This window comes from Mastigoproctus giganteus, chromosome 5 (assembly GCF_048544385.1).
Source record: "Mastigoproctus giganteus isolate SK-2022 chromosome 5, ASM4854438v1, whole genome shotgun sequence".
Classification (NCBI taxonomy): Eukaryota; Metazoa; Arthropoda; class Arachnida; order Uropygi; family Thelyphonidae; genus Mastigoproctus; species Mastigoproctus giganteus.
The window spans coordinates 214,126,247-214,402,292 of NC_143579.1; the positions used below are offsets into that span (position 1 = coordinate 214,126,247).

A 276,046-nucleotide genomic window follows, 5' to 3' on the forward strand; every position below is an offset into this window, starting at 1 on the left:
ATTCGCTTGCGTATGTGCAGGTAGAGTGGGTGGGGAGACTGAAGTCTGGGGGGGAAAAGACAGAAGTATGGAGTCGAGAGAGGAGGCAACTCCAAGTCACAGTGGGGCATGCCCATGCCCCACCAGAAGGGAAAGTGGGAATGGTGAGAGGGGGATGAGACAGTAAGACCGTCTCCCCCCCACCGGGGATATGGGTATTAAAGATGAAGGAGGCTAGGGTGCCCTCTTCAATTCGCCAAATGGCGTTTGGCAGCTGTGCTGCGTTAAGTCTCTTTTCTTCAATATTGAGCCGGTTTCAGTCCAGTCGCTCATGGGGTAAGCTCCGTCCTTGTGTTTTTCACTCACTTGTCTCAAGGTTTTTCTCTGTAGTAACTCTGTTGGATAGTATTTTATGGTCTTGTACAGTTTAACTTGTGGTGATATTTCTTCAGACACGATTTATGGTAATTAGCAGTTTTCTCCTCTCGAAGAGGTCCTGCGCATATTGAGAAAGTGCTCTGTATTCCTCTTCTGTGTCAATGAAGTGGGATTCCAGTCCTTTCGGAAGGTAGTGTATCTTTGTGATCAGGATGCCTCTGAGATCTTCGTATTCTGGGCAGTCGTAGACCAAGTGGTTCCAGTTCTCGATCTCCCCACATGTGCAGTTGGGGTCCTCAACAAGGCAGAACCCGAGCAGCTTCTCCTTAAAGGGACCATGACCAGTAAGGAGCGAAGTCAAATGCTTCCCCGGAAAGTAGCAGGCTGGTTGCTTGGGATATATTTTGCTGAGGTTGGGAAGGAATTTTCTTGTGATTTCTCCTTTTGTTGTATCGGTCCATCTTTGTTGCCACTCCCGAAGTAGGTAAGCCTGTAATCGGACTTTTTCTGTTTTTGTACTACTCGCTGGGTCAATTATGAAATCCTGGAAGGTGGCAGCAACCCCCCCTGGCATGCAGGAAGAGCAAGCCAGCTTTTACAGTCTCCAAATCGAGGGGGAGCGCTCCAGCAAGCACCTGCAACGCTGGTGTGCTTACTGTTCTGCATGCTCGTGTGGTTGTTAGTAAAATGGTCCTTTGTATCGTATCCAGAGTTCTCCTATTGACTGCAAGCGTCGTTTTGCTGTACCACACTGCAGCAGCATAAGTTATCGCAGGGATGAAGGTTGCCTTATAATACAACATTAGTGCTGTTTTTTTTAATCCCCAGTCTTTTCTCGTAACCCTCGCCACCAGTGCCGAGTAACGTCTTATCTTCGTCCTTATATATTGTAGGTGAGGTTGAAAGGATAAGTTTTTGTCTAGGATAACTCCTAGATATTTCATTTGGTTGGCAAGTTTAATGGTCACACCTTCTATTTTAATTTGGGGTGGGCGCCGTATTTGCAGGGTTCCTTTTATTTTAGTAGAATAGATGTGGTTTTCGTCGGTGAAATTTTTAACTGGTTTCTTGTAGCCCAATTTTGTATTTTCTGCAGAGCTTGGTTTGCGGTAGTTTCCAGTTGGGCTCTTGAGTCAGCCTCAATGGTAAGAATAAGGTCGTCTGCAAAGGCCTGGGCTCCGATCAGCCCCAGGTCCAGGTTCAGGAGCTCGTCGAGAACCATATTCCAAAGGAGTGGCCCCAAGACAGACCCCTGCGGGCAGCCCCTGTATACAGATCTTGTGACTTTTTGGTAGTTGGCATTTATTTCTACTTTCCTGCAAGATAGGTAGTCCTCCATTACCTTGTATAGGTTGATAGGGACTGCAGCCACCCTTAGTCTGGCTAGGACGCTCGGCCACCAAAGTGAGTCGAACGCCCCAGCAAAATCAATTGAAATGACTAGCAGGTATTTTTTTCTGCATTCCTGTGCCTTCCGAAGCAGGTTTCCAAGTGCATCCACTGTGGAGGAACCCGGCTTAAATCCGAACTGATTCCTAGCCGCCAGGTTTGTCCTCTCATAGTGGTTTTTGATTCGCTTGTGCAGCAAGCTAGACTCATCTGACCAGCACACTCATTTTCAATTCTCCAATGTCCAATTGTTTTTGATACCACCACAGCATTCGCCGTCAACGATGAGGTCTCTTAGGACGTCTGCTGTGGAAACCCACACGCCTGAGTGTGGTGCATCGTCATTTGGGCTATTGTTCTTGCATTCCCCATATTGTATTGAGATGTCAGCTGTAACACAGTGACCTGCCACTGACCCATAAAACGAACTGCCCCTTCGCTCACCACGAACCATCCATCTTGCATAGACCTTTACAGTTCTATCGGCGAGAGGCAGTTTGACCCATTCGACACCATTCTTTGTACACCACAATCATGCCTTTTTGAAAGTCCATGATATTCTTACTACGTCCCATAACTGCTCCCTTATCGCTTTGACTTGCACAACCAGATGCAAATTACCACTGCTCTGGCGTAAGAAGCATTTAGCCCATTACGGATGGTGTGGTCATAATTCAGTGATCACTGAATGTGTAATCAAAAGGAGTAAAAACGAAGACAACGATTCACTACACCAGAAAAGTCTCCGGACACCCCTGTTTTTATAGCTCAGTGGATATTCCTAGATCAACAAGCAACCCAGACCGATACATAAGGAGAGCGTAGGAACCACACGCCACCCAAAGTGGCGTGTGGTTCCTACCACAGTCCAGAAACGGACAGAAAGACAACGGGAGGTCATTACACGCGACCAAACGTACTCGGAATCTCGTTAAACATCCTGAAAAACATCAAGGAATTTAAGGCATCAACAGGGGTTGAGGTCTGTAAGAACTATGTACGGACCTTAAAGCAATGGAAATCGGGTCTATCGAATAAGATTCTCGCTACAATCAATGGGTGGTTTAGGTGTAGAGGATGACTGGAAGACGCCATCTCCTGGAGCGTATTGGGCCAACAATGAAGTTCAGCCAAGTTGGGATTATGATGTGAGGCTGTTTTCGTATAGTATGGCCTAGAACTTTTGGAGATTGTGCGGGAAACCATCAACGCCAATGCCTACCATAACATTTTAGATAACTTTTTGAATAATTGGTACATGGACGTGAATGTGCAAAAATCAGGATGACCAGCGCAGACTGCGCATATGAACCCTATAGAAGGAACTGGAATTTGGATGAGAGTCAAATGAACATGTCTCGCATTGGTAGATCAACTGGTCACAGTTCTAGAGGGAAAATGGAGGGCTATCCCCCACTGCAGTCTATAGTCCCTTTGAGGAAGGCCTCACCAGGAAAGTGGAGTGTTAACGGCCAAAGGAGGTATCGGCAAGCTACTGAAGTGAATAGCAGTGACGTCATCGAAGTATGTCCCTCATATATTTTGGGGGTAATGTATCTTCTGTAAATATTTGTGTTTTCTGTAAGAAAAAGCACGTAACTCTAGATCGGCCAGGATATGAAAGAAAGCCCACAAAAAATTCTCTTCTGATGGGATTCGGACCAAGGAAATTTTCACTTGGTATTGAAAAAAATATCTGATTAATTAGGATTGGTAATATTTTATCCGTGGTTGCATTATGAATGTTGATTATTTATTTGCAGTTTCATGAAGAGTGGAGTTGCAGATAAATGATGATCTAATTCCGAGTTGAGATCGTTGGACAACTCGTAATTCACAGAAATAACCACGCGTCCAAAACCCCAAGTAAGACAAGCAACTCATACAAACGAATGGCGATCATTGCCAAGAATAAATTATACAATAAGGAAGGGGCTTCAGAGATGGTGATGATGATGAGGGAAAACAAGAAATCCCAACAAGAGCACGAGGATATTTTCGCAAACATTTCAAGGGAGAAGAACACTTAAACAGGAACTTACTAAAGGCTAACTTGCATGTAAGGAAATCCTTTATGAGATAAACTAACAAATGATAATGTTCTTTCAAAACTCATCTGTGGTACGGAGGAGATGAAGATAAAAAGGGAATAAATAATTCATAGTCTGGTAATGGTCACATGGAGTATCTCCATTGAGCAGAATATAACAAGAACGGACAACTCGCTAGACACCTCATAATAGGACTACCAAATGTACAGTGCGCGAATATTCCAGAAGAAAAAGAAAAGAGAAAAAATGGAGCATCGAGGGAAAAAGAGCAGCATCTAGTCTAATCCTACCAAAGGTAAAAGTGCCATCCTAATTTAAACTAATGCTTAAGGAGAGTTTTTTCTCAGACAGCTACTTCCCGATTACATTCACTGATTAGCTTTTTTGCTATCCCCCCTTCCCTTCTTATAGTTGAGGAAAAAAATCTTATTATCTCAGTGGCGTGTGGAGAATTGCAAAAAGTCAAAACCATGCAGCCAAGGCGGTAGGGAAGTGAGCTTCTAATCTAGCTGCAGAGCACCGGGAGTCTTAAAGGTGTTATAGACTTAATTATTATTTAAACTTCGAGCCTAAACTTCTATTTGGATTTTTCTATTTAATTGACCATAAAACAGGACTCTTTGTGCCTTGGACACCGGCAATACAAACACAGCTGCAACTAATGGCTTTGTTTACATCTTACATTCATTCCCTTGATTTGCTCAATTTCTTAAGACTTGAAGAGGAGAGAAAGAAAAAAACTGAAGCATTTAAAATTTTTTTTAGATGTAAAAACGAGACCGGCCACCATTCATAGATGACGATTTTTCCCCTCATTTCCTCATAATTCGATTTTCGTTCAGTTCTTAAAGCACTTATTTTTACTAAGCAAAAGTTTACAATTGCATTTCCATGGAAACGGCGCTATCCATATAGATAGCTTCATTTTTTATCTCTAAATTCTCTCTCTGCATTCTTCTGTTTCCTGGCGTCAATATCATTCAGTTTTTTCATAACTTAATCATATTTTCCTTTCAGTCTATTGGAAACACGGATTTTACAAATTTACTTTTTTTTTCGTGAAATATAAGCTTAAGTTTGTTCCTAAAAGACTTAGTGTCATCGATAAAAGAACTCTATTTTAAAATTCAGTATCTGATGAAATAGAAGGTACACGGTGATGAAATGATTTAAAGTGTTGAAAGCTTAACTTTGATGAATAATTCTCTATACATTTCAAAACTGGCATTTGAAGGTTTCGTTTTTTGCCTCAGAAACTGCCTCACTGATGGCGTGATGTGAGCCGGCGCATTATCCGGCCACAATCTGCGCTTTTTCCATATTTTCCCTCAAAATTGGCAGTTTGTCCTTCCATAACGAATTCTGATTGAACAATACCCATTTTATTAATGTTTCTTCACTTTTTGTTGCCGGATTCAGGAGTTTACCTCAATTGAGAAGCCTAAATTCAATGTCTTAATGGCGAGAGATAAAAGACCAAAGCTTCTTTTTTTATTTTAGTCTCATCTAGATGAATAAACTAGGTTGGGGAGGAGTAGTTTTTCTCCTCTAAAACTCGAATTAGAGTACTGATGAATAACATCATTAGGCGCTTATTCTGAGAAATAAGCGCCTAATAATTCATAAACGATACAGGAATTTGTGTTAGAAGAGACAGTTGAAGATTTCACGTTTTATCTGACTGCGCTTTGGACAGATGGACTTTGGAGATTGCCTACTAATGGATGTACCCCATTCTCTGTGTGATATTCTAAATCATATCTGTAATATTTTAAATATATGGCGTGGTTGCCAGAATTTGGCAGGTTGCCTGGTACAATAAATGCTCAGACCTGGAATGTAGGATATTAAGTCTTTATCGAATTATAAATAAACAATAATTAGTGCTCCTACAGTAACTTTTAAAATAGGTGACGACTTTGCAATCACCTGCACGTATATCGAAAGACAGAAGAGCGAGTCAGAAGCAATCTCCTTGCTCCTACAAAGAGAATCGTTCCTGCAGGAAAGAAAGGACATTGTGTAATCGGGAATTTCTTTCATTCCACAAGCAAGCTTTTTACACACGTATTTTCCCCGGCGATAGTGAAACAACCCTAATTGCTGAGTGCTATTGTAAACTCAAAGTTCCACGCTCTCCAGATAAGCAAATTGAACAGCCTTAGAGTGAAAGGCACGCAACAGTTAGAACGATAATAGGCGAATTACCGGGGAAACTATATCCCCTGAGAAAGTTCGTTTAACCCACACTCTCCTAACTTACTTATCAAGACAATTTCAGCAAGAGGTAGCAAATTAGCGCCTGTTCTTATAGGTAAGTGTCGAGCTGAGTTCTGTTAGTTGCAGTAATGGATGTTGTGGCCAGAAAGTTCGCTTTAATGGGGTCGTGAGGACCTAGGGGACAGGGTTAATTAGATGGTCAAGAAAAAAGGTGTGTTTTAAAAGTTTCTCATCACCAGAGTGCCAAGTGCAGTGCACCAATACGCTGTCACAACGTAATAAAGACTCTAGTGGCTAAGAAACCTCTTTCTCCACGTAGAGCAAACGGGGTGGTCGTTAAATGGGGACTAATTAGTGTGGATGTTTACCACCACCCCTACAATGTTGGAAGCTGTTTGTAGCACGTGGAGACGCGGTGTTTCTAATTATCGGAAAGTGCTTCCACGAAGGCAGCTGACTTTTATAGTCAGTCTTGATGTTGTTACAACTGGATACTATTAAATCACCAAGAAATAGACTTTGGAGATAATGAGCTCATCATTTAGAGATGAGATCATGGTATCTGCTTTAAAGCAGGGTATGTAAGAATCTAAAGAGAAACCCCATCGTAATAGACCTCACTAAGATGGACTAAGCATTTTACTTTGACTCTGAGAATTTTTATCTTTCTGAAGTACATCGCTAACTGCTCAAACAATTAGCGAAGGAAATCGAAGTTCACTTATTGGATGTGTCACAAGATGTGTTTATTGCAGCTAGAGCTTCCCTATCTACTAACGCTAAGTATGTTTATATTATATTCACCCGATAGCCAAAAATCGAATCATGCAAGCGCGTTATTGAAATCTTATTTTCGAGGAGAAACGGTAGCTGATAAACACTGTTCCCGGATAGAGTATATCTCTGCTCCAATTATCACTTTATAATATAAGGCTTTAATGAAGTTGAGGGAATGTTATAGTTAATTCATACTACTCTCAAGAAAATTATATTACCTCGAAGTATGATCCTCTCGGGAATTGAAATCATTCACGAATTGGAGTCAACTTAAGTATCCATCGTGGAGTTTCGTTTAAAATCCAATTACACGAAGCTTATTTTCTTTAAGAAATAAACTATTAGCGAAAGAAAAATAAACGTCACATTTTATTGAGAAAATAATCTCAATTTTAGATAATGAATTTAAAGATCCAAATGTAGAATATACATAAGTAATCGAAATTGAATTCAGAGGAGACAGAATATGTAAAATGATTATGCAAAACTTCTAACCCATCTCATAAAAATACATATTCCTTTGGCTGTATTTCGCAACCCACTGTGAAATTTGACAGCAATTCTTAATCAATTATATTAGTATATAAGAATTATACGAATATACACTCGGGAGCACAAAGTAAAGGAGCATCTTTAGCCAATAGACCAAATTAAAAACTTAGTTTTTAATTAACAGAGATATCCCCTGCGAATGTTGCTTCACTGATACACGAGAGCATTGCAGGGAAGTGGCATTTCAGGCAGCCACAACTTCAAACAAGGGATATTATTGAAGTATTTGAACAACCAGGAAAAAAGTTTTGTATCTAAAAATAAATTCATAGTAATGGCTTTTTTTTCCTTCTTGGTATATTTTTTTACCTACAGCATTAATCTCGATACTTTTATCAAACAATAAATACAGACATCGCTGTCCATGGCAAAGTTTATCTGAAGGTTTTTCCCCCATCCAAAATCTGATTATCGCGATGATATTTTCCATTAAACTGTCTCAAAATGACAGATCTAAACACGATTTATCAGTCACTGTTACATTAAACAACATCCATGGTCTGATTTCCTGCCAGTTAAAAAAGAAAGAAAAGAAAAACCCTCCTGCTGCATTCTGTTTTCGGAAACCGCCCCAACGACCTGATGTTGGTCACTTCCGACAGTACATGCTCCAAGGAAATAGTGATTTCCGTCCCTCACGTTTTTCTCGTTATCAGAGAGATGTTCGACCCTCCCTAAAGTTACTGTCGGTAATCGAGACGAGTCGCGAGACGACCTTTCCAATTTAGACGGAGTTCATTCATCAAGTGCCTGCAGTCTATCCTGTAAATAGCCAGTGCTGGCATTTAAGGAAACCGCTTGTCGAAGGCTGAAAATTAAATGGATTAGATTTGCAGCTAGTGATGCATTGCTAGGAAATCAGGGTCGGCAGCCTGCGTGCGTGCACTTGTGTACGCATGCGTGTAGCGTTTTTTCCCCCTTTGTATGTAATAGTCAATTCTATTTAGTATTAGAGTAAAAATACTTCGGGAATATTCGCCGCATCGATTCGTGTCTGAGTAAACAGCCCAGTAATGAGTTGAAGCTTCTGTAGAAAGACGAAGAGAAAATGCCAATAACCCATGAACTAATGCGAATGAAAGATTTAGAAATAGCTAAGTAATTAAACATGTCGCAGGGACAGTTAAAAGCACGGGATGGTGAATCTGAATAATGACACGGATAGCGTGGTATTAAGGCAAAGAACATCATTTTCAGTTGAATCTCGGGAGATTAATATTCATCTGTTCAAGCAAGATGAGTTTTCTCGAGTTCCTTTCAAACAACATTGCCAAAAGAACTTAGTTTAATGTCTTAAATTGCCCGAAACATTTTCTCATTCATTTAGCATGTAAATACTAAACATAAGGCATTTTAATGAGCTTTTACATTGTATTAATGAACCTTTACTTGCTACACAATTTTATTAACACGCCTTATTATATTAATGCCAATTAAGTAGACACCCCACCGCTTTTCTATTCCCTTATTTCTTAATGAGTTACAAAAGTAAACTGCGCCCCCAACATTGAAATCCAAATGTAAATGATAATCTCTTATTATAATTATTTCTGCTCATGTTACAAGCAGAATTATTTAATGCTAAGTACGTAGAACGTTTAAAAAAATCATTTAAATTCATCTTCAGGAAATGTACAGTTCTAATTAAGCATTCGTTTCTTAGCAACCAGGTTTTAAAAAAATCATTTAAATTTGCAGAATGCACAATACTCTGTTTCTTAGCAACAAAGATTAAATAATAAACAGTTTTAAAATTATCTACCGGAAATGAGCAATGATGCTAATGACGTAACCGTTTCTTAGCAACAAAGATGGGTGGTAGAAGAGTTAATGGTGAAAATCCCTTCTGTTATGGTCTGTAATATTGCAACAGCTGTGTAATAACCAGGATAATGTCAGATCATTTCAGCTACAGCAACCTATTATTCACAATGAAAAATAATTTAAGTCTTAATGTTGCAAGTTCGTGATGCATCATCAACCAGAGAAACTCGTTATAAAAGTTAGTTTTAAATCAACTATTTATCACAATTATGGAAGTTATTTAGAGTTTCTGGTAAATAATGCGCAATCAAAGTAAACTCAATAGGTGGCTTGAGGTTTTACTTACCTTCTCAGTGGTATCGAGGCACCCCGCCGAATAATTTATCCTTAAAAGAACAGATTCATTTAAAGAGATTTTCTTAGAGAAAAATTGAAGGACTTGTAGTTCGTGTGACTGCTAATCCATTAACAGAATTTATTAGAATACAGCTTCGGTTTGAACCATCAACTATCTCTCAAGACTATTGTTCTGCTTAAAGAGCCATTATCCAGTTAAACAAATTGGCGATGACAACGTCACAATCAACCACAACAATCAACCACAATTAATAATCAGTTAAAGTAGATTCCATCTGAATTCAAAGTTCTTGACAGCTTACAACTGATGATTTATCCAAAATTTCAGTTACACAGTATGGAATCGGCATGACAAATTAGACATGCCTAATTTGCACGTCAAGGATTAACCAATTCAGTGCAATCAGCTTTCAGAAAACAAAAAATGCCAACCATTTCAAACAGAACGAAACCATTTCTCAAATTTAAGGTATTTCGATCATCAGTAAGACTGTTGAACTGATATTTAAATACAAAGCCAAGTCTAGTCCGAGATAAACAAATCTTGATGGTGCCTCTCCTGACGATTAACTACCTTCCAGTAGCATACAAATCAGGCAATAATGGAGATGACTTTATTCATGGAACCTCAGGACTTTCATTTTCCTGGAGATGACTACTTGCGCAATCTCTGACAACTCTTAGCTTAGTATAGCTTCTGTAAAATCCTTGCAATCCAAATAAATGCCAAAAAATCTGATAATACAATGAACAGGACTTGGAAAGTCTTCAATGTCTGTCGATACTGTGAAGCTCTAGAAAAGACGTTTATTTGTTCTTTCCTGTCGACAGCCTGTCCCAGATCTGGCAGATGGGACAAAATTATAAATTAAGTTAAAAAGAAACCATCGATAATTCATTATAGCAACTAATTTTAACTCTAAACATACTATTCATCGACGGGATTCGAACTCAGGTTTTTTTCCACCAGGTGTGGGGAGGACGGTGATTATACCAACTGTACTACACCCACCAGAGAACCTGACGTACATGGATTTAAGTGATTAGCATGTCAAGCTGATTCTTTATGGAGGCACCTTATCCGCTTGAGGTGTTTGTCACCAACTCTGGAGTAAGAATTTAAAGGTGCTATATAAAATGTGTAAGCTTTAGCAAGCAAAAAAAATGGAACCACTTCAAACAGAACGATTTCTCAAGTCTAAGGAACTTCGTCCATCGGTAAAACATCCAGAGGACCTACTGAAATGACATATATACCCAAAAATCTACTGCAGCCACATCAGTGAACTGTTCTATCGCTAACAGAGCCAAGTCGGAGTAATATCTATTCCATGTCTTTAGCCCAGGACAGAGGTAGTCAAGCCTGCATCGGAAACGCCATACCAAGCCAGTATATATGGAATCATGGTATGGAAAGCCATCAGTTACAGCAGCCTATACCTTGGCTCATTATTCATGGCACGTTGACCGAAAGACGTTGAAACCATTCTAGACCAGTGTTTCTGCCCTTTCTACGCTCCATCCCAAATACTTTTTTTTTTTTCAGGAGGACAATTCCAACCTACATACCGCTCTCATAGCTCAACAATGTCTAGGTATTAAGAACATACTTCCTTGACCTGCATATTTACCATGTTGCTGCAGCTGAAATGAAATACGACAGAACGCTCGCTGACTTCCGCCTCTCAGCATTCCTTCACTGTTGCCCATGTGACATTCGCTACTGTTTCCCCTCATCACTTCGACGTTTGGCCTCTTCTTTATGGAGGCATAAGGCGATGCCTTTCTTTATCCAGTTACACACTTCATTTTCTTCCCACATTTAATACTTTGCTTCATGAAATCGTTTAAATACTTCCGAAACTTAAATCATAATGATTTTGTGTCCTTGTTATATACTTAGTTTTCAAGCTAGCTTCAAAGTTAACTTCAATTTATGCCTCGTGTTTAGCACAGTTGGTAGGATCACCCTTCCTGAGTTAAGAGTCCCGACGATGGCGTAAGGAACACAGCTGAGTTAATCAGTCACAGGAGGAGGGGTAGCGTGATTTTTCTCCCGGAAACTCGAGTTTTTCGTCCAGCAAACATGGCCCTAGTCGCTGATGCTTCTAAAACCCTACTACACCAACCAACCAACCTATGTTCATTTGTAATTACTATTTGTGATAGTTTCTACATGAAATACTTTCCCTCTGAGCTAAATCGATGTTTTATATTCATACCCTATCAATTTGGGTTCGTCTTCATATTCCACTGGATTATTCAAGTCACTCATCACGTATTTCTCTTAATGTAGAAAAGCTGGGTTCCTACCTATTTTTCCATAACTGAATCTGCCATTACTCCCTATTGATACCCTACCAAAAATCGTTTAAATTCTCCTGTTCTACCTCATCTTCCCGAACCTTTCGTTTCAATAAATTACTCACGTGTCTACACGCATTCATTGGTCTCACTATCTTCCTGAAAGTCCAATATTTCCGCGCTTGAATTACTACTATCCCCTTAAGATAATTTTCTTCCACTAAACACCCAGCGTGAGGGGGAGGAATCATCAATGTCTATTTCTAGTTCCTTCTCGTTTACACTAATTCAATTTGGTTATTCCTTATCCCTAATCGTATCTGCAAAAGATTTAAGGAACATGGTTACGCTTCAGTACAAGGTTCTTACCCATGGATCTTTGCAACATTAGTGATAGGCATGTCTAACTCCGCCCACTACTTTGCAGTTACTGGAAGGAAAATCGCTTCCCGATTTTAAACCAGCGGCAAAGGGGGATAATGGAGAAAATTTCACCTCTTTGCAGCTGGTTTTAAATCAGGAAACAATTTCGCACAGGAATAGATAGCAAAACGGCATTCGCTCTAACTCAAAATAATGGTGATTAACAGCCAATCACTGTGTGAAGTGGAAGGAGTCAGACCTGCCTATCACTCGCTGTCGCAAAGATCCATGGGTAAGAACCTTGTACTGAAGCCTAACCAGGAATGTTTATAAATCTTATGGTCATTGGCTTTACATGTCAGGATAATCCACAATTAAAAAGCATTTTTATAAATCTCAATTTAAACTGAGATCAGCTTTCCCCACGCATCAAACACACATTTTCCCAATCCCCTTCTTAATAACCAATTTGTACTCCGCTGTAATCATGTTTGGTACGTTTAATTTTCCATTACAATTCCAAGCTCCCAGATAACTCTTGACACTCTTCAAAGAGCGCCAAGAGTTATTATTTGGAACTATTCAAAGATTAACCTTCTAATCTTATTTTGTACAAATCTTAATTATTTTTTCCAACTCTTCTGGTCTGGAGTGGCATTTACGAAGGATTTTTCTCAATTATCACACTTTTTAAACTTACTGACTAATTTTGGACGTGCCACCAACGTATGAAAGAAAGCCTCCATTTAAACATAACCATTGTGTGCTTCATCCCCCTCCAGAACTAGGCAGTATAATATTTGTTATTGCAAGGGAATAGTTCCACACAAAAGATGAAATCAAATTTGAGACATTTCTGAGTTAGATATTCGGTCAAAGGGAGCATTCTACCCTCCCAAAACATTGAGGTGTCCTTGGCGTAAACGGTTGGAAGCCAGTTACGGCTTTCAAGCTGCAAATGGGTAGAGGCAGGTAACAGACTCACCAAGGGGTCAATGGACTACCACTTCATCCGCGAAGAGAAATGAGCCAAACTGGACAAACGAATGTCTAGCTTCTTTTCTTTTAGATTTTTTAACAAAAATTTACGGACGCACCTTTCTTATGGCCTTCTTTTCCTCTGACTGGGATCATGTTGAACTTGAATTTCTTCCTGCCAACCTTGCCGCTACAATGCCCTAATTTGCTTTCTGCTATAGACACTGATACATCCAGAATGTGACCATTAAAAATTGAAAATACAGTAAGCAGCATTGGAGTTGATGAAACCGATTTTATTATTACTGATTTAACATTATAACATTTGCTAACATTAAAAATTAACGTATGCAAATTAAGAGTTCCCTCAGGTAAAACTACCCAACCCAATTCAAAACAATATTGAAAAACGTCTACATACCTAAGATCTAGTCCTCTCCAGTTTAAGTGAGACCACCTGGAAAATAATCTACCATTTGGCTCTACTGTGCAACACCCTGGCACATCTTCAAATAGAAAATTTGAGCAATTGGCAATGTTGAAGAAGACCTATACTTGAATATCAGCCCCTTCTGACAATACACGAAAATCCACTAAAGTGGGAGAGGGGAAAAGTCATTTGGTTGAAATTTGCTTTTTGGTGCCAACCCATGGATCTAAGCGACAAGGAGAGAAGAGTTAGCCTAGCTGTGCCCACTGGTTCGCAGTGATTGGACAATCTATTTCCCGATTTTAAACCAACGCCAAAGGGAGGAGATGGTTTAGAGATTCCCCTCTGGCACTGGTTTCTGGAAAATCGGGAACAAAGTTACTCATAGGAATAGATCGTCCAATCACTGCGAACCAGTGAGTGCAGCTAGACCAGCTTCATTGCTCTCTCAATGATCCATGGGTTAGCACCATAAAGCAAATTTCGACAAATCATCCCCCATGCTTTTCGAATTAGCCCAAAATTAGATTTTGCATTGTTTTTAAATGATATTTTCATGTGTAATTTATTATTTATCATTAAATATTAATACAAAATATTGGTTTCCTGTATTATATTAGTAATATGATTATTTGGTTAAGAATGTAAAAAAGATATTGAAATACAATGTGCAATCAATACGTGGAATAAGCAAGGGGTGGGTAAGGAGAGAGGGGACAGAAAATGGAAAATTATTCACTGTTCCCATTTATAATATTATATTAACATTATTTACTGACTACTCTTATGAAACTGAATGACTTATTTCGAAGTGACTCGAGTCAATTTTCTATAATAACTCCAACCTGCCAAAATATTCGTATTGCCCATACGAAGTACATCTGCAAATCTTACCAAGTTCTCAAATTGAAAATTAATCTAATTTATAAACACAATTCACACAATAAATATCGAAAAGCTGAAATTTTAAACAATTCTCAAATACTATAATGCAAAAAAAATCTTAAAAGAAATAAACGTACCTTTACAAAAATACCAAGAAAGAAATTCAAGGAAATACAAACTATTCACCAACTCTAAACACAACACAGTAAAATGAAGACACTGAAAAATGCGTTTAGATTTATGCTCCACCAAGCGGTGAAAATTTCAACCTCACATCTTATATATATACCGAGAAACAAAATTAAAAACAAGAAATACTTTTATTTTGTGGAGATCACAAGAATTCTTAGCAAGATAAATTTATTCTGCTGACCTTTAATTAACATAACAAGATACAATGACTGGCCAAAATAGAAACCTTTATCCAATATCTACACTCAGTAATTACTGAACTATGAGTACCTACCTAACACCTTGTTGGGCCACCGTTCACACAGATAACAGGGGCTATTCGCCTAGGCATTGACTCCACTAGATGTCTGAAGACGTCAGTAGAGACCTGCAGCCATGCTGCCTGCAAGGCTTTCCATAGAGTCGGAATAGATAATGGTTGTGTGTCCATACTCCTCACTTCCCGTTCCAAAACACAGGTGTTCAATTGGATTGGTCAGGCGAATATGGAGGCCAGTCAAGATGGATATCTTTACTGTGTTCCTCGAAACACTCGTGCACAGTGCGGGCCCAGTGACACGGCGCATTAACGCCTTGGAAGATTTCGTTTCTCTCCGGCGAAAAAATGCAACATGACAGAGCGCATATGGTCTCTTAAGAGCTACCGGCAGACCTCACTAGTGAAAGGTTGATCCATACGCACCAGGGGGTTCTGGTTATTGCCAGAAAAACATGCCCCATATTAAGCAAACACCTGCCACCTGCCTGAATAGTGGGCACAGTGCACGATGGGTCCATGCGCCACACACGAAGGCATCCGTGGGCGTGTTGCACCAGGTATTTGGACTAATCCGACTAGCAGACTCGTTTCCAGCCCTCCAGTGTACAACTAGCATGTTGTTCACGCCACAGCATACAAAGGGGAGGATGTATCTTGTGTTGTCTGCTGTGTAGCCACATTCGTCTGAATGCACGGCGCATCAACATTTGAACATTGTTCTTGCATTCCCATATTATATTGCGATGTCAACTGTCTCACAGTCACCTGCCATTGATCCCGTATACAACACCCTTCATCACCCTTTGCTCACCACGAATATCTAGCGTGCGTACTCTTTACAGTTCTGTCGACGTGAGGTGGTTTCATCCGTTCGATACCATTCTTTTTAACAACAGTGAGCCATGGACAACCGACAAGATTTGCTGTTTCTGATATGGAAGTTCCCGACGCATGAGCTCCCACAATCATGCCCCCCCCCCTTTTGAAACTCCGTGATATCTTTACTACATTCCATAACCCCTATTTTAACATTTTAACTTACACAACCAGATCCAATTACCACTGCTGTAGCTTACAAAGCTGTTCGGCTTTTTATACTTCGAGCTGTGCGGCATAGTCCATTATGGATGGGGTGGCCATAATTCAGTGATTACCGCGTGTCATTGGGCCACCTTTTGCCCAAATTATAGTCTGTACACGTCATTGTATGGATTTCACTGGACGATCGAGGGAGTTTAGATTCAGATTTGGCCGTTCCTCCATCAGGATATTTGTCAGCTGCTGTATTGTGGTCGGTAGAGAACTACGAAGCAGAACTATTCTTTTCAGCATATCCCAGGCATTCTTAATTGGATTCAGATATAGAGAATTAGGTGGTGAGAATAGATGTCGGACATTATGGTAATATTCCTCGAGCCGTTCACATACAATTTTTGCACGGTGAACAGCCGCGTTGTTCTGAAACAATTCGTCGCAATCCGATTAAAAATGAAGCACTGCTGAGTGAATTTGGTCCAATACAACAGATATTCACAGGAGTTAACAAGACCTTGTAACAATATGAAATGACCCAGTACTTACCAAGATATTACCTTCATCCAATTCAGTGGTGGACATGAGACAGTCTGGTGTGTGGCTTTATGAGGTTCAAGCCACACTTTCACCCTACCATTGGTGCCAAAAAGTGTTAACAGAAACTCGTCTGACCACATGATCTTTTTCCACTGTTCCACAGTCGTCTTGGCGTTGCCGGCACCACACCAGTCGAATCTTTCGATTTTTTAAACAAAGAACTGGCTTTTGTAGATGGCATACAACCAAATCCCAGATTCTTCAATTCCCTACCCATAGTTCGGTTGAAAATTGATCTTTCTTTGCTTAAATTCAGTCATTTGCATTCTTCAGTCATTCTTCAGTCATTTGCTACCCACTGGACCATCTATTCTGATGCACGATTCGCATTAAATTTCTGCGGTCTTATTCTTGTATTACCGACTTTCTTCCACATTACTTCCTTTTAGAGCTGCATTTTCCTTTCGTCTTCCATTCATTGTATACTTTTGAGATGGTTACTATCAACATACCAATGATTTACTCTGTTTTCTCATTTGTACCTCCAGCTAAAAGTGCTCCAAAACCTTTTCACAAATCAGAAAGATCACCTGTTTTCCCCACGACTGGATCGATTAAGAATTGCCAGGAAAGTGTAAAATCTGATACCAAGGAACTTGTGATCATATCATGTGAAATCTTACATTTTTTTCATACCGTACGTTTAATTATCTGTTAATGCCAGCTGCAAACCAGTTTCTAATTTCTTGGCCGGTGAGTGTCGAATATATGTTACAAAATACCAAGTTATTATTAACCAATTGATTAAGTGACTTATGAGGAAAAAAAAAAAAAAAAACAAGCAAACCGACTAGAGAACACACGCAATTTATGTACAATTTACACATGGATATACATTGAGTGATCACTGAATTATGACCACCTATCTAATACTTCGTTGGTCCTCCTTTTGCCCTCAGTGCAGCAGCTATCCGACGTGGCATTGATTCAACGAGATGTCGGAAGCGTTCGGGAGGTATGGCCAACCAAGCTGTGTGTAATGCGGCTAGAAATGCAGGTGGAGGTGATTGGTGTAACCAGACGCCTGATATGCCTTTCCATAGTGTTCCACAAGTGCTCTATGGGATTGATATCAGGGGAGTTCGGAGGCCAATCGATATGCTGGAAGTCAGAACAGCTCCTCAAGCCATTCCTGCACATCAAGTGCCCGATGGCTCGGCGCATTTTCATCTTGGAAGACGCCATCGCCATTCGGGAAAAAGTGTAACATAGCAGGGTATACAAGTCAGCAAGCAGTTGACAACAAAGTACAAAGTATGTTGAGGGTCAAACGGCACCAGGAATTTCTCCCATCTCCGCGAGTGTTCGCTGTATCGAGGGACAGTACTCTGTCAAGACCAGAGATTTAAAAGTGTGTGGATCATGTGTTGTGTAGTATGTTGTGCCCATTGTTCTTCTGGCCTATTGGCCGTCGAGCCCCTGATGAGACCCGACGTTGTCCGTACTATGCCAACGAGGAGGCTGGCCAGGTGTACCTTGAAATTTATTATACTCTGGCAGGTCCCGCCGCCTAATTTCCTGGGATTTCAGCGGCTGGGTCCTATAGAAAAAAAAAAAAAAAAAAAAAAAAAAAGATAGATAATCGCGGTGGTATAATTGCAAAATCGCTATTAAGTTGGTATGTGGGGTTTGTTCCCCGAAATTACCATGGGATTGTACGCTAAAATGACAAGTTCTAGAGGCCTAATGGGGCGGGCAATAATTTTGGTGCTAATTTAAATTTGGATGCGTGGGGCTTTCGCGGTGAATAGTCAAAGAGAAGGGTAGGGAGACTGAAGGCTGGGGGGAAGAAAGAGAAGTAAGGGGCCGATAGGGTAGATGGCCCCTGCAGTCAGTGGGGCATGCCCATGCCCCACCAGAGGGAAAGGGGGATGGCAGGAGGAGGAGAAGACAGCGAGCCATCTCCCCCCCCCCCTGCCAAGGAATAGGAGTGAAAGCAGGCTGGTCAAGGTTGCCAGCCCAGATCGCCATATGGCTAGGTGGCAGCAATGTGCTGCAATCATTTCTCTGAGCCCTTGCATGGTAGTATCTGGGAAGGTTTCCGTGGTTGTGTAGACATTCTGCTGGCCTGCTCGGCATGGTTGTTTACTGCAGTGGTTGAGGCTGTGGGAGCGTCCTTCTCCTTGTGAAGAGGTCCTGGGCCAGCTGCGCGAATGCCTTGTATGTGTCAACTTCAGTTATGGCGAGGTCTTCTTGATTACGGAGGTTAAGCTGTGTTCTAGTAATGAACCTGCAATAGAGGTCCTCATATAGTGGGCAACTGTACATTAGGTGCTCCCACGTTTCACGTTCACCACAGAGGCAGAACGGTGTATCACTCAGTCCAAATCCTTGTAGTTTGTCTCTAATGGCCCCGTGTCCCGTCAGCAGGTAGGTGGTGTAGAGTCCTGGTGAGAGCCACGGTGGATAATTCGGGTATACCAGCCGTATGTTGGGTAGAAATTTTCTAGTTATTGCACCTTTGCTGGAGGTCTCCCAGCGGGCCTGCCAAGTTTGTTGGAGGTAAGCGGAGAGACGGCTCCTTTCTACTTTGGGATCATTTGACAGATCTATGGTGTAGTCGAGGCATGTTGCCGTTCTGCCTTTGGTCAGTTGATAGAGTAGCCCATGCTTAACAATCTCCAGGTCCAGAGGGAGGGATCCCGTTAGAGCCTGGAGTGCGTGGGTACTTACAGTGTTACATGCTCTCGAGATGGTTAAGAGTATGTGTCGCTGTGTAGTCTCCAATTTTTTCCGGTTCACTGCAGTGGTAGCCTTGCGATACCATATTCCAGAAGCATATGTAATCGCTGGCAGGAAAATAGCTTTATAGTAGAGGCTGAGGGTTTTCCGCCTCAAACCCCATTCCTTGCGTGTGATTCGCGCAAAAAGTGCGGAGTATCCTCTAATTTTCTTCCGTAAGTGCACTATATGTGGTGTAAAGCTCAGGTTTTTGTCTAGTACGACTCCAAGGTGCTTTAATTCGGTGGTAAGCTTGATTGTGTTACCTTGTATCTTGATTTGAGGGGGTCGTCTGGTGTCTAGGGCTCCTTTTAATAATATAGATCTTGTCTTCGAGGATGAGATCTTCAAGTTATTGTTGTTAGCCCAGTCCTCTAGAGTTTCTATTGCTCTGTTGGCGGTGTTCTCCAGTTGCGCCCTAGATCCCCCAGGCAGCATCAGAACCACATCATCCGCATAGGCTAGGGGAACGACGTCGCCGAGTTCCAGGTTCAAAAAGCCATCTAGAACCAAGTTCCATAGGAGTGGGCCCAGGATTGAGCCCTGTGGGCATCCTCTGAATACTTCTCTTGTTACTGAACAATATGGTGCTCTGACTGTCACGAACCTATTCGACAGGTAGGATTTGATGACTTGATACAGATTTGATGGTAGGTTGGCTTTCCGGAGTCGGGCCAGGACGCTTGGCCACCATAAAGTGTCAAACGCCCCAGCAAAGTCTATTGCTATGACCAGAAAGTATTTCTGATCTGAGGTAGTTGCAGCATTTGTAATATTTTCCAGGACATCCAAGGTTGAGCATCCCTTCCTAAATCCATATTGTCGGGGTGACTGCAAGCCGGCTGCAGTGTAGTGGATCCCTATTCTGTTTCTTAATAAGTGCTCAAAGAGCTTGCTCAGGACTGATAACAGTGCTATGGGTCTGTATGACCCCGGAAGGTCCAGTTGTTTGTTGGGACTTTTGGGAATGAGGCACAAGTTTGCAGTTTTCCAGGCCTGGGGGAACAGGCCTTCTTTGAGGCAGTGGTTGTATAGATTAAGAAGCACCTCTGGAATGGTTTCGACGGCTTTCTTGACAATCTCTGGCTCCAAAAGATCAGAACCAGGAGACTTCTTGTTTCTAATCCTCATGGCAGCAGTTTCCAGTTCAAGTTTGGTGAAAGGTTCTTCTGTTGCAGTCGTAGTAGGTTTCATTGTCTGCACAGAGGGTTATCTGCTCTGGGGTAGAGGGGGCAAGATGGTCTTGAAACATGGTATCCATGATGTTAATAATTGTTTCCTGCCAGGTCCGGGTATAAGTACCCTGCCGTGTCCTCGTCGCTGGTATGGTCTCACCCCTGGGGAGTTTGTTTGTGGTTACTCTGTATACCACACCCCAGGGGTTATCATTCCCAGTGGTAGAAACAAGGTGTTCCCAACTGCGCATCTTACGCTGGCGAATGGTTGCCGTGTATAGGTTCCTTGCATCTCGGAAGTTCTGTCTCAGTGCCTCCACTTCCGCTGCCGGCTGGGAGCGCCTTGCCCGCTGGAAGAGTTTCCTTCTCCTGTGCACCTCCTGCCTAAGCCTCTGTAGCTCTGGAGACCACCAGGGTACAGCCCCCGGGGTTGGGTTTTTCTTTTTGATAGAGGTGTTGGCAGCTTCAGTGATGAGACCAGCGACCGTCATCTGATGCTGATCCGGGCTGAGTCCAATGATGTTCAACGATTGGGCTGCTGTGGTCAGTGTGGCTTGGAAGAGTGGCCAATCCGCCTTCTCTATGGCATATCTTGGCTGTGCCTGCCTCACTGCTTGGTGTCGACTAAGGGAGCGCTGGAGCTCAAACGTGATGGCCCTGTGGTCCGACGTGGTCCAGCTTTCTTGGACGGTCCACGATGTTAGGTGGCCAGCGAGGGATCTGGTAGCCAGAGAGACATCGATTGTGGCCTCCCCCATCGAACTAGAGAACGTTGCCAGATTGTTTGGCCGGTTGAGGACTGTGTACGGACTATTTGCTAAGTAGTCTTCAAGTTGTTGCCCGTTCTGTACTCCACGTCTATCCATGGTCTCGCTGAACCACGCTGGGGACCTGCAATTCACATCCGCTCCCACGACAATTTTACTGTTTGGGAAGTCTGTCTGGAGGCTCCTCAGATATCTGGTTACTGGTAGTATATCTTCACCTGGGTGACAGTATAGCGATACCGCATAAAATTCACCCAGGGGCGTGATAATATGGGCACATGCAGCCCAGGATGTGCAGTAGTTGGTTAGTTTTGTTGCCGTTATATTTGGATTCCGAATCAATATGCAGGCCCAGGGTGTTTCTCTGTTATCCTGCACTATCTTATAGGCCAGGGGGTAACCCCTGACCTCCTTGCGATATGCATATGGCTCCTGGAGGAGGAATATGTCGAGATTTGCCTCGTTCGCCTTCTTTGTGAGCTGCGCCGCTACTATTTTGGACCGTTGTGCGTTCAGTTGTATGAATTTAACCCTGTTGATGTTATAGGATTTAGGGCGTGTGGCCATAATCTAGTCTCATTTGGAAAGTGCTCTTTGCTTTACAGTACACTGGACATTCGTTATCCCTAACTGAGTGCTCTGCTGGTAGTTTATGGAATTTGCAATTTACACAGGTCGGCGGCTTGTCTTTATTCGGACACGTGTTGAAGTCGTGGCCACGTTCTGCACAGTGGCCACAAGTGGGTTGGGTTTGGGCACAGGTATGAGTGGTATGCCCAAACCGGCAACATCTGAAACACTTAGGGACAGCAACGTGTTCCCTAAAGCGGTGACTGCCCCAGTTTATAAACACTCTGTCGGTCTGGCTAAGCGTGACCCAGGCCGCTGGTGACAACTCGACGACCCAGTGGCAAGCATTTCCTGTTCTGGCTTTCGTCTTGAACTTGGGAATAATCAAGTTGGCGGGTTCTTCTTCCGGATGTGCGTGCTGGAGGTTTCTGTAATACAGTTCCTCCTGGAGAGCAGTTGGTGTCAGATCATTGTCGAGGTTATATATTCTGATGCTAGGTCCTTTGCGTCTAGGGTGTAGGGCTTCAAGTCCGAGTGTTTGAATCTTCTCATTTTGTAGGATTTTTGTTGCGTCCTCTTTTGTTTGAGTCTCGATGATAATCCCTACGTTTCGGGTCTTCCTTACCGATTTTATTTTGGTATCTCTGAAGTCGTCTGCCAACTTTGTGACCACTAGATTTTTGACCTGTTCGCTGCTACTGTTTTCGTCTGTGGAGGTCGGGCGCAGTATTACCAAATGTGGTGTTGGCAGGAGGGTCCTGCGTTTCATCGCTGTAGTCGCAGTTGCAGTTGGGTCAGCAGTCGGTCGGGTCCTCAGCGCTTGCGCATACGAGGGAGCGCGCTGTGGCATTTGGTCTGCTCCCACGGATTGGAAGGCCTCCAGTTTCGCTTTAGCTGTTTCGCACTCTAGGTTGGTTTGTAGTAGGACTGTCTCCAGCTTTGTCCAGATGGACACTATTTTTCCTCGAAGTCCAGTAGTTATTCTGTTGCTGGTATCTTTCAGAAGGTTCTCTAACGTTGTTCTGAGGGCGAGGGTCTTTTCCAGTACCGTCCCCTCTGGGAGAGTCGGATCTAGCGACTCGCTATTTTCGTCCTCCTTTACATTGTTGGTATTTTCTGCTTGAGAGCAGAGGATACCAGTGATACATTGTTCCACATGCACCAGTGGTCCAAGTTCCTGGCAACGAACCTTCCCCCACACCATACAATCGCCGCCACTGGCCTGCACTTTTGATACCATGCATGAAGGATGAAGAGCCTCATGTTGTTGACGCCAAATCCGTACACGACTATCCACGGTGTGGAGTAAATAACGTGACTCATCTGACCAGCACTCCTTACAGTCTTCTAACATCCAATTTGCATGCTCTTTGCACAAGGCGAGTCTTTTACACCGACGAACCTTGGTTAGGAGAGGATGCCGTAGGGGGCCGTCTGCTGGTACAGCCCATACACAGCTCCCACAATCTGTCCTTTATCAAAGTCCTATAAATCCTTCCTTTTACCCATCACCCTCGGAATTTTACTTCCTACTGAATCACTGACACCTTATCTATGCAACGTAGGTCGACTAATTGCGCTCTCTCGTACCTCACGTGGTCAACGGGTCGCATTCAGTTTTCATAGGGGTGGTCATAATTCAGTGATCACTCAGTGTATGAGGTTATTCTAGGCCCTAATATGCGTTTTTTTTATTGAGTAGATAAAATTAAGAAGTATCTCACATTCAAGAAGTGGCAGGTGCCACTTCTCTGTTTATGCATGTATTAATAAATAAAATAACACAGAAAATGCATTAAGATGGATAGAAAAATCTAAGATATAGAAACTATTTACTGCATTTGACTAGAAAAGTGTACACTGACGTTATAAACAAACAAAAAAAATAAATAAATAAATAACACTAATGCAATCGAAACCGTTCCAAAAATACAGACAAAATTTGATATATACAATGTGTATATTGTATATCTCATAAATTAAACTTATATTTTAACTCTAACACAGTATTGACTACAATGCACATTATGAACAAAGATATATCATTGAGCAATGATGACTTGAATTCGAGACTTTGGCTTTCTACCCCCTGCTACTTTATTATTCATTATATTCTGCTCCTTTCAATGCGTCAGTAATCTCTGAAAAGTCCAAAGACAATCACATTTTTCTTACATTTGAGCACATATATTCAGCCTATATTTACAAATCCGTGTATGGATGAAAGTCCAACAAAATATTTCTAGCATCACAAACTGCTAGGCTACGCAACTGGCATTGAAAAATTGGCAACTCATATTACAGCGTATCGACTTTAATTCTGTCCACTTCAAGCTCCTATATTTTCAAACTCTGCTTTGTGTTTTATATGACAAGAATGCTGTTGTCAAGGATTACGATTCCAAATTCTAATAATAATAAAAAACACAATTAGTAAAAACTGGAAATGATCTCGGTCACATTTTAGTATAATATATATAAAACGAATTTATATTAATTAATCTATACTTTTCAAAGGCAGAACATCAAGCAATATCACCTAAAAAGACAATAAAATCTGTCTCATCAAGACTCAAGTGACTTTTGATCCAATTAGTGTAACCTTAAGATGTCAAGAGAGAGATATGAAGAGCTATATTATTTACCAATTATTTTCTGAAAGAACAGGAAGAAAAACTGAGAATAAAGATGGAAATTAAACTCTACGGTCAATCACGTCCGTAATATTTGATGCGCAAGGCCACATGCGGCCCTCAAATGTTGAAATTTTAATAATTTCTGCATATCCATCAAAAGATGTAAACAAGCATTTCTTTATGCGTCTCAATTTTGCAACCTCCTCTGGTACTACTCATTGCAATGAGCGTTATATTCATCCGATAAGATATAAACTATATTGCCAAAAGTATCCAGACATATTGAGATTTGTAAAAAATGGACCATACTGGCCATCCATGTCAGGAACAGATAGCAAAGCAACTGCCTCCGATAAGTATGATGCCGCATTAGCAATCAATCTATTTGTATCATTTCAGCAAAACTGCAACATCCTAGATGAATGGGGGATGATGTAATCAATAAATGGAAATGTCTTGTTACAGCTACCGAGAAACAATCGGATAGATCACAGAAACTGAACACAAAGATTGGATGTTGGCTGTTTTAGGGTTTTAGGTGCACCAGCAACTTAGGACCTATTGGGCCGTATATGTCTGTAAATTGCATGTGTTCTGTGGTCGATTTGCTGTTTTCGGGAAGAAAAACCCAGTTTCCCAATAATAAAACCATACTACCCTTGGCTGAGATCTACTAACTCAACCACGTTGTGAAAAAGACCCATAAAAATTCCTCACGTCACTGACAGGATTCGAACTCAGGCCTTTTCCACACAGTGTGGAGAGGACAGTGATTATACAAACTGTGCTACCCAAGAGGGCTGACAGAAAGGGACTGAAAGAGCACTCAGAAGAGTGGTAAGCAGAACCCGCCAGAATTCATCGGATACTGTTAACCAGAAGTTGAGGAAGGCAATAGGAACTGACATGAGTAAGATCAATACATAGGGAGCTGCACTGTATCGGATTTTACTGAAGGGCTGCAGCACACAAACCAAACATCATAATAAGCAATGCAAAGCGTCGACTTGCCTGGTGCACAACTATCGTAGTTATTTTTATTTTATTTTTTTTTATTTTATTAATAAAAAGATACACAACAGGTAACTATTAACAGTGTATCTGAGATCAGATCAATAAACATAATAACAATAATGTGAAATCCTACAGGACGATAAACATTGATACAAATTCAAACAACAAAGCATATGTACAAAAGAGGATTGTATTAAGTTAAGTTACCGGTAAAACAAGTAATAATTAATCCGTTAGAGAATAGAAAAATAATATAACAAATAATAAGCTACAATAATTAGATGTGAGCTAGTCACTTTGCAGTTTAAGTGAAGAGGCAAACTTGTGGATGGAGTTCATCAGTGATTGGGAGTTGTCAAAGAAGTCAATGCGAGAGTCATTTGCTGATTTGCTGATTCTGTTCAGTGGACTGAACTTCATTAAGTCCGTGTTGGCAGAGTCAAGGCGAAACGGTGTAAGGTTCCTGACTTGTCTACAGGGAGCATTGAAGTTTATTTTACTCAGGATATCAGATGCTTCATAAATTCCAGTGATTACTTTGGCTAGGAGGGCGATGTCAGCAGTAACTCTTCTAGTGCACAGAGGCCTTAGATGAAAGTAATCACACAGCGATTCATAATACACTGAGTGATAGAATAGAGGATTGCGGTACGTAAGGTAACGGATAAAGTTTTTTTGGACTGCTTCAATTTTGTTAGTTAAAGTCTTTGTGTGAGGATTCCAGATGGGTGAACTGAATTCAAGGATTGGCAGTACAATAGTTTTATAAAGGATAACCGCATATCTGTAGTTTTTGAACTTGTATGTGTTCCGTTTGATGAATCCCAGTGTTTTGAATGCTTTGCTGGTGATTTTAAGGACATGGGCATCGAATTTAGCACTGCTGGAAAAGAGAATCCCTAAGTCGTTAACTTGGTCACACCTTTCGATGATCACAGAGTTAATACTATACTCCGTATTCATTAGTTGTGGAGATCTGCAAGATGAGAAAGAGATAACTTTGCACTTCGAGGGGTTAGCAGACAAGCCATTCAGAGATAGCCACAGAGAGAATTTATTGAGAGCACATTGAAGTTGTTGAGAATCGGTAGTCTCCTTCACTGCTGAGTAGATCTTAAGATCATCTGCATAGAGAGCAACTTGAACATTGGAGGTGTAGATGAAAGAAGGAAGATCATTTACGAAAACAATGAAGAGAAGAGGACCTAAGGGAGAGCCTTGTGGTACTCCGCTTAGTGGTATAAAACAGTCTGAGTTCACTTGATCGATGATAACGCTCAAGGAACGATGCGTAATATAGCTGCGTAGCCATGAGAGCAAAGGGTCACGGATGCCATACAGCTTAAGTTTTTCCAGAAGTTGTTCGTGCGGGACTTTATCAAATGCCTTAGATATGTCTGTGTAGACTGCATCAACTTGTAGGTGGTTATCAAGAGCTTCAGAGGTGTATTGCCAGAAAGGAAGTAAATTTGTGACTACTGACTTGCCACTGCAGAAACCATGTTGATTCTGATCGATAAAAGGCTTGAAGAATTCGAAGAGATGTTTGTGCACTGCTGTGTCGAAGAGTTTAGCCAGGCTGTTTTGCAAGGTTATGGGTCTGTAATCGCATACGTCATTTTTATCACCTTTTTTGAAAATAGGAACTATATTGACCTGCTTAAAGTGATTAGGATACTTCCCCAGCCTGAGAGACAGGTTGAAGATCCGCAGTATGAGGGGTTTCAATGTAGTGACAGTCCTTTTCCAAAATAGGCCTGGAATGTCATCTGGGCCTCTAGTATAGTCATTTTTCATGCTTTTTAATGCCGAGTTTAAATCTTCATCAGTGATAAAGAGATTAATGAGGATATCATCTTTAACAGGTGTGAAGTCAGGAAATGAGGCAGGTCTCAATGTATCATTTGTTTGAATTCTAGAAAAGTGTTTGGCAAACTCTTGAGCAATACTGAATTCGTCAGATAAGAGAATTCCATCTGCGTTTCGGAGTTGTAACTTTCTACTGGTTATGTTCTTATGCTTCATGAAATTCCAGAATGGTTTGATATCTCTGTGAGTAAGCAGACTATCCTGAACTGACTCTGTATACATGTTGTAGGAGTTTAATATGAGAGTTTTCACTTCTTTGCGGAGTTGGCTGAATATTTCATAGTATTGACTGTCACCTGTTTGCTTATATTTGTTTCTGTAGAATTCTTTGGATTTAATTTTACGTATTAGTTCACTATTATACCAGTGCGGGTAGGTAGAGCGTGCGGTAAGATGGGATTGAGGAACAATGTCAGATATAACTGAATGGACACAGTTAATCAGGTTGTTGGTGAGCACATCGATGTCATCCATAGCGTCAGCGAGCTGCTTGTCTACGTTTCTTAGAGCTAGGTTGAGCAGAGGCCAGTCAGCCTTTCTGAAATTGAATCGAGGAGTACGGGAGCTGCATTTGAAGTTATGAGAAGTCACTGTGATGTCAAAAGTAATTGGTGAATGATCCGAGTGAAATATGGGGTTGTCGGTGTGAACATCTATATGAGTAGAGGAAAATATTAGGTCGAGGTAGGCATTTTCTCTGGTTGGAAAGTTGCAAATTTGTTCCAGACCATAGCTGTGAAGCATATTAAAGAGAGCCCTAGTCTGCAGTGATGGAGAAGAAGATTCTAAATTGGCCATTTGACAGTTAAAGTCACCCAAAACCATTGCTATGTCGGCAGATTGAATTAGTGGGAAGATTGATTCCAGCGAGCTTTCTAAGTACTGGAGGTCTATATTAGTTAAGGGAGGTGGAAAATAAAGCAATACTATTAAAACCTTTAACTTGCCAAGATGAAGAAGGCAGTATACTGATTCAATATTTGTGAAATTTGATGCAGTTTCACAGAGTATATGGTTAGAATGTATAATAGCTACTCCGCCTCCACGAGATCCTCTGTCCTTTCTATGGATTGTATATTGTCCATCTATAATCTCCTGATCATCAATATTTATGGAGAGCCAGGTTTCAGTGAGCAGGTAAATGTCGTAAATATGTGAGCCTTGGATTGCTCTGAAGTGGTTTAGGTTGCTAATTATACTCCTGCAATTCTGAAGGTAAACACTGAACAGTTGGGATCTGGGGATTCTATGACGAGGGGAGAACGTAGTATGTGTAAATAGCAGGGTATCTGATTGCTATGCCGGTGGAGAGGAGATTTTGGACTCCCTTGATGGTCTGTCCGTGAAGCGTTTTACTAGAGCCCCTGATAAAAGGGATCTTAGATTCAACACTTTTTCTGTTTGTGATGGAAGGCATGTTATTATAAAAGATGAGTAGGCGGGACATCGTGTCTTCAGAGAACGGACATCTACTCCGAAACCATATTCTTCTTTAATTAGGTTGATAAGATCTTCAGATTTAGTGGAGGGTCCAAGTCTAGAAAGAAAAATTCGGTCTTTTGTGGGAATAATTGTGATATTATACTTGTGTTTGAGTAACTGAGATTTTTCTGCAGTAGTTACATTCTGTGTTTGATGAGTTATGGCTGGAAGCTTGGAGAAAGTACCTTGAGATATAGATGCTTTAATATTTTCTGACGGTTTGTTCTGTTTTGATCTTTGGTGCGATATTTGAGACTGGCAATTAGAAACAGGTTTACTCACTGTGGCGGCAGATCTACAGACAGGTTTGCAGACCTCATTAGATGTGGCAGCAGTTATTTTTGCATATGTTGCCTTAACTGATGTTGAAGAGGATTCCGCTTGGTGACTCTGAGCTTGTGAAATAGAAGTACAGACAGAACTGTTCCGCAGAGGAGAGTAGGTGGGAGGAGTGGTTCTATTTACATCAGAAGAATCATCTAACAGAGTCTGTTTGGCAATAAATTGCTCAGTTGAATGACTTGAATCATGAATGTTAGCAGGCTTGGGCAAGTTAATATTTTCAGCAGTAGAACTATTGAGGCCGGTGGAAGGTGAAGATCTGGTCTCAGTACTGAGGGCATCGTCAGTTAATGAAGAATTCGTATTCACTTTGAGCCCATTGGTGTCGAGAGTAGGTTCAGAATTCTTCCTAGCTTCCCTTAAGTGGCAAGACATAACTGATGTGAGATTTTTAATTTGGGCGTTAATGTCAGAAATTTCAGCCTGTTGATTAGCTAATATTGTTTTTATACCACAAATCTCCGTGTATAGCTCGCTGTTTCCTTCATTGAGTGTATTAGAATCCAGGAGAATTTCAGAGTTTGCAGTATGAGGTGCACTGATTAGATGAGTTTGAATGAGGATTTTCTGCATAGTGTTAAAGAGTAGTTCCTGGAATTCAGTTGATTGCAGAATACCAAAGGTTGGATTCAGAGTTTCCGTAGGGAAGGAGTTAGCGCTGAGATCTTCTGACAGCACAGATGTTTGAGTTGATGCATCTGAGATTTGATGCGACAACAAAGAAGGATTAGAGGCTTCATCCATGTACGATTCAGAGTCGGTATTTCTAGTTATTGGCATGATATTTGTCTCAAATGTACTAGAGTACGGCATTTCAACTTTGTTAGCCGAAGAGGAGGAAAGTGACTCAGGTTCCGTGCTGTTTGGCGTTGCAACAGTTATAGGGCTTTTCTGAGAATTTCTGAGTCGACATCTATCACAACAGAATGATTTCCGCCGACTTTTATTTAATTTTTTCAGGTCAGAATGTGTACAGTCATTGCATATTAATTGTTTGCACTCAATACATTGGACAATGGGGTCAGAGCTGGTCCCACAGATGGTGCAGACGTTAGAATTTTGACAGGAGGTAGTATTTGTCATATTGAATTCAGTTACTGTAGTTTTACTAGATAATTTAATATCACCACAATTGTGGTTTAGCAAGCAATAGGCACTGTGACCAGCCGGTCGCCTTAGTTGCCCTGCAGTGAAATCCACAGGGAGCAGGGGACTAAGTAGGGAGGGAAGAACAGAGCGGCTAGGCAAAACTCTAATGCCTGGTCAAGGTCAAGTGTCTGTTGGACACATGTATAAGTTGAACTACAAGATAATGGCTGAAAGCGCTTGTATGGAGTAGCGGAATGAACATGCAGAAATTCATTTAATACTTATCTGTTGTCCGTTCAAATAATACAGTACTTGCACCTGGCAGTCCAAGGGCCTATCCTTATGTGGTGGCACTAATAGGAACTTAATACTTTAAATAAAAAACACACAAAACAAGAAAAGTTTACGGAGCATATCATACAGACAGCCGGACACAATCATCCCCCTAGCATCGATACATGCTCTTCGTGCTGCGACTACTCTTGGATCACTGCAAAGCTGCGTTATGGAATTAAGAATGGTTTTCCTATCCGATATTCGTGTTTGAGTCTGACGGATTCCCGGACAACATGATATACAAGACTGTGTTTTCCCAACTTTCAAATTTAGCGGAAGTACTGACACCATCTGGGGTTGGACATTGTTTGCCGTTGCTGAAACAAAGAATTTCATGCGGTATATTGGTATTTTAAACAATTCCGTTTTTCTTAGATTTTGTCAGCAACAGTAAGGGGTGGGCCCTTATTGCTGCTGACAGTCTAATAAAAGCGGCTGTGCAGGAGACATTGCATGACAATGCATGGTCCGAAGACATAGGCGTGGAAAAGCTTCACTAGCCAACCCAGAGCCCAGACTTTAGAAACCTTCCGTATTAAAAGTCAGCTGCAAGCCAGATCAACAATCCCGCAATCAATAGCTGGATTGACTGCTGTATTGAAAGAGAGGTGGACCGAAATACCATCTACAAATTTCGGAGTCGACCGATGAGGATGCAGTGTGAAAGGCCAAAGGTTTCCACCTTTCAGTGACACCTACCAAGATGTCAAATACCGTATCGGTTACTTTTGGCAATATAGTGCACATTCATCATTACACGGATGTAATCAAATATCATATCTCTGCAAAACTACACTAGTGTTCAAAGAAAGTGCATCACCAAGGAATTTCACATTTCTAATCCTTTTTCACGATGGTATGTTACATTAATGACTAGCGTCACAAACAGAAATATAAACAAAACATATTTATTAATGGTTAAGGCAAAGCTAAGTAATATTTGGCAGGTGCTCTCAAAATATTCCAAAATAACCATTTGCAAACCATTATACAACAGTTTTGGTAAACACGACAATTATGGCTGAAATGTTATCAGAAGCCTTCAATTTGCTTCAGTGTATCATTTTAAATGGAAAACAAAATGAAAAGGTCACCAGGTGCACACCAAAATTTATACAGTTGAACCGCCTCTGGCCCTGATCACAGCAGCATACCGTCGAGGCATTGACAAGATCAATTTCTGAAGATAATCAACTGAGAGTTCGTGGTTCCAAAAACGAATTATGGCTTCCTGAAGTTCACGAAGGGTCTTTGCTTTCTTTCTGGCAACTGCACGTTCCACACGATGCCAACAGTTCTCTGTAGGATTCAGGTCCGGGCTGTTTCCTGGCCAGCTAAGAGTTGTAATGGACCGTTCTTCCAACCATTTTTTCACCTGTAACAAATGTAAACACATTACTGGCGAACTTCTAATGCAGAAATGAAGCTAAAGTAACTACAGAAGTGCCTATTTACACTTTTCGCCCGATGACAAGGAGCAGATTCGTCCTGAAAGGTGCAGTTACTTGGCAGGTTGAAATGGTCTCTAATGGTTGGCAGCAATTTCCTTTATCCATTGGCATTTACGGAATCTTTTATAAACTACAGGTGACCTACTCTGCGATACGAAATGCACCCCCCATATCATTTGGCTGGTAGGGAATTTCACTGTAGACACCATACAGTCTGGATAGTATTCTTCACCACGTCTACGGTGAATCGTTTGTCTCCCACCAGAGCCATGCAGGTTGAATTTCTTCTCATCCGAGAAAATAACTGACTTCCACTGCTCGGGTGTCCATGCTCCTTATACCAAATTAATCGGGCCCTTTTCATTTTTTGTGTGAGAAGGGGCTTCTTCTTATGACGACGGGCTACAAGTCCAATTTTGGAGAAACGTCTTTTGTCTCTTACTGCACCTGCTACCACTCCTGTATGTTCTTCCATTCTCTTTTCAGCTCAGACGAAGAAGCTTTACGGTTTTTAAGGCATACGCGCTTCAAAACGCGGTCCTATTTTGGCGTAGAGACTCATTTACCTCCAGTTTCTTTTTTTTTTTTTCCTATCAGCAGAACCAGTATTCTTGAGTTTGGAAAGAAATCTGCTCACTGTCGACTGATTACAAGACACTCTATAAGCAATATGACGGGAAGAACACCCTTCCTCATGTAAAGCAACAATAGCACTCTTTCTTCGTGGCGTCAACTGCACATAACTCGTCATCCTGATACAAGCAAGGAATGACTGCAACTCTTGCAGAGCGTGCTTATATAACTGAAAGTAACAGCTGATGCAACATTACGTCATCACCTATGCGTGTCAATCTTATCTGATGCAATCTGTAAAAAATATTGCCATACGTTATTCGGACGACAATTACAATTTTAAGAGGTGATGCACTTACTTTGAACACCAATGTACATCAGCATAAAAAAATGTTTTTCAACTTACATAATTTTACAGAGATTCGATTCAGTTTGCCTAACTTACCGTACAAACTAAAATACTTCGTACTTCATGCGTTTGACTAACTTTTAATGACCAATATATAAATATACAGTATATACACTGCTCTAAAAAATTAACAGAACACGTAGAAAACGTTGTGTAACTCGGGCAGCTTGCAATGAAGCAGGACAAGATTCGGTATGGTGGTGTACCATAAAATAACAATGGCATGAGAAGACAGCGAGAAACTTCGGACAGGAAAAAGGAATATTTATGAGGGACGTATACGAATTACCAAAAAGTTCACATTACAGAAGTCGATACAAGGTGCTCGAAAATATGGTCACATGACACCAGTACGGCTTATGAGCCCCTCCAATGGCTAAGCAGGACTGACAGCGGTGAACCATGTTCGATATAAGGGTGTCTATAAGATTCTGTGGCAAAAAATCTCATTCATCCACCAGCGCAGACCTCAGCTCACCAAATGACCGAGGAGTTGGCTGAGGCATACAATACGACGCCCAAGGGCGTTCCACACATATTCGTTCGGGTTTAAGTCGAGTGATCGTGTTTGCCGCGGCAGTTGTTGGATATCTTCATTTTCAAGATATTCCTTCACCACTTTCACTCTATGGACAGTGGCGTTGGCGTGTATGAAAAGAAAATTTGGGCCAACCGCACCCCTAAAAAGTCACACATAGGGTTCGAGGATCTGTTCTCGATATCTTTATGTAGTTACGGTATCACTATCAAAAACATGAAAAAGGGTGCGCCGTTGATCATTATTCCACCCCACGCGAGAACATCGCCTCCACCCTTTCTCTGATGTTGGAGGGATGGTACTGCATTCCTTGTTGTCTCCACATGAAATAACTCTAGAATCAGTTTGTAAGCTAAAACAGGATTCGTCAGAAAACAGAACTACACCAAGTTACACCACGTTTTCGACGTGTTCTGTTAATTTTGTGGAGCAGTGTATAATGGCCAATTAATAATGAATAATAAATGTCCAATAAATAAATATACTTCAAATTACTTGAAAGACTACTCAAACTGAGGTGTAATCAAGTTTTATAATATTAAAATTTCACACACTGAAGTAAAATTCAACTGTATTACAATTTTCCTTCCTACAGTACAAAACAGGGAGAAACTTAAAATAAGACAACCAAGGTAAAACAACTGTAAAATACCCCACAAAATACATATAAACAGGAATGCATAAGTAAGATTTAGGTATAATAATTTTATAAAAAAGAAAACAAGAAACTTTAGCTCAGCCTACTGAGAATGTTGACCGGAAAGGTTTTTAACTGTTTGCTGAAACTAATGTTCGAGATAAAAATGGTGAAACATAGCCAGAGTTCTCATCGTACACTTCAAAAACTGTGAGGAGTAGTGTTGTTCTTTTATAATTACTAGAGAACGCAAGGCTTTTCTAAGCGATGAACCAAGACAGTTAAAGTTAATCAGGCAAGTAGTGCATTAGAGTCAACTTTACTAACAATTAACTTGTTGAAAAATTTGCAATTGCAGTTTATCTGAAATATCATTAAAATCTTGGCACCAGTCCCCTAGGATTTTGACTTTTTTAGCACCAAACACTTAACAAAGTTCTGGATGCTTTCCAGGTCATTAATTCTTCCCATATTGGATTATATGAGTTCAATATGAAAAGAAGACAGATTTTAAAGACAGTTAGACGAACAATAAAAAAAAAATTAGATGAGCCATGTGCGATCCATGCCGAGTAATCTATTTTTGGAAAAATTTCTGGGCTTTCTAAGGGTTCCGATGAATCCACTCCGCTAACACTGTCCTGTCCTTATATTCAACTAATTATTAGAGATTATATTACATACAGAATCATAAATGGTATCCAGTGTCACGGGTCTCTTGAATGGTACAAACCTTAAAGAAACATCTCAGTTCTCTTAACTATGTCATCCATGAGAAAAACCTCATTTACGTGGGCATCGAAGATGCTCCTCGCGGATAGCGAATTGATATAATCACGGGATTCGAACTCCGGTGGGAAAAAACCGGCTTCGAATCCTGTCTATGATGCGAGGGATTTTTATGGGCTTTTTTTTTTTAACAAGGCGACTGAGTTCGTCGCTATCAGTCAGGATTGCATGGTTTTTTCTCTCGGAAACTCGGGTTTTTCTTCCAGCAAACAGGCAAATCGACCACAGGTTACACGCCATTTACATAATATGCTGACGCCTCGTGGCCTTAGTTGGTTTAGATATTAACACACATCGAACATGCTTAAATTGCCATATCAAAACCGTTACCTGATTTGCCCTATACAGAAGGAAAAATGAATTCGGAAACTTTCTCCTATAATGCTGGATGTGAGGGAATATACCAGAGGGCGATTTGCATGGAGCCATCCTCGCACAACACCTTCATGTGGTAAAGACAAACACTGATGTTACTGTGCCAGCTATTAGGTTCGAACTTAGTCAAGATGATGCTGTCAACCTGTGTCTTAGTGGCAACAGTAGGAGCTATTTTCCTTCATTCAATGTTTTTCCCTAGACCAATCGCCAGCAGGTCTTCTTGTACCAGTCCCTCCTCCAAGAGCTGGGCAGCCACATAATTAACTAAGCTATCTCTGATTAGCCAACGCCTTCCGTTGATGCTCCAACAAAAAGTCTGGTGATGCCCATCAAGCATTCTTAACACACTGGCAACTCTGACCCAGCTTTTCAAATTCCGTAAAAGGAAGAGTGTTTCCTCTGTTTCTGTATCCACCAATACTCCATAGAAGTAAGAGTAAACAAACTTTTGTTGTTGACTCTACATCTTCATCCTGGAGGTCAAGGATACGTTTGAATCCAAAATTCGACATCTCCTTCTGTGAAAGCAAAACACCAGGTAGTAATTTAGCAACCTTTAAGTTTTCACGTTCAGTTTTAAATTTTAGGTCGCGGCAACTAAGGCCACGATGCGTCAATGTACGGTTCCTGTTCATCCTATGGTTTGTCTGTTTTGCTGGATGAAAAATCATGCCATATTCGCCTGACTGACGCTGTGACTGTGTGAAAAAAGCCAATAAAAGTTCCGTCCTTCTAGTCGAGATTCGAATCTAGTTCCTTTCTACACGTTGTGAAAGGATAATAACGTTGCTGACTGCGAGGGCTACTAGATTATAAATGACTTAGTTCCGGTGTGCGCACGTTTATAGTCTCCCTGTTCCGAAACTTAAAAATCTTATTTTGCTGTCGTATTTGGATTTATCATGTTCATGTAAAAAATGAATGTTTTTGTTTCTGTATTCCATGGATAATTTTTTGTGTTCAGGGGTTACCGTCCTCGCACACTGCGTGGAAAAGGACTCATCTCGAATCTTGTCAATGACGCGAGGAATTTTTATGGGCTTTTTTTTTTTTTTTTTTTCAATCTGACTGAGTTAGTCAGTCTCAGGTGAGGGTTACACGGTTTGGTTTTTTTCTCCCATAAACTCTGGCAACAAACCAACCGAACAACCTAAGACCAACCCAATTACAGACGCCTCATAGCCTTAGTCACTTCAGCGCTTAACACACACCTAACGTAGCACATATACTGACTATCAGTTCTTCATTACATTTATTTTTTAGTATTCAAGATATCTTAAAAGCAGAGAATATGTAGCTATCTATTTATTAGTCAGTGACCCAATTTTGCCTTCTTTCTCTGGTTTCAGATCTCAGAATACAATGGCTAAACCCGTACAGTATGAAACTATTCTTTGTAAAACATTAACTTTGTTAATATGAAGCGATGTTGGTTGTTGTTGCTGTTTTAGAGTTTTAGGCGCATCAGCAACTTAGGGCATATTGCGCAGTATATAACATGTCTGTAAATTGCGTGTGTTCTCTGGTCGATTTGCTGGATGAAAAACAATGCTACCCTCGCCTGAGACCCACTAACTCATCCACATTGAAAAAGACTCATAAAAATTCCTCGCTTCCGTGACAGGATTCGAACTTGGGTCTTTTCCATCTGGTGTGGGGAGGAGGATGAATACACCAATTGTGCTACCCACGAGGGCATAAACCGATTGAACGTATATTAATGGATACTCTGATGAAAACTGAATTTGTTTATATTCTGAGAAGAAAGAAAAGAAGAAAAACATCTCATTGGGCCATTTTTTTTGGGATATTACTGCTAATATATTACTCATTATCCAGCAAGAATTGTGATAGAAATTACGATGTTAATATTAGAAATTAAATACCAAAAAAAATACATTAGAAATTAGAAAAAATAAACATTAGAAATTAAGATAGAACTTAATATTACTGATATCCAGCAAGAAATATGACGTCACTAACATTTGATAAAATTTTTGCAATATTTTTCATTCACATTACTAATATATCCCTGGTTATTGGGAAGTCTGCTCAATATGGAGACGTGAATGTGTTTTTTTTTATTAATTTTTTAAAGCTTTGCCATAAAATAAAGCAATTTCATGGTGCAAATAGCTATATTTAGATCAGGTTCTGTATTCGACAATCTTCACTGATGGATGAAAGCTGCTTTTCTTTCAGTTTTGATACTGGACGTGACCTACATTTCAACTTTATTTAAATTGATTTTCACAGAGAGAGTAAACTAAGGACAACTTAAAATACATGTTCTGGCAATTCAGAGTATCAAGCTTCCTATCCATTCCGAAAAATTACTGTACCCACACATTACAGCCTCATTTACATATATTCACTTTTTTTTTCTTTTCTTTTTAATAATAGACTGTAACAATCAAAAGCTTTTAAGAATAAGACAAAAGTCTTAACACAGGGCAGTAATAGTGAGGTTATAATAATCAGTTGCGCAATGTTGTACTAATACACTCACTGGCCAAAAAATTAGAAACCTTTATTCAATACCTATTAGAGCTAACTTCTGCCCAAATTACAACCAGTACACGTCGTGGCATGGATTCCATTAGGAATTTGAAAGAGTCTAGCTCCAGATTTGACTATTCTTCCATCCGGATATTTGCAGCTGGTGTATTATAGTCGGTAGAGAACTGCGAATCCGAACTGCCCTTTCCAATATATCTCAGACACTCGCAACTGAATTCAGATCTGACGAATTAGGCGACCAGGGTAGATGTTGGAAATTTTAGGAACATTCACAGGAACATTCAGATACAATTTTTGCACGGTGAACAGTCGCATCATCGTCTTGAAATAATCCATTGCAATCCGAGTAAAAATGAAGCACTGCTAAAAAATATTCACACGACCTTGTAATGGAACGAGCAGACCAGTCAGAACATATCCTATACAATGATACCACCTCCAGCCACTTGAATGGTGGACACGAAATAGGCTGGAGGCATGGCTTCATGAGGCTAATGCCACACCTCCTTTTGTGCAAAAAAAAAAAAAAAAAAAAAAAAAAGTGTAAATAGAGATTTGTAGACAGCTTGATCTTTTTTCACTGTTCTACAGTCCAATCTTCGCGTTGGCAGCACCACCCCAGTCGAATCTTTCGATTTTTCTTTTACAGAAAGCATATAACTAGGAAAATCGCATATTCTAACAACTGCCGCCATATAGTTCGGTTGAAAATGGGTCTTTCTTTGGCTGAACTGAATTTTTCAGCCATTTACTACACAATGAACCCTCTACTCACAGTTCACTTTAAATTCCTGCGGTCTCATTTTGGAGTACTGACTTTCTGACCAATTTCTTCTTTTTAGAGCTGCATTCTCCTTTCCTTCCACTCATTGTATACTTTTCAGATGGTTGCTTTCAAAACACCAGTGATTTCCTCGGATTTCGCAATTGTGACCCCTGCGAAAAGTGCTCCAACAATAACTTCATTCTGAAAATTAGAAAGATCAACTTCCCCAGGAATGGACAGACTATGAAGCCCCCCCCCAAAAAAAAAACACACAGTATTTATCTGTTATCAATGCCAACTTCCATTTGCATACAGTACGTTTAATTATCAGTTAACGCCAACTGCAAACAGTTTCTAATTTTTTGGCCAGTTAGTGTATTACTTATTTGTAATATGATGTTATCTTTGATAGTAAGAGGTTTCGCCTTAACCTCTACAAGGGGCGTTGAGCAGACTTCTGGGCAAACAACCACACTAGGCCCGCCTACCCAGTTTTCTGCAACTTATGAGTTCCCTATACGATGTTCGAGCCCGCGACAACTGATCCGCCTCCTGTAAAATGTAAGGATTTTGTGTTTGGACAATGGAAATTGTCCAGAAATTCTGGAGTGGCGTATAAGCTAGAGGAGGAGGACCTAAAAGTGGTTCAAGGCGAAAGACTTGGGTGTCATGATCCAACCTGATATGAAATTTTCCATGCAGTATAAACAGGCAGTTAGGAAGGTACATAGGTGTCCTGTGCATGATTTATAGGGAGAAAAACATTATTCTATTGTCCATATACAAGACGATGATTAGCATTCGGAACATTGTGTTCATGTGTGGAGACTACACCTGAAGAATGTATGTGTGTTATGCGCCAAAGCAACTAAGGCTATGAGGCGTCAGTTTATTATGTCTATAGTTTGTGTGTATCGGAGAGAGTTTAAAGGATGGAGGCTAGATTAATGATGAATGCAAATCGATGCACATATGAAGAACGGCTTAGATATGGAGCGCAAAGTTTGACAACCATAAGAGGAACTGAGTGAGGTGTAAGGCGTTGAAAGGATTGAGTAAAGTTAATAACGAAGGTCTGTTCTCTCTCATAGGTGAGACTAGAACAGCGGACACAAATTCAAAATCACAGAAGATTGAATCTCACGAAGTTCATCTATAGGTAGCGGATTATCGAACACTGCAATAAGTTTCTTCCCAACGTGGAGGAGGCAGTACATTTGATCAAGTTTAAAGTGAAACTAGACGTTTATGGGAACAATAAAAATATTCTTTTATATTATTCGTTTTGCTGTAGTGAAAAGTCCGCTTCTTTAAATCATTTGGCCTTACTAATATATTACTAAATTAAAAGACATAGCTATGTAGTTTACAAAGGTTCTTGGAGAGTCTAAGGACAATCTTGTGCAATCTTGAAGTGCAATATCGTTTGCGAGCTATTCTAAAATGCATTTTTATTTCTCTTCAGCGGCTAGACATTTAATCTCGTGTTCGTGAAGTCGGAAGCGAAGCTAATAACTTCGAACTAGAAAGACAAAACATAAAAAACAAATTCTCTTAAATATTTTTGTAGATCAGATCGAGACGGCGATTCTTCTTTCATATCAATCACTTTTCTTTGAAACACACATCGATCAATTCTTTGACAAACTTCTTTTCGTTGGTGTTAGTAAAATGAGACTCCGTTTTCCATTTTTAATATATGCTTTCCAGTTAGCATTAAATGTAACGCTAAATAAGTCTGATATTGAATTTCTATTCCAATTCATCGTATTCGTAAGGAGCTGCTCTCTTTCCTCTTCAGCTTTCATTACCACTCTCTTCTCTCATATGTCGTACCTGCCAGTCCACACAACGGCTTATTGAGCTGGCAGAATCTTTTCATAATTGCTACAGTCGGGAAAGCAATTATGAACAGAACAGGAAAAACAGACACTCAAAAACATATTTGCATCCAGTAGCATTTGTATTCAAATATTAGAACGCTTCAACATTGTCTGAAGTTTCTAAAATTATAGACCCTTTGTGCTGGACATGGAGAGAGAAAGAGTATACAAGAAACAGTACTGTATTTATTTGACCCTGTTAACACTGCCCTCGTGGGTAGCACAGTTTATAGGATCGCCATCCTCCACACTGGCTGGAAAAGACCTGAGTTCGAGTCCCATCAATGACAGGAGGAAATTTTATGGGCCTTTTTCATGGGTCGGTTTTAGGAGAGGGTAGTATGGTTTTTCTCCTGGAAACTCGGGTTTTTCGTCCAGGAAACAGAAAATCAACCTCAGAACGCAAGCAATTTACAGACAATATACATGGAGCAATATGGTCTTATTGGATGATGCTCCTAAAATTCTACTACTAAAACAACAAGCTTTCACATTTGCTACGGTTTCGTTAAAAAACCAAAACAAATCGACCTTTCTCTGTAAATTAACTTTATTGTTAAAATATTTTAAAATAAATCGATATATGCACGGCGGACAAGGGACTCTCTTCAAGTGCTTGGATGGTTCGAGTATTCACATTCCGATAACTGCTATACCATTACATCTTGGTAAAATGTCACTTAAAGGTCTTTCTTCGTATAGTGATAATTTCCTCAGCGTTGCTGTTTTAGCCACAGCAATTTGTAACCAGTTTTAATGGGATATTTGTTGTTATGAATAAATGAACATATAAGCAGAATATGTTATTACTGCTAATAATCTATCACAATACTGCAAACGGTGTCATGTTCATTTAATCTCATATTCTGTCTATAATAGTGCTTAGTACTTTGTCCAACCATAACGAAACTGCTGGTCTGAGAGTCTGCAGATTCCAGTTGAAAAACCCGCCTTACAGTTCAAACCTGGCTCCCAGTGATTATTTCCTATGACGATGCAGGTGCTCAATAGGCCTCTTCAGAAATCTGAAGACGCCTGCGTGGGCATCGATTTTCAAGTGATGGCGACTTCAAAGAAGTTGTAAATGGATTTCAGATACCAGAACTTAAGTGACCCTCGTATTCTAGAAACACAGTCTTGCTAATTGTTGCTCATAGCATTTTCTGAAAAATGTCAGAAAATGATTTTGTGCAATGCTATCATCACAGGCCCCAATTTGAATGCTTCCCTGATAAACTATTCTTAGTTTATCAGCGGAAAAACGTGTAGTCAAATAGATTGAGGTCAGGTGGAAGATGTCGATGAACTAGGAAACCGTTCGTCATTGAGAACATTAGTTACAAAATAAATGCTACTCGACCACCAACATAGGATAGTACCACTAATGGAAAATGAATTAAAAAAAAAAATCATATTACAGTTACACGAGAACAACCTCATCTACACGTATGTATTGTGTCTGTATAAGTTGCGTGTGTACGCTGGTCGGTTTGCCTTCTTTGCTGAACGAAAAACCCAAGTCTCCACGAGAGAAAAAGAAAAAAAAAATCGCTTTGATGTACTCGCCTGAGAACGAATCTCTCCACGGAGTGAAAAAAGCCAAAAATGTTCCTCACATCAGTGACAGTATTCCAACCCGGGCCTTTTCCGTGCAAAGGACGGTGATTATAACCACTGTGCTACTCGGGCATGACATGATAGCAAAGAATACCTTGCTTCGATACAAATACAGCATATGGCATAGAACTTTGCAAAACAGTTGACCCTATCTAATGTCATGGAACTTTCCTGGCATTCCATGACAGCAAACCAAACGCTTGTTGCCTTCGGCGCCTCCGTAGCCAGGTGGGCAGGAGCAGCACACGCTTCTTGATTAGACCGTGACTACCAAATACGGAGGATACGGAAAGGTCAGGGAATGACCACCGCATATCCCCGGAGCAATATGGCCTTAGTTGCTAATGCTCCTAAAAACCAAATAACAAACAAAGCTTGTTGCCTTGCTGCCATAGAAAAGGCAATCTCGGAAAAGGAGTATTACGGAAAGTATAAAAGCGTAAGAATATATTTCCAAATTACATTAAGAGTAAATAATTATACAATCCAGTGAAAGACCAAAAAAAAATCAGGTTCACACAAAAATAAAGCAATACCTCATCAATAAATAGTGTTAATTATCTGGTGGCACCGGAATCTCCCCCCAACTCCGCACCTCATTGATAAATGTCTCCTTCCAAAAATAAATAAAAAAAATAATTCTAGGGGTGTCATCCGGTATTCAATCCCTACAGATTGCAACCTTCCGTATGCGAAGACAAAAATTTGTTCTGGTAATACTTCACCACCACTGCAAGTTCCCTTGTTCCAAATGCCATGTCGGATTAGTCAGACTCCAGTATAAATCGGAATTAAGAGATGTGTATACATTCCATTATGAGACTACAATATGATGGTTGCTGGCGTTCTATTTATTATGTTAAGTGTTCATCTATTATTCTCTTCAGCAAAGCGTTCCTCCTCCACTTTATCTTATTTGCTTTGTTGTAGGGTTCTGTGGTCGATTTGCTGTTTGCCGAAGGAAAAAACCATGGTTTAGCCTCGCCTGAGACCGACTGACTGAGCCACGCTGTGAAAAAGGGTCATAAAAATTCCTCGCGTCATTGACGGGACTGGAACTCAAGTCTTTTTCACTCGGTGTGGGGGAGAACGGTTTTAGTAGCATCGGCGACTAAGCCCGTGTTGCTCCGTGTATGTCTGTAAATTGCGTAGGTGCCGAGGTCGATTTTCTGTTTGCTCGACAAAAAACCGGAGTTTCCGGGAGAAAAAACCATACAACTAGCTTGAGACTAACTAATTCAGCCACGTTGTGAAAAAGACCTATAAAAATTCCTCTCATCAGCGACGGAATTCAAACTTTGGTCTTTTCCAAACGGTATGGAGAGGACGGTGATTATACCAACCGTGGTATAATCACCGTCTTTCTTTCTCTTCCCATTGAATATGACGTAACTCAACATAATTCGCACGCGTTTCTCTGCTTGATTAGTTGATATAAATTTCGCGCGTAAACTATGAGCATGAGGTGTACTCGTATGGTATCTGTAAACTACGTGTATTTACAGTTGTTGGGCTGCTTTTCTGCCGGATGTTTTTATCTTGTAGAACAGAAACCCAACTTCCTGAATGAAAAAATATGCAACGTTCCCCTGAGATACCCTTTTTTTGACAGATACAGCAAAATTGTGGCTTCCATGCATCATTCGGTCATTCAAATACAAACGATACTAATTCTCGGCCATGGAATAAAAAAAAAAAAAAAACAGCTAAAAGTTCCTCATTATTCCCAAAATACACTGCTAGACAAAATTAACAGAACAAAACGTTTTTCATGAATATTTCATTGTGAACAGTGTCGATGAAGATGAATATTTGATATAATAGAAATCCTGGCAAGCAAATTCGGCGTATCCAATAGAAATCGATTTACAACCTTAGAGCCGCACATGAAGCAAATCATTCATGCCTATAAAAACACAAGTTGCGACCAATCACTTACTTTCCGTGGAGGCAGTGTTCTCGTGTGGGGCGTAATAATAATAATCAACGGCCGTACTCCCCATCGTGTTAGGGACAGAGTAACTGTGCAGAGGTACCGAGAACAGATCCTCGAACCTTATGTGCGACTTTAATAAGGTGCGGTTGGACCAGATTTTTTCATTCACAACGCCACTGCACATAGAACTAAATGGTGGAGGAATGTTTTGAAACTGAAGATATCCGAAAACTGCCGTGGCCAGCACGATTATCACTTGGACGCCTTTGAGCATCGCACTGCACGCTGAGAGTCAACTTCTCTGTCACTTCGTGAGCTAAGGTAAGGTCTGTGCTGGTGGAAGAATGGGATCTGTTACCACAGAATCTTATAGACACCCTCATATCGAACATGGTTCAACGCTGTCAGGCCTGGTTAGCCGTTGGAGAGGGGTAACACGACGTACTGACGTCATGTGATCATATTTTGGAGCATCTTGTATCGACTTCTGTAATGCGACCTTTTTGATAATTCTTATACAACCCCTATAAATGTCCTTTATACTTGCCATCTCCTTATTTCATCTTTATTCTATGGTACACCACCATTTTGTACAATACACAAACTTTGTCCTGTTTCATCGCAAGCTGCACAACGTTTTCTACATGTTCTGTTAATTTTGTCGAGCAGTGTATATGTTGAATAGAATAACAAGATAGTGGAAATAAGAAGGTAGGAGAGTGAAAATAAGAAGACAGAAAATTGGGAAAGTAGTCTAGTTCAGTCAAAGGCAGCAAATTCTAAACCTAAGTAGAGCATGGACAATAAAGCGATAAAAATAGAAAAAAGAAAGTGAGGGAGATAGAAAGTGAAAATAACTAATAAACTATTCATAAGAAATAATCACAAAATTGATAAAATAATTACAAATTTGACAAAATAAAGCTGTTCCCACACAACTTACAAAACCGACCTCTAGTCAGGTGTCAACAGCCAAGATTGCAAGCAAAATAGCGACATGCCTTCATCTATGATGTAAACCACATGCCAAAGGGTAAAAAGAAGAAACAGAAATAAAAATGAGAATAAAATTTTGTAAACAAAATAAAAATTACAAGGATTAAAAGGGTGTGATTTTAGAAAATGGCTTGAGAACTTTACAAATGACAGTCAGTTATAGTATCAACTATAAAGTTCACAAGCCATTTTATAAAATCGCCCTTTTACTTCTTGTAATTTTTATTGTTTACAAATTTTCATTTTCATTTACGTATTTTGGTAACAAAATTTTATTCTCATTTTTATTTATGCTTTTTACCCTTTTGGCTTGTTGTTCACATCAGAAATGACGACACATGTTGCTATTTTGCATGCAATCCCGGCCGTTGACACTTAATGAGAAGGTGTTTTTCTAAGTTGTGTGGTAACATCCTTATTTTGTCATTATTTATTTCTTATTATGCATATTTTATTAGTTATCTTCATTATTATTTATTTCTTATTATGCATATTTTATTAGTTATCTTCACTATTATTTATTTCTTATTATGCATATTTTATTAGTTATCTTCGCTCTATCTCCCTCACTGTTTTTTTTTATTATTATTATCATCACTTTATATATACAGGGTGTCTCAAAAATATTGGTACAAACGTTTAGGGGAGGTAGGTAACATCTAAAGGAATGTGAATCGCATAGGAACCCATAACCGGAAACGTCACGAGAAAGTAGTAGCAGAGGCACAAGAAGCAGAAATGACACAAGACAGTAATTAGTGGCGAACATTTATTTGACATAATATTAACAATGAAGTACGAGATGGATGCATTTCATGATGTTACAACAGATGCTCGAAGGTTCCACTATGAGACGCGATGCATGCGTGACACTGACGCAGCATGGATTGGCGGACACGGTCGAACACACCTGGAGTTTCTTTGACAGTAGCAGCAGCGCAGACGAGTCTCGCCACGAGATCCATTTCCGTCTCCACAGGCGATTCATACACGATAGATTTGAGGGCCCCCACAGAAAGAAATCAAGGCTCGATAAATCAGGTGAGCGTTGGGGGCCAGGCAATGGGTCCACCACGGCCAATCCATCGACGCCCAAAACGCCTGTTCAAATGGTCACGAACACACCTTCCATAATGGGCAGGCGCCCGTCATGTTGAAACCAAATGTTGCGTCTCACGTTTGCTGGAACATCGTCAAGTAACCCTGGTAGAACTTGTTCAAGAAAGATCCGATATTTAGCGGAGTTCATGCGGGATGGTAACAGGTATGGGCCAACTAAGCAGTCACCGACCATACCTGCCCACACATTGCGAAGCGATGTTGTGCCGCATGGGGGCGCACACTGTGTAGGCCCTCTGCTAATCCATACACTAGGTGCATATCTGCGAGCTCACAGTTCTTATACCGGTGCATGCTCTTCGTGCGGCGACTACTGCTTGAATGAGTAAACCAGAAATTTTCCCTCTCGCGAACTGATGAACAGCGCCGTATACCGGTGACGTTTCCGGTTATGGGTTTCTATGCGATTCACATTCCTTTAGATGTTACCTACCTCCCCTAAACGTTTGTACCAATATTTTTGAGACACCCTGTATAGTCTATCAAAAAGCAAACAAAGCTCCAGCACTTTAGGGGCCGCACTGAAAGTGCATCATCAAAAGTAGTGCCAATCCTTAAAAGTCGCACATTGCATCCATCGTAAAACAAAGAACTAACAGTTCAACCCCACAACCATCAGACTGCCCTGTAAAATACTAACAGCCAACCGTGATCACGTTTGTCGAGGATTGTTTACAAAAAATGCTTTTTCGAATTAATTTACGATTAATTTTTAAATTAATCATAACCAAGTAGTGATTAATTTACTTTTAGTACTTCGCCGTGAGCACCCAAGATTACGATTAATTTAACCAATCCAGTAAGAAATTTTTCCTTAGTAACTGCTTCAGGTATTTTCATCTACGAAGCGCAAAATAACAAACTAGAAAACGATCTTGCTAATATTTAACGCAGAACGGTCCACACTAATCTTGTGATTCTTTCTCCGGAGAAAAGCCGCCCACAGTTATAAAAAAAAAAAAAAATGGGTTCCCCATTTTTTTTTATAACTGTGGGCGGCTTTTCATACACGATAGATTAGATTTTATCTGGTATTATACTGAGCTGCCACTTTATCAGGAACACCTATCTAATTACGACTGTCACCAGAAGAACACAGATTTTTTGCAACATGGATCCAATGAGGTGCAGGAAGGGTGCCATTGGGATGTTGGTCTTTGATAACTTTTTCCCACATTTGTTGCAAATTGGGTGACTGCAGACATCTACTCCAAGGAGCTTAGTCCCCCTATGTACCACAGGTGTGCCCTCGTGGGTAGCACAGTTGGTAGAGCCGCCATCCTCCCCACACCGGGTGGGGGTGAAAAGATCTAAGTTCCAGTCCTGTCGATGATGTAATTTTTATGGTCCTTTTTCACAACATGGCTGAGTTAGTCAGTTTCAGGCATGGGTAGCATGGTTTTTCCTACCGGAAACTCAGGTTTTTCGTCCAGCAAACAGAAAATCTACCTCAAAACACGTGCAATTTAAAGACAATAAACACGGAGCAATATGGCCTTAGTCGCCCATGCTCCTAAAACCCAATTATAACAACCACCACAGGTGCTGCTCACTTGGATTGATATCTGGTGACCAGGGAAGACCAATGCAGTATGCTAAATTCACTCTCACAGTCAAGAAACCAGTTCTGTACAATTTCAGCCATACTAGGAGCCATACTTATAAACCATCAAATGATGTGATAAATTTTTAAGGGCTTCTTTCTTAGAATGTTGGCAGGAACATGTCAGTAAGCCTAAGACAATCATGCTAACTACACAGAGAGAGAGAGAGAGAGAGAGAGAGAGAGAGAGAGAGAGAGAGAGAGAGAGAATGCAGGAAAGGGTACACTGTACTACCTAATTAGGGTTGAATGCTCTTATTAGTTTTACATCAGCACCTTACAACATACTGCTTCAGTGTGTTGTCTGTACAAGCATATGTTCACTGATTGATTTGCATGTTTTGTAAGCTGGAGAAACCCTACTCCCTACAACTGAGACTGGCTAACCTCTGATGGAATTTGAACCAAGGACTGTCCAAGAGAAAATAAAGGAACTATCATGAAATGGATTCATGGTTGGACAACAGTAAACAAAACTAACAAATTTCATGGCAAATGACAATTAATGAACTATACAATATTTCATATAGAATTTTGAGAACTTTTAAAAAGGATTCTGAATAAGGAAAATGGCTATACTGTAAGAGAAACTTACACTATAGCCATATTTTATTAGCTAATAAAATTGGTGCCAATGATCACATTGCAGAAAGAAATCATTCAGCAGACCTCTGATTGTGAACAGGATTATTCAGACTTATGCTGCCGTGAGCTATTTTTGCTCATGGAGGCATATCACAAGTGCCTTAGAAAAGTTACAAAATACAAAACGTTAATCGCATTTAGCAGTCACGGGCTTGAACCCCGGTCCACTGGAAGAGCACATACTACTACACTTTTGCCCCTGACCACTCGGCTATGTCAGGCATGTAGAAGTTATAGTAATTTTATTAGAGGTTAGACACATTAGAAATGAAATTTATTAAATAAATATTTATAAAATATTTTTTGTTAAATAAATAAACCATTATTATATTAAATCTATTAAATAAATAAACCATTATTTCAGAGCATCCACAAAGTAAATAGAAATAAAACAACAATTAAAAACCACAGGAATCACTGCACTTTAATAAAAAAGAATCAAAAATAATTAAACTAAATTTTAAAAAAAAATAAAATGTTTTTGTCCGGTTTTGGTAACCAGCACATGCTGACAACTCTATAGGAAATACCTATGGCTATTTGCACTGGTTTCCAGCAAGCAAGCAATCTGTTTTGTATGTTTATACTTTAAACAACATAAATATTTATTTTATTGAAATAATTTGTTTCTTTTTCAAATGAGGCTATGAAACCATCAAGATTTTAGATCACTCAGAGCAACTCAAAATTCACATAACCCAAAATTTCTTTCATTCTGGTAACCATACACAATTCTTAAAAAACAACAAATAATGGCAATGTTGTATACCTTTGCAGTAAAAACAGTGGTTGGTAGGTTGTACTTACACAAATTCATCCATGCCTGTTCACAATGAAGCTGTCATTAAATATTTCCTGTCTGAATGTGTGTTTATAGTTGAACAATGCTTTTGTTCAAAATTTGTGTATGTCAAAGTCAAATTTCAAGGGGAAAAAAAAAAAATCCCAATTCATCAGTATCAAATAATCTGATAGTAAAAGAGTTGATAAATTTTAATTTCTGATATTTGAGTTGCATGGATTTTGAGTTACACTGAGGTACAAAAAAAAAAAAAAAAAAAAAAGGAAAGAATCCTACAGATGAAGAGATATGGTTTCATACTCTTAGTGAGACAGCTGAAATAGTTGAAGGTAAACGCAAAACACTTAAAGTGGCCTGGGATCAGATTCTTAACTTACACAATAAATTGTGATATGCAATTCACATTAATCAGAATTATTTGAGGATCTCAAAGGCAACCAAACCGTACCAGTTCCTCAAGTATCTGACGTACCAGAGATATCAGCTTTGACTACTGTCACAAGATAATAGAACCAGTGCATTCACTGTCTTCACTCCTATCAACCCAATTAATGGCTAAACCACTTACAAAACCTCTTTTATCAATGCCCACGATGAATCTATAGCACTTATTTCATATAAATATGACATTTTATATGAGCACAATGCTGCAGCAAGACACTGGGACTTTTACCATATTTTATTTTGAAATATTCCTAGCTTTAGCCTTTCACAATAATCCGTAAAACTGCATATTCTAAGTTACTACTACAATTTTTTTCTCATATATATATTCCAGCTAGAATGGCTTAGTTTTACAGTTTTAGACTGACAGAATGGCTTAGTTTTATTCCCATCATAAAAAGTTCAGAATGTCTTAATATTAAGTTCCATTAAAAGTTACTAACTTTTACAACAAGTATATTTTTCAAAATCTAAACACTGTAATAAATGGGCAATGCCACTAAGACATACATTTACCTACTTCACTATTTACATTGAGTAATTTCTAAAAATGCAGACAATTTTTCTTTATTTGGTTCAAAAACCAAATAGAATGCCTTTTACCATCTTATTCCTCAGTTCTGCTATCCATCCATCTACTACACTAGTACTGTTTCTTTTAGCCATAGCCAATCATCAGAATAAATAAAACGGAAGCTTAAAAATATCCATCATGTCTGAAGTTAGCATTACTAATTTCAATCCTAAAGCTATTTTTAATTTTTTATAATATTTCTGCTAGAAAAACCTGAATTATTTGGGATAAGACATGCTTTCCCATTACCAAATTATAAAATTAAAACCAAAGTGAATTTTGGGCTGGCAGTAGGTACACAAACTTCAAACTTCATTTGTAGCATTGAGTTGGTGATCATTATATCTCTGGCCGACACTTTCAATCTAACAAATTTTTGATCCAAGTACTCAGTGGGAGTAAAAAATTGGTTCTGGTTTTAATTTTTTAATGGAGAAAAGTTTCTTGGTACAAATTGTTATTTTTAATAATAAAAATATTAAATTATTTGCAGATTACTTTCAGAAATGAAGTTATGACCTTAATTTCTCAGGTAATTAATGTTTTTAAGAAGCTCTCAATATTGTTTATTCAGATGAGCAAATCACTATGGATAAATGAAAAAGTTTTTTAAAAAAATAAATGGAAATAGGCACTAATGGTTTGAGTATCAGCAACTCTAAGAGCAAATTTCAAATTCAAATTATTATTTTAGATATTCCTTGAGCAGCATGGTGCATAGGTGAAATATGGTATTTGAAGACCTGTAGGTTTTTAGATTTGTAGGTTTGAGTGCTTTATTATCTATTAAATTATTTTAACAGCACCAGAGCTTATAGCTCATAACGATATAGTTTTATTTGTCTGTAGAAGTGTGTTCACAGGTCAATTTGTACTTTGTGCAGACTGAAAAAAACCAGATGGCTGCAGAATTCCTTTTGACATTGCCATCTGCCACTCACTTAGAGAGGCCAGAGTTAAATTCCCGCAGTTGACAAAAGGAATTTAACTCAGACTTCTCTAAATGAGTGAGAGGTAGCAATATATTGCATCAACTATGCTGCCATGGAGGACTACCTCTAAGAGCAGTTATAATTTTGAAGTCACCACACATTATTTGAAAATTTTGTTCCTTTGAAAACAAGGTGTACACCAGGCACTAGTCCTATGTTGCTTATGAGTGCCAAGAGAGTGAAGAAGGATAATGAAAAGCATCCATTTAGCTCCTGAATACTGTGAAGAAAGCTGCTTAATTTTTTTTGTAACTTGTTTAATGTGTGTATAAACTCTGACTATAGAAATAATCTCTAAAAAAAAGGTCCCGAATGCCTTACTAATAAACAATGAGCAGCAATATACTGAGGGTTTCTAAAAAAATGCACTTTAGCAAAATTCGAGGCAAAATGAAATTAAACTAAATCAAAATTCATATTCTTCAAAATAATAATTATTAATTGTTTCATACACTGGCAAAAATTATAAAAAAAAAAAAAAAAGGACATGTGCCTTTTAAATGCCATCAATCAATGACATGTAGGAGGATAATTGCATAAGAAGGAAAACGACTCAAACCTGTTTAAGATGTTGACTAATTATCCACTTTAATATCTGGAGAAATTAAAAAATATATACAAAAATCCAGTTATCTGAAATTTTGATTATCCAAAAAATTTTCACTTTTTTTCACCTAATTTCACTCAAACATATAACTGCAAGAAACAACCAATGAATAATACCAGCCATATTGATATGAGGCATAAAAACTTAGCTGAAAAAAAAAAAAAAAAAAACACTACTAGTTCATCATTACATAAAATACTGCAAATAAAACTTCACATAATAGTCAATTTGTAGAAATATTACTTTTTTTTTTTCAGCATATCACACAAGGCGGTTTTTGTTATATGGAAGTGGCATGGATAATCTACCCAGCCTGCTTTGTTTTTTTCACTGACAGCTCCTTAGCCTTTTTGATACCTTGTTCATTAAGAAATCTATAAACAGGGATTTTCTCTGTGCAGCTCAATGAACTGTGTAATCTTTGGACTTTATCATAAATGCGCAAAATGAGAGAAAAAGCATGAACTGGATATTAGGTGCAATTTGTTTTTGTAACAATCCAGGATTATTACTTTTTGACAGATAAGGAAATGGTGTTACTATTAACTTTTTCCAGAGTATGTGTGTGTATATATACATTTTTTATGTGTGGGCCCTAAGGAGTATGTATATATATATATCCATTATTAAATGCCATTTCAAATAATGCTTTGAAATACATTACAAATCTTTCTGTAAGTGCTGCCGTCTCCTATTTGTGTTTTCAAATAATTGTACACAATTTATAATAGATAACAGCACAAAAATATATTATAAATCGAAAGAGAGCATCCCTGTCAGCCACTGTCATTTGATTTTGACTTGCAAAGCTGAAATTCTCTGAAATAAAGAAATTTAATCAAATGATATATAAATAGTGGTGGAAGACAGCATTACATCAAAAAAGAAGTAATGATAAGCTTTTCATGATTTTTTTACTTTTTCAAATTATGATTTTTTTTTGTGATTTTTTAAAAATTTCTGATTAAAATTTTATTTTTGAAATAATTTCATTCTAATATTGGGCAACCAAGTTAAAATAAAAACAAACTAATATTGAAAAGCATTTTACATACAAAGTTTTCATATTTAAAAAGAGACTCGCTCCACAGAGCCTACTAGCAAAAAATCTCACTGCTCAGGGCCCAGGCATGTTCAAAAAACTCATTGTGGAAAAAGTTAAACAATAATCTGAATCAGAGAGGAATTGAAAATGAGATGTCTTGATGAATATATACATTGCAAACCAAAACCAATGAGGTATTTAACAAAGTTTCATTCACTACTAGATGTACCAACATGAGAAGCACTGAATGAGAATCTCACAGCTGAAAAAGTAGACCATCTTTCATGAAACAAAAACACTGCCAATTATTTTAAAGCTGCATAAGCACATAACAATGCAAAATTCATAAATAATAAATGTAAATTACTGTAATTTTTCTCTCATTAATTTTTTCCTGCTTCCCATTGATACTGTATGTAGAGTACAGAGTACATTTAGAATAGATTGTGCAAAAAAATCCGCCACTCTGAAATACCCTCTATCCCAATTGTTTCAGATAACCAGGATTCTACTGTATATAGTATAGCTATTAATTTGATAAACTGGATTTACGGATTAATTTGATAAATATTTCAAAGGTACTAATAATCTTCACCAGTACAGTATTACATTATAATATAATGTACTATTACATTTTTAACTGAAATTTACTAGTTGAACTGCAAAACCAGCACTGCACAAGTACTTATATAAAATTATAGCAGCATTAGTAAGAGGCCAAAGAAATGAAAGTTTGTTTTTTTTAGGAGCATTAGCAACTAAGGCCATATTGCTCTGGGATATGCAGTGGTCATTCCCTGACCTTTCTGCATCCTCCGTATTTGGTGGTGACAGGCTCGAACCCCGGTCTAATCAAGAAGCATGTGCTACGCACTGCTGCTCCTTCCCACCTGGCTACAGAGGCACCTAAGAAATGAAAGTCTTTGCTGTATAATCAAAAAATAAAACCTCCTCTTAAAATACTCTTCCCAATGCCCCTTAAATTTTACCAAACTGCCATTTCTTTTACATATTGTTGACCACAGTTTAAAGTGGTCTACAACACACAGAAAATGTAAACTTACTAAAGTCCAGTATATTAAGTACCCCAATAGTTTATATTTTATAGCAAAAGCATTTATGTACAAAGTTTCATTCCTTAAGAGACTTTCCTTGTAAAGCCATCCAAAATCAGGTGCTTAACACTGTAGAGTGTTATTAACCCCACATGGATGTAAATCTTTAATAACATAATTTTCATAACCAACTGTTTGCAACGTCCCAAAGACTTCACTTTACAGGATAATGCCATAAAGAAAACAGCATCTTTATCTCTATTCTTACTCTTATGATATCTCCCTAGTCTCCAGTCCTCATCAACCAAAATAGTGCAATAGGGTAGTGCAACATCCCAACAATTCACCTGACAACTAATCAATTATTACTGAGCTCACCAGGCAATTTAAGGGACATTAAAATGCTTGCTTTTGCATATCATCCTCTGGTATTTCATGTGAACACAGTCCCGTTTAACTGTCACTCAGGATAAGAACAAATACCTTCCTTGAAGTAACAGAATGAAACCAACATACAGCAAAAAGAAACAGCAGTTATTATATTATGTAAAATACTTTGCTTTCATGCATCATAAATAGGACTTGATTTCTACTCTGCAACAGTAATTTCTACACAATGCAGCTCAACTAATGTTCTTTTTTGTACATATCACTACTGTGCTTCAGCATGACTACTAAGTTATAAGAGGTTGCATTAATTATTTAGACAACTAATACAATCATTATTCATGTTTAGCAGTCAAGCAGGCTTGAACCCCAGTCTATTCAAAGAACATGTGACTGCACTCTCACTCCTGACTTTTAGCTACATCAGGCCTATCATTTGCATTGAATAATAATGGGCATTTCATTATTAAACATTAGTTCTATGTAAGTGTTTGTGCAGTGCTATATTTGTTCCTATCTGTAAAATATGCAATTTAATTGGTAAGTTGGAATTAAAATTCATTATGCTACTATATTCATAAAAAGATTAGTATGTCTTCAAAACATCCATGTATCCAACTAATCCAGTCTGAATAGCTATAGTACTTGTATATATGTAACTTGATTTCTTCAAATACAAGTGGTTAATTTGTCTCATCTTAAACAGACTTGTGTCACCTTCCTTCTTATACAATTATTAAATTAAGTTTTCAACTCCTACTAATTATTAACACACACATTATAAACACAATTAACACACATTACCTGCCAAATATAGTAAAGCTGAAGATGAGAAGTCCCAGTATTAGTATTAAAATGGCAGAACGATGAAAGGGAACAAAGTTTATGTACCATCTGCCATCAATAAAAAATAAATAAATAAATAAATAAAAATAAATTAATAAATAAAAATAAAATGTCTACTTAAGTTTTATATTTTATCTTTCTTCCAAATATTTATCTAATCCCTCTTTAAATCTACAAAAAGTCTGATTCTACAAGACTAGGCAGTAAAGTTATTCCAAAAAGTTGATTACTTTTTGACTAAAGGTGTTTTATTTATTTATTTTTTTTAAACACCCATTCTGCAATTAACTTTCCTTAATTTGAAACTAATGTCCCCTTGGTTTGTATCATCCTGGAAAGCAAAAATGCTTTCTATCATTAAGTTTGTTCAACCCTTTTAAGGCACTATATATATCTCAATAAGATCTCCATATGGATACCTAATTTCTCAACTTCTTAGCTTATAAAGCAGATTCTAAAAATATTCCTTTTCATCCATAACTACACTGCTCAAAATTAACAAAATATTTTTCATGAATATTTCTTGTAAAGTGTTGCCAAATTCAAGTGGACTCTACACAAGGAAGCCAGTGGTTTGTGTCCCATTAACCCTAAACCATCGCAGAGCTCGTCGACTCCAGTGCCATTAACATGCGACTTGGAGCCCTGACAATTGGGGTACAGTTCTGTTCACTGATGAGTCTTGTTTTAGCCTAAAAACAGACTCTGATGCAATTTCAATCTGGAGAGAACGAGGAATGTGGTACCATCCCTGCAACATCAGAGAAAGGGACACATGATGGAGGAGGTATTTTCATGTGGGGCATAATACTAATCAACACCCACACCCTCTTCACATTTTTTGATAGGGGGACCGTAACTGCGCAGAGGTACTGAGAAGATTCTCAAACCATATGTGTGACTTTTTAGAGGTGCGGTTGGCCCAGATTTTCTTTTCATGCACAACAATACCATTACACATAGAGCTCAAGTGGTAGAGGAATGTCTTGAAACTGAAGATATCCAACGACTGCATTGGCCAGTACAATCACCAGACTAAATCTGATCAAAAATGTGTTGGAAGCCCATGAGCATCATATTGCATGCCAACAGCCAACTGCTTGGTCACTTTCTGAGCTAAGGTCTGCACTGGTGGAAGAATGGGATTTGTTGCCACAGAATCTTATAGATAATAACATATCAAGGATGGTTCACCACTGTCAGGCCTGTTTAGTCATTGGAGAGGATCATACCCCGTACTGTCCTTACGTGACCATATTTTCGACTATCTTGTGTCAACTTCTGTAATGTGACCTTTTTGGTAATTCTTATAAATAAATAAATTTTCTGTTTACACTCCGGCACGACAACCAAGTCAGTAGAGTTTACAATAAATCGTCAATACAAATATTTATCGTATTTAGTAGTCACGGGCTTGAACCCCGGTCCACTCAAGGAACACGTGCTATGCACTCTCGCTCCTGACCACTGGGCTACGTCAAGCCTTATACAACTCCTATAAATGTACCTTATACCTGTCCGAAGTTTCTTGCTGTCTACTCATTTCATCATTATTCTATGGTACACCACCATACCAAATTCTGTCCTGTTTCATTGCAAGCTGCACGAGTTGCACTACTTTTCTATGTGCTGGGTTTCTTCAGCAGCCTTGTTGTTGCTTTCCTTCCTTTGTCTTTCAAGCAAGTGTCATTCATGAAACGAGGAAAGATAGTGACAGTATACAAGATATATTCTAAGCATTTGTACAGTGGGATAAGTTTTTATATATATATGTGTGTGTGTGTGTATATTATATATATCAACTAGAAAAATTCCTATAATCAGTATATCTCATGTAGCAACATTACTGTATTGTTGAGAGAACTTCATATCAGGTTGCATTACAGCCTGCAGCAAGTCCTTCTCATCTCAATAGTGTTGAGTGTGGTACCACAAATTGATAATTTAATATACTGTTATGCATATCCATTAAAACTTAACTATTACTTTTTAGACTAGTTCTATAATTCGTTTAAATACTGCTACAACATGCTCTGGTTCTCACTGTTAACCCTGTATACATTTATATCTACAGAAAATTTTGATATAAACTTATAATACTATGTTGTCGTCAATACGATGTCAATTTTATGTTTGACATAAAACTTATAATACTATGATATCGTCAATATCTTTAATAAAAATCAGAAACAACAAGGATCATAACAGAGAATCCTAACAGATACCACTCAATAACCCTGGTCCATTTGTAGCATTGCTCACTTATTGTTGTTGTTGTTTATTTGGTTTTTAGAAGCATTAGCAACTAAGGCCATATTGCTCCGGGGATATGTGGTGGTCGTTCCCTAACCTTTCCGCATCCTCCGTATTTGGTGGTCATGGGCTCAAACCCTGGTCTAATCAAGAAGCGTGTGCTATGCATTGCTGCTCCTGCCCACCTGGCTACGGGGCGCCACTGCTCACTTATAACCACTACCTTATTTATTCACAGTAGCAACCACCCACATGTTGCACTTCTTCAAATTATGCACAAGATATTCACAACAGAACATCTCAGAAGCATTTCAAAATTGAAATTAAATTACATCAAAATTAAATTTTGCATCCTGTTCTTTTGTGACTACCTCATAATACCTTATCAGATTAGTCAGACAAGACCTTTCCTTAAAAGCATGTCATGACTCTCTTATAATAGCATTATAAGCAATGCAGCCTTAAAAGTAATATTGCCCTGATGGTAATATAACAAGTGATCCTCTACTGCATTCTTAATAGTGGATTACATTTTTCGTACCACAGAAGCTGGATGTCCAGATCACTTTTGAAATCCTCTTTGTGTACGTGAGAGATGTCACATTTGCAATCTTTGAGAATTTTGCCCAACTCCGAGGATGGATTCATTATTATTGATAAAGGTTATCTTCTTAGTGACTTCTTTCAGCATAACCAGACAGATAATTAGCTTCTTATGTTTTTTTTTTACTTTTAAACCTGATAGTTCTCCTGTAGAGCTTTTTTCACTAATCACATATTAATTTGTTACTGTATAACTGTTAGTTTAACTAAGATCCCTATACCCCCAAGTAGTGGGCCAATATGGTAAATTTCTTTTCTCATAGTATTCACATATGCAAAGGATTCTTTACTACCTTTCTTGGACCTCTTTGCCAAAAGGAGTTGGCAAAGAGGTCCAAGAAAGATAATCAATCTTAGCCTGCCTCACCCCCAAGTAAACTGATTAGAAACTATTTTGTACACATCATCTTTAAGAGACCTTGCTCAATATAATTTGTGTACAATAGTTTGTGGACACTAAGAAATATAATTTTATCAATCTTTTGTCATCCATTTCTGTTTACACTTTAACTACATCTTTTTAAAGGTACAAAAACTGTGTGAAACATCCAGAATTATCTTCTGAAATATTTTATATTTTGTACATGCAATCCCTTAAAAATTTCAGTTGCTCCCACTGAACTGAATTCAAATGATGTCCACAGCCAATATACTCCCTTTTAATTAAATGAAAACCCTGCCCTTTACTTTTAATAACAAAAATTTCCTGGAAACTTCCCATACCAAAGCATTCTGGTCACTACTAGCTAATGGCTCCATAACTTGAAGATAATCTTTAACCACAGTTGAATCTTTAGTAATTGCCAAGTTAAAAATACTGATCCCCTGCTGGCATCCCTAAGAAGCTAATTGCAGAAAGCAATCTTCTAACTAGTCCAAGAACAGATTGCTATTAGACATGTGTCCTATTCATAAGTCAATGTCTACATTCAGATAGTTAAATTCTTCCATAATAAGACACACTGATTTTTCTTACTCACTCCAGTTGTGTATAAAGCTGATTGTCATATTTAATGCCTTAATTGTATGTGTTCCCTCCAACCTTTTTTTTTTTTTTTGTTTCACTCTTTATATCACACTGGACGAATTCAATGCTATTCTGATGTTTCATACCCAATATGAACTATGCAAGTTCTTCTTGAATCTATATGCTTGCTGACCAGAAGCATAACCCCTTTTGCCAGGTATGTATTTTATTCACATGGCTGCACTTAGTTTATTAAAATTTTTCATCCATTATATTAGAATAACACCTTGTTGTTGTTATTTGGTTTTTAGGAGCATTAGCAACTAAGGCCATATTGCTCCGGGGATATGCGGTGGTCATTTCCTGACCTTTCCGCATCCTCCATATTTGGTGGTCACGGGCTCGAACCCCGATCTGATCAAGGAGCGTGTGCTACGCACTGCTGCACCTGCCCATGGAGGCGCCAACACCTTGTTTCTGATGTCCCCATTATGTCAGCATTCATTGTTTTAACCAGTACTCAAATTCATAAATTTATTAATTTCTAGCATTGGTATATACATGAGATTTATCCTAATATATCTCATGTATTATGGCAGCACATTCTCCAAGAGTTTTCTAGAATAATTATTTGAATAGTTCTAGCATTGTCTGATTATTATTGAAGCATTTCATTAATTTCTCTTATTTTTCTGTGGTCTCATAATTTTACAACAGTTCCAACTCTCACTGATAGTATTATAGGAACTCCCAAGTGCTTCCTGTACTACCTTTACAATTTCTCAAATTACTTTATTTACTTGAATAAAACTTTCAAAGTAGCACAAGAATTTTAGTTCATACCACTAAATCTCTCAAACTACAAAAAGACATAGGCTAATGAGTTCCCTGTTAAAAAAAAAAAATAAAATTAATATCTTTTCAATGACTAACTCCCCTACCCCTCTAATCAGCAATCTTCACAAAACAGAATTATAAAATTCAACAGAAAGACAGAGGGAGAGAGATAATGCATAATTCATTTTCAAAGATTATCTTACTGAAATGAAAACTCACCTCTATCACCCAGAGCTGCATTTAAGAGAGCTCCGTTAAAAAAAATCATTTGATTTTGTGATAACTGAAAGATTAATGTAAAATAATACTTATATTAAAATTAATATATAAAAATGGATTAGAACTAATCATCATAAACTGAAATACACATTATCCAGATATAGTGCAGAAAAACACTGCTGCTACACAATAACAATCATAAAACAATTGAATTATGTACATGCCATGAGAAATGAGTACAAAAATGTGTCACTCGGCAAGTGCCAAAAAAGACTCAAACATTACCCACAATAAAACTCAATGCCTTTGTTTTCCACATTCAATTCAAAGAGACACAGTTTTACCTCTAGCCCTAAGATCTCCTTTTCTTGCATTGATGGTGAGGGTAACAATTTTTTTTAAAGAGTATACTGAAAATGTAAATGCTCATGGAATAAATTTTTAAGCCAAACAAAACATATAAAGAGATTCAAAACAGAAGCAGGCATGCTCCTCATTACTGGAAATTATCAAGAAAGAATTAAATTCACATACAAAATCTCTTTTGTGATAATTTCTTATGGTGTTGCTGTTTTTAGAGAATATGCTGAAAATGGAAATACTGCAAAGTCTGGAGTCAACTTTTAAACCAAATGGAATCTATGAAGACTTCAAATTCACATGCCAAAATTCTTTTCAAATTGGATTACTATTATTTACTACATTTGAATCTGAAGACACCATGAAATATAACACTGCTAAGTCATATGAAAACTGTGTTGAATCTACAAACTTATATTTCAAAAATATTTATCCAACTCATCTATAGGTGAACAAAAACTATCATTGCAAATTTCATTTTTTTGCTAAATAAAAAAAAAAAAAGTAAAAGTAAATGAGATAGAGCAAAAATGGCCTGTTCCACTGTTTGAGAAACTCAAAAAGATTTAAATTTTAATGGCACAAAAATGACTAGGGGGCACAAAAAGAAGTCTTACATACTGAACAATAGCAACATTAGCATTTTACTGAAAATGCTGTCACAAGAGAATATACAGTGCACTAAGTGATTCAACTAGGTCTTAAAGTGCAAAGAAATTACTACACAACCTAAAAAGACAGAACCACCACCACCCAACCATCAATCCATGTTTGGTATAAATTGCTTAACCTGCTGGAAGGTAAGAGCAGTCATTCTGATTAAATTGCTGATTGTAAAGGTGTTGCATTTACAATCATCACTTTTTTTTTTTTTTTTCCATTATAATTAAATGTTTTCTATTTACAATACTGGAGTCAAGCATTGAGTTTGTAAATAATTTTACATATAATGAACTAAGGATAACTACACAATGCTTGGTTATTACAGGCCATTTTATTTTTCGTCCCAGTTTTTATCTGAAACATACCAAAAGTTAGTAAAATTTCTATACTGAAAAACAGGAGACAAAAAAGTAACTGCTGTGCTTATATGAATAAATGCAATTGCAAAATCAATAGGTAAAAAAACAGAAAACCTTATACACCCATACACTTATGTTAATACAGAGAAATCATTAAGAACATTAAGAAATCAGTCAATGGAAATAACTTTTTAATGTGAGAGGCAGAGAGAAAAAAAATTTTACTGCTGGCCTTCTCCCTGAAAATGCCAAGCCAATGTTCCATAACATACAAGTCTATTACATGCCATTAAAATTCAAATATCTCTTTTCCACAATAGACTGTAATATAAAAATGGAATTTTGAAATCGCAAACTCCATAAGCAGGCATTAAACAGTTATTCTAAAAGAGTATCTTTTAGAACAACTGCAAACAAAGTTTGCATAGTTCAACTGTTTCTTTTCTGTAATATAAAAACTTTTCTTTGTACTGTTGTTCAATCGTGAACTTGATTTCATCAAATTGTTTCAGAAATATGAAATTCTGTGAAAGTATGTTGGTAATTTTATAAATAAAAATGCCTATGGCACAGAACCATGTCAGCGAGTTTTAACTATAAATTTATCATGAAAATGCATAATTCTTAGTGTCATTCTCACAGCCAATCAGAGTTTGTATATAAAAAGAATCATATATCAAACTGTGAAATAAATCATAAGTTACCTCATATTTAACCTTTGAATAAATAGCACTTCTCCACAAATACCTTTTTTTTCCTTTTTACCTCCATTAAGAGAATTATATTGCTATATATATATATTGTGTTCTTAATGAAGGTTATGATAATGATATCTAGTCAATTTTAGGAGTTTGTCAGTTGTGCGACATTAATGCCATTGTACAAAGGGCAATTAGACATTATACATGCATGAAATTATATTGATCGATTTTATTTAATTAAAATGTTATTAATCTGTAGGCAAAGTGTATATGGATCAGGTTACCAAGCTAGCAAATATAAACTAACTTTAGCCTGGGAGGCCTATAAATGTTATATGAGTGTAATGGTATTAAAATATGATGCTAAATGATGAAAATAACAATATAAATGCAAATAAACAAAGTAAATTGCAATAACATTCCCTCACTTGGCCATCAATCTGCTACTACATCGCGGGCTTTGAACAGAATGATAGCCAGACTAAAAGAATGTCTCAAACCTACCTGTTATTGTTGTCCCCATACCAGTTCAGCCAGTTATAAATTTAAGTACTAGTATTAAATTTAAATCGATAGAAAATAAATGAGATAGGATAAAAAGTTTAGTTTAATTTTCATAAATTTTAATTTTAAATTTAGCCTAAGTACTGTCTGAAACAGCAAACTGGGATAGGTGACACAAAGCCCAACAGGTATGTATCAGAATAAATGAGAATGGTTCTTACTTCCGTCTTGTGCTGGTAGTCAGACTGAAAAGGGGGTAAATTCCCACCTTCTGGTTGTTTTATATGTTGGTAAGATTATACTGCGCAGTCGGCCCTTTTGAATATTACAGTGTGATGGTGAAATTGCTGTGGGCAATATATCCTATGTCGATGCAAGTGTTTTGAAAGACATGAGTGGGTTTATATTTGTGCTTGTGGGGGGGGGGGTTTGCTTCTGATGTCAGAAGGAACCAATATAAATGAATTGATGTGTTTATATCTTTACATGTGTTTGAAATTACAATACATATGCTAATAAAAATGTGTTGGAATTTACAAGTATGTTAATAAAAATGGGGTGCTATACCCTGGACAAGGGCCGGTATAGCTAAGGCATAACGACCCATGGTTGTCCAGGGGAATAGCTATGTACATATTTATAGCCTCCTTCAAAGTGAATTTTTACCCACGTCACTAGATTAAACTGCAGGGATATCAATGTTGTATGTAAATTATATCTTAGGCACAATTATTTTGTTGTCGGGAGTTTGTTTTCGGTGATAATTTCCCATACTTTAGATTGTCTGGTTTTGGAAGGGGAAGAAAAATTTTGTAGGCCGGGTTACAGTGAGGTCAGACGATGAGCCTCTTCTGAGCGTAATAAACCCGGGTATCAAAATTAGGAAGTTTTAATCTTATTTGAAACTGGATACATATTTTAGACAACCTAGTGGTGGTAAGCTACGGCCTTTTATAGTTCTAACCTGTTACAGCGCATTTTCAATAAGTCTATATGGGTTGGTGTTTGTTGAGGTTCGTAAGAATGGCCGCTTTAATATGGTGTCTGCTGTATTTGGTGGGTATATTATTCTTGAAGAGAGTTTCTATGAGTTTTTTAATTGCTTCCGTAGTGTTCTTTAGATTATTGCAGATGTGTATTAACCTGTTTGTTTGATTTCTAATGGTGTCGCCATGGATATGCTCAGCTAGATTGCTCTTCCCAGCCATAAGCTTTATGGCTGGGAAGCTGAAATGGTCTCTCTTATCATAATGTTGAGTGTAGACATGGTCTAGGGTGATAGTGATTTCGCTGTCCAGATAGTATGTTTGCAAGTTGCTATTCGGGTTAGTGCGTTCTATGGTTAAATCTGTGGGATAAGTTTCCTGGGCTAATAATATGCTGAAGTTGTCGTAATTGATGACTAGAACATCATCAATACATCTGTATAAAATGATTTCTTCTTTGATGTTGTTTTCAAAGTAATGCAATAGCAGATTGATGGCTAAGTGAGGGAATGTTATTGCAGTTTACTTTATTTGCATTTATATTGTTATTTTTATTTTCATCATTTAGCATCATATTATTTTATTATTATTATTATTATTATTAGCCATATGGCGCAAGGAAGCCTGAGACTTATGCAGCACCAGCCAAAAAAATTTCCAAGTTACCCTGAGAGAGAGAGAGAGAGAGAGAGAAGGGAATCACCAAGAAAGAGAAGAATGATGATATCCAGCTCAGGACCCTGGGTGTGCCAAGCCCATACCCACCAGACAATCATATAACGTTTATAGGCCTCCCAGGCTAAAGTTAGTTTACATTTGCTAGCTTGGTAACCTGATCCATATACACCTAATTGCCTACAGATTAATAACATTTAATTAAATAAAATCGATCAATATATATATATATATATATATATATATATATATATATATATATATCGCTATTTACTGCTATCTATTGCTGTCTTTTCGTTGACGAGTAACCAGGCACCCTCAGGGTGCCTGGTTACTTGCCCAGAGCTGGCAACCCAGTTTCAATAAATTTGCAGAGTATCAGACACGCCAAAAGATATACATAATTTAAATGTTTAGTATTAGTCGTATACTGCAAGAAAACCACAGGATTTTTCTGCACTGGCCAAAAAAAAAAATAATAAAATAATAATAGAATAAATAGATACAAAAATAAAAAAATACATAAAAAATAAAAAGAAAATAAACAACCTATGCATTTCCTTCCTCACATAGTAACTAATCAGCTGACTCTTGAATTTCTTCAAGCTGTCAGCCTCAACTGCCCACAAAATTAACTTAATGCAGTAATTTACAACTTGCTGGCTAAAAGAAAACTTCCTACAATCCTGTCTAAATCTCTTTACCTGTAATTTAAATTTTTGGTCTCTAGTTCTGGGTCTTGTTATTTTATAAATTGCTAATACACTGACCTTGCATTTTGTCACATTAAAAACCAGCTTTCTGACCATCCTTGAAGCCTATCCAAGTCATTCTGAAAGAGTACTGCTTGGCACTAATCATTAACAACTCTCTGTATCTTCATATCATCTGCAAATTTTAACATCACTCCCTCTATCCCTTTTATGATATCACTTAGAAAAAATCAAAAACAACAGCAGTCCCAGAACCAATCCTTGGGGGAACCCTCTTCTAATGTGAAGTAAAAAAAAGTAAAGTGCAGCCATTATCAACCCACTGCAGGATGGAAGCCTCCTCAACAATTCATGCTGAGGAAAATGGACTATAATCTGCCACGCTGGTCCAGTGCGGGTTGGCAGATCGACCATATTCAGCAGTCAGGGGCTTGAACCCTGGTCTACTCAAAGAGCGTGTGCTACTGCACTCCCGCTCCTGCCCACTCGGCTACGGAGGCCCGCTCCTGCCCACTCGGCTATGGAATGTGAAGAGCAACCATTAATCACAACTTTCTGCTTCCTGCCTTATAGCTATGCTGTGATCCATCTTAGAATGTTACTTGTGGTTCCATGTTTCAACTTATAGAGCAGCGTCTCATGAGGAACTCAGTCAAATGTATTGCTAAAATCCAAATAATGTTGAAATTATTTCGTACATTTGACAATATTAGTTAAATATGATGTTCCTTAACAAAACCATGTTGTATAGCCTTCAGAATTCATTTCTATTTAAATTTTTCTGTTCCTTGTATTGCACTTTTTATCATTAAGTTTTGAGTTTAGTTTAGAGCTATAGAGCTTCAAGCTAAGGAAGGTATATAATTATTATACGAGTAATGTGAATGCATCATTCTTGTTCATAGCTATAACAGCAAACTGAAGTTTTCACATAAAACATTATACATCTCATATTATATGATGAACCAAATCATAATGAGTTACCTCGCTACCTCGCTCATAACCTTCAAATAAATAAACCAATAAAGAGAAGTATATTGCTATTTAGAGCCCTAAATATATGGATTTAAATAATCTACAACCTTTTTGCACCTTTCATATTGTGGAAACTTATCAGAACTGGGTTGGGAGCCATTATGCTGAGAGTGTCTAGTTACCTACTGACAAAGAAACAATAATCCCTGAAATGAGTCACATGAACAACATTTGCTCAGAAAAAATTGCAATAAACTTCTCTTTATGATGAAGTACTATTTATTCGCAAGTACATATTTTTATTTATTCATAGTACAAAAGAGAGTACAACCTAATAAATCCCACATACTCTAGACCCAGCGTATGCTGGATTCTTGAAAATTGAATGTAACCCAAGTACTGAGGGGAAATTTTATTTTTTTAAATTTAATAATACAGTATCTCTGTATTATTTAATAAAAATACTACTGGCTTAATACCAGAAACTATCATTCCACAAAACAATAGTCGGTAGCATTAAGATAAAATGTTAACTTGTACTATCAAGTTGATCCTGTGAGCAACGTACCTGCCTATGAAATAAAGGTCATGGGTTCAAAGTCTGTGGTATGGGTGTCCAATATATTTGGTATTAGGTATAAATGGTACAATATGAATCTGACAACTGAAGTGCCTTGAAAGCTAAATACATACTACTAAGTACAGTGATATGTAATGTCTCAAAATTAATGATTTTATACATTGCTAATACAAAACAACAGTGACACACTGACTAGGAAATGTACAAAACAGAAAGAAACTACTATGTTTAATTTATTAATGAAACCATGCATAAAAAAACACCTGTGGTGGTGCTTTTTTTTTTTTTTTTTTTTTATCCTTTAAGTTCAGCTGGCCTATTTCTCCTCTCCCCTTGTACAGTCGGCTACCCTGAGACAGACATTCAAAAAAGTGCCTGATTTTTGATAATTTTAGATTTTTTAGGTTCCATTGTTTTTAAGAATAAGAGATAACTCACTATGATTTGTTTCACAATATAGGAGGTACAATGCTTTTATGTTCAAACTTTTGGTTTACCATTATAGCTATATACAAAAAGATGCACTTATACAATAATTATATACCTTGCACAAAGCTTTATAGTCTAAACTTATACAGACTATAAAATTATTTCATAATTATAAATTACTGAATATCATTAATTTTTATATTATAAATTTATTTATTATTATATATTATATTATATATATAAATTAAAATAATATTATATATTATTTTTCATTAATTATTTTATTTTTTGTTCCCAAGGTAGGCAACTCTCAATCAGCAATCATTAGACCAAACTTTTGCTTGTCCAATACATTTGGTGCAACTGAAAACTCTTGTCAAAATTTGGGTGTGCTGTCAATAATAAAGAAAAAGAGCACTTCTAAACATAGGTTTAAAAATACTGTTTTGCTGAATTAAAATTTCTTGATATTTCCGCTAGTCAAATAAAAAGCATTCAAAAATTTATTACATTTCCTTAATTTTGTTTTTTATTATAATTTGTTGGAATACTTAAACAGACCTTTTTTATAAACAGAAAATCATAGTTTTAATTTAAACTGATTGTGCAAAGGTATGCATTTAGAATATGAAGACTTATTTTAAACTTTTGACTAAAATACAACTTAATTACAAAACTGTCATTTGTAAAATTAAAAGCAAGCAGTGGAATTTAAATCAGTCAACAAAAACTCAAATCAATCAGCCATAAATCCTAAATGATAATTTAATTAGATCTAAAACCATGAAATACAAGCTAGAATTTAAATTAAAAACCTTAGTAAGGCACCCATAAATACAACCATTATTAATTTAAATATTTACACCTGTCATCTCAAAGATTAGACTTAGCTTTTCAACTTAAGTCATCATTAAGAAAGTAGCAACAGTACAGGTAGATTTTTGATTTTATTTTTTAACAATGCAAGCTTTAAAAAGATTGAAATGTCTGTATATCTACAATATAACGGTGGGGTGATTTGTATATAAACAGTCTGTAACCATGATTGTTTTTTCAAAATTTGTGGCAGGTATTTCTGCTATGATGTGTGTTGCAGGTTCATTAGCCTCACTCAGATTTTACAGTAATGGAGTGTGTCCTTGGAGATGCATATATAAAATATACAACAGTAGGTCAGTAAGGGTTTGATTTGATTTGATTTAGATTTTATTGGCGCATTAGCATCTAAGGCTATAATGCGCCAAAACCAGGTAATATATAAAAATTTTCTCTCAGTGACCTAAGTAGTTAGGCCACCATGTCCAGATATATAATAAAAGACATAACAATAACGTAAAAATTTTAAATACGAGTAAAAACCTTTATTGATTTAAAAAAGCTAAACACAGCAGACACATTGTCGTTGTCAGATAAAATCTGACTGAGTGTATACGGCTCAGTCAGATGGTTAAAAGTGGTAAAACGGATATTGCTAAAATCTGGACAGTCAATTAAAAGGTGTCTAATCGTTAAAATTATGCCACAGGACACACACATAGGAGGGTCATCAGCCCTCAGCAAAAACGAATGAGTTAAATGACAGTGTCCTATGTGGGTCCGGGCAAGAACAACTTCCTCCTTACAATTCCTGCGCAGACTGCGCAGATATATAATAAAAGACATAACAATAACGTAAAAATTTTAAATACGAGTAAAAACCTTTATTGATTTAAAAAAGCTAAACACAGCAGACACATTGTCGTTGTCAGATAAAATCTGACTGAGTGTATACGGCTCAGTCAGATGGTTAAAAGTGGTAAAACGGATATTGCTAAAATCTGGACAGTCAATTAAAAGGTGTCTAATCGTTAAAATTATGCCACAGGACACACACATAGGAGGGTCATCAGCCCTCAGCAAAAACGAATGAGTTAAATGACAGTGTCCTATGTGGGTCCGGGCAAGAACAACTTCCTCCTTACAATTCCTGCGCAGACTAGACTGCCAAGGTTCAATAACAGGCTTTATACGATATAATTTATTCGCAGTCTGTCTATTCCACGAATCCTGCCATTGGGAGTGTATCTTCTCGTGTATTATTTGCCTGTAGTCTGTATAGGGGACTGACAGGCAGCAGTTATTATTGGGAATTGCTGATTTGGCTGCGGCGTCAGCCAAATCATTTCCCCTAATCCCAATGTGGCTGGGAATCCAGCAGAAGCGGATATCATATTCACGTCCACGGAGGAAGTGAATCTTCTGCTGAATACTAGACAGAACTGGATGAGGATTATATCTCACAGATATTAAAGCCTGTAACACGCTGAGAGAATCAGAATATAAAATGAACCGTTGGTATTGGCATTCACTAATGTGATCCAAGGCTAACTCTATAGCATGCAGCTCTGCAGTAAATATACTGCATTCAGAGGGAATCTGCTCCGACGTAGTGCTGTTTGTAAAGACAGCAGCAGATCGTCTGTGTAAACTGGCGCGAAGTCAGAATGTTCAGCTCGGTGTGCTGAATAAAGCTGCAGGTAGACAGACGATGGAGTGTCCGACTTTGCCCAATTTCTAAGGGACAAGTCACATGTTGGAACACAAGCATGCCAGGGTGGAAGGGGTTGCTTTGGTGTTTGGGCAACCTTGTCTACCTTAATATTAAGTTCTTTGAGTAGCTCCTGGAGATGAATACCAAAAGGACGATTGGCAGTCTTACGGGTGTTGTACAAATTTTCCCATCGTGGCTCAAAAACGAATGGCCACGTAGGATGGTCCGGCAGGGATTTCAGTTTTAAGGCGTACTTTAGAGACAACTGCTTACATCGAAGTGATAACGGTGGTTCGTTTGCTTCGACGTATAAGCTCTGGACAGGAGATGTTCGAAATGCTCCAATAGCGATACGGAGAGACTGATGATGGACAGGATCCAGCCATCGAAGTACACTGTCTCTGGCCGAATTGTATACCAGGGACCCGTAATCTAGTTTGGATCGTACAAGTGCACGATAGATGCGTAGTAGGGTGCATCGATCCGCACCCCAAGATGTTGAGGAAAGAGAGCGCAAAATATTCAGCCCTCTTGTGCACTTTGTGCGGAGTTGACGGATGTGATCCAGAAAAGTCAGCTTTTTATCGAATACGAGTCCCAAGAATTTTGTGTCCGCTGCTACTGGAATTGCATTTTGTCCGAGCTTTAATTCAGGTTCAGGATGAAGATTACGCTTACGACAAAAGTGTACACAAACGGTCTTCTCCGGCGAGAACCTGAAGCCATTAGCAAGAGCCCAGGAGTTGAGGCGATCAATAGCTTTCTGCAGTTGTCTTTCAATAACCCTCATGTTGCATGACTGACAAAATATCCTAAAGTCATCAACATAGAGGGCACTTTTTACAGTTGGAGGAAGTTGTTATGTGATGGAATTTACTTTGATGGCAAAAAGCGTGACACTTAATACTGATCCTTGTGGTACTCCCTCCTCTTGACTGAAGGAACGAGAGAGTGAGGATCCCACACGAACTTGGAAAGATTGATTGGCTAAAAAGTTTTTAATAAAAATGGGGAGTTGCCCCCTAAGGCCAAGGCTATGCAGATCTTTTAAGATGCCAAATCTCCAAGTTGTGTCATATGCTTTCTCCATGTCAAAGAACACCGACACCAAGTGTTCGCGTTTTAGGAAAGCATCCCGGATGGATGTTTCCAGTCTAATAAGATGGTCCAAAGTGGACCGGTTCCTTCGGAAGCCGCACTGGATTTTGGAGAGAAGGTCATTTGATTCTAAGTACCATATTAAACGGGAATTAACCATTCTCTCCAGGATTTTGCACAGACAGCTAGTCAGAGCAATAGGACGATAATTGGTGGTGACTTTTGGATCCTTTCCTGGCTTAGGAAAGGCAAGAACGATTGCCTTTCGCCAGGAGTCCGGAAACTGCCCTTCAGTAAAGATTCTGTTATACAGAAGGGGCAGACAATCCATAGATTTTGATGAAAGATGTTTAATCATTTCATAATGGATACCATCTGGTCCAACGGCACTTGCTTTGGAAAGAGCGAGGGCTCTTTTCAGTTCCAGAATAGTGAAATCCCCGTTGTAGGGATAAATGCTCTTAGATTTAAAGTTAAGTGCCTGTTTTTCGATTTTATATTTCAGGATCAGGAACTCTGGGGAATACGAAGATGTTGCAGAGATGTTAGAGAATGTTTCCCCAAGAGAATTGGCTATTGCAGTTGGATCTGCAATAGCGCATCCATTATAATCTAGGATTGCAGAAGGGTGAGATGTATATTTTCCCTTCATTTTCCGGATTTTATCCCAGACTACCTTAGAATTGGTAGCCTGGTTAATAGATGAGGTAAAACGGATCCATGATTCCTTTTGACTCTGATGACGGATATATCGTGCTTTGGCTCGTGCACGTTTAAAGGCTATAAGGTTGGTCGTGGTAGGATATCGGCGGAATATCCCCCACGCATTGTTTTGAGCCTTTTTCGCTGCTAGGTAGGACATAGGTAGGTTTGTTGATATTCAGGGGTTTGACCGATTTCCTTGCCTCCTGGTATGATATATTTAGCTCTGCCTTCAGCCGTTGAATTTCTTTTTCTTCTTTCCACCTCTGGCATGCTCGTGAGTAGGCCGGGTGTTCGCCTTCACAGTTAATACAGGTGGGTTTTGCGGCTGAACATGCTGTTGTTTCGTGGTCCTTTGCACCGCATCGAGCGAATGCAAGGACTCCACGGCAGGCCATTTGAGAATGTCCATACTTCTGGCATTTAAAACACCGTAAAGGGTTCGGAACGTATGGACGCACTGAACAGTTGATGTATCCAGCTTTAATCTCGTCAGGAGGTTTAGGAGAGTTAAAAGTCAGGATAATGCTCCTGGTTTTAACAATTTTTCCATCCCTTCGCGCAGTAATTCTCCTGATGGCAGTAACTCCCTGTGGTTTTAATTCAGAGCAGATTTCCTCCTCGGTTACGTCGAGAAGGTCCCACTCCGAAATGACACCTCTCGATGAATTGAGTGTTCTGTGTGGTGTCACTGTTATAGGGATTCCTCCGATTGATGTTACTCGGAGTAGATGTTCAGACTGCCTGTCATTTTTTGTTTCAATCAAGAGGTCCCCAGAACGGAGCCTCTTAACCGATTTGGGTGACCCTGCTAACCCATGTAACCCTTTCTGTACGAAGAAGGGCGACATTTTGCCAATCGGTTTTTCTGTGGTAGAATGAATAATTAAAAATCTTGGAACAGGCCCTGATGATATTTCTGTTTGCTGCCTCTTTGTAGCAATAATGCTATCTGCCTCTCCGTCTGTATTTTCAGATAGGGACCGGGTTGGGGCCCCTGAAGAAGTAAGTTTATCAGGATTCATATAGTTTTTAAGTTGTTCAGTGCCCGTGCTCCCCACCCACCACGGAGCCCAGAGGGACACCCACTACCCGGCATGCAATAAATGCGCTCGGGAGTGGAACGCCAGGGCTACCCAGACACTATACCCGCACCGCCGCCAGCCTGAATCCTGTCCCTCGGACCATGAGGGTAGGGGCGTGGCATTGACACAGTTGACCCTCGCAGGCGAGCCTACTAGCCGATTGATCCTAGCCGGGCCTTCCAGGACCACCCGTCTTGTCGAAGCAGGGGCCAAAGTGGTGTATTGAAGCTGGGCCCCTCAACCACCAGGATCCCCCTTTCCGAATTTCCACGGGTCGCAGCGCACGGCAAACACGCCGGATTCCATTGATGTAAGCCTGGAACCTGGGCTGTGGGCGTTGGATCCCAGTGATGCTAGTCTGGAAGTCCAGCAGCATCAGTGGGAGGTCCCCTCACCACGTACAGGTGCCCACGTCGGGGGGGTCAGTAAGGGATTAATTATACTATATTATTATAATTATCATAATCTGAGGTTGTTTCCAATCATACGTAAAAAAAAATACTGAATATCTAATCAACTTAACTGCTTGAAATTCAGTATTTTTAAAAATTATCTTTAATTTAATTAAAGAGTACTTGAGTGTTCTTATATCAATGTGCAAGGGTATTATAGGAGTTGTTAAGGCTTATGCAACCCTGTGAAACTGAAGACAATTGTAATATGTGGTTGTTCACTTATAAACAGTATGCTTATAGATTGTTATTTTCTAAACGCACCTTAAGCAGGTTATTTGCATTCTCTTCCATTTTTTCTCAAGAAATCCAGCCTTCTAAATCTTTTGAAGCTGAGACAGTGACAACACTGACACTTTTACAGATGGCAAAATTTACTTAAAATAAATATAATTAATAAAGACTGTTTCAATTTTTATACTATAAATCTTCATCAAGGAAAGAAAAAAATACACACATGCAAGGAATATATTACACATAAAAGTGAAAAGGACAAACTTAATATAGAATAGCATGCACTCTTCAAATGTGGATTAATTCAAATCCTTTAGCAGAGGTACTGTTCCAAAAAAAAAACAAGATTAACTGTTTTATAAGCTCTCATACATTATAAATGATTCTTTCAAAACACCAATTCCAAGAACTGCAACTAGGTAATATCACCACCCCTGGAAGGGTGGGTAAGAAAGCATTTGGATCTCAGAAAGGCATGTGTACTATGTAAAATGATACAATGACTATTACATCTCTCTCTCTCTCTCTCTCTCTCTCTCTCTCTCTCGCTGTTTAGTTTGGACTATATGCATATTACAGAACACTTCTGACACAGGTTAATTCCTTCTCTCTCTTTTTTTTTTTTTTTTTTTTATTTACTGCATGCTAATTGTATGAAGAAGCTCTTAGAACTCAAATCTCTTGAAAAGTGGATCCTTATAAATCAAGTGGATGTTGGAATGGAGCTGAACAATAAACTCTACTATGTAAATCTTCTGGCCATGTGGGGAACTTTGTCTTTATATACATACACTTTGCTGTTTGTATGTACTTCCTTGGCAATAAAGATTTATTTAATTTAACAGAGTGTATATATATCCTTTTAAAGTTCAAGTCTTACTGCTTTGGGAATCCTAGTTGAACTATATAAGCTCTACATCAAATGTAGGTAGGTTGCAAATTCAAATTTGACAACTTTTGGAAATCACGATGCACAAAATTTTAGAGAACTGCAACTTTTTACTGAAATGACATTCCAGAACATTACTTCAAATTAATAACAATAATAATAAGAAGTGTATGTCATACAGCAAAACAGAAAGCTATTTGCCTATTTTATATTTTCTAAAAGTACTTTAATTCATACCCACCTCCCAGCAATCTTGGCATATGCTTCTGGTCTTAGTTTTGATTTACTTGAACCAGAAATTTGTGTCTGCAAAGCAAGGTTACATCTGCTTTTTATCCACATTAAAATAACATTTTAGGTATCCTTCAAAACTCTATATATTAGTAAAGATATTGATATATTTCCTAAAATATATTAGGAAAAATATTTTTACAAGCAGCTAACTTATGGATTCATTTATTTATTAGCAGCAGTGCATTAATGAAGGTCCTGTCATTCAAAAACTTGCCACTATGTGTGATCAGCAAGGATACAAGACACATTTAACTAAAACACAACACATTCCCAAATCCTGTGTTAAAATTGACTGACACATCCCATAAGAAATATCTTTCACTATCAACTTCACAAACAGTTAAATATCACTCACCCCTGATCAGATCATGAGCAATTGAATCATTGGGTTTTTAAGCTTGAAGGGTAGCCAGAGCAAGAATCATCTCTGAGAGATGAATGGCCTTTTTTAAACTTTGTGAACAGTGAAAAGTCTTCAAATGACACATAGCATTTTCTCCTAAAGTTGTTAACATTTTGTGCATTCCTGTTGCACTTTTCTCTAACCTGAAACAAAATTTGATGCAAAATCACTGCTTGGTACAGTCGCTCATTTTAATATGCAAAGAAACAAACTACCTTCTATTCAAAGTATGCTAATTCAGACTGGCTGCAGATAAATGAGAAATTCATGAGTTACGTCTAGATGAGTCACTTTTTTTTTTTTTTTTTTTGATTTGGTAGTTGTTGGCGCATTGGCTTCTGTGGCCATATTGCACCTCCCAAGGTTTTTGCAGTACTTTGATCCAAGCCCGAGGCGGGAATCGAACCCGCGACTTTTGGGTTGCCGGGCAGGTACTTTACCCACTCGGCTAGCCCGGTCGGCCGAGATGAGTCACTTAAACATTGTGAAAGTTGCAATTCCTACAATGCCACCATTTCAAGATACAAAGTCAGTCCCCAAATTTATGGATCACATCTTGTACGTACATTCCTCTGCAGTACAGTGAATTCTGTGGGATTCTGATAAAGCTTTGGCTGGGGAAATGTACTGAAAAGTGTGTAGTTACACAGGATGTACCACATGTCAAGGTTCCACCAAGTCATTAATATATCAACTAACAAACGCTTAAATATATTAGTCTCAGCCAAACGACCTGACCAAAAAAAAAAAAACGAGGATTTTGCAACAAGGTTTCAAAGCATGCAATGGCTAGCTGTTCCATTTCTGAAAAAGAAATGGTTATGCTGATGCTTGATCATACTATTATTTAAGATGGCTGCTACCATATCCTTGAACATTGAATTTTCGGCTGGTTTTCCTTTGGCTTTCTGAAGCTGCATTCCAAGAGTGCAGGTTGGGCCCAGTTTTTCATTCTATAAACCAGGACATCAGCTTTGTTATGTCATACATGAGTTTAGCAGAGGATTTTTCATCCTGCAAACAAGGAGGTACTGATTTCAGCTTTGGTATGGCATTAGCATATCATGTAGATGCTGAAACACCTGTGTTTCATGCTGCCAAACTGAAATGGTGCTGATAAGTTTTTCATTTTGCACATTGCCACTATAGGGCTCAGAGAAAGCATGCAAAACATATGAGGCCCACCCAACAACCAATGGCAGATTATTTATCTATTCCAGAATTTTTTTTCTTATGTTATCATTAGTTATCTGTTGTTATGTTATCTGTTGAAAAAAAGCCGTGAATTAGGGTTGAATTTGAAAGTGTCTGCAATTCTGCCCAGACACGATAGGAGGGAGTATATGATGAGAGCCTTGTCGATCAATTCGGCCCTGGAGGGATTGTGCAAGGCTCAAGGGGTAGAATTTTTTTCAGCCTGGACTGTACTTGTTAACAGGAGAGATTGCTTCTACAGGGATGGGATACACTTAAATAGAAAGGGTGCAAGAATTTTTGCTGATGCTGTCAAGGCAATGTTAGGAGGGTCGGAAAACTGCTAGTTGGTGGGGATACAAGGACTAATAAATTAACAGTAGCCACTGGCAGAGGTAGAAGTGATTCTTGCACTGCTTCTATTGAAATGAGCAGAAGCCTGAAAAACAAGATGCAGGATATTTCAGAGACTACTGGGAGTCATTGCGGTACAAGTAAACACATGGGTTGTGTTAGGGTAGCTAGGAATAGAAACAGGTGCATGTATACCTGCGTGTACACCAATGCTAGGAGTTTGGTAAATAAATTTGATAAATTTGAGGTATTGCTCAACACATCAAAGGCAGATATTGTTGGGATATCAGAGACGTGGTGTCACACAGATATAAGGAATGCGGAACTGGAATTTGGGGAATACAATGTGTATAGAAAGGATAGACAGGACAGGAGGGGAGGAGGGGTTATGCTATTAGTTAAGAAACACAAAGTCCAAGGAAGTGAAGCCAGTCGACATCGATGGACAGGGCAGTGTCGAGTCAGTTTGGTATGACATAAGCATAGGGAAATCAAAATTGAGAGTAGGAGTGTGCTATAGGCCTAATGACTCTGATGAGTATAATAAGATATTGTACAGGGAAATAGAGTGGGCCAATAAATCAGAGAGTCTTATAATGGGGGATTTTAATTTCCCAGATATTGACTGGAATTTGTGGGTTGGTCACACACACACTAGCAAGGCTTTTGTGGATTTATTGGATGATTGTTTTCTACATCAGCACGTTCGTGCGACAACAAGAGGGAGCAATACTCTTGATCTGATTATCAGTAGTGATTCTTCATGCATTAAGAATCTGCAGATAAATGAACCACTAGGTGGCAGTGATCACAGTGTGTTGAAGTGGGATTTACTCAAGGAGGTAACTACCATCAGAGGTAAAGGGAAGGGTTTTTGTTTTCGTAAAGGCAACTATGATGGTCTGAGACAGTATTTAAATTCTATACAGTGGGACCAACTGATGATGTTACCAACAGCAAACTCAAAATGGGAAGCATTCAAGGAACTAATCTTGGAAGCTACCAGGCTTTACATACCAACTAAGAAATACTGTTCAAGGTTTAGGCCTAAATGGTTGTCAGATGAACTAATGAGACATGTGGCAGAGAAGAAAAATGCATGGAATACATACAAATTAATGGGTGACATGGAAGCCTATGATAGATATAAGTTGGTCTGTAACCAAGTCACAAAGGAGATTAGGCAGGCAAAGGCAGACTACGAAAAATCCTTGGCAAAGGATGCAAAGAAAAACAGAAAAGAGTTCTTTACCTATTTAAACTTAAGAAGGAAAGGGATGAATCAGATTGGTCCACTGGATATTGATGGTTCAACAGTTGAGGATCCTGCTCAGGTGGCTAACAATCTAAACGAGTATTTTGCATCTACATTCACGCATGAGGAGTTATTCAGGAAGGAGAATGACGTAGGTAAAGTAAACATTGGCAGTGAGCTAGATGATTTTGTAATAACTGAGAGGAAAGTGGAGGAGAGATTGTTGAGGATAAACATAAAAAAGGCACCTGGGGTGGATGGGATCTATCCAGTTATATTAAAGGAGGCAGCAAAGGAAGTAAGCAAACCCCTAGCCATAATTATGAGAGCTTCTTTGGACTCAGGGGAGGTACCCATAGACTGGAGATGTGCAAATGTAACCCCAATTCACAAAGGAGGATCAAAGGCTGACACAAGTAATTATAGACCTGTTAGTTTAACTTCTGTTCCAGGTAAATTAATGGAGGCACTGGTTAAAGAAGCACTGCAGGATCATCTAGACAAGAATTCAGTTATAGCTCAGACGCAGCATGGTTTTGTTAAGGGCAGGTCTTGCCTGACCAATTTGATTGGATACTATGATGTAGTCACAAAAGAACTGGATGCAGGGAATAACTTTGATATTATATATTTGGATCTTAGAAAGGCTTTTGATACTGTTGCACATGGAAGACTGCTGCACAAATTGGAGCAGTGTGGCATTGGAGGCAAATTGCTGCTATGGATAAGGGGATGGTTGAGTGGCAGAAGACAGAGAGTGGTAATCAATGGACACTGCTCAATGTGGACTAATGTTATTAGTGGAGTTCCTCAGGGTTCGGTGTTGGGTCCGTTGTTGTTTTGGGGGTTTATGAATGATATTGATGATGGTATATCAAGTTTAATGTCCAAGTTTGCAGATGATAAAAAGGTTGGCAGGGTTGTTAAGGACACTACTGACTCTATGCTGCTGCAACAGGATCTGGAAAGGTTGAACAGATGGGCTGAGAGGTGGCAAATGAAGTTTAACATTGACAAATGTAAAGTACTACATATGGGAAACAGTAACCACAGAGCAACGTATCAACTCTGCGGTACTACACTGACAGTGGTGGAGAATGAAAAGGACCTCGGGGTAATTGTGCAGGCAGATATGAAGTTCTATGAGCAGTGCAGATGAGCTGCAAGAGTAGCTCATGGTGTCTTGTCAATGATATACAGGAATTTTTCTAGCAGGGATAAGGAGGTGATTATTCCCTTGTATAAGGCAATGGTTAGGCCACATCTTGAGTACTGTATACAGGTCTGGAGGCCTCATTTCAAGAAGGATGTAGAGCTGCTGGAACGGGTACAGAGAAGGGCAACAAGATTAGTGAATGGAACAAAGGGTTGCTCTTACGAAGAAAGGCTTAAGTTTTGCAAATTACAGAGTCTGGAGACTAGGCACCGGCGAGGTGATCTGATAGAGGTGTATAAGGCTTTGAATGGTTTGAGCATGCTCAATGCCAATGGGATTCTTCATCTTGCTCAGAATAATCACCTCAGAAGGCATAAATTCAAATTGAGGAAGGATGGATGTTGGATAGATGTGCAGAAATTTGCCTTTGGCCAGCGGGTGGTTGGTTGGTGGAACCGACTTCCATCACTTGTTGTTGAAGTTGATAGCCTAAACAAATTTAAGGCTCAACTGGACAGGTATTTCAAACGAACGGAGGGGTGAAATGGGAGTGGTGTGTTTTTTTTTGGCTGATGCTGAATAAGCTTGCTTTCTTGCATTATATGCCTCTACTAATGCTAATGCTAATTAGTATTGAATAAAATTTAATAAGAGTTTGCTTATGCAAATCTATATATCTCAGGCTTCAATATGATACAATACATGAATATAGAGTATGTGTAAGTACCTTAAAATGGGCATATAATTTTTCCCCTTTGACAGATCCTTATTCCAACTGGGACAACTGCTGATATTTTCCTATTCACAAATACAGGCTTGGTGAATGCCCTTATAATACTTGAATGCATTGTTAACTAAAAGATTGTGAGTGTGGCTTATATCAGCATCTTTTGAGCATGTGTACACCAAGTTTTAACTTGCTCTTAGGTGACAGTCTAGCAAAAGCTGCTTTGAGCAAATACTTGTTTTTTTCATTTGTTGTGTGTATTAAAAATAAAATATGAACAATGTGCAAACATTAAATTTTGTTGTAAACTTGGAAGATTGGCCATAGACATGCATGAAATGATAGTACGATTAAAAAAAAAAAAATAGTTAAGTGGTTTCAAAGGTTAAAGAGAAAAATGTTTCACTTGAAGATGAACTAAGAAGCAGTCCTGTTAACATACCAAAATGATCAAAACATCAAATGAAGACCACCACAACACACCATCATTCAATCAGATTGATGACACTGACCATTTGAGAAATTGCTAAGGAGACATCTTTCATTTGGCTTAGGTTCAGGCCATTTTGAGAGGATTTGGGCAGTCTGTCAAGTTTGTTCCATGCTTTTTCACTCAAGATCAAAGACAGTATGAGTCATCATTCCATGTAAGTTGTTTGGGCAAGCTGTTTCAGATGCAATTTAACAAAAATTGTAAACAAGTGATGACTCTTTGATGAATATAAATATGAAATAAAGACCAAAGTTCAAAGCTCTCAAAGGTAAACTTTGTTACCAAGACCAAAAAAGGTTTGGAATGAGTTCTGACAGCATAATTTCCTTGTAATGCCAACTTAATTTTTTGAAAATGAGGAGTGTTAATTATCAAGGGAAGATCCAGTCTGACCAATCTAATTGGGTACTATGGCACAAGTAACAAAGGCATTGGATGCAAAAATTAAAATTTTGACATCACACACTTAGATTTCAGTAAACTGCTTGATACCGTTCCACATGAAAGACTGCTGCATAAATCGGAACAGTGTAGAATTAGGGCAAGTTACTGATGCAGATAAAGGGACGGTTGAGTGGCAGAAGAAAGAGTGGTTATTAATGGGCACTGGTCTTCTTGGATTGGTATTACTAGTGGAGCCATTCAGGGTTCAGTACTGGGCTCTGTTTTAAATATTTAATATCTAAGTTTGTTGATTATACAAAGGTTGGCAGGGTGATTAATGACAGGGATCATGGTATGATACAGCAACAAGATCTAGACAAATCAGGTAATTGTAATAGTTAGACATGAACTTCTCTGACCAGTGTAGGCAGGCTGCTAGACAGCTGAGGAATTCTCTCAATGACATACAGGAACTTTTCTAACACAGCAACGAGATGATTATTCTGTTGTATAAGGCAAAATAGTTAAGCCACATCTTGAGTACTGCATACAGGTCTCTGGGAATCTCATTTAAGGAAGGAGATCTATCGGAACAGGTGCAGAAAAGAGCAATTGGTCAGAAATTAAAAAAAAAAAAAAAAAAGAGCACTCTTACCAAGAAAGCCTATTTCTGCATGCAGCATCTGGAAAGTAGGCATCTGCAAGGAGACATAACTGAAATGCATAAGGCTTTAAACAGACAGAGTAAATAAACAAATTGCTGATAGTGTCCTTATTCTTTATCAGATGAAACATATGAGGGGGACATAAATTTAAATTGAAAAAGAGAAACTAATTGCTGGAACAAACTACCATCTGATGTTGTGGAATGAGTAGTTGGAATAATTTTAAGGAAGAACTAGACAAATTCTTAGATGGAATGGACAGATGATGTGGATAGTTTTATCATTTGCCACTATTAATTCAAGAACTGCAATCAAACACAACAGACCACCTGAAAGTATTCACAAAGGTTTTCCAAAAATGTTTCAATCAGTGGTAGGCATAATGGAACAAATGTGTGGTTTCAGAATGAGATTATATTGAAGAATATTAATAGAGTACACACTTATCATTGAATTAAACATTCATAATGCTTTTTTTGATCAATCCTTACATGCTGAGAATAAAATTCTCCATTAACTTCTTCCCAAGATTAAATACCACACCTGATGTACTCCACCTATTTACATTTAAATTAAATCTTTGAGTGAGATTTCAAACACTGCATCTTTATGTATAATGCATATTGAACATATCTCGTGTGATGTATATAAGTATGTATTTCACTTAGAAAATACTACACTTCAGTTATGTTAAAATATAAACAATACCATCTTTAATTATATCTCTACAGCTTTTCACCTGCTTCCCAAAATACAGGTAAAAAAATTAGACTTTTCTCTCTGTATAAATATACTACATGCAACTACAAGATCCTATTATAGGAATAAGTCATCATGTCAGTTGTCTGGTGTCTTCGGGACATGCAGAGTTAGTTCTCGAAGAATTCACTGAAAACAAATAAGCATTCATCAAGATGTTGTTAAAAGACATGACATTAATTACAAAACATCAAATGTCAATACATCACATTTCAGGGATTTTTTTCCCCTCATGCATACAGTTAAGTTAGAACAGAAGTTAAACATACGTGCATCACATTTCAAACAAACAAACATGCATGCAAGGTGAAACATGCTGAAAAATTATATCAAGAGCTAGCAACAAAAACAACAGACTGGGCTGTAAGTATATAGCCTTTTTTTTTTTTTTAAATTGGACATTTCCTATTTGTGCATAGCATTGCATACTTAATATTTGGCATGCTAAGTTTTATTTTTCTTTGCATTCGTGAGTACCAGTAATAATTTGCCAGCAATTGATGGTAATAGAAGATTATCATATAATGCCACCAAAGAAAGCAAACTGCATTAAGCGGAACAATGCTACAATCATATACATTCATCATGGGATGCTAAATTAATAATCTCACAACGAAATAAGAAAATCTGCAAAATTAACCTTGGATTATCTTCATTAGTGAGGATATTTTCTGCCTCTGCAATAATATAAGGTATATCAGCTTTTTTTTTTTTTTTTAACAAATACAAAAATAAAAAAGAAAGCAAAACCAAACTTAATATACTAGTGATATTCAAGTGAAAATACAAGCTGTGGTGTTGAAATTTCTCACGATGCAATTAATCTGCATATTAAAAATACAATGTGCAATATGAAAAGTTCATTGCAAAAATCAAAACAGATTAATTATATTTTATTACCTTCTACATACTTTTTAACAATTTGCTGTAGTATTTAATTCTCTATTAATATTTAATATTTTACTGTATAGGGTAGGTATTCCCTTCCCTTTATACTTTGACACTTATTTCTATAATTAAAGGCAGGCAAAGAAAAACGTATTTATTATATTAAAGCGAAGAAAAAACATGAGCGGCAACTTACTATACTACTAACCACATTATTATAGATCTACTTCTTAAAATTAGATTTTTTAAATGTTATCCATAAAAACTAATAAACATCCAATAATAAACTAGGACATGTTCATCATTGCCTGTCATGTGTCACTTTGGATATCAGCAATGGCTTCAATTATCATAATATTCAGTTCATCTCTAGTTTTGGGATGTGCCTTGTACAATTTACTGTTCAATAATTTCCAAAGAAAAATGAAAAAAAAGAGAGAAAATGATGCATCACATTAAATACAAGCAGTGACAATGTTTTGCTTTGTTACAGAATGTAATCAATTTAATGAACAACATTTAAAAGATGCAATTTTTAAAAAGTAGACATGTAATAGAGTTTGGAGTATATTAACCCATTAGTTATGCTGCCTGCAATTTTAATAAAAATGATAGCACCTTGTTTGACAGATCAACTGCCACCATTTTTTTTTTTAAATCTGGCTTTTCTTGAAATATGGTTATGGACTGTAATACTTATTAAATATAATTCTTATTGTTTAATGAAAAATTCAAAAATTAAAAAGGTTGAATTTTTTATACCTGTTTTTTTCAACAAAAGCAACTTTTAATTAAATCAGCTCAAAAATGATTAGGCATAAAATATAAACATGAAACTATTTATGAAATCACATCAAAATGATAAACTGACAGGTGATTCATGTAAAAGTAGTATGAGTGAATAGATATAGGAAAAGATATCTACTCAGTGATAAAACAAACTATTGGAAAACCAGACCTGCAAGTTCGGCTTTTTCCTAGTGTCAGTAAAAAAAAACACCCTATCACTAAAAAAACTGAATAAAATCAATATATTCCTTACCCTACACTAAAACTGACAAAACAGATATTTGGACAGTCAGATAAAAGAAAAAATAATAACCTCTTTCACCAACAAATAAAAGATATTCAAACATTGCACTGGTTTTCCATCTCACACTTGGTGTAGATTAAGTAATGTCATGCTAACTATCCCTGCTAATCTGCAAAAATAGGAGGTACAGGATTTTATTAAAAAATAATTTTATACTGGTAACAATATCTAGTTTGCTGTAGCAACACTGTCAACCAATTAACAAGCATCATACTTGTTTGCACAAAGCTGAAAGTAAAAATAACAAACAGTGGCACCTGGCTTGGAAGATCCTTAATAACATGTCACTTCTAAAACTACTCAAGTAAGACTACATACAATTAGCAAGTAGGCAGAATAACAATCACTAATCCTGAAGTGGCAAATTTATGCACAACAGACATTTTGCTGAGGGGTCTTTCAGACCAGATGCCATCACCATGAGTAAAACCAATTTCCTCATGCTTTAGTTTAATACAATAAATGCATGTATTTCTTGGCCCACCTTAATTTTCCTCAAACAACAGTCAGACATAAATAGTCCACTTCATATGACATTACTATTTTTTATTTTAATATCACCATTTGGATATGCAAGCTTCTGTTGACATATATATATATATACACAGGGTGATTCACTACCAGTGCGACAAACTTGCAGGAGGTCTAGGGGGCACAAAGACGAATTGGAATCACATAGCATTGCAGGGTCCGAAATGCCTTCATCATGCAGGACGTTGAATGTGAAGGTCGCGTGAACAGCGATCCCGCTGGAAGTCAGCATTTGCGAACCATTCCTGTTGAAGAAACCAAGTAGCAAAAGTCCTCCGGAGTGGATAATCCGCAGGCTCCAATGATTGGACGCGTTGCAGATGGTATGAACTCATTTGGTTTGTTGACAGTATCCTCCATGCAGTGGATTGGGAAATACCCAATTGTTGGCCTATCGCTCGAGTACTCGGATTGCCTTCTGCAAGACGTAGGACATTCTCCTCATTGTCTGGCGTCCTCGTTGTTCCCTTTCGAATCATGGTACCTCTCATGAAACAACCAGTCTCACGTAACCTTCCGTGCACACGTGCGAAAATCGTATGATGAGGAGCACGCCTGTGTGGGAAATTCCTGGTACAAGCGCAGAGTGGCGCCCGTTACAGTCCACAGCTCCATACGCTAGGTGCATGTCAGCCAGTTCAACGTTTGAATACTCGTCCATCCTACTACCTCTGGAACCGGTTAGCAAATGCTGACTTCCAGCAGGATCGCTGTTCATGCGACCTCCCGTTCAAAATCCTCTACCGCATGACGAAGGCATTTTGGACCCTGCAATGCTATGTGATTCTGATTTGTCTTTGTGCCCACTACACCTCCAGCAAGTTTGTTGCACTGGTAGTGAATCACCCTGTATATATACAATAAGACCCCCGTATTCATGGGGGATATGTTCCAAGACCTACCATGGATGGTTGAAACCGCTGATACAAGCGAACACCTGCTGACCCCATGTATAATGTGATTTTCTTGTACATACATATGTATAATAAAGTTTAATTGATAAATTAAACAAACAGTAAGACATTACCAACATTAAATACAGTAATAATAAAGTACAGCAGACTCTCAATTTACCAGGATTGGATTAACGGGTACACTTCAAGACTCCAAATGAAAAAAAAAAAAAAAAACCCCAGAAACCACAAAATTCAAGTAATAACTAGAATAGGTATGAACACACATTTTGCAAGTCGTAAATAAGCAACAAGAACCGGCATTATAAGTCGTCATTGGGAGATTAGTGTACCTATTATCTTGCAACCCCCACTGTCTTCACACCTACCGCTCAAAACAAAAAAAAGACCAAATGTTTAGTTTGTTTTAGTGTGTCGCGTCGACTGTTGCGTTCTGTCGCACCACAAAATGATAAATTTTGTTTCTTTATTTATGTCAGGAATGTCGCAATTGTTTCTTTTTATAGTAACTATATTTTTTTTGTTGTTATTTAGAAATAGCAAAAATGCAAGAGTTGCAAGAGAAAATGCAAGAATTAAACAAAAACTTGAAATTATTCAAAAGTTTGAAAACGGTGCATCTGTTAAATCTCTAAAGAACCATTATAATGTTATGGTGAGTTATTACGTAGCACAGAGCGAAAAGGAAGACAATAAATAAATGACAAGTTTAATATTAAATTGTAAAACACATATATTAAACACACAGTACAAATAGGCTTTCGGTTATTATGGTAACCTTGATCAGTCAATCTGACAGTTTAGGAACGTAGAACATAAGGGCATGTAGTGCCAGTCATGTATAGTTAACTGAGCAATGTAATAGTTAACTGTTTGATGTTGAAGCTTGTGGTTATGACATATGCAAAAATTGCCAACATTTGTCACTCATGAGAATGGTTGCTTTAATAATAGAGTAGACACTACATCCACTACTTCTGTTGACTGAAGTATTAGAGCACGTGATGTGCAATGACTCCAACCAGGCGTGGCACTGGTAACGGTGGGACGATTGACAATCATGACATTGCAGCGCAGGTCAATGTTGTGTCAGGTTGACCAGAAGTACTCGGCAATGGCCGAGTATTCTATGTCTGCTAAGCAGATGTCTCTTTTGTGTTCTGAAAGACATTTGCCGAGCTTTCTCCCAATTTTTCCGATGTAGCAGCTAGAGCAGTCACAGCAAGAAATGCGGTAGACTAATCTACTTTGTACTAAGGTGGGAACCGGTGTTTTCACTCTAGAGATGAGGGATCGCAATTTCCTGCCAGGGAGCTGTAGCTGTACGCACTTTATCCCATGTGATTTCAGGACCCTAGAAACCTGCTGTGATAGGTTTGGATAATATAGGATAAATGCACTTGCAGTGGAGTCATTGCCTTGATTGTTTGTTATTTGGTTTTTAGGAGCATTAGCAACTAAGGCCATATTGCTCGGGGAATATGCGGTGGTCATTCCCTGACCTTTCCGCATCCTCCGTATTTGGTGGTAACGGGATCGAAACCCGGTCTAATCAAGAAGCATGTGTTACGCACTTCTGCTCCTTCCCACCTGGCTACAGAGGCGTCCATTACCTTGAATGTTCCTGTTGGTCACTATGTGGACATGTGTCTGCAGGTCACACCTGTCAAGGGCCTTACAAGATCTGCCTTGACCTTAGCGATTTCGGTGCCTCTCATACACAGAACTAGAATGGGTCCAGGCACTGGTTAACAAGGTCCACGCAGTGCCAAGAAGATGGCTGCACATGTGTGCTGACCAATAGTTGGTAAATTGGTCAGCACACATTGGTTTGCGGTAGACAGTTGTCTTCAAGCACGTGCCCTCACGTCGGACAAAGGTGTCTAAGTATGGTAGGGTATTGTCTGACTCTAGTTCGATGGTGAATTTTATGAAAGGCGACAGAGAGTTGAGGTGGTCTAAGAGCCGGTCGCCCAAATCTCTAGGGATAACTACAAACACATCATCCATGTAGCAACACCAAAATGCAATGGGATCTGACACATTCGTAAATGCATGACCCTACAATTCTTCCATTGCGATGTTTGCTGTCACTGAACTAACTGGGGAACCCATGGCTGTGTTGTGCACCTGTTGGTAAATGGAGTCGAACATAATTGTGCCACCAGTTAAGCACAGTCTGAGGGGACGGTGGAGATATCATCTGGTGTTAGTTTGGTCCTGCTGCCAAGTTCTGGTCGCTATCCAAGAGTTTCTGGGCACATGTGATGGCAAGTTCAACTAGGATGGAGGTGAAAAGGGACATTACATCAAATGAGGCTATGAGTTGATCTTCTGAGATGGATAGGGTTCAGATCCGTTCTATAAATTCACCTGTTGGAAATGGTGTTGGCGGTCTTGCCAACTAGGGAAGAAAGGAGCCCTGATACAAACTTCGCCAACTCATAACTCAGTGAGCCGCAACAAGAGACAATGGGTCTTAACGGTATACCTTCTTTGTGAACTTTTGGTAGCCCGTAGAATTGGGGAATCTGGCAGCTGCAGGCAACTGCATGTGGATTCTGTTATTTTCTCCTGCTTAAACCAATTGTTGACGAGGATGTTTACTTTCGACTCCCATCGTTCCAAGGCTTTGATGGGAGGAACATTTAAGGGCTGGTAGACAGAAGTGTCCTGTAGGAGAAACAGGACTTTCATCTCATAATCTGTGCGATTCAATACAACTGTTCGACACCCTTTGTCTGCTGGAAGGATTACAATGGATGAATCTTGTTTGAATGCTTTAAAGGCAGAGATTTGTTTGCAGTTGAGACTGGAAGAAGCAGGGCGAGCATGATGTAAAATTGCTGCAGTTTTCAGGCAAATTGTGTTCACCACTTCTTCAGGGAAACGTGTTAAAGATGCTTCTACACCTAAAGCAATACCAGTGATTGGTGGGCTTCACAGAAGAACAGCAAATTTCATACCCAGAGTCAACAGATCTACCTGTTCTGTATATAACTGCTTGTCGTTCAAGTTCAATACAAATTGTGTGCAATTTGCAGTAGTAGTACTATGTTGATGACGAGAGTCAAGGGACTCGCAGATTAAAATTGCGAACTTACGTTTTTGGCGTGCACAGTGGCGTTCAGATTCTCTGACAGCTTGGAAGCACAAGGCATGGATTATATTTCAGTAAATAAAGTCAGGAACCAAACTTCTAAGTTCAAGCATCAGGGCTGCTTTACTGATTGAAGCATTTTGTAAATCGATGAAGGCAGCCAATCCAAATATCGAGGGTCTTGTAGCTGAAGTTCTGACAGGTACATCACATACATTCGTTAGGAAATGAAGGTTTGTAAAGAAAACCTTTCAGAATGATATAGTTTGACTTACATCTGTGGGCAAATCTGTGATGTTGTCTACCACGGGCTATAAAAATGAAGTTCTTTTGCAGTTTCATGACTACGTCATATGTTTGATGGCCAAGAATAGTTTGAATATAGTTAAAGAGGCCTGTGCGCTCTGAATTCATTATGGTGAGTTATTACGTAGCACAGAACGAAATGGAAGACAATAAATGACAAGTTTAATATTAAATTGTAAAACACATATATTAAATACATATAGTACAAATAGCTTTCGGTTATTATGGTAACCTTCAACAGTCAAACTGACAGTTTGGGAACATGGAACATAGGATATATAGTGCCAGTCAAGTATAGTGAACTGCGTGATGTAATAGTTAATTGTTTGACGTTGAAGCCTCTGGTTGTGACGTATAACGCTGCCAATGTTTGTCACTCATGAGAATGGTTGTTTCAATAATAGGGTGGACATGACATCAACTGCTTCTGTCAAACTGAAGTATTAGAGCACATGATGTGCAACAACTCCAACCAGGCACGGTGCCAGTAATGGCGGGACTGAATGACAACCACAATATCGCGGTACGGGCCAATGTTGTGTCGGGTTGACCAGAAGTGCTCAGTAATGGCTGAGTGTTCTATATCCACTAAGCTAACTTCTGGTCAACCCGACACATCATTGACCAGCACCGCGATATCGTGGTTGCCAATCAGTCCTGCCATTACTGGCACCATGCCTGGTTGGAGCCGTTGCACATCATGTGCTCTAATACTTCAGTCAACAAAAGCAGTGAATGTCGTGTCCACCCTATTATTGAAGCAACCATTCTCATGAGTGACAAATGTTGGCAACGTTTGCATACGTCACAACCAGAGGCTTCAATGTCAAACAATTAACTATTACATCACGCAGTTCACTATACATGACTGGCACTATATGCCCTTATGTTCCACGTTTCTAAATTGTCAGTTTGACTGATGAAGGTTACCATAATAACCAAAAGCTATTTGTACTGTATATATTTAATATATGCGTTTTACAATTTAATATTAAACTTGTCATTTATTCTGTTTTCCGTTTCACTCTGTGCTATGTAATTACTCACCATAATGAATTCGGAGCACACAGGCCTCTAACTACATTATAATGTTGGTGATCAAACCATATGCAACATTGTAAAAAATAAAGGGAAGCTATTCAATTTAAAATCAACATCGTAAAAAATAAACAGAGGCATCGTATTGGACATGCGAGTAGTATGGGATAAGTTTTTTCGTTTTTTTCCGGGGTTAACTGCGGGTAACTGAATCGGCAGTCACAGGGTCACAACTGTGTGTGTGTGTGTGTGTGTGTGTGTGTGTGTGTGTGTGTGTGTGTGTGTGTGTGTGTGTGTGTGTGTGTGTGTGTATTGATTGAAATAAAGAAGTCAATGGACAATAAATCAAAAAAAAATATTTATATATGATATTTGATTTTAAAAGCTTATGTAATGGTAGCACCCAGGTTACTTTTCTCTTTAATTTAAACATATTATGGCATTTTTTTCTTCTTTTACGGGGAAGGGGGGGACATTATACTTTTCTCTGGCAATAAAGATAAGCTACTTACTAAGGGCTGCATTTAGATTACATGAAATATAAACAATCAGACTGATATAAGAAAAATTGTAAAACCACACTTGGAATATTGTGTCCAAATATGAAGACTGCACATGAAAAGACATCAAGCTTCCTGTAAAGGTCTGAAAAACAGGCAACCCGTTTGGTGAGATCTGCAAAGGAAATATTCAGGGACTTTAAATTTGTGGGATACATAAATTAGAACCTCAGAGGTGAACTTATTTAGGTCTATAAGGTTCTAAGAGATAGATAGTAAGATGAAGTTGAAATTTTCACTATTATAAATGATTCCAGAACTAAGGAATATAAATTCAAATTATGGGGGGGGGAGAGTTTAGACTGGACTGTAGCAAGTTTTCCTTTACCTATAAGTTGTTAATTACTGGAAAAGTTACCTCCATGGATTGTTGAGGCTGATAGCCTGGGGAAATTCAAAGGGTAGATATCTAAGTGAGGGGGAGAAAAACACACACACAGTAATTTATTTTTTATTTTTATATATTAGCATACACAAAAAGAAAAAAATATATATATACGCACATGCTAATTCAATGCAGCTGTATATGCAGAAAATGTATTTATCTATCTCTGAATTCCACCAGAAAATGTTCATCACTTGTAATTCCTTCCTGAATTTTGATATTTTAACTAGTTTACTATTGTTTTTTTAATCATTCATTATTTTAGCTGCCTGAAAATACTAATCATATTTTTCATTATGGGTATTTAAGGTTTCAATTTTAATCTGATAAAAATACATCTGTCATAAACCTAAATCAGCATTAAAGGTTTTTATGTTACTCTGTTTCATTCACAAATAACCCAAAGTGACTGAAACATATTAGTTCTTAGAATAGGAATGAGAAGTAAGTCAAGTGCATATCATTAAGTCTAATAAATCTCACAGCATTAGTAAAAAATTCTCTAAGCAATTTGTTTTACCAAATCATGGATAACAATGTCTTAAGAAGTCCAATTCAATGTGATGCATTCTAGCCATCTGCTACTTTTGTTCTTCTTAAAGAATGCCTTTTAGTATCTTGTGATCAACAACTAAACATATTTTCAAATCACAGTTATACCCATGCAGCTCATGTTTTCTGTGATAAGGTGAAATATAATAAAACCGAAAATATAATAAAAAATAAACAGCAGAATAGCCAAGAAATACTTTAGTCGATTTCAATAACTTTAAGCTTTGGTAGGGGATGATAAATCAGTTCCACACTCCAGTACTCACAAATGACTGTTGAATCCATATTTCATCATCCATTTTACTGTGGTTGGCAAAAGGCATTATTATAGATAGGTGAACAAACAGCAGAATGGAAATACACTTTGCTATGTAGAGATGAAATATTTAATAGCTCTTCTGTAAAAATTTTGGATAGAATCAACATGAAATATTTGCAGGCCTAAACATTATGCATCACTGTCTTGGAGATTTCTTCAGTAGCAAGCAGGGTAATTTCAAAAGTAACTTTTCAATTTTGAAAGCCTATATAACTTAGCATATTTTGAACTTGATAAAAAATATCAAACACTGAATAAAAGCTGTCTTGAAGGTTTTAACTGTGGTGAGAAGTTTAAAAATTTGATTGGCATATACATAGCATAAACAACAAAGTGGAGGTTTTCAGTCATACAGAATGAGCATGCATTTTTTTCTCCTTTAAACAATCAAATAAACTTATTTATAACCCGCACCAAAGTTTCTTCTATCAACCATCAACCAGATCATAATTCCATAAAAAACATGATGATGCATCTCCCACTCCATTTCTCTCAATATTCTTAAATTACTGAATATAAATATCCAAATTCAATTAATACAATGATGTGGTCAGCACAATCTGAGCTATATGGATGCAACTGGGACACCTAATGTAACTGGAACACCAGTCATTAATATTTATTCAAATTGCCCAGTATATCTATATAGCTCTCCAGGCCTGATAATAGGATTTGGCTGAATTTCAAAGCATCTGCATTTGGGTTTAGTACTTGTACTGTAGTGGTTATATAATCTTAGTATAACCGGTTCAATAAATTTACTTGACTATAACATGTAGTACGATTTTGTCTTTTTTTCATAATTCATTAACTAATGATTGTATCACCATTCTTCCAACAAATAAAACCATTAAATGTTTTACCCCTATGAAGCAAATGTATTTTTACTAATCCTTTTACAATTCCAAAGGGCTTCTTCCATCATAAACTCTTGGTAATCTATTTCATTTTAATGATCCATAAGTAACATTACTATTTGTTTGTGTACAATCTACTTTATTTACAAATAACATATTTCAACAGTAATATATCGAATGGTCAAGTTCTGCCAATTCGTGTTTTTAAATCATTTCATAATTGCTCAACACAGCAAATCATTAAAATTGAGGCTTTCATCCATATTCACCACTAACTTGAGCTCTTGGTACATTAATTATTCTAATCCAGTTGACAAATATAGAAATCAAACCTGCTTACATTCTATACTTGTCATTGTTCACCATAAAAAGCCCATAAATATTTAAATTCATTCATATTTTGTATTTATAATCAACATCCATCAAATCCAAATTTCTAATTAGAAATTGCGATTTGAAAAAATTAAATAAATCAGAATTACCATTTTACTGAGCGCTGCACTATATCCATAACGATGTCATGGCAATTCCCTTCTAGGAGGAATAAATGAAATGTCTTGCTCCGAAAATTATACAAAATTTATTTTCAATCCAAGTTTATCTCCAATTTTAATTTGAAAATTCAAGCAATTAATTTTACTAAATGCCAAAATCAAATACTGATTTAGTCATTTGCACATATTATTTAAATTTAAATAAATATTTAACTTATTATAAAATATATTTATTTCTTGATTATATTTCTTATTTGTAATTATATGACTTTTAACATTGTGGCATTGATGTGGTGAATAGATTTTGTATTAGTAAATTATTATTTTCAAACAGAAAATTTGAGCCTTTTCACAAATACAAGAATAAAGACCAAGCATAACCTGTCCTAAATATTGTAACTACAAGGTTTTTGTTTGTTTGTACACACCTACAACGTTTATGTTGAGAAAAATTTTTTTTTTTTTTTTTTTAGAAGTAGAGAATAAAGCACAAAATAAATATTTGGATTTTTGACTGATGACCTGAGCCAATTAAATAGAGACATGAAATCTGCCTTGCTCCTTTTTTTTATTTTTTATTTTAGCTATGCATACTGTGTGATATGTTCTAAATGCGTGCCTAAATAAGGATGAGAACTGTGTTATCAATTTTATGAGTAGAAACTAAATGAAAACAATTATTTTGTTGTCAAATGACACTATAAAAATAGTATGTTACACATCAACTTAGTATAACTATTATTTACTCTAAGATATTTTCTAATTATATACTTGTCTACCTACTAATATGCTGTACAGTATATCATGGAATTCAAAAAAAAAAAAAAAAAAACATATATTCATACATTATAATATCCCTAAAATTCATAGAAATAAAATGTAAAATTCAGAACACAGATTAATTTGATCACTTGAATTTATATTTCTCTAGTCACAATGGAACCCTCACTGCATTCATATAACAAACAGTATACATGATGATAGTTCTGGCTCTACATGTGCATTAAAGTTAAGCTTTAAATAATCACTAAAGTCATAAGGCATACACGTCATGTCTGTGAGTTATGTATTCAATGATCAGCTTGTCTGTTTTGCAAGACAATAAACTGAAGCTGTTGGGGCAAATCCTACACCCTACATGAGACTGATTAAATTGGTCAATACTCAAAAAGTTCTTTAGAAGTCTGTCACCTAATTCTGGTTTGGGAATACATATGGTACTCAGACCTTTTAAAATGGGAGGGAAGTGGTTCAGCCATTAAACTAAAAAGAAACTAATGAAACTTAGTCCAAAACACAGTATTTCAGAGTTCAGTTAATTTATTCCAAGAAATGAAAACATTCCTTGTCATATACATCTTGTCCTACTACAATCTTTAAGACTACAATTCTTTTGGTTTCCAGTAATAAGTGTGGTTCACTATATAATCAAGATTGAACTCCAGAGGGTATTAGTTTTCTGAAAATGTGGTTCCAAGTTTTTTGGAAAAATCCAACACAACACAAAATTTTAATGTTATAACAGTTGCTATTGTTTTTGGCTTTTTTATTACTGACTAGAGGATTAAAAATCCACCTAGTCAATAAACCAAATTTCATATTTTCATATGTAAACATTTAAATGCTCTGTATGAGCATGGCTGGCAAAGGTGGTGAATGTATTGTTTGAATGGCAGGTTGCACAAGCTACCTTAATAAAATACTTGAAATGAAAGCACCTCATCTAAGTATGATTCAAAATCTATTTATTAATAATTGAGTCTAAAAATCATACATTTCACAGATGTTTTCTCCTTTGCTCCTTCAGCGATTATAATCCTGCAATTGCACTAACACAAAGGTATCAAAGGGCCAAACTTTACAAACAGTTTCGATTTAATCCTGTATTTTTGTGATGCTGCCACTGAAGGATTGCACCAAAGGAGGGGAGGAGAAAACAATGATTTTTAGACTCTATTAGTAATAAATAGATTGTAAATCCTATGCAGGTGAAGTGCTTTATTTCAAGAATTTGATGCATATTATTTTAAGAAATACTTAGATCTGATCTTATCACTTAGATCTGATCTTATCAAAAGAACAGTTATTATCCCTTGACACTATTCACATGTGCACATATTCCAGTAAATGAGAGAAGGGTTCACTATTGCTTATATTTAAAGTCATAAATATAAGCAATAGTGAATTTATACTGTTCTTTTGGTCATTTATATGGATGATCAAAAGAGTAATTGGAATTTATAACTTAAATATAAGCAATAATGAACTCTCCTCATTTACTGGAGCACCATTGTGTGTGTGTGTGTGTGTGTGTGTGTGTGTGTGTGTGTGTGTGTGTGTGTGTGTGTGTGTGTGTGTAATATGATGTCAAGGAATAATAACCACTTTCACATCATGGTTACTATTTAAATATAATAATATTTCAGTGATTTTGTTAATTCATTTAGTTTTGTGATGGTATTATATAATTTTACTTAATACTTGACAGAATGCAACTAGCAATATGAATAATATAACAGCAAAATAACTATTTTTTGAAATACACATGAAACTACAAACACTTTTTTTCTAACTAAATTGCCAAACTACAATTTTTCTTCATTTCAAAAACCTAAAACATTCAAAGATATACAATTTAAACCGAAAAAAAGCATGTCTACTTTACAATAACACAACTCTTTATTATAATTATTGTAACAACAGGACATACTCACCGAGCCATAACTCCCGTAACATTAAAACGTCGCGATGTTGCTTGCCTCTGACGAGATAAAAAGGTTTGGCCACTAATGTTTTGTGTTAGCCTTTCTTCTGCAGCTTTTCTCTGAAGTTGTGCACCCTAAGTTTAATTAATATATTCGTTTTACCACATTGACTTAAAATTTGTTAATTAGAAAGAAAGGATGTTTAATGAATATATTATGTTCATATATAGCAACAGTGAATGCTACTGTGACAAGTTTTAAGCACTATAATAAAAATAATTCTGAGTGAGTCACAAAAAAAAAAAAGTTTTATGATAATCTGAAACATAAAATATTAATGAACCAACAGTATTCCTGGATGGGAACAAGTTAAGGTGAAGGAGCTTACCAACAGATTTAAAAGATAGCAATTTCCATGGATACATACTTTTTTTTTTTTTTAATGAAAACTCCAAACACGAGTGGTATTAGAACCTATAGTACTTAGTACCATACTTGGGTTGGAGGTTGAGAAGATATTTGTTGACATTAGACTTGAACTTCTGTAGACTGTAATTTCAGGAAATTACGTATGAAGGAAGGTTGTTCCAGAAAACGGCAGTTGAATGAATAAACGAGGAAGATGAAAAGTTGGTTCTGGGAGTTTGAAGTTGGACAGTAAATGGATGTTGGTTGGTGGCAGCATGTGTTCGGACTGTTTTGAAAGAGAGAGGGGGAATTATAGAAGCCAATTCAGAAGAACAGTGCCCATGGAAGTATCTGTAGAAAAGGCATGCAGCAGAAACAGTATGTCTATGAGACAGCAAGTATAGAGACTCTGTTAGAGAAGAGTCATTAATTAACCTAACTGCCCTCTTCTGAATGGAATCTAGAACCTGAGAGAGGTTTTGGGGGCACCACCCCAGATTTGGGAACAATATTCCATGGTAGGGTGGATTTGCAATTTGAACAGAGTGAACGTACTGAGTAAGACTGGTCTAAACAGCAAAAGTAGGAAAGATAATTGGATTAAAAAAGTAGTTTGGTAGAGCTGAAGTGCAAAAGATGTTGGCTAGATAGATGTTATATATGTTCCAAAATGCCAGTTGTATGGAATATATTTACTGATTAGAAGAAAATACCATCTAACAACCCCATCCTTGGGTGGGGGAAGCTTCTTCAACAGAATATGAACACAAGGAAAAAAAGTAAATCTAAATGAAAAGAACTAAATAATTTAAAAGTATGATAACTGTTCTCTGCAATGTTAAATAATTTTAACAAATAGATGTGAAATAAAGTCACTAACAGCAACTTTAGCATTATTAGAGGCATATGATGCAAGAAAGCAAGCTTATACAGCATCAGCAAAAAAAAACTCCCATTTCACCCATCCATTCAATCTAAAAGTTTGTCCAGTTCTTCCTTGAATTTATTTAAGCTATCAACTTCCACAACAACAGATGGAAGTTTGTTCCAGCAATCAACTACCTGCTGACTAAAGGCAAACTTCCACACATCTATTCTACAACTGTCTTTCCTCAATTTGGATTTATGCCCCTTTAGGTTTGTAATCTGAGCAGGAGGAAGAATCCCATCAGCACTGAGTCTATTCAAACCATTAAAGGACTTATACACCTCAATCAGATCACTTGGCAGGTGCCTAGTCTCCAGATGATGCAATTTGCAGAACTTAAGCCTTTCTTGGTAAGAGGACCCCTTTGTTCCCTTTGCCAATCCTTGTTGCCCTTCTCCGCACTTGTTCTAGCAATTCTACAGCCTTCCTAAAATGAGGCCTATCTGTACGCAGTACTCAAGCTGTGGCCTGGCTATTGCCTTATACAAAGAGATAATCACTTAGTTTTCCCTACTACAAAATTTTTGTATATCATTGACAGACAAAACCCCATGGCCTTCTCTGGCAGCCTGTCTGCACTACTCAGAAAACTTCATATGTGACAGCACAATTACCCCAGGTCTTTTTCATTCTCTACCACCCTGAGTATAGTACCACACAGTTGGTATATTTCTCTGGGATTACTTCTACCTATATGGAGTACTTTGCATTTGTCAATATTAAACTTCAGTTGCCACTTCTCAGCCCCTCTGCCCAACTTTTCTAGATCCTCTTGCAGTAGCATACTGTCACTACTATCACTAACAATGCTGCCAACCTTAGTATCAGTGTTGAATCCAGGAGGATGACCAGGGGTGAGTTTCATGGTGGAATAAAATTCTCCGCCCGGCAAAAAATAGTAATTTTTATTTTAATATTCATTCAAAGACCTCAGATGTTGAAATTTTTGTCACATCTTTTGTTTAATTTTCTTCTTACTGCACTTTTTAGAGGCCATATTATCAGTTTACACGATGCTGTAATTACAAAACAAGAATTCAATAAATTTATGTCAAATAAATACAACACAAAAAAATCAAAGCAACTAAGTGTGGTACTCATTAGGTGGAAAAAACAGCAAAAATAAATCACTAAAATTCAAAAGACATGAAAATTTCAAAATAATTAAATATGCAATATTTCTGGCTGCACAAATTATAACTAAAAGCCACTATTTGAAGTGTCAGCATTTTTCATTTTATGGTTCCTTTTATTTTCCCACAAACCATCCCTTGATAGTGTTTCACACAAACAGTCTACTTGAAACTAATTCTTTATTTGTATATCACAAAGAACACAGACCGGATCGCAGGCCATGAATATGTTCATCTGAATTAGTTCCTCAGTCATCATTGGTCCCTATTATAATTAAAGTGTGTCCCGCATTTTAATTTCAGGGGAAGGGCTAAACGATGTCTGGGTAGAGAGAGGATTGTACTGCAGCCACTATTTCAATTGTCAGTAGTTTCACTTTATGGTTTTCAGATTCCCCTTATTTATTTTTTTCATAGCAAGAGTCTACTTATGGGTAATTCTTCCTCTGTATACTGCAAACAAGCCTGTTTGGTCACAGCCTATGAACAACACATTTTAAAATATTTTTATTATATATCTGTATTGCAAGAAGATATGTTTAGAAGGCCAGAATGAGTCATCAGCAAAATTAATAAACAAAGTGATTGATACATATGCAAAGAAGAATGAGATTACTATAATACTTGCACATTTGATAATAATTTATGACTTTTTTGGGAATTTTAACCGGCGATTTTCATATTATTAAACTGTGATTGTCAGTAATATGGTTTTTGTGAATAGCTATTAGTATTTAGATGTTAAATAATAAATATTTCTTTTTGTTTCCTATTTTGTTTTCTCATATCCTCTTATAGAAATACTAGGGAGCTGTAACCTCTGCTTGCTTTAATCACTGAATTTATTTGGCAGGATAACAGATAACAATTAAACTAGACTGAAAAACTTATGGTTAATTTTCATTAACCATAAGTTTTTTTATGGTTATCCTGTTATCTATTTCTTATCCTGTCTTCTTTGTATACAACACTGCAAATTATATTGGTTTGCACAGTTTTCTACTTTGTAACTGAAATTTTGATGCCAGCCACAGTTCTATATTGAGACAGAGCACAACTGACCATGCTTAAAGAATGTTTTTTTTTTTTTAATCTAAGTTAAGATCACTGTAACTGAATGTTTGTTGCTCCTGACAACTACACAGAAAGCTGTTTTCTGTTAAAAACAATAAGGAAATCATTACATTTCTTTTTATTATACCAGGAATGGCAATGCTGTTACTCTGTTTCTCAGCAGTTAGGATTGAACAGTAAATGATCAATCTGTCAATCTTCCAAACAACTGGGTCTCCTATTACAAAAGCCATCATTAATGAAAATATTTTGTATTAATGATCAGTCATGTTTATTTTTTAAAATTTATCTTTTAATTATTAGATCCTAGTGAACACAAAATTCATTATAAATCATTCATCAAGATCCAAAATTCATTCACTACCTTGACTCATGTTGTGGCTCTTTATTAGTTATTAGCAACCAATAAGCTTCCTAAGCTATTATTATTTTGTGTTGCTGAAACCACACTGCCTTAACATTAGTATCCTTCTTTAAATTTATTAGGCAGAGGCCTATTCCAACAATCAATTACTTTATGGCTGAATACAAATTTCTGCACATTTATTCCACAACCATCCTTTTTCAATTTCAATTTAAGTTCCCTTGTGCACATATCACCTGAGACAGCATTTAGCATTAGTTGAGGCAATGATGCAAGCTTATACAGCATCAGCCAAAAAAAAAAAAAAAAACACCGTTCCCATTTCATCCATCAGGTCACTCCAAATGTTTGTTTCCAAATGTTAGTTCAACCTTAAATTTATTTAAGCTATCAACTTCACAACAACAGATGGAAGTCTGTTCCAGCAATCAACTACCTGCTGACTAAAGGCAAACTGCCACACATCTATTCTACAACTGTCTTTCCTCAATCTGAATATATGTCCCTCTCAGGTTCTTAATCTGAGCAAACAGAAGTATCCTATCAGCATTGAGCCTGCTCAAACCATTCCAGGCCTTATACACCTCAATCAGATCACCTTGCAGGTGCCTAGTCTCCAGATGGCCTCGAGACCTGTATACAGTACTCAAGGTAAGGCCTGACCATTATACAAAGGGACACTCACCCCCTTATCCCTGCTAGCAAAATTCCTGTATATCATTGACAAGATACAGTGAGCCACTCTTGCAGCCTTTTTGCACTGCTCAGCAAACTTCATGTCTGACTGCACAAATACCCCTAGGTCCTTTTCATTCTCCACTACCTTGAGTGTAGTACCATACAGTTGGTACGTTTGTCTTCGGTTATTGCTACCTATAGGCAATACTTTGCATTTGTCAATGTTAAATTTCAGTAGCCACTTCTCAGCCCATCTTCTTAACTTTTCTAGATCCTGTTGCAGTCGAATACTGTCTTTATTGTCATTAACAACACTGCCAACCTTTGTATCATCTGCAAACTTGGACATTAAGCCTGATATACCTTCATTGATATCATTAATAAATATACAAAACAACAATGGGCCCAGCACCGAACCCTGGGGGACTCCACTAATAACATTAGTCCATGTACAGCAGTGTCCATTTATTACCACTCTCTGCAGTCTCCCACTTAACCATCCCTTTATCCATTGCAGCAACTTGCCCTTAATGCCATCCACTCCAGTTTGTACAGCAAACAGAAGTTTGCTGTACAAACAGCAGTCTTCCATGTGCAACACTATCAAAAGCTTTCCTGAAATCCAAGTATATTCTATCTAAATTATTTTTTGCGTCCAGTTCCTTTGTGACCACATTGTAGTATCCAATAAAACTGGTCAGAGAAGACCTCCCCTTAATAAACCCATGCTGTCTGAACTATTACTGCAGTCTTGTCTAAGTGATCCTGTATAATCTCTTTAACCAGTGACTTCATTATTTTCCCTGGTGAAGTTAAACTAATAGGTCTATAATTATTTGTGTCACCCTTTGCACCCCCTTTGTGAATTGGGGATACATTTGCACATCTCCAGTCCATGGCAGACCTCCCCTGACTCTAAGGATGTTCCCATAATTATAGCTAAGGGTTTGCTTACTTCCCTTGCTGCCTCCTTCAATATAAATGGATAGATTCCATCTGCCCCAGGTGCCTTTTTTTTTATGTTTAACTTCAACAATTTCTCCTCCATATTTTTAGTCTACTTAATCCTTTTAAACTGTTATACACTTCAATTTGATCACCACACAGATGCCTAATTTCCAGAGAATGTAAATTACAACCCCTCAAGGTCTTTCTCAGTAAAAAAAATATCATTTTGTGACCTCCCACCAACCAATCTTGTTGCTTTTTTCTGGACCCTTTCCAGCAGATCTAAGTCCTTCATAAAATGAAGTTTCCAAACTTGTATACAGTATTCTAGATAAGGCCTACTACTGCCTTAAACAATGGTATAATCAACTCTTTCTCCCTGCTGGCAGAGATAATTATCCCATTGTTTGGGTAGTTAGTTACAAATGCATTAAGAAAATTATAATACAGAAAGGAATAATTATCAGCTGATTGATCTAGGCCACACACACAGCACGTTTCAGTCTACAAAACAACTATGGCCAAGACCATAGAGATCTACACATAATTTTATGTTATGCAAAAATAGTATACAAACAGCATCATCATTATTAAAATCTATAATAACAGATTTTAATTATAATACAGTCAATCCTCATATAACATCTGTTTACACTACATGAATTTGATCATACATGATTTATAAATAGGGGAACAATATCATATATAACACAAACAGAATTTGCTTATTCACGATTTGCCTTTATGTTTACAAGAAATGGAATTTGAACGAGGAATCGCCACAACTGAACGCAACACGATAGGAATGAAGAGAAGATTCTGAAAATGTATTTATGTTTTTTATATCAGTGAAGGGGAAACATTTCACCACAATGACGTAAAAACTCACACAATTCCAGCTATCGGTATTATTGCAAATGCAATTCGATCGAGTTTACTACCAGTTTATAATGGATTCCACTAGCAGAAATGCAACTGGAAATTGTTTTTATTGTTTTATGGTAGTGACCTCCAGAAATTTGCTTTGGTAAAATGTGAGCTAGCGAGGTGTTAATAGTGTATTTCTGCCTTTACAGTGTTGTTTATTCAGTTGCCACATGCATGCAGCTTTGTTTATATCTATCCAATGTGCCTCCTCATTTTGTAATTGTGCTTTATTCCATAAAAATGAGTAAAATACTTAAAAGGTGTGAAAAAAAAGCATCCTGGTGAAGACTCTACAGATTCAAAGAGAAAAAGAAAAGCGATATCGATAGACAGGCGGACTGGGTCAAAAATTCTTACCCGGGAAAATTTGTAGCGGCCTCATATTAGCATTTATGGCCAAAATCACACTGGCCTTCATCGCCTTCTGGCCTCCGGCTCACCAGGGTTTCCCCGGTAAGGTTTATGGCCAGTCCACCTCTGTCAATAGAGAAAAAATATGAAATTTGAAAAAATTTAAATGCTTTGAGCGAAATGAAAGAACATGTGATATTGCATGTACTACAGGCCTAAATGAGGCAACACCGAGAATTAGAAAGCATGCAGAGAAAATAAAAACAACTTTCATAGAAGAAACAACTCAAAGTGTAACAAAATCCATTAGATCAAGACACAAAGAATTGGAAGAGATGGAATGGCTGTCATCTGTTTGGATAGAAGATCAAACAAAAAACAAGTCTGCTTATGATAGAAGCAAAAGCATTAGCAATATTTTATTACGTAACAGTCTTAATAAAATACACAAGTATATTATTTTGATTATTTATTGTGTTTGGTAATGTTTTGGTTACAAATGTGTATTCAATCTTGGTTGGTCGGTCGGCACCTAACCCCATTTTTCCCATAGGGCCTATTATTAATGCACGATTTTGCAATGCACGAGGGTTTCTAGGAACACAACTATCGTACTATACGAGGACTAATTGTATACATAACATCAATATAATACATCAATGCTACAATAACTAAGAAATTATACATACACTAGAGAGAAAAATGGGCAGGTTAACAGGACTGTTTGAAAATGGCATTAATAAGAAAATTCTTATGTTCCTTATATTCTTATATTTATTATATTCCTTGTTTATCAGCAGCAAGTGATCCTATTCAACCTGTTAATTAGCCTGCTAGATGGTACAGCAACAAACTAACGAAATACAAAGGTTACTACTGATACACAAAAAAAAAAATCACTAGTAAGTTCCTGCATTGTTCCTATGGAAAAGCACCATCAAACTTTTTGACAAATAGTGGGGAGCTCCGCATGCCAATGAAATGCTTATGGAAAGACAACAAATATTTGATGTCAATAATGTTGACGCCAGAATCACAAAAAAAAAAAAATATATATATATAATAATAATAATAAATTGACCCATTTTAAGAATATGAATTCTATCATGAGAGATCCTTACATATTGGAAGCTGCAATTAGCATCCACAACTCAAATCCACATAGCATCATTGATAATGAGTTCATGTACATTTTAATATGCAATATTAGAAAGATTGGAGAAATGAATTACATTCTGTCATTAGCTAAACAGCCATATATATATAATGCATATATACAGGGTGTCTCAAAAATATTGGTACAAACGTTTAGGGGAGGTAGGTAACATCTAAAGGAATATGAATCGCATAGGAACCCATAACCAGAAACGTCACCATAAGTTGGTGCACGGCACTGTTCATCAGTTCGTGAGAGGGAAAATTTTTGGTTTACTCATTCAAGCAGTAGTCGCCACAAGAAGAGCATGCATCGATATACGACCTGTGAGCTGGCAGACATGCACCTAGTTTATGGATTAGCAGAGAGCAATGGGCGAGCTGCTCAACAAATTTATGGAGAACGCTTCCCAGACAGACAGACATATACCGGACCACCGTTTGCACATGAGCATCAAAATTTGTGCAATTATGGGTCATTTAGAGATAACAGGAGTAGTGCGGGCAGACCATGTTTGATGCGAACTCCTGCCATGGAAGAAAGTGTGTTGAATGTCATCCAGAATAATCCTACTACCAGCACACGTGCCGTTGCCTCTGCCTTAGGAGTGTCTCGTTGCAGTGTACAGCGCGTCTGGCAAGACGATTCCTTACACCCCTTTCATCTCGAAAGGGTTCAGTTACTGCTCCCCCAAGATCATCCTGCCCGTGTGGCTTTTGCGCAGTGGTTTCTCCAAGTCTTGAATTTTCCAGCCTATGTTTTGGTCACGGATGAGGCTTATTTCACTCGGGAAGGCTTATTCAATCAGCACAATGCTCATGTGTGGGCTCACGACAACCCACACAGTGTGCGCCCCCATGCGGCACAACGTCGCTTCGCAATAAATGTGTGGGCAGGTATGGTCGGTGACTGCTTAGTCGCCCCATACCTGTTACCATCCAGCATGAACTCCGCTAAATATCGGATCTTTCTTGAACAAGTTCTACCAGGGTTACTTGACGATGTTCCAACAAATGTGAGACACAACATTTGGTTTCAACATGATAGGGTGCCTGCCCATTATGGAAGGTGTGTTCGTGACCATTTGAACAGGCGTTTTGGGCGTCGATGGATTGGCCATGGTGGACCCGTTGCCTGGCCCCCACGCTCACCTGATTTATCGAGCCTTGATATCTTTCTGTGGGGGCCCTCAAATCTATCATGTATAAACCGCCTGTGGAGATGGAAATGGATCTCGTGGCGAGACTCGTCTGCACTGCTGCTACTGTCAAAGAAACTCCAGGTGTGTTCGACCGTGTCCATGCTGCGTCGGTGTCACACATGCATCGCGTCTCATGGTGGAACCTTCGAGTATCTGTTGTAACATCACGAAATGCATCCATCTCGTACTCCATTGTTAATATTATGTCAAATAAATGTTCGCCACTAATTACTGTCTTGTGTCATTTCTACTTCTTGTGCCTCTGCTACTACTTTCCCGTGACATTTCCGGTTATGGGTTCCTATGCGATTCACATTCCTTTAGATGTTACCTACCTCCCCTAAACGTTTGTACCAGTATTTTTGAGACACCCTGTATATTAGCTAATGCATATATATATATATATATATCAGCTAATGCATATATATATATATTATGCTAAACAGCCAGACAATGCCTTAACTATAATATACAACATCATTTCTCATTAAGCAGCATTTCTCAAACACTAAATAAACGTATGCAGTTTTTTTGTTAACACCAACCATACAGGAAAAGTTGAACAAGATGGTACATCTCTATACATTGAAAGGGTTTGACAACTAAATGCTAATTTAAGAAGGTAAAAAAAAGATGACCTATATATAAAATACAGAAGTACACCTGATGAAGAAATTTTAGATATGAAAAATTCCAAAATGTCAGAGAGGCAACATGTCTCTTTTGCCAACTTAAAGTTGTCACAAACTGAAATGATAAAGTTAGAGAAAGAATAAAATAGGGTCTTCATGATGAAGTGCTGATGTATGTACATAAGAGAAATGGAATATCTAGAAAAAGTTGAAGAGGCAATTGTGACTGATGATGCCCATCTCTTTGGGAGAAGCCAAAAGTGGATGAAGAAGAATGTAGTTTCTCTTTTCTTTAAATACAGGGTGCTTAAAGCCCTTTCCCACTTTTAAAAATTAATAACTCAAAATATAAGCTATATTGAAAAAATATTTCTATTATAATCAGTACATGGCATTTTTTTTAACCAAAAACGTTATTATTTTAAAATTTTACCACCAGGTCAAATTTTAAAATAATTTAAAACTGAATTAATCAATCCAATTTACAAATGAGAGAGAGTGTGTGTGTGTGTATGCGCATTATGGGTATTTAATGGTGCATAAGCTGTTGTGGCTATAGTGCAGCTATAGAAGTTAGCATTTGCATTTTCTATAAAAAAAAAAAGAATGACTTTGGAATTTGAGGATTTGTGTGGTCATATTCTTTTTCATCAAGATAAAAATTTTGGAGCTGAAGCTCTAACTTACAGCGGTGCTCGAAAAAATTGCATCATCATTTTTTTAGGTTGTTTGTCCTTATACTGGCAGCTAATCTTTTATAAATAGCTTAAAGAACATAAGTAATAACAATACCGATATGAAACTATTAAATGCAAAAAAAAATTACTTTTAGTATCAAGTAGTGGCAAATGATGCAAGAAAGCAAGCTTATACAGCATCAGCAAAAAAAAAAAAAAAACATCAATACTTCCCATATTACCTGTACACCCCCCTTCCAAACAATTTGTCTAGTTCTTCCTTGAATTTATGGAAACTGCCAACTTCTACAACACTAGATACAAGTTTATTCAAACAATCAACTACCTGCTGGCTGAAGACAAATTTCCACACATCTATCCTGTATCCTGATCGGACAACCAATTTGAATTTATGCCCCTCTCCCTAAGTGCATAGTCTGAGCAAGAGGAAGGATTCCATCAGCCATCCTTTTATCCATAGCAGTTACTTACTCTTAATGCCACACTGCTCCAATTTGTACAGCAGTCTTATGTGCAACAGTACCTAGTATCCAATCAGATTGGTCAAACAAGTTAAGAGACATTAGGGTGATGCAATCATGTATGGCACATGACATCATCTAACAGAGCTTGACAGAGATGGATGATGCAATAGAGTAATGTTATTGCAAAAAATATGATATACTGTCAAATTTCACAAAACCACTGTGAGCACCAACAAGTAAGTAACCAAGTAAGTAATCAAGTAAGTAACCAAGTCCAATAAAGTTCAATTTTAAAATGTTGCCAGAAGATAAAGCACCTTTTATTAAGTTTTATTAAAAGAATGATAGTAGTATTACGGAGCATATCAAATGTCACAGGGCCTCCCTGTTCAAGAGCTGCATTAAAGCTATAAAGGTTATTGTGGGGATATCAGATATGGCATCATTCAGATATAAGAGATTCAGACTTTGAATATTAAATATATTGAATATAATTTGAGTGCAATGTGTACAGAAAGGACAGACAGGACAGGAACGGGGCAGGGGAGAGGTTACACTCTTAATTAAGCAGCACATAAAATCTAAGGCAGTTCATCCAGTGTGGCCAGCAAGGCTGGCACTAGCATTTGTGGCACCTGAGGCAAAACCTTGTAACAGCAAGTAATTCATATCACATTTTAACATGCATATATATGCAGTTTTAGGTGGTAGATGACTTTCATCAACCGGTGAAATACCACCACTTTGCTTATTGGAGGCTTGAAGTGGTGAAACCCATGTTTAGTCTCTAGAGCAAAGTTTCCGGTATCCCCCTCCTCCCATACTTCTCCTTCAAACCATGCACGGTACTAAGTACTATAGGTTTTGATACCTTTCGTGTTTGGGGTTTTCATAAAAAAAAAAAAAAAAAAAGTAGTGCACCTAGCAGTGCTGATTTTAGGCAATTCCTGTGGCAAGTGCCTCACTTTTGCACCCGTAGCACCAACCCTGGAGGCCAGTGCAATATTGAATATCAGGTGTTACAGTTTGGTGATAAATTAGCAGGTGATACAGTTTGGCATAACATAAGTACTGGAAGAACAAAAATGAGAACAGGAATGTGTTATAGGCTTAATGACTGTAATGAGTATAATTAGCAACTTTACAGACATATAGCATGGGCCAGAAAACCAGAATTTCTTATAATGGGAGCCTTTAGTTTTTCCAGATATTGACCGGACCCTGTAGGTTGGTCATTCACACAGTGAGTGAACAACAGTGCGAGTGACAAAATGAAGTTCATGGATTTACTGGATGACTGTTTCCTACACCAGCATGTTAGGCAACAAGAGAAAACAATACTCTTGCTTTCATTATTAGCAGCAACCCTTCATGCATTAAAAATCTGCAGATAAAAGACCCACAAGGTGGCAGTGATCACAGTCTAGTGATGTGATTTACTTAAAGATTGTCAATGACAAAGGGAAAGGCTTTTGCTTTCATAAAGGTGACTACAATAGCCTCAGAGAGTTTTTAAATTCTATATAGTGGGACCAACTAATAAAGTTTTACCAACAGCAAATTCTAAAATGTGAAGTATTCAGAAATGCAATCGTAGAAGCCACTTGGCTTTTAATATCTACTAAGAGATACTGTTCGAGGCTTAAACCTAAAATGGATGTCAGGTTAATTGATAAGATTTGTGACAAAGAAGAAAAATGCATGGGATGCATATAAATTATCAGGTGATACAGATACCTACAGAAAATATAAACTTGTCTGCAACCAAGTCACAAAGGATGTCAGGCAAGCTAAGGCAGATTACAAGAAATCTCAGGAAAAGAATGCAGACTTCCTCACTTTTGTAAACATTAGAAGTAAGGGTATAAATCACATTTATCCACTAGCTATGAATGGTTTAATTGTTGATGATCCTACTGAATTTGCAGACAAACTGAATGGGTATTTTGCATCTACATTCACACAAGGAACTTTTAGAGTTTTAGGGAAGGGAATGCCAGAAGTGTGTCAAATTCTAACAGGGAGCTGCATAATTTTGAGATAACTGAGAGGAGATTGGAAGAGAAATTGTTGAAGTTGAATGTGAAAAAGGCATCTAGGATGGATTGGATCTATCCAATTATATTACAGGAGGCAAAAAAAAAGAGGCAAGCAAGCCTTTTTCCATGATTATGAGAGCACCTTGGATTCAGGGGAGGTCCCTGTGGACTGGAGATGTGCAAGTTGGTTTGTTTGTGGTTTGTCATTGCACATAAAAGACTGCTATAGAAATTGGAGCAGTTTGGCATTAAGGGTAAGTTGCCGCTCTGGATAAAGGGATGGTCGATTTGAAGAAGACAGAATTATTATCAATGGATACTGTTGTTCATGGACTAAGGTTATCAGTGGAGTGCTCCAGGATTCAGCTACGCCCATTGTTGTTTTCTATATTTATTAATGATATTGACAAAGGTATATCAGGCATTACGTCTAAGTTTCAGATGATATGGAGGTGGGCAGGATGATTATTAATAACAGCAGGGTATGCTACTGCAACAAGATTTAGACAAATTGGGCAGATGGGCTGAGAAATGGCAACTGAAGTTTAATATTGACAAATGAGAGATCTTCATATGGGGAGCAGTAAACCCAGATTAACGTACCAATTGTGTGGTAACAGAGAATGAAAAAGAACTGAGGATAACTGTGTATTCAGATATGAAGTTCTCTGAGTAGTGTATACATGCTGCCAGGACAGCTCATAGGGTTTTGTCAATGATATATAGAAATTCTGCTAGCAGGGATAAAAAAGTGATTATCACATTGTATGAGGTAATAGATGGGCCACTTCTTGAATACTGCAAAGAGGTCTGGAGGCTTCATTTTTAGGAAGAAAGCGGATGTGTTGGAATTGGTGTAGATTAGGGAGAGGAACAAAAAGGGTACTCTTACCAGGAAACACCTTGATTCTGCTAACTGCAGTACCTGGAGACTAGGCACCTATAAGGAGATTTAACTGAGGTGTTTAAGGCTTTGAATGTATTGAGTAGCCCTAATGCTGATGGAATCCTTCGTCTTGCTTAGGTTACACCATGTGGTGGGGATATAAATTCCAACTGTGGAAGGATGTGCAGAAATTTGTCTTCAGCCAGTGAGTGAACAATTGTTGGAACAAACTCCCGTGTTATAGAGGTAAGTAGTTTAAATAAATTCAAGGAAGAACTAGCCAAACCGTTAGAAGGGATGAACAATTGATATGGAAAATGTTAGATTTTTTTTTTTTGCTGATGCTGTATAAGCTTGCTTTCTTGCATCATTTGCCACTACTAATACTAATGCTGATCTTTTGGCATACACCTCAGGGAAGCAGTTAAAAATTAATCTGTTGATTTTTAACTGCTTCCCTGAAATTAAGTTAAAAATCAATCAAAAAAAAGAAACAGTATAACGATTAAAAAAAAAAGCATCCTGTAATTGGGAATGCAATAAATAAGATTGGAATGGTGGATAGAAAAAGGTGAGAAAACATTTCAAAAAAAAACCATTCAGTTGTAAGAAAACATATAATTGTTTAAAATGTAAAGAAATCAGTAACATGCCTTTCCAAATTACAGGATTTAAATTTAATATCAATGTATAGAAATATTGTGCAGCTATGCTCATATGAAATTCAAGTAAAATGTACACATAGCAACATCAATAAGTACAAAAAAATGGAAGTTCTGTAATGAAATTTCACACTTTGTGAATCTGGTTTTTACAGTTATTAATCAAATTTAATTCAGAGGTATGTCAATAAATAGAATATGTCAATGTGGGCGTATTCTATCCTCAGCAGATGTGCCAATAAATAGAATATGCCAATGTGGGTCTCAAAATTCCTATGAAATAAAATAATGGTCTCTTATTTTGTTCAGAAGAGAAATTTTATTCGTTCAATTTCAATCCATAATATTTGTTAAGGAAATTCACAAATAGTAGCTTATAATCAGCATGCAGCCTTCACACATTTCAATAAATGGCAAATTGGAGGGTATTCATGATTGGGTTGTTTCCCAATCATGAATTCTAGAGTTCAGGGGAGGGGACCTTGGATGCAAGAATTAATGTCACAACCACAAACTAGTTCTTTGTGGCAGAGATACAATGCACCTGAGCCTCTTATTGAAAAGGAGGCCGATAAAATCTTCACTGCTAATCTAAGAATAGCGGTCGATGATAAAGGTTCCATAATGAAATTGTTCTCACATCAACAAAAATTACGCAGTCATAAAAAAAAATTCAAATTTAAAATATTTACACTAACCAAACTGTAAAATGCTGTACTTATAAGTTTCTCCTCTTCATCCTGTTGTGCTCTAGCCTTTTCTGCTTCCCTCTGTAAAGAGCATAATAATAAAACTTGACTTACTGTCTTTCAAATTATTCTATAATGCATTATCATTTAACAATCTAAAAACTAATTTCAGTCATTAAGAAATCTTTTTGTATGATATTAAAAAAATAATGACATAAAGAAAAAAACTTCGAAGTGTTGAAATTTGCATACCTCAAGATCTGCAATAACTTTATTTTTCTCAGAAAGTTGTTTCTTTAGCATTATAATCTCTTCTCCATATGGATTATTTTTACTTGGATCTAAAGTACGAATTATCTGTAAAAAAAAAAAAAAAAAAAATTTTAAATAAATAATATATAAGAACAAAGTTAACTTCTGTATTATCAATTGCATGCAGATGATTATTATACTTTATTATTCTTTATGGCTTAATACAGGTCTTACAACTAATTAGAAATGAGGTCCAACTACACATCTGTAATCATGCATACTTCATATAGTGCAACTACAAAGAGTCATCTACTAAGATGAATCATCTACAAGGACTTAGCATCCTAGGCACCAGAAAAGACTGGCAGGGAGACTAGGGAGAACATGCACTTGATGTCAATAAGGTAAGCTCTGCCCATCAGGGGTACTACCACTTCCAAACAATGCATTGAAGTTCACCACTGACAGAAACTACTTTATTCATACCTTAATCAGCAAGCAATATGCAAAGCAGATGGGAGAGCACTCTTGACAGCCAAAACTTATAATCAGAAAAACATCAAGCAAAGCAAATGTGTAATTGTCAAATGTGCAAATAGCAACAGTCCTTGGGGTTGTCACAGACATTCTCTCAGAAATGCCAGACAAGCTGTCCTTGCTACCTGGGAGTCTAAAACGCTGATGGAACTGATATTCGGGTGACACTCAAGTCAAGTGGACCCAATTTCGGCGAAGTCTGGACAGTCTGTGGCAGCCAAATCCTCTGCTTGCACCTTCACAATGGTGGGACTGTTGTAATCCTGGGCATAACCTCCATGCACAAACACATGGTGGGCGACCACCCAGGTGTGAACCAACGTAAGCAGGGGTCAAGGTGTGGCACCCAAACCACATGGAGGAATGCTGCCCCTCTGTGTTACCAGGCAGTACTAGGTCGTAGATGACTCACATCAACCGGTGCAATACCACCACTTTGCTTATTAGAGGCTTGAAGTGGTGGAACCCATGTTTAGTCTCCAGAGCTAAGTTCTGTTCAATCCTTCCCCATCTCTTCCATCATGCAGTATGATTGATGACTTTTGAGATTATGATGAACATCGTGGCAAGATCCAATCTTCCTTACATTTCGAGGGTACAGCTCTAAAACAGTATTCGCAGGCTGGCCGTTAATTAGTACACCAGACCAAACCTATTGATAACTCTCTAGGAGGCTTCCGGATCAGCTAGTGTATAATCTTGCTACCTCTAATCTGCCAGATAGTGACTGGAGGGAGTCCGAGTAGTGAGTATGCGGGGGGGGGGGGGCATTGTCGAGGCCATGTTATGTCAAGGATCTGGGTATATTCTTACCATGTGAACACCATATCCAAAAATTTCATTACTTCATACAACATGTCCCACCTACTTTTTCTTACCATTGAATACAGCATGAATTGTCAAACTAATAGAGTAAGATTATCTGCGAAAAGATCTAAAACTCCCAAACACTTCCTAATTCATTTCACAAGTATATGTGGTCTCAATTCTAATCTCAACGATGTCCATTTCCACTTGCAGTCTGCCAAACCCCATGTACTTTTTCTGACAGAATCTCAGTTATCAGTTGATTCAACTACTGCTCATCTCAGTTGCCCAAATTATTCACTCTATGATTCCTTTCGCCTCAAAGGTGGTACTTGTACATATGTCCATTCCAATATTCCCTGTCAGAGACTTGGTAATTTGGAATCTCCTCTTTTCAATCTTCTCTGGCTTAAAATCTCTCTACCTCATTGTGTCAAATTCATCTGTTGTCTCTACCATTCTACCAATTCCACTAATCACTTGGAGCTCTTCGACTTCCTCTCTTTGCAACTTGACTTTCTCCAGTCCATCTTTCCTACCAGTGAGGTAATTTTCCTTGGTGATTTTAATGTTCACAACTCCAGCTGGCTTCCGTTTTCTAGTCACACCGACCCAGCTGGTCGAGATGCCGAGGCTTTTGCACTTACTAATGACCTTGCACAGATTGTTCATTTACCTACAAGAATACCGGACAATCGCAAATATACAGCCAACCCGCTGGATCTTTTTCTCACAAACAACTCTTCTAAGTACACGGGCGAAGTGAGAGGCCCTTTAGGCACCTCAGATCACAACTTGGTGATTGTCTCTTCTCTCTCATGGCTTTTCCCCAACCTCGTATTGTTTGCCATTACAAGAATGCAAAATGGATGACCTGAGAGATTTCTTTTGTTCTTTTCCTTGGTCGGATTACTGTTTCAAAACTTCTGATGTCAACGTTTGCTCAGATCGTGTCAGTGAAATTATTCTTGCAGGAATGGAATCCTTTATCCCACACTCCACTTTAAAAAATCTTGATGCTAAGAAAGCTCCAGGTCCGGATGGTATTTCTCCAATTGTTCTCAAAACCTGTGCTCTTGAATTTACTCCTATTCTTTGCCACCTTTTTTCACTTTCTTATTCCAAAAGTGTTTTTCCTTCTGCTTGGAAATTTGCTCATATCCAGCCAGTTCCTAAAAAGGGTAACAAATCCCTCCCATCCAATTATCGTCCTATTTCAATTTCTTCTACTCTTTCTAAAGTAATGGAGAAATCAATTAACCACCAACTCTTAAACTACCTAGAAACCTTCTGTCTGATCAACGATCGCCAGTATGGATTCCATCAGTGTCGATCCATTGGTGATATTCTGGCTTATGTTACCCATTTATGGACTAATTCAATGGAAAGGTTCGGTGAAACACAAGTAGTTGCTCTTGATATCTCAAAGGCTTTCGATTGTGTTTGGCATAAAGGTCTTCTAAACAAGCTTCCATCTTATGGTTTGCCAACTGTTTTTTGTAATTGGTTATCCAGTTTTCTCTCTGATCGCTCACTGAGGGTGATGGTAGATGGCTCTCTGTCTTCTAACTTCTCCACTAATGCCGGTATCCCCCAAGGTTCAATTCTTTCCCCCACTCTTTTCCTCTTGTATATTAATGACCTTCTTCCATTGACTGGAAATCCTATCCATAGTTTTGCCGATAATAGCACACTGCATTCCATTTTCCATTTTGAGAAACCTTGCCAAGCTCAATCAGCTTCTACTTCTCGAAAATCTGCTACCAATTCCTTAAATACAGATCTCCAGGTAATTCTCCAGTGGGGCAAACAACTTAGTTGATTTCAATCCTTCTAAAACTCAGTCTTGTAGTATATCTCACAAAAAAGGATTCTTCTGCTCCTATGCTTATCTTTGGTGACACTCCGATTTCTAGGCAAAATGATATATCTCTTTTGGGGATTACCCTGACTTCTAATCTCTCTTAGCACAAGCACATTACAAATATTGCTTCCTCTGTATCTAAAACACTTGGTTTTCTCTTTCGCTCTCAGCGTTACTTTTCTTCCAAACAGCTGTTCACTCTGTACAAATCGCAAATCTGCCCTACCATGGAATATTGTTCTCACATCTGGGGGTGGTGCCCCCAAAACCTCTCAGGCTTCTTGATTCCGTTCAGAAGAGGGCAGTTAGGTTAATTAATGATTCATCTCTAACAGTCTCTCCACTCGCTGTCTCATAGACGTATTGTTTCTGCTGCATGCCTCTTCTACAGATATTTCCATGACCGCTCTTCTTCTGAATTGGCTTCTATAATTCCCGCTCTCTCTTTCAAAACAGTCTGAATACGTGCCGCCACCAGCCAGCATCCATTTATTGTCCAACTTCAAACTCACAGAACCAACTTTTCATCTTCCTCTTTATTCATTCAACTGCCGTTTTCTGGAACAACCTTTCTTCGTACGTATTTCCTGAAAATTACAGTCTACAGAAGTTCAAGTCTAATGTCAACAAATATCTTCTTTCATCTTCTCAACCTCCAACCTAACCACGGTACTAAGTACTATAGGTTCCAATACCTCTTGTGTTTCGGGTTTACATATAAAAAAAAAAAAAAAAAAAAAATCAATGTGCACAATTTCAGAAATCCTAAGACCAACTGTTAACCAAGGTAAATAATTCCAAAGTTGCATTACAATTACTCACATATCCTAATTTCATCCCAACCACATTATTTTACTCTTTATATCAAATAACACAAGCACACACCTGAATGATTATCAATGCTTGCTTACTGGAGTTGCCTGTTTAAAGTGGTTTACAAAGTATAATATTAATATAATATTTACTACAGCTATAGTCTTAAAGTTTTTTTTTCTGAATGTTCTTCCAGTGGTGATGTTAAAACTATCATCCGGAAGTTTAAAACATCAATGGAGCCAATATTTAAGTCTCAACGCTGACATTTAGGTCCCACCAGTTAAGAATATAGAATTTCAGCAAAGTGCAGTCATTCTATGACAACCAAATTCTCTGCTTGATCAGTTATTCTGTTGGGACTGTTAGTAACTGAGGTATATCCCTTGTCCATATGTAAGGTTTAAAAATACTATACTTAGTATGCTGGTAATGACCACGGCATAAACCAATATAAGAGGTAGTGGGGTGCACCATACAGAAGAATGGAAAAGCTTGTGTGACACTAGGCAATACTAAGTGGTAGGATGACTCAACACCTGGTGCAATACACTTAGCTCAATGGTGGACTGAAGTAAGAAAACTATGTTTTGGTCTCCACAATAAAGTTCCGTAACAACCCCATGTCTTCTGTCGTTAGTCATGCCTTTTGAGGTTATGGCAGGCATAATGAGATATATTCTTTATATTTTGAAGGTTTTCACAGGCCAGCCAGTAGACAAGCCACCAGACCAAAATTATAGATAATGCTCTAGGAGGTGTTTAGATCAGCTATTGTATACTCTTGCTATGTCTACGTGGGGGGGGGAGGTTGAACCATCAAGATTTTATATAATGTCAAGAAGCTGAGTATATCTTGCTTTATGAATATCATATCCAATATTTTGTCATATCCTCTTATAACAATGGATCATTTACATATTCTCTTTATATCAATGGATCATAAATCATTACCATCAGTTATATTTCTAATGAAAATTTTCTCACATAGCATTCAAAAAATTAGTCATAGATCTTTATCTATTCGTGTCCAAAACTGTTTATATGTATGTACTCAATTTTTTATACTGCAGTAGTATTACAATGACCTCAGTAATATTTATTTTTAAAAATGGGTAACTTCATCCATTTTTAAAAAAACAAAGTATTTTTAAAAATGGATAACTTCATCCTAATTACCAAACCAAGTCAAAAATGCCTGAATAATACAAAGTGATTCAAAATTTAAAGAACCCAAGTATCAATCATTCAAAATTTTGGGCTTTAGCATTAACATATGATGCAAGAAAGCAAGCTTACACAGCATCAGCCGATTAAAAAAAAATAAATAAAAAATAATTCCCATTTCACCTATCTATTCCCTCAAAAAGTTTGTCTAGTGCTTCCTTGAATTTATTTACACTATCAACTTTCACAAATACAGATGAAAGTTAGGTATAGCAATCAAGCACTCACTGACTAAAGGCAAATTTCCACACCTCTTCTGCAACTGTCTTTCCTCAAATTGAATTTATTGCCCCTCAAGTGTGTAATCTGATCAAAAGGAAGAATTCCATTAGCATTAAGCTAGCTCAAAGCATCAAAGTCTTAAACACCTTAATCAGGTAACCTCACAGGTGCAGAGTATCCAGACACTGCAATTTGCAGAATTGTAGCCTTTCTCGGTAAGAACACCCCTTTGATCACCTCCCCAATTTCATTGCCCTTCTCTGTACTTTAGAATTAGTAGATGCATATGATGCAAGAAAGCAAACGTATACAGCATCAGCCAAAAAAAAAAAAACACCTCCCCAATCACCACCCGCTGGCTAAAGGCAAATTTCCACACATCTATTCTACAACTGTATTTCCTCAAGTTGAATTTATGATACCTCAGGTTTATAATCTGAGCAAGAGGAAGAATCCCATCAGCATTGAGCTTGTTCAAATCATTCAAGGCCTTATAGACCTCAAATCTGATCACCAGGTGCCTAGTCTCCCTTTCTTGGTAAGATAACCCCTTCACCAATCTTGTTGCCCTTCTCTGTACTTATTCTAGCAATTCTAGGCCTACCTGTATGCAGTACTCAAGGCATGGCCTGAGCATTAAGTTCTGCAATTTGCAGAACTTAAGCTTTTCTTGGTAAGAGAAACCCTTTGTTCCACTCACCAAACTTGTTATCCTTCTCTGTACTTGTTCCAGCAGCTCTACATCCTTCCTAAAATGAGGCCTCCAAACCTATATACAGTATTCAAGGAGTGGCCTTACCATTGCCTTATACAAGGGGATAATCACCTTCTTATCCCTGCTAGAAAAATTCCTGTATATCATTGACAAGACACCATGAGCTACTCTTGCATACTGTGTGCACGATTATCCCCGGGTCTTTTTCATTCTCCACTACCCCAAGTGTAGTACCACACAATTGATACATTACTCTGGAGTTATTGCTACCCATATGCAGTACTTTGCATTTGTCAATGTTAAACTTCAATTGGCACTTCTCAGCCCATCTACCTAACTTTTCTAGGTCCTGTTGCAGTAGCTTACTGTCATTAACAACCCTGCCAACCTTTATATCATCTGCAAACTTGGACATTAAGCCTGATATACCTTCATCAATATCATTTAAAAATACAGAAAGCAACAATGGTCCCAACACTGAACCCTGGGGGACTCCACTAATAACATTGGTCCCCTAAGAGCAGTGTCCATTGATTACCACTGTCTGTCTTCTCCCATTCAACCACCCATAGCAGTAACTTGCCCTTAATGCTGCACTGCTCCAATTTGTACAGCAATCTTTTATGTATAACAGTATCAAAAGCTTTCCTGAAATCCAAGTATTCTATCTAAATTATTTTTTGCATCCAGTTCCTTTGTGACCACATCATATTATCCAGACAAGATTTCCCCTTAACAAACCCATGCTATGTCTAAACCATAACTGCCGTAGACAATCCTGCATTACTTCTTTAACCAGCGACCACATTATTTTCCCTGGAACAGAAGTTTTATCCCTGTCATGAATTAGGGATGCATTCACACTTCTTCAGTCCGTGGGACATCCCCTGAATCTAAGGATGCGCTCGTAAGTATGGTTAAGGGATTTCTTTCTTCCTTTGCCGTTTCCCTGCAATATAATTAGATAGATCCCATCAACCTCAGATGCCTTTCTTATGTGTAACTTAAAATTATTTCTCTTCCACTTTCCTCTCAGTCATTACAAAATCATTCAGAATCACCTTTTATAAGATTACATACCCAATTGCTTCCAAATTGTTAACAGCTGGACAGATTAAGAGACTACAGGAAGAAATTAAGGAATGACAATAACAATGCTAGTACTTGCTTGTCCAGCAAGCAAGAAACCACTGGAAGGAACAGCCATATTATAATAACAAACTGAAGATACACAGTAATGACATTTACTTAGTAAAAATATATATCTCCATCCGTTTAGCAACAAATTGATTTAGTTTGGTTTCTTAATTACAAAGAACAAAAACTGATGACAAGAGTTTTCACAGAATAATATTCTACCTTTTTAACTCTATACACCAAAATATAATTTTCATTTCTAATTACTGATAAAATTTGTAAAAACTCATTTATGGATCATGCTTAGAGCAACTTCAATCTGAAGGGGTGTACTGAAGAGGTTATCAGACAAGAAAAACTGAGAGGGATGAACAAAATTTTTTGGGGTGTGTGTGTGTGTATATATAAAACCACTGGTACACTGCTGTTTTCTGTTAGAAAATTGACTTTTACTGTATCCATGCTAACAGTTTACTTAAATACTAATTAATGGAAAATGTACAATATTTCTTGTAGGCTAAATAGTATATAATTTAACTTCTGCATAGATAACAATAATTATTTACTCTAAATATGCAAATATTTACATTTTTAGCCTTTTCCAAATATTTTGTGTACCGTTCTTCCATAGCTTTCATTTCTTCATCTTTTTTATTTAGCAACTCTTGTAGCTGATGTCCTTTCTGAACTGTAAGAAAGTATAATTATCTCATATTAATACCAGAAAATATAAAAGTAATTAAATATGTTGAATAGCTAACTACATTTCAAGTAGAGTAATAAATCACACAATCCTGCAGAGCAATGAAGCAATTTTTATTTATGTACTAAGCACAAAGAACTGATTTTTGCACACATTTTGTGAAGATTTCCTTTACACCTCATTGATGTTGAAATGCTATTTTTACACCGACACAATCACAATACAGTGGATTCCGATTATTTGGGACACACTGGAACTAGTGCACTTTGGCCCGATTAAGTGGGGTGCCCCAATTATGCGAAGTTTCATGTAAATAGTTAAAAATACAGTGGACTCTAGCTTTATGCCTCATTCACTGTACAATCAAATCATGTTACGACGGACTCACGATAGTAAAATACCCTTAACTATATGATATGTAGTGAGTACCAGTCATTGTGATTACATTTATGAACTGAATTTTAATTCTATTAACAGCAATTCTAATAGGTAAAAATAGGAGGAATATTATCTACAGGCTATAAAAATAAAGATATATTAAGCACAAATTTACACTTTATTACCTTACTAATTAACAAAATTAAATGATACATGAAAATCGGAAGAATATTTTCCACAGGTTAGCAAGATAAAAATAAATTTATGCTTAAGTGCATAGCTTAATTAACACATACTGTAATATGTACATACTAACTAATTGATATTTCTGCTCACTGCCATTTTGGGGAGGGGTTTAAAATTTAAAACAGTAAAAAAGATAAGCAATCAATAACAAAGAACATGGTACGCACAAATTGCAACTAACACGATACATGCAAGTGAGAATGGAGTAACAAATTACAAAGCTTAAAAAATAGGAATGAAGAGAAGATTCTGAAAATTTATTTAAGTTTTTTTTATACGATTGAAGATTTCATGGAAGGAGAGACACATTTCACCATAATAAGGTAAAAACCCACAGAATTCCAGCTGTCAATATTATCACCAATGCAACAAGATCGGGTTTACTCCTCGTTTATAATAGATTGCACTAATGGAAAAGCCCAATAAACCAGAAACTGCTAATTGTTTTTATTGTTTTATGGTTGTGGTCTCCAAAAATCTGACCAGATCAAGTGGTATGGTCAGAGACTATCATATGGTAATCTCTAGTGCTGCGGTCTCCTGCCCTGATTAAACAGCACGTTGTCCCAATTAAGTGAAGAAAACCCTGCCTATTTTCTTGATTAGGTTCTGTTCTTTAAGATTTTTCCCAAATAAACGGCTGCCCTGATTAACCGGTGGCCCAAATAGTTTTACACTACTCAAAAAAAAAAAAAAAAAAAAAAAAAAACACTTCTCCACTGAAGGCAGTGCTTTTCATTTAGAGTAATCAATACCGGCAAAATGCCTCCATGTCATAAGATCGATGCAATCAGTAATAAACCCAGTTTTCTCACAGTCATATACTGTGAGAAACATACCTTTGCATTCCAGGTAAAGGTATGTCAAAGACTATTGAAGCACATTTCCCATGTGAGAGTGCAATTTCGAGAGAAAGGTAACTGGTTCTTGTTGCAGGACAATGGCCCCACCGATTCTTGTTATGAAGGCATTTATGACATACATTGTACAGATTAACCATCAACCCTACCCTACCCTCCCAATTTAGCACCAGCAGACTCTCTTTCCCAAGGTGCAAACTGCTCTCAAAGGAAAGGGATTTCAGGATGTTGAGGACATAAATAAAAATGCAACCACTGAACTTAAACACCATTTATTTGGATGCCTTTGCTGACTCTTTTTAGAAACTTTTAAAATGGTGAAAATAATTGCATTCAATCAGGTAACAATTATTTTGAATAAAAATAAAACCATTTTTGAGCTCTTTCACTTTGTGTTCTTTTTATTGCACCAGTCCACAAACTTTACTGCCACACCTATTATTTTGCCAAGAATTAAATATGCCTGTACAAGTTTGACATTTTTAACAGTTAAAAATTTTAAAGATGACAAACCTGCACAAAGGCATTCTTGTAATATACCTGGAACTGTACAAGAACCTCAGCCATTTTGAGTCAGGCTCGGGCATCTCCCTCCAACCTCAGCATTAGTCAGAGGAAAGCGCTTAAGGAGCTAAGACAAGATGGTAGTATCGTGGTCTTGCCCGCAGATAAAGGTAGGTCAACGGTGATCCTCGACAAAGAAGAATATTGTAGTAAAGCCTTGGAACTTTTGAATGATAGAGCAACATATGGGGTTACTCATAGGAATCCATTGGTGGGTTTGGAACAGCAGGTAAACAAGACTCTACAAGTTTGGTTGAAGGCTGAAAAGATTTCCAAAGATGTTTATTGGACATTGCATGCAACAGGATGCCAATTACCCAGGTTCTACAGCCTTCCAAAGATTCATAAGGCAGGGGTTCTGCTTAGGCCGATTGTGTCATTTATAGGCAGTCCTACACATGCTTTGTCCAGGTTCCTAGCCAGACTGATTTCTCCTATTGTTGGATGTTCTGATTTTACCATCAGGGATGGTGGAGACTTCGTGCGAGGCCATGGTATCATTCGATGTGATATCCTTGTTCATGTGCATTCCTACTAACCATGGGTTGCAATGTGCACACAATGGCATTGGAGAAGGATGACACCCTAAGCAATAGGACTCTGTTAAGCAGGGAGGACATTTGTAGTGGGGTGGAGCTATGTCTCAAGCACCACCATGGTGTTTCAAAACACAATGTACAAGCAGGTTCATGGCGCAGCAATGGGTTCCCCTATTAGTGCTATCATAGCAAATTTAGCTATGGAGGAGCTCAAAGCCAGGATTTTTGATGGGTAGGTTCTTCCCATGCGTGCATGGAAACAATACGTCGACGATACATTTACAATTATTCGGAGGGGAAGAGAGGATGAGGTGCTTGGTTTCCTTAATAGCTTCTCCCCATTTATTCAGTTTACCTCGGAGGTGGAAGTAGAGGGTACCCTCCCTTTCCTTGATGTGTTGGTACTTAGGGAAGGCCCTAGGGTGAAAACCAGTGTATATAGGAAACCCATGTGCCGGAGCCAGTATACACATTACAATATGGCACAAACCAACTATCATAAGAATAGTGTTATTAGGGCATTGTTGGATAGGGCTGGGTCCCATTGCAGCACCTCCGAAAATAGAAAAGAAGAAATTAACATGTCACAGCGGATCTCAGAAAATGTGGTTACTCCCAGAAGATCATAGATAAATATATCCAAAACGCGGAGCATGGATGAAGAGAACAGTTTACACCAGTTGTCACCGCATATATTCCTTATTATCTGGGCCTAACTGAGCGTATAGCTCGGGTATTGCACAATTGCCAGACATGCTGTGTGCAGCTTCCAGGGTGGAGGTTGCACACAGGTCAAGGACCCTATACCAAGGGAATCTACAAGTGGGGTCGTGTATGAGACCAGGTGCCCGGATTGTGGGGAATGTTATGTTGGTGAAACGAAACACCGGTTTATAGATCGTCTGGGGGAGCATATGAATGCAATAAAGACCGCGGATTATGAAAAGTCTGCTGTGGCAGAACATTTTTGGGAGGAGAACCATCAAATCTCCCCAGACAAAGCTGTTATCGTCGACCGGGTACATAGATTTTGAGACCGCAAATGGCTCGAGAGCTTGCGGATTTGTTCCTCTGAGAGCAATACCATTAATAGAGACAGGGGAATCCGCATTCATCCCCTCTTTGAGGTGGTGGTCCTTGGACGGGATGAGTGGTTCCACCTGGCATGCTCCCAAGCCATTTCCAGTTCACATGGGGAGAATACTGCCCGTGCTCCTGTAGAAACACATGCTGAGAACCATGAGCCTGCTGATATTTAAGGATGTGCCATACGATAAACCTCACTGTTGAAAAAGGAGGCAGATGCCTCTGAAAGCTACGGTGTTTTAGTGCTTTTATCGGTTTTATTATCCTGTGTTTTATTGTAAATAATTCTTTGCAGTTTAAAATTTCATATTTTATTGTACAGACAGTTACCTTTTTATCAGTTTTATCCAGTGGAATTATATCATTCTATTTATTTACATCATTATTTTAATATTTATATTTTTAATAATGGTTGGTGTATGATTGTGCAGTTTATGAATATGAATATTCCCAACTCCAGAGGCCTATTTGAAGATCTGAAGTGAATGATTGATTCAATGAAGTTGCAGTATTGTTAGATAATTTACATCAAAATGCAATGTGTCTGAACTTAAAATCAATTGAAAAGAAACATTAGAAAGAAAAGCTGCTACCTCAATGGTAGCAGCTTTTCTGTTAACCATTACTGTATCAGAGAACTGGTAAATGTGGCAATACATAGAAATAAATAGTTAACGCTGGTTTCAGTTTACTCAGCATTCCAATGTCAGAAAGTGTCAGTATTTTCCTTTACAATTTTGAGATTAAGCACTGAAATAATAATGGGCCTTTGCAGATTTAAGAGATTATAATTGAGCTTCCATGAAAACCGTCTTGGAAAGAAGCAATTAAAAAAAGAAAACTGTGTACATTTGTCACAACATTGGTATTGGAAAGGGCACGATGTGCCAACAGAGATGCATCTTCTCTATTTCCAACAATAAACTGTGCATGCTGTTTAATTCTATTATGCAGAACCTGAGTAAAATCAGGTAAATAAAATCACAACCCTGTTGACATGACAGTAAGTAACACCACATTAATTTTATCCAAGTAGTGGGTCAGATCTTGGTTCTAAAAAGGTACTGCAGTACCTAAAAGAGTTTAAAAACATCATAAAATTTCCTTGCGGATTTAAAAGTTACTGTAAATGCAGGTATTCTAAAAAATTTTAATTAGCACCTTATTCCACATTCTTATATATAGAAAACAGATGATATTTTTTGACGAAGCTACAGGACAGCAGTCTGTGGGAAGCTGTTCATTTATTCATTGTGTTCATGTTCAGTTGGCTGCATATAAGTTTAAGTTGTAAAATGTATATAGCTGGTCTTTTTAATTAATAAAATCAATCAAATTTCCATAAAACTTACCTGAGACTTCCACTTGACTTTCTAATGTTTCAATTAACACCTTCTTCTTCTTAAGATCTGAATCAACTTCTTTTAATTTGTTTGTTGCTGTATTTAATTTTTGTTTGAGTTCTGTTTCCTGACTACTGACTGATGACTGGTTATCTTGCATATCCCTGACGTGGCTTTCTAATTCTAAAATTCTGTGATTTCCTAACCTATTATAAAATAATTATAACAGAAAACTTGAATATAATGCTATATCATGAAATTTTAATTATTTTACTATTACAATTAGATACAATAAAAATACATAAGATCCAGATGAGGGCATATACAAATCTAGCCAGATTTTGACAATATCATCTTAAACTTATAATAAAAATTATGTAGAAGAACTAGCAGTTAAATGTTCAAAAAAAGGTAATCTGTGTGAACAGGTTTGTAAATTATACTTTGAGGAAAAAAAAAAAAATGCAAGTGAAGCCAAAACCAAACAATTATTATTTAGTGGTATGACAGCAACATAAATCTGCATGCTACTCGGCAGCAATATATGATATAACACAAATGCAGATTGCAATGTAAAGAAAGATTTGCCTGCCCAAGCTAACAAGGAATATACTGAAACACAATAAGCACAAATTAGTTACCAATTAAAAACCTAGTCTGTGTTGTTGTTATTTAGTTTTTAGGAGCATTAGCAACTAAAGCCATATTGCTCCGGGGATATGCGGTGGTCATTCCCTGACCTTTCCGCATCCTCCGTATTTGGTGGTCATGGGCTCGAACTCCGGTCTAATCAAGAAGCATGTGCTACACACTGCTGCTCCTGCCCACCTAGCTACGGAGGTGCCCATAGTCTGTGTATATGATTCTCCATGACCACTGGTCCTACTAGCACTGCACATTCAATCTATTGGAATACTTCATACGTGAAGTTTTATCATTCTCACTCACACTTTTTAAATTTATTAAATCCATTAACAGAAAAAATAACACTTACATGCAAAACAGCATGAAATAATGATCATAAATGAAAATTATTTCCGACTTGAATGCCCCAGTGCACCTAAAACAAGCTTGGAATTTGAAATATCCAACATGTTGAAGCTGCAATATATCATTCTCATGTTAACAGGCACATATGCATAATACACAAGCTGCTACAAAGTAAATTAAATAGAGAAGTGACATTAGCCTAAAGTAGCAAATGGTTAGCACAGTAGTACATGTATATGAGTTGGCTGTGGTTCAAGCAAATGACATAAATAGATTAATGGTTGTATTCATTGTAAAAAAAATTTAATTGCAAAACATTGTAAAAAATAAAGGAAAGCTATTAGATTTAAAATCAACGTCGTAAAAAATAAACAGAAGCATCATATTGGACATGAGTGGTGCAGGGTAAGTTTTTTTCATTTTTTATCTATCGCCATACTTTTTACATAGGTTGCTGAACATTTTTCAATACAGCAAGTCCCCGACTTACTGTAGCGTCGGACTTAGGTTACGTTATTTATTTCAGTAAAGGAGACACACATTTCACTATAAAAACGTAAAAAACCCACAGAATTCTAGCTATCGGTATTATGGCAAATGCAATAAGATAGTTTACTACCCGTTTATAATTAATTGCACTAACAGAAAAGCCCAATAAACCAGAAAGTGCAAATTGTTTTATGGCAGTGACCTCCAGAAATATGCTTTAGTAAAATGTGGGCTCGCATGGAGTGATAACAGTGAGTTTTCACCTTAACCCTGCGAAGTTCTTTACAGGAAATTTCATTTTGACCGTTATCACAGTACCGACTAAGAGAATAAGTGACAGCGGTACTAGTAAATCTATCAAGAAAAGGAAAGTAATCGAGTTGAATCAGAAAATTAAAATAATAAGGATGTATGAAAATGGGCAAACATTAATAAGTATCAGTACGGAATTCAGATTTGTCAGTGGTGAACACAATAAAAGAGAAAGACAGAATACGAGAAGCGGTCAGCACCAACGAAGGTCAATTATAATAATAACCAAGGCTACAAAATATATATCAGTTTTTACAGTTCAATAACATGTGTTTTTTCTTCCTTTTATATTTTCTTTTCTTATGTGCCACTCCAGCTACTTCACCACTGTCCCCAGATAAAGTTTTTAATTGAACTAATTAAAAATATATAACTATTTTTCTTCATTCTTCTGAGGATATTATGTACTTTTTGTAATTTTGGCAGATCGGAGATATAGTAGCAATATTTTATTAGTCATTCCCAAGTTGCTGAAACTTGACTTATGTAAGAAGTCCTGGAATGTTCTCTTATGTATGTCGGGGACTTACTGTATTTTTGGCTTGACTGGGAAATCGATTATCCAGGAATATTTTTTTACCATCTATTCCGGAAAATAGTCTACAATATAATTTTTGTAAGACAAACAGTGGTGGACGAAAAAACTGCATCACCTTAAAAAAAAGTATCATTTGTAGTGAAATGTATCAGATATTGTTTGATTACAGTCATTTTGTTTGTTTCAAAGCAAAGGTATTGCATCAGATAACACTTTGTTGCATCGGACAGTAATTGCAAGGTATTGCATCAGCCATTTCTATAAATACAGCATTGGAAGGGATACACACTCATTAGTACCCTGTTTTGCGGAGATGTAAGCATGGCTCCATACGTTCAATTGACACCAAGAAAAAAAAAGCGTAGTTGTTGCATAGAGAGCCCTTCTGTACCAGGAAGGGCTTTCTATGCATGCTGTCACTGATAAAATAGGCTGCCGCCAGTCAACAGTATCCCGGATGCTCAAATTAATGCATGAAACTGCTGATGTGAAGAGAAGATCTGAATCAGGTTGTAAGAGAGTGACTACGCCTTCCAAGATCGATATTTGAAATGGCTATGCCTTCATAATCACCATGCTAGTGCTCCTGATCTAAAACTGGACTTTGAGATGGCCTCTGGTGTTGAAACAAGTGCACGAACTATCCAAGCCTTTTGGAATGTGGTCTGCATGCCTATTGGCCCAACAAATGAGGAAGAAGTTACTTGTTTGGACTAAAATGCATGTTTCATAGACAAAAGAGCAATGGGACACCATCATCTTTTCTAATGAATCAAAATTCAACGTGCACGGCTCGGATGGGAAGCAATATGTCAGAAGAAGAAAATCAGAGGCATACCATCCTGACTGCATAACACCGACTGTAAAGTTCCCTGCCAATCAGATGGTCTGGAGATGCATAACAAGCAAAGGGGTGGGGTGAATTAAGTTTATTAATGGAATGGTAAATGCAGAAACCTGCACTGCTATCTTGGGGGAGTGCTTGAAACCCGTTATTAGGGATCACCACACAGACGTCCAACTGCATTTTTCAACAGGACTCAGCACCTTGCCACTCAGCAAGTTTTGGTAAGTTTTATGCTATTTAGATTTAATGATGAGTTTGCCAACTATAATGCCAGCATTACCTCAGAAATGCTGGCATTATAGTGTTGAACTGGACTGGCAATAGTACAGATTTGAATCCTATTGAAAATTGCTGGTACATAATGTCATCTAACATTTCTCAGAAGAAGCCGCAAGTAAGATTCAGCTTCAGGAGAGCACTGTAAGGATGTAGTACCACGAAATTGGGCAACCGAATATCCAGAAGTTTATTAACTCTATGCCAGATCGCTGCAAGGCTGTAATCACAGCTCGAGGAGGAAAACAAAATACTGAGGACTTAGTTAGCTGATTTACAGTATGTAATACTACTATTATGTTAACTAGTCATTTCAGTTTTGTACACGTAAATGCAATAAAATTGGTTGTCATGATTACCATTTGCATGATTTCTCATATTTCCATTAATTACGCATTTTACCCTTTGGGAAGATATTTATGGCAATTAGGTATATCAGGTGGAGTCTTTTTATTGGATTTTATTTACAGAGATATATATCCCACCTAACAAATGCATCTGAAACATTTCTGCAACCCACAATGCAGTGCAAAACACATTATTTGCAAAATTCACAAGTAATGCAGTTTTTTGTCTGCCACTGTACATAAGAAACAACTGATAGTAGACTATACATTCACCCTATGTTAGGAAAGATGAGAAACCCTACTTGTAAATAAAAACAATCAATCAATGGTGAACGAGATGTATTTACTTAAAAGAATGTTTAATTTATGATACATTTTTCCTCTCCTCTCTCTCTCTCTCTCTCTCTCTCTCTCTCTCTCTCTCTATGGTTAACTTGGAAATTTTTTGGCTGGTGCAGCATAAACCTCAGGCTTCCTTGCTATTATATGGCTAATAATAATAATAGCCAGAAACAAATGCTTGACTTGAGGACACCAAGGGCTTCTTGTTCTGAGAACTGTAGAGGAATAGAAAAGTAACCCAAATAACATTTCAGCACAATCAAGGACAATGATGAATGGTGACAAAGTTATACTAACCTATCAGACATTGTATCTTGGCTACAGCAGCAGACCATCCTTCCCCCCCCCCCCGCCAAAGTACCATCTCTAGATTAAATATTCCTTCCCATATTTGGTGTAATTAAGAGCAATTTTTTTAATCCATTGCAATTAATAATTTTGCAATTATTAACTGTAAAATGTTTTTAAAAATATTCATTCATTTGTTTAAATGAGAAGTGTCATAAAAAAAAAGCTTTTTCTGTACACCTTTGTCAGCAAGTCTAGAGTAGTAAAAAAAAAAAAAAAAAAAATGACACTATCAGACTATCATGAAAGTTTAGATAAATAGTTTTACCTGTTTTCTGTTTCAAGCTCATTGACATGAGCTCTTGCATCATCCAGCATACTCTGGAGCAAGGAGAGCTGTTCATGACCATGATTTTCTTCCTTCAGCTTGAGCATTTTATTTTCATGTTGTAAGCGAATTAATTTTTCCCTAATGGAAAATAATTCCCCATTTAAAAAAGCCTTAATTTTAATAATAGTGAAGATAATTATATAATTCTTAGTATATCTGAATAATCAAATTAGTATGGAAAATTTAATTATTGACTAACTTAAGTGATTAAATAAAAGAACTATTACTGGTTAATAACAAAAAATCTTGCAGCATTTAAAAAATTGTAAAAAAATTATAATCGAAGGTAACTTTTTTTTACTTTTTTTTTTCTTTTTGTGATGTCTATATCATGAAGCATAGCAGCCATTCCACACTTTTTCATTGCAATCCCTTTTGGCAGCTCCTACCAGAAGGGATTACAATGAAATAATATCAAATGAAAGATGCTGCCAAATTAACTAATTGGGAGTTGCATGATATATAAGATACTGCAAGGTACAAAATCTCTATTGAATAGAGAATTTTAAAATTTTTAACAGTAAAACTGGAGCAAAAAATTACCTGGAAAGCACTGAGTTATTAACAAGAGAACAGAAAGGAACAGAACAGAAACAGCAAAGTCAGATGGCGGACATCTCAGAAGGGGTGGGCTAAGTGAGACCACCTCAAAAAATGAAAAACAGCTAACTTATGTTTATATCTGTCAATGTAATGTATAATGCAGTATGCCTAATGGTGTGGATGAAAGAAAAATATAGGGATAAATCAACAATCAGTGTAGACAACATAGGTCACTACATTCCTAAAACTAAATTTACTTCATAATCATACATAAATATAATGAACAAACAATTACGCACAAATAGCATAGAAATATTATCCTTTTCAAATTTTGAAAACAAGTAAATAACCTTTAATGAATGAACCATAGTCTATAAACAACAACCAAAAGATGCATAATGGTCCATCACAGCAAGAAGCCAGGGACCACAAGTCTTTTTTAAATGAATGTTTACTTTTTCAGTATAAACACTCATTCTGATGAAATATGTAACGGTCATCATGTTCTTGTGAATATGTAAATACCAGATCATAGTGCATCATTCTTTTACTGTGCATTATCTGTTCAAGTGTGGGTCGACAAGCTGATAAACCTGGAAAAAATTATGAGATGTACCCTGCTTCTTCCACCTGAGATCGGCCTAGCTCAACGAGTTTAAGAATTTCTTCAGCCACCAAGTTTCAAATCCATACCCCCACCTTCCCCCAAATGAGCAAGCATCCAAACCACAACACAATGCCACAGAGAACTAGTCTTCAGGACACGAACAGTTAATTCCATGCTACTGGTATTCTAATTATTGTATGTTACAGTAAGAAAAAGCTTAGTTTTTGAATGTAGTAACTGGTGTTATCTGCAGTGAACACAGTAAAAACTCTCACAAGTAGCTTTTCAAAATCTGAATATTTTCAAAACAGAAGAGTATTATAATTTTCACATCTGCTATTTAAAATATTATAGCATGATTGCAAACAACATTTCTCACTGAAAGATTATTTTTTCTAATTGAATAACAATGTTTGAAAGATATTTTAATGATACCATTAGCAAAAACTTGTTTAAGCAAAACTATGATAATCACAGAGGAGATTATTTTGGCCCTTGTTTATGATACAATTCTGTACAATACTCCATCAGCAGGTCTAATGTAAACTATTCATGCCCTATACAGCTGAAATACAATAACAAAGAACTACCCAAGTGAAACTTACAGCTGTCCAATGCTATATTAACTGGCAGCTCTTCATTTCCAAAGAAACTATTTATATATCCTACTTAAGATATATTTTTATATTTAACTATATATAAGAATACTTACCTTATATCTGGAGACAAAGTTTCTAGGATATCTGAATCTGACAAAGATGCACACCCAGATGTCTTCATATCTTCTGTGTCTGCAAAACCAATATTAATAAAAATATCAAATTGAAACAACAAAAAAATCCTTGCCACATAACTAATGGTTTTGTATACTTAATACAGTAAATAACTATCTGTATGCTCAAAAATTAAAAAAATATTTCAATTATTTTAACTTTAATATTAATGATTAGCTTTCATTCACTTGAATGAAAGTTAATCTACTCTCAGCTAAGAAAACTGCTACCTTATGAGAATGTCAGAGAGAGAGAGAGAGAGAGAGAGAGAGAGAGAGAGAGAGAGAGAGAGAGAGAGAGAGAGAGAGAGAGAGAGAGAGAGAGAGAGAGAGAGAGAGAGAGAGAGAGTGTGTGTGTGTGTGTGTGTGTGTGTGTGTGTGCGCGCGCGCGCGCGTCCCCATCCTAATAACGTTTCTTTACAGTCTTATAAAAACCAAATTTATCACACACACGGCCACACCCGCTCAACTGGGTATGCTTAAGGTAACCCAATTGGGAAGAGTGGGTTGATTGATTTTTATCCACCATTTTAAGTGTTACCTATTCAGAACTGTGTTTAGAGTCCACTCTAAATCAATTTTCAATACTGTTTTTTTTTGGGTAGGGATAAGAGTGCACCTTGATAGAGACACTATTTCAATCCATCATCTTGAAAAAAAAAAAATAGTCAAAACATTCAAAATACAATCTATCTATCTTTTTGGAATTCTTATTTGGAGTTTGATCAAAACAAAATTTACAATATAAAATTATTCAGTTGTGCTAAAACCCTCTTTATCATCATCCTCTGAACTAGTAACATCCAATAAATTGTAAATACCGGCTGATTCACCAAAAGAAACTCAGTTTTGAATTTCCATTATCTGCCAGCTTGCATCATGAAAATCAATGTGAAACCAAAACAACTGTGAAAGCTGCTTTCAAAAGAAAAGGTAAAACACATTTTTCATTACACTTGGCAATAATAAAATGACAAAAGCAAACATCCAAATGCTAGTCAAAGAAATATTTGCCTATGCATCTGTGCAAGAGTAAGGCATTTTTCAATATTATTTGATGAAGGCTATCTAATGTAAAGTAGTTAAATTATGATTATAGGGAAAATATTACAATTCTAAAAAGAGATTGAAAAAGTACAGCACTCCATGGAAATTTTTTATGGGCAAAAATCAAAACAAAAAACCAGGCATTGAAATATGCAGTGCACATAAGAGATACAAAAAAAAAAAAAATATATTTTCAATCAGTGCATCTACCCATTTATGGGAACTTCAAAAAGGTGATTAACAAAATGTAGTGGTTAATATAAGGTTGTTGTTGCATGGTTTTAAATGCATCAGCAACTTAGGTCATACTGCACCATACATATAATATGTCTGTAAATGACATGTGTTCTGTAGTTGATTTGCTGTTTGCTGGGAAAAAAAAAAAAAAAAAAAAAATCAGTTTCTGGAAGAAAAAAACCATGTTACCCTTGCCTGAGACTGAATAACTCAGCCACATTCTAAAAAAAAAGACTCATAAAAATTCCTCATGTTACTGACAGGATTCAAACTCAGATCTTTCCCATTTGGTATGGGTAGGATGGTGATTATACCAACTGTGCTACCCAGGAGAGCACATAAGGTAATAAATGGTTAAATTTGGTGTGACAAAGTCCAGAATGTCACACCAGAATGGCTTTGTCCTTAAATGCCGATCTTCAGGTAATTCTCCAGTGGGGCAAAGACAACTTAGTTGATTTCAACCCTTCTAAAACTCAAAGTCTTGTCTTATATCTCGCAAAAAGGATTCTTCTGCTCCTATGCTTATCTTTAGTGACACTCCAATTTCTAGGCAAAAGGATATATCTCTTTTGGGGATTACCCTGACTTCTAATCTCTCTTGGCACAAGCACATTACAAATATTGCTTCCTCTGCATCTAAAAAACTTGGTTTTCTCTTTCACTCTCGGCGTTACTTTTCTTCCAAACAGCTGCTCACTCTGTATAAATCGCAAATCCGCCCTGCCATGGAATATTGTTCCCACATTTGGGGTGGTGCCCCCAAAACCTCTCTCAGGCTTCTTGATTCCATTCAGAAGAGGGCAGTTAGGTTAATTAATGACTCATCTCTAACAGAGTCTCTCCACTCGCTTTCTCATAGATGCACTGTTTCTGCTGCTTGCCTCTTTTACAGATACTTCCATGGGCACTGTTCTTCTGAATTGGCTTCTTTAATTCCCGCTCTCTCTTTCAAAACAGTCCGAACACGTGCCGCCACCAGCCAACATCCATTTACTGTCCAACTTCAAACCCACAGAACCAACTTTTCATCTTCCTCATTTATTCATTCAACTGCCGTTTTCTGGAACAACTTTCCTTCATACGTATTTCCTGAAAATTACAAGCTACAGAAGTTCAAGTCCAATGTCAACAAATATCTTCTTTCGTCTTCTCAACCTCCAACCCAAGCACGGTACTAAGTACTATAGGTTCTAATACCTCTCATGTTTGGGGTTCACATAAAAAAAAAAAAAAAAAAAAAAAAAAAAAACTATTTTGTTTTTCTGACTTTGTCACACTATGGACATTTTAATGTAAATATATCAGGCTTAATGTCTAAGTTTGCAGATGATACAAAGATTGGCAGGGTTGTTAATCACAGTATTAATTTATTATTATTATTATTATAAATTATTAGTGTTAATCATCAGGGTATGCAAATGTAACAAGATCTAGACAAATTAGGCAGATGGATCAAAAAGTGCCAACTGAAGTTTAATATTGACAAATGTAAGGTACTTTCATATGGAGAGCACCAATTCCAGATTAATGTGCTAGGTGTGTGGTACAATACTCAGTGTAGTGGAGAATGAAAAAGACTTGGGAGTAATTGTACAGTCAGATAATGAAGTTCTCTGAGCTGTGCAGAGAGGCTTCCAGGAGAGCTCATGGAATTTTGTCAATGATATACAGGAATTTTGCCAGCAGGGATAGGGAGGAAATTATCCCTAGCCACATCTTGAATACTGCATAGAGGTCTGGAAGTCTCATTTTAGGGAGGATGTGGATTTGTTGAAACAGGTGCAGAGAAGAGAAACAACATTGTTGAGGGAAGCAAAAGGGTGCTCTTACCAGGAAAAGCTTTGATTTTGCAAATATCAGTGTCCAAAGGTAAGGCACCTGTGAGAGGATCTTACTGAAGTGCTTAAGGCCTTGAATAGATTGAGTAACTCAACACTGATGGAATCCTTCCTCTTACTCAAACTAAACAGACACCAGGAGCGTAAATTTAAATTTACGATAGATGATTGCAGGTTGGATGTATAAATTTCCATCTAGTGTTGTGGTGGTGGGTAGTTTGAATAAACTCAAGGCAGAACTAAATAAACTGATAGAGGGGATGGATAGATGAAATGGAAATTGTTGGGTTTTTTTTTTGGTTTTTTTTTTTTTGGCTGTTGCTGTATAAGATTTTTTTAAAATCATTTGCCACTACTACTAATAAACTTTGAAAAGTGTATCAAGATGAAAGTGTGCAAAGTTCAAATATAGACAACAGTTGCACCCAATCCTACGTGCAAAAACCCTTCCAAAAGATAAAATATGTGTGGATCAAATGAAACAGACTTTTGGAATTGTCAGTGCTATAATATACAGATTTAAATTAAAATACCTGTAATGCTTAGACAATATTTAGACATAGTGTAATAGGACAAGATCTTAGATCAGGTCACACACTAGGTATGTGACCTGATCTAAGAAATCCTTACCCTCTTTCTAACAGTACAACAGATATTCCACATGCACATTCTTATGAAAGCATATTCAAAATAGGAACTGTGAAATATGAAAAATTACAAAATCAAAATTTTAGCTTTTTCCTTTGAAAAGTGTGATCAAAAGGCAAAAATTAGAGCAAAAATTGAATAAACATAAGTTTCAAATGTTATACTTTTCAAGGCAGGATACATACCATTTTGTAGCTGCATACAGCGGAGTTCTTCAATACTTTCTCTTAAGGAATCTCTTTCAACTATTAATCTCTGAAATTTTAATATTATATAAAAATATATTTTTTTAAAATTACATTAACATACAGAATTATATGTCCACATTTTATAATTATCAAAGCATAAAATGTTCCATTACATATAGTAAAATGATTTCTCCAAATGTGCACAGGCACAAAATACACCTGTACACAATCAGGTAACATTTACATTCCAAATATTCAACACATTCATGGAAGTAAAAAGTTCAAACAATTAATAAAATTAAAATAACAAAAAAAAAATTAAATAAAGGATTACAAGAAATCTTTTATTTTAAATTTATTTGTTACTTGTATCTGTTATAATTTCAGCCTCAGGAAAAGGATAGGTTTTCTATCACTTTTTGCATAAAAGTTTTCCCAATATTTCTATTGCTTCATAAAACATTTTTAATGAACCAATTTGAATTAGATTAATTTAAGTTAAAAAAAAATATATGTAAATCAAAATAAGCAGGTAGTAAATCTCTAAATATCACAATGATATAATACTTCCTAAATAAGGTGCCTCCGTAGCCAGGTGGGCAGGAGCAGGAGCAGTAGTGCGTACGCTTCTTGATTAGACCAGGGTTCGAGCCCGTGACCACCAAATATGGAGGATGCGGAAAGGTCAGGGAATTACCACTGCATATCCCTGGAGCAATATGGCCTTAGTTGCTAATGCTCCTAAAAACCAAATAACTTCCTAAATATCACAATGACACCGATATGATCCACTATCTTGTGAAAGTAGTATTACAAACAGCATCTTTATGTATAACAAAAAAAGAAGAAAAAAAAATCTGAGGGTAGGAGTTAATGAACCACAGCACTTTTTTTCCAGTTGTCCAGAGTCCACTATTCTCAATGATGACAGGTTTGCAGATGGAATACTAACTACCAAATCATTTCCCCATTATCTTCACATTCTCATATGAGAATGTCACCATCAGGATAAAAATTTCCAGTAAGTCCAGGACAGTGGAATGCTCACTGTTACATTCCATGCTGATTAATACTTAAATATTTCCAATACTGAATGGACTTCCATGGGCAAGTGGATACACAACTCATCATTTGTTTGTAAAGGTTTGAATTTGAATCCTGTCAAAGACAGAAGGCCATTTTAAGCTCAGGACTAAGTCACATGGTCCAGTGGAAGCGTAATACACCCCATCTGCCTTTGGATTTTAGAATAAAAAGAAGTTTGAGAACCAAGGGAACTCACAGCCTGGGTTTCCCTCTTGCTAATTAATAACTTCACTTCCTAATAATCGATTCACTGGTAACACTTTTGAGATAATGGCCTTGAATACTCCAATAACTGTTGAGGTCTTTGGATTTTTCATTATGTGAACAAAGTGGTCTTAGAATAAAAAGAATCTATAGTTTGAAAACCAAGGGAACTCAGTCTGGGTTTCCTTTCTTGCTAATTAATAATTAACAATTGATAACTTCACTTCCTAATAATCAATTCATTGGTTTTTCAAGGGTAACACCTTTGATATAATGGCCTTGAATACTCCAATAACTGTTGAGGTCTGAATAACTACTGTCCAAAGGCATACAATTAATCTTCTCTTGGAATTTTTGAGAAATAGTGCCTAAGACAAAATATCTGCATTATGTAACTTCAACCATTGATCCTATTTTATATCAGTGATAGGTATCATTCGAAAAATTTCAGATTTTGGTAAGTATAATGCAGTTTGACATAACTGGAAAGATTACATAATAATCTACTCAATCTAAATATATAAATCATAAAGCTACAATTATGAGTAATCATAAATTATCTAAATTATGAACACATACAAATACAAACATCCAGTATATATTCAATCATGAAAAAAAAAAAAAAAAAAAAAAAAAAACTACTAACCTCTTTTTCCTGCTGAACAGAAGAAAGCTTTTCTGCCAAACGTGTATTTTCAAATTCGGCTTTATCTGCCTTTCGAGTTTCTTCAGATAACCTAACATGAAGTTCTTGCAGTTGTTTTTTGTAAATGTCGACTTGAGATTTTACCATAGCTCCTTTCTTCACTTCCTAATAAATGAAAAATAATTCATCATTACTGTTATATTTTGCCTGCTTTTAAAATTTATCAGAATTGCAAATGTTAGGGTTAACTTTAATAGCTAAGCTTTTATTTGGATGCCTAAAAGAGTTCCCTTCAGGAACTTTACAAAAAGCCAAACTCTTAAAAGAAAACTTTTGTTTTTGAATTAGGTCTAAGAGTACAAGATAGACCTCTTTTAATTAAATAAAACCACACTTAAAATGACATAGGTAAGAAAAGAATGAGTCAAATCTCATTACAATAAACTCATTATAACACACATCGCTATCCAACTTAAATTAATGCTCTTTTCTTCCGGTCTCATGGAAAATCCTATGATGCACTTTTTAATGCCTACAGTGATTCCATTTATGTTTTCTCATTTATATCGTATTTTTAAAGTCCCAAGAAGGAATCAACCTAGATATAACCCTTCTGCTTGATTTTTGGCTTTTGGAAAGAAATGATAGAGACTAAATTCTAGGAACTGTTAATCTTGTAGTTTGTTTACTTCACAGAAATTGTTCCCTGCCTATCTACCTTTAAACCTTTGAAGGTAGATAGGCCACTCTTTACAACTTGGTGTCTAGCTATTAAAAAAGCTTTGCTTTTTTAATTTCATCATTATTCATACTCTTTCCTGCTGGTGCAGTATTTAGTCTTTTGTGTGTATATATGTTCAACATGGCATCAATGAATTTTAATAATAACAGCATTATTATTACATTTTTATCAGGTTTACACAGTAACACTCAAGATATGGTTAGTTTAATTTAATAAAATCTTTAAAATTTCATTCCTTTGATCAAAAACAGCCTCCAAAAAAAGGGAGGGGGGTGCTTATAATGTTTTCCAAATTTTTTTTTATAGTTTTCTTATGCTCTTTGGGACCATTCCCTTCAAAACAACTATAACAGAAGCTTACTGTATATGTTAGATACATAAGTTACCAATAGTCACTAAACTCAAAATTCTGATTTATATATTATTATAAATACTTTTCTGCAATTGCCTTCATGTTTCTTCAAGTCTGAATAAACATGAAAAAAATTGTTTCCACCTTAACAAGACTCATTCAATATATGCATTGTGTAGGTGCTTGCTACTTCTGTTACTGACCATATACAACCAGCAAAAGAAACAATGTACATGGGATGGCCAGAGTAGAGGTAGCAAGTGTGTGTGTGTGTGCACATGTAAACACACACACAATATATGTTGGAATCTGCATGCTTCCAAGAAAAGTACCTAACCATCCATTGTTATGAGAAATTAAATAAACAAATATTTCAAGCAAAAATGAATTGTAATAGGCTTAGTTGCAGACCAAGAGGAAGAGAGAACTGGTGGTGCCAAGCAAAGCATTAGAAGAAAGCAGTATGCAGAGCTGTTGCAAAATTGAAGTTAACACAGCTGTTGTGGAATATGCAAAAACTACTTTTAATGCAAGTTTCATAATCAAAATAAGAGATTATTTGCAACACATAACCCATGCAAATACTTCTCATTTACAACGTACTGAGAAGATAGAAAATTTGGCCAATTCCACTCAACCTAGACAACACTCAGACATTATTTCATATTGCAAAATCTATATTAAAAATTTTAATTTTAAAAAATGTATGCAGCATGAAGATTAATATTACAGGTGACCCCTGCTTAATGCTGATAATTCTTTCCGGAAAAACAGAGCCCTAAGTGAATCAGTGCTAAGCGAGTGCCATATTCCCGTAGTGTAACATGTATTTGTGAGTCGCGGTCTATATAACCACAACTCACAAATAATAAACAGTAATGAAAATATGCCAAATGTCGGTCAAAATATTTAATATTAAAAATCTGTACATATAAAATATTCTCCATTACATACGTATATAATTATGTGGTAAGTAACTACATCATGTATCAAATTTAAACTTAAAATGCCAATTAAAATCATGAATCTATTACTCCGATGATCCTGGGATGTTGAATTTTCATAGCTTTGATCAATTTTGGGTTGTACTTTGGCCCTCTTCCTAGTAAACCAAAAGGGTTTTCCTTTAAAATCTCCCACAGAGTTACCACTCAACAATAAAGTCAACCAATCCTTTGCCGCTTTGAAGCCTGGCATGTTTTTTCTTCTTTTGATATGAAACTTCTTTTAAGCATTCGTTTCCAAAAGAAGTCCTGTTTCATCTATGTTAAAAACTTGTTGAGAAGTATAACACCTCTCTTCAATAATTTTAAGTTCTTTTTTGAAAGCTTTGGCTCCTTCTTGATCTGCACTTAGGGCTTCTCCCTGAATTTTAAATCTATCAAACCAGCCCTTACTAGCTTTAAATGGTTCCACATTTTTTTTTTTTTCCCCTTTTAAGGTGAGCTTTCTTCAGATCATCATATAGGCTGATCACTTTTTATTTAATAATATTTAACTTAATGGAATTGTGTGTTGGATGTTATCTTCAATAAAATTATTTAGAAGTCTCTCCATTTCAATTATAATAGCCGACCTAGCCATAACCAATTTAGTTGCTTGCAGTGGAACAGCTGGCTTTTCTGCTGCTAAAATTAATTCTTTATTTTTTATAATTGTTCTTACAATCCTAAATGATTGCACACATCCACTTGTCATTGAAGGGAATCGATTCGCTTCAAAACATATAACTTAATTTTCAAATTCAGTCTTTTCTTACCTTAGTAGGCTTCGTACCATGTCCACACATTGTTGCTTTTTAATTCTTATCCGCCATTATTCATCTTCAAAAATGTAATTGCATTGCATTAATTATTATACAATGTTCGAGTAAACTGTCCATTACCTAACACTGTACCGAGTGATGACTAGACTTTGGATAAATGCACATAATGCAAATATTATAAGCAATATACTTGATCTTTTTTTAAAATGTTGATTTCTGAGCCATGTAACAAGCCACCGTACTACAATTAAATTATTGTGGAAGAAAATTTCACTAAGCGTGGGAAATTTTGCAAGTCAGCAGGGAAACTTTTTAATGCTGTTTTGCTATTCATTTTTAAGCTATCGACTACATCAGATGAAATGTTTTCATTAAACGTGCCAAAAATTTAATCTGTATGCAGGTAAAAGAGAATCATAGTGAGTTGTGACAGCGTTAGTATGAGATATGGGTTATAATATAAGAACAGAGTTATAACAAATCAGCACAGAGCGAACCGCATTATAACAAGGGCCTGCTGTACTTGCATAACATTTATTATGCCCAGTGAATGATGTATAGGTCATTATGGCGATACAAATCAGTCCTTCTGGACTATCAGCCTACCCATTACTATTTTCCACCACACTATCTTATTTTTTGTTACATCTTTAGTCCTAACCAAAGTCAGCCCTCTTCCCACTATAAATCCTTAGATAGATAGCAGTGTGGCTTTAAGGCAGGAGGCAGAGGGTTGTGATAAATGGTTATTCCTCAGATTGGGTTGATGTAAGAAATGGGATTCCCCAAGGATCAGTATTGGACCATTGTTGTTTTTGATTTTCATCAATGACATCAAAAAAGGGATAGAAGGCATGATGTTTAAATTTTCAGATGATGTAAAGATTGGTAGAGTAGTTAATGATTGCCACCAAGCAGAGCTTCTTCAGAATGACCTAGTTAGACTTTAGAGAGAGATGGTCAGAAAAATGGCAGCTATGCTTTAATCCAGCAAAGTGTAAGGTATTGCACTTGGGGAACAGTAACCCCAAAATAACTTATACACTTGGCAGAGTTGAACTAAAGCCGGTATTGGAGGAAAGGGACTTGGGTATTATGATACAGTCAGATATGAAGTTCTCCGAGCATTGTAGACTGGTTGCAAGGAGGGCCCATGGTGTCCTATCGATGATTTATAGAACAATCACTAGTAGAGATAAGGACACCATAATCCAATATAAGGCTATTGTTACACTACACATGGAATACTGTTCAAGTACAGAGACCACACCTAAAGAAAGACATTGTTCTTCTTGAAAGGGTCCAAAGATGGGTAACTCACCTGGTGAGATTGGCAAAAAAGGCATCCATATGAGAAAAGGCTTTGAATATGTGGGTTGCAGAGCTTGGAAACTAGGCACTTTAGAGGACACTTGATTGAAGTGTTTAAGGCTCTGAGAGGCAAAAGCAAAATGAATAAGGATGAAATTTTCACAGTTATAAATGATTCTAGAACTAGGGGCCATAATTTCAATTTACGGGGACGTTGTTTAGACTGGATTGCACAAAGTTTTATTTTAACCAGCGAATTATAAATTACTGGAATAAGTTACCTACATGGGTGACAGTCTGGGGAAATTCAAAGGTCAGCTGGATAATTACCTAAGGGAGGAGGGAAATGCATAGGTTGTCCATTTCCTTTTCTCTTATTAATTTTTATTATTTATTATTATTTTAAAATTTCTTTATTATTTTTTTATTTTATTTTTTTTTTTTTTTGGCTAGTGCAGCATAAACCATAGGCTTCCTTGCACCATGTGGCCATTACTATTACTAACAGGCTTTTACACATTTCAGAATTTGTCTAAAAATGATTAATTTAAAAAAAAAAAGTATTAATTTATGAAAATAAATCCACCATTGCATGGTAGATTTATGTTGCCTGCCTCTAGGCCTATCACCATTCATTTTTGGTGAAAATAACTGTTTATTTGATCTTCCTTTTCCCATCCTTTCTATACATCCATACCATCTTAAGTTTGCTTCACTTATCCCTGCTTGGATATTTGCTAACCCCAAGATTTTTTCTTATTTCCCCCTTTGTGATAGTCATCATTCCTTATATCCATATTCCATTTATTTTCCTTAAAACTTTTATTTCTGAAGTCTCTAATTTTTTATCTATTTCTTATCAAGCTTTCAGGGTCTATACATTAAAATAGGTTTGTCCTTTGGCTAACTTCTCTTTTGTTCCAAATGAATCTCTTTAACTGGCTTACTACTTTGTTTTTCTTATTCTATTGCTTATTTCCACATCTAATCTTCTATCCTCATTAAAGATTATTCCTGGATGCACAAGAGTACTAATTTATTCCAAATTCTGGTTATTCAGTCTATACTCTGAATTTTCCTTGCTCTCCAAACTTTTATAACTTTTAATTTTGAGTAACTAATTTTCATGCAAAGTTCTCTAAAACCTATATTTAATTTATTTAAAGAATCTTGGAGATTGTGCAAGATTTTCCAACAGCAAATATTATCCACATAAAATAATGATCCATTTTCCAGGTGGAAATTATGAAATGAAATGAGGATAAGGTGTGGTTCTGCCTCACTCCTTAAACTATTTTCTAATTCTTTCTTCAATCCTTGCTGCAGATTTGCTATTTTTAAACAAACTTTTTATTCACCTCAAAATATTCCCCTCTATGCCATTTTTTTCTGAAATTTGAAAGAGGAGATTTCTAAGATCTCAAAGTATGTGTATATTCAGAGTACATAATCATGCTCATATGTAACTGACCCCAAATCATACTTATGTTGGTAACCTGTAGTTACAGCTTGTTGTTTTATAATGGCAGTCACCAACATGCAATAGGGAAAGGGTCACTGTCATAACAGACATGCAGTATCAGCTTTTCATTGAAAATAAGAATTCTGAACTAGTTGATACCTGATGGATTTATAAGAATGATAACGTGTATCTTTAGCCTAAACACAGCCTCTTCCTAAAGGTGCACCCTTTAAGAGGAAGGAATCATCTTGACTGTACTTTAAGATTTATGTATATTTGATTTACAAATAAAGTTTATATATAGGCATGAATGGTTTATAGAATCCACCTAGTTTTACCCTAGTACAATAGTTTTCTGTGGGAAGGGGACCACAATTTATGCAAATTCCACTTATGAAGGGGACCAAGAACCTAATCCTCACATAATTTGAGACCCTACTATACTTTATTATATGATTTGGAATTTGAAAACAAATAAACAAAACTCATAAATAGTCCTTATTATGGTCTTCCTATTATATAGTCCTTATGTTTCAATGAATCTTGTTTTATTTATTTTATTTTATTATTTTTTTTTAACTTTCTACACCAAAGTTACATTCAGTAATATTCTAACCCTCTCCACTATTTGCATGCATTTTATTAAATTATACTAAGGAGTAAAATTTCCCTAATTCTCACATTAAGCTTTATTTTCCCCCTTTTTATATATTGGTACAACTAATGCTTTGCTGAATTAGGTTCCAATATTCTGGAACCTTTTTCCTTCAGAAAATGACCTCTGAAAATGTGATATAATCACCATGATATTATTTTCCTTGCATCTTTCAGCATTTCAGGTCTAATTTCATCTAATCTGTGACCTTTACATACTTGATATTTTCCATGATCTTGTAGTAATAATGTTGGTACAGTGTTTATTCATTTAAATGGCAGCCAATATATTTCTGATTGGATGTAAAGTTCTAAATATATTATCAAAAAAAATTCCCTTAATTCCTGAACACACATCTTAATATTGCCTTCACATGAATACATTAAGAAATAAATTTTTTGTCTCAGTATTCTGCTTCAAGTTACATACATTTAAAATTTTTTAAGTCCTAATACCATATTACCAAATCACAAAACAACCATATTTCATGATTTGGTAATTTTTAAAATTAAAAAAAAAAAAAAATTATTTTCAAAATGAATTCTACACTTTTCTTTAACTCAGCAGCAGTATTACCCTTTTGTAACATGAGTGGTATTGTACAGCCTGACAAGCCCTAGATTTTAACTTTGATATTTGAAAAAAGTATTCAGTTTTTGAATTGTGTTTGAGTGCACTAATGCTTGACCTTTTACCAGTAGAGTGCAGTACTTATTAATTTTAGATCTTTATTTTTAATAATATAAAAATTTTGCAATATATTGTTTTTTTTTTTTTTTGGCCCACTAAAAATACTCCTTAATTATGATGACAAAAAAAAGTTTACTGATTACAGCAGGCCCCCGTTATAATGCAGTTCGCTTTACGCTGATTCGCTATAACGCTGTTCTTATATTATAACCCGTATCTGACTATAACGCTGTCACAGATCACTATAACGCTCTTTTACAGATTGCATTTTTGGCATATTTAATGAAATCGTTTCATTTGATGGAGTCGATAGCTTGAAAATGAATAGCAAAACAGCATTAAAACGTTTCCCACGCCGACATAAAAAATTTTTCCAGGCTCAGTGAAATTTTCTCGCAAGCTAATTTAATTGCAGTACAGTGACTTGTTACATAGTTCCGAGATCAACATTTTAAAAAATGATCAAGTATATTGCTTGTAATATTTGCGTTATATGCATTTATCCGAAGTCTAGTCATCACTCAGTACCGTATTAGAGATTGTGCGAAACGGACAGTTTACTTGAACATTGTACCATAATTAATGCAACCAACGCAGTTACATTTTCAAAGAGTTAATAATGGCTGATAAGACCCCTCGACGTGGGCACCTGTACGTGGTGAGGGGACCTCCCAGTGATGCTGCTGGTTTTCCAGATTAGCATCACTGGGATCCAACGCCCATACCTTGGTTCCAGGGTTACATCATTGGAATCCGGCGTGTGCAGCCGTGCGCCGCGACCCGTGGAAGCGGAAAGGGGGATCCTGGTGGTTGAGGGGCCCAGCCTTAATACACCACTTTGGCCCCTGCTTCGACGAGACGGGTGGTCCCGGACCGGCTCGACTGGGATCAATCGGCGGGTGGTATTATACTGCTAGGGTCAACTGCGTTCCAATAAGTCTCCCTCCCTATGGTCCTGGGACGGGATAAAGACTTATTGGTAACGTGGGTATGGTGTTCTAAGCGAACTCGGCGTCCCATTCGTGTACGCAGTACCTGCTAGTTCACGAGTGGGCGCCCCCTCGTAGGGCTCCGTGGTGGGTGAGGTACTTAGGCATCAGACATTTTTCTTTACTCTCATGAGTAATTCAAATCCCCTTTCTTCTGGGGCCCCAACAAGGCCCCTACCTAATCGAGATGATGACGCAGATAACACCTCTGCAAAACGAGCCAGAACTGAGGATAAATCACCACCATTAGTGACACCGCTTTTCCTCATTCTCCATTCCACCGGAGAGCAGTCCATTGGAAAGATGTCACCCTTCTTCATCCAGAAAGGATTAGAAGGGTTGGCAGGTTCACCAAAATCTGTAAAAAGACTGCGTTCTGGCGACCTTTTGGTCGAAGCTTCTACCACCAAGCAAGCGGAAAAAATCATAAAGGCTACATCCATAGGGGGAATACCTATCATCGTAACCCCTCACAAAACTCTAAATTCTTCACGTGGTGTCATATCAGAGTGGGACCTTCTTCATGTTTCTGAAGAAGAGATCTGCTCTGAATTGAAAGACCAAGGAGTGACAGCTGTAAAGAGAATATCGATACGGAAGGATGGGAATCTCGTCCCTACCCGAGTTCTCATCCTCACGTTTAACACCCCACGGCCTCCAAATTCCATCAAGGCAGGTTATCTAAACTGCCCAGTGAGGATTTATATCCCAAACCCACTGCGGTGTTTTAGATGCCAAAAATACGGCCACTCACAAACATCTTGTCGTGGTAACCCTGCCTGTGCTCGATGTGGTGTTAAAGACCACGAGAGCAAGGAATGTACAGCTCCAAAACCCGCCTGTGTTAACTGCCAAGGTGAGCACCCCGCCTATTCAAGAGCATGCCAGCGGTGGAAAGACGAAAAAGAAATCCAAAAACTAAAAACAGAGCTGAATATTTCCTACCCAGAGGCCAGAAAACGTATCCAACCAGTAAATAGCGGGAAACCTTCATATGCCCAGAAGGTTTCTGCTAAGAGCACTATCGGGACACAAACTGAGATGACTATACCACCAAGAGAGTCATTCACCCCGATTGCACGCTATTTATTGAGTTCTCAAAAGCCCACCAAAAAAACACAGTCAGTTGTTGCAACTCCTATATCCGTACCTCCTAGTGCTCCACCACTACCAAAACCAAGTGGTAAAGAGCCTGAAGTAACAACAGAAAGAATGGATGTAGAGAACAAGGAGGTACAGGATGAATCAGTCTTGGAACTCTTTGCGGAGGAAGAAATGGACACGGGACATCGTCCATTCTTCCCCAAAAAAGACAAAGCCAAGACTGATAAAAGTAAGCCCTCAGCACCTCGGAAGCCGCCTGATGGACCCACCAAGCCAAAATAATGGCTAAATTCCTACAATGGAATTGTCGTGGATTCCGGCGAAATACTGATGACATCAAGGCCCTCCTGCAAAAGCACGAGCCAGTTTGCTTTTGCTTGCAGGAGACTTATCTAAAGGCAAATGATGATCCCACCCTGCATAACATCACAATCTTTCGTAAGGATAGAATTGCGGATGGTCCTGCTCATGGAGGAGTGGCTATCCTTGTGGGTAATCAGACCCCAGTTCAGCCCTTGCTAATTACAACCAGCATAGAGGCTGTTGCAATTCGCCTTACAGTGGGATTTTTAATAACGGTCTGCTCGATTTATTTGCCACCTGGGACTGACATCTCCCAGGAAGACCTTGATGATCTTGTAACGCAGTTGCCTCCCCCTTTCTTACTTCTCGGGGATTTTAACGGACATAACACCCTGTGGGGTAGTGCTAACATCAACGGAAGGGGACGAGTCATAGAGCGTATGCTCAATGACAATGACCTTTCCCTTCTAAATACTGGAACAAACACCTTCTTCCATATGCCTACCCGTACTTTTTCTGCCATTGATCTCTCTATCTGCTCCCCTTCTCTACTCCCTTCACTCACCTGGGAAGTGGAGGAGAATCCATACGGAAGTGATCACTTCCCTGTGATAACCTTGTTACACAGTGGGAGACCGTGTCTTCCTTTTAGGTTACCACGGTGGAAGTTTGATCAGGCTGACTGGAATGCCTTCCAACATCAGGCAAATTTTGACCTCAGTACAGTCAGTCAGGAGCCTATCAATGACGCAGTAACGTACATCACAGAAATCATTGTCCACGCAGCTGCTAATGCTGTCCCAAAAACATCAGCCCGGTTTCCACCATTTCCCAAACCTTGGTGGAATTCACAATGCACAGCAGCAAAAAAGGCTCAAAACAAAGCGTGGGGGATATTTCGCCGATATCCTACCACGAACAACCTTATAGCCTTCAAACGTGCACGAGCCAAAGCACGCTACATCCGTCGTCAGAGCCAAAAGGAATCGTGGATCCGTTTTACATCATCTATTAACCAGTCTACCAACTCTAAGGTAGTCTGGGATAAAATCCGGAAAATGAAGGGAAAATATACATCCCACCCTTCTTCAATCTTAGATTATAATGGATGCGCTGTTGCAGATCCAACTGCAATAGCCAATGCTCTTGGGGAAACATTCTCTAACATCTCCGCAACATCCTCGTACTCCCCAGAGTTCCTGGTCCTGAAACATAAACTGGAAAGAGAAGCACTTAATTTTAAGTCCAAGGGCCTCTATCCCTACAACGGGGATTTTACTATTCAGGAACTGAAAAGAGCCCTCGCTCTTTCCAAAGCAAGTGCTGTTGGACCAGATGGCATCCATTATGACATGATTAAACATCTTTCACCAAAATCTATGGTTTGTCTGCTCCTTCTGTATAACAGAATCTTTACTGAAGGGCAGTTTCCGGATTCCTGGAGAAAGGCAATCGTTCTTGCCTTCCCTAAGCCAGGAAAGGATCCAAAAGTCACCACCAACTATCGTCCTATTGCTCTGACTAGCTGTCTGTGCAAAATCCTGGAGAGAATGGTTAATTCTCGTTTAATATGGTACTTAGAATCAAATGACCTTCTCTCCAACATACAGTGCGGCTTCCGAAGGAACCGGTCCACTTTGGACCATCTTATTAGATTGGAAGCATCCATCCGGGATGCTTTCCTAAAACGTGAACACTTGGTGTCGGTGTTCTTTGACATGGAGAAAGCGTATGACACAACTTGGAGATTTGGCATCTTAAAAGATCTGCATAGCCTTGGCCTTAGGGGGCAACTCCCCATTTTTATTAAAAACTTTTTAGCCAATCGATCTTTCCAAGTTCGTGTGGGATCCTCACTCTCTCGTTCCTTCAGCCAAGAGGAGGGAGTACCACAAGGATCAGTATTAAGTGTCACGCTTTTTGCCATCAAAGTGAATTCCATCACAGAACAACTTCCTCCAACTGTAAACTGTGCCCTCTATGTTGATGACTTTAGCATATTTTGTCAGTCATGCAACATGAGGGTTATTGAAAGACAACTGCAGAAAGCTATTGATCGCCTCAACTCCTGGGCTCTTGCTAATGGCTTCAGGTTCTCGCCGGAGAAGACCGTTTGCGTACACTTTTGTCGTAAGCGTAATCTTCATCCTGAGCCTGAATTAAAGCTCGGACAAAATGTAATTCCAATAGCAGCGGACACAAAATTCTTGGGACTCGTATTCGATAAAAAGCTGACCTTTCTGGATCACATCCGTCAACTCCGCACAAAGTGCACAAGAGGGCTAAATATTCTGCGCTCTCTTTCCACAACATCTTGGGGTGCGGATCGATGCACCCTACTACGCATCTATCGTGCACTTGTACGATCCAGACTGGATTACGGGTCCCTGGTATACAATTCGGCCAGAGACAGTGTACTTCGTTGGCTTGATCCTGTCCATCATCTGGCTCTCCGTACCGCTATTGGAGCATATCGCACATCTCCTGTCCAGAGCTTATACGTCGAAGCAAACGAACCGCCATTATTGCTTCGACGTAAGCAGTTGTCTCTAAACTACGCTCTAAAACTGAAATCCCTGCCAGACCACCCTACGTGGCTAACCGTTTTTGAGCCACGATGGGAAAATTTGTACAACACCCGTAAGACTGCCAATCGTCCTTTTGGTATTCGTGTCCAAGAGCTACTCAAAGAACTTAATATAAAGGTAGACAGGGTTGCCCAAACACCAAAGCAACCCCTTCCACCCTGGCATGCTCATGTCCCGGCATGTGACTTGTCCCTTCGAAATTGGGGAAAGTCGGACACTCCATCGTCTGTCTACCTGCAGCTTTTTTCAGCACACCGAGCTGAACATTCTGACTTCGCGCCAGTCTACACAGACGGGTCGAAGTCAGAATCATATGTGGGATCTGCTGCTGTCTTTAGAGACAGCACTACATCGGAGCAGATTCCCTCTGAATGCAGCATATTTACTGCAGAGCTGCACGCTATAGAGTTAGCCTTGGATCACATTAGTGAATGCCAATACCAACGGTTCATTTTGTATACCGACGCTCTCAGCGTGTTACAGGCTTTAATATCTGTGAGATATAATTCTCATCCAGTTCTGTCTAGCATTCAGCAGAAGATTCACGTTCTCCATGAACGTGAATATGATATCCGCTTCTGCTGGATTCCTAGCCACATTGGGATTAGGGGAAATGATTTGGCTGACGCCGCAGCCAAATCAGCAATTCCCAATAATGACCACTGCCTGTTAGTCCCCTATACAGACTACAGGCAAATAATACATCAAAAGATACATTCCCAATGGCAGGATTCGTGGAATAGACAGACTGCGAATAAGTTATATCATATAAAACCTGTAATTGAACCGTGGCAGTCTAGTCTGCGCAGGAATCGTAAGGAGGAAGTTGTTCTTGCCCGGACCCGCATAGGACACAGTCATTTAACTCATTCGTTTTTGCTGAGGGCTGATGACCCTCCTATGTGTGTGTCCTGTGGCACAATCCTAACGATTAGACACCTTTTAATTGACTGTCCAGATTTTAGCAGCACCCGTTTTACCGCTTTTAGTCATCTGACTGAGCCTTATACACTCAGTCAGATTTTATCCGACAATGACAACGTGTCTGCTGTTTTTAGCTATTTTAAATCAATAAAAGTTTTTAATTGTATTTAAAATTTGTTATTGTTATCTCTTTATTGATTTAATTTTTATATATTTGTTATTATTTATCTGGACATGGTGACCTAACTAATTAGGTCACCGAGAATTTAAACTTTTAAATATTGCATAGTCTTGGCGCATTATGGCCACAGCTGCCAATGCGCCAATAAAAAACCAAAAAACAAACAAACAAACAAACAAACAATGGCTGATAAGAATGAAAAAGAAACAACGTCTGAGCGCAATACGAAGAATATAAATGTAAGAATAAGACTGAATTTGAAAATTAAATTAGACGTTTTGAAGCGAATCGATTCCGGTCAACAACAAGCAGATGTGTGACATAATTTAGGACTGGCAAGTTTAACTGTAAGAACAATTATAAAAAATAAAGTATTAATTTTAGCAGCAGGAAAGACAGCTGTTCCACCGCAAGCAACTAGGGCTAGGCCGGCTATAGGATTGAAATGGAGAGAGACTAACTAATTTTATTGAAGATAATATCCAATGCAGATTTCAGTTAAGTTAAATATTATAAAAAAAAAAAAAAAGAGAGAGAGAGAGAGAGAGAGAGATTAGCCTATATTATGATCTGAAGAAAACTCACCTAAAAAAAAAAATGTGGAACCATTTAAAACTAGTAAGGGCTGGTTGAATAGATATAAAATCCAGGGAGAAGCCACAAGTGCAGAAGGAGCTGAAACTTTCAAAAAAGAACTTGTTAAAATTATTGAAGAGGGATATGTGTTATACTGTACTTCTCAACAAGTTTTTAACATAGATGAAGCAGGACTTTTGTGTAAACGAATGTCTAAAAGAAGTTTCATATTGAAAGAATAAAAAACATGCCAGGTTTCAAAGCGGCGAAGGATCGGTTGACTTTATTGTTGGGTAGTAATTAAACTGCGGGGGATTTAAAATTAATACCCCTTTTAGTTTATTTGGAAGAGGGCCAAAGTTCAACCCAAAATCGACACATTTATCATGATTAATCATCAATTAAATTAAATCAATTTAGATCAATTAAATTCATGATTTTAATTGTATTTTTAAGTTTAATTTTGATACTTAAGTAGTTACCACACAATTATATACATATGCAATGCAGAATATTTTATATGTACAAAGATTTGAATATTAAATATTTTGATTGACATTTGTGCATCCTTTCACTACCGTTTATTATTGATTAGGAAATATCCTATGGCACCGACCACAACTCACAAATACATATGTTACCTTATAGGAATGCGGTGCTCGCTTAGTGTGGATTCACTTAACACTGTTTTTACAGAACGAATTATCAGCATTAAGCGGGGGTCACCTGTATACTTAAAATAACATAAAAGAATTAATATATGCCAAATTTAAGTTTGTGGAGGCATTCATTCCATGATTCTTGTGCATTACTCCCACATAACAAATTAAGGTAATATTTATGAAAAACAATTTGAAATTAATGCATTTCAATGAGAAAAAAAATAATAAATTTTTATAATAAATTGTAAAATATTATAACAAATCACTATTAATTCTGCCTGTATAATCTCGCTATACATTAAAAAGTTTTCTTCCTGGTGATATTTATTCAAGCCAATGGGAGAAGAGGGAGAATGCGGGTAATGTGGTACAAGGGGGCGGGGCAATAACATCACTACAAATGCGCAGGTAAATAATTACATGGGTTTCGATTTCAATTAGATTTGAATCAGTGTGAAGGAAACTCTTTCCAAAGTGGTTTCAGTAATGATGCCAAGCAAGTTAAGACATTTTTTTTTGTTTATCTGATATTGGCTGGGGGTTGGCAAATGAAGTGGGCAGGGACCCCTAGTGAATATTAAATAAGAAATGGTAACACAAACTTTTATCTATTTTCTTCTTTTTTTTTTTTTTTTTTTTTTTAAATCAACGTTCTTGCGACCTTCACAATATATGAAAATTCTGCATGACTCTAATATAAAAATAATGGAAAAATTAATGGTATTGTGTGCCCACTGTTTATCAATATAATTTTTATTTTTCTTATGAATACCCTTTTTCACATATTACCACCTGCATGTGTACTGTTACTAAGAAATATCACTTGCAAATTGATGACTTCTAAATTCATTACAGAAGATGAAAAAAAAACATGGCCAGTGTAAAGTATTCCAGCTGATATCACAGGTAGCACACAAATTGTCCAACTATGTCAACTGCTACTTTTCATAGAATTATAAAATGCAACTATCTGACTTTTTTTTTACCTCCTGTCGATGCATCATCTTTACTACAATGATGCACACTGGACATTGGAATAATGTTCTACATTTTCTCTGGTAACATAGGAAACTATTGTGACATCTTACTAGCATCAAAAACTCTGGGGTTAGCTGTTTTACTGTTTGTGGCTACACAAACTCCACTGAAATCTCTTATTTTCCCTGACAATACCTACACAGGTGAGTGGTGATCTTTGAGAAGCTTTTGAATAGTGGGAACATAACATTGTGATGAAAAGCATTGCTGCACTACATGATGAATTGTGTGTGTGTGTGTGTGTGGTATGGTTGTTTATTGGCGCATTAGCTGCTATGGCTATAGTGCGCCTATTCGTAGTTATATCAGAAAATAATAAAGAACATAACAATTCAAATTCATTTCAGTTCTGAGAGCTATTCATAAAAGATTATACACTCTAATTTGTTTCAGAAAGCAGAAAAGTTCCTTAATATTTGCCTCCTCTCCTATGATATGATGTAGTGTCAGCGGTTCTTGAATATTAGCCAGATTTTGAAGTGTTGAAGTACGATGTGGTTGATAGTGTGGACAGTCAATCAAAATATGTTTGACTGTTAGATGTTCAGAGCAGTGTGAACACTGTGGAGGATCATTGCCGGTAAGTAAATGGAGGTGAGTCAGATGGGTATGCCCTATTCTTATCCGTGCGAGTACCACTTCTTCTCGCCGAACTGTCTGAGTGCATGAGTGCCATAATTTTGGGTCCTGTTTCAATTGAAAAAGTTTGTTATTTGTTTCTTTATGCCATAGCGCTGTCCACTGTGCATGGTATGCTGTTTGAATTATGATATTATAATCAGATGCTGGAATGAAGGCAGAGGTTAAGTCTAAGGTTGATGGATTTTTAGCAGATATATCAGCTAGTTCATTTCCTTTTATGCCTGAATGTGCCGGAATCCAGCAAAACTTCACTAGTTGTTGACGGTTGTCAATTTGCAATAGTAAACTCCTGATTTTAATTAAAATATGGTGATTCTGTTGAGAGGGATTCTGCATTGCTCTAATTGAGCTGAGAGAGTCAGTGTAAACTATATATTTTTCAGATGGATGTAGAGTCAAATTTTCTAGGGCTAATTGTATTGCATACAGTTCTGCTGAAAAGTTGGTATACTCAGGTGGAAGAGAAGCTGATATGATAGCAGAGGGAAACACTGCTGCTGCGCCAACAGTTGAAAGAGATTTGGAACCATCCGTATATACCGGCAAGAAGTCAGCACAGCTTTGAAGATGGCTAGCATGGAGTTGTTGCACATTCAGTGTCGGTAGGCGATTCTTTCCCCATTGTAGAAAATAAGTATCACAAGTTAGTTGAGGAAACGATGTCCACGGAGGATGACAGTAATTCTCTATCTGTTGCCTATTGTGGAGAGGAACATTCCAGTTCTGTGATATTTCAAGAAGCCGTAGGCCAGCTGGTCGGATTTTACCTGGTTTATTTCTATAGAGATTAATTAGTGGTTGATTAAAAAGGTAGGGCTGAATAGGATGCAAAGAGCAAGTCTGTATTTTGGCTGCATATTTAAGTAACAGCATTTTTCTGCGGAGATGCAGAGGGGGCTCATGAGCTTCAATGTATAGACTATGAGTTGGAGATGTCCTATACGCACCAATTGCAATCCGCAGTGCATTATGTTGAATAGGATCTAGCCAGCGTAGTACACTCTTTCGGGCAGAATCATAAACTGGAGCACCATAATCTAAACGGGATCTGATCAATGCTCTATATAAGAGCAACAAAGTTGTACGGTCTGCTCCCCAAGAATGGGCAGATAAAGCTCTTAGCATGTTGATCTTTTTGAGACAGGTAGTACGTAACAATTTAACATGCTCAAAGAAATTCAGCTTACTGTCCAGGATTAGTCCCAAGAATCTGATATTGCTGGCAATCGGAATGGTGGTATTTGATATCCGAAGTTCAGGATCCGTATGCAGTTTGCGTTGATTGCAAAAGTGGATCGCAACTGTTTTTTGTTGGGAAAGACGATATCCATTGCACTCAGCCCACTTTTGTACTTTATTGAGAGATATCTGCAATTGCCTTTCAATAGATCTCATATTCTGTGAATGGCAAGAAAGAGAGAGATCGTCAGCGTAAAGGTACGCCTTTACAGTATTTGGAAGTTCTTTTGTGATAGAATCAATTCTGAGGGCAAAGAGGGTCGCACTCAAAACTGACCCTTGTGGTACTCCTTCTTGCAAGAATGTAGTAGAAAGGGAATTTTGATATCGCACCTGGAAAGATCTGCTCTTGAGGAAGTTCTTAATAAATATAGGCAGGTTGCCACGGAGACCATGGTTATGGAGGTCACGGAGAATTCCATAACGCCAGGTGGTATCGAATGCCTTCTCTATATCTATGGAGACCATAACTAGGTGTTCGTTTTTAACAAAGGCATTGCGAATTTCGGATTCAGCCTTGATCATCAGATCAAAGGAGAACCTGTTTTGGCGAAAGCCATGCTGACTATTACTTAGTAGATGTTCGCTTTCAATGATCCAAGCGAGTCGACTGTGGATCATTTTTTCAAGAATTTTACCGAGGCAACTGGACAGAGATATTGGTCTGTAACTATTAGGATTGGAGGGGTCTTTTCCAGGTTTCAAGAAGGCCAAAACTGTAGCATGGTGCCAAGAAGTGGGATAAACATTTCCCAGGAAGATTCGGTTAAAAAAGGCTAGCAGCATTTGTAAGTTTTCCTCATCAAGGTGCTGTAACATAACATAATATATCCCATCTGGCCCAGCGGCACTGTTGCGCGTTGTTCTGATGGCTTGCATAAGTTCACATTTTTGGAGTGGCTGGTTATATGGAAGTAGCAGTGAAGTTCGAAAGTTGATGTGTCTCTGTTCTGCGGTGTTCTTAGTTTTCTGAAATTCCGGAGAGTAGGTGGAAGCAGCTGAGACGTCAGCAAAAGTTTTGCCTAAGGCATTTGCTATATCCAGAGGAGCAGAAACGTTTAGACCATTGCAGGAGAGAATTGGAGAAGGTACAGTTGGAAACTTCCCGGAAAGCTGCCTAATTTTCTTCCATATTAATCGTGGGTTCGTGTTTCTATTGATAGTGGATGCAAACCGAGTCCAAGAATCTTTCTTGGCTTGTCTTTGAATGAGACGAGCTTTTGCCTTTAGTTTCTTGTATTGAATAAGATTAACTGTAGTTGGAGTTCGCCGAAATAAATTCCATGCTTTATTTTGTTCTTTCTTCGCTTTTGTGCATTCCTCATTCCACCAACAGTTGAAATGGCGTCGAGTCTTTGAATTTGATATTGGAATTGAGCTTTTAGCTGCAAATAAAAGGCAGGAAGTGATATAGTCGGTAACTTCATCTATGGGATGTAGTTGTATAATTTTTTTATCCAATGTGATTGCTGATTGAAATTTGTCCCAATTAGCTTTAGAAAATTTCCATTTCCTGCAGGGTTCGTCTAATGGTGGTTGTGTAGTCATCAGATTACAAACAATTGGAAAATGGTCGCTGCCCATGGGATTATCCAGAGCGGACCATTGCATGACTGAAAACAGTATTGGGGAGCAAATCGATAGGTCAATGGCAGAAGTCTGTCCATTAGGTAACTGTATATGGGTGTGCGAACCACTGTTAAGAAGAGTGAGGTTTTCTTTATCCAGTAAAGTTTCGATCAGTCGGCCGCGTCGGTCTAATTTAGTTGATCCCCATAAAGGGTGGTGGCCATTGAAATCCCCTAGCAGGCAGATAGGGGAGGGGAGCTGTAATAAAAGTTCTTTAAGATCATTATAAGAGTAAGTATGATTTGGTGGGAGATAAACTGAGACTAGAGTTAAAGCAGTCTGACTAATCAGACGCACAGCGACAGCTTCGATTTGGGTTTGGAGAGTGATTTGCCTAGCTGGAATCCTTGTGTTAATTAAGATAGCTACACCACCTCGAGCAGAATTGGATGTATTCCGATCTAGTCGATAGATTGAGTAGTTTTTTATGGAAATGGAAATTTGAGGAGTTAAATAGGTTTCTTGCAGGCAGAAACCAACTGGAGAGTAGCGGTTAATTAAGTAATGAATGTCGTCAATGTTGCCACGAAAGCCTCTGCAATTCCATTGCAAGATGTTAGGCATTACTTGAATTTAGAAGAAGAAGCTGTACCTGACGTGGATGTCTTATGGCGTTCTGGCTTTGGTTTGTCTCTTTTTGGAAATGTAGGGCGACCTGTGTCCATATCTTCTTCTTCTGCAAATATTTCCAGAACCGGATCTTCCTGTTTGGGAGAATACTCTGAATGCATCGATGTGTCCTGAATAACCTTTTTTGTAGATGAATTAAGATTATTTGAAGTAGTAGCAATCACTGGTGGAGGAGGAGATTTTGCTGGAATTTTAAGAGGCGTATTACTGGCTTGGTCTGAGTGCTTCAGGGTATTGGACTCTTGCTGAGAGAGGACAGCTCGAGCCCAGTCGGAGATTGATATGTTATGTGGAATGGTAACATCAGTTTGCGTGGCTATTGTCTGATATTTTTTTGCGATACTGGCATAGGTACGGTTATGTATAATGGGTGCAACTAATTTTCTTGCTTCCTGATAACTAACTTTATTTTCGACTTTATATTGCATAATTTTTTTCTCTGTTTTCCATCTCTCACATGTCTTAGAGTAGGCCGGATGGTTGCCTTTGCAGTTGGGACAGATCATTTCTTTCACTGAACAATCACTTTGAATGTGATCAGAGGATCCACAGTTGGGACAAACTGGGTTGCTTCTGCATGTCGTTTGAGAGTGGCCATACTTTTGGCATTTATAACATCTCAACGGATTTGGTATAAAAGGACGAGTGCGGCAAAGAAGATATCCTGCTTTTATTGATGAGGGCAGATTTGGACTGTTAAAGGTGAGAATTATATTTCTGGTAGGTATCAGTATATTGTCTCTTTTGACCATAATTCTCTTTACAGCGATGACATTTTGTTCCTTAAGTTCTTCTTTAATTTCTTCCTCCGTCACATTCATCAGGTCCCAACTAGATATTACACCCTTTGATGTATTTAGGGTTGCATGTGGAGTTACGTTAACTGGAATACCAGCAAAAGTTGTCATTTTTAGTAGTTTTTCAGAATGCCTGTGGTTTAGAGTTTCAACAAGTAAGTCCCCTGATTGCAGTCTCTTAACCGTCTTGGGAGACCCTGCAATACTTTCCAGATGTTTTTGGATTAGAAAAGGGGATAGCTTACTGAGAGGCTGTTCTGATAGTGAGTGCATTATTAAAAATGCTGGTAAGTCTGTCACCGAGGGATTTGTTTTCAACCTCTTTGCTTGTGACGAGTCATGTTTATTTTCGGTATCTGGTCGACAGCTTGTCGACTCTATAGTTGGAAACATATTTTTTTTCCATGTTGGCTCCTCTTAGCCCCTGGCAGATGGACTTTTCTGCCAAGGTTACCGGCCCCGCCACGGGGAGGCAGGAGCAGTGCCTGGTGTGACCAAGCGAAGTTAGTAGTGATTAGTCTATTAAATATGAAAAAAGAAAGGTTACTTTCCTTTCTTGCTCTCGATCAGTACTTTTGAAAAAAGAGCTGCTATTAAATAAAAGGATTTATTAAGGAGAAGAACGTAAAATAGAACTAGAATTCACCTTTTGAGAATCGCAGTGAAAGCACAGAGAAATCGCTTAGTCACAATCGCTTGGCACCCGGGGCCATGATGAATTGTACTTGGCTAGACACAATGGAGTAATGTAAACAATATCACCTAGATACTGTTTACTCATGACATTGCAAATTATTGTAATACTGTAAACTATTCCCTCAGTTTACACAAAAACAATAATATAAGCAGACAAGCAAAAAAAAAAAAAAAAAAATTGCATACAATCCTAAAGATGCTATTAAGAAGGCACAAATAAGTAATTCCAAATCACAAGCATAAATACTTTCTCTTTTACTGCAGGATTTAAAGATCTTACCTCCTCTAATTCCACATTTTTTTGCATGTAGTTTGTATTTTTCTCCTCAAGCAGCTTTATCTGTCTTTTGAGATCACTTAAATCTTCTAAATTAACAAAACACCATGCATTACTTTCTTTATCAGGCAATAACTTTCAAAATTTAATCAAAATTATGTTTTAAGTTTGAATTAAATTACTTAATTTAATTAAAAATTGTTTTAAAAATTGGCATCTCTCATATTGTGGAAATAACTTCGCAACTGTGATGGCATGTTGCATTACCAGAGTACCTGCCCACTCACCGATGATGAAGCCAAAAAAAGCTTCAAAATGATCATCCAGGTGGTGGTGTCCACTGAAAATAAATAACAGTAGTCTTCTCTACTAGAGAAGCATTATTTATTTGAAGTAGTGCAATACCAGCTATCACATTGTGAAGGTACCCACAATATGAGATACTATTAAAACGATGCCTTTTACACTACATACATAGTTCAAACTTATGGGTAAACTATGGTGTATTTACACCAATGTTATATAGTTAATTACCTAAACCCATAAGAAACCCAAATAAAAAACGGTAATATGAAAATTTAAACTCCCTTTTACATGTAACAAGATACGGAAAATGTAACACACTAATTTTTTTCAAATCATTCAGTGCGGTTGCAAAACAAATTTAACTTTGAATATGGCCCCTGCATGGGAAAAGGTCGAACACCACTGCTTTAGAGTGATCGTCTACCATTTCACCAGTGACAGATCACACGAATATAATAACTACATATACGCCTGTGTGTGTGTGTGTGTGTGTGGTTATTAAAGAAAAGATCCCTTTTTACTAGACTAGAATGTATTTATTTTGTAATAAATGCATGCAATTGCATACATTTTGTGGAACTCTACAACTTTTTACTCCAAAAGAATTGGCCACTTCTTCCTGAATTAGAATAAATCTGTATGTGTTTATTTCCTGAGAAATGTATACTAAAAAATATTTCATGGTATGATCTTCTACTACTACATCAGTGTCTCATTCTACTTACTGTTTATGCACAGACATTCTACTTACTGTCTGTGCATTCTACTTACAAACTGATGGTACTTTCCTATACTACTGTGCAGTAGAGGAATGTATGATCAGGAGCTATTGATTAAAATTTAGTTGAAGTTGAAGTTTCAGCCTTGAAGAGAAACATTTTCTACAAAAGTTATGCCAGAATCTCAGATCCACCAGATTGAAGCTGGAAAATTTTAGTTTTTGAAAATGATACTGTAAAATCATAGGAATTTACTTTTGACATAGAGGAAAAAAAATGTGGAGGTCCAAAAGTCTCGAAACTTTAACTTTATTAGACAGTTGGACAGACAACTTGAGTAGTCAAGAAGTGCTAATTTTCATAAAATCGGACAAATGCTAATAATTTATTGTAATTTTTCCTTGTAGAGAATCTGCAATCTCATGGATTTAAAATAAACTTTGTGGATTTTTTTTTTTTTTTTTTTTAAAAGATAGTTTAGGCTATTTTTGGAAATTTTAAAGGAATACTAAATTTTAGGAATATTATATATTTTATTTTAAGGCAGAAGAATACTCTTACCTAGGGTTTTCTTCAGGAATGGCTGCATCCGGGTGAGGTGTAATTCAGAAGGTGTTGATATTGCAATTACATGGAAGGAGGACGAAGGAAGAAGCAAGCTTTTGTCTTAAATCCTTGTATGGGGAGTCATTGTAGGCATAAAGGGAGATGATGTCCTATGTGGTGGGGGGTGCAAGTAGTCAAAAGGAGGTGAAGTAGGGTGGAGGAAAAATTTTCCCGCCTCACCGTATTACACTTATAGTTTGGGAATTTGGAAATTGTAGATTTTTTCCCCCCCCCAAAAAAACAAGGGTGGGAAAGAAATGGTTGCACTCGGAAATCTGGGTGCGTGACTACTTGTTCCCATTAGTAGAAGTCCTAGATGGGGGGGGGGGGGGAAATGTTATGTTCTGTTGTTAAAGTTATAGGATATTTGTTTTAGGTCCCATTCTTCAGAGATTATTATTGGTCTATGTATGTTTATTGATCTCATTGCTAGTGCCTCACTGGTTCCTAACTTAAATTTTGTGCCTTGTTTGTCAATTATTATTGCGTTTTCGAAGGAAGGAAGGGTAATGTCCTGTGTCTCAAATGGTGAGTTACCAATTCGGAACTATTATTTTTTTCCGTCTGGTCTATTTTTTCTTTGTTATTTGCAGGTAATTTTAAACTGCTTTTATGTTTTTGAATTCTTATATGTAGTGATGTTCTTGTGCTGCTTATATATATGCGATCACGATCCGGTTTGCAGGGAATTACATAAACCACGTTTGTTTGTTGTTTAAAATCTATTGTTTTTTTTGTTGATAGCTGAGCTTTTTAGGTATGTCCATAGTTTCTTGGAGCAGCCAAAGGCTAGATTTACTTCAGAATTTTTGAAGATTTTTTTTAATGGTTGTTGGTATGTTTCAATGTACACCCACCCTATTAGCACTTCTCATTTTGGTATTTCTTTTGGCTGTATTTAAGGTGCCATTTATGAGCCAGTTTGGGTAACCGTGGTTGGAAAATCTGTTCTTAAGTGTTTCTATTTCCTGTTTGTGTTCATCCTCTGTAGATGAATACCTGAAAGCATTGTTGAACTGGGCTATTAGGATTGATTTTTTGTGAGCCATAGCTGTCAAAATGTAAATAATTCCCCCTATCTGTATGTTTGTGGTATATTTTTGTGTTGATTTTGGTGGCATTGCTTTTGCAATGTTAAATTTAGGAAGTTGATCCTGTTGTTTTCCTCATTTTCAATTGCGAATTGTAGCCGAGCATCTACATTATTCAAGTCGTGGAAGATGGTATATATGGTGTCTGGTATGCCTATAAGCAGCCAATCATCTACGTACCTTCCATAAAATATAAGGGATGGGGAAGAGTACTTGGAAATGACATGGTTTTCTATTTCCAGGAGGTAAAATTCGGAGAGATGTCCACTTATGGAACTGCCTATTGGTATCCCATATACTTGTTGGTAAAAATCTCCTTCATGGGTGAAATAATTCGCTGATAGTAGTATATTTAGTAAGATTGTTATATCCGAAATATCTAGTTCTGTTCTGTTTTAAGTGTGGGATCATTAAGTAAAATGTCTTAAGTGGCCTTTGCAGCTTTTTGAGGGTGTACGTTTGTGTATAGTGATTTTATAACGAAGGAATATAATTTGTCATCAGGTTCTAATTTTATATTTTTGATTGACGAAAATAGGTGTTCTATGTTTTTTATGCGATATTTGGAATTCATTAGGGGGTTTTAGTATGTCAACCATAAATTTTGTTAAGTTTGCTGTTGATGTATTTTTGAAGTTTACTATGAGCCTCAATGGTTTGTCCGGTTTATGCAACTTGGTGACTCTGAATATGTAGGGTGAACATATAGTATGGGCTAAGAGGTCTGTGTGAAAATTGCTTGTAATCTTCTCTTCGGAGTGCAATCTTTTTAGTTCTTTTTTGATTTTTGATCTGATGGTGGGGATTGATTTTTTCCTAGTTTCTAGTATGTGTTTGTATCTTGTAGGAGGTTTGTCAATTTGTTGTCATAACTGGATTTGTTTATTAATACTATTGAGTCGCCTTTATCAGCCTTTTGAATTATGATGATTTTATTTGTGGCTAATTTTTTGATGCATTGAAATTCCTCTTTTGAAAGGTTAGGAGTAAGATTTGGTTTTTTGTTTATCACATTATTTATTTGTTTGATTAGTTTTTTTCTATTTCTGTAGCTGTATAAGCCTGTTTTGACTTTTATTACATATTCGTTGTATGGGGTCTTTTTTGGGGTCACACTGAAATTGAGGCCTTTAAAGAGAAGATTGTGTATAAGCCTGTTTTGGCTTTTATTACATATTCATTTTATGGAGTCTTTTTTGGGGTCACGCTGAAATTGAGGCCTTTATAGAGAAGATTGTGTTCATCTTTTGTTAAGTTATAGTTGGATAGGTTGGTTATGAATTCACTGTTCGCGTAATCTATTACATGCATACCTACAGATTGCTGTCTCTGTGATTTTAAAAGGGAGTTCCATTTTTTCTCATGTCTTGTATTACTACACATACAGGATAGAAATTTGATTCTATCCTGTATGTGCAGGAAGAAGATATTCCATAGGTCCTCTTTAACAAGTGATTTTAGTTGATTTTTATCTTCAAAGATTCTGGAGTAAATCTAGCCTTTGGCAGCTCCAAGAAACTATGGACATACCTAAAAAGCTCAGCTATCAACAAAAAAAAACAACAGATTTCAAACAACAAACAAAAATGGTTTATGCAATTCCCTGTGCACCGGATTGTGATTGCATATATATAGACAGCACGAGAACATTGCTACATAATACATCGCTACATTATATGATACATAATACCAATAATATAAGAATCTCAAAACATAAAAGCAGTTTAAAATTAGCTGCAAATAACAAAGAAAAAACAGACTGAGCAAAAAAAAATAATAGTTCCAAATTGGTAGCTCACCACTTAGACACAGGATATTACCCTTTCTTCGAAAACGCGATAATTGACAAATAAGACAAAATTTAAGTTAGAAACCAGTGAAACACTAGCAATGAGATCAACAAACAGATCAATAAACATTCATAGACCAATAATAATCTCTGAAGAATGGGACCTAAAACAAATATCCTATAAGTTCAACTTTAACAACAGAACATACCCCCCCCCCCACAATCCAGGACTTCTACTAATGGGTAGTCATGCACCCAGATTTCCGAGTGAAACCCTTTCTTTCCCTTTCCTACCCTTTTTTTTTACCCCCCCAAAAAAAAAAAAAAAATCTACAAGTGTAATACGGTGAGGCGGGAAAATTTTCCCTCCGCCTTACTTCACCTGCTTTCTACTACACAACACCCGCCCCACCATGCAGGATATCATCTCCCTTTATGCCTGCAATTACTCCCCATGCAAGGATTTAGGACAAAAGCTTGCTTTTTTCCTTTGTCCTCCTTCCATATAATTGCGATTTCAACTCCTTCCGAATTACACCTCACCCGGATGCAGCCATTCCTGAAGAAAACCCCAAGTAAGGGTATTCTTCTGCCTTAAAATAAAATATATAATATTCTTAAAATTTAATATTCTTTTAAAATTTCCAAAAATAGGCTACACTACCCTTAAAAAAAAAAAAACCCACAAAGTTTATTTTAAATCCATAATGAGATTGCAGATCCTCTACAAGAAAAAATTTCAATAAATTATTAGCATTTGTCCGATTTTACAAAAATCAGCGGGTCTCAACTACTCAAGTTGTCTGTCCAACAGGAATTTACTCTTGTGTTAAAAGTGGTTTGTTGAAGTTGCTCCACTAAAACAGAGGATGTCCAGTGACCATTGCACAGTGCAAGAATACAGGAAACAAAGATACTGTTAATAATTTATATTGTCCTGACACGAGAAATTTGTATTAATTATGCTATAACTAAACAATCTTTCTATTAAAGCTGTGTGTGTGTGTGTGTGTGTGTGTGTGTGTGTGTGTGTGTGTGTGTGTGTGTGTGTGTGTGTGTGTGTGAGAGAGATAAATGATTTATATTTATAAATTAATGCATGGAGAAGTTAAGCTGGTTTCTTACCTAATTTTTTCTTGTAGGACTCTATTGTGGCTTCATATTGTTCCTAAAAAATATTTTTTTTTTTATTTTTAAAAATAAAAGATACTTTATCAGTAAAGAAATTAATTAGAGAACAACTAATGATAATAAATAATGTCACATCCAGTTATACCTTCTAATAATCATTATTGCTATTTATATGATACTATGCAATAAAGATGATTTACTATTCATTTAATTTATATTACTCACTTCTGCTATAAAAAAATGTATCAATTATTTAGTATCGCTGAATAAGCATTTAGTTTTTCTCATGCAGTGAAAGTGCAATTTCTTGAACACCATTCAAGCTGTGTAATGGTCATAAAACTATACATTATGAAAAAGAAGCTGCTAATAAAATTAGGTCCTGGGTATTGAAAATAAATGAGTAATTAATAATGCAGTAATTAAATATGCTTACTTTTTTAGACAGCTTCTTTATTATAATAACTCATATCTATGATCTGTACATCTAAGTTTTCATATAAAAGAGTTAAAAATAAAAAAGAATGTCTTCTCTCTCTCTCTTTTTTTTTTTTTTTTTTTTTTTTTTTAACCCTTTTACAGTTAAAAATAAAAAAAAAAAATCTCATCTGGTTTGATAAGGCCATTATTCAGCATATTAAAAATTATCTGATAATACTTCAGAAATCTGCCTGGACTTCATTCAAATGGTCAGGATTTCACTGATATTTTTTTTTTCTTATATCTCTAGTTCCTAATACAGATTGCTAAGAATTTTTTTTTTTTAATGAAAACCCCAAACACGAAAGTATTGCAACCTATAATACCATCCATGGATCACATACTGAAAAGACGAAAGAAAATATTTGTTGATATTAGACTTGAATTTCTGTGGATTGTAATTTTTCAGGAATTATGTATAAAGGAAGGTTGTTCCAAAAAATTAAAATTGAAGGGAGGAATATGAAGAAGAAAAGTTGGTGCTGTGAGTTTGAATCTGGACACTTAAGTGGATGTTGACTGGGTGCAGCAAGTGTTTGGATTGGCTTGTAACAGCAAGGAGCAATTATGAAAGCTAATTAAGAAGAACAGCACCAATAGAAATATCTACAGAAAAGGTGTGCAGCAGAAAAAGAATGCCTATAATTACTGCATTATAAGACAACATTAAAATACAAATATTAAATGAGAAAAAAAAAGGGGGAAATTTTTTCAAATAAAATATGCTGCAATTTGCCTTAAAATTGATAATTTAACTAATGATGCAACTTATTTGCAATATTTTACGTAAAGCTGATTTAACAATATTAACAAAAGACAAACTCACTGATATTTGAAAATAATAAAGCAATCAAAGCTTATGTTGGTATTATTATGTTTATTTCTGAATTGGAAATATGTATGTAATGGGGGTCAAACATTGTGGTATTTTCTTACCGCTTCTTCACTGAAGAAGCGGTAAGAAAATACCGCTTCTTCTTTTCAACATAACCATCACAAAAAGTCACTTTGGAATTCTTGTGACTGAAGTGATCTTTTGTGATGGTGATATTGCAAAGACAGCAATATCACCATCACAAAAGAAGTAAGAAAATACCACAAAACGTTTGACCCCATTACATACATATTTCCAATTCAGAAATAAACATAATACCAACATAAGTTTTGATTGATTTATTATCTTCGAACAACCCAGTTTACCTACGCATCATGCCACTCAAGGAATAATTAGATCACAAATTCAATGAGTCATGGTCTTTGTAAATGCCAGATTGGTATTTTTGATTCTATTCAATTTTTAAAAAAAAACTGTCACCACTGTGCTTTAAATATTAAGAGAGAAAAATGTTGGATAGTGAATTATGTGGAAAACTTATGTTAAGCTCCATTAACAAACACAACATTTATTTTATTGAAATATGAAAAATACTTACTACTTTTGAAGATGTATGTCTGAGTACATCTAGTTCATCTTTTAAAAGTTGCGCTTCATCTGAAGCTTTCTGAAGTTCTTCATTCTGAGTAAATAAAATTTATATTAAAAATAAATTAATGTTTAAATTTTAATTAGTAAAAACAACTAATACCAAAAATTGTTATCTTTAAGTAAAATTATCGATATTACAATTATTTGTGTGCAATCACTATAAATATAAGTGAGTGTATTAGTAGGTAAAATCATGGAGACAATGATCAAAGGTGGAATTCAGGATCATTTAGATAGAAATGGAATTCTGAAGGATAATGCATCATGGTTTTGTAAAGGGAAAATCATGTTTAACAAACCTGGTTAGCTATTTTGACAGGGTCACTAATGAACTGGATTTAGGGAATAATTCTGGCATTGTTTATTTAGATTTCAGCAAATAATAAATAACAGACAGAGCTACAGGGCTCAATAAGTTCTACATTGTATGTCAATTAGTATAAAAATGAGAGAAATTTACCTCTAACGTTGTCTGCAGAATGCTTTTGAGCAACACTCTTCAATTGTAAATGGAATATAAAACTAATTTAAATGACTTCTTGCACCCAAAGAAACATTGACGATTTGATGCACCCGGAATTGAGGTAATGGAGCTCCAACCTGACCCCAAACCATCAAAAAATAACTATGAGCGAAAGGAGACATTTTGTCAATTTATAGAACCAAGTGAAACGATTTAAAAAAATGATAATTCCTAAAATTTAGTAAATTTTAAGTAAATAAGTAAATTTTAAATTTTAGGAAGTTAAGAATTTTAACATTTAATATCTTTTTCGAAATCGTTTCACTCAGTTTTATAAATTGACAAAATGTCTCCTTTCATTCATAGTTATTTGTTGGTGGGTTGATGGTTTAGGATCGGGTTGGAGCTCCATTACCTTGACTCTGGATGCGTCGGATCATTAATGCTTCTTTGGGTGTAAGAATTCATTTAAACTAGTTTTTTTATTCATTTTAAAATTGAAGAGTGGTGCTCGGAAGCATTCTGCAGACAACAGAGGTAAATTTCTCTCATTTTATTACTAAAAGATTTCAGTAAAGCATTTGACTCAGTCCCACAAGAGCAGTTACTTTATAAGCTGGAATAGATTGGAATCACAGGGAAAATCCTCAGATGGATAGCTGGATGGCTTCAGGGCAGGAAGATGAGGGTTGTGATAAATGGTTATTCCTCAGATTGGATTAATGTAAGAAGTGGAGTTCCCCAAGGATCAGTATTGGGACCACTATTGTTTTTGATTTTCTTAAATGACATCGATGAAGGGATAGAGGGCACAATGTTTAAATTTGCAGATGATGTAAAGATTGGTAGAGTAGTTAATGGTCACTGCCAAGCAGAGCTTCTTCAGAGCTTAGACAGATTTCAGAGATGGTCAGAAAACTGGCAGCTTTGCTTTAATCCAGTAAAGAGCAAGGTCTTAGCACATGGGGGGGGAAGAGTTGAACTAAAGTTGGTAGGGGAAGAAAGGGACTTGGGAGTTATGATAAGATCAGACATGAAGTTCTCCAAGCATTGCAGACAGGTTGCAAGGAAGGCCTATGGTGTCCTATCAATGATTTATCGAACATTTGCTAGTAGAGATAAGGATATCATAATCCCATTATATAAGGCTTTTGTTAGACCACACTTGGAATACTGTGTTCAAGTATGGAGACTGCAACTAAAAAAAAATGACAGAGCTTCTTAAAAGGGTCCAAAGATGGGTAACTCCCCTGGTGAAGTTGGTAAAAAAGCATCCATATGAGGAAAGACTTTGAATATGTGAGCTGCACAGCTTGGAAACTAGGCACCTTAGATGAGACTTGATTGGGGTGGTTAAGGCTCTGAGAAGAAAAAGTAAAATGAATGATGACAATTTTCACAGTTATAAATGATTATAGAATTAGGGGCCATAAATTCAAGTTGAGGAGATATGTTTAAACTGGATTACAGGAGGTTTTATTTTAGCCAGTGAGTTAAAAATTACTGGAATAAGTTACCTACGTGGGCGGTAGAGGCTGACAGTTTGGGGAAATTCAAGGGTCAACTGGATAGTTACCTATGGGAGGAGGTAAATGCATAGGATGTCTATTTCCTTTACTTTTTATTGTTTATTTATTTTATTTATTATAATTTTATTATTATTATTATTTTTTTTTTACAGGTGCAGCATAAGCCTTAGGCTTCCCTGCACCATATGGCCACATCAACCTTATAACTTGACCAGAGCTATTTAAACTATGTTAGATGTCCTCAGATATTCCTTGGTGCATCAACTATTTAATCAACATATGCTGGTTTGTATGTACTAGAGAAAATATTTATCGTGACATATGCCTGTATGAGTTTGAGTGTTCAAGGACTGATTTGCACATTGTGTAGACACACCTAAAATAACTTGTGGAAAAAATTCGGCTCTCTTTTCATGAAACTGGCAAACTACCACATTTTAAAAGGCCCTCAAGAATTCTTCCAGACTCATGAGATTCAAACCCAGATTTTTCCAAACAAATAATGACTCCACTACATATCAGAAGCTTAAGGTAAGCGCAGGAATAACTAATACCATAACATCCATATATCACGTCTGAATTGTGTATATTCTAAATCAGTTTGTGTCCATTGATAGAAAATGAACCATACACCTTTACATGAACTAGCCAACTATAACCCCAAGTGAAAAAAATCATTTGCAAATAATTCCCCTGGTCTGAAACAAGAAATTATCCTCCAATGTTTTCCTACAACTTTGCTAGTAGAACAAAGTGATTGTAATCCTGCTATTATACCATTACAAAAACATAAAACTAACCTTTAAGTCAGTTTTTAGTCTTTTGGTCATTGTCCCTAGATTAGTCTGGTCTAGTAGTAGTAATTGAGGCATGTGATGCAAGAAAGCAAGCTTATGCAGCATCAGCTTAAAATAAAAAAAAAATAATAATAAAATAACATTTCACACATCCATTCCCTCTAAATGTTTGTCCAGTTCCTCCTTGAATTTATTTAAGCTATCAATTTCCACAACAACAGATGGAAGTTTGTTCCAGCAAACAACCACCTGATAGCTAAAGATAAATTTCAGCACATCTATTCTATAACTGTCTTTCCTCAATTTTAATTTATTACCCCCTGAGGTTCGTAATCTGAGCAAGAATTCCATTAGAATTGAGCCTTATGAACCCATTCAAGGATTGATACATCTCAATCAGATCACCTCGCAGGTGCATAGTCTCCAGACACTGCAATTTGCAGAACTTAAGCCTTTCTTGGTAAGACCACCCTTTTGTTCCCCTCAACAATCTTGTTGCCCTTCTCTGTATTCGCTCAAGCAACTTGACATACTTCCTAAAATGGAGACCTCCAAACCTGTACACAGTACTCAAGGGTGGCCTTGTCCACTGCCTCATACAAAGGGATAATCACCTTTTCCTTACTAGCAAAATCCCTGTATATCATTGACAATACCCCACGACCTGCTCTGGTAGCCTGTCTGCACTGCTCAGAAAATTTCATATCTGACTGCATAATTACCCCAGATATTTTTCATTTTCTACCACCCTAAGTGTAGTACCACACAGTTTGTATGTTTCTCTGGGGTTACTTCTACCCATATGCAGTACTTTGCATTTGTCAATATTAAACTTCAGTTGCCACTTCTCAGTCCATCTGCCCAAATTTTGTAGGTCCTGTTGCAGCAGCACACTGCCATTACTGTCAATTCTGCCAACCTTTGTATCATCTGCAAACTTCCACATTAAGCCTGATATACCTCCATCAATATCACTGATAAATACACAAAAGCCGAACAGGCTAGCCGGATAGGTAAAGTGCCTGCCTGCCTGCCTGCCTGCCTGGCAATTCAAAGGTCGCAGGTTCGATTCCTGCCTCGGGCTGGATATCACAATGGTGCCGAACCAACCAGTTGGTTGGATATCCCGGCCACGATACACGAAGGAAGCAAGAAAAAACTGGTTCCTTCGTGTATTGATCACATCATACGAAATAAAATAAAATACACAAAACAACAGTGGGCCCAACACTGAACACTGGAGGACTCCACTAATAACATTAGTCGACGAAGAGCAGCATCCACTGATTACCACTCTATCTTCTCCCACTCAATCACCCTTTTATCCACTGTAGCAACTTACACTTAATATCATATTGCTCCAATTTGTACTGTAGTCTTCCATGCACAACAGTGTCAAAAACTTTCCTGAAATCCAAGTATATGATATCAAAATTATTTTTTTGCATCCAGTTCCTTTGTGACCACATCATATACAATCAAATTGATCAGACAAGACTTACCCTTAACAAACCCGTGCTATGTCTGAACTATTACTGCAATCTTGCTAGGTGATCCTGTATCACCTCTTTAACCAGCGACTCCATTATTTTCCCTGGAACAGAAGTCAAACTAACAGGTCTGTAATTACTCTTGACCATTTGATTCCCCCTTCATGAATTGGAGTCACATTTGCACATCTCCAGACTGTGGAGACCTCCTCAGAGTCCAAGGAAGCTCTCATAATTATGGCTAAGGGTTTGCTTACTTCCTCTGCTGCCTCCTTTAATATAACTGCATAGATCCCATCCACCCCGAGTGCTTTTCTTATGTTGAACTTCAATTTCTCCTCCACTTTGCTCTCAGTTATTACAAAATCATTAAGCACCCTGTTACAGTTTGATAAACTGCTGGCATTTTCCTCCCTTAATACCTCCTCATGTGTGAATGTAGATGCAAAATTCTCATTCAGATTAGCATTGGTAGAGGCATATGATGCAAGAAAGCAAGCTTATTCAGCATCAGCCAAAAAAAAAAAAAAAAAGCACAACCACTACTCCCATTTCACCCCTCCGTTCGTTCGAAATACTTGTCCAGCTGAGCCTTAAATTTGTTTAAGCTATCAACTTCAACAACAAGTGATGGAAGTCTATTCCACAAACCCACTGCCCGCTGGCTAAAGCCAAATTTCCGCACATCTATCCGACATCCATCCTTCCTCAATTTGAATTTATGCCCTCTCAGGTGATTATTCTGAGCAAGAGGAAGAATCCCATCGGCATTGAGCATGCTCAAGCCATTCAAAGCCTTATACACCTCTATCAGATCACTTCGCCGATGCCTAGTCTCCAGACTCTGTAATTTGCAAAACTTAAGCCTTTCTTCGTAAGAGCAACCCTTTGTTCCATTCACTAATCTTGTTGCCCTTCTCTGTACTCGTTCCAGCAGCTCTACATCCTTCTTGAAATGAGGTCTCCAAACCTGTATACAGTACTCAAGGTGTGGCCTGACCAATGCCTTATACAAGGGAATAATCACATCCCTATCCCTGCTAGAAAAATTCCTGTATATCATTGAGATTATCAGCTCTCTGAGCAGGATCATCAACAGTTGAACCATCGATACCAAGAGGACCAATCTGATTCATCCCCTTCCTTCTAGAATTTATATAGTTAAAGAAGTTCTTGTTTTTCTTAGCATCCTTTGCGAAAGATTTCTCGTAATCTGCCTCCACTTGCCTAACTTCCTTTGTGACTTGATTATAGACTAGCTTATAACTATCATAGGCTTCTGTGTCTTCTGACAATTTATATGCATCCCATGCATATAAATTATCTTTTGGTGTTTTTTGTGACAGTGTAATGAAAGGATTCCAATCATTGTAATCTTGCCATTATCTAAAAAGCATACAATTTGTGGGCCCTCTTTAACAAAAAAAAATAGATTTTCAAATCTTTACAAATATATTTAGATCAAAGATAACATGTGAAATGTGCTGTTCAAATATTATATTGTTTGTGTTCTTTCAGATTTTTTTTGCCCTTAATCCCACAATAATTACCACAGCTCTCAAGCTAGATTAACAAAAAAAATAAAGGAAATATGGCAGCAACAACTTTACAAAACAACATTGAACTATACTATAACCCATTATACTTGTATGCACAACATACAGTGTTTGCCAATTAAATAATGAGACAAATTTAAAAAAAAAAAGCCAAGGTCTGGTAATGGTTATATATTTTTGAAGTAATCTTCATGACAGTACACAATGCTCAGAATGATTAATTAAATCCTGGACACACTGTCGATACTGCTCTGAAATAATGTCCTTCAATTGCTCTTCTGTATCACTCCCTCCTGGGTGGCCTTAATGTCATAAAAACATTGCCCTTGCAGTGCCTTTTTTATTTTCAGGAACAGAAAATAGTCCGCTAGTGCCAAATCGGGCAATTAGGGAGGGTACTCGATACTTGTGATCGCTTCTTTTGCCAAAAACTGCTTCACATTGAGGATTGTGTGTGGTGGTACATTATTGTGGAACAGCAGCCAGCTGTTTGTGCTGAACAAGTCACATCTTACTTGACACATGCACACTGCACGACAGCCAAAATAATAGTAGATGTTGACCATAGTGCTCTGAGAGACAAATCCCTTATGAATGATTCTTTTGTTGTCAAAAAAAAAATAAAAACGATCAGCATCATCTTGGTACAAGCTGAGTCAAATCTTCTTCCTGCATGAACTCTGCAATCACCACTTCATGCCTTTTCTTTTTTGTCTTTGGTTCATATTGGAAGCACCAACTCTCGTGGCCATCATGATTCACTTCAAAAATATCAGAGTTGTCTTTAACAGATTCAAGAAAATCAAAACAACAGTCTATTCTTTTTTGCTTTTGCTCTGATTTCAAGCTGTGTAGCACAAACCATGAATAACTCTTTCATTTCCCTAAATCATTTTTAAAATGTCACAAACTGTTTCTTTGTTAATATTTAACATGTCATATGGGTGCTGATTCTTTGGTCTTCATTCACAAGATTGTGGACTCTCTCAAATGCTTCCTTCACTTTGAATGGAAACTGGCCATCCTGGTCTGGGGGTCATCCTCAATCAACTCACGATAGACACTCATCTCTATAAACCTTTTTCTGGTCTGTCTTTGAATGCTTCCATTGCACTTTTACCTAACTTAATTTATTTATTGAAAATTGCTCAATCTTCAAATTTTTGACACAGCACACCATCAATGTCTTGTTACAACTGCCGTAACTTGAGAATTACTGAAGCGATTCTCGCACATGTGCTCCATCGGAAGAGCACACTCCAATGATGCCTACTTTTAAAAAAAGTAGGCATCATTGGAGTGTGAATGCCTACTTTAAAAAAAAATAATGCATTATTTATGCATTATTTTTTTAAAGTAGCATTCACAGTGTAGACAGGAAAAATTATTCCCATTACTTATTTTGCACACTGTGCATGCTAAATACATAAATGATGAAAGTATTTCATTCACATTCATTTTATTTTTCAAAATGAAATGAACTATGCAGTTGCTGAAGCTGAGCAAATGTTTGTAAGATCAATCTATGGGTTAATAATTTAATTTATGGTGGCTGCAGTTCTAATTAACCATAAAATCTAGTACAATTTATTTGTGAAACCCTAAAATTGTGTAGGCCAAAGGTCATTTCCTCAAGCTTTCAGCTTTCACTTTATTCTAATGGCAATGGTCTCTTAGATAATAACTTTCATTTTTGTTCTTGAAGGCCAAGTAATGTGAATATGTCAGTATTCTCTGCTGAGATCTGTCTCTATGTAACAAGTGAAGTAATCAACTTCAAAGATGATACAGACTCTTTATTGTAACCTAAATACTGTGTCTGATTCTGATTAAACTTCATTTTTTAAAACTAATAATAAATATTTATTCTTTAATTAATAGGTAGTGAAACTGATTTGATATCATCTGTGAATTTTCATTAAGAAGCTTGGAAGTATAAAGTTTCCAAGATAGAGAGTAAATAATTCTTCTGAAAAAAAAAATGGTCCACAAGTTTTTCAATAATTCAGTATATGAAAAAATGTACTTGTTAACTGCAGAAATTCTGTACATTTTATGTACATTTATTGAAGTGGATACAATTAATGATTGTATTCATGACTTACTATCAACTACTTTGATTTAATGGTTGTGTCGGAGTATAAACAAGAATATAATATCTCCTCAAGCCATTTCAAACTCACAATTTAATAAAACGCCCACAGTTCTGTATAACCCGATTTCAAGAACTCTATTTTTATATTACTTATACTTTGTATCAAAAGAGTCATTATCAATTATCAATTAGAAAATTGAAAATTTCTTAAGTAATCAGGATTTAAAAAAAAAAAAAAAAAAAAAAAAAAATCAATGCTGAAATTTCATATTTCACTCAATTTTAATATTAAACTTCATTTTTTTTATTTTGTAATTTATAACATCAAATTAAATTTAGAAGTATTAAAAAAAACAAATTTAGCCTATAAGCATGCCTTACCTTTTGCTGAAGCTCCAAAATCTCTTTTTCTCTCAACTCCGCTTTCAATTTATACTCATCCTTTGCTATAAATATATTAAATGAAAATGATTTAAAATACATTTTTAATACATAATTTATGGACTTTCAAAAATTAGTTTAAGGGGTCTCACACTGTCTGTAATTAAAACACTACATTTATAATCATCACTGAGTTTTCAAGTACTGTCAGATGGAAGAAGTAGCACTACATTACAAGTTAGAAGCATAATATAAGGGTTGTTCAGAAAGAGTTGTCTGCTTTGTGATTTAATTCTTAAACCTTTGTAATTCTAACAAAGAAATTTTGGGTTTGATTCACGATGGGTAAAAAAAAAAGTAAATATATACAAATAAATGACTCTTGATATTTTAAGGAGTCCTTATGTGCTGTAAGGTAATAACTAGATCGTATGTATAGCTTAGCTTAATTTTCAGCACTCACCTCATAGTAATCCGCTTAGCTGGTGGAGGGTTTTACCACATACATAGTGGTTATAGGATTCTAATACTTTACAGGGATTATGGGTTTAAAATTAAGTTATGGGCTGTAGAAAAATTTTTAAGAAAGGAAAGTGCACCTTCCATGGTTGCCTAATTAAATTAAGAGAAAAAAGAAAGGAAAATATAAGCTAATAATCGCGCACAAGCGACTTTCGAGTTTCCTCGTCTTCAGTTAGCTATAGTGGAGGGGGGGAAGAGAGCGCGCTTGCGTTATATACGGGTTGGGTTCCCGAAATGCATTTCAGTGCACGTGGAAACTTGATACGTGCTAAATTCCAAATGGGGGAGAAATTGGCGGGAATCTTTTTGTTTAACACGTTGAGTGATGTATGGCGCTTAAACCATTCAATGACGAGCGCTTCGTTTTCAAGGATTTTGTAGCTAGAATTTAATTTAATTACTGTGATGGCTGAATCGATGAGTGGGTTGTGATTTTGAGATTGGACGTGTTGTGTTAGTTCTGTACTTGCTGAATTGGTTTTGAAGCTATTAAAGTGGTAGTATGCACGCGTGTTGGAAATTTTTGATGTCCCGAATTTTGCTGTTGTACTGCCTATGTAACATGCTTGGCAATCTGATTGGCATCTGATCAAATATATAATGTTGTTGTAATCTTGTGTCTTGTGTACTCGTGGGTTGTCTTGTATGAATTGAATTTGGAACTTAATTTGTTATACGATGTGAATATTAATTTGATATCTGTATTTTTAAAAATCTGTTGAAGTCTTCTAGCGTATTGTTGATGATATGGGAGCGCAATAAGGGGTTTGTGTGTCTTATTCTTGTTCACGTGGTTAATAATTTTGTTTGGGTTATTAGTTTTATTATGAACTTTGGTGATGGTTTCTTTTATTAGTTGTGGTGGGTATTTTCTGTCGATGAATTTTTTGGTGAGGTATTGTAATTCTATAGATAGGTCTGTTTGTGCGTGGCTATATTTTACAGCGTTGTATATCTGGTTGTATAGAACTGCTTTTTTGACGTATAGAGGGTGGTGTGAGTGGTAATGTAAGAATTTACCTGTATGTGTGTTTTTTCTGTATATTTTGGTGCCTAAAGATGTGTTTATTTTGTATACAGTGAGGTTTAGAAAATTAATTTTATTATCGTTTTCTACTTCGAGGGTGAATTTGAGTCTTTCATGTGTTGTATTAAAGGTGTTCAGTAAAGTATCGATGGTGGTTCTGTTGCCTATTAAGAGGACGTCATCTGCATACCTCATGTATAGTTTAATTCCTGCGGGAAAGGGTTGGAGAATTTTTTCTTCGATAGATGCGAGGTAGATCTCGGATAAAGGGGCAGAGATACCGAGGCCCATGGGAAGGCCGAAAATTTGTTCGTAGACGTTATTTTGGAATTTAAATTGTTTGGCGTCAAGTAACAGTGATGCGAGTTCTAAAATATCATTAATGTTTAAGTCGGTACGTTTTGTTAACAAGATTAACAACTCCATAAACAAGATTATCCTTTAAGGCCCATCGTTTCTTATAAACAGTCCGCCTATGCCAACCTATCCATATTCCTGGTCAAAATCATTTCACCTTTAACGAGATTTTCGCGGTTCAGGGTCTACAACACTAAACAAGCACACGAATATATAACTTCCATAACCATATCTGAAAACGATATTCTCGCGTCCTTCGACGTCGTCTCCCTATACACAAACGTACACATCGAATCCATGCTACTGGCCCTTAAAGATCTATTAATCAAAGACGACACATTAACAAAACGTACCGACTTAAACATTAATGATATTTTAGAACTCGCATCACTGTTACTTGACGCCAAACAATTTAAATTCCAAAATAACGTCTACGAACAAATTTTCGGCCTTCCCATGGGCCTCGGTATCTCTGCCCCTTTATCCGAGATCTACCTCGCATCTATCGAAGAAAACATTCTCCAACCCTTTCCCCCAGGAATTAAACTATACATGAGGTATGCAGATGACGTCCTCTTAATAGGCAACAGAACCACCATCGATACTTTACTGAACACCTTTAACACAACACATGAAAGACTCAAATTCACCCTCGAAGTAGAAAACGATAATAAAATTAATTTTCTAAACCTCACCGTATACAAAATAAACACATCTTTAGGCACCAAAATATACAGAAAAAACACACATACAGGTAAATTCTTACATTACCACTCACACCACCCTCTATACGTCAAAAAAGCAGTTCTATACAACCAGATATACAACGCTGTAAAATATAGCCACACACAAACAGACCTATCTATAGAATTACAATACCTCACCAAAAAATTCATCGACAGAAAATACCCACCACAACTAATAAAAGAAACCATCACCAAAGTTCATAATAAAACTAATAACCCAAACAAAATTATTAACCACGTGAACAAGAATAAGACACACAAACCCCTTATCGCGCTCCCATATCATCAACAATACGCTAGAAGACTTCAACAGATTTTTAAAAATACAGATATCAAATTAATATTCACATCGTATAACAAATTAAGTTCCAAATTCAATTCATACAAGACAACCCACGAGTACACAAGACACAAGATTACAACAACATTATATATTTGATCAGATGCCAATCAGATTGCCAAGCATGTTACATAGGCAGTACAACAGCAAAATTCGGGACATCAAAAATTTCCAACACGCGTGCATACTACCACTTTAATAGCTTCAAAACCAATTCAGCAAGTACAGAACTAACACAACACGTCCAATCTCAAAATCACAACCCACTCATCGATTCAGCCATCACAGTAATTAAATTAAATTCTAGCTACAAAATCCTTGAAAACGAAGCGCTCGTCATTGAATGATTTAAGCGCCATACATCACTCAACGTGTTAAACAAAAAGATTCCCGCCAATTTCTCCCCCATTTGGAATTTAGCACGTATCAAGTTTCCACGTGCACTGAAATGCATTTCGGGAACCCAACCCGTATATAACGCAAGCGCGCTCTCTTCCCCCCCTCCACTATAGCTAACTGAAGACGAGGAAACTCGAAAGTCGCTCGTGCGCGATTATTAGCTTATATTTTCCTTTCTTTTTTCTCTTAATTTAATTAGGCAACCATGGAAGGTGCACTTTCCTTTCTTAAAAATTTTTCTACAGCCCATAACTTAATTTTAAACCCATAATCCCTGTAAAGTATTAGAATCCTATAACCACTATGTATGTGGTAAAACCCTCCACCAGCTAAGCGGATTACTATGAGGTGAGTGCTGAAAATTAAGCTAAGCTATACATACGATCTAGATACAAATAAATGCTAAAAGTGGCAAAAGTATTAAAAGTGATAACAACAAAAACAAAATATACATTAAGTAGCTTTTGGAACGATGTGCCCTTTATCAACTTAGAAAACAAGTAGCATAATATAACATAACTATGTTTTGCAGAGATGCAACATATGCATAGGCTAAAACAAACCAATGCAGATTGTGAACAGTGAATTAAAAAAAATGGGGGAGAGGCAAAACAGCCATCAAAAGTCTGCAGAAGTAGGCCAACATACATTTGCCACATTATAAGCTTGCCATCTTTCATAATGCTGCAAAATAACTGCTTCCATAACAGGGTGTATACATGTCGTGATTGTGATTAATTTTGGAACCATGATTGTGATTAATGTTGGAACCCACTACAGCTATGGGGAGCACTTCCAACTAGGGGCAATTATGAGAATCATATAAGTGATTCAAAATTTCAACATTGGCACATGGATTACAACTAACATGCTGCTCACACCAATAATGCTCAGCAACAGCAGAGCAGGCAAAGTTGGCGTGAGAAATACACCATCATTACTCTCCATGTTAGGAAGTATTACCAATGTTCAGTTCTAGCCACTTAGTCATCCTATATCAAGTTAATGAGATTTAACCACATTCAAGGTTTTTTATTTACACTTCATGATTAGACAACAGCTGGAAACAGTGAAAAGAATTCTTTTACTGATGCTTGGAATTAATCTTGAAACCTCGATGTCAATATACAAAGAGGACTACTAATTACTTTTATATAAGAAAGTACAGCTATATTAATATACCTAAAAACACTAACTGCTTAAAAGACTGACTAAGACAAGGGTAGTGCTGTAGTATGGCACTTCAAACTACCCTTTATTTTGAATAAAATAGTATTAGCTATACACGGAGAGGAAGCCAAGCTTTTGCTGCACTAGTCACGAAAAACATATTTCCCTCCTCTCATAGGCACCAATCCAGCTGGTCACTGAATTTATCCAAACTGTCTCTCCTGTTGAGTTTCATTTATCTGATTAATCTGTGTTTTATACAAAAAATAACAGTATGCTACATGAAATAGAGAACAATATTATTATTATTATTTTTTTTTTGTAGTTATTCAATTTATATTATGTTATGGCTTTAAACTTTCATATTACAATTTAATAAAAACACCTACCAGTTTCTATCTTGTATAATTCATCTTGAAGAATTTCCATCTTTTGTTGGAGCTGTTGAAACCTTTTTCCAGTTGCAGTACTTGAAGTAAAAAACAGAATATAACATCATGATTATGTTTATACAGCATTCAGTCAATTATAGAACACAAATATAAATGAGTACACCATGTTTAATCTAATAAACAAGGTCACACTGGAAGAGAGCTTCCTTTTGATATTAACAAGCAATAATTTAGGAATTTTAATTAATATTGAAATGCATCGTTATGTGCTGACTTCTGTTTGGAAAGATAATGAACCTGAAATGTTAAAACAATAAACAACAAAAGCTATGGAAACGAAATTAGAATTAAGCTACATTTAAAATACACATGGATGAACATAGAATAGAATCTTTAATTGCAGCAATGATAGACATACAATTAGTCCCGTCACGGCATGGTGGTGCCAGGTTAACATTTAAATAACAGTCCATTTAGAAGCTTACAATACTTTACAATGACTTCTTCAGAAAGTAACATGTATATAAGGGCAGGCCAATAGACTATACATGTAAAATAAAATAAAATAAAAAAGAGATAGGTTGCTTCATAATGTTCTGTTGTTTTTTTTTTTTTTTTTGAACCAGATATAGTTAACAATCTGTGGATGTTGAACATTTATGGCTGTACTTTGGATGTGTATACTAAGCTTCTGAAATTATTAATTTAAATATAGTGGTTTGATTATAAACCACCAGACCTCTATTCTCAAATTAATAATATCAGAAGCCATTAGTATACACATTCAAAATAATATAGCAATAAATGTTCAACAATCACAAATTTTTCCACATACCTGTTGTTTTAACAAAATAAAAATCAGTACATTATCAAGAAATACAGTTATTTATTTTATTTTATTTTTTTACTCAGAAACCTCCCATCATTAAAGACCAACGTTTCCCAAACTGGGTCCCACAGAACATTAGTGTTCCACGAGATGTGAACAAGTGTTCCACGAAAAATCGTAATTAATAATTTTAAAAAAATAAAGAAATTTTGCATATTTGTAGCATACACCACTTTTGTATCATTATAATTTTTAACATTTTTTTTTTTTTTTTTTTGTTATTAATATACTGGCATAGCCTAATAATCAAATATACAGTGGAATACTTTATTTTGGTGGGCTTTTGCATAGGGAAGTATGCATAGAGGTAATGACGTCTACAAAAAGTAGAAATGTAATATGCCATTCACATGCGATTTAAGCCTGGAGTACATGGGTTGAAGGAGGGAGAAAGCAAACCGATATCATAACTAAATTCACTTCCTTAACTAGCATTTAGACATATGTATAAATTTTTTTTGATAAATATCAGCATTTCAAAATATTATTAAAATAAATGACCATGGATTTGTTGTTGAAAAAAGGAACTTTAAAACGAGAAGTAAGTACTCCTAGTAGTGCAACTGTGGTCGATGAAAACGAACACAATATTATCACACTTCAAAGTGAGGATGAACAATTGCAACCTTTTGTTTCTGAAAAATCTGAAGTGAAAAAACAAGAACCAACTAATAACAGACCAAAACGAAAGTTTGTTGTTTTGGTTTTTAGGAGCATTAGCAACTAAGGCCATATTGCTCCGGGATATGCGGTGGTCATTCCCTGACCTTTCCGCATCCTCCAATATTTGGTGGTGACGGGCTCGAACCCCGGTCTAATCAAGAAGCGTGTGCTATGCACTGCTGCTCCTTCCCACCTGGCTACGGAGGCGCCCAAAACGAAAGTATGATGGCAGTTATTTGAATTTCGGCATTACATGTGTTGCAAATAAAGATACCCCTGATGCACAGTGCATTGTATGTAATAAAATAATAGCAAACAGTTCTTTGGTTCCCGCTAAACTTGTGTTCCATAAATATATTGCGAGACGAAAAGTGTTCCGTAACTAAAAAATTTTGGGAAACGCTGTTATAGACAATGGGTGCCAAATCGTCTGTTATAAATGCAATGGTTGCTATTTCTTACTTTTACCCATACTCATAAAGAGTGCACTACACAGCAGGCCCTCATTATAACACTGTTCGCTTTACGCTGATTTGCTATAACGCTGTTATTATATTATAACCCGTATCTGACTAGAAGGCCATCACAAATCACTATAACGCTCTTTTACAGATTGCATTTTTGGCATATTTAACGAAATCGTTTCATTTGATGGAGTCGATAGCTCGAAAATGAATAGCAAAACAGCATTAAAATGTTTCCCACGATGACTTGAGAAATTTTCCCACGCTCAGTGAAATTTTCTCCATGCTAATTTAATTGCAGTACAGTAACTTGTTACGTAGTTCCGAGATCAACATTTTAAAAAATGATCAAGTATACTGCTTGTAATATTTGCGTTATATGCATTTATCCAAAGTCTAATTATCACTCAGTACAATATTAGACATCGTGTGAAACGGACAGTTTACTTGAACATTGTATCATAATTAATGCAGCCAACGCATTTACATTTTCGAAGAGTTAATAATAGTGGATAAGAATGAAAAAGCAACAACGTCTGAGCACAGTATGAAGACTATAAATGTAAGAAAAAGACTGAATTTGAAAATTAAATTAGATGTTTTGAAGCGAATCGATTCCGGTCAAAGACAAGCAGATGTGTGTCATAATTTAGGACTTGCAAGTTTAACTGTAAGAACAATTATATAAAAAAATTAATTAATTTTAGCAGCGGGAAAGATAGCTGTTCCACTGCAAGCAACTAGGGCTAGGCCGGCTATTAGGATTTAAATGGAAAGACTAACTAATTTTATTGTGCAGCAGTGCAGTTCACATTTGTGCACAAATGTGAACTGCACTGGTGATCACTTCATGCAAGGCTTGAACCTGCTATATGCATATGGACCAATGCTTACTTCCACTGGCATGTAGTTTATTAATGTATCCAGTTCTTCAAATGTACAATATTGCTTCATTATGGAGTTCACATAGGGGCATTTCAGACATCACAGACAAGATGGTGCATGAAACCCAGGCACCACTGCCAGCTGCAGTAAATTCACTGGCAACTTTTATTTCCAGTGAATCATATGCTGCACACATGCAATTAATATTACATAAACTCCCAAGTTTCATAGACACACAAATGACAGATGAACATCATACTATAGGTAACTAAGCACCCTCAGCAAAGGTGCCTAGTTACCCACAATAATTACACTAATCCATGAATGAGTCCATCTAGGTAACTGTACTCATTGAGAATAAACAGCAACATTTTTCTTTTTATGGGCTATTTACTGAATAGGTAAGAGTGGGGCAACTGGTTTTGGATTGTTTCACAATGGGATGTAGGATGCTTTTATATACAAACTTTGTTATGTTTAATCAAGAATTAGCTGCAACACCTATAAAAACTTTGGTTTACCATTATGGCTACATACAGAATGATGCATTTGCTCTTATAATGGTTATATAATTTTCAATGATTGAATATTTATAGCACTAAACATTTTTATGGATACTGCCAGCAGTGTTCATAAAAATTAGGGATGGGAGCACATACTCTGACATAATATGAGTTCCTACAGTTTAAAAAAAGCATCGTTGGGATTACATGACTTTAAATTCACTCTACATAAAGCATGCAAAAGGGTCAGAATGTTCAATTAATATTACTTATTCCACTATAAAAACACTGCAATCAAATGATGTCTTCATTAACAGAAATCAAACATAAACATGATACAAAGGCTGGCAGGCTTGTTAATGACAATAATGGCAGTGTGCTACTGCCAACAGGATCTAGAAAATTTGGGCAGATGGGCTGAGAAGTGGCAACTGAAGTTTTAACATTGATAAATGCACAGTACTGCATATAGTTAGAAGAAACCCCAGAAAAACATACCAACTGTGTGGTACTACAATTAGGGTGGTAGAAAATAAAAAAGGTCTGGGAGTAATTGTGCTGTCAGATATGAAGTTTTCTGAGCAATGCAAACAGGTTGCCAGAGCAGGTCATGGAGTATTGTCAATGATATACAGGAATTTTGCTAGTAGGAAAAAGGAGGTAATCATCCCTTTGTATAATGCAATGGTCAGGCCACATCTTGAGTACTGTGTACAGGTCTGGATGCCTCATTTTAGGAAGGATGTAGAGTTGCTTGAGTGTGTACAGAGAAAGACAACAAGATTGGTGAGGGGAACAAAGGAGGTTCTCTTACCAAGAAAGGCCAAGTTCTGCAAATTGCAGCAGCCGGAGACTAGGCCTGCAAGGTGATCTGATTGAAGTGTATAAGGCTTTGAATGGGTTGAGCACACTGAATTCTGATGGGATTCTTCCACTTACTCAGATTACAAACCTGAGGGGGCATAAATTCAAATTGAGAAAGGACAGTTGAAGAACAGATTTGCGGAAATTTGCCTTTAGCCAACGGGTGGTTAATTGCTGGAACAAAGTTCCATCTGTCATTGTGGAAGTTGATAGCTTAAGTAAATTCAAGGAGGGACTGGACAAAATTTCAGAGGGAATGGATGTATGAAATTGGTTTGGTTTTTTCGGCTGATGCTACATAAGCTTATGTGCTTGCTTTCTCGCATCACATGCCTCAATTACTACTACTAAACATGTAGTATTTGCACATGTCAAAAAAACATATGCAAAATAAGAGATATGTTAGTAGATGAAGAAACATCTGCTACTGTAAGGGGAAAACCAGGAAACAGTCACAAAAGTAACAGTAGACAGAATATAGCTAAAAGACAACTCCATCTATTAATGAGACAAGGCCTAGCAGATTGCTAACTGGTTTCAGGAACATGACAATGAATTGTGCATCCTGATATGGTTGCCCAACTCACGTGATTTTTTTCAGGAATATGCAATAAAAGTCTGTTCAAAGGCAAGACCACAATTTTCAACATTTTAGGCTAAAAAGTCCCTAAAGTTTTGTGAAGTTAATGAACTCCATTTTGTTTCATTCTTGGAAATAATAATAATACTTGCTTTTGTCACCTGGCATTGCTGTTTGAAGTAATTCAAATTGTTGTTCTCTACACTAAATATGAGTATAGTCACAGCAATGTAATGGTGGAATTGAGCCTATACTGATAAGTCTTCATTAACATTAAGCACATTACACATGTCTATTTGAAAACTTAATAAGCTAGACTCCATAAAGGACACTATTTCCATAAAGTGTCCTTTATGGAGAGGACACTTTATTTTAGAAGTCTTCTAAAGAAAAGTGAAAAATCTCACAGATATGAACACCAAAAGGCCACTGATCACACAAGTATTTTCCTTGGGATGCTTTCTGCACAAAATAGGAAAGAGTCAACTACTGATATAACTGTCCCTTGTGGAAATATGATTAAACAATTGTTATAGGTGAGATATACATTAATTAAGAGAATAACGTTAACATTAACAAAATCAAAATTTCATATTAAAATGCAATAATGCAAAAAATTACATGTAAAAAATGGTAATAGCTGCATAGTGAGATGCCAATTAATTGAACGTGAGTTATCCAATATGTTGATTATTTGAATAAATATAAGCACCTGTCCTGCTCTACACACACACACTGTTATAATGCTCACATTAAAACACTTTCCCCCTTTTTAATGCCCTTTTCTTCTGATCCCATTAGCACTCTTGTTTAAAATGTTTTCCTGCTTATATCACTTCTTTTAAGGTCTCAAAAAAGGAATAAACCAGATATAACCCTCCTTCCTCTGGATATCTGGTATTGAGAAAGAGATGATAAAGATTAAATTCTAGGAAATGTTTACGATGTAGTTTGTTTCAGAAAAGTCATTTCTAGCACAGGTGCTGTTACAAAATTTCGTGCTGTGTGCGGCATCAATAAAATTTCAATATGTTAATATTACATTTATCACGTTTGTAATACTCAAGATATGATTAGTTTAATTCAATGAAATATCTTTTTATAAATTCATTCTTTTTAATAGCATGCAAAAAAAAAAAAAAAGCTGAAGGTGTGAAAAAGCAAGCATAGTATGTTAAGTGTGCAGGTTTTCAACTTACAGATTAATCGCTGCTTCATAAACACTGCAAAAAAGAAGAAAAAAAAATGAAAAAAAAAAAAAAAAAACCAATGTTACCAAAATATTTATGAAACATGAAAAATAATCTCCAAAAAGAGAAGTTGTCACATTAGTCCCACTCTAAAATTCTATAACAGGGGGGATCACTGTACACACACACACACACACATTTTAAATAAGTCAACATGCTTTAATTTCCTAATTAGACACTTCCTAATTCATTTCAGAAACTCTTCCTAATTCATTTCACAAAATATACGTGGTCTCAATTCTGATCTCAACGATGTCCATTTCCACTTGCAGTCTGCCAAACCCCATGTACTTTTTCTGACAGAATCTCAGTTATCAGTTGATTCAACTACTGCTCATCTCAGATGCCCAAATTATTCGCTGTATGATTCCTTTCACCTCAAAAGGTAGTACTTGTGCATATTCCCTGTCAGATACTTGGCAATTTGGAATCTCCTCTCTTCGATCTTCTCTGGCTTAAAATCTCTCTACCTCATTGTATCAAATTCATATGTTGTCTCTACCGTTCTCCCAACTCCACTAATCACTTGGAGCTCTTTGACTTCCTCTCTTTGCAACTTGCCTTTCTCCAGTCCAATTTTCCTAACAGTGAGATAATTTTCCTTGGTGATTTTAATGTTCACAACTCCAGCTGGCTTTCGTTTTCTAGTCACACCGACCCAGCTGATCGAGATGCCAAGGCTTTTGCAATTACTAATGACCTTGCACAGATTGTTCATATACCTACAAGAATACCGGACAATCCTAATCATACAGCCAACACACTTGATCTTTTTCTCACAAACAGCCCTTCTAAGTACACGGTCGAAGTGAGAGATCCTTTAAGCACTTCAGATCACAACTTGGTGATTGTCTCTTCTCCAATGGAGCCTTTATCTCATGGCTATTCCCAACCTCGTGTTGTTTGGCATTACAAGAATACAAAATGGGATGACCTGCGAGATTTCTTTTCTTCTTTTCCTTGGTTGGATTACTGTTTCAAAACTTCTGATGTCAACGTTTGCTCAGATCGTGTCAGTGAAATTATTCTTGCAGAAATGGAATCCTTTATCCCACACTCCACTTTAAAATCTCATCCTTTATCTAAACCTCGGCTTTCAAATAAATGTGCTAAGGCTGTTCAAGAGAAGAATGTTGTATATCATAATTGGCTTGTTTCTAATTCTTCAGTTTCATTTTCTGCTTACACCAAAGCTCGCAACAATTGTAAAGCAGTTATTAATCAGTCTAAACTAGAGTTTGAACAGGCTAAGAGTAGAAAACTTGCTTCTTGCCCTAATGGTAGCCAGGCATTCTGGTCTCTTGCCAAAGCTATTGGCCGCAACTTTTGCCCATCTCTGCTCCCACCTCTGTCCAAACCAGATGCTTCTGTTGTCACTTCAGCCAAGGATAAAGCTGACCTGCTAACATCCCATTTTTCTTCCAACTCACATATTAATGATCTTGGAAAAACACCTCCCACCATTCCCAACACGCTCCCATTCAATGCCTCCGGTGGTCTTCCATCAAAAGGATGTCAGAAGGATTTTGACGGATCTTGATGCTAAGAAAGCTCCAGGTCCCAATGGTATTTCTCCACTTGTTCTCAAAACCTGTGCTCCTGAACTTACTCCTATTCTTTGCCGCTTTTTTCACTTTCTTATTCCAAAAGTGTTTTTCCTTCTGCTTGGAAATTTTCTCATATCCAGCCAGTTCCTAAAAATGGGAAAACCAATTATCGTCCCATTTCAATTAGTTCTACTCTTTCTAAAGTAATGGAGAAATCAATTAACCGCCAACTCTTAAACTACCTAGAAACCTTCCGTCTGATCAACGATCGCCAGTATGGATTCCATCAGTGTCGACCCACTGGTGATATTCTGGCTTATGTTACCCAATTATGGACTAATTCAATGGAAAGGTTTGGTGAAACACAAACAGTTGCTCTTGACATCTCAAAGGCTTTCGATCGTGTTTGGCATAAAGGTCTTCTAAACAAGCTTACATCTTATGGTTTGCCAACTGTTTTTTGTAATTGGTTATCCAGTTTTCTCTCTGATCGCTCACTGAGGGCGATGGTAGATGGCTCTCTGTCTTCTAACTTCTCCACTAATGCCAGTGTCCCCCAAGGTTCAGTTCTTTCCCCCACTCTTTTCCTCTTGTATATTAATGTCCTTCTTCCATTGACTGGAAATGCTATACAGTGAAACTTCTCCTAACGGACACCTCTCTCTAACGGACATCTCTCTACAACAGACATTTTCAAATTCATCAACTCTCCTCTATTGGTTTCGACGTGTTTTCAGCTTCTGTCTAGGGGACATTCTCTGTAACGGACGCGGACAGGCAATCTGCACTGTTTCGTTTAGATTAGCACTTAATTTGATCTCCCGCATAACGGACAGTGGGGGAGCTGACAGCCCTTTTTCTAGGAACTTTTCTCCCACGTATTGCCTCAATCATGTGTTTATTTTCTATTTCTGATTCTCTGAATTTTATCAAGGTTTACGTCGCAGTTCTAAACCCTTTTTCAAGAATATTAAGACACGTGTAAAACTTCTGATGAATTCGGTGTGTGCAGGAGGGGGGAATTTGGTTGGCCTTTCGTCTTTTGAGTTTCTGTTTTCAGTTTTGTTCAGTGTCATGTGAAGTGCACAATGTCTTCTCATAAACATTTAACTTTAAAAGATAAAGTCGAACTCATTAATGCGTATGATTGGCAAAAAAATAGTATTCGCAATCTCGCTGCAAAATTCAAAATCGGGAAGACGCAGATAAGCAACATCCTAAAGAAAAAAAATGAACTGCACAAACAATTTTGGCAACACGGAAATTATCAGGTTCAAAAATCATTCCCGAAAACTGTTGGACTTCAAATTGACAATGTTACATACAAGTGGTTTTGTCACACACGTGCTAAAAAAATTCCCATTAATGGGCCTATTATTAGGGAAAAGGCTTTGGAGGTTGCGAAATCTATGGGAGTAAATGAGTTCAAAGCTTCTGTGGGATGGCTAGACAAGTTCAAAACTCGGCATAAAATTTCTTGGAAAACCGTAAGTGGTGAAGGTGGATCTGTTGATACTGGGGTTGTAACAGAGTGGACCGTCAAATTGGAAGATTTATGTAGTGATTTTGAAGCTAAGGATATTTACAACTGTGACAAAACAGGGTTGTTTTTTAAAGCTCTTCCTGAAAATAAATTGAGTCTAAAAAACGAAAAGTGCCAGGGCAGAAAAATTTCTAAGGAACGCTTTACTGTACTATTGTGTACAAATATGCTGGGAGACTTTGAACAACCTCTTGTTATAGGAAAACCACAAAATCCCCATTGTTTCAAGGGCATAAAGTTGAATCTTTTGAATGTTGACTGGAAGTCTAATAAAAAAGCGTGGATGACACGGGATATCATGAACGAATGGATAAGTCACTTTAACCAAAACATGATTGGTCAAAACAGAAAAATTATTCTTTTCATGGATAATGCTGCACATTGAATTGTCCAACATTCAAATCATTTTTCTGCCACCAAACACAACTGCAGAGTGTCAGCCCTTGGATCAAGGGATAATAAAAAATTTTAAACTTCACTACAGAAAACGTGTTTTAAGACATCTCATTGCAAACATGAACAATGTAACATGTGCGAGTGACCTTGAAAAGAAAATCAGCATCCTAGATGCGATTCAATGGATTTCCTCTTCAGTAAACGCAATTAGAAAACAAACTGTCGTGAATTGTTTTGTAAAGTCTGGTTTCTCAAAGGCAAAAATTGAAGTTGTGAACAGCAATGTGGAGCACCAAGAAGAACAAGAACTTCAACATCTATTGATAATGTACGATACTTCAGCTACAAGTGACCCTGGCTGCAAAGATATAGACTCGAACCTCACTACAGAAGTTGGTGCTCTAGATATCAACGACATTATCATCGATATTTTTCAAGAAGTTCCTCATGAGGATGAATAAATGGAAGGAGGTCATTCTGTAGAAGAACATATTAACGACGAACCACTGATGAAAATGGAAGCGCTCATACAAATCAATCATTTAAAAATGTTTTTCGCCACTGAAGAAGATACTGAAGGACTTTCGATGGTTTCTTCACTCCAAACAAATGTTGAAAACAAAATTATCAGCTGGAAGAAGGTGCAGAAGAAAATAAGTGATTACTGTATGTATTTTTCTTAAGATAAAGTCATAATATGCATGGCACAATTGTATGTATATTATTTACAAAAATATTGTGCAAAATCTGTATATAATTTAATTTTACATTAAACGTTTGACGATTTTTCTTTATCTCTTGTGTATGTAATTGTATATTATTTATAAAAATATTGTTCAAAATCTGTATATATTTTAATTAATTTTACATTAAACGTTTAACGATTTTTCTTTCTTTCTTTCTTTTTTTTTTTCTCCCTCAGACTTCTTGTTAGCGGACACTTCTCTCTAATGGACAAATTCTCGTTCCCCATGGCTGTCCGTTAAAGGGAAGTTTCAATGTACATAGTTTTTCCGATGATAGCACATTGCATTCCACTTTCCATTTTGAGAAACCTTGCCCTGCTCAATCAGCTTCATCTTCTCGAAAATCTGCTAACAATTCTTTAAATGCCAATCTTCAGATAATTCTCCATTGGGGTAAAAACAACTTGGTTGATTTCAACCCTTCTAAAACTCAGTCTTATCTTATATCTCGCAAAAAGGATTCTTCTGCTCCTATGCTTATCTTTCGTGACACTCCGATTTCTAAGCAAAATGATATATCTCTTTTGGGAATTACCCTGACTTCTAATCTCTCTTGGCACAAGCACATTACAAATATTGCTTCCTCGCATCTAAAAAACTTGGTTTTCTCTTTCGCTCTTGGCGTTACTTTTCTTCCAAACAGCTGCTGACTCTGCATAAATCGCAAATCTGCCTTACCATGGAATATTGTTCCCACATCTGGGGTGATGCTCCCAAAACCTCTCTCAGGCTTCTTGATTCCATTCAGAAGAGGGCAGTTAGGTTAATTAATGATTCATCTCTAACAGAGCCTCTCCACTTGCTGTCTCATAGATGTACTGTTTCTGCTGCATGCCTCTTCTACAGATACTTCCATGGGCACTCTTCTTCTGAACTGGCTTCTATAATTCCCGCTCTCTCTCTTTCAAAACAGTCCGAACACGTGCAGCCACCAGACAACATCCATTTACTGTCCAACTTCAAACTCACAGAACCAACTTTTCATCTTCCTCGTTTATTCATTCAACTGCCGTTTTCTGGAACAAACTTCCTTCATACGTATTTCCTGAAAATTAGTCTACAGAAGTTCAAGTCCAATGTCAACAAATATCTTCTTTCATCTTCTCAACCTCCAACCCAAGCACAGTACTAAGTACTATAGGTTCTAATACCTCTCGTGTTTGGGGTTTGCATAAAAAAAAAAAAAAAAAAAAAAAATTGTTAAAGTATTTCAACTTGTTTATTGTGTGGAAAAGTGTTTGTTGATATTCAGAATAGTTGTTTATATTCCCAATAAAGTTTGAAAAAATATTGTACATTTTAAGTGTGTCATGCATTACCATAATCTGCTATTTATAGTTATGGATGAGTGAATAGTATGTTACTTTACTGTGTTGCAGAAATGTGTAGCACTATCCATCAATGACAAAACTGGCAACAGGAAGAAAGGTGTTAATGACAACTGAATACAGAGTAGGGGAATCTACAACTTCAAACAACAAACGAATGAGGAGTCAATTTTTACCAGAACAAGTACTGTAATAAACTGATTATCCAAACTGGTTAATCTCCAGTCTGGATAATCAATATTTGACTGCATCATTCAAAATGTTGGCCAAAATAAAATTTTTACTGAATTAGGAAAATATGAACAATAAGTTTTTCGAACTAAAGAGGATCAAATATTTATACCATTAAAAACTCCCTTCAAGTAACTTAAATTTCAATTTTTTACCAAAATTCTATACCTTGGATCTTCAAGACTCTCCATATGATTCAGTCTCTCTAATAATTTTTCATTTTCTAATAGTAAACTAGCTTTTTCTTCTTGTAGTACTGCAACCTAAATAAAATAACATAATAAATTGAGGAAATTAATACATTTTACTTATGGGTCATGAATTCAGTTTCAGCAAAGAAATATATATTGAAAGAACTCTTGTGATTGGAGAGTAAAAAACATGTTTAATTTTTTTCATACACTAACTGAGATACTTCCCCTCACCAAATCAACATCCCTACTAGCTAGTATTCCAGCCAGATAATGGCAGACCACAGATCAGAATGGTTTCTGCACTTAACATTACCTTTAAGAATGATAACAGATGATACTTCTCTACATAATTGCTATTTAATAATTCTAGATAATCACAACAGATATCTAATTCATTAATTCCACGAGCATAATCACTGAATGCAGTGTCCTTTAAAACACTATGTAAATCTGCCCGAACTCATCTCTATTTATTAAGATTACATTTTAAAACTTAAGCCAGTAGCACACACCATTATAAATATATTAGATTTACTTTATAACTTTGGTCTCTATATAAAGTCAAAGTCATTCAGAAATTTGAAACTGATGCAAAAAAAAAAAAGAAAACACAACACAGTTAAAAATGTTAAAAACCAAAAGTACTCGTAGAAAAAATCAGTTATCTCAGTGAATAAGATCTGATTACTGTATAATAAAAATTAACGGCAAAATCAGTTTAAATTTTCATCTATCAACTACCACTTTTTGATAAAATAAAGGGGTAACATTATACAATACCTGCATATCTAGTTCATGACACCTCTGAGATATCTGTTCTTTTGATATATTAGCTACATGAAGTTCTTCTGCAACACGTTTTAGTTGTTCATTAAGATCAGAGTACGAATCTGCAGTGTACGCAGTTGGTGACTCTTTTGTCATAAGCTGAAATTAAAATATCTGTTTTAAAATAATTGCAATAAATGAATGTCACACTTATCATTTATGTTCTGATTTTAATCCCCACAATTAAAAGAAAACAAAAAAATTTAACATATCCAACAAAAGCAACTGACATGCATAGTAGTATCACAATAAAAGACAGAGATAGAGGCAGGTTAGCTTGCTATAGATTTAATAAGAGGTTATTCGAGTTATGATGTTGGTTTGGTTTAGCTTTTTAGTGCATGAGAATAAAGACTATAATGCACCAGGACCAGCAAGTCACGAGGAAGTAGTGTTTCATGTCTGTAAATCAAGTGTGTAGGATCAAGAAAAATTTCCAAAAAAAAATTCCTTCCATCTCCACCTAAGATGCACTAGCTCCTGTCATGTTAGCAGGATTTAATTTAACCTTTCACAATAAAATGGGGAATAGAGAGAGAGAGAGAGAGAGAGAGAGAGAGAGAGAGAGAGAGAGAGAGAGCTCTCTTAATGCTATTATAAAATTGGCATTGAGCTAATATTCATGTATGAAAATAAAAAAAAATATCAAGGATAAAGACTGCATCAAGAAATTACTGCCCTGCCCAACAAGAAACTTGAATCCAACATCTGCCAATTCAGTGTATATATTTGCATGGACTGACAATTACTATTATTTTAATATTAATTACAATCTGCATTTCACAATCTTTTTTTATTATGTGACCTAGCTAAACCATGCAAAAAAAAAAAAAAAAAAAAATATACTGCAATATTTTATTTTAAAAATTGTATTTCCAGACATAGAAGAATTCATCATTTTGGCTTCTCAATTTCTCATGTCTCAAGTATAAATATGGGGGGTTAAAAAAAAAAAGTACTTATCCATTAACACACATTTTATTTAATCACTCCATTTCTCATATCCAAGCTATAAATGTAAAGTTTAAAGTAGTATTTACTCATTATGGCTTATTATATTATATTTTTAACCCTTTCAGTAATATGTAGATATATCTGCAGTTTGTGCATGTGCTCTGGACATATATGTAGATCCACATTTTGAAATCTGCTTCACACATCATGTTCCTTTACATAACAGATGGCAACACACAAAAAAAAAAAAAAAAAAAAAACACTTTAAAAAAATCAGAGGTGAAGATCATATCTATTGAAATTGGGTGTTCAATTTAGGCTTACAAAAGCCAAAAGTAAAATATTTCTGTGGAATTCAAATCAAAAATTTGATAAAACTAAATAAAGTTATACAACACAATAGATGAGGAGAATATTGATGTACCAAAAAAAGTTTACAATTTTTTTTTTTTTTTTTTTAAACTCTGATCTGATCCTTGACAGTAATTTTACTCTAGTGGTTGGTAATAATTTCAAAATAAGAACGTATTTATTTATGTACAATATTTTTATTTTTTAAAAATTTCAAAATTCTTCAAAAAATTAATTCTATGGAGAAAATTCACTGTTAAGGACCCAATACATGCAGAAAACTCAATGCTCAAAGGGTTAATGCAATCATTATGCCTTTTACAATCCATCCAGGAGTACTTACGTCAACTCTTCTAACTAACATACTGATTATGAAATATATAGAGGTATATAAATCATTTTAAAAAAAAATCATTTCTGATAAGCATAATGAAATTTATAAAAACAAATCATGCAGTCAAAAAAAAAAAAAAAAAAAAAAAAAAGAACTGTAATGATTTTATACTCACTTCTTGAATAGCATTCATCACTACATGTTGCACAGATTCTTCTAAACCCATGATTGCTTCAATATATTCTAAAAATAGACATCTTGGTTGAGGAAAAAAATTAATATTTTAAAAATAAAGTAATAATTTATTTTATTACATTTTTTAGGAAAAAAAACCAGAGTCTATTCATTCGTTGGTATTACAACATAATTCTTTAATGCCCATAAAGTTTACAGACATCTAAGTTACCAAAGGAAAAAAACAGGAGAGTTATACATATTTGTTGTTTGTATTCCAATATTTCAAGAAAATCAAGAAACACTTGTAATGATGAACCGAAGGCAACAAATGAAGAGCAAGATAAACAATGACAAGAAGAAAATTGAGTATACTGAGTTATGAAAAGCCATTAGAAAGAGACTCAGAGAGGACATAAGAAGATTTAACACAAGAAAAGTAGAACAAGCATTAAGGGAAAACAAAGGACTAAAATCAGCAGCCAAATGAGCAGTAATACAGAAAGACAAATGATGCTGAAACTGAAGAATAGCAATGGTGTACTTATAAATAGCAGAGAAGGCATAATTCAAATAGCAGAAGACTACTATAGAGAATTATACAAGGAGCGAGGGAATGATGCCAGCAGTGGGGAAGATGGATCGCAAATTAGTAACATGTATGACATACCCAATATTCTTCCTGATGAGGTAGAACATGCATTGAAGAAAATGAAGAATCAGAAAGCCCCAGGGAAAGATGAAGTTACCGTAGAGTTGTTAAAATTGGGAGGAAGAGATATGACTCAAAAACTGGCAAGACTCTTCACAAAATGCATTAGAAAAGGTGTGATGCCTAAGGAGTGGAATAATGCAAACAGTTTTGCTGCATAAGAAAGGAGATAAATCAGAAATTATAAACCAATTAGCTTGTTATCCCACATCTACAAGTTGTTCACAAGGATCATTACTAACAGATTAGAAAGAATACTTGATGAGAATCGATCGAAAGAGCAAGCTGGCTTTAAGACAGGATTCTCAACTAAGGATCAACTTCACGTAATATCACAGCTAATGGAGAAAGCAAATGAATATAAAACACCATTATGACAGGCATTTGTGGATTATGAAAAGGCATTTGACTCCATACAGCATAAGGCAATGATTCAGGCACTGGAAAGACAAGGCACAGATACCCCATATATTATGATTTTGAAGGAAATACATGAGAACACTACCTCCTTTTATTAGACTAGACAAAGACAGTAGCAAATTTAAAATTGAGAAAGAAGTTTGACAAGGAGACAATATCTCCAAAGTTGTTTACTGCTGCCCTTGAGGAAGCTTTCAGAAGATTAGACTGGTCACAGAAAGGAGTCAATGTGAATGGAGAGTACCTAAACCATTTACGATTTGCAGATGACACTGTGGTCATAAGACACGATCCCAAGGAATTAAGAGGAAAATCTTAATCAGTTATGCACAGTTAGTAAAGATTTTGGACTAAAGATGAATATAGGTACAACAAAAGTAATGATGAACAAGTATGCCACAGAAAGGGACAATGATTGAAGGAGCAGTAATTGAAAAGGTGGAGTCATGTACTTATCTGGGGGGCGCCTTTGAAGGCAGGTGGGCAGGAGCAGCAGTTCATAGCACACTTGATCAGACCGGGGTTCAAGCCCATGACCACCAAATATGGAGGATGTGGAAAGGTCAGGAAATGACCACCACATATCCCCAGAGCAATATGGCCTTAGTTGCTAATGCTCCTAAAAACCAAATAACAGCAACTTATCTGGGACAAGTTATTAGCTGTAATAATGATAAATGGCTGGAAGTCAAGAGAAGAATAAATTTTTGATGGATAGCATTCAGGAAATATAGTCACATACTGAGGAGCAATATCCCAGTATGTCTGAAACGTAAAATAATAAACCACTGTATACTCCCCCACCATGTCTTATGGAAGTGAAACTTGGGCACTCGCCAAAAGAGTGGAAGAGAAGCTGAGAACTACACAGTGAAGAATGGAACAAATTATATTTGGAATCAGACTGTTAGATAAGAAGAGAAACACATGGATTAGGCAGCAAACTCAAGTAAAGGACATTCTTATCAAAACTAAAGAACTAAAATGGTCTTGGGCAGGACACAGCTCCAAGACATGACAGATGGACTAAGAAAATAACAGAATGGTACCCAAGAAGAGCTAGAAGAAAACCTTGAAGACAACAACGGTGGAGGTGGATAGATGAAATTCATGAGTTTGTGGGTAGTAAATGGATGGCCATTGCACAAAACAGAAGGAACTGGAAAGTTGCTGGCTAGGCCTTCATTCTGCAGTGGATTTAAAATGGCTGATGATGATTCCAATATTTCATGAGTATTTGATGCTTTTTTTTAATTACATGAAACAACAAACAAACATCAAACAATATATTTGATGTTTGTTATTAGTAGATTAAGAGGCAATTGTATATTAATTTGGATGCTATACAAATTAATGTATTTAAAAGGAATTATTCTCTGAAATTTTTACATTATTATTTTTAATGATTAATATACAGTTAAGAACATCTTACTAAAATAGCTAACCTTAGTATATATCTCTTACTTGCTTTAAAAGGTGAAGATGATCAAATAGTAACTCAATCTTATGTAACATGATTTAATATGCATGAAAATTAAAAAATAAATAAATAAAAAAATAATCTCTTCTCAGAGTTTGGGGCAGATTTAGAAAATTATGGAATTTTAAGGTTTCCTTATCTGAAGGATTATTAACTCTACTTTTTTTCTTTCTTTTTTTTTTAATTAAGGAATTGGATAGTTTTCTGGAATATATATAAGCTTTCCAGAATAAAAGAGTATCATAAAATCTTATTTAAATCAATAGCTTTTAGCTGATTCATGTTATATAATAAATAAAACATGAAATAAATTCATATTTTATTATAATTTTATAGTACATATAAAATAAAAATTAAATTAAATAAGGGTTATGGAGATATATATTCACAAAGCTGAAATCAGAATAAAAAAAAAAAAAACAGTACTGTAACATTTTTCCAGGCTGCTAGTTTGCACTGATCTTTGAGGAGGTGGGGGGGTTTCTAATCGTCTTCCAGCGAAGACAGTCAAGGAACCAAAGCTACTACAATAGCAATCTAGAATGCCACTGCAATGTCAAAAATGCTGATTGAGACTGACATTCCATTACACTTAGAGAATACATATTTAAAATGGATCCAGTTCATAGACCTATCACCAGAACAGATTGGATTAAGCCTAATAGTAATTTAGAAGGTTTCAGGGTCAACTAGTAACTAATACAATAAATAATACCACTACCTGTCTGCTCATAAATATGATACATGGAGGCACTGCTGAGACGACACTTTGTCAAGGAGTTCGGTATAATAAAGAAGTATATAATGAATAACAGCATGTGTACAAATCTAAAGATCATTACAGCACACCATTTCACTCAACTTTTCCTTTAGTGAATCCTAAGGTTTTCAAACTAATGGAACAAATTTAACTACAAAAAATCTACATAATTCACTTCAAAAATATGTGGTCTCATAATCTCAACAAAGTGCATTTACAGTCTTTCACTCTCCATTTACTTTTCTAATGAAATCTTAACAGGAATCTAAGTTATCATTCATTATACTTGCTCAAATTGCTCACTCTAAAATTCCTAACCAGACACATTACTCAATACTTTCTCAGGTTTCTCAAAAGATTAAAGAATCTTTAATGTTGATACCAGAGAGAGAGTCTCAAATTCTGATACTATTTCCAAAAAGTCATTCTAATTCTCAGATTCTGATACTAATTCTAAAAACAAAGAAAAATCGTTATCAAATTATCATACCCTACTATCCTTATTTCAATCCATTCTAAAGTAATAGAGAAAATTATAACTCTTACACTATCACAAAACTCTTCTATCTGATTAATGATTGCTAATGTGGATTCTATCAGTGTTGACTCATGGCACTCTCTTGGCATACGTGACTTATCTTTGGATAAATTCCACGGAAAAAGAGTTGTTCAAATAGTTGCTTTAGACAAACACTGCTCAATTTTCTACCTCTATTAGTTCCCTCTTAAGTAAATCAAAATCCGCAAGCAAATTCCGTGGTCTACTAGCTCATAGCAAACATGATTCTCTTTTAAAGACGAGACCATATTTTGCATTTTGATGATGATATATTTGTGACCTAAACTTCTATCATGAAATCCATCACAGCCTACTGAGGAATGTGATCCACCATATCAGAAGCACTGCTTTAGATATTCAAAAGACATCTGATTGCCAAGTTTGATGTAAAGGCATCCTATGAGAGCATAAGCCCTATGATCTACCTTCAGCTTTTAGGTGGTTGGTCTCCTCTCTAACCACTCCTTATACACATAATGATAGATGGCTCTCAACTTCACACTTCTCAACCAGTGCTAGAGTACCTAAGGTTTCGTTCTTTATTCCTTTCTTTTCCTTTTATACCTCAATGATCATTTTCCATTGGCTGATAAAGTTATTCATAGTTTTTCTGATTGTAGTATATATCACATCACACTCCTCTTCCCATACAAGTTGGGCTGGGCTGGACTGTTTAGAATAAGCATCAAAACAATTGACAATGAAGAGTCATTATATTGTATCTATAAATAGAATTCATTCTATGATGTGTTACTGTTATAGAGAATGGAAAAACCTGACTTTCTGGAAAGAAATGCCATACGGTCCCAATCTGAGGAATAACTTAAGCAAAGTCAGAAAAGTTAAAAAAAAAAAAAAAAAAAAAAAAAAAAAAATTTCCCATGAATCTGCAGTTTGAACCACAAGTTTTTCTACATGATGCAGAGGAAGAGCATCTACAACTAGTGCTAGCTGCAAAAGCTTCCTCTTTGACAAACCCTGCACTTCACAAACCACAACTACCCAAAAATCCAACCATACTTTCTTAATATTGATCTCTGGGTCTTTCTCCAATGAGAGTCCAATAACTCAGCAAACTTCAATCTTTCTAAAACTTGATGCTGTCTTACATCTTACAGAAAAAGGTGTCTAATTCATCTATGCTCAACTTTGACAAAACCAGAATTCTAGATGTGTGCAAGTTTCTTTACTTAGATTAACTTTAAACTTTAGTATTTTTAGTACAAGCATAAAACAATATTTCTGACACTGCCTCCAAAACAAATCAAGTGTTTACTTTAACCCCATCATTATTTTCTTCCTGAGCAGGTACCAACTCTACATCTAAAATTGCTCTTACTGTGGAATATTGTTCCCACACATGAGGAAAATACTCCAAAATCTTTTATAAAAATCTTTCTGAACAAAAAAATGAGATTATTAATTGCTTCCTCCAGAAACTTACTTCATCTCCTATCAGTTGGAGTTTTCTTTTTACTGCATGACTTTTCTATGGAAATTTCCATTTTCTTCAATTTGCATTTGTAAATCTTATTTATTTATTTATTTATTTTTTTCTTTTTTTTTGAAACCAATCAGAACATGTCCATAAAAGCAGCCAGCATCTATTTCAATTTAATTTGATGTTTTCTTCTTCTGTGTTTATTCCTCTGTTCCAGAACAACCTTCCTCTACATGTTTCCTGAAAATTAAAACCTACAAAATTTCAAGTCTACTATAATTTCAAGTCAATAGATTTCAAAATTTCAAGTCAATAGATTTCTTTTAGCTTCCTAACCCTCAAAACCATCCATGGCACCAGTATTATGATTAGCAAGTTTGTTTAAAATTGCCATTAAAAACAGCTAATGCTTTCTGCAAACCCAAAAAAGAACAAGATTGATTTATATTATACTGAAAAATAAAAATGCTATGGAGACTTTACTACAAGGGCAATAGAAATAATGAACAATGCTCCCCAAGTAATTTCTGAACACTGAGGTAATGAAGGCAAAAATGTGATATAACCTAAACCTAATTTTTCTATCATCAAAGAAATTAGGAAAAGTTAACTATTTATAGATATTATTCTTCTTTTAACTGCTGTCAGTCCGATATTTGATGTCTTATGCTGCAGCTCCCATCCATTACATTCCTACAGTTTTCTGGATTTAATCTCCTCATTATATTCTAGGCCTTTCTCTTCTTCATTTACATCCATTGGCCTCTGTTCCATTCATTTTCTGGTCCATATTTCATCACTACATCTTGCAATGTGCCCAGCCCATTTCCATTCTAAGAATTTATTGCATTATTATATTAGTACCCTTTTTGCTCTGGCCCTCTTATTTGCCTTTCTTTCCTTTAATGTAATTCCCAGCATAAAAATTCTTTCCATTCTCTTTTTGGCTCTGGTCTTTCTGGTCTGTCTATTTATAGATATATTTCTATATGTTTCTTTAAAAATAAAATATTTTTGAATAAAATATTTTCAGTGTCCCAGAAATTTAAACACAACTGTGAGGTGAGAAAAAAAAGGAACACATATTGAAGAACTGATTAGTTTTTCAGAACATCATTCAATGGTAAACTTAACCATCTAGGAAGCATATAAAAACAATAATAACAGCAAGCATGAAGTATCTTTTGTTCCCAATCAGTTTTTTTGAGGGAGGGAAGAAAAGACAGAAAAGGTTTGAAATGGGAAATTATTATTATTTTTTTTAATTCTGACACTGTATTGTATAATAAGATCAAAACCACATCATTAGGAAAAAGTCTTGTTAAAAAATAAAAAAAAATTCCTAACCAAAAATCAGTACAGCTAAAAATTAGAACTACAGGTGGCCACAAAAAGAAGGAACCTGAAATTCCATAGTAAATTTCCACAGCAGCAGCAGTATTTTATTTAACATATATGGGGTGCCATGAAGAATTTTTTTTTTTTTTACAGCTGAACTTTTCCAATTAAAAAATAATTAATAATTAATGATGAATATTAAATGTGAATATCATACTGGAAGAACACAGTACTAAAATTCACACTTATTTGATTCTAATAGGCATTTAAATTAAAAAGTTTTTTTTTTCTTTTGGTGTATCAAATACAAAGTGAGCCAGCCAGCTAAATGAAAAAATAAACTTATACAACTTAAAAATGTAATGTAAAATTCAAACATATTAAGATACCTTGTTTGCGATCACAATTAACAGCACAACCTAAAATTAGCTGCAGCAGTCTACCCAGTTCGGCTGGATTATTTTTTTCACCTACAGCTAATACATCTGGCATCCTAAATTCTGTTATCTGCTGGCCTAAAACCTGTAAAGGAAGGAAGGGGGGGGGGGGAAGAGAGAATATAGCTAATTACTCAACAGTATATGAAATTATTCCAAATGCAGTAAAACCTATTTATCAAGAAGTTTATCAAGGAACATCAATGTAATTATATTCTCATTCTTTAAAACTGCTAAGAAAGCTGCTAATACATAAATAACATGAAAAGAATACTGTACTTCTATCAAGCATGATTATCACTATATTATATAAAATATTTTTCTTTAATGTCAAATTATCAAATGAAATAACGAATACTACAAGACTATTCTAAGTCTTGTAGTATTCATTATTTCATTTTACAATGAGAGAGAGAGAGAGAGAGAGAGATGCTATTATAGCAGGAAACTAATGCAACAATTAGGATCATACTTGGTAAGGTGTGATTCTGTTACCTGACTGCCAAGTTAATACTCTAATAGTCAAATTAAAATTAAATCACAGAAATAAACAACAAAGTAATTGACACTCACCTCTATCAGTGCAAAAACACAAGTAGAAGCACCTTTGTCCCCACTCCAAAAAAACAGGAAAGGGAAACATCCACAATAAATTAAATAAAATGAAGACAGGAAACCACTTCTTCAGAGAAGGTTATCCCTTGTGAATTCCAAAAGGATCATTATTTCATTTATTCACTGCTGTCCATCAAAATTAACACAATCTTCTATAGTTTAAATGTTACTTAAATTAGAAAAGACCGTGCCCATAGCATATCCTTATATTTTAAATTTTAGTTTGTTCATTACTTTTCAGTCTGTATCTGAATTGAATAGGGACATCTGCTGGTGTTTTGCTTGACAACACGAAATGATTGAAATCCAATTCTTTTGGAATTCACAAAGGATAATGTTCCCCAAAGAAGTGGTTCACTGTCTTTATTTTATTTTATTTATTATGAATGTGGCACTTTTCCTTTGGGAGGTGTAAGGGCACATCACCTTACGTGTTTGCACTGATTAAAATGAGTGCCACTTTAGTTTTTTTTTTTTTTTTTTAATTTTATTTTAACTGGACTGTTAGCTATCTTGTACTCAGGCAGCAGAATCACATCTTGCTAAGTATGACCCTAACTGTTGCATTATTTTTGTGATATAATGGTATTATATTATTCTTCTATAATCTTTTTCTATGTTTTTGTCTCCAAGACAACCACGTTTGTCTTTGTGGTAAAAGATACTACAAGTATTAAGGAATAACTGAATTTTTTTAATTCTATAAATCTGCATACAAACTGGTTGAGCTAATATACCTCTGAATGGTGCTAATGAGATTGAAATACATTAACTCAAATCAAAAGCTGGAAGTTTGGAAAAAAACTAATCATCCATCTATATTAAAAGTGACTTGGTACAATTCTAAACAACTTTTATAATTTTATTCAAATTTAATATTATATTTGTTAAGTTCAAAAATGGAAAATAGTTGTCAAGATCCAAAATTGGATCTTGGCAACTATTTTCCATTTTGACAAGTTGTCGAAATCAAAAACTGGATATATGACTTTTCGTGTACAATATGAAATTGTTTAGAGTAATCATTTGGGTTATCAGTTACTTTACATAACCTTTAACATAACTGTACATATTCAGGAAGAATGCATTACTAATTTATTTATTATAATTGTTTTTTTATTTAAGCATCCTTTACCTCATTATAATAGTCTAGAATTCCTTTCAAAATCTTCTTCAGATTGCTAACCTGAAATATTCAAAAATTAACTTTAACAAAAATTGCAATGAAGGTGAAGAAATATTACAGTATAATAGTGCAAGTTATTAAACATATTAAGAAACATATACTATGCTCTTAAAAGAATTAACACCAGAATTTTAAAAGTGGATATTTATTTGGAAAATTTAAATGTCCTCTTCCCTGACCCTTGATTTTACGACAGCCATGATCCTTCTGAAATAATTTCCAACTAATTTAGAGAGTGGGTAAATAGTATTTTGCTCCATTCCTCCTCTTTCAATGCAACCATAAGCTGCACAGTTAGAGATGTACTGTTCTGATCCAACTAGGCCAAAAATGTTCCATGGAATTTACATCAAGTATCTCTGATGGCCAAACCAAATCTGTAATATCAATCTACTCAATCAGATGCCTAAAAGTCTGGTTTTGTGGCTTTATAATGCTAGAACAAGCATGCTTACACTATTTACATAGAAGTGCATTGTCCAAAAAAAAAGTTTATATAGAATGTATCTGTGAGGATTTTAACTGTGTCCAATGGTTCCAATTCAACACATGAGAAGCAGCTCTGTACCATAACTCCTCCATGAATCACTAAAATAATAAATTCCAGTGTTCTCTAGGCACTAAAATATCTTGCTTGACCACCTGTCATATAAGTTTTCAGAATGGCACACAGCAAAACTTAGAGGCTTAACATAATTGACATTATGTTAAGCTTTTGCTCTACCATTGAAACTAAGCTATATAATGCCTTATGGATAATGGATATCCTTACAAGTATGGTTATTCTTGTGGACACTTATACCTCTGATCTCAATGGAAGAATGATTATTGGAATAACAAAAGAATTCTCTTCATCTACCACTAATCCTTCTCAATAAGTGTTCTTGGCCTAATGAATCATTTCAAACAAGAAATCACTGAAAAAACTAACTGTTGTATTAATCTGCATTTTTCATAGCTACAGCTGACTCTGAAATAATCAAAGTAATTCGAGTATCATATAATGACAAATGACTGACATGGTATATAACACACAACTTTGAGATCAGATCACATTACAATCCACACAGATGATTAATGATATCAATATCTGTGATACTCCCTTCAGTTTTATATCTGCTTGTACTTTGCATATGGGCAGTAAGGTCTATCTTAATTACAGAAATGGAAAGTCCAAATACTTTCGATGGTTTATATGTATAAATGGTCAAAAATAAAAAACAAAAATATATTTGCAATAAAACTTTGAATATAATATTTTCTTTATCGTCAAAACAATAACAAATGCAGTCTCAATGTTTACTGTCAAAAGAACAATACATTAGAGCAGCGTTTCCCAAAATTTTTTAGTCACAGAACACTTTTCATCTCACAACATATTCACTGAACACTTCTCATCTCACAATATATTCATGGAACACACCACAAAACACAAGTTTAGCAGGATCCAAAGAACAGTTTGCTAATGTTTTATTACATATAATGCACTGTGCATCAGGAGCATCTTTATTTCCAAAACACGTAAAGCCGAAATTCAAATAATTGTCATCATACTTTCATTTTGGTCTTTTATTTCATTTTGGTTCCTGTTTTTTCACTTTGGGTTTCTGAGAAACAAAAGGCTGCGATTGTTCATCCTCACTTTGAAATGTGACAATATTGTGTTCATTTTCATCGACCACAGTTGCACTACTAGAAGTACTTTGCTTTTCGTTTCAAATTTCCTTTTTTCAACCACAAATCTATGATCACATATTTTAATAATATTTCAAACTACTAATAATTATCAAAAAAAAATTTTACAAGACTCGGGGGTTGGTTGAGGATGCATTTATGGAACCAAGGAGATGGTGACTCGAAAAAGTTTGGGAACCACTGCATTAGATAACATTTTGGAAACCTTGCTGGAACCCGTCTGGGGACGGGTTCCAGCAAGGTTTTTTAAGGACCAAAAGAAAAAGAATAAATCAAATTACTATTATGTTAATTAATTTTACATATATAAAACTTCTGGTGGATATTTTAATAATTTTACATTAAAGTTAATCAGAATTTCATGCCTGTTGTCAGCCTCCTGCTTGCCAAATGCTCAATTCCGACTGCCCTCACGTTCTGGCAAGAGGTGCCAGCAACAGTTTATTTATACATGAGGTTTTCTAATTAACTGTCCAATAGCAGGATGCCAGGTAGGATATCCTGGATCTGGTTATTTCTTTTTGGTGAATTGTAGCTTCGAGGTGGATAGACCCGAAACTCATCCTCAGATCCTCTGTGGGTTGTGCTGTGTATTTTGGAAGGTGGTGGGAGTTGAGATTAGGGTGTTCTTCTAGTATTTGGGGTTTTCTTTCTTGTTTCTTCAGGTCTTCTTCTATTGTCTTTTTAAATATGTTAAAGTATTGTTGGTTACATTCAACCCTATGTTTCTGTTCATAGAAATAGCCTCAAACATTTTTATAAAGACTGCTTCTTTAAATTTTCTTTTGTTGTACTGGTGGCCTGTGGAAAGGACTCTAGTATTATTGAACTTCCATATATTCCCACATTGGAAAGCATGCAGGGCTGTGACAGCTTTTTGTATCTTCCCATATTTAAGTCTTTTTGGTGTTCTTTATAAGTCTGTAAGACTCTCCTATGTATGTATTGCCACATTTGCAGTATATTTTGTAAACAGGGTCTCTAGGATTGTTGGCATAGTTGCATCTGTAAAACACTAAAACTAGTGTTTTCATGTTTTACAGATGCCATCCCTTGAAGAAAGTGCTGATTCCATATTTCCTTGCTTCTTTTGCTGTCTTAACACTAATTTGTTGGGTATATATGGTATGCAGATGGTGGGTCTGTTGTTATTACTTGGTTGAGGTTGTTCAAGGTGTTGATGCTGTCCTCTTTTCTTAATGATATGTAGGGGGGACCCATTTCTAAGGGCTACTCCGGTTATAGCTTCTAGTTCCTGTTGGAAGTTTTCTTTACTGCAGATTCAGCAAGCTCTTAAGATGAAAGATTTCCATACTCCAATTTTAGTTGAGTGAGGGTGGCATGATTTACAATTCAGTATGATCCCTGTATCTGTTGGTTTATAGTAAACTTCCATTTGTAACTTTGTGGGTTTCTTGTGATTAGGATATCAAGGAAAGGTAGGCTACCTTTGTCTTCTATTCCAATTTTGAACTTTATCTTATAGTGGTAGCTGTTAAGTGCATCATAAAATTTTTGCAGCTCTTCAGATCCATGGCTCCAGATTGCAATCATGTCATTTATGTATCTGCTCCAGAACTTTGGTTTAGGGGATTGTTTTTCCAAGAATTCATTTTCCAAGTGAGTCATGAATATTTCTACCATGAAAGGAGAAAGGGCATTTTTTCCAATGCTTCGGCCTGAGATCTGTGAATAGAATAATCAGCTGAAGGGGAAGTAGAGTTTCCCTATCAACAGATTGATGAGTTGTATTATCTCAGAAACTGGTAGCAGTTTTGGGTTACCAAGTTAGATGTGGCTGTCTAGTTCTTTTTAAAGGTATGACTGTTTCATCCAGAGGTATTGTTGTGAACGTATAATCTAAACATAATATTTGCATGGTATAAGAGTAGTATTTATAGAAATCTAGATTCCATGGAAAACCACCACATAACATTCTTCTCTAACTATATTAGATCTTGGCTGTTTCCAAATTCTCTGTACACATTCCCATTTTGAAGGAAATGTTTTTCTTAGCAATATGCCTTCCTAAATTTTATAAAGCCCTTTATCCTTTCTGTTTACAACTGACCTGGAATTGAATGCTCCATAAGCATGTATTAGTAATCATTCCTTAAAATTATTCAAAAAGTAAAGTAAAAGTAAAGTGCAGCCATTATCAACCCACTGCAGGATGGAAGCCTCCTCAACAATTCATGCTGAGGGAAAGGGACCATAATCTGCCACGCTGGTCCAGTGCGGGTTGGCAGATGACCGTATCCAGCAGTCAGGGGCTTGAAGCCCCAGTCTACTCAAAGAGCGTGTGCTACTGCACTCCCGCTCCTACCCACTTGGCTACGGAGGCCTTCAAACTACCCACTTACACAACACCAAATGGAAGTTTGCTCTAACAATCAATTACTATCTGAATGAAAGAAAGTTTTTGCACATCTATCCTGCAACCATCCTTTTTTCAAATTAAATTTGTCCTCTTATGTGCATCAACCAAAAAAGAGTAAAGATGTCATCTGCATTTAGTTTATTCAATTCACTTCAATCAGTTCTCCTTTGCAGGTGTGTATTCCAACTGGGCTTAAAGAATAAAATTAAAGTGTGATACCAAAAGTGAACAGAAACGTCATGATATGAAAACTAACAGTATTCCATTATTTATTTTATAATTAAAAAGAAACTGTACTTGGTGTTGACATATTACTGCTATGATAGCTGCACATCATGCTGATTTTCTGGAAATTAAACCTTTAATAAATAAAATTAATGAATAAATTTCCATTTATACTTTGTATGGCTAGAGTCAGAACCATTTACAACTCCACTATAACTGTTTTATTGCAACCAATATGGCAACGCATTGTTAATTTCATGCTGCCAATATGGTAGCACATTTTTTGTGGTAATGGACAGGCTTGATCTCACTGTGTGTGTGTGTGTGTGTGTGTGTGTGTGTGTGTGTGTGTGTGTGTGTGTGTTACTTTTCTTAACCCAGCAGTGGCATGACATAGCCACACAGGCAGGGGCATTCCTAGGGTATGTGGCACCCGGGTGCCAATCGCAATTTGGCACTCAAGTGCCAATTGAAATTTGGCACCCCCTTTTAAAATTTTCTTCATAAGTGTATGTAAATTTCAGGTTTTAAGGTGCCCCTTGAATGTTGGCACCCAAGTACAGTGCACCCCTTGCACCCTTGGGACAGCCCACCCCTGCATACAGGCCCTACAGAAAAATATTTATTGCTTGCAAGTTGCTCGTTTGGAATTAGTGGCTCTAGTCATCAGTACCCTTTTTATTGTGCCTCATCTTGTACGTGCTGCTTTTTTTTTTCTCTCATTTATATTGTTGCTCCCTTTGTGTAAATTTGTGGGGGGAGAACTGGGAAGTCAGGCAATATCATTTACATTAGTCCACTGTAATAGCCAAGTACATTTCATTGTGCAGTGAAATACTGACTTTCATCACAACAGCTTTTGCTATCGAGGCAGTGTTAGGTGGGTCGGAAAACTGCTAGCTTGGGGGAGACAAAGACGAATAGATTAACAGTAGCCACTGGCAGAGGTGAAAGAGATTCTTGCACTGCTTCTATTGGAATGAGCAGAAGCCTGAAAAACAAGATGCAGGATATTTCAGAGACTGCTGGGAGTCACTGCGGTACAAATAAACACATGGGTTGTGTTAGGGTAGCTAAGAAGAGGAACAGGTCCATGTATACTTGCGTGTACACCAATGCTAGGAGTTTGGTAAATAAATTTGATGAATTTGAGGTATTGTTCAAAACATCAAAGGCAGATATTGTTGGGATATCAGAGACGTGGTGTCACACAGATATAAGGAATGCAGAACTGGAATTTGGGGAGTACAACATCTACAGAAAGGATAGACTGGATAGGAAGGGAGGAGGGGTTATGCTATTAGTTAAGAAATACATAAAATCCAAGGAAGTGAAGCCAGTTGACATCGCTGGACAGTGCAGTGTCGAGTCAGTTTGGTGTGACATAAGCATTGGGAGATCAAAATTGAGAGTAGGAGTGTGCTATAGGCCTAATGACTCTGATGAGTATAATAAGAAACTGTACAGGGAAATAGAGTGGGCCAGTAAATCAGAGAGTCTTATAATGGGAGATTTTAATTTCCCAGATATTGACTGGAATTTGGGGGCTAGTCACTCACACACTAGCAAGGCTTTTGTGGATTTACTGGATGATTGTTTTCTACATCAGCATGTTCAGGAGGCAACTAGAGGGAAGAATACTCTTGATTTGATTATCAGCAGTGATTCTTCATGCATTAAGAATCTGCAGATAAATGAACCACTAGGTGGCAGTGATCACAGTGTGCTGAAGTGAGATTTACTCAAAGAGGTAACTACCATTAGGGGTAAAGGGAAGGGTTATTGCTTTCGTAAAGGCGACTACGATGGACTGAGACAGTATTTAAATTCTATACAGTGGGACCAACTGATGATGTTACCAACAGCAAATGCAAAATGGGAAGCATTCAAAGAACTTATCTTGGAAGCTACTAGGCTTTACATACCAACTAAGAAATATTGTTCAAGGTTTAGGCCTAAATGGATGTCAGATGAACTAATGAGGCATATGGCAGAGAAGAAACATGCATGGGATACATACAAATTAACACATGACACAGAAGCCTATGATAGATACAAGTTGATCTGTAACCAAGTTACAAAGGAGGTTAGGCAGGCGAAGGCAGATTACGAGAAATCATTGGCAAGGGATGCAAAGAAAAACAGCAAAGAGTTCTTTACTTATGTAAACTCTAGAAGGAAGGGGATGAATCAGATTGGTCCACTTGATATCGATGGGTCAACTGTTGATGATCCTGCTCAGGTAGCTAACAAATTAAATGAATATTTTGCATCGACATTCACACATGAGGAGTTATTTAGCGAGGGGAATGCCAGAGGTGTATTCAACTCTAGCAGTAAGCTAGAGAATCTTGTAATAACTGAGAGTAAAGTGGAGGACAAATTGTTGAAGATAAACACAAGAAAGGCACCCGGGGTGGATGGGATCTATCCAGTTATATTAAAGGAGGCAGCAAAGGAAGTAAGCAAACCCTTAGCCATAATTATGAGAGCTTCCTTGGACTCAGGGGAGGTACCCACAGACTGGAGATGTGCAAATGTGACCCAAATTCACAAAGGAGGATCAAAGGTTGACACAAGTAATTATAGACCTGTGAGTTTAACTTCTGTTCCAGGAAAATTAATGGAGGCACTGGTTAAAGAAGCACTGCAGGATCATCTAGATTGGATACTATGATGCAGTCACATTATAATGTGACTGCATCATAGCAGTCAAAAAATGAACTGGATGCAGGGAATAACTTTGATATTATATACTAGAATCTTAGAAAGGCTTTTGATACTGTTGCACATGGAAAACTGCTGCACAAATTGGAGCAGTGTGACATTGGAGGCAAATTGTTGCTGTGGATAAAGGGGTGGCTGAGGGGGAGAAGACAGAGAGTGGTAATCAATGGACACTGCTCGTCGTGGGCTAATGTTATTAGTGGAGTCCCTCAGGACTCAGTGTTGGGTCCATTATTGTTTTCGGTATTTATAAATGATATTGATGATGGTATATCAAGCTTAATGTCCAAGTTTGCAGACGATATGAAGGTTGGCAGGGTTGTCACGGACACTACTGACACTATGCTGCTGCAACAGGATCTGGAAAGGTTGAGCAGAGGGGCTGAGAGGTGGCAAATGAAGTTTAACATTGACAAATGTAAAGTACTACATATGGGGAAACAGCAACCCCAGAGCAACGTATCAACTCTGTGGTACTACACTGACAGTGGTAGAGAATGAAAAGGACCTGGGGGTAATTGTGCAGGCAGATATGAAGTTCTCTGAGCAGTGCAGATGGGCTGCAAGAGTGGCTCATGGTGTCTTGTCAATGATATACAGGAATTTTTCTAGCAGGGATAAGGAGGTGATTATTCCATTGTATAAGGCAATGGTCAGGCCACACCTTGAGTACTGTATACAGGTCTGGAGGCCTCATTTCAAGAGGGATGTGGAGCTGCTGGGGCGAGTGCAGAGATGCGCAACAGTATTGGTGTGTGGAACAGGGGGTTGCTCTTGCAAAGAAGGGCTTGGGTTTTGCAGATTGCAGTGTCTGGAGACTAGGCACCGGCGAGGTGATCTGATGGAGGTGTATAAAGCTTTGAATGATTTGGGCATGCTCAATGCTGATAGGATTCTTCCTCTTGCTCAGAATAATCATCTGAGGGCATAAATTCAAATTGAGGAAAGACAGATGTAGGATAGACGTGCGGAAATTTGCCTTTAGCCAGCGGGTGGTTGGTTAGTGGAACAGACTTCCATCCCTTGTCGTGGAAGTTGATAGCCTAAATAAGTTTAAGGCTCAGCTGGACAGGTATTTCAAACGAACAGAGGAGTGAAGTGGAAGTGGTTTTTTTTTTTTTTTGGCTGATGCTGCATAAGCTTGCTTTCTTGCATCAAATGCCTTTACTAATGCTAATAGTAAGTGTTCCACTATCAAAAAAGTTCTCCAAGATCACTATCTCACTATGAAATAAGAAATTCTCCTAGAAGTGGCCACAGACAGAAAATCGGCTAATTCCAGTGTATTTGCATTCCAGGAAAGTGTCACCATATTATCCTACATTGCCAAAAAAAGGTCAGAATGTTATTCTGACATTAATACACATCATGGTAGTAAAACTGATGCTTTAACAGGAAAATAAAATAGCTACTTTAATCTTTACTTGTTAAGAAAAAAATTCCTATAATACTCAGGTATGTAGACAAGGACAATGATTTCATAATGGGGCCTTAACCACAAAAAACAACTACATCAGTTCATATTTCTGCGTGATTAGGATGTCTTTATAAAATTTCCATGTTAGTCTTTTCTAAAATAGGTACTCTGGAACTTGGTTGCTTACTGCAATTTTACAAATTAACAAAAATTCACATCTGAAGTATTAAATAACATGAAATGAAAAGCAACACATGCCTTAAGTCTCCAACTACTTCCTGTATCTGGTTTAATCTTGGAAAGCCAGGACTTATCAAAATATTCAGGTGCTCTATATATTGAAAAAAAAAAAATAATAATAATAATAATAAATAAATAACCAAATAAGCCCAGCAGATTGCATACAAAAGTCAACTGGTAACATTGAAAAAAAATTAATATAAAAACATGAAATACACAACAAAACATACTGACTTTGTTCTTTACCATAGAATTCTACACAAAAGTAAGTTTCCTTTTGAGAAATTAGTTCATTTTTATAATTACAGTTCAATATTAATAACTGTGCTATGATATCTGAATACACTTTTGTGATCACACCTGTCTAATAATTTGACTCATAAGAAAGCTCATATAACAGCCCAATTCCATAGACCACCTGCACTCCTGCAGAGCCTCACGCTCTTCACTTTAACACCATTAAAGAACAGCCCAGGACCATCACCAAAAATAAGCATGCAGAAATGTCACCAGTCCCACACTTAGCTGATCTCCACTACCAAACCTTCAGACGTCGGCACAACAATACTGCAGAAACAGCCTAGATAAGAAAAAGGCCATCTCTTAAAATCCCCAATTCCTAGCATTTTCCACAACCACAAGTGTGTAAGTTTAGGGTTTTATTTTACAAAAAAAGAGCAAAAAAGAACTTAAAAATAAGAATATTAAATAAATAATTTAACACAGCTAAAGTTCTTTGTTAATTCATTCTGTACTATTACTTTTAAATGATTCTGCTACTTCGAAAATATTTGGAGCATGTTGGTTGGATGGTATTTGCTGTACACGTGCATACCAAGCACCATCACAAACACATTTAGTTCAGTTCTAACAGCTTTTTTGAATAAGAAATTTTTACACTGGTGCAAACTATACAGTTTTTAAAGAAAGATTCATAGGTGATAGTAATTATACATTGCCCTCACAGTTTTGGCTGTTTCTTAAAATATGAAGGAGTTCCTGCAGGTATGACATTTTTCAAAACGATCTAATTTAAGAAATTATTTTCTGGTGATGTACACAAATGTAAACAGAAGCCTTTTTTCATTGCTACAATAACTAATTCTCACTGATGTCAGAAGTAAATAAACATACTTATCTAAATTCCATATTCCTAAAAATAAGAGGTGCATCCCATTTTTTGAAAAAGAAATATTTAAAAAAAAAAAAAAAAAATTTAGGCAGGCAGTATCATCCATTTCATAATGATGCGCATTATCAATCTGCTAGCAATGACTGCTCTTGCTAATTACTAATAACTGCTCTTGCTAAATTACCAATTCTTAGAATAACTTTTCACTTTCCCCTTTTTGTATGGTATTGTTCAGCAACATTCAAAACATTCAGGTGTTTGAAACCACATTTTCAGTCACTCAGATACTGTACAGTATATCTGTGGCAGGATATATGAATGCTGATTGCACATATGAAAACACTTCTAAAAAATGCCTTTTCTGGTGTATCACATTAATCCAGTGGTTTTCAACCGTGGTGCCGCAACAACATTCCAGGGGTGCCACATAATTTGGGTTTAAGTTACTTAAACTTATTATTTTTTAAATTTATATGTTTATTTCATTATAAAAAGGTGTACAGTATATTTTTAATTTTGTGGTGTTCTATAATTGACGTTTATTTAGTACCTCTATATAAAGAATAAAATTATTATACACTGTATATATATATAATTTGTATTATGAAATGTAATTTTTATAATTATATATATGTAATAACTATCACACACACAGAGAGAGAGAGAGAGAGAGAGAGAGAGAGAGAGAAAAAAAAATCGGATCTAACAGGCAGGTAGAGGTGCCGCAAAATAAAATAAATGAGTTAGGGGTGCCGTTATTAAAAAAAGGTCGAAAACCACTGCATTAATCAGTGCAAAAATCCTTTAGAAAATAATAATAATAATAATTAATAACATTAATTCTTCTCCCAATCTGTTTCACTCAAGAACGCAAATGTCCCATTTTCATTCTTTTACTCCTTCAGCAGTAAAAGAATGCAAAAAAAAAAATTGCCTTGAAATGTTTAAACTGATTTACTTTCAAAACATATTTGATGCTCATTTCCAATCCATCACATGATATACAAATGCAGATTCTTCTGAATACAAATGGTATGGTTCTTTTGCTAGCAATAGCTGCATGCTACCAGAGTTTTAAAAGATAAAGGTTCTGAAATAAGGTGTATATAATATTTGAATAAATTTGGTACATACAAAGTCATATCTCTAATAAACACAAATTATAACAATTACAAAATTCAGAATACAAATACTACTTAAAAATGCCTTCAAACAGAATAAAGCCTAAAACAGAATTTTTTTTGGCATGTAGAATTACCATTAATTATTGGTACTGTGAGTATACAAAATACTTGCAATAATAATAATGCCTTTAAATCATTAGCAAATATATGAACAATTAGCATTAGCATTAGTAGAGGCATTTGATGCAAGAAAGCAAGCTTATGCAGCATCAGCCAAAAAAAAAAAAAAAAAAACCCACTTCCACTTCATCCCTCTGTTCGTTCAAAACTTTATTGTCAATTAAATTGTATTTTAACTCTATAAATATATATAACGACCTAATCGTAACAAATAATTAATACATAACTATAGCGGTACACGTGATACGGAAGTTGTATAAAGGGAACACTAGATACCGAAAAAAAAAAAAAAAAAAAATATATATATATATATATATATATATATATATATATATATATATATATATATATATATAACATAACTGTTTTGGGATATAACTTAAGGATTTAATTTTTGTTTTAAATTTTATTGAATTAAATTGGAATCAGGACTCTGACCAGAGCAGCAAAGCAAAAGGCTCAAGCTAATGGGAGTGCTGTGGTTCAGGGGAGAACTGAGGGGGGCAGTTGCCCTCTGAATCACAGTCTATTAAAATGCACTGTTTGCTTGATGTTTGCGGAGCAGTCGGGTACGGGACATGATACTGCCAAGGGGGATGTCTTTGTGTGTGCACGATGTAAGGAGTGCAAGGAAATCAGGCGACAACTCAGCGTTGTTATGGGCCTTTATGAGACCTTGAAGGACAGGGTGGATGCCCTCGAAGGAAATAAATTGAGGGGCCCATCAAGCTCTCAGCTGCCCACATCAACGCCAGAGCTTGCACTTGGTCATCAGGCAACACAGGGGCAGCCCCCTAGGCAGAATGCGCTGGTCCCACAGGAACTAGTAGTTGTTGGTGACTCTATTGTCAGGGAAACGGGGAACATGCTTTGTAAAAAGGATAGGTGGAATAGGACCAGGGTATGTCTGCCAGGGGCAAAGGTTGATGACGTTGTAGAGCGGATATCATCTTTTAAGGGCACAAAAGGTGATATAGTTGTACACGTTGGCACTAATGATATTAAGAGTAGGAGACCGGCGGAATTACTTAGCAAGTACAGGTCACCGTTGAAAAAAAGCCGTGAATTAGGGTTGAACTTGAAAGTGTCTGCAATTCTGCCCAGACACGATAGGAGGGAGTATATGATGAGAGCCTTGTCGATCAATTCGGCCCTGGAGGGATTGTGCAAGGCTCAAGGGGTAGAATTTTTTTCAGCCTGGACTGTACTTGTTAACAGGAGAGATTGCTTCTACAGGGATGGGATACACTTAAATAGAAAGGGTGCAAGAATTTTTGCTGATGCTGTCGAGGCAGTGTTAGGTGGGTCGGAAAACTGCTAGTTGGGGGGGATACAAGGACTAATAGATTAACAGTAGCCACTGGCAGAGGTGGAAGTGATTCTTGCACTGCTTCTATTCAAATGAGCAGAAGTCTGAAAAACAAGATGCAGGATATTTCAGAGACTGCTGGTAGTCATTGCGTTACAAGTAAACACATGGGTTGTGTTAGGGTAGCTAAGAATAGAAACAGGTGCATGTATACCTGCGTGTACACCAATGCTAGGAGTTTGATAAATAAATTTGATGAATTTGAGGTATTGCTCAAAACATCAAAGGCAGATATTGTTGGGATATCAGAGACGTGGTGTCACACAGATATAAGTAATGCGGAACTGGAATTTGGGGAATACAATGTATATAGAAAGGATAGACTGGACAGGAGGGGAGGAGGGGTTATGCTATTAATTAAGAAACACATAAAGTCAAAGGAAGTGAAGCCAGTTGACATCGATGGACAGGGCAGTGTCGAGTCAGTTTGGTGTGACATAAGCATAGGGAAATCAAAATTGAGAGTAGGAGTGTGCTATAGGCCTAATGACTCCGATGAGTATAATAATATATTGTACAGGGAAATAGAGTGGGCCAGTAAATCAGAGAGTCTTATAATGGGGGATTTTAATTTCCCAGATATTGACTGGAATTTGTGGGTTGGTCACTCGCACACTAGCAAGGCTTTTGTGGATTTATTGGATGATTGTTTTCTACATCAGCATGTTCGTGAGGCAACAAGAGGGAGCAATACTCTTGATCTGATTATCAGTAGTGATTCTTCATGCATTAAGAACCTGCAGATAAATGAACCACTAGGTGGCAGTGATCACAGTGTGTTGAAGTGGGATTTACTCAAGGAGGTAACTACCATCAGAGGTAAAGGGAAGGGTTTTTGTTTTCGTAAAGGCGACTATGATGGTCTGAGACAGTATTTGAATTCTATACAGTGGGACCAACTGATGATGTTACCAACAGCAAACTCAAAATGGGAAGCATTCAAGGAACTAATCTTGGTGGCTACCAGGCTTTACATACCAACTAAGAAATATTGTTCAAGGTTTAGGCCTAAATGGTTGTCAGATGGACTAATGAGACATGTGGCAGAGAAGAAAAATGCATGGGATACATACAAATTAATGGGTGACATGGAAGCCTATGATAGATATAAGTTGGTCTGTAACCAAGTCACAAAAGGAGATTAGGCAGGCAAAGGCAGACTACGAAAAATCCTTGGCAAAGGATGCAAAGAAAAACAGAAAGGAGTTCTTTACATACTTGAACTCGAGAAGGAAAGGGATGAATCAGATTGGTCCACTGGATATTGATGGTTCAACAGTTGAGGATCCTGCTCAGGTGGCTAACAATCTAAACGAGTATTTTGCATCTACATTCACGCATGAGGAGTTATTCAGGAAGGAGAATGATGTAGGTAAAGTAAACATTGGCAGTGAGCTGGATGATTTTGTAATAACTGAGAGGAAAGTGGAGGAGAGATTGTTGAGGATAAACATAAAAAAGGCACCTGGGGTGGATGGGATCTATCCAGTTATATTAAAGGAGGCAGCAAAGGAAGTATGCAAACCCCTAGCCATAATTATGAGAGCTTCTTTGGACTCAGGGGAGGTACCCATAGACTGGAGATGTGCAAATGTAACCCCAATTCACAAAGGAGGATCAAAGGCTGACACAAGTAATTATAGACCTGTTAGTTTAACTCCTGTTCCAGGTAAATTAATGGAGGCACTGGTTAAAGAAGCACTGCAGGATCATCTAGACAAGAATTCAGTTATAGCTCAGACGCAGCATGGTTTTGTTAAGGGCAGGTCTTGCCTGACCAATTTGATTGGATACTATGATGTAGTCACAAAAGAACTGGATGCAGGGAATAACTTTGATATTATATATTTGGATCTTAGAAAGGCTTTTGATACTGTAGCACATGGAAGACTGCTGCACAAATTGGAGCAGTGTGGCATTGGAGGCAAATTGCTGCTATGGATAAGGGGATGGTTGAGTGGCAGAAGACAGAGAGTGGTAATCAATGGACACTGCTCAACGTGGACTAATGTTATTAGTGGAGTTCCTCAGGGTTCAGTGTTGGGTCCGTTGTTGTTTTCGGTGTTTATGAATGATATTGATGATGGGATATCAAGTTTAATGTCTAAGTTTGCAGATGATACAAAGGTTGGCAGGGTCGTTAAGGACACTACTGACGCTATGCTGCTGCAACAGGATCTGGAAAGGTTGAACAGATGGGCTGAGAGGTGGCAAATGAAGTTTAACATTGACAAATGTAAAGTACTACATATGGGTAACAGTAACCCCAGAGCAATGTATCAACTCTGCGGTACTACACTGACAGTGGTGGAGAATGAAAAGGACCTGTGGGTAATTGTGCAGGCAGATATGAAGTTCTCTGAGCAGTGCAGACGAGCTGCAAGAGTAGCTCATGGTGTCTTGTCAATGATATACAGGAATTTTTCTAGCAGGGATAAGGAGGTGATTATTCCCTTGTATAAGGCAATGGTTAGGCCACATCTTGAGTACTGTATACAGGTCTGGAGCCCTCATTTCAAGAAGGATGTAGAGCTGCTGGAACGGGTACAGAGAAGGGCAACAAGATTAGTAAATGGAACAAAGGGTTGCTCTTACGAAGAAAGGCTTAAGTTTTGCAAATTACAGAGTCTGGAGACTAGGCACCGGCGAGGTGATCTGATAGAGGTGTATAAGGCTTTGAATGGTTTGAGCATGCTCAATGCCAATGGGATTCTTCATCTTTCTCAGAATAATCACCTCAGAGGGCATAAATTCAAATTGAGGAAGGACGGATGTCGGATAGATGTGCGGAAATTTGCCTTTGGCCAGCGGGTGGTTGGTTGGTGGAACCGACTTCCATCACTTGTTGTTGAAGTTGATAGTCTAAACAAATTTAAAGCTCAACTGGACAGGTATTTCGAACGAACGGAGGGGTGAAATGGGAGAGGGTTTTTTTTTTTTTTTTTTTGGCTGATGCTGAATAAGCTTGCTTTCTTGCATCATATGCCTCTACTAATGCTAATGCTAAAATACCTGTCCAGTTGAGCCTTAAACTTATTTAGGCTATCAACCTCCACCACAAGGGATGGAAGTCTGTTCCACCAACCAACCACCCGCTGGCTAATGGCAAATTTCTGCACATCTATCCTACATCTGTCTTTCCTCAATTTGAATTTATGCCCTCTCAGGTGATTTTTCTGAACAATTAAGGTGCTTAAACAACTCCCATCTTTCTACAGACCATTTAATTCATAATATAATCAGTACTGATACAGGAATTCAAAAAATGTTCTTTAGAATTTCTGGTACACTAACTACTTATTACATAGTATGCCAGTTTTTATGATATTCCAGTTCATAATTTTTCATTGTGTATTATGTTTGATCGTGCGTGAGTGTGGAGGGGGGAAGCAGTAAACACCCAATGAGGAAACAGTTTTTCACTGTGGGGAGGGCCTATTCCATCCAACCAAGATTAGTTAACTTCAGTCAAGACTGTCAAGTGTATGAAGTATATGAAGATCCTTCAGTCAAATGTAGGAAGGATTTAATGAAATGGCCAAGTGACAAACACTCCTATTACAATGCCATCATCCACTTCAATTAATACCACCAGACTGAATTACACCTAATTACTGAGATGTGTAATGAAGTGCTTTGTCAACTTTGAGGTGAGATAAAATAAAAGTGACTGGAAAAAATGGTATCAGAGGAACTGAAATGCCAAACAGGATCCATTCTAACTAAAAGTACTTTGTTAAACATTGAATAACACTGATAGAGCATGCTACCTTACTTGCCATATTTAAAATCTTGTGATTTATTATTTTTTTTTTTAGATTAAAACAAATCAATTGATGAAAAGGCCATTCTTTCAAAAATAATGCTGCTGTAATGAAAATGTTACCATAAAGTTATTTTCAAAAGTTCATTCATTTTCATAAAAATAAATCATTATGGAAACTTTTTGAATGCATCTGAAAATATTTTGAGGAATGAAATGAAAGAAATGAAATTGGCAATTTTGCATACTTACATAAGTGACAATACGTGAGACATTGCAACACCATCAGAAAGTTCCTCAACAGAACTATGGGGTGCTTGAATATTAAATGTCTGCAGCTAGGATTAAAAATAATGAATGCTGTATTAAAGCAAGAAGCTTCACTTAAAAGTATCTATTTTTCACAATTCTTAGACAATACTAAACTGTTAAAGTGATATAATGAAATCCACTTTAAGAGTTTTTTGAAGGAAGGGATCAAGGAACTTAAAAGTTGCTCAATCCCTTCCTTCAAAAGAAGGTTAAAATCTTAAAAAACTCATTCTAAAATGCTTTCCCTCTTCAACTTTAATTGCTTAACTTTTTACAATTGAAATAATTTTAAATGAAAAAATATTTTAAGAGTCTGAAACTAAGTTTTCCTCCCGAATTAAATTGAGTCTCAGAAGATTTTTTTCTGATTACAGTAATCAAACGTTTCAAATTTAATCTCTAGTTTTGATACATGTTGAAAAGTATAATTAAAAGAACACTATACAATTAAAGTCACTCAAAACCTAAAAGAAATGCACATGTGTTAGTAATCATTGAGCAGAACAGATTAAAAATTTGAAACACCTGCCTGCATGACTAAATATAAGAAAAATAGGATATCTCTGAATTTATCTTTATGCTGAGTCAGTCGCTCACAGATCACACTAGTGTGGACTGAACTCGTCATGCAGCCTTTGGACATAAATATAACCTTGCCAAATTACATTTGCAAAACATTTTAGCATATTGGCCACTACACAAGAATGCAATCTCCTGGCCAGAAAGAATTACAAAAATTTGTATAAGTTACAAATTTTTAATAATTAATAAAACTTTGTGCACCAATTCAACTTGATCAACTCCAAAAACACACCTAGTAACATAAGTGGCACACAGTTACTCAACAGTGAGCACCATAAAGAACTACATGATTGCTAAATCACACTGCACTTATTCAGTGTAAAACAGAAATAACTTCTATGGGTGTGAATCAGGCTGATATCTTGAATCTTAAAATACAGTATTCAAACTTGTTTAAGAGTATGCTACTTGCTGTAGAATATCATTACATAGCTGTTAGTGCACTATGATTTACATTATCAATGTGCAATAAACATCAAAACAACCAACCGACATAGCTGCTACAACTATATACTATGTTCTCAGAACACGTACACAAGAAACAAGGTGCACACAGATGAAAGCATTATGCAAATAAAATGTCAATTATATAATGTCCAAAATGAACCCTTTACATATTATAACCTTTTAAAGATTATAATGTGCAAAACGTTCAAGTTCATTCTTGCCCACTAACAATTTGAGCTTCTTGGACAGCTTAACCCTTGCAGATGCATGGGATATACTTCATTTTTCTTTCTTTTTTAAACTCTTTTGAATCATAGAGTCACTCTGTCCATCAAAACTTAAAACTTCCAAAAGTTTATTTTCATAAAAATAAATCATTATGGAAACTTTCTGAATGCATCTGAAAATATTTTATTATTTTTATAAAAATTAACTATTAAGATAAATAGGATAAAGATAACCTTCAGATACTCCTAATTAACAACTTATATTAGATCCCCTCAAATAGATTCCATTGTATATACAAGGTAGAGTCAAAAAGGTTTCTGAACTAATATATGTTACTGGCAAAGTGTAGAATCCAGGCACTGAATAGAATGCCTGGAAAAGTATGAAATAAAACTTTTCTTTATTGTCCTATGATACCATTATTAAGTGAATCACAGTTCCAACTTCAGGCATATTGAGGGGAAATACTGCTCTCCACATCTCACTGTTAAAATGAATATACAGGAAACCCCCGTATAACACAGTACTTCTACAACACAGTTTCGTTCTAACATGATTGATAAATTGTGGCAATCCTCACACAACACAGTTTCACTCTAACACGATTAGAGAATTTTGGCAAACTTCATATAATAGGGTATTTTTGAGTTTTTGTGCAGGGAAAATCCTGCTTTTACAGTATATCGGATGTAATTTTTCAACATTTCCACTCTTTTTGAATCTCCACTATTGACTTGCTAGTCAAAAAAAAAAAAAAAAAAAAAAAAATTTGAGAAATCCCTGTATTTTATTTTGTTAGGAAACCCCCCTGTTACGTTCTGTGCTATTGAACTTGTGCTTGTTAAACTTGTGGGAAAATCAAGATTTCAAAGTTTTATTACTATTGGATAGCATGCCAGGTCATCCAAAAGATTTAAGTTATCCAAACGTTTAAGTTATGTTTCTACCACTACAGTTGTACTAGGTCAATACAACTTCTTTAATTCAGCCATTATATCCACCTTTATAACAGAAAATTGTTACAACAGATTTTGGAAAAATTGATTCTGAATCTATTGAATTAATGGAAGCATGGAAACATTTCTCAAACGTGGACTGTATCGGAATCATAGCTTTATTGCTCAAAGAAGTAAAACCATCAATGTTAAATGCATGTAGAAAAATGTATGTCCAGAGTCAGTTCATTCAGGAAATATGATCAAACCAGCAGAAAAGGGAATCGATGCGATAGTAGAACTTGCTACCTAGGTAGGAGGGGAAGGCTACTGAAGCCCACATGGGTAGCACAGTTGATAGAATCACCCTCCTCCCCACACCAGGTGGAAAAGACCAGAGTTCAAATCCCATCGATAACAGGAGAAATTTTTATGGGTCTTTTTCACAACATGACTGAGTTAGTCAGGCTCAGGTGATGGTAGCATGGTTTTTTCTCCAGGAAACTCTGGTTTTTCGTCCATCAAAACCGAAAATCAACCTCAGGACACACCCAATTTATAGACAATATATGCAGACCAAAAATTCTATCCATAGTTTTGCTGATGATAGCACATTGCAGTCCATTTTCAGTTTGAGAAACCTTGCCCTGCTCAATCAGCTTCAACTTCTCGAATATCCACTACCAATTCCTTAAATGCCAATCTCCAGGTAATTCTCCAGTGGGGCAAAGACAACTTAGTTGATTTCAATCTTTCTAAAACTCAGTCCTGTCTTATATCTCACAAAAAGAATTCTTCATTCTTCTGCTCCTATGCTTATCTTTAGTGACCCTCTGATTTCTAGGCAAGATGATCTATCTCTTCTGAGGATTACCCTGACTTCTAATCTCTCTTGGCACAAACAAATTACAAATATTGCTTCCTCTGCACCAAAAAAACTTGGTTCCCACATCTGGGGGTGGTTCCCCCAAAACCACTCTAAGGCTTCTAGATTCCATTCAGAAGAGGGCAGTTAGGCTAATTAATGACTCATTTCTAACAGATCTCTCTACTAGCTGTTTCACAGATGTACTGTTTCTGCTGCATGCCTTTTCTAAAGATACTTCTGTGGACACTGTTCTTCTGAATTGGCTTCTATAATTCCTGCTCTCTCTTTCAAAACAGTCCGAACCCGTGTCACCATCAGCCAACATCCATTCACTGTCCAACTCACAGAACCAACTTTTCATCTTCCTTGTTTATTCATTCAGCTGCTGTTTTCTGGAACAACCTTCTTCATTAGTATTTGCTGATAATTAGTCTGCAGAAGTTCAAGTCTAATGTCAACAAATATCTACTTTCATCTTCTCAATCTCCAACCCAAGCATGGTACTAAGTACTATAGGTTCTAATACCTCTCGTATTTCAGGTTTTCATAAAAAAAAAAAAAAAGAGAGAGAGAGAGAGAGAAACACGGCCTTAGTCGCCAATGCTCCTGAAAAAAATTTAAAAAGATATGATTATTGAAGACATTAGCATAGGCACATGATGCAAGAAAACAAGCTTATGAAGCATCAGCCAAAAAAAAAAAACTTCCACTTCACCCCTCAGTTCGCTTGAAATACCTCTCCAACTGAGCCCTAAATCCATTTAGGCCATCAACCTCCACAACAAGGGATGGAAGTCTGCTCCACCAACCAACCATCCGCTGGCTAAAGTCAAATCTCCGCACATTTATCCTACATCTGTCTTTCCTCAATTTGAATTTATGCCCTCAGATGATTATTCTGAGCAAGAGGAAGAATCCTATCAGCATTGAGCATGCCCAAATCATTCAAAGCTTTATACACCTCCATCAGATCACCTCGCCGGTGCCTAGTCTCCAGACACTGCAATCTGCAAAACCCAAGCCCTTCTTTGCAAGAGCAACCCCCTGTTCCACACACCAATACTGTTGCGCATCTCTGCACTCGCCCCAGCAGCTCCACATCCCTCTTGAAATGAGGCCTCCAGACCTGTATACAGTACTCAAGGTGTGGCCTGACCATTGCCTTATACAATGGAATAATCACCTCCTTATCCCTGCTAGAAAAATTCCTGTATATCATTGACAAGACACCATGAGCCACTCTTGCAGCCCATCTGCACTGCTCAGAGAACTTCATATCTGCCTGCACAATTACCCCCAGGTCCTTTTCATTCTCTACCACTGTCAGTGTAGTACCACAGAGTTGATACGTTGCTCTGGGGTTGCTGTTTCCCCATATGTAGTACTTTACATTTGTCAATGTTAAACTTCATTTGCCACCTCTCAGCCCCTCTGCTCAACCTTTCCAGATCCTGTTGCAGCAGCATAGTGTCAGTAGTGTCCGTGACAACCCTGCCAACCTTCATATCGTCTGCAAACTTGGACATTAAGCTTGATATACCATCATCAATATTATTTATAAATACAGAAAACAATAATGGACCCAATACTGAACCCTGAGGGACATTAGTCCACAATGAGCAGTGTCCATTGATTACCACTCTCTGTCTTCTTCCCCTCAACCACCCTTTATCCATAGCAGCAATTTGCCTCCAATGCCACACTGCTCCAATTTGTGCAGCAGTATCAAAAGCCTTTCTAAGATCTGAGCATAATATCAAAGTTATTCCTTGCATCCAGTTCTTTTGTGACTGCATCATAGTATCCAATCAAATTGGTCAATCAAGACTTCCCCTTAACAAAACCATGCTGTGTCCGAGCTATAACTGAAGTCTTGTCTAGATGATCCTGCATTGCTTCTTTAACCAGTGCCTCCATTAATGTTCCTGGAACAGAAGTTAAACTCACAGGTTTGTAATTACTTGTGTCAACCTTTGATCCTCCTTTGTGATTTGGGGTCACATTTGCACATCTCCAGTCTATGGGTACCTCCCCCGAGTCCAAGGAAGCTCTCATAATTATGGCTAAGGGTTTGCTTACTTCCTTTGCTGCCTCCTTTAATATAACTGGATAGATCCCATCCACCTTAGGTGCCTTGCCTTTCTTGTGTTTATCTTCAACAATTTCTCCTCCACTTTACTCTCAGTTATTACAAGATTATCTAGCTTACTGCCAGAGTTGAATACACCGCTGGCATTCCCCTCGCTGAATAACTCCTAATAATATGTGAATGTCGATGCAAAATATTCATTTAGTTTGTTAGCTACCTGAGCAGGATCATCAACAGTTGAACCATCGATATCAAGTGGACCAATCTGATTCATCCCCTTCCTTCTAGAGTTTACATAAGTAAAGAACTTTGCTGTTTTTCTTTGCATCCTTTGCCAAAGATTTCTCGTAATCTGCCTTCGCCTGCCTAACCTCCTTTGTAACTTGGTTATAGATCAACTTATATCTATCATAGGCTTCCATGTCACCCACTAATTTATATGTATCCCATGCATTTTTCTTCTCTGCCATATGTCTCATTAGTTCATCTGACATCCATTTAAGCCTAAACCTTGAACAATATTTCTTAGTTGGTATGTAAAGCCTAGTAGCTTCCAAGATAAGTTCTTTGAATGCTTCCCATTTTGAATTTGCTGTTGGTAACATCATCAGCCGGTCCCACTGTATAGAATTTAAATACTGTCTCAGACCATCGTAGTCGCCTTTATGAAAGCAAAACCTTTCCCTTTACCCCTGATGGTAGTTACCTCTTTGAGTAAATCCCACTTCAGCACACTGTGATCACTGTCACCTAGTGGTTCCTTTATCTGCAGATTCTTAATGCATGAAGAATCACTACTGATAATCAAATCAAGAGTATTACTCCCTCTAGTTGCCTCACGAACATGCTGATGTAGAAAACAATCATCCAATAAATCCACAAAAGCCTTGCTAGTGTGAGTGACCAACCCACAAATTCCAGTCAATATCTGGGAAATTAAAATCCCCCATTAAGACTCTCTGATTTACTGGCCCACTCTATTTCCCTGTACAGTTTCTTATTATACTCATCAGAGTCATTAGGCCTATAGCACACTCCTACTCTCAATTTTGATCTCCCAATACTTATGTCACACCAAACTGACTCGACACTGCACTGTCCAGCGATGTCGACTGGCTTCACTTCCTTGGATTTTATGTGTTTCTTAACTAATATCATAACCCCACCTCCCTACCTATCCTTTCTGTAGACGTTGTACTCCCCAAATTCCAGTTCTGCATTCCTTATATCTGTGTAACACCACGTCTCTGATATCCCAACAATATCCGCCTTTGGTGCTTTGAGCAATACCTCAAATTCATCAAATTTATTTACTTAAGTGACACCATAAATAAAGTTATAGGTATTGAAACTACATTCGAGCAAATACATCATGACATCGCCAATTTTGCAACATGCATGATGATAAAACTTTTGCATGGATCTGCTATATCATTCTAAAGTGCACTGGTTGTCCGAAGGACAAATACCTGTCAAACTTTTATCTTTGTGAAAACAAATCACAAGCTTTTTTTGAGGAACTGAATCAACAGGGCGAAGTGTCAAAAGTGGAATTCTGCAGAGATATTGCATTTTTATGTGATATAATGTCAAAACAAAATGATCTGAATATTTTTTGCAAGGTAAAACCAAATCTATATATAATATGTAGCTTAAAATACATGCATTTCAGAAAAAACTGACCTTTGTTCAAAACCTTGCCTACCTGATCAGAACTTTCAGCTGAACACTTTCCTGAACTGGCAAAAGTAATTAATGAACAGGATACAAAGAAATCATTAAAGAAATGCAACATGAAAGAATATACAGCAGTTCTAGACTCCCTGAGTGAAGAATACAATGAAAGGTTTGCTGATTTTGAGAAACATGATCTCACACTGAAGCTCCAAAGCACCTGTTGACTTACAGATGGAATTGAGCTCCCAGAAGATAATATTCTGAAGTCTTTATTTGACATGAAGAAGGATCCACTTCAAATATAGAAAAAAGCTGTTGAATACCCACATCTACGTCAACATGCTCGTTGAATACTATCTTGTTTTGGCACAATCTACTGTTGTGAACCAACATTTTCATATATGGCACAAATTAAAACTATACTCAATGATGTTGGAACTAAATATCAGACTACTCTCTGACATTTACCCCAGGGGCTCACATCTGGTGAGTATGGGAAATCATCATTCTTCTCTTTCTTGGTGATTCTCTCTCTCTCTCTCTCTCTCTCTCTCTCTCTCTCTCTCTCTCTCTCTCTCTCTCTCTCTCTCTCAGGGTAACTCAGAAATTTTTTTTTTGGCTGGTGCAGCATAAGCCTGAGGCTTCCCTGCACCATATGGCTAATAATAATAATTAAGCAGTCGCAAAAAAGTCAAATGGTTTGTTGTCTAATGACATTGACATTCAAGAATTACTGGTAGAAAAAGAGGCCGGCAAAGTGGATTTGGTGGAAATGGCATCATCGGGGGTAAACAAAATCAATTCAGAGGATGATAGCACAGATAAATTCTAAACTTCCAAATTTTACACTAAAAAGCATATGGCAAGGCATAAAGTTAGCTGAGAAATTAGAATCTTATTTTTTGAATGCAGATCCTTGAATGAAAGGAGCCGAAAGTTCAAAAGGGAGCTTCAAAAATGCTTAGTTCCATAGGGTGAAATTCAGAAAAATTTTTCAAGCAAAAACAAACAAAACCCGATTACTGATTTTTTAAAGACAACAGAAGATACACGAAATCTAGAATGGTGTATTTTTGTTAGCTTTTGGAAAGTAACCCCCTTTTTGTACTTTTTCTTAGTCCCATATAACATGGTTTCACACAACATGACATTTTATAGGAACCTAACTACCGATTATACGAAGGTTACCTGTATACCTGTTATAAGTACTAAATATAATATAAAAAATATTTACAACATGAAAGCTTTGGAGAATTTCCATCTGCTTTGTTTATTAAATGTATTTCCCATTACTACATTCCTAACATATGTTTTTAAATTTTTTTCCATATATTTGTTTTGCACATTACTTACTCTATTTTGTATAAAAATATTAAAATAAATTTTTGCATCCACAATATCCCTATTTTACTTCTCAATTTTTTTTTTACATAAACATGGTTCTATTTTTGTCAATAATATGATTCTCTTTGACTTCTGTAGACAGAGAGCATTTAGTAAAAATAATTCTTTCAACTCACTTTTCTGACCCAACAAGACCTTCTGGATTAAATACAGTATTAAAACTGTGACAGCCCAACTTGATCCAGCCTCAGAAATTTGGCAGCCCAGAAAAAACTAAATAAATAAATATATATATACAATAAACAAATGAATCATTGATTCCCAGTTTTTATCTAGGAACTTTTTTTTTTTTTTTTTTAATGTTTGTGTGAAGGCAGTCCCAAACTAGACTATAGCAATCCCACAGTGTGTATGCCAAGATGCCATACCCAACAAAGCCAATCAACGCAGTAGTGAATATGTTTGTGCAATGAAATCTTTGGCTGTGTTGTTTGCATTGTGATCTGCCTCTTATCCTAGCGAATAGTATTTCCCCCACCAGCAGGGCTTTGTGTAAAAGTTTAAACTGTGATTCACTTAATAATGGTATCATAGGACAATAAAGAAAAGTTTATTTCCTACTTTGCCAGGCATTCTAAATAATTCCTGGATTCTACACTTTTCCAGTGACATACATACTAATTGAGAGAGTAATTCTGTGCACAAACACCAATGCAGCTGTGTTAGTATCTCCAAACATAAATAGTCGGATAGTATTTTCTCATTCGGCAATGGCAGAATGGCTACAGTAGATCCGATTGCATGTCGCCGGGGTCACTTGTCTTCCTTTCACATATAAAAAGATGTTGAATTTTGAACAACTAGCAAAAATTAAGTTTTATGTCTGGCTAAGACAGAGTTTTATGAAAATATGGGCATGATTGAGTAAGCTCGTGATGATGAATCCATTTCAAGTACACCAATAGTTCACTACTTTAAGACAAGAAGGCTATCACTGAAAAATGATCCTCATTCATCTTCATATTTGCTGGTATTTTTTTATGGCAGTTGCTATGTTGTTCTTCATTATGGGCTCACAACTTTCATTCATCAAGTTGTAGACACCTGGTACCATGCAATCACGTGGAAAAATAGCAGGCAGATCCTGCATTCACAAGAAGTGACACGATCAACAGAATTGATGCAGAGCCAGACAACTCAACAGTTATCACCAAGGATGAAAAATGACACCAACTTTATTATCCATAATCAAAACACAAGTCAATATTGAGAATCTTGGAGAAAGCAGAAGTTTAATGCAGATGTCAACCAACTACTATAAGTGTGTAGAGACATACTTTCAACAAGCACTTTTACAGATACATGTTCCATTGCCTACAAGTGAAAATACACGCAGAAAACAACAGCATGCAATGACAACACCAAAGGTTATTAATTTCCTGTCAATGAATATAGTGAAATATGAGATGCAACAGGGATTACCTTTATTTTTTGCTATAGGATGGCTTCTTTCGACCAACTCATTAACGATTAATTTGTAACAACGATATGATATTTATAAAATTATTAAACGTCTTCCCCAATGTCAGAACAGCAGCAGGCCAACCCCATGGTATCACTATTGGATGTCCAGCTCAACTCCAGGCTCCAAATACTAACCCCCCCCTGCCAGTAAGGAAAACATCACATCCAAACATTAAAACTAAATTTAAAAGTTAAAATTAATATATTTTTTAAAAAATGTAGTAAAAAAGCTTAACTGCATATAGAGCAATATTCTCTTCATTCCTTAAGTTGGACTAAGGCTTTTCGAAACTACATGTTCACAGGAATTAGAGCAAACCAAAAAGTTAACCAAAAGAATTTGTCTTATGTAGTACTTTTTTGTTTTTCACGCATATGCATAAATGACCAATCATCAGATAGTAGAAATGGTCTAAGAATACTAATTGAATTTATGCATAACTTCATCTCGAGGGCTTCCGCAATAAGTATTTTATAGTAATTATGTTGGATATTTATTATTTTTGCTTCGTTAAAACAGAATATATGCTGTTCATTTATTGCATGAACCTATCATTTCATCCAATCTAAGATTATCTAATAAAAAAACTAATTTATCTTTATATTTATATTTATTGCTATTAAGAAATAGTGAAATAATGATATTTTTAACTTTATAATTAAATTTTCTTTTTAATTATTGTTAATTTAGTGGTTAAAAAAAATTAACTGCTGGCTTCAATAAAACAAGCTCAACAATCTCACTGAGTTTTTAATATTTGTTATTTATAATGAATAAATGTTTGTATTATTTTTAAACACTCTTTTTGTAGAAGCGATTTTATAATGAGAATAAATGTCTGTATTTCAACAATTTGTTGCGCAACACAACACATGTGCATAAAAGGGTCGTATCATCTGTTTTACTATATAAGTACAAAAAAGTTAACTCGCTGTAAGCACTTAGAATTCAAGTGTAGAGGTTTACTTATAGTAAAATATAGTAGACATATATGTGGGGGTACAAAAATAAGAACGTGGTTCTTTAGGGGTACACGAACAAAAACAGTTGAGAAACACTGTCATAGGAGATAAACCAGCAAAGTGCTGCTAAATAAATAAAACTCCAACTGCAGCTTTGGGTAGGGAAACAGATCTGCTTCCTTTCACAACTATCTCCTACTTTGCCCAAACCAAATTTGTGCAACTAATCCCAATACAGGCCATATTGTCTTTTATCTGTAAAAAATGAGTGTTCACAGGCCAATCTGCATGTTATGCAAGTAGAAAAACTTGGAATAATTCACTCAGAGGGACCTTGCTCACTCAGCCCAAGATCGGTTAACTACTGAAAGGGCTTAAAGAATTTCTCCAGTCACAGATAGGAAATCAAACCCAGAAACAGGTGACAATATATTGTGAAAGATTAGATGGCACAATAGAACAGGATAGCATACAGTATTTTGCCTATAATGGTTTTTTTTTTTTTTTTTGTAAGCAGAAATTCTGCTAGCAAAAACAACAAATGGATCATTGTTCCATTCATTACATAAAGCATTGAATATTCCACACATTGAATACTGCATATATGGTTTGTGATCCCATTTCAAAAAGAATGTGCAACTACCTTAAAGGGTGTAGTAAATGGCAACATGTTAGTTAAGAAGTAGTCCTGCAAAGAGGGATTTAAATTTATTGTATTAAAAGTCTTGAGTGCTGATATCTGTGTGAGAAGCCTGAAAGGTTTTAGTAAACTAAATAATGAGGATATCTTTTTTCATTCACAGGTGGCACAAACCAGGGTGCATATACTTGAATGGTCTGTTGGTCTATAAACGGGACCATAAATTCATGGTTGAGCCATACACATAGATTATATATTCCTACTATAATGGGCGAAAATCTTTTCAAAAGTACCATAAAATGTCATTAGTAATATCACAGACCTCTAAATTTCATTAAAGAAGAAAGCAGCATTTGTATACTTATGAAACCAAATGTATGAATACAAGATTATTATAATAACTTATACAAAATCATAATAAAATTTATTAAAAAAATAAACAGTATTTAGATGATGAATAAATCAAGCACACTGACATAGTACATATTTAGGGATGAAGGAAATGATGCAGAACAGAGAAGAATGAAAAAGTGTTATAACAACAAAAAGTTTAGTTTAATCTTTAAAACAAACACATAATAAAACATTCTCTATAAAAATAGTAATAAAATACCATCAAATAATAAAAAATATCCCTGTCATAGTGAATAATGGACTATGCTAGTACCTTATAAGATCAGAGTATGCATGCAGGATGTAATCAATTGTAAGCAGAATCTGGCATCATTATACAATATGAAGGGATGTGACTGTCTTCAATGTAACATAATGAGCTATTCCTACACAGCTTTAAAGGCCTATAAGGATTGGAAAACAAATGGCAAAATATATAGAAAGCACATAGTGTGCTGGAAAATGAAAGTCATTCCACGGGGAAGAGAAGGATCGAGCATATAGTTTAAACAAAAAGCAGAATGACACTGAATGAGGTCGATTTGTACTTAGTCTATAACTCCATAGCAACACTAAAAAATTTATATTTGGGATTGTTAATTAATATGGATTACACGATAACTGTTTGAGACCAGAGGCATCTGTCAGTAAGCCTGTTGTTCTCTAATGGCTATGAAATTTTCGAGAAGGATAATGCATCACTTTACCAATTTAAAATGAAGACAGATCCAGGAGTATTCAGAGGACTCTCTCTCTCTCTCTCTCTCTCTCTCTCTCTCTCTCTCTCTCTCTCTCTCTCTCTCTCTCTCTCTCTCTCTCTCTCTCTCTCTCTCTCTCTCTCTCTCTCTCTCTCTCTCTCTCTCTCTCTCTCTCTCTCTCTCTCTCTCTCTCTCTGTGTGTGTGTGTGTGTGTGTGTGTGTGTGTGTGTGTGTGTGTGTGTGTGTGTGTGTGGTTTTTAGGAGCATTAGCAACTAAGGCCATATTGCTCCTGGATATGCGGTGGTCATTCCCTGACCTTTCCGCATCCTCCGTATTTGGTGGTGACTGGCTCGAACCCCAGCTAATCAAGAAGCGTGTGCTACGCACTGCTGCTCCTTCCCACCGGGCTATGGAGGCGCCTTTGTGTGTGTGTGTGTGTGTGTGTGTGTGTGTGTACGCGCGCGCATGAATGTCAAAAAGCTCTTCATGATACTTTTACAGCCTTTCCATAAAACAAATAGTATTATGGAAAGGCTAGCCTTTCCATAATACTATTTGTTTGAAAGTAATGAAATATCTACACAAGCAGGAGCTTGTTACTGTGAGTATAAAACCACTGCAGTATTCATTGCAGTTTAAAATCTGCTGGCCACAAAAATTGAATTGTCCAAGTACTTTCAACATGAAAAGGCTCTCTAAACTGACTTCATCAATGCACACAGTACAAAAATTATGGAGCATTCTGAAAGAAGTATGGCATATGATTGTTTATATAAGAGCACTGGATGCTGACATAGTCTCTAAAGTAGATTAACAATCAAAAAAGAGAGACTATTCAGAATATTTCAAGGTTCTCCAGAAAGCATTCATTGGCCCCTAGGAGTTCAAGAAATGCCAAATTTGTATATCCAAAAAAAAAAAAAAAATCATAAATGGGCAGAATAACTCTTAAATTACACATATACAATATTTCAAAAAGAGGAAAAAAATCAGGATAATTAAAAATGAGAATAACAACCACAAATACTGTCTGGAATTTTTAAATTTATCACTATACAGAGACAGCCTAGGGGTAATTAATATAAACTAGTTACAACTACTTAAATAAGCTCAAAATTGGCAATTAAGATATATATTGGTAAATAAAAGTTACTACATCTGGATAACAGTAATCTCAGAATAACATACCATTTAGGCAGCACTAAACTCAATGTGGTAGATAAAGAAAAAGGCCTGGAGGGGAAGGCGTAATTGCACCATCTGACATGAACTAGGAGCAATGCAGACCAGCTGCTAGGCCAACTCGTGGTTCTGTCAATGATATATACAAACTCTGCCAGTAGGGAAAAAGAGTTGATTATTTCACTGTATAAAGCAATGATTAGGCCATAATATGAATACTACACACAGATTTGTAAATTTTGTTTTAAGGAGGATGAATCTGTTGGGGAAGGTGCAAAGAAGGCAGAAGCATAACTAGGAATTTTGACATCTATGGCAAAATATCTGAAATGTGCCTTTGTTTTCATAAATTATAATATTAATTAATATATTTGAATTATAATATCCATTAAATTACATAATGTAGTATTTTTATATAAAAGAGGTAGGCTTATTATACACACAGTGGCCAAAAAAATATGAACCTTTATTCAATATTGAATCAGACCGCCTTTGTTTCCAACAACAGCATGTGTGCAGTGCAGCATGGTATAAGGTTAAAGTGCATTTTGGTCTAATTGTAATCATTATCCAAGCAAAATATCATACAGCTGCTGCAAAGTTTAAAGACGAGGACTTCATTGCCAAATAGTTGTTTCCAGCATATTCCATATGTTCACAATAGGACTGAAATCACATGAATGTGAGGGTCAGAGAAGATGGTGGAAATCTGTATCATGTTCTCTGAACTATTCTTGCATGATTCTGGCACAATGCGCAGTCATCCATAAAGTGGCTAACACCTTCAGGATAAAAGTGTAGCATTGCATTGTGCAGTAGATCTGATACAAAATTCAGGTACTCCCTGGTTGACATTCGACCTTCCACCAGTCTCAACAGACCCAGTACTGACAGAAAAACATTCCCCATACCATGATATCACCTCCAGAAGCTTGGATTGTCTTAACAAGGCAAGCAGGGTCCATCGCTTCATAAGGTTCTCACAACACTCTCCTGCCTCATAAGTGAAAAACAAAGTGTATCGTGATTCATCTGGCCACATTACTTTCTTCCATTGATTCACTGTCCAATGACGACAACATTCTCAGCACCACTGCAAGTGGATTTTTCTGTTTTATTCTGAAAAAAGTGGCTTCTGAATAGGCAGGCCTCTGCCAATACCCAATTTCTTCAATTCCCTGAGCATGGTACAGGTTGAAATAGGGCAGTTTTGGGCTTGGTTGAATTCAGATTGTCCTGTTTTTTCCTCCTTAGAGACAACAGCTTTGCCCTTGAAGTATCATTTTTCTGCCACATTTAAGCCATTCAGATATGGAAGAACTACTTGCTTTCCAGTCATTAAAAACTTTTGAGATGGATGCTTACATCATTTTGCCAATGCTGATAGTAATCTCTAAAACAAGCTAATTGGGGTATTCCCCAGATTAGTAATAATAATAGCCATATATGTATTTATATTGGTATCAATAATTATAGTACATATCTCACAAACAATATGGGAATAATGTCCTAATAAAGAGTAAAATTTACATTTTAACAATTATTATCCTTATTAATAAAATTTGGGAATACATAAGTCAATGCTTATCTTTATATAATAAAACAATCTTCTTAGAAGTAAATTGCCCAATTACAAACATTAATATTTTATTAAGCTCTTACCAAAAAATAAATAAAACTTATTCTGCCACTTAATGTTTTATGGCATTGATTAAGATAAGTTTTTCAATTAAAATCTAAAAAAAAAAAAAAAAATACTTTTATAAAAATTTAATTCCAAAAAGTTTTTCTTTCTAAAATAAATCTATTTTTCTTTCAAAAATAAGTAGAATTTTTATGTAAAAACTTTACTTATGTAAATAACTACAAATTATGAGGGTACAGATTAAAAGCAACAAATCAGATTTGTTTTCTGTTTATTCCTGTTCAAAATCCTTGACCCAATATGTTGTAAAGAACTATTTCTGGCAAGTGGTATAGGACCTATTTCTGGAAAGTGGTTTCAAATTATATATTAAGAATTCAATTCATTCTGTCCACAATATGAATATCATATTAAATTTCATCATTATTCTATCACCAGCAATACTCAATACAGAAATTAAACTTCCACTGTATTCTTTAATTTTCTTGTTAAAAGCGTTTTCTTTTTTTTCAAAAAAATGACAGTCGTTTAAATAACTACACAAAAATATAATCACTGTGATATGGAGGTATTAAACTAATAAAATATTTTAATAAGAAGCTATAATAAGAAGCTGACTATAATAATTATTCAGTTTGTGAACTCTTCAAGGAGATATTCCATCACCGTGCAGAACGGGGATGGTATGTCTCCTCGAAGAAGTACAGCATTAAAATAAACCCCAAATTGTAAAAATAAAAGGGATATTCCTTGTACTTGGGATAAATGAGTCAACTGGTATCACTTTTCTTAACAGCACACAACTGCCATTCTCTCACAATGGTTATATTATGGGGAAGAGTTATCCGAAGTCCTATTTCCTGTGCTTTTTCAGAATAATGATTTTTATTTTTCACTAAATATAAGCGATCCATTGTTATTTTAAAGAAATATGACGTGTAGCCAGTTTCATTAATATGCTGATTTTTTTTTTTTTTTTTTAATCTCTCACTCTCTCTACTTCATAAAGAAATTAACCGGGCTCCTAACAAATCTATATTTTGGAGCACAGTGCATATCTTGGAAGTTTTTCACTGTATTCGTGAAAACAGAACACGTAGACTTAGGAGAGAGAGGCCAATGGTCCAGGTTACTGCTGAAAAGCAGCATATATTTAAAAAAGATAAAATTGTTTCTTTGATTCCCCTAATATACCCTACCCACGCATAAACCCTGTAGACCTGTAAAACCAGTTTAGCCTTGCACAGACGGTACACAATATTTCTATAAATTGTCACGTTAATGGTAATGTTTCGACACCCTCAGAAACATTCAAGATGACAACAGAAATATTCTTTCCCATTAAAGGTCCAAACTTACCCAAATTATTAGGCTTTCCGTGAGGTCTTCCATGATGATAAAAAAAAAAAAAGGTTATTCTAAAACCGATTAAAATGTGCACTCATTTCCAAATATAACGTATTTTCTTCATCGCTAACTTAACAATTTTAATAATAATAATAATTCATAAGACATCAACTATCACAAAACGTAAATAACATAACATCCAAAACTTAACGACCCCATCACCTGTCTACATTCACTCCTCTACTCGTTTGTTTTGATACGGTCAACGTTTACAGTTCACCCCCTTTAGGACAAAAGCATTTTCTGAATATTATTATAATTATTTTATTTTTATTTATTCAGTTCATTCTTGGAATGTCTGAAAAGACTTTAAAAAATCATAAAACAAAATTATATCAAATTACATAACAAATTTGGCACCTAAATTAATTCCAATCGCCTTTTCATATAGAAAATAAAAAAGGCAAATTTCGAGGGTATTTATCTATAAGTAATATTAATATCAATCGGTCAACGAAAACGTTTCTCAAAATAGACCAATGATTCTCAACCACTGGTAGGCGATCTCAAATAGATCTCGATGAATATCGTGGGGCATCATAATAAATTAAAAACACAAAGAACTGAGTTTGTTTTTTCCAGTAACGGACTAACAGAATAGTTGGCGATTGTCATTTTCCTTAAAAATTAGATGGGGGGAAAAAACACTGCCTTATGCAATCATTGTTTGAAATAATTTTCAGATAATCTGTTTAAAGAAACTCTACAGCTATCACTGTCAGAAAGTTCTGCAAGTTGGATCTGACCAACAAGCTTCCGAATGTTTTTATTTATTTTTTTTTTATTTTCCCTTGGAAATATATGAATGTGACAGGAATTCAGAACATAAACACTGGATGAAAAGCATAATATCTTGACACAAAAAGCTCCCTACATGCTCATTGACTTATTATGGCTTTGTTGTAACAAAAGAATAAGTCGTCAAGACCAGCCATGCACCATATCCTTAAGATACCATTGTATGAACCTGATGAAATGCAAATATCAGATGACTTTTCGTGCTTCAGATTCCGCCTTCGTGGGTAGCACAGTTGGTAGAATTGCTGTTCTCCCCACACCTGGTGGAAAAGACCTCAGTTCGAGTTCCGTCGTGATAAATTTCTATGGGCCTTTTTCACAACGAAACTAAATTAGTTGGTCTCACACGAGGGTAGAATGGTTTTTCCTGGAAACTCACGTTTTTCGCCCAGCAAACAGAAAATTGATCACAGAACACACATAATTTACAGACAGTATATACAGAGAAATATGGCCTTAGTCGCTGATGCTCCTAAACCCTTATTACAACAGCCGCTTCAGTTCCAGAGACGAGATGGAATTAATCTGCAATGGTATCAAATTAAAGAGCAAGGATGCCTCGTCATTCTAAATCCATCACCAGACAACCTAGATGAAATGAACAGTATCAAACTTCCCAGACAACTCCAAAACAAAATGTACTGATCATACGTGCCACAGATAATTGCAAAATGGAAACAAGTAATGAAATCAAATACACAGTTGCAAAAACACTGAGAGAAGACTACAGAAATGTTAAAATTAGATCTTTACGCACAATTAAGAATAAAGGCATTGTTCTGGAAACCGCTAGCTCTGATGATCTAGACAAGATTGCATCTTCTGAGACAATTATAAAACAAGGTCTCTCTACAGCCAAGCCGAAATGAATGATCCCACGATACTTGTTTGTGTATGATGTTCCCAAAGAATTATCAAAAGATGATATCATATCTGACATATACCATAAGAACCTACAGAATTTTGGCTTCAAATTTTATGAAGTCAAAGGATCCATAAATCTCAGGTTTAATACAGGATCTAAAGCCAACTTAACAAATTTGGTCATTGGCTTCCCTGCAAAATTTCTAAAATGTCTTTTTGAATAGGACAGACTTTATCTTGGGTATCAAGCCCATAAGAACCGTTGGTTTACAATAGTGAACAAGTGCTTTAGATGCCTGGCTTTTGGTCATTCATCCCACAACTGTAATCAAAAGTAGTGTCGTGTGGTCATTGCGCCATCGGAGGACATGTATACGCAGACTGTCCTCAAAAACAGGATACACCAAAATACATCAACTGCAAGAAGCGTCATAAGGATTACGATCACTCTGTAAAGGACACTTCATGTCCAGAATACATTAGAGCACTGGAACAGGCTAAAACAAAAACTATTAATGAGTAACATCATTAATTGCCCTTAATGCAACTTTCCCTAACCATCAGGATATTACCATACTGCAACTGAATGCTCATCGCTCCAAGAATGTCACAGATGAAGTCCGAGTTCCATCACTGAGAATTCCTATGATTTGCTCTGCTTACAAGAACCCTATTTTTCCAGAAGTCTCCATAGACACAACTCAAAATTAATGGGTTTCCCAATCTCTGCCCGGATCATACATGCTGACGCAGAACATCCAAAATCTGCAATAGTGGCATTTAATACCTCACTTGTTATAACAGCTATTTCTTCCCTGTGTAGACCAAATGCTACATGTGTACAAATCTCATCACTTTCTCATACTTTCTATTTGGTATCACTCTACTGTCCTCCATCCGAAGATATCCAAATCTCCCTGAACTATTTAGATTCTGTCATTGAAAAACTATGCCCTTCACCAATCATTATAGCTACAGACTCCAATGCCAAGTCTCCATTATGGTTTAGTACCTCCACTGACCACAGAGGACGACAACTGGAGAACTTCATACTGGCACATAACCTGCACATCCTAAATAAATCCAATCAGCTCAATACCTTCTTCACAATAAATGGTGAGTCTAACATCGACCTGACTTTCACAACTGCAAACATCACTAACAAAATATCAAACTGGGATGTGATTGAGGATCTAACATGTAGCGACCACCGTGCAATTTCATTTAAATTAACCACAAATTTACAGAATCGGAGGTTACCTCCTCAGGACTTCCTCAGGACTTGAGAAGATTTGCTATAAAGCATATAAAATGGCCACTGTACTTGGAATCAGTTAAACATGAATTCCATGATGAAATTTTAGATTCATTTAGTCAGCTTAATGCCGAAGAACAAGCCTTCTATATCCAAACTGCCTTACTACGAGCAACTGAATGCTCGACTAAGAGAATATCTCCAAAAAAACATCTGTTCCCTGGTGGAATCCCCATCTAACGGTTTTAAGAAGACGTGTTCACAGAGCAAGGAAACTGTATCAAAGACGACGCTCTTGGCCTCCCAATGAAGTACAAAGACTCAGAAATGAATACAGAACCATAAAACATCAGTATAATCTCGAAATCTTAAAGCAAAAAATCGGTACCTGGCAGTCTCCCGTCTCTACTGTGGGCAACTCGAACCCATGGGGACTACTCTATAACCTTAGCAGAGACAAAGTGCCAACCAATGATATTTACAACTCCATAGTGACCCATGACTCTGAAACCACGACTTGGCATGATACTCTCACAATGATTCTGGATAAACTTTCCCCTCAGGATGGTCAGTCAACAGACTCTCCCACTCAATCCATAACAAGAACCCTCAATCTTCAATACTCCTCCACTGTGGATACTAACCTGATTACTCAACAACAGCTTCAAACAGCTTTAAATAAAATCAATGTCCAAAAATGTCCTGGACCTGACTTGCTGGAGAATACTGTCATTAAGAAGTTAGGAAAAACTTATCCTCTTCAACAAATGTCTTCTCTGTGGTACTTCCCCCCCCCCCGTCTCTGGAAGAATGCACTAGTAAAACTACTAAGAAAACCCAACAAGCCCCCATCAGACCCCAGAGCCTTCCGTCCCATTTCTCTCCTACCAAATTTGGGAAAACTCTATGAACGACTACTCGCCCCAAGAATCTATGATCTTTTCCAAGCTCAAGATATCTTTCCACCTCACCAGTATGGATTCGTTAAGGGCAAGTCTTGTGAAGATGCACTTCTTGCGTTAAAAAATTACATCCAGAATTCCACATCAAAATATGAAATGGCCATCTTCATAGACTTTGAAGGTGCTTTTGACTCCCTCTGGTGGAAGAGTGCCCTCGCAAGCCTTCGGAACATCTCATGCTCCTCTCAGTTGTACCAAGCTATCCGAGCCTACTTTGATCACAGATCTATACAGGTTACTTCAAAACCCTGCAGCATAACATGAGCTGGCAATAGAGGATGTCCTCAGGGCTCTGTTCTGGGGCCGCTCTTCTGGAACATTACACTAAATACGTGACTAACCAGACAGTTCGATTTTGCTAGTCCATTCGTATATGCTGATGACCATGCCATTGTCTTCTCGGGCAACTCCAGGCAAAAAATTCAAGAAAGAGCTTCTGCGGTCTTAAAGGATCTCATTAAATGGGCAACTGTTAACAAACTTAAAATATCTCCATCCAAAACCCGGCTCATGATCTTTAAAGGTCAACTAAATATCCATCGTCCTCCTATCTTGAAAATAGCTAACAAGCAAATACCATATGTCAAGCACTTAAAACATCTTGGTGTGATCATTGATGATAGACTCAATTTTACTCTCCACGTAAACCACCTAATAGATAAAATCAAGAAATTTACTATGGCTATTGTTCGGATTACGAGAACCGACTGGGGGCTTGGACGCAGAGTTCTTCTCTTATATTACAAGGCAGTATTCATACCTATTGCAACCTATGCTGCTCCGGTTTGGTATGACAGAATTAAGAACATCAAACTGAAATCAAAACTACTCTCCTTGCAAAGATCCGTGATTCTTACAATGCTCTATTCCTGCAGAACTGTCTCAACTGATGCCCTGCAGATCATAGCTGGAGTATTACCTCTGGACTTGCACATTTTACATCGTGCCTTCTGCTACTTTCAAAAACATCAGACCTCCATGGAATTCTTTGGAATACAGAATGACGTCCTTGTAGACACCAAAGTTGGAAAAACCCGAATTTGGTCTGCTTTAACAAAAATTTGGCAAGATCGTTGGAATATAACCCCTAAAGGCAGAACTGCATATAAATTTATACCAGATGTCTCCTTTACTGCCAACAAGAAAAATTCCCTGTGGTTCTCTACACAACATTTATCATAACTGGACATGACTCTTTCAACTCCAAACTCTTTCAGTTCAGAATAAACAATACCGATTCTTGCCTTTGTCTCCAACTGGAAGACTGGAACCACCTGCTTTATCACTGCCCTCTTTATGCTGAACTACGGAAATCCCTACAAGACTGTATAAACACCTTCTCACCTGGCAACGAAAATCATCTAGTATAATCTGCCTCACACCTTAGAATCCTACAACAATTTGCTTCTGATTAATTTGCTAGAAGAAAACTTCTGTTGGCCAATCCTGCTTCAGCTTCACCTCCTACGGTGCCTCCAGCACCTTCAATAATGTCAGCCTCAACAGTGAGCGGTGTCTTGCAAAGATAAAATATTGTCACCTTGAATAGCTCTTAGAAGATCACATAAATTCAGTTTGTTTTTTTTATTTATTTTTATTATTATTATTTTTATTTTATTTTTTTTACTTTTATGCCCTCAGGCCTGAGCAACCTGAGGAAGCTGGCATCCACTGGTATTGCACTGCCTCCAGTGGGTGCGGGATTTGTACAATCTTAGACAATTCACTTTAATTTCTTTTATCTATTTTTTTTTCTTTTAAATTTATTTATATATTTTTTTTTCTCTCTTTTTTATTTGATTTATTTATTTTTTAATATATTTTATTTTTACCTTTGCGTAATTTTTTTTTCTTTTCTTCTATTTTCGTTAGTCGTACTGGCTAGAGAAAATAGAAGAAAGTCTGGGCAACCGGTTTTTTTATTTATTTATTTTATTAGCAATTTCCTTTTTTTTTTTTACTTTGTATCTATATATATATTTCTTTATTTTATTTTACTTTTTTTGTTTTGTTTTTTTAATAGTTTTATTTTATTTTCATTTTTTTTATTTAATTTTTTATTTATTTTTTTTTCCTACTCTTTTCTATAAATTTTTATCTTAGTTTATTTTATTTTACTTTTTTGTTTTTTTAACTTACTTTTTTTTAAATTATGATTTTATTTATGAATTTTTTCCTCTATGCTTGTACCCAAAGTTTGGGTAGCTGTGGGTACGGGATTTGCTGGCACCCACTGGTATAGCACTATCTCCAGTGGGTGTGGGACTTCGCCCTCTTCAGGGCAGACAAAGATTGTAATGATCTATCTCCACTTGACTAAGGACATATCTAGTTGTGGCCCACCTCCTCGTGGTGTAGACGGGCCTTGGGCACGCTTTCCAGGAGATCGCCTGCCCAGTGGCAAAGAGGCCAGAAACAACTAAACAACACATAATATACACAAACATAACACTACACCTTTCTGGCCGCTCTACAGAGTTTTGTATCATCACAGAGTAACAGGGTAGAGATGAACTTATGTTCCTGGAGCCGCTATACAGAAGATACTATACATGTCTACATACTACCAACTCAGAAGTGTAGTGAAAAAAGGCCATAAAAAAATTATAAGTGGTCATAATCACCTTCCTCACAGTAATTTCCCATTCGGACTGCGAGGAAGGTGATTATAACCACTCGCTACACCCAAGGGCACCAATGCAGCACCATACTGTGCACCTTTGTAATGGTATAGGAGTGCACAGAAGCTCATTAGGAAATTTTTAAGATTCCCTTGTGATGGTCAATCTTTAAAGCAGTCAGATAATTCTGATATAGTAGTTTTGATAGGAAGGGGTATTTCTGCATCTAAGGCAACTATTCAGAAGAGCTCTTATGCAGTCCAAGCGTGTATAAAAAGTGTTTCCCCAACTCAAACTATTTGAAGGAATTTGACTCCCTTCTCAACAGTGGCGAGGGATTTTGCAAAATTACTAGCAACTATATTTGAAGAGATTGCATATATCCTATATGAGCAATTTTACCTCCAATGAACCAGTTATGATTTCTCCAATGCCGTTTCTACAATTTATCATTTGTCAAATATATATGAGCCAATGAGAAACATTTCAACAGGTTTGTATCGGTTATGATAACTGTAAGCCGACATAGCCCTCACAAGTGTCACGCTGGTTATGAACACTCCATATGCAACTATTCGCAGCTCCAAGCTCAGATTCCCCATCTGCAACTATTCGCAGCTCCAAGCTCAGATTCCCCATCTGCAACTATTCGCAGCTCCAAACTCAGATTATCTAGGATCTGTTGGCAAATTAAGATAACCAGCAATCTCAAGGCATGTCAGCCAGTAAATCGGTAAAGGACTTCGGTCCTATCAGCCAGTACTTCGGTAAAGCTGACCATTTCTTGGAATCAGTGTCATAATCGGGGTTCCATTCACAATGCTAGTTGTACACTTAAGAATGAATAAATGCAATATCAGGCACAGAATTTTTTTTCCAAGAAGTCAAACTATGACTCCCCTGTGAACCTCTGTTAGTCCTTTCTATATATTCATTGTTCAGTGCACACATTTGAAACGAATTTCAGATAACCGCTCATCATCTTTATTGGCCAAAATATTTTCATAGTTTTTAAATATTTTGTAATCACATGCAACTCACACTTTCCTACAATAAGATGTGGTTTCCTAGATGGTATATTTTGAGCAAATGTCTCAATGTCGTTCCGCCATAATAATTTGAGTCTAATGAATTCAGGAGCGCCAAGACCTAGTTTGCTTGTGCTTGAACATGCCGCTGAATTTGAGACCCATTTAATATTAGTCCAATTGCATCACTGGCACCGCCATGAACCGGCTCTGTGCAGAGTAGGTGAAATTTTTTTGTTTTTCGTCTCTTCGCCTGTTTTGGTAAATGAAAATCCGACTTTTCGAAAAAGAAAATAGTGCCATCTTTGCACGAAGCAGACTCACTTGACCAAATTATAATATTAAGGTACCCTGTAAATGATTACATCTACCCATGTAATTTATTTTGTCTGCAAATTGTCTGTGCTTTCTGGTAAATTTGCCTGTTTTCTGACGAAAAACCCCTCAGTTTCTGGGGAGAAAACATTGATATCTACGCCTGAGACCGACTAACTCAGCCACAGAGTGGGCCTCACTTGACTATGTCATGAAAAACTTCATAAAAATTCAAGACAACAGATGCTCACTCCAAGTGAACAGAAAGTACTCAGAAGTTCTAAACATCAACAAGGAGTTTAAGGCGTCGAAGTGTACACTGAGTGATCACTGAATTATAACCTACGGTGATCCAACACGGTATTATCTAATTCCGTGTTGGATCACCGTTCGCAAGGATAACAACCGCTATTGGTCTAGGCATTGGCTCCCCTTATATGCCTGAAGACGCCCGTAGGGATCTGCAACCATGCTGCCTGCAAGGCTTTCTATAGTGTCAGAATAGATGACGGTTGCGTGTCCTAATCTCACTGTTCCAGAAAATCCCACAGGTGTTCATTTGTATTGAGGTGAGGTGAATTTGGAGACCAATCAAGGTGGGAGATACCTTCACTGTTCCTCGAATCACAAGTGCACAGTGCGGTTCCAATGACACGGCACATTATCATCTTGGAATATCCCCCTTTCTGTCCGCGAGAAAATGCAACATAGCGGGAGAAAATGCAACATGGTCTCTTAACATAATACACACAAACTTACGTCATTCACATATCTGGCCCATTTGTAGCGATAATGTTCTTCACAGAGAAACGAGGCTGAGTTGAACAGACGTTCTAGGAGTCGTCCCTTACAAAAACACGTCTACATGTCCAACATGGTCTCCTAAGAGCTGCCGGTATACCTAATTAGTGAAATGTTGGTCCATACATACCAGGGTCCTAGTTCTTGCCAGAAAAACATGCCAAATATTAAGCAACCGCCGCCACCTGCCTGGAAATTGGGCACTACGCACGATGGGTTATAGTGCCCACTTTGAAAGGAGTCCGTCGAAGGCGTGTTCCACCAAGTATTTTGCCTCATCCAACCAGAACACTCGTTTCCGGTCGTCCAGTATCCAACCAGCTTGTTATTGACACCATAGTATTCGCTGTTGACGATGATCAGCAGTGAGGAGAGGGTATTTCTTGAGTCGTCTTCTGTGAAACTCCATACGTCTGAGTATGTCTGCGCGGGTAGCACAGTGGTACCGTCACTGTCCTCCCCACACCGGGTGGAAAAGACCCGAGTTCTAATCTCGTCGATGATGCGAGGAACTTTTAATGGAACTTTTTTCACTCCGTGACTGAGTTAGTTGGTCTCAGGTGTAGATAGCAAGGTTTTTCGTCCGGCAAAGGCAGATCGAGCAGAGAACACACAAAATTTACAGGCACAAAATACGGGTTTATGTAATGAATTACGGGTAACCCTAATATAATAATTTGATTTGATACGTCTGAGTACGCAGCGCATCGTCATTTGGGATATTTCTCTTGAACTTCCCATACTGTGTTTCGATGTCAAATGTCACACAGCCTGTCCAAATCTGCCATTGAGTACTTACAACGCACTGCACCTTATGTAATCCTTTACAGTTCTGTCGACAGGAGGTGGTTTGACCGTTTGACACCATTCTTTGTACCTTAACCACAGTGGGCCTTGAGCAAACAACTGACCCGCTGTTGGGCTTTTTATACTGTGAGTTATGCGGCATAGCCCATTATGGATGGAGTGATCATAATTCAATAATCACCGAGCGTATACAGGGTGTTTCAGTTAAACGTTTCAGAACTTCTAAGAGCGGTAGAGTACATCCTGACAACTCGAAATCATATAGCAATGTGGGGTCGGAAATGCTTTCCTGAAGCGGTGTTGTACACAGAAGCACCATAAAGAAAAGAGACCGTAAGTGAGAAATCGTTTTAATAATACATGAAAAGAAGCAAAAGGTACATGGATTAAAGTAAGTGTTCGAAGTTTCTTCCACGGGCTACAATGCACGCCTCACATCTCCGACGCATGGACATCCGAACATTCTGGAATACTCCAGGCGAATTTCGAATTTCTTCGGCAGCTACTGCGATTCTTGCAACCAGCTCCTCAGCATTGTCAACAGGGGTGTCATAAACTAGCGATTTCATATGACAGTGAAAATTCCTTCACAAGGGAAGGAATTTTCAACACGCATAACGACCATATCTGGGCGGTCGAGAACCCGCATGCAATACGACGTCGTGCAGCACAGATTCGATTTTCGGTCAATGTATGGGCCGGTATTATGGGAGATCACCTCATCGGACCTTACCTGTTACCGTGTCGTCTAACCGGACCTATCTACTTGATCTTTCTGCAGCAAGTATTGCCACAACTTTTGAGAGATGAACAGATTTCTGCATCGACGCAACAGACAATGTGGTTCCAACACGATGGAGCCCCTGCCCATTATAGCGGAGATGTTCGTAACTACCTGGATGTCACATTTGGTCAACAGTGGATCGGACGTGGTGGTCCCGTGCGTTGGCCTGCTCGGTCACCCGACCTATCATGTCTTGATTTTTATTTCTGGGGTCATATGAAATCGCTAGTTTATGACACCCCTGTTGACAATGCTGAGGAGCTGGTTGCAAGAATCGCAGTAGCTGCCGAAGAAATTCGAAATTCGCCTGGAGTATTCCAGAATGTTCGGATGTCCATGCGTCGGAGATGTGAGGCGTGCATTGTAGCCCGTGGAAGAAACTTCGAACACTTACTTTAATCCATGTACCTTTTGCTTCTTTTCATGTATTATTAAAACGATTTCTCACTTACGGTCTCTTTTCTTTATGGTGCTTCAGTGTACAACACCGCTTCAGGAAAGCATTTCCGACCCCACATTGCTATATGATTTCGAGTTGTCAGGATGTACCCTACCCCTCTTAGAAGTTCTGAAACGTTTAACTGAAACACCCTGTATATACATGCTACATTCTGAGCTCAACAGCCTCGGTTTTCATGGAAAAGAGGCGGTGTACAAGCCAAACATTCCCAATCAGCGGTCTCACCTTGCTTGTTGAACTTTAAATTAGTCCATAGAAGAATGGGAAACAAGTTCCATGAAATGATGAATTTGGCTCAATATCTTGGGCTGTGTGACTGCCTACTAGGTCCGTAAGACTGATGATTGTTTCTCTTCATCTCCCGAATCATTACTTTAGCTCAGACTGCATCTTCGAGCAAGTAGTCCACAAACGCGTTGATGCATCTATTAACCCTTTTGATTTCAACCTTTCAATTCAAATTTTACCTTTGATTGTTCTGTTCGGAGGAGCAAGCAGTTATTTTATCCATATTTTTAGACACAGAACGACGGAGTAGAAATCAGAAAGCCCAAAAAATTAGCACACCACTTAGAGTAGTCTCAGCTACTTAATACAGATCTAAGGTCATCCAGACCAAAGGAGCAGTACCGGCACGGCTCATCACTGAAATTTTCCCACGTAACAGGAACACCTGTTTTGAGCTCAAAATACTGTAACTGGAGCGACAAATATTAATGTGGACAAAATATTAAGTTCGTGCATCGGTTCAGCAGTGGTTTACTCACGAAAATGTAGTGTTATCACTATGAAGTATGTCTTCCGTGAATAGCAATAAAAGCAGCCAAATGTTAAAACTGTCACCTTAATGAACACTGAATCACTCTTCTTGTACTTGTGCCGTGAGTTGGACAAGAGTGGTAGGGGACTGAAGAGCTACATATACATCCCATAATATCCCGAACATGTCAGATGGGCAACAGATCTGAATGAGCATACCCAGAAAGCAAGTCCACATCAGGTAAACACTGGCGTGACATGAATGCTGTAACTGGGCCGGCCTGTTCAGTCCTGCTGGAAAAGTGTTTGGGAAGGAGTTGGTTATTGTTGTTGTTGTGTTTTAGGCGCTTCAGTAACTTAATCCATATTGCGCCGTACGGTATATAATAAGCCTGTAAATTGCGATTGTGTTCAGCGGACATTTTGCTGTTTGCTGGACGAAAAACCAAAGTTTCCAGGAGAAAAAACCGTGCTATGCTCGCCTCAGACTGACTAATGAGCATCTTGTGAAAAAAGATCCATAAAAATTCCTGGCATCACTGATGGGATTCGAACTCAGGTCTTTTTCACCCGGTGTGGGGAGGATGGTGATTATACCAACTGTGCTACCCACGAGGGCTTGTGATAGAGTGTAAAAGGACAAAAGCATTGGTTAGATTGATTTCAACATAAAGTCTTGCCATTAACGTCCATAAATAACGACTACAAGAGGTAAACGGCTCTTGCAATTGATGGCTCTTCATACCATGATTCCAGTTATTGGCCTTGTTTGCTGCTCTCTGGCTGGATACTGCCATTCCCTGAATGCCTTCAAAAGAGCACTGGACCATCAACAGATTCCAAACAGAAGACGTCACAAAAAATGGAAATATAATTCGTAGCCAAAAACGACATGATACCAATCTTCAGAAGCAACTCTCTCCCAGCACAACTGCAGATGGTGACATCAGTTGTTGTTGTTGTTGTTGACGTAGGATTTTAAGAACAATAGCGACTATGGCCTCCTAAAACTCTACGACTATGGCCCATGTATATTCTGTGGTCGATTTTGTGTTTTCTGGATGAAAAACCAGAGTTTCAGGGAGGAAAAACCATTCTACCCTCGTCTGAGACCAACTCAGCCTTGTCAAAAAGGCCGATAAAAATTCCTCACATCGTCTACGAGATTCGAACTCAGGTCTTTTCCACTCGATGTAGGGAGGAGGTGACGTCAGAGAGCATGCAGCCCCACTTCTCACAGTTGTCTGCTATTCGTGCTTATTGACATAGGTGCAGACAGTAATGGCGTTATGATGTTGGAAATACAGAGGATTGGGAGATCTATTTTATTATTATTATTATTATTATTAGCCATATGGTGCAAGGAAGCCTGAGGCTTATGTTGCACCAGCCAAAAAAAAAATGTCTCAACTACCCCGAGAGAGAGAGAGAGAAAGAGAGAGAGAGAGAGAGAGAGAGAGAGAGAGAGAGAGAGAGAGAGAGAGAGAGATAAAAGGGAATCACCAAAGAAGAGAAGAATGATGATATCCAGCTCAGGACCCTGGGTGTGCCAAGCCCATACTCACCAGATGTGAGCCCCTGGGGTTAAGGTTTCGCTAGTCCACAGATCCATTGTTCTGACGTTCTTCTGATGCCATCATTGCCCTGGCTTCTTCTACCCATTGTTCCAAGTGTTCATCTTTCGGACATCACGACTCACACGGTCGGCGATTTGCCGTATGACCTTCAAGCTTCTGACAAACCAATGACTCGATCCTTTCAAAATCCGTCAGCTATATAAAATGTCGCCTTACGCGTTGCCTACTAATAGTAGGCAACTAACTTAGTTGCCTACTAATTCACACACTATGTAGCGTCTTCAGATTCCTGCGTGAAGACGGAAACAGACACATTTTGGACGTTCTACGTCATAAATCAGTTTGAAACGCTAATTGTTTGAGTAAGAATAAGTCATAGACATGCATGCAAATTTTTATAAATCCATTCATTCTTTTTAGGTGAGGCAATTTCAGTGACAAGCAGTGGCTTGGACTTGGTATTCCCAACAATCCGAACTGCTACTGAAAATCCTATTCTGGAAAAGACCTGAGTTCGAATCTAGTCCATGATGTGAGGAAGTTTTATAGGCCTTTTTGATAACAAGGCTGAGTTGGTCTCAGGCGAGGGTAAAATGGTTTTTCCTCCTTGAAACTCGGGTTTTTCGTCCAGAAAACAGAAAATCGACCACAGAATTTACAGAATATACACTGGAAATCCTATCCATGGTTTTGCAGATGATAGCGCGTTGCATTGCATTTCACCTTGCATTTTGAAAAATATAGCCCTGCATAAACAGCTTCAACTTCTCGAATGTCCACCAACAATTCCTTAAATGCCATACCTTGCTGACAGGTTGCAGTCCAGGCGGTGTCCAGCAATTTTGGTCCAATCTCAATCTCTTATCATGTTGTGAATATTAGGCTGCTGGCCCCGGCAGCTCAATTGGTGACTTTTGAAAATTGATTCCATGAAGTGACGAATCTCGCTACACCCTTACGCGATCAGAGGGCAGTCGTGGTTTGGAAGGTGATTGGAGAACGTCTATCGCCAAGGGTGAATTTTGTCAACAATGAAGTTCGGAGGGGTTTACAGCGTGTAGCTGTTTCTCATGGTATGGCTTCTGATCTTGGATGGATATGCTGGGAGCCATGAACGCCGATGCATCCCTTAACATTTTGGACAATTCCGTGCACATTACGGTGCGGCAATTCTTTATTACAGATCCGTTTATTTTAACTGGATAATATCCAATGCCATATGGCTGTAGCTGTTCAATAAGGGTTCATGAACATGAAAATACAATAAAAGTTGGAATGGCTTCCAGATTCGAACCCTACAGGACACCTATGGAGAGTCAGACCAACACGTGATACATCGGGAGCTCAATTGGTGATTGTTTTGCAGAAGGAATAGAGGATCGTAGCCGCTTCAGTCTATCGCTCTGGTGGAAAGCCTACCTAGAAGGTCGGACAGTGCCATAGTATTTAAAGAGATCCGATATGCTATTGAAGTGAGTGGTGACGTCAATACAAAACCGACGTACATCCTGCACACTTTTTAGGAATAGTGCATACTGGTTAAACATACGATTATGATAATATTCTTGTCCGATAACTATTTATAAACTCTTCTGACCTATGTAGTTGTCACAGCATATACATAGGAGATTACAAAATGCTTCTGAAAATGGTTGTTTTCGAAAGCATTTTGTTTCTGGTTGTTTGTTACGATCTAAATGGCATAAGCATTGTAGGGAATGTTTTTCAGAATGTTTAGTAAATTTTATTACCTCCGATTGTGATTCGTGCTTGCGATAGGTTTGAGCATTGGCTTATCAAAACTAGGTAAAATCTTCAAAGACACCATGTCCTTAAAGATTCATCATTGAGTACATTTGAGTACGCGTGGCAGCGTAGTTGCTGCTCTTAATAAAATATGAAAAGGAGATGGATTCTATTTCTTGCATCTAAAATTGAGAAATACTTCTCGTCGGAAAGAGTGTTGTTATTTGGTTTTTAGGAGCATTAGCAACTAAGGCCATATTGCTCCGGAGATATGCGGTGGTCATTCCCTGACCTTTCCGCATCCTCCGTATTTGGTGGTCACCGGCTCGAACCCTGGTCTAATCAAGAAGCGTGTGCTACGCGCTGCTGCTCCTGCCCACCTGGCCATCGTCGGAAAGAAGGAAGGAAGGAGCGTGTATCATCTTTTTCTAAACTATGGTCGATTAGTCGGTCGTAAGTGGTATTTCTCCCAGAAAATTGATTTTCCATACAAATCAGGCAAACTTACTTTCCGGCAGCATACTGATATTAAAAATAAATCGGTTGTAGAATATACCTAATTTACAATTAATCAGGGCTGGAAATTCGTGGGAGAAGGAGTGAATGGCCACCGTCCCCCGGCTGTTGCAAGGTTGTGACATTATGACCGCCTCTACTGATTTTACTGGAAACATAAAAAAAATATATTGGTTGATGCATTTTTTCATGAAACCCACTTATATAACAGTGGCATTACTGACTTTGGGACTGTTTAGAACTTGTGAAGGGGATTGTTCTGAACAGGATTGCAGTTCTTGCTGGATTACTTTTTGTTTGGAACTCCGACTTATCAGCTTCTAGGCTGCTTATTTTCAAGGACTTCATTCTCCATTATCCAATTGTATTGTGAATTGTATATTGCCAAAGTGTTTTCTTTTTTTTTTTTTCTGTTGTGTACAGTACATGCACAGTCACTGACAAGCATTATGACCGAAAATTGTTGTATTTGCATTTGGAATAAATCTAAAAGAATTAGATTTAGTCCAAAAGACAAATTATATTTAGACTATAAATCACGAAATTCTGGTTTGATTAACGTGTAATTTATGGAATTTATAAATAATAAAAATATATGGAAGAAGTAATTTTGAGGTAGAACTTCTGGCTACTCTGTGTATGTATTAAACAGATAAAAATATAATGCGATCCTTTTATATGGACTAGGTACCATTCTCGCCAATGGCAATTATGCCGTTTTATTATTTTTTTTATTTTTGGTGTGGTATGGTACTAGTCTTAGTATTAAGTTAAATTTTAAAATCTTCACAGGATATATTCAAGTTGTAAATGTCTATTCTAAGAGTAAAGGAGGTGTGGCAATAAAGTTCCCGGACTGGTTCTGTTATGGTCAATTTCAGTGAGTTCGAAAATAAACGGGGATGGTGTGTTGTGGTTCAAACTCCCTTCAACAGATGGTGGTACAAAGATTGTCCAGTAGACTGACAGATTGCAAGTAATAACCAGTTTCGTTATTAGCGTTAACGTTCCATGTTGCAATTTTGCAATGGAACAATGAACCAATATCAAATTTTGCTTTAAACTAGGAAAATCTGCAACAGAAACGTACGAAATGTTAAAAAACTGTTTTATGGTAAGAAAACATTAAGTGCTACCAATGTGTCTGAATGGTTAAAGCGGTTCAAAGATGGATATGAGAATGTTCGTAACGACCTAAGAAGTGAGCGTCCGTCAACCTCTCGAAATGAGGACAGAGTTGCAAACGTTCGAGAAATTGTGGCAAGAGAACGTCGTTAACCCTCAGTATGATGGCCGATGACGAGTTTATATGAATAAGGAGAAGATTCGTCAAATTCTGCATGAAGATTTAGGAAAAAGAAAGGTCTTTGCAAAATTTGTGCCGCATAGCCTCACAGATGAGCAAAAGCAACGAAGAGTGTCATAATACGAAGACTTCATCCAGACTTGTAAAGACAATCAAATCCTGGACTGTATTGTCGCTCGATATTACTGTTGGGTGTTTCAGTACAGTCCACATAACGAAGCGTCAGAGCATTCAGTGGACTTCAAAATCATCACCAAAAAGTTCGTTTACAGAAGTCCAGAATCAAGACGATGCTGACCACGTTTATGAATTTGCATCTGAAGGGGAGAGAGAAAGAGGGATAGTCAATGTTGCATTCTGTATACTGTACAGTTGCTTCAAAAGACTATTAAAAGGCATTTTCGGGGTGAGCCGCAAGTTCGAGAGAAAGATGCCCACACTCTTTCCGCACATGTTGAGAAGACATTTAAACATGGCATTATACTGATCAACCATTCACTCTACATTACCAATCGAGCACCAGCGGACTTTCTCGTCTTTTTCAAGGTCAAAACTACCTTCAAAGGATTTCAGGATGTTGAGGACATAAAGAAAAACTAACCGCAAAACTGAACATCATCACTTTGGACGACATCGCTGACTCTTTTCAGAAACTTTTAGAACTGCGTAATTAGCGCACACACTCAGGTAATTACTATGAATAAAAATAAAACCATTTTTGAGTTCCTTCAATTTGTGTTCTATTTTTTTTTGCACCAGTTCGGAAAATTCATTGCCGTACCACGTATGTACCATCTAATGCATTGTTTCTGCACAAAGTTGATAATCTATAGTCAGAGTGGGGAGGCAAGTGATGTTCGTTTTACCGTTCCATATAAACACAATATACTGGCATATCGATGAACAGTTTTCCATATACTTTCCACACACTGGAGTTCCTAAGGCGCTCCAGATGTCCAAAATTAATCACTGTGGAAACTCCAGGAGCCATTTTCATTCTATTTTCCTTTCCTTGGTCACCAAGTTTCCTGCCCAATAAGCTACTTTAACAAATTATGTAATGTTTTTCTTTCGCTTTTGCACAACAAAGGTACCATAAATGTACAAATTGTATCAGCTTATTAATGCACGACAAAACTTACAAACTTTTCTGCATTTGTAAATAAACACGGCTTTTTATCGGATTGTTCTGTATGAACTAAAACAGCACATATTGCTTGGCTTTGATCTCTCTCTCTTGGCTTACACACCCTGCTAATACACTGCTCGACAAAATTAACAGAACACATAGAAATGGTATAACTCGAGCAGTTTGTGGTAAAGCGTGACAAAATTTGGTAGGTAGTGTACCATAGAATAACGATGAAATGAGGAGACAGAGTGAAACTTCAAGCAGGTATGAGGGACATTTATAAGGGTTGTATAAGAATTACCAAAAAAGTCACATTACAGAAGTAGATATAAGATACTCGAAAACATGGTCACATGACATCAGTACGAAATATCATCCCCCCCAAAGGCCAAACAGGCCTGAGAGCAGTGAACCATGCTCGATATAAGAGTGTCTATAAGATTTTGTGAAACAAATCTTCTTCCACCAGCGCAGACCTTAGCTCACCAAGTGACAGAGGAGTTCACAGTCGGCGTGCAATGCGACGCGCAAAGGTGTCCCACACATGTTAGACCGCCGTAGCCTAGTGGTCAGGCGCGCGGGTGCATAAGTACACGTGCGTTGAGTGACCGGAGTTCAAGGCCGTGACTACTGAATACGGTGCTGTTTCTTGTATTCTGTCTATCTTGTGAACTCCTCTGACCGTTTGGTCGTCCCAGAGTATAAACAGAAAATTTATTTTTTTTTTTTTATGTTCGATTGGATTTAAGTCTGCTGAGCTTGCTGGCCACGGCAGTCGTTGGATACGTTGGATGTCTTCAGTTTCAAGATATTCCTTCACCACTAGCGCACTATGTGCAGTGGCACTGTCATGCACGAAAAGAAAATCTGGGCCAACCGCGCCCATAAAAAGTCCCACATAGGGTTTGAGGACGTGTTCTCGGTACCTTTGCGCAGTCACGGTACCCGTATCAAAAACATGAGAGGGGTGTGGCTTGTTGATCATTACTGCTCGCCACACGAGAATGCCACCTCCATCGTAAGTGTCCCTTTCTCTGTAGGAATGGTACCGCATTCCTGGTTGTCTCCACATGAAATAACGTATAGAATCTGTTTGTTGACTAAAAGGGACTCCTCAAAGAACAGAACTGCACCCAGTTTGTCAGGGCTCCAAGTCACATGTTCATGGCACCAGTTTCGACGACCTCTGTGGTGGTTTGGGGTTAATGGGATACAAACCCTAGCTTCCTTGCGTAGAGTCCACTTGATTTGAGCCCTTGTAACACAGTCCGGTTAGAAATGTTTTCACCTATGGCCACAGGTCTATTCTGGTTGACGTAGCCCTCGGGTGACCCTGGTCAGCTTTTCTTGTAATGGTTCCTGTCTCCTGAAACTGCTTCCATAGTGCCAAGACTGCGTGACACGTTAAGCCACGTGCCACCTCCGTCTGCGACTGCTCCGCTTCAATACATCCAACGGCCCGCCATCTCAAAGAATCATCTAAACGGCGATGACCTGCCATCCTGAGTACTGGATGGCAAGTCATCCAGTACTCAGGACGGCTCTGTAAGGTGTTAGATCGATTTCTATTGGATACCCGGAATTTGAATGCCAGGAATGCCTCTTATACCAAATATTCGTCTTCGGCGACACTGTTCAAAATAAAATATTGATGAAAAATATTCTGTTCTGTTCTGTTAATTTTGTCGAGCAGTGTATCTTTCTAATTTAATTTGCTTGCTTTATATGTATTTAAAATTATAGGGCTATTTATGAGAGTAAATTAAAGGCTTGGAGAAATCTAGTTACTAGTGTGGGCAATACAGATCCTTGGGGATTAATTTATAAACTAAGTATGAATAAAGTAAGACCTGGAGAGATAATGAATACAGTAATCGTCAATGGTGTGGAAACAACTGATTGGATTACAACAGTGCAAGCAATAACATCGGAGTTGTTTCCTCATGAGGAAGAAGGGGGGGGGGAGACAACAGAGCAAGAAGGCATCAAGGACTCTAATGTAACATACCTTGGGTCTGTTGATATTAGCTTATTTACTTTAGAGGAATTGAGAGCCGTTTCTAAGAAAATTAACATTTCCAAAGCTCCGGGAATCGATTTAGTAGAGAATATCGCTGTTCTTAAAGTGATTGAGCTTTATCCTAACATCTTGTTAAACTTATATAATAAATGCTTACTTCAAGGTACCTGTCCTGGGATCTGGAAAGTTGGTTTGATCAAGCTGTTAGTTAAGCAGGGTAAAAAACCAAATGACCCAAGAGGGTATAGACCAATTTCGTTATTGGCCAATCTTGGCAAAGTTTTTGAAAGATTGTTATTTTTAATATTGAACCAAGTCATGGATAAAAATGGTTTGACCCTGCCTTATCAGTATGGTTTCAAGAGAGGGCATTCTACGGAGGATGCCATTAATGACCTCATGAATTTCACCAACCAGGCAGAGGATAAGTATGTGTTAGCCATCTTTATAGATTTCACTGGAGCTTTTGACATGGTGTGGCATGAGAGTATTCTGTCTGCATTAAGGGGTATGCAATGTCCAGATTTATTGTATAGGACGATACAGAGTTATTTGTAGTGTAGGAAAATTATACTGAAAGCTAAGCATCTACAGTTTAATAGGAATCTTTCGAGAGGGTGTCCTCAGGGGTCTGTATTGGGCCCACTTTTTTGGAACTTAGTACTTAATTTATGGCTAGAACAATCAATTGAAAATCTGCATAAGACTGCTTATGCAGATGATTTGGTTTTATGTGTTACGGGTAAATCCAGGGCTGTGCTTGAAATAAGAGTGGCCCAGGTATTAGAAAGTCTAGTGTCATGGGCTGATCTGCATAAACTGTTGATATCTACAACTAAAACTGTTATGATGCTTCTCAAGGGGAAACTAAATTATGCGCGACCGCCAAAAGCTTTAATTAAGGGGAGGCAGATTCCCCTAGTATCTGAGGTGAAATATCTAGGTATAAGAATTGATGATAGATTATCGTTTTTCCCACATTTAAATTACTTACACGAAAAAATTAAAAAATTTAGTGCAGCAATAATTCGATTAACTAGGTCAGATTGGGGATTGAAAAGGAAAGTTTTAAATTTATATTATAAGGCAGTCTTCTTACCCATAGTTGCGTACGGAGCATCAGCATGGTACTTCAGAGTTACTAACGTTAAATTTAAACAGGAATTGTTATCGATTCAGCGCTCAATGCTTTATGTTATTTCTAATTTGTGCAGAACAGTCTCAACGAATGCTATGCAGGTTTTGGCCGGGCATTTGCCTCTAGACTTGTACATTGTGTATCGGGCCCTTTGTTATTACTTAAAAAAAGGCATAGTGGTTTCTTTCATGAATATTACATCTGATGTCACTATAGAGATAGCTAAAGCTAAGAAAAATGTTCTAACACAGTTGATTGGTATGTGGCAACAGAGATGGGATCTTAGTGTAACTGGGGAGGTGACTAGATTGTTTATTCCAACAGTTAAATTTACTTATGATAGTAACAACAAATGGTTTTTTCCTTCTATGGGGCCGACCGGGCTAGCCGGGAGGGTAAAGTGCCGGCCTGACAACCCAAAGGTCGCGGGTTCGATTCCCGCCTCGGGCTTGGATCAATATACTGCAAAAACCTTGGGAGGTGCATTATGACCACAGAAGCCTATGGGCCAACAACAACGAAAAAAAAAAAAAAATTCCTTCTATGGTAACACCGTTTGTTTTAACTGGCCATGGCTCATTAAATTTTAAACTACATTACTTTGGTCTAGTCAGCTCTCCTTTATGCACTTGCTGTCAACCTGAAACTTGGAGTCATTTATTATATGATTGTAGTTTGTATGTTCAACCTAGAGAAAGGCTAAAAGTGAAGATTGGTAATTTAGTTAGAGGCTGTGAAAGTGATCTTATTGCTAATCAGGATAAATTTCAAGCACTGCAAGAGTTCTGTGTAACTGTTTTTCAACGGAGAAGACATTGGAATAATCTAATGATTACTAATTAAGATTTGGTTATATACATTTTGATTATTTGTGGTTTTTTTTTTTTTTTTTAGTTTGTTTATATTATGTGTGTGTATATTTTATTTTATTTATTTATTTATTTTATTTATTTATTTATTTTTTTTTTTTTTTTGCTGGCTCTCAGGTGTGGGCAGCCTGGGAGCGGGATTGCTGGCACCCACCGGTATAGCACTACTTCCGGTGGGTGCGGGATTTTTGTGCATGAGGCACTTAAAATAGAAGATCAGGCCCAGCACCAAGTGAATATGGGCAGCCATTAGGGTCTCTTCGCCACCGGGGAGCGGCTGTGCAGGTGACAACTTCTCCCTGATGGCGAAGAGACCTTCCATACATGTCTATTTTGCAGAGGTTCTGCACAAAGTCAACTTTATCAGGTGGAAATAGACGGAAGTCTAGGTGCCACCTTAGAAACAATAATAATAATAATAATAATAATACAATACAATACAATACAATACAATTTTATTTATTAAGAGAATTCGTTTACAATACAATACAATACAATAATAATGCTTTATATGCATAGCTGCGCGGTAGCACAGTGGTTTCGTCACCGTCCTCCCTACACCGGGTGGAAGAGGCCTGGGGTTCGAATCCGGTTGACGACGCGAGGAACTCTATTGGGACGACTCTATTGGGCTTTTTTCACTCCGTGGCTGAGTTAGTTGGTGTCAGGCGTAGATAGCAAGGTTTTTCTCCCCAGTAACTGGGGTTTTTTGGTCCAGCAAAACAGGCAAATCAACCATAGAACAGACACAAATACGGGCTAATGTATTTAATTACGGGCAGCCCCAAAATAATAATAATTTTAATTTGCTTTATATGTATAGAATACTAAATATAACAATAAACATTTTACAGCAGTGTCCCCACACCAATTAATTACATTAAACATTTCTTTATTGAAACTTTAAGAGTAATAAATAACCAAATAATTTTGAAGAGAATCCTGTGGCTCAATACGAGTTCTTTCCTTCGTAGGGGAAAGAAATGCATTGTGTAGTTCCTCGTTATAAAAAATTTAAAAAAAAAGTACCAATCAATACAACTAAATTTAACTGATAGTAATAAATAAATTGCCTACGAGTGCCGGATATCAGTAGTAGTCTCAGGATTTTGTGAAAGGTAGTGGTAAAAATTTCACATTATTTTTATCACAATGACAGGGATTATAGCCTCTTTAGCCACACCATCTAGTACCACGGTTGCTAAAGATCAGCTTATTAACTGCAGATGTTCTTCAGCATCAAGAAGCTTTTCTGCATTTGTAAAATCTGATCACGAGCTATAGATTGTTTTCAGATGTAGCCTTTTCGCCATTCAGGTGTCCTCAATAACATTTTTAATACGTAATTACGTTTTATAAGAGTGTTTATGCCATTGTTGTTAATCTTTAAGATGGTTTAACAGCTAATGCACTTGTTTCAAGTTATTTATTTCAAATAACTTCTTTTGTTTATTTATTTTTTATTACTATTTCTTTTCTGAGTTTGTAGACAGTATCCAAATATCTGATAAAAAAAAAAAAAAAAAAACAGTCATAAAAAAACTAATAAAAAAAAAACAGAAAAGGCCCAGGTTAATCTTTTTATCTGTGGGGGCTACTTTAAAATATTTGCATACCATGGTATATCTACTTTATCAAGTAATCTCAGAAAGCAATATCTACTCTTAAAAAGATAACACCATGATTACAATATTTTTATATTGGTCATGTGCGAAACGTTACAACGATTATTTTCTACAAAATTCCTATAAAAATAAAAAATGGAAATAACATATTCTTTCAATCTGGATTCAATCCAAAATAACAGACCCATAGTGGTTTTGGAATACTGTATAGCTAATTATATGCGTCATCTGGTAATTCGTGTACGCTGAGTTCAAAAATGGCGTCCATTTTCTGCATTGTATATAGATTTTTCTCAAAACGATATACTCATTTTTGTTTTTCGAAAACTCAAAAATGATATTGCATTTTTTAAATTATTATAAGGCGATTACTGGTTACCGGCGTTTTTATCATCGGAACGGACAACTTTCCAAAAGTATTAAAGAATGCACAGTACAGATGGCGTTAGCATATACACTGAATGGCCACTTTATGACATACACCTACCTTATAGCGAGTACAGTGGCGGACAAAAAAACTGCATCACCTTAAAAAAAAGTAACATTTGTAGTGAAACTTATAAGATATTGTTTGATTTCAGTCACAAAGCAAAGGTATTGCGTCAGATAACGCTTCTATTGCATCAGACAGTAATTGCAAGTTATTGCATCAGCCGTTTCTATAAATACGGCGTTGGAAGGGAGGGTATACACGCTCATTAGTATCCTGTTTTGAGGAGGTGTAAGCATGGCTCCATACGTTCAGTTGACACCAAGATAAAAAAGTGTAGCCGTTGTTCTGTCCCAGGAAGGGCTTTCTACGCGTACTATCGCTGATAAAATAGGCTGTCAACAGTATCCCGGGTGCTGAAATTAAAGCGTGAAACCGGTGATGTGAAGAGAAGACCTGGATCAGGCCATAAGAGAATGACTACGCCTTCCCAAGATCGATATTTGAAACTTCGTAATCGCCATGCTAGTGTTCCTGATCTAAAACTGGACTTTAAGATGGCCTCTGGTGTAGAAACAAGTGCACCAACTATCCGAAGACAGCTGTCTGTGCAAGCAGCACAGTGGTATCGTCACCGTCCTCCCCCAGGTGGAAAAGGCCCAGGTTCGAATCCCGTCGATGACGCCAGATACTTTAATCGGCTTTTTTTTTCACTCCGTGGCTGAGTTTGTCGATCTCAGGCGTAGATAACAAGGTTTTTTTCGTCCAGCAAATCGACAAGAGAACACATGCAATTTACAGCAAAATAAATACATGGATAGATGTAATCATTTACGGGTGACCCTAATATCATAATTTTTTTTTTTTTTTTTGTCCAAAGACGGCTTTCGGAATGTGGTCTGCATGCCTATCGGCCAAAGAAGCCTCTGTGACCCAACAAATACGGAAGAAGCGACTTTCTTGGGCTAAAACGTATCTTTCATGGACAAAAGAGCAATGGAACACCGTCATCTTTTCTGATGAATCGAAATTCAACCTGCATGGCTCGGATGGGAAGCGATATGTCAGAAGACGAAAATCGGAGGCATACCATCCTGACTGCATAACACCGACTATAAAGTTCCCCGCCGGTCAGATGGCCTGGGGATGCATAACAAGCAAAGGGGAGGGGCCAATTATGTTTATTAACAGAACGGCGGTGAATGCAAAAACCTACACTGCTATCTTGGAGGAGTGCCTGAAGCCCGTTATTAGGGATCACCACACAGACGTCCAAAACTGCATTTTTCAACAGGACTCAGCACTTTGCCACCCAGCAAGATTGACAAGTTTTATGCTATTTAGATTTAATGATGAGTTTGTCTTGTCTCATAAGGCTTAAAATATACTTACACCAATGTTTTCCTTGTTTTTCTCCCTTGAGGTGTAGTCATACCTCAGAAATGCTGGCATTATAGTGTCGAACTGGCCCGACATCAGTTCAGATTTGAATTCTATTGAAAATTGCTGGTACATAATGTCGTCTAATATTTCTCAGAAGAAGCTAACAAGTAAGATTCAGCTGCAGGAGAGCATTGTAAGGGTGTGGTACCACGAAATTGGCCAACCGAATATCCAGAAGTTGATTAACTCTATGCCAGATCGTTGCAAGGCTGTAATTGCAGCTCGAGGAGGAAGAACATAATATTGAGGATTTATTTAGCTGATTTAAAGTATGTAATACTATTACGTTAACTAGTCTTTTCAGTTTGTACACGTAAATGCAATAAAATGTATATTTGGTTGTCATGATTGCCATTTGCATGATTTCTCATATTTCCATTAATTACGCATTTTACCCTTTGGGAAGGTAGCCTAGTGGTCAGGCGCGCGGGTGCATAAGTACACGTGCCTTGAGTGACCGGGGTTCAAGCCCGTGACTACTGAATACGGTGCTGTTTCTTGTATTCTGTCTATCTTGTGAACTCCTCTGACCGTTTGGTCGTCCCGGAGTATAAACAGAAAATTTATTTAAATTTATTTTATTTTATGGCAATTAGGTATATCAGTCTTTTTATTGGATTTCATTCACAGAGATATACAGTATATCCCGTATAACAAATGCATTTCGAACATTTCTGCAGCCCACAATGCAGCGCAAAACAAATTATTTGCAAAATTCACAAGTGATGCAGTTTTTTTTTGTCCGCCACTGTATGTCCTTCCCCAGACCAGCAACATTTTTCCAATTCAACACGGAGCAGTGCTGTTACTGCTAATCCCGCCGTAACTGTACCATCTTGTTTTTTGCTAATAAGAGTGGAACCTTGTCTATCGTCTGCTGCGATACTCCATGCTTGATAAAGTCAAATAACAATCCTCTTTGGTTACTGATGTAACCAAAGAGGATTGTTATTTGACTGACTGTAGCCTTTCTGTTAACCTGCATACACCCTCCATTAGCCTCTCGTACAAGTGTGGTGTTACTGACCACAGGATGGCCGTTAGCTAGATGTGATTTGGTTATTGGGCCAATCTAGACACACCCGAGACACAGTCGTACGTGAAAACCTAGAAAGGGTGAAGAATCAGACATACACTGGTGCGTCCGGTATACCGACTAGCGTCATGTTAAAAGTCACTTAAAGATTTCATCTTGCCCGTTCTTGGACTGAACTGCACACATACAGCATTTCTACGTAAGCAGACCCTGGCCCAGTTCCTAGTGCCAGGGATGGGCACCAGGCAGCAGCAGCCTAGGTGTTGGCTGCTCCCTGGTGGCAAAGTGACCTGACAAAAAAAACACACAAAACATTAATATTTACACACATGCACTACATTTTTTCAGACCAATTATGCAGTTTATGCACCATCACAGAGAACAGAGGTGGAGATGGGCTTACGCCTAAGGTGTAAGGTGTATTTAGTGTCAGACGGCACCAGGGGTTTCCCCCATCTCCGCGTAGTTTTCATTGTGGGTGTACCAGTTCACTGAAAATGCCAGAGATTTAAAAGTGTATGGATATTGTATATGTGTAGTGCCGTGTACCGTTGTTCATCTGGTCGTTTAGCCGCTGGACCCCTGCTGAGGCCCAACGTTGCCCCATCTTTGCCCCGTGGAGGCAGACCAGGAACCCAGTAGACTTAAGTTACTCTGGCAGGTCCTGCCGCCTAATTTCCTGAGATTTCAGTGGCTAGGATCTTAAAAAAAAAAAAAAAATTATTGTATTTATATTGCATGCATACAAGCACATATATACACACCTGCACATATGTACAGCATACATGTGCCAACGTCAATCGTGGGATTGACGTCACTTGAGTTGGGTGCATATATGCGTGCATACAAGTACATATATACACACATGCACATATGTACACACAACGTGCATGCATATACCAACGTCAATCGTGGGGTTGACGTCGCTTGAGTTGGGCCAGAACGTGGGTGAAGATATTTTGGATGTATTTAAATTTAGGTGTGTGGGGCTTCGCTAGCGTGAAGATAGAGGGGGGAGGCTTAAGACTGGGGGGAGAAAGACAGAAGTATGGAGCCAATAGGGAAGACAGCCCCAAGTTTCAGTGTGGCATGCCCATGCCCCACCAGAGTAGAAATGAGGGGGGGCGACGAGAGAATCGTCTCCCCGGGGGAGTAGGGTTTAAAGGTGAAGGGGGCTAGGGTGCCCTCTTCAGGCTGCCGTGAGGCTTAGGGAGCTAGGCTGCAGTTTGTTGTCTCTATTCTTGTCCACTTAATACAGATCGGGACACTCATGAGGCAATCCCTGTCTTTTTTTTTTTTTTTTCCCGTTGATTCTCTTTTCTTCTTCTTTTTCCCTTCTTCTTTTCTTTATTCCTTTCTTTCCCATTTATTTTCTTTTCTTCCACAGTTTTCTTTTCCAGGAGTTGTCTCTGTCTTATGCGATTTATGTTACTGTACTATCGGTCTCGATGTTTGGCTATTAACACCCTTCTCCTTGTGAAGAGGTCCTGTGCATACTGGGAGAGCGCGCGGTACTCCTCTTCCGTGTCAATGAAGTGATGTTCAAGTCCTTTGGGGAGGTAATGGATTTTCGTGATGAGGGTGCATCTGAGGTCTTCGTATTGTGGGCAGTCGTAAAGCAGGTGGTCCCAGCTTTCGACCTCCCCGCACGTGCAATTTGGGTCATCGACGAGGCAGAAGCTGAACAGTTTCTGGTTGAAGGGTCCATGTCCTACGCCTAGGAGCCGCCCCAATACAAAAACACACACTCACATATACATCTCTACGTAAGTGCGACTAATATGACATGGGGACCCTGTTGGGTCGCGAGAGCACTACTGCGGCCTTATATCGTAGGGTCGCATCTTACCCTGAATTGACCTAATTTGGAATTGGCACTGGCCTTCTACAATGTGAGCGCCAGCACCCAATTTAGATGCATCCTAGGCATTGTTAATGTTATGAGCGTGTTAGTGTTAAGGACGTGTGTGTGTTGATGTTATAATAATAATAATAGAACAATATAAAATAAAAAATAACATATGTATACCTGGGAGCTGCGTAGAAATTATGATTGGAGTGGTGATGACTGTAGTTATGTGGGCCCTGGGTAAGTGTGAAAGAAAAAAATTAAAATGTGCTGCGTGTAGGTGTGTGAATGATCGGTGTGTGTCTATGTATGTTAACATGTAAGTGGGAATGGTGTGTGTGCGTGAATAATGATGAGTGTATCTAGCATTAGCATTAGCAGAGGCATTCGATGCAAGAAAGCAAGCTTATGCAGCATCAGCCAAATTAAAAAAAAAAAAACCTCCCATTTCATCCCTCCATTCGTTCCAAATGCCTGTCCAGCTCAGCCTTAAATTTATTTAGACTATTAGCTTCCACAACAAAATATGGAAGCCTGTTACACCAATCAACTACCCGCTGGCAAATTTCCGCACATCTATTCTACAACTATCATTCCTCAATTTGAAACTGTGCCCCCTCAGGTTCTTAGTCGGAGCAAGACGAAAAATCCCATCAGCATTCAGCTTGCTCAACCCATTCAAAGTCACATACACCTCAATCAGATCACCTCGCAGGTGCCTACTCTCCAGGCGCTGCAATTTGCAGAACTTAAGCCTTTCTTGGTAAGAGTACCCCTCTGTTCCCCTCACTAATCGTGTTGCCCTTATTCCTCAGATAAATCCAGAACGATTTATCTGAGGAATTTACCATCCAAACTGGAGTCCGCCAAGGGGATGTAGCCTCCCCGTTGCTTTTCAACATCGTGGTCGACGCCATTATGAGGCAAGCATTCAGAAACAGATAGGGCATACAATATGACAAGGATCACTATGTGACTGACCTGATGTTTGCTGATGATAGTGCTATCCTTGCCGGTAACGACGCTGAAGCCACGGACATCCTCTACGACATTGCCCGCATTGCCCGGCCATACGGTTTGAAGATCAATGCTGGTAAGACAAAGGCCCTGACAACAGATGGGTCGCAAGCCACCATCTATCTCGAAGGCGTCCAGATCGAGCAAGTGCAGGACTTTAAATACCTTGGGTCGCTGGTCCAGGAGAAGAAAGTTGCATCCACCATGGAAATCCACAGCAGAATTGGACAGGCGGCCACTGCGTTCGCCTCGCTCAAATGGTGTCTGTGGAAGAGGACCAACATTTCCACAAAGACTAAAATCCGACTCTTCCGGACTTTGATCCTGCCCATTCTTCTTTACGGATCGGAAACATGGATTTGTCTCAAGTTAGATTTGAACAAACTTGAGGTATTCCAAATGCGATGCCTGCGGCAGATCTTGGGCATCTCTCTTCGCGACCGCATCACTAATGATACCATCCGTGCCAGATGCCAACAGCAACCAACCATTGCCGACCAAATCCAGAAGCGAAGGCTTAGATGGTTTGGCCACGTATGTAGAATGGGCACGAACAGAATACCATCCACACTCCTTTGGAGACAACGACCCACACAATGGAGCATCCAACGGACCGCGCCTAGGAAAACGTGGGCCAAGCAAGTGGAAAATGACTTGAAGAGCCGACGTCTCGACCTTAACCAGGCTAGGACTGACGCCATGGATCGTAAGGTATGGAAGAACATCACAGAGCAAGTCCGAAACCCTGCGGCACCTACAGCAGCATACTGGTTGCGTGGCCAACCGCCTCCCCCAGCTGCCAGCTAAGGACCAAAGAAGAAGAAGAAGAATCGTGTTGCCCTTCTTTGTACTCGTTCTATCAACTCTAGATCCTTCCTAAAACGAGGCCTTCAGACCTGTATACAGTACTCTAGGTTTGGTCTGACCATTGCTTTCTATAACGGGATAATCACCTCCATGTACCTGCTAGCAAAATTCCTATATATCATTGACAAGACTCCATGACCTGCCCTGGCAGCCCGTCTGCACTGCTCAGCGAACTTCATATTTGATTGCCCAATAACCACAAGGTCTTTTTCACTTTCCACTTCCCTGAGTGTAGTACCACACAGTTGGTACGTTTCTCTTCGGTTATTGCTACCCATATGCAGTGCTTTGCATTTGTCAATGTTAAACTTCAGTTGCCACTTCTCAGCCCATTTTCCCAACTTATCTAGATCCAGTTGGAGTAGCAACTGTCTTTACTGTTGTTAACAACCCTGCCAACCTTTGTATCATCTGCAAACTTGGACATTAAACCCGATATACCTTCATCAATATCATTGATAAATATACAAAACAACAATGGTCCAACACCGAACAGTGGGGAACTCCACTAATAACATTTGTCCACGAAGAGCAGTGTCCATTGATTACCACTCTTTGTCGTCTCCCACTCAACCATCCCTTTATCCATTGTAGCAACTTACCCTTAATGCCATATCTCTCTAATTTGTGCAGCATGTGCAACAGTATAACAAGCTTTCCTGAAATACAAATATATGATATCAAAACTATTTTTGGCATTCTGTTCCTTTGTGACCATATCATAGTATCCAATAAAATTGGTCAGACAAGACCTCCCTTTAACAAACCCTTACTCTGTCTGAATTATTACTGCAGTCTTGTCTAGATGATCCTGCACTGCTTCTTTAACTAATGATTCCATTATTTTTCCCGGAACACAAGTTAAACTAACAGGTCTGTAGTTTACTTGTCCTTTAATATAACTGGATAGATCCCGTCCACCCCAGGTGCCTTCCTTATGTTTAACTTCAACAATTTCTCCTCCACTTTGCTCTGTTATTACAAAATCACTTAGCTCCCTGTTAACGTTTGATAAACTTCTGGCATTCCCCTCATTGAATAACTCCTTATGTGTGAATGTAGATGCAAAATACTCATTCAGTTTATCAGCTACCTGAGTATGATCATCAACAGTATGTTAAGTGGTCCAATGTGATTCATCCCTTTCCTTCTAGAGTTTACATAAGTAAAGAACTCTTTGCTGTTTTTCTTTGCATCCTTTGCCAAAGATTTCTCGTAATCTGCCTTGGCCTGCCTAACCTCCTTTGGGACTTGATTACAGACTAGTTTATACCTGCCATAGGCTTCTGTGTCACCTGATACTTTATATGTATCCCATACATTTTTCTTCTCTGTTACGAGCCTCATTAATTCATTTGACATCCAGTTAGGCCTAAACCATGAATAGTATTTCTTAGTTGGAATGAAAAGCCTAGTAGCCTACAAAACTAAGTCCCTGAAGGCTTCCCATTTAGAATTCAACGTTGGCAACATCATCAGTTGATTCCACTGTACAGAATTTACAAACTGTCTGAGACCTCTGTAGTCACCTAAAGGGAAGGGCAAAAGTCCTTCCCTTTAGCCTTGATGGTAGTTACATCTTTTAAGTAATTTCCACATCAGTACATTGTGATCACTGTCACCCAGTGGTTCTTTTATCTGCAAAATTTTAATGCATAAATAATCACTGCTGATAATCAGATCAAGAGTATTACTCCCTCTGGTTGCCTCTCGAACATGTTGCTGTAGAAAACAGTCATCCAATAAATCCACAAAAGTCCTGCTAGTGTGCGAGTGACCAACTCACAAGTTCCAGTAAATATCTGGAAAGTTAAAATCCCCCATCATAAGACATTCTGATTTACTGGCCTACTCTACTTCTCTGCACAATTGCTCATTATACTCACCAGATTCATTAGGCCTATAACACACCTACTCTCATTTTTTCCTTTCACAGTGCTTATTTCACACCAAACAGACTCGACACTGCATTGTCCACCAACATCAATTGGATGCATTTAGATTTTATGTGTTTCTTAACTAACAGCATAACCCCTCCTCCCTTCCTGTCCTGTCCTGTCTATCCTTCCTGTACACATTGTACTCCCCAAATTCCAATTCTGCACTGCTTATATCTGTGTGACACCACGTCTCTGATATCCCAACGATATCTGCCTTTGATGTCTTGACTAGCACTTCAAGCTCATCAAATTTATTAACTATACTCCTAGCATTGGTGTATATGCAAGTATACATGCACCTGTTCCTGCTCTTGATTACCCTAACACAGCCCATGTATTTACTTGTTCCACTATGACTCCCAACAGTCCTGGAAATCTCCATTACCTTGCTTTCCAGGCTGCTGCTCCTTCTAATCGAAGCAGTGCAAGTATCACTTTTGCCTCTGCCTGCGGCCACTTAACCTTTTAATCTGTGTACCCCCCCCCCCAAGCTATATTTGTATGGTACATACAAATACTTTTATATTTGTATGGTACAAACACGAGATGCTGTTATTGAAGGAATTTCCTTTCGTGGAAAGAAATATGCATCTAATAAAGTGGACAGTTAGTGTACATATAGAAACAATGAAGAAACGGCGGGAAATAAATTAAAATAAGAATGTTGCAGAATTGAAGCAACATCGCAAATTTACAGAGAATTATGAATAAAATGGCTTTTTCGAATAATTTTCTTTGATAACACTAAAGCCGTAAAAACCAACCAGAAAATTAAATTTTGGTGTCGCAAATTTTTACGCATTTAGGGCTAAATTTGTGTATGATAAATTGCTGAATTATACGTACACGCAGAATTTTTATTTTTAAGCAGCAGCCGGAACAAAAACAGCGTTTTACCTAAAGCAGCTCGCCTGTAACGTTTATATACTAGTATATCCATTAACGCAAATGAGACCAGATGCCATACATGTTTCATGACAGGTGCACGCCCGTCGCAGCATGTATTCCACATATCCATAATGCGAATGTTGTTATTTTAGAAAACCATATGGGAAATAGAAGGAAAATCAATAGCAAAGAATGCACTTCTCAACCAACGCAGACTAGCAATATAATAGCAGTAAAACTGCAATATACTCTGGTGAGTAAAAGTTAAGCAACAGATGTCAAAAAAGTGGAATACATATCTCAAAAATTCAGTGAGGTCATTACAAAGGGTTAAAGCCGGCATTAACTCTGGATAATAATTGATTTTTAATGTGTTTCAAAGATGAAAAACTTAAGTTTTAAAGGAGGTAAAGAGAAAAACATTGTTGTATGCTCAGTTGGGAGGAGGGGGTTTCTCTAGAGAGGCTCTTTGAGATTAAAATTGCCTATTTCTTATTATTACTCCACCAATCAATCTCACCTACGTAAGATTGATTTCAAGGGTAATAAAATGCAGCGCAAAAACTCTCCACACTAACTGCAATTTATCAATTTTTTGTTTCAAAAATTTTTATATAAAATTTTATTTATTTTATTTTATTTTTTGTGTATCCTTAACAGAAAAGAAACATTTGTAATAATTATATCTAATTTTTTTTCACAAATATCTAAACTGTGTGTGTGATTTTAAATTCCGTTCATTGCTAACTTCGTTTAAGATATAACTGTTTTATTTCTAGGCACATTTGTTAAATATTAATGGATATTCATTGATAATACTTGAATTCTCGCAAACTATAATTTGTTTTTGGTTTGTATCGTTTAATTGCTAATTATTTAGCAATTACATGACAGCATAATTTTTGTTAGGGTTTAAAATCCTATATTTTATAATAAATTCGTTCTACTATAATTACGCCATACTTTTTTTAAATTCAAAAGTAATGTATGAATTTATTTCACCACATTATTTATTCGTTTAAAATCAAACTAATTAACTTAGTATCAGACATAAAGTCAGTTTAATAATCTACAAACAGGAAATGTATAGTAAATACCACTGATACCAATCATAAACCAATCATAATGGATTTGTTGTTTATTCAAATAAATTTAAAATTTAAAGATTCATTTATCGAAAAATTTTAACCTAACATAATTATTAAAAATAGTAAATGCAAAATATAAAATCGAAAATATACAACAAAGTTAGATAATAATAGTGTGTAATGACTGACGCTGTATTTGGTTCTGTCCATAATGGTACAGTAACTTCGTTTTAGGTAGTGCTGCCATCTAGCGGAATAAAATTCAAATTTTCATATTATTTGGATTGACTACCCAGTTTAATACTGCCGTTTTATATAGCTATTTCTGGGGTAGGGGAAAATAAATAGTAACCCCCCCCCCCAGTAGTTTACTTACACTCAGCAGTCAACTCCAAAATTTTAATAGCGAACTCAGTATTTCAGTACAATGAATAGAATTTTTCATTGTACTAGTGTACAATGAAATAATTCGTATAGAATATATTATAATAACACTAAAATTATTGGCCTATGGTAACTGAAATAAGATATATAATTTTAACACTCAAATGATTCACCACCACTACGAACATCCGACCTTTTAAATTGAGTCAGACATTGGAATGGTTTAAGTAATATACACTGTGCTGCCACTTTATTAGGTACACCCCTACTGTGCACACAAATGGTTTGTCCCACAACGTTGCAAGTCACATGACCACAGTTGTGGATATAAATGCAGCAGAACAACCTTTCTAGTATCAGTTAAGCGTACAAACTGTAGCAAGAATGGGGAAAAGAAGTGATATAACGGACTTCGAACGTGGTATGGTAGTAGGTGCATTGTACTTGTTGTGTCACTGCGCAACAAGTACAACGCATGCGCATCGGGTTTCGTGACGATTTCTAGGTAACGTAACGCTTTTTTCCAAACAACGCGGGTAAAAACATTTTTAACATCAATAATAATAATAATAAATAAAATAAGTAAATAAATAATAATAATAACTTGTCCGTTATTATGGCGCTGTCCCAGTACAGCTTGTGGGTTAGGGTCTCCAGTACAGCCTCGGGTTCGTACTTGTAATACGGTAGACTAATCAACTGGCATTTCCTCGCTTCTGATGTATTATCCTGGCTATATGGTCATGACTATGAGTATATTCAGTCTGGGTGATCACCTGGCATCCTGCGGTGTTCGATCGTTTCTGAAGTCAGGTGGCATTGTCGAAATGTGCCATCTGGCATTCCAGGCTCCTTTGCAATTTAGTGTTGATTACCGAACGGACTGTATACCAGATCGTGGCAAGATACTATCAATAATATTTTAGACGCTACATTTCAGCAGCCTGCTGACCCACACACACCGGAACAGCTACAGCTCTGCATGGAAAATGAAACATATCACACAACTGCAATTGAAGAACCCTTCACCACAACCGAGCTCAACTTAGCTGCATCTAGAATCAGAAACAAGAAGGCTCCGGGCAGAGACATGCTCGATCCAGAAATCGTCCAGAAGGCCATTGAACTTATTCCCACTACAATACTCAACCTGTTAAACCACTGTCTCCACCAAGGATTCTTCCCCACACAATGGAGGACTGCAATCCTTAGACTTATATTAAAGAATGCAACCAAACCACACGATCTGCCACAATCTTACCGGCCCATTGCACTGCTGCCAGTCTTCAGCAAACTTCTCGAAAGGATGATCTCCCATAGAATAGAAGCCCACTACAATGACGCTGGTCTCTCCTCACCTAAGCAGTACGGTTTCCGGAAAGGACGCTCCACGATTGATGCACTGGAAACAATCATTGAAGCTGCTACCAACTGCAACTCCAAATACTTTCTACTAATCTCCTTTGACTTTGCTGGTGCCTTCGATTCCCTCTGGTGGCCCAGCGTCCTGGGCAGACTCCGAAGAGCGCATGTCCCAGAAAACTTATATAGATGCATCAAGACCTATCTCCAGGACCGGCGAGTTGTCGTGTCTGCTCCCCACTGCAGTGTCTCCAGACCAGTCTTCAGGGGATGCCCTCAGGGATCTGTCCTGGGGCCTCTCCTCTGGAATCTGGTGCTGGATGATTTCCTGAACACCAAACTCAACAATGTACAAACCCAGGCCTATGCAGATGACCTGGTCATGCTCTTTTCTGCCAATAACAGAACCCAACTAGAAGCAACTGCCAACCAGGCCATCTCCACCCTTCAAGCTTGGGCAGAGCATAACAACCTAAAGATCTCCCCAGAGAAAACCAATTCGATCCTACTAAAAGGCACCCTTGATTTGAGAAGACCACCCCAAATCAAGGTCAATGGTGTTACAGTAAAACTAAAAACAGAGCTTAAATATCTAGGTTTGATCTTAGACAAAAACCTTTCCTTCACTCCTCATCTAGACCAACTCAGGATTAAGATCAGGAAGTATGCTGCCCAAGTCTCAAGAGTTGCCCGGAAGGACTGGGGCTTAAAGAAGAGAACGCTGTCACTCTTCTATAAGGCAGTTTTCATCCCGGTTATCACCTATGCTTCTGGAGTCTGGTACAAGAAGGCCAATACCGTAGTAAACAGATCGCGCCTAGGAACTATCCAGCGCTCTCTTCTCCTTCTGTCCTCGCGTGCTTGTCGCACTGTCAGCACCCATGCGCTACAGGTCCTCACTGGATCTCTTCCACTGGACCTGGAGATTGTTCGTCATGGGTTGCTCTACCAAATAGCCAAAGGAAGAGCAGTTACTTGTGCAGGTTTCACCACTGACCCAGCAAATAATAGAAACGCTGAAAAGATGAGACTTAATGAACATCTAACAGACACCTGGCAAGAAAGATGGCAGACATCAACTAAAGGCGCTGTCACCAAAAGATTCCTCCCTGATGTCAGGGCCTTCTACCCCCTCACACCTGTCTGGTTTTCACCAGGACTCTATGCTACCTACCTCCTCACTGGACATGGCTCCTTCCAGAAAAAACTACATGACTTCAGAATTTCAGACTCACCCCGCTGCCACTGTGGAGAGGATCAGACGTGGGAGCACCTTGCCCACAGCTGTGAAATCTACGAGGACTTCAGGAGGATCCTAATAACAAAACTACGCTTCAACTACCAAAATCAAGAACACGTCACCCTACAGAATGAAGAAACTTACCGAGCTCTGACTCAATTTGCAATGGACTTATTTACCAGGCAGAAAGCACTACCACCACCTTAGTATCCGAATCAATAGGTCATAACAACTATGACTGCCAATTGTTGCTATTCATCATTGAGCCATGAATGCTAATGCCTTGGACCAACTTGCACAAGACTTGACCAGCAGTGCAATCAAAGACAGGGTCCACACATACTTTGACAAATTCCTCATCATTGATTCCTGGACAAACTTTTCTCGACCAGACGTGACACATCTCATCAAGAAGAGGCCTAGCATCGATCCCTGGACTTGACCATTAATCTTGGACTCCCGGTTTTGACCACCCCCACTGTTCGTTCTGATGGACTACTGGACCAGCCTTCAGTCTGGATGCGACAAAGACTCACCAAATGGAGTCCCAATGACGGCACCTGAACTAGACCTTACTGAACATGACCCATCCACCATAGCAGCACTCACACTGCTGGATTTCCAGCAAGTTGTCGGCTCCAACTGACTGGCCGTGCTAGCTGTACCTACCCTGAACTTGCGGGATATATCTCTCTCTCATTTTTTTTTTTTTTTTTTTTTTTCCGGCTTTCTTCTGTTTCCTGCCATCCGTTCTTTACTTCCCCCCCCCCTATTTTTCTCTTACAGAATGATTTTTTTTTTTTTTTTTTTTTTATTTATTATTATTATTTTTTATTTTTATTTATTTTTTTTTTGTGGGGAGGTGGTTTTCGTCCACCCGCCACCCCACTCTTCTCTCTGGTGAGGCGTTGGGCATGCCACACTGTCATCAGGGGCCATCTTCCCTATTGGCCCCTTTCTTCTGTTTCCTACCCTCCAGTCTTTTTGCCTTCCTCCCTTACTTTTCTCTTGCACAACGTTTTTTTTTTTTTTTTTTTTTTTTTTTTAGTTTATATATATATATATATATATATATTTGTGTGTGGGTGTGTGTGTATATATATTTTTATTTTTATATACACACACACTCATGCCCCCACAGGTCTAAATCTAAAAACATCAAAATTACTGCCCGACCTATTTGGCCCTAGAACAAGTTATCAGCGAACAACCCTACGCTCTGTTAAAATTACAACCGTTGCTCAAGAAACAGCGATCATCTCATTCTTAAATCTGGTCCTAGCCACTGAAATCCCAGGAAAGTAGGTGGCAGGACCCGCCAGAGTACTCTAGCTACAGTGGTACACCCGGTCAGCCTCCCCGTGGCATGGTGTGGTAACGTCGGGTCCCACTAGGGGCTCGGCGGCTAATAGACCGGAGGAACAAAGGGCACAACACAATATACAGCACATGACCCCCACACACTTCAAATCTCTGGCCCCGATACAATGTACACCCGCGGAGATGGGAGAAATCCCAGGAGCCGTTAGACACTAACATACCTTATACCTTATACCTTATACCTGGTCTTGGATGGCAACCATGAATCCTTCGGTCTCGGGGAAGAGCGTCCCGCTCGTCAGCCATGCATTGGAAGGCATTTTATCTATGCGGTTTGCCATGGAGTGTTGTCGTCTTTGCCCATTTTTCTAGCTTCGTTTGTCCCGTCTGGGCGAGTGGGGACGCCTCGCTTAGGCTGAGTGGGTTATGCCACTTGTCTATCTTGTTTATGACCTGGTAGAGTGCTGCTGTGTTTTTCTGGAAGTAATCCTTCAGGTTAGCTATCGCTGTCTTCGGTTGCTCGATGAGGCCTATCAGGTCCCTTCCTCCTTCTTTCCGAGCTACTGTCAGTTTCTCCAAGGCGGACTTTAGGTGGTGTTGGCGGCTCTTAGTCATCATTGTCCTAGTCTTTCTCATAATATCCTCCAGCTCGGACTACACCGAGCTGGAGGATATTATGAGCTGATAGTATTTTTCGGTCAGGCAGGCCTTCAGCTCCTAGTGTTCTAACTGCTGAGCCTGTATCATCCACAAATATTTATAGGTCTCTCCCTCCTGTCATGTCTTCGATCTCTTTACCAGTCTGTAGCTGGTAGTTTCGGTCGACTAATTGACGCAATCCGTTGGTCTTGCGTGTCTAGACCAAATTCTATCCTGATATCATTGCTGAACTCTTCGGTGATCCGGAGTAGTTGCTTCTCTGTTGCCGCGTAGAGCTTGATGTCATCCATGTACATAAAATATTCTTGTTTATACTCCGGCACGACCGCCAGGTCAGTGGAGTGTACAATAAATCAACCAATACAAATGCTAATAGTATTTAGTAGTCACGGGCTTGAATTCAAAGAGCGTGTGCTACTGGACTCGCGCTCCTGACCACTCGGCTACGTCAGGTGGGAGAGAGTGTGTACAAGTTTTTCCTTCGTTGCTTGAGGTTATATCCATACTTTCTGTTTTTGAGCATGGTAGATAGTGAGTTGAGTGCTAGCCAGAACTACAGTCTGCTCAGGGCATCTCCCTGAAAGATTTCTCTGCTGATGGGATTGGTCTAGTTGTGATATTCTCGACCTTGATGGTGGTACTCCATTTCGCCATGGTTGCTTCTAGGAAATTTGTCACTAACTATTATATTTTTTACTTGAAAAACTAAATTATATTAGGATCACCTAGAAAGTCACTTCAATTACCCATGTGTATTGTGTCTGTAAATTGCGTGTGTCAGTAGCGTAGCTATCCTTTTTCGGGCCCGGAGGCGAAGAAGATGTTTGGGCCCCTACTTAATTAATGAAAATTGCAAAAAGTGGAGACAGCCAAAGACGCCGGCCCGGAGGCAATTGCCTTGCCTGTCTACATGGTAGCTACGCCATTGGTGTGTGTTCTCTGGTCGATTTGACTGCTTTGCTGGACGAAAAACCAGTTTTTTCCCGTCTCTATTAGCCAGCTATGAGGCACGGTATCGAAGGCCTTGCGGTAATCGATGTAGGCCGTGTACAGGTTGCAGCACTTCTTGTAGGCCCGCTCCATAACTGTGGTATCAATGGTTAATTGCTCCTTGAATCCTTTGCTCATCTGCTTGCATCATTTCTGCTGTTCGGCCACGATGTACTGGCTCTCCAAGTTGTCTGATATCTTCTTGGTTATGCAGCTGGTCAGTATCTTGTACATCGTTGGGAGCAGGTGATCGGCCTGTATTTTGCCGGGTTTCTTGTATCTTGGTCTTTAACCTTCATATATCTGATTCCTTGAGTAAGAAACTCTGGCATTGTTTCTAGATACCTTATCATTCGAGTGAACTGTTCTGCTAGGTGCTTGTGTGCGCAAGTGAGTTTCTTGTATGGACAAGACAATCCTGCACAACAGACCGGACAAGCAGGAAAGGGCTACCTATCTGATTGGCATAGCAGTGCCCAACACTGGCAACCTCCAGAAAACCCAAGAGGAAAAGATCAAAAAGTATTATTATTATTATTATTATTATTATTATCATCATCAATTTATTAACCTTAGGTTCACCCCCTGTGCAGCCAGTGGGCTAGGAGGGTGTACAAATATATATTTAAATGC

The 276,046-nt window shown here is 37.2% G+C and overlaps 1 protein-coding gene across 7 annotated transcripts; it reads right to left on the minus strand.

Annotated features, from left to right (window-relative positions):
* Positions 1 to 23,856: 23,856 nt before the first annotated feature.
* On the minus strand, positions 23,857 to 235,695 carry LOC150086086 (protein Hook homolog 3-like). 7 transcript variants are annotated; one of them, XM_090373697.1, is made up of 24 exons: positions 235,469 to 235,695; positions 218,834 to 218,919; positions 211,032 to 211,104; positions 202,279 to 202,329; positions 200,481 to 200,613; positions 193,383 to 193,450; positions 191,521 to 191,667; positions 190,715 to 190,809; positions 178,655 to 178,734; positions 173,705 to 173,769; positions 165,341 to 165,424; positions 163,422 to 163,464; positions 157,789 to 157,874; positions 136,534 to 136,698; positions 134,595 to 134,664; positions 130,577 to 130,655; positions 128,652 to 128,792; positions 123,904 to 124,100; positions 118,763 to 118,863; positions 110,854 to 110,958; positions 110,611 to 110,682; positions 95,373 to 95,497; positions 60,003 to 60,066; positions 23,857 to 24,151 (listed from the first exon to the last, which is right to left on the minus strand). In XM_090373697.1, the coding sequence occupies exons 1-23, from the start codon at positions 235,499 to 235,501 to the stop codon at positions 60,048 to 60,050; spliced, it is 2,118 nt and encodes a 705-aa protein (XP_090229823.1). In that variant the 5' UTR covers positions 235,502 to 235,695; the 3' UTR covers positions 23,857 to 24,151; positions 60,003 to 60,047. The 7 variants fall into 7 exon arrangements, 4 of the variants coding, with proteins under 4 accessions (XP_090229823.1, XP_090229824.1, XP_090229821.1 ...); XM_090373698.1 differs by lacking the exon at positions 60,003 to 60,066 and adding an exon at positions 232,471 to 232,615 and having other exon boundaries at positions 235,469 to 235,518; XR_016546954.1 differs by lacking the exon at positions 60,003 to 60,066 and having other exon boundaries at positions 110,631 to 110,682.
* Positions 235,696 to 276,046: the final 40,351 nt, after the last annotated feature.

What these genes read in the sequence shown, in the direction of transcription:
- LOC150086086 (XM_090373695.1), bottom strand. Translation starts at nt 235,501, where the DNA reads ATGGAAGACCTCACGGAAAGCCTAATAATTTGG. An exon ending in TAATTGTGATCGCAAACAAG is followed by an intron (nt 193,451 to 200,480) that starts GTATCTTAATAT and finishes GTCTATTTTTAG; the next exon opens with AATATATTGAAGCAATCATG. An exon ending in AAGTCAAGTGGAAGTCTCAG is followed by an intron (nt 118,864 to 123,903) that starts GTAAGTTTTATG and finishes ACTTTCTTACAG; the next exon opens with TTCAGAAAGGACATCAGCTA.